The following is a 271519-nucleotide window of genomic DNA, read 5'->3' on the forward strand; positions in this document are numbered from 1 at the left end:
CTATGGCAGAGTCTAAAATGACTCTAATTTTTCTTCAAGGATTTGAAAGCTTGTTTAAAAAAGTGTTTATATATCAAATTATTACTTCAGAATGGCTCTGCATGGCTTGTGGGTCTCAGAGGAGTTCTTCCTTGCTGAAGTGGGAGACTTCTCCATCACAGCCATCATCAAACAGCGCCTGGGTTAGTGGGTCAAGCTTAGCCTTGTGTTGAGGTCTTTCAGCCTCCCATTCTACATAGCAGAGGTTGAGTGATTCCCACCTGCTAGTTCAGGTAGGGATGGATCCTCACCTAAGGCAACCCTAGGATCCTGGCAGCTAATCTGGCCTGACTTTCTATTTTCACCTTAGAGCTTTGCTACTCAGTAGAGGACCATCCAGCATCTGCAATACTGGAGAGCCTGTTAGAGACACAGAATCTCAGGTTCTACCCCAGGTCTACTCAATCAGAATCTGCATTTTAAAAAGACCTCCAGGTGATTCAAAGACACTTGAAAGTTTGAGAAGTATTGTCACATATAATTCTCTGACTCTAGCTTTCTCCTTGAATCTTCATTACAATTCCTGAATCTCTGTTTTCTTAACATGGCCAGCAGTCTATGGATATAGACCTTTTCTTACTCTTTGCAGATTCTTCCTACATAGACTATAATCTGCTCAGTAACCTGGTACCCAACCCAAAGTTGCCTCTTGCCTGCCTGCTAGGACTCTGAACATCTCTCACTCATGTTCCACTTCTCCTTCCTAGTATATATACCTTGCCCTTGCAGGCTGGTCACTCACTATCCTGCTCAATACCTGCTTCATCTTGATTAACATACCTTCTTCTAGGTCAGCCTGTTCTCACTAGGCCTGTACTGTGGAGTATAACCTTTTTGAGGGCGTATGGTCCAGAGCACCAAGACTAAATGAAATGCAGTGATGATTGGGGAATATTGTAAAGAACATGGACCTGGAAGTACAGAACATGGGATTCATCTCCACCTATTCACAAACACAGTTCACCTACATTTGGGTTGAAGTGGGATTTGAATAATAACGTGTATGGAAACACTTGAGAAAGCCAAGCACTAAAACACTATTAGACCAAGAGATGATTATGGGATCAAATTACTTTTCACATCATATCCCTAAATAATTTTAGAAATTATTTAATGAGTATGATGAATAATAGATGAGAACTTAAGGGAAAAATGGGAAAAAGGAACCATTCTTATTGAATGAGATTGTGACTGAACATTCTTTTCTTTTCTTTTAATTATTATTTAGATTGTTATATGTTTAATACATTTTTGAAAGATATTTTTCCAAAAATAATAAGGAGGGGCTGGCCCCATGGCATAACCGTTAAGTTCGGCATGCTCTCCTTGGGCATCCCAGGTTCATGGGTTTGGATCCCGGGCATGGACCTACACCACTCAACAGCCATGCTGTGGTGGTGACCCACATATGAAATAGAGGAAGATTGGCACAGATGTTAGCTCAGGCCTAATTTTCCTCAAGCAAAAAATAGAGGAAGATTGGTGATGAATGTTAGCTCATTTCCTTAGGGAAAAAAAAGAAGAAGTTTTGGAAGGAGCTTAATGGACACTCCTTAGTCTGGCATTCAAGAACTTCTATGATGTGACCACACATACCTAGCTTTCCACATTTCCCACTGTGTTCCTCCTGTCACCATCACCTTATCCCACTCCACATAATTATTCCTTCACCTATTTACCTTCCCTGAACAGATTTTGAGTTGTTGCCCTTTTGCTCAACCTGGAATGGTCCCTTCTACTTCTTCTACTTCCACCTATTCTTGTGAAAAGATGATTTTTTGTTCACATGCCAAAACCTCACATTACTTTATTATCCTAAATCAAATGTATCTGGATTTACCTCTACCCAGAAGGATTGGCAGGAAATTTTATCTCAGTTATTGTTTTTAGAGGGGCAGAGTAGTCTCATCCCTCCCTTAGGATCCTGCATGAATCTGGAGGGTTTGTAGAGTCCAGAAAACTTGAAAAAAGTTTCTGGATCTTAATCATTCATGGCTGTTTCTGCCATGGCTGAAGATACAGAAAATGCCATTTTTTACAAAATTTTTTGATTTTTAAAGGTTTACAAATAGTTTTAAAGGTCTAAAATTCATGGACCAGTCAAAAGGTAACTGTGGCCAAATTCATCCCACAGGTTGCAAGTTGGTGACCTCCATCCTAGGCTTTAGGATACGGTCTTACATGTCCACCTAGAATGATGAAAAGAGATACATTTTAAATTGGCTTTTCATTTTTGTAATTTGCTTACTACAACTCTGAGAATAAGAATTTGAATGTGAATAGATTATCCTACTCTACATATTGAAACTCTATGGCGTCTTCCAAGCTTAGCTCAGATACCATCCATGACTTTCCTGGAGACAACAATGACTACTTTTTGCAATGAAATTGATTAGTATCTCCTTTATACCTTGTAACATTTTGCACCCCTCCCTCCCTCCTTTCTTCCTTCTTGCCTTCCTCTGACTAGTTTAATATCTGGAATTCAAACTCGGGGGCAGCATAATCCAAAGACTGAGCTCTTAAACACTATGCTATAGAACTTAAAATATAGTGTAAACACTAGTTAATTAACCAAGCCAATACTCTTCCAAAAAACATCTCTTATGGAGTCCAGCCCCGTGCCTGAGTGGTTGAAGTTCTGTGTGCTCTGCTTCAGCAGCCTGGGTTTGTAGATTCAGATCCTGGGAGCTGACCTACTCCATTCAACAGCCATGCTGTGGAAGTGTCCCACATACAAAAAAATATAGGAGGATTGGTACAGATATGAACTCAGGGCTAATCTTCCTCAATCAAAAAAAGAGGAAGATTTGACAGCAGATGTTAGCACAGAGTATATCTTCCTCAGCAAAAAGTTTAAAAAATTTATTTAAATCTCTTATAAACTTAAACAAGGCTACCTTGCATTAAACAAGTTTATAGATTTATACTTTTCATCTACTCTACCATAATTGTTTTGAAGGGAAGACTTATGCCTGATTGATTTACTGCCCTCCTATAGCACCTGGCACAGTAACTGCCCCATAGTAAACATCAAAAAATATCTATTGAACTGACTATCCATATCTGAACGTTACAAACTCCACACACTCTGATTGAAAGTCATTCAACTATCATCTTTCTCCCTGTACCCCACCCCTCTGAACCCTGCAGACTCAGAAACACACATTCTACAGTATCAGGGAGAATCTAATATTTCTTATGAGCTTTATATGATAGAAAACATAACAGACAAAAAGTGAGGAGACATAGGTTTGAAGTCTGATTCTGTGAGTCCATATTATACGTGTGAGTGCACATTATATACATCATTTCTTTTCTCAGGCCTCTTTCTCCCACAAAACAGGGTGTGGACTAAATGATCCCCAGGCTTCTTTCAACTCTGGCAGTGCAGAAAAGTTGTTTTGGAGCCAGACACAGTGGGATTCAAATCAAATATCTCTAATTTTCCAGCTGTATGAATTTAGCAAGTTACTTAATCTCCAAGACAAGTAAAGTACTTACCATAGTACCTGAAAAATAAGATGATCTCAATAAAAAGTTTTACAGATTTTTATTATTATACTATTCTTGATGATGATAAATTTTTTAAAGTGGCTTCATCTAAGGCACATATATATGGTAGCTTATTTTCCATTATGGGCTCATAGTGTCTGCTTCTAACTTCCATAAATCCACCTCAAATTGTCTGTAATATGTGTATAGCATAAGACACTCATATGGACATGGAAACTGAAAAATTGAATCATGCGAGGAGTTGTTCTGGAGCTGACATCTCCTTGATTTATTTCTTATTCATTTGTTTGTTTTTCTTTTCAACCTGAATTGACCAGATTTATGGTTTTTTGTAGGCACAGCCCATGTCTGCTCCTTAGGCACTGTTAAGGAAATAAGATCAAGAGAGTGAATTCTGTATATTTATGAATCTTTCTGAAAACCCATCAAGGGTTTCACTTTCACCAAGAGAAATCAGCAGAGACAAGCAATGCACATAATTTCTTATTGAGAAAATAACAAACTTTCTTTCCTTTGAGGAGAGCTATAAAATTTTAGAAACTTGTCTTAAAATATAAATCTACTGAAGACTCAGTTTTCCTTTAGCTTTGTTAAATTATAGAGTGTTTAGCTTCAACTCTATATGAATCTTTGTGATTCTTTATTCTATACTTATACATTTGTTATTCTTCCCAGCATCTGTTATTTGGAAGTTTAATAAGTCTTCTCCCTTTGTTTTTATCCAGTAGCAGAAACATTGAACCAAATTAGACACAAGATGAATTCCTGTGTCACTCCGCTAGAGAATTCCCTTCAAGTTAAGATGGATACGCCACAAGCTCTTAAAGGCTAGAACTGTCCAGGCAAACTTTCTAAGGATTGCGAGAGGTCAATTTCACTCTCAGTTGTATTGATTTCCTACACTTCTCTTTTAATTCCAAAATGGTTTCACAATATTAAAAATAGGGAGAGAAGGGACAGATATTTGGAACCAAAACTGAGTATGCAGTTTTCAGTAACTCAAATTGCTTCTTAATCCTTCCTTGGGATTAGTTGCTAGACCCATCTTTGACAATCTTCCATTCTTGCTCCATTAAGTCAGTTAGGATGAGCCTAACTGAGATCAATGTTTATTGAAAGTTATCTTCTTCAAAATATGATATTTTCTAACATGTTACTTTTTTTAATGATTGAGAGCTTCACTCTCCCTCTAATAAATAAAATACTCTGTTGAAATGTACCACAAATTTAATTCCAATGACATAGCAGTCTGGGCCCAGTCAAGAGATAAATAGAAACCATTTAGCTTAAACAGGGGTAGTTGAATATAAAGAATTATTAATCATGAAAAAAGTAAGAGTAACTGGCCCCACCCGTCTGTGCTGAGAGACCTGACAATAGCTGTGAACTTCAGGGAACCACACTGGAGACCTGCAGCAATTGTGAGCCACTGAGCCTAGCAACAAGCCACACTGGGGGCCTTACTTGCTTGATAGCAAAGCAGCAGTAGTTGTGTACTATTAGACCTTGCAGCCAGCTGTGTAGGGGCTTGCCCTGCCCCATAAAGTGACTGAAGCAGCTGCAAGTGAATGAATCTTACAACCAGCCAGCCTAGCAGACAGCTTAGCCTACCTGTGCACCTGCAACAATAGCAACTCTGCCACAACAGAAAGGCATATGTAGCCCACACAGGGGACACTCTTGGAACATTTGGCTTGGGTGACGAGAGGGGAGCACATTGCTGGGCCCCGTAAGGTATCTCTTACACAAGCCCACATTTCCAAGATTGGGAAATGTAGCTAATCTACCTATACATAGATATAAACACAGAGAAGTAGGCAAAATGAGAAGACAAAGAAATATGTTCCAAATAAGGGAACAGGACATATCTTCAGAAAAGGAACTAAACAAAACAGGGATAAACAATCTACCTGATAAAGAGTGTAAAGGAATAGTCATAAGGATGCTTAATGTTCTTGGATTCAGAAGAATAGATGAACACAGTGTGAACTTTGACAAAGAATTGGAAAATACAAAAAAGAACTGATCAGAACTGAAGAATACAATAATGGAAATGAAAAATTCACTAGGGGGAATGACAGCAAAGTAGATGACACAGAAGAATGGATCAGTGATCTGGATGAAAGAGTAGAGGGAATCACCCAAGTTGAAGAGAAAAAAGAATTAAAAAGGATGAGGACAGTCTAAGAAACCTTTGGAAGACTTCAAGCACAATAACATCTGTATTATAGGTGTCTCAGAAGGAGAAGAGAGAGACACAGGGACAGAGAACCTATTGGAAGAAATAATAGATGAAACCTTCCCTAACCTGAGGAAGAAAAGACACTTCCAAGTACAGGAAGCACATAGAGAACCAAACAAGATGAACCCAAAGAGCCTCATACCAAGACACATTAAAATGTCAAGAATTAATGATAAAGAGAGAATCCTAAAAGCTGCAAGAGATAAACAAGTTACATACAAAGGAAACCTCATAAGGTTAACAGCTGACTTCTCAGCAGAAACCTTAGAAGCTAGAAGGGAGTGGCACAATGTGTTCAAAGTGCTGAAGGGAAGAACTCTACAGCCAAGAAAACTCTACCTGGCACAGTTATATTTCAGAATGGAAGGAGGGATAGAGAGTTTTCCAGACAAGCAAAAACTAAAGGAGTTTATCACCATTAAACTGGCCTTACAAGAAATTTTAAAGGGACTTATTAAGTGGAAAAGAAAAGACAACAAATAGGCATAAGAAAATTATCAAAAGAAAATATCACTGATAAAGCTAGTATGAAGGTCAAAAGACAAAAGTACTAAAAATATCTGTTTCTGTGATAAGAGGTTAAGAAATACACACACACATAAATTAAATATGATATCAAAAACATAAAATGTGGGGGAAGGGGAGTAAAAGAGTAGGGCTTTTAGTAAGAGGTCAAACTCAAGAGACCATCAACTTAATATAGATTGCTATTTACATAGGCTTTTATATGTGAAGCTCATTGTAATCATAAACCAAAAACATAAAATAAATGTACCAAAAATAAGAATAAAGGAACCCCAACATAATACTAAAGAAAGCCGTCACACCACACCAGAAGAGAGCAAGAGAAGAAGAAAGGAACAGAGAAAAACTACTAAAACAGCCAGAAGAAAAGTAACAAAATGACAATAAGTACATACTTATCAATAGCTACTTTCAATTTCAATGAACTACATGCTCCCATCAAGAGATGGGGAAGCTGAATGGATAAAAAAACAAGACCCATATATATGCTGCATGCAAGAGACACATTTCAGATCTAAAGACACTTACAAACAGACAGTAAGGGGATGGAAAAAGATACTCCATGCAGATGGAAATAAAAAGAAAGCTGGGGTAGCAATACTTATATCAGACAAAATAGACTTTAAAACAAAAACTGTAACAAGAGACAAAGAAAGGCATTACATAACGATAAAGGGAACAATCCAAGAAGAGGACATAACACTTGAAAACATCTATGCACCCAACATAGAAGCACCTAAATACAGAAAGCAATTATTAACAGATATAAAAGGAGAAATGGATAGTAACGCAATAATAGTAGGGGACTTTGACACTCTACTTACATCAATAAATAGATTATCTAAACAGAAAATCAGTAAGGAAACATTGGCCATAAGTGACAAATTAGACTAGACATACTTAGTAGATATATACAAAACATCCCATCCAAAAACTGCAGAATGCAGGTTCTTTGCAAATGTACATGGAACATTCTCCAGGATAGATCACATATTAGACCACAAAACAAGCCTCAATAAATTTAAGCAGATCAAAATAGTACAATGCATCTTTTCTGACCACAATGGTATGAAACTAGAATTAACTACAAGAAGAAAGCTGGAAACACCACAAGTATGTGGAGATTAAGTCAAATGCTATTGAAGATTTATTGGGTCAATGAAGAAATCACAGGAGAAATAAAAAAAAATACCTGGAGACAAATGAAAATCAAAATACAACATGCCAAAATTTATAGGATACAGCAAAAGTGGTGCTAAGAGGGAAGTTTGTAGTAATACAGACCTACCTCAAGAAACAATAAAAATCTCAAATAAACAATCTAACAATGCACCTAAAGGAACTAGAAAAAGAAGAACAAACAAAATCCAAAATCAGTAGAGGGAAGTAAATAACAAAAATCAGAGTGGAAATAAATGAAATAGAAACTAAAAAGAAAAAAGAAAAAAAATCAGTGAAACTGAGAGCTTGTTCTTTGAAAAGATAAGCAAAATTGGCAAAACTTTAGCTAGACTCACCAAGAAAAAAGAGAGAAGACTCAAATAAATAAAATCAGAAAGAGAGGAAATTCTAACAGAAAACATGGAAATATAAAGGATTATAGAGAACTATGAAAAGCTATACACCAATAAATTGGATAATTTAGAAGAAATGGATAAATTCTTAGAATCATTCAACCTTCCAAAACTGAATCAAGAAGAAATAGAGAATCTGAATAGATTAGTCACTAGCAAGGAGATTGAAACAGTAATCAAAAACCTCCTAAAATACAAAGACCAGGATCAAATGGCTTCTCCAGTGAATTCTACCAAACATTCAAAGACTTAATACTCATCCTTCTCAAACTCTTCCACAAAACTGAAGAGGAAGGAACACTTCCTAAGACATTTCACAAGGCCAACATTACCCTGATACCAAAACCAGACAAGGACAACACAAGAAAAGAAGATTGCAGGCCAATATCACTGGTGAACCTTGATGCAAAAATCCTCAACAAAATGCTAGAAAATTGAATACAACAATAATTTAAAGGATCATACACCATGGTCAAGTGGGATTTATTCCAGGGATGCAAGGCTGGTTCAACATCTGCAAATTAATCAACATGATACACCACATTAACAAAATGAAAAACAGATATCTCATGGTCATTTCAGCAGAAGTAGAGAAAACATTTGACAAGATACAGCATCCATTTATGATAAAAACTCTAAACAAAATAGGTATGGAAGGAAAGTACCTCAACGTAATAAAGGCCATATATGACAAAAGCACAGCTGTCATACTAAATAGTGAAAAGCTGAAAACTATCCCTCTAAAAACAGGAAAAAGACAAGGATGCCCACTTTTGCCACTCTTATTTAACATAGTATTGGAAGTCCTAGCCAGAACAATCAGGCAAGAAAAATAAATAAAAGGGATGCAAATTGGAAAAGAAGAAGTGACACTGTCACTATTTGCAGACAATGTGATTTTACATATAGAAACCCCTAAAGAATCCACTAAAAAACTTTTAGAAATAATAAATGAATACAGTCAAGTCACAGGATACAAAATCAACATACGAAAATAGGTTGCGTTTCTATACATTAACAACAAAATAGCACAAAGAAAAATTAAGAATACAATCCCATTTACAATTGCAACAAAAAGAATAAAATACCTAAGAATAAACTTAACCAAAGAAGTGAAAGATCTGTACTGAAAACTATAAAACATTGTTGAAAGAAACATCCAAAATATATAAAGATTATATATAACTCAATAACAACAACAAAAACAACCCAATTAAAAAATGGGCAAAGGATCTGAATAGACATTTTCCCAGGGAAGACACACAGATGGCCAACAGGTACATGAAAAGATGTTCAACACCCCTAATCACCAGGGAAATGCAAACCAAAACCACAATGAGAAGTCATGCCCATTAGAATGGCTATAGTTAAAAGACAAGAAATAACAAGTGTTGGAGAGGATGTGGAGAAAAGGGAACACTCATATGCCACTGGTGGGAATGTAAACTGGTGCAGCCACTATGGAAAACACTATGGAGATTCTTCAAAAGATTAAGAACAGAACTACCATATGATTCACGTATTCTGCTTCTGGGTACTTATCCAAAGAACATGAAAACACTGAATCAAAAAGATATTTGCACCTCTATTCTTGATTGCAGCATTATTCACGATAGCCAAGACTTGGAAACAACCTACATGCCCATCACTGAATGAACGGATAAAGAAGATGTGGTGTATATACACAATAGAATTCTACTCAACCATAAGAAAGATGCAATCTTGCCATTTGCAACAACATGGATGAACCTTGAGAGTATTATGCTAAGTGAAATAAATCAGATGGAGAAAGTCAAATGCTGTATGATTTCACTCATATGGGGAAGATAAAAACAACAACAAACAAACACATAGATGCAGAGATTAAATTGGTGGTTACCAGAGGGAAAGAGGAGAAGGTAGAGGGCAAAAGGAGTAAAACGGTGCGTGTGTACAGTGAGAGATAGCAATTAGTCTTTGGGTGGTGAACATGATGTTATCTACACAGAAATCTAAATATAAGGATGTACACCTGAAATTTACATAATGCTATAAACCAATGTTACCATGGAACCTCTATATGGTATCCTGGGGCTGATGGAGTCCACAAGAAAGGACAAACCTGCAGCAGGTTCAGACCTCACTGAAGAAGGTGTGGTCCAGCCACGGGATAACAGAGATAGCTGAAACTGATCTGGAGTTGGAGGGCAAACCACAGGTCACCCTCTGATTGCAAGCAAGCTGCAGAGGGGCAGCAACCTGTGGTGTCAGAGGGCAGTGGGTGTCCTGGCACTGACAGGGCAGAAATGCTGCTGAGTAACGCAGGCCATGCTGGGGAGGTGGGGGAGGGTCACAGATGAAACCATTGCTGGGCATGTGACCCTCTGGGCCACAGGTGATTAGGCTCACCCAGAGAGTCTGGACAGGTGGCTGCGGAAAGGTTATCACCAGGCAGAGGCTGAAAGACTTTAGAGAGACTGCGTTCCAGGCCCATGGCTGGGGCAGGCTCCACCAGATGGTCTCACAGGCACCTCGCTGATCCCCATGCGCAGAGGAAGTGTCTTCCTTCTCCAGTGTCCCTTCAGCACCCTCTACGGAGAAAGCTTGGTGCCCGCTTTTAAGGAGAAATGATGATAGGAATTCCATTGCTGATCACAGAGTATATATTGAAGGATATCTTTGGAGCAGAAAAACAATTAGTTGCTAACTTACTTTTATCATTTTACTGTAACTCAGTTGTGATATGAGGAGAAGTTCTCTATACTTAAGAATCAGACAATCAAGATTAAAATGCTAATATTACATAGTTACATCTGTGTAATTTGGGGCTGTATATTTTGCTTTTGTGACCTTTAGTTTTCTTGTCTGTAAAATATGCATATGACCTTCCTCAAAATATTGTTGGGAGAATTAAAGGAGAAGCATCAGTGAGAGTCCAGGTATTGAAAATGTAAATGCATTTTATTTATTCTATGTCTCTTAAGTTACTGCATTTTTTAAATAAATAGCATGCTAATAGTTGCTTCTGGAAGCTGGACGGTTGAGAAAATAAGATAATTCCATCACTTAATCTTGGGTCTAAAAGAAACTTGGGAGGTCACTGAATCACTTCCCTTGATAGTTGAGGAAAATGGGTGTCAGAGAGCAAAAGTGACTTGCCCACATTTTCACAAAGATGGAGTGGCAGAAATAAAATCGAGACTTGGCCATACCAGCTGGCAGCTTCGATTTAAAATCAAAATCAAAACCAAAACCCCAAACTAACAAACAAAACCCAGTTAAAAACTGGTTTTAAAATATGGTTTTCACTTTATTCCCATGGTTGGTGAGTGTGGTAAAAAGAGCAGTGAATCAAGTTCCACAGGAGGGGCAGGGAGAATCTGTGTGCAATCTGAGTCTGTTTTGGTTTATGTGACGAACCTTCTGTACTCTGACCTGGGTGTACTCTCTAATTTAGGAGATGCAAAATTTCCCTGTAAAAAGGGTCCTTTTGATGTTAGCATATCACGTTCATGTTCTTTCTGGCGGAATTCTTTGAGGCCTTTTCTCAAAATCACATTTCCCTGATTGTTTAATATCGTTACCAGTTCCTAAATCCCCTCACTGTTTCAGCCCCAGCATTGCTGTGGCTTCCTCAGAGGAGAGAGCGCAGTACAAAATGCTGGTTGCTAAGCAGTGCCTATTTTTACTCCACTTGAGCAGAACAGAGGCCCACTCGATGCAATTCTATCACGAAGGCTAACTACCAAGCAGCTTTTGCAGGTTAAGCATTTATCGGTGTTTCTCTATGAACTCTATAGACACCATAGTTTAGCATCCAAACGAGGGTGTAAAGCAGAGGCTGCAGATCTGCCCAAAGAATGCATTAATAAAATAACAAGAAAAGCTCAAAATATATTAATTCATCAAGTATTTATTGAGCTCCTAATATGGTTTAAGGCTCTATATTAGACATTTGAAATAAATTATTAAACAACAGATTTGGCCGCTGATTTCATAGTTTATAGATTAGATGGAGAGAGAGACAGAGAAACAAAAGAGAAATTGTGTTAAGAAATAAACATGCTGCTGAGACAGAGGAAGTTTGTTTTAAATAGATAACGAAGAGGAGGGCTTTCTGAGGCCAAGGTGGCAAGACCAAGAAAGAGCCAATCATGTGAAATGTATTCCAGGCAGAAGGGACAGCTTGTGCAAATGCCCTGAGCGAGGCAGTGTGGGGTGGGAGGTAAGAAGTGGAGAGGGGGGCTGGGAAGGAAAGAGCTTGCCATGAGCAACTGAGAAAAGACCAATGTGACTGGAATTTTGTGAGTCAGGAAATGAGGCTGAAGGTACAGACGAGACTTTTGGATCTTAGCTACAGCAGGTGAAGGGAAATCATTTGGAGGGCTTTATGCAGTGGATGATTTAATCCATTTACATTTCTAAAAGACCGTATTCATTTTCAGAAAGGGAACTGTCAACAGGAGGACAAGAATGAAGCAGAGAGTTTAGTTACCAGGCTATGACAAAGGGCCAGGAGAAAAAGTGATAGATGTTTGATGAGAGTGGTGACAGCAGAGATAGCAAAGAGGCAAATCTGAAATGTATTTGGGAGGCAGAAGAAAAGAAACTTGGTGATGAATTTCAGGTCTTCTATCATAAAACTGCTCCTTTTACAACTTTCTCAAATTTAATTAATAGTCATTCCAACCTTGTTCTGTGGAGTCTTTCCCTCACACCCTTCATTCAAACACTCAGCAATCTGTTGGCTCTACATCAAAATTGCATCCAGAATCAACCGCGTCTCACGAACACTACCTCTAAAACCTTAGCTCAAGCCACCATCATCTCCCACCTAGATTACTGCAATAGCCTAACCTGCTTCCGCCTTTCCTTCTGCAGTTTATGATCTGCACAACACTCAAAGAGATTTCTTTAAAAGAATAAATTAGATTATGCTAATCCTTTGCTCAAAATCCACCAGCAGCTTTGCATCTCATGTTGAATAAGAGATAAATACTTTACAATGGTTAAAAGGCCCTACGTGATCTGGCCACCTTCTACTCTATTACAGCCTCCCTGGTGTCCTTGCTATCCCTCACACATGACAAATTTGTTCCTACCTCAGGGCCTTTGCACTTGCTATTCTGTCTTCTTGGAATCTCTTTCTCTAGTCAGCTATGTGATTCACTGCCTCACCTTTTAAGTCTTTATTTAAATGCCACTTTCTGAAGTAGACCTTCTGTACCATTCTAGATAGAATTATATCACCCCCGGCACTCTACTGTTTTTCTGCTTTATTCTGAAATTTATTTCATCTGCTATATATTTTACAATTTTTTTTATATGTTAGTAAGCTCCATTAAGTGGTGAAATTTTGTAAATAGACTTTAATTTTTTAGAACAGTTTTATGTTTTCAGAAAAATTGAGAAGATAGTATAGAGAGATCCCATTAACCTGGCACCCAGTTTCTCATATTATTAACATCTTACCTTAGCATGGTTTATTTGTCACAACTAATGAACTGATATTGAAACAGTTAGTTATTATTGTTAACTAAAGTCTACAGTTTATTTAGATTTTCTTAGTTTTTCTGTAATGTTCTTTTTCTCATCCAGGATCCCATCCGGGATACTATATTACGTTAGGTTGTCATGTCTCCTTAGGCTTCTCTTGGTTAGGACAGTTTCTCAGGCTTGCCTTGTTTTTGATGATCTTGACAGTTTTGAAGAGTTCTGGTCTGATCTATTGTAGGATGCCTCTCTATTGGAAATTTTCTGATATTTTCCTCATTATGAGACTGAGGCTATGGGTTTTGAGAAGAAGATCACAGAGGTAAGTGCTGTTTTCATTACATCATATCAAGAGTCCACACTATTAACAAGAAATTGGATTGATTGTGTGGGCCTTGGTCACCTGGCTGAGGTAGCGTTTGTCAGGTTTCTCCACTGTACTGTTACTCTCCCCTCCATATGGTAATCTTTGGAAGGAAGTCGCTGTGTATAGTCCACGTTTAAGGAGGGGAGAGTTATGCTCCAACTCCTTAAGGGTTGGGGCAGTTTGTGTCAGAATCTTCTCCCAGTATCTGACTCCTGTCTCATTAAGGCAAGTGGGATCCAGTCCTTTGGCACAAAACCTTTTATGGGTAGTAATGCAGGACCTAAATTTGCTTCTTTCTCAAATGTAATTATTTTTTAAGGAAACAGTCATCCTGAGAAAGGTGTGTGGAAATTTTCAATTAATTTATTTTACATTAGTAAGCATTGCTTCCTTCGGTCAGAAATAATCACTCTCCCTTCAATACTCTGGAGCCAGCTTCCATGCCCTAATTAGAGAACTTATTTTACTCTTCCTCAGTTGTCTTGTCTCTCTTTCTGTCTCTCACTAGGCTGTGAACAGCATGACAACAGGGACCGTGTCTTATTTTGCGCAGTGCTCATAGCACCGCAGCAGCTGGCACACAGGAAACTGTCAGCAACTGGTTAAAGGGGATGGATGGGCTGCACAAAGAGAGAACATGAGATTAAGATTAACCATCAGTGTTCGAGGCAATAATAATTCAAATGACAAAGCAAGCATAATCAAAGATTTAAGGTTTTTAGTTGTGGGGCAATTGTCTGAAAAAGGGTGCACTTCCATTTTCAACACTTATGAAACAGAGGAAATTCAAAAGAATGAATCCATTCTTTAGCTAGGCTAAATGACTATCTTTTTTTCTCCTTCCATTTCTGCTGTTTTCCATAGATTTGAGTAGACAAGAATCTTTTTCGGCAGGCAGAATCACAAAACTCTTAGGATAACCCTTAGATATGGTATTGTAACTCCTTCATTTTAAAGATAGAAGAATTGTGGTCTAGAGAATGGAGAACCCATTTGTCCATGATCACATAGGCCTGAAGTCCACATCTCAGTCACCTAACAGCTATGCCGGCTTTATTATGATTCCACCTGGGGGTTTCCACCAATATTAACATACTCGCATGTAAGTGGATACTTTAGTTACCTGTTTCACTGGAAAATACATGTCTGCTGTGGAAAATCATTGATAGCATAACTAACTCAAAGGTCTAATATTTCTAAGCATTTAATATTCCTTTAAGTAAGAGAGGGAGTGAACATTTAAAATCCACAAAAGACAAAGCTATTATTTCCAAATATTAAATGGCTAAAGTTTGGTCAGAACAGAAAAGGAGAAAGTAAGCAATATATATCAAATACTCACTAACAAGTACTAACTACGCACATGTTATTTAGTTTGCTATTTCATACTTTAACAAGGTATACAGTGTTGAGAGATGTTAGACAAATCCAGTCACAAAGCTATTTAGTAGCAGAGCTGAAATTCACAGCCAGTTTCTGTGACTTCCATGTCTGGATATGCTCTTTTAACTATACCATAATACTTCAGAACTCCAGGATTTGGACTATTCTGATTATAAATTTAAACTGTCTCATTGTGCCTATGTTATATATTGTATTAACGTAATGTTGATTTAATTCAGCATTTGCAGTGTTCATCATTCAATCCAGTCTAGTTCAAATAGTATTTCCTGGATGCCTACTGTGTTTTGGGTACTATATACCACGAGCAGGGCAGAAACATAGAGATGGATTTACCTGATCCTAAATGGGAAACATGCTCACATTTAGTTATAATTGAAGGGAATGTGGAAATTTCTTAAGCAGATGGACAAAGCGCTATATAAAGTGTTGCACATGTGTGTTTGTGTGTATACATACATATATATAGTAAGAGTACTGCCTGGTGTGTGTGGGATGTGTGTGTGTGCACTAGTGGATATGTGCATATGAAAAACCAACCATAAATTTATCCTTGCCCTATATACATATCGTCTATATGTAAATAGATGTATATAAACGATATTGTTTAATTTTAGTAGATTTCTTATATTTTTTTCCTCTTGGAGCTTAAAGCTTAAAGTGGAGTTTAAAGTGTTTATATGCTAGCTTGTACATAACTCAGAAAAAATTTACACCCGGTTTTTACGTATTTATTTTCCATGATGATAGTAGCGATGATCTGATTGTGGCTCAAAATTTTGGAAACACAATAAAAACAAGAATAACAACAAAAAATGAACAAATAGCAAAAAAGACTGACTGATGAAAAAATTTTTAAGAGAAGAAACTTCTTCACGAGGACTTGGGATTTTCTAATAAGTTCATTTTTTCTTTCAGGCTTGGCACATCGTGTAAGCATGCCTTATTTGTCAGACTCCAAATTTATAACTCTCCTTTCCTATTCTCTAGTCTCAAATTAATTTTCTCTGTCATACTTCAAAGAAATTCAGGAAAAAAATGCTCTCATGCTGCTCCATTTGTCCTGACATACATAAACGGCGAGTTTATAATAGTCACCTTATCCAGCTAATCTCTTCAGAACATTTGCTCTTTAGTCATCATGAAATTCACATATAAGAACAGGTCACTTGCAGTCTGACCTTTCAAACTCTCCGTAATGGGCTGCAAGTTTTGCTGTCAGATGTTGTCCCTCCTTCACCGCCCTTTGTAAGATTTGATCCTAAGCTAGAAGTCATGAGCTTGAATCCAGACAGTTGGACAAATCTACTTTTCCCTATTGCCTTTGAAATTTTAACTATATGGATGCCAAGACCTTCATTAGCGGAAATAAAACAATATTTAAAACCACTTAATGAGTAAAATTAACCCCTTTCTCTCTAAAGCCAAGAGTAGGAATAGGAGAGGCAAAAAGAGAACTTTCAATAGACCTTTATGTTTTGATGGTGATTAATTCAGGAAGAACTAACATAGGATACAAAATGAGAGTGTGGATGCTAGGATTTTAACAGAATTGTTTAAAATCAAGAAATATACATGGAGGAGATGATTTGCCAGATGGAACCAATTGGAGTGATTTTTTTTTTTTACTTCTCTGAACTCCTTTGCACTCTATAACTGTCTATAACTCTCATCCCATCTTCCTTCCGTGATATCTATTTGTGTATTTTTACCTCCTCTGAGATTCCAAAAATTTGTTGAGTCTGATTCAGAGAATGAGTCTGATTCAGAACATCCTTTTCCATGATGCCTTGCAGAGTACTTTGTACATACTAGGTGCGTGGTAAACAGTGATTGTTGGCTGCGGGCATGAGAAGGGATGCAAGGCTAAAGTTAAGGGCAGGTGGACTGTAGTGTGTGGTTTCTGTATCCCTGCATTGTGTTGTCTGTCAGTTCCAGAGAATCATTTTTGCTCCCTATACCTTAGAGTAAGACACGCCAATGGAATGAGAAAGACAGCCACATGATTTAAAGTTGCCTAATACATCAGCGTTTCTTAGGTGACAAGATAATCACCTTGTTATATCAGCAGAACTGGCTTAATGAAACCAAATCACACGACATTCATGCTCATTTCAGACAGCTGCCATCAATGATGCCTGGGAAAGATGCTGGCGGTCTCCCTCTTGAGATGCCACCTTCATTTAATTAGTTTGCAGACTAGACAATTTCACCCACTCATTTTACAGTGAGGTTCTTTCCGAAACCTCAGCACTGAGTTGTGGGTTTTCAAAGGTAGAGAACTTCAAAACGTGATGATTATTTAATACGAATGGAGTATGAAAAACATTGGTGGAGTAGTCTATATGAAATAATAATGATGATTACACAATTTTAATGAAATTGTCTTTTTGTGTCTTTCTCGAGAGGAAGTCAACTTGTCTTATTAAACCTCACTGCAGTACTAGGTGAAGACTCAGCTAGACACTCTGAAGTCTGGTGAGGAAGAAACCGACTAGCTCTGTGTCACATGGATATAGGCAAATAATAAAGGCAGAATTGCAAGGCTGTGTGAGGGCTTGAGACAGAACAAGACTACACCAGGGCAACATCACAAGGAAAACATGGTGTGGCCGACTTGGATTCAGGTCCCTTTGTTGATATTTACTATCTATCTTCAATTACATCGACCAATTTGAGCCTTGTGTTAAAATGGGAATAATAATTCCTGCTTCTTAGGTTTTTTACATAACTGTTTTGAGGATCAATTTAAGGTAGATTGAAGTGCGAAACATAAAGAATTGTAATTATTATGACAATTCCAGGGGAAAACTTTTCCCTGTTTTTAAATAGTAACATAGGAGCTGACTCCTCAGCTACTCTCCCTTTGGTAACTTTGACTTTGCACAATAAATCAGGAAAGCATTTTAAAACCATACATCTCCTGCTGCAATGTTGATGGAGCAAAAATTGTTTATTGAATATTTGTGTTAATCAATAAATGTATATCAAGTACTATGAAATCTAAGGAATTGCATTAGACTTTGGAGAGAATAAGACTTAAGGTTAGCTGTAGTTCCTTTAGGGTACCTGTGGTTCCTTGGGAACAAGAGACAAGTTACAAATTCGTTTTAAGTGAAGTGGTGGGGGCAGGAACTTCCTTTTTCTGTTGACATATCATGCATCAGACACAATGGCAGGCACTTTAAATGCATTATCCTATTTAATCCTCACAGTAATCTGCCTTTTGAGATAGATGTTTTTTTAATCCCCATTTTTCATGTTTAAACACTGAAGCACAGAGAAGTCAGATAACTTATTCAAGAATCCACTACCAGTCAGAAAGTCAGAAAAAGTTGGAAATCTAACCCAAGCTGAGGCTTGGACAAATCAGAGGGAAGCCTGGCCAAGTATCCTGGTACCTGATGGGCATTTCCTCTCCTTTTTTGTTTTCTTGTAGTTCCACTTTCATGTGTTTATAGAGCCACACTTTTGGGAAATTTATACTCTCTCTCTCTCCCTCTCTCTCTGTCCAGTAGCCTCCGTCGCAATGAACTCTCCGTCTAAATATTAATTGTTTCATACATGGCAGTTTCATATGATTTCATTTATCTTCACAAAATATTTGATTGTCACAAAGGGATAAGAGTTCTTACCTCATTTTTACAGTCAGTAAAATTGTGGTATGTTAAATAACCTCTCAGAAACATCTGATGTGTTTGTGACTGGCTGATTTAAATATCCGTTATCACAAATTACTTAGTGGAAAAAACCAAATGTACATTTATAGAATGAATAAACATTTAAAGCTAGCATTGGCACCCTCTAAAGATTACTTATTACAAAGAACATATACCAAATCATATTTTTCTGTTGACATCCATTACAAAATTGGAGATATATTCCAATAGAAAAGTGTTTTTGCAGCATTAAGTATGAGCAAATACAAAGGAAAATTACTAACCTCATACATTCATACATCTAAAAGAGAAGAAAACACTTTTCAGTAAAAATGATAATAATAATATGAAAAATGAATCACAGATTAGATATACTAAAGCACAAAATGTTAAATAATACTCTGTTTCTTTGTAACCTTGAAATTTTCTATAGTTCATGACCTAAATTTCAGTTGATTTCTTTGCTTTTATCCCAAACTAAATGCTGTGTTTTGATTTTTCTTCCTAAAGGAGCTTCTCTCTGTACGAATTACTTATTTGTTCACTTTTTCATGGGGAGAGAGAACATTTATTTTTAATCCTTTCCCACAGAGAAAAGATATTGACACCCCCTTTTTTAGAGGAGTAGTACCAATTTTATTTTCTTCATAAATAATATTATTGTAGAATAATATAAATAAAACATCACAAAGTTTACATACAGTCCTACCACTGTAACACTTCAATTCTTTTCAGTTTTGTACTTGGCTGCATGCCTATAAATATAAGAGTTTTGAGCTCTGTGTTTACAAGTTAAATGCCAAAAGAATTTTTATACAGTGTACAATTATAACATCTCATAGCTATATAATACTCTATCACATGACATTTCAAATTTAACTAAAACTTTTCTACTTTTTAACAAAACTAAGTTGTCATTGTTGGGGTTTTTTTTAATTGTGGTAAACGACACACAGCGTAAAATCTATCATCTTAACCATTTTTAAGTATACGGTTTAGAAGTATTATGTATATTCATATTCTTATGCAACCAATCTCCAAACCTCTTTTCTCTCTCTTGCAAAACTGAAATTCTATACCCATTAAACAACAACTCTCCTTTCCCTGTTCCCCAAGCCCCTGGTAACTACCCTTCTACTGTCTGTCTCTATGAATTTGACTATTCTGTGTACCTCATATAAGTGAAATCATATAGTTTTTTTGTGACTGGCTTATTTCACTTAACATAATGTCTTCAAGACTCACCCACATTGTAATATGTGTCAGAATTTCCTTCCTTTTTAAGGCTGAATAATATTCCATTGTATGTATATAATTACATTTTGTTTATTCATTCATCAGTCAGTGAACACTTGTGTTGCTTCCACCTTTTAATTATTGTGAATAACGCTGCTATGAGCATGGGTGTACAAATACCTGTTCAAGATCCCGCTTTCAATTCTTTTGAGTATATACCCAAAAGTGGAATTGCTGAATTATATGGCAATTATATTTTTAAAATTTTTGAAGAATCATCATACTGTTTTCCATTGGTTGCACCATTTTAGATTCCACCAACAGTGTACAAGTGTTCCAACTGCTCCACATCCTCACCAACATGTTATTTTCTGTTTGTCTTTTTAGCAGCTGTCCTGATGGGTATCTCTGTGATTTTGATTTGCATTTCTCTAATGATTAGTGGTATGGAGCATCTTTTCATGGGCTTATTGACCATTTGTGTATCTTCTTTGGAGAAATGTCTATGCAAGTCCTGTGCCTGTTTTGTAGCTGGGTTATTTGTTTTTTTGTTGTTGAATTGTAGGAGCTCTTTATATATTCTGGACATTAACCTCGGGTTATCATTTCTATTTTGTAATGACTATCTAAGTGGATACAATTTCCTCATTGTTTGAATTATTTCTTTAGGTATATTTTCAGCATTGAAATTGTGGCTTGAAGAATATAATATTTTTAAGATCTTGACTTTAATTGCCAACTGCTTCTTCAAAGATTTGTCATATGAACTTTAGCAACTGGAAATGCAGCAGTGCACCAGTAATCCTAAAATTTCACTAGCAAAATTAGTTTTAAGTCTTTCTCAATAATAAGTGTAAAAATGTTCCTTATTGTCTACATTTGCATTTCTTTGATTACCAGTAAAGTTGAATGCTGTTCCGTATTTTTTGCCTAACTACATTATCTTATTTATTAATAGTTTGATCACATATTTGCCTATTTAACTATAGAAATTTGGATGTTTGTCTCATGACTTTTCAAATATTTTGAAATATTGTCTCTATACATATTTTTAATTTAATTTAATTTTAATTTTTTTTCTTCTTCTCCTCAAAGCCCCCCAGTACATTGTTGTATATTCTAGTTGTAGGTCTTTCTGGCTCTGCTATGTGGGACTCCGCCTCAGCATGGCTTGATGAGTGGTACTAGGTCGTGCCCAGGATCCAAACCAGCAAAATCCCCAGGCACCGAAGTTGAGTGCACAAACTTACCACTCAGCCACGGGGACGACACTATATAATTTTTATTTTAGTTATGCTTTAGTTTTCATTGTAAAAAAGTTACATATATGTGTGCCTGATAGTTAATTAGATCTTTCAGACTTTTGAAATGATGTTAGATTCTACTTCTTGCTGTATTTTCTATGATTATATATTTTCTATGACTCTTTCTTTAACGCAAGGTCAACTTGTACAGATTTTTTTCAAGGTACCTCACAATTGACATGCTGGAGCTGTGGAATTTACACAATCTGCTGCTCTCCTGAGTGGTGACCAAAATGTCAGCCTATGCTATTACGTGGCCAGCTGAACATATTTGTGGAAGGAAATGCATCTTTTGGAAACATAGCACCAATAAATAAAATGGCCTTGAGGGGCAATGAAAGTGTCTTGGTGTCAGCAGCAGCAATCAAAGCCATATTGGAAGCACTGTGGCCAAGAAAAGAAAGTAGAGTGCAGGTTTGGGGGGGAAAGGCTGAGAAATGCTGTCCCATGAATTTTACGGGAACAGTAAAATTAAGGTCTCTAACCACAGAGGGTCTTTACAAAGACCCAGGATGAGTGGTGATATTAAATCTTGAGACCTTGGACAAATTCCAACTTGGATAATTTCATTCCATCAATTTTAAATTCTCTTTACAGTTTCTAATGCAATGCCCTTCTGTGCTTCCTGATGCCAACCTACGGCGTGCTGCTGCTCTGCATTGATAAATAACTGGTGCTCTCTGCCCTGGAGGAGGTCTTGAAGCCACCAGGGGAAAAGTCATTATAAATGTTATTCCTGTCTTTCACTTCTAAAGAATCCCACTTCCAGACACTGAGGCTGTTATAGAAAAGTCTGGGGGTCTTTAAGTGTGGTGTATTTGGCATGAGTATTCTCCCACGACCCTACTGACCCCAGTTCAGTCAATGGGGATGGTAAAAACGATCTTTAGACTTCAGATCTGACAAGCTGAATTCTAGGGCAGCTCCTCTATTACCTATGTGACCTTAGGCAACTCATTCCCTTACTCATCAGCTTTCAAGGGCTTCCTGTGGTTTCAAAAAATGATGCCTTTAACATAGCCAGGCCTGCTATGGCTAATGTCTAACTAGCTTTCCTATTTTGTCTCTACCTACTCCCAGGGATGAAGATTACAGTCAAGAAGACTGGATCACTTCTTTTCTCTTTGCTGTGCACGTTCATGCCACTATACCTCTGCCCCTGCTGTTTCTACTGCCTAAGTGCCTCCTCCCTCCCTCTCGTCTTGACAAATCCTATCCATCTTTCAAGACTGATCTCAAATGCCACTCCATAAAATCTTCCTGATTCCCCAGCTGGAAGTCATCTTGCAGTCCATAGCATGAATGTTGAGTGTGTATAGTTGTCACAGCTCTCATACTAGAAATTTATCTTTTTAAGTTTACTGTGCATTTCCTATGAAACACAATCCTGGATTTTATGTTTTACTGATTGTTTAAATCTCTGAATTGTTTCAATCTGTATCTTCACATGATAATCTTTCCAACTAACAAAGCAGATCTTAAATAAGCAATGTTACAGTTCATTTAAAGTTAATAAGCATACACAAACACAGTCGAATAACCTCTAATTGCTCTTCCTTCCCGTGGACTTCATGTGATAATCAACCAATAAAAGTGTGCAAATTTTACCAAATGTATTTAATTTAATTATCTCTTGTGAGAAAAATTGTAGGGTTATTGTCTCAGATAAATATATCTTAAATACACAATTTTTAGGGGCTGGCCCGGTGTTGCAGTGGTTAAGTCCGCACGTTCTGCTTTGGCAGCCTGGGGTCCGCTGGTTTGGATCCCGGATGGGGACATGGCACTGCCCATCGAGCCATGCTGTGGCAGGCGTCCCACATATAAAGTGGAGGAAGATGGGCACGGATGTTAGCTCAGGGCTAGTCTTCCTCAGCAAAAAGAGGAGGATTGGCAGATGTTAGCTCAAGGCTGATCTTCCTCAAAAAAAAGTATATACATATATATACAATTTTTATACAGTTTCTTTTGGAGTTAGTTTAAGTGACTGTGAACTTTTCCAAATTTATGTTTGAACTAATATATGATCTTAGAAATGCAGCCTTGGAAGGTAACTGAGGAATCAACAAGTCCAGTTGTTCCCTAAAGCAAATTTCAATTTTTAGAATCACTTCTGCAATGAGGTGATTAATTTCACACAATGCCCACAACCCACAGGTTGGCATAAGGACTGGGCATCTCTAATTCTTAAATACAGAATAAACTATACAAAAAACAATAAAACAAAATAAAAAAATCAACAAATGATGTAGGTGCTTCCTGAGGGCTAATGGCCACTGTTCTAGCACAATATTGCAAGTACATGATCATTTTAAAGGTAAGGAATCAGAAGCTCAGAAAGCAGAAGTGCCTGTGTCAGGATCGCACAGAGAATGAGCAGCTAAATCTAGACTGGAATCCAGGTCACCCAGCATCAGTTCAGTGCACCATTCTGCCTCTTTATTCTCTGATATCTCCACTCTTCCTTACCTTTTTCAGTTTTCCCCTATCCAGGCTAACTCTCTGACTACTTTAACTTTTACAGGTAAGAATTGTAGAAATACAGCAAACCAGCATGTTAATTACAGATCATTTTTAAAATGAGGTGCAGAAGTCTCACTCTGCTTCTCTTTGTGTTGCTTGGGATGCAGAGGAAGCCAGATTTGCCTAAGATCCGATAATCCCCAGGTATGCCTCTGGTCCTGTTGCTTAAGAGAGGTAACCTCTGACTTGAGGGAATGCTTATGCTCCCCAAACAGAAGATATCGTTTATTGGCTAACTCATTTTCTAGGCAGGCTATGACTCAGAAGCTCACTAGTTCCTGTGAACAGTGTGTGCATGAATAAAAACTTCAGGGGGAGCATTTTCACCCCAACAGAAATGAAGATATTGACTACCATATTACGTCAATCTCTGTTACCTGTGGTAATATGATTTTCTTGATCTGTATACTAGTTACACGGTTGTGTTTATTTTGTGAAAAACCATCATGTGGTACACATATGATTAGTGCAATTTTATGTGTTTATGCTATGCTTCCATAAAATTTTTATCTAAAATAGTAACACAGATTTTAACAAAACAGCATGGCTCTAGCCTGGCATTTAGAGAAGGACAGAGAGTGGGAAAAACGTAGAAGTTCTAGAGTCAAACTTTAAAACCCAGCTTTATATCCTCCCAGCTCTGTGATATTGGGCAAGCTGTACTACCTCCCCGAGCCTGAGAATTTTTCATATCTCTTAAATAGAAAAAACAAATACCTGCCTCATGGAGACACTGTGATGATAATATAATAAAATATTTGTTAAAATCACCAGACTTAGAGAGCACCTGGCCCTCAGCAGGCACCAGTAACTCATTTATTTGTTCAAACATTTTTGATGCCAAGCACCGTTCTGGGATAGAAAGGCAAATAAGTCACAGCTCTTGCTTGGTAATGAGTAATTTCAATAGTATTTCCCCTCTTTTTTCTTCCCATATCTGATTAAAGTATAGTTTTCCAGCCTTTTCTCTCACTATCTCCCACATGATCTCCAGTTAGTGCCAGAGTGTTCCCCCAGCTTCCCCCTTCCCTCCTCACAGTGCCAGGTGCAAACACCTTCCTCTGGGCTCACATGGAACACCACGCTATCTTTCCGAAAGCACTTACCGCATCAGGTTGCAGTTATTTTATTTACATATCGAATCATAGTTGGATGGATGAGCAAATGAATGCTCTTCCCTTGTCCTGGAGTAGCCCTCATGTTTCCTCTTTGTCACCATAAATCTTAACTCCACCTCTCGTTCCAGTCCCTGCGAGTGACACCTCTCTGCTTCTTTCCGTGATCCCCTCCAAACAGAAGCAATTTTCCTTCCTCAATATTCCAAGAGTACTTTATTTTAACTTTCTTATGGACCTCAGTGTAGCATGAAAAAGTATGGCCTTTAGAATCTGTTAAAACTGAGGTTTGCTCTTGGGTTCAACCTTAATTAGCTGTATGGCCTTATGCAAGTGAGCTTCTCTGACTTTATTTTCTCATCACTAAAAGTAGGGAAAACTAAGTCTGCCTTTTAAGGCTATTTCAAGGTTTAGAAATAACGCATGTTTGAGGGACATGTCATATAATAGTTGTTCATTGAAGAGTAGATATTATTTCAACCTTGTATTGTATAGTCTATGTAGACATTGTGGCTTTTTCTAAATGAAAGAGCCATGTCTACACTATCTCAGCATCATTCACAGTACCTGTATACAGCAAATTTTCCACACATGTTTGAATACACGAATGAATAAAAGATAATACAAATTTCTCAATGCTGGTGGCACAGATAGAATCCCATACAAAGTCTCTAAATCTCAGATGACTGTTTGAAAATCTGTCTCTGGAGATGACTATTATAACAAGTGCCTTCCTGCTAAGGGATCATTCAGTCTTCCTGTTGCTGCACAGAAAAAAAAGAGTGAAGTGGCACAGCCCTCTCATATTGCTGTATGAACAAGCAAATATTAGCATGATTTTCACTGGCACTGACTGGTTGTTATTCACCAGATGGTGACCAATTTAGATTGAGTCTGCCCTAAAAGATATTGTACTGGTTTGGCCTATGGAATAATATAGGTGAAAGTATCTATATGAGGAACATGCTTTCCATTTAGATTAGATTTTAGAGGCTGGAAGCTGGTAAATGTGTTGTTAACTACTTATAAGGCCAAGTTAGAACCATGAAGGTAAGTTTCCCATTTTTGCATGCAAAGTTCTTGTCTTTAAATTTCCTGCTATAGTGAAGTGTCAACATTGCATAATAACTATCCTCCAAGACTTTATTAAAATCCTGACCTTTGCTTCAAAGCTTCTGTTTGAAAGGAGAAAAGCAAGGAGAAAAAATTAGGTCTTTTCTAACAGTCTCCAGGAGCTTTAGGCCAAAAGCCAAGAAGACTCAGGCTGTCTTTTAGAAAACATGTCTTTGCCGTCACCCTGTCATTCATCTAGAAATGCTCCTGTGGCGGTGCTGGAGGAGCATCACCAAGAAGACAAACGTTCCATGGGAGGAGAAGCCAATTTTAAAGGAGAAGCAACAGGGAGAATGGGGTGTTGATTCTCCCACTACAGGTATCCTGTGCAAGAATCTATTGACCACTGAGAAATGCACAACTCTTGGCTTATGACAACTCTGTCCAACCTCTTGTGGTAAGAGACTTGACCAAGCTCTAGCATGGCTTCTAGCAGCATAATGGCGTGCCCCTGTGATGACCTCAGCCTCCCATTAAAATGCCTGCCTGAGAAAGCTCACGGGTGCCAGGAAATTTACCATTTGTTCTAGCCAACATCTGATGATAAGCCTCTGACCTCCCTTTCTTTTCTCCCTCTCTCTCCCTTTCTATTTTTTTTTAAGGACAATTAGCCCTGAGCTAACATCTGCCGCCAATCCTCCACTTTTTGCTGAGGAAGACTGGCCCTGAGCTAACATCCATGCCCATCTTCCTCTACTTTATATGTGGGATGCCACCACAGCATGGCTTGATAAGCAGTGTGTCAGTCCGGACCCAGGATCTGAACCAGCGAACCCTGGGCTGCTGAAGAGGAACGTGTGAACTTAACTGCTATGCAACTGGGCCAGCCCCTGACCTCTCTTTCTTAGAGCATTTCCTAAAATGGGCTTACAATTGTGAATACTTATCTCTTATAACTCAGAAATGTCTTTCTCAAGGACCTGAGAGCCACTCCTTTGAAATGTAATCATCAGGAAGGATAGGGCCTCTGTTTCCAGGCTCTGTGGGAGGACAGAATCCTAACTTCAATAACTGCCACCCAGCAGATCCAGCTGGCCTAATCATATTTATATTGACCAATTCCTTGTAATTTTTCACTTCTCTGACTCTACTGAGACCCTATGCTACCCCCTCCCTCATTCTCCTTTTAAAACACCCAAATTTCCTCTGCACACATCGGAATGGAGCTCAGCTCTTTCATCTACTGTCAGTAGTTACTGAATAAAATCTGTTTCCATTACTTTAACTAATGTCAGGTTATGTTTATCTTTGACACCTTCATGTGGGAGAAACTCTCCTTCATGGGGCTCACGTCCATCCCTATGCAAAGAGAGCTCTGGATGGGATCCAGGAGTTCCCCCTTTCACCTCTCTTCTTCCTGAACTGCACATAACATAGCCTGCTAGGCTGAGCGAAGTGAATGAAGAAAGCCTCCCACTCTATAACCAAATTTCCTCCTCCAAACTACTGGGATTTCAATAGTTAGATATATGTGTCTGGGTACATGAGTATATACCTCTGAAAGATGGAGCTGAGCTCTTAGTAATCTCCACCTTAACATGACTTTGTTCAGTCTCCTTGTATTCCCATACCTAGTGAACCAAACTGAGGGAGGGAGGGTTTTATCAGTGACAGAGGCAATAAAGAGGACGAGGGAGAAATAACTTGGAAACAAGGGCACTCCAGTGGGAGTGGAGAAAGGCATCACTGAGTACTCCAAGGGGCTATGGACAGCCAGAGAACAGCTGTGGGGGTTGGCTGGGGACGGAAGAAAAAAGGCCTGAGAAGTATAAAGGGTGGGAACATAAAAGGCTATGGAAGGTGACATAATTACTTTTTCTCCTTTTGGCTCAATCCTGCTCTTCACCTTCCTTCCAAAAACTTAAAGTAAAATGTCTCTGTACTGTACTTCCTTTACCCTGCTCCCAGCCAAGAAAAGCTATTTATTGTTTCATGTCTTCTTTTCCAATTATTTCGGCCTTGCAAAAATGTAAATCAAAGAGAGGGGCAAGAAATTAGTCACATAATATCTTTGGGTCTCAGTTTAACCATGAGAGTTTTGGACTGGATTCATAGTTCAACAAATGTTTATGAAATGAATATTATGTGCAAAGTACTGCTGATTTGCTGGGAAAACATCATATCCCCCTTCTGGAGCTTACATTCCAATGAAGAAGACAGTCAATAAACAAATAAATTAAAATGTAACATAATTAAGATAGAGAATAAAAGGAGTAGAATTTGATATGGTTGTCAGGAAAGGTTTCAATGAGAAGATGACAGTGGAGCAGGGACGTGCATGAAGATATGAATGAAGTGAGGGAGCAAACCATGGGGGAAGAGCATTTCAGACAGAGGGAACAGCCAGTGCAATGGGCCCAGCATGGGAACACGTTATGTGTTTGGGCAACAGTGAAGAGCATACAGTGAGAGATTTGAAGAAGTGACTCAGTGACAGATCATGTAGGGCCTTATAGGCCATGGTGCGGACTCTGGAAATTTTTCTAATCATGATGAGAAATCATTGAATATTTGAGAGCAGAGCATGACATCTTATTATTAGTAAAAATAATAACTAATATTTATATAGCAGTTCATATGCACCAGTCTCTGTTCCAAGTGTTTTACTTATATTAACTCATTTAATTTCACAACAACCTTATGATGTATGTAGTATTATTATTATTCTATTTTACAGATGATGAAAACTTAAGCACAAAGAAGTGAAGTAACTTGAGTTTGTTCTGTTCATATGTTACAGAATTTAACTTGACCCCAGGCAGTCTGGCTCCAAGGTCCTTGCCCTCAACCACTAGCCTGTATTTATTCTGATTTGCATTTATAAGGATCACTCTGAAGAGTGAGGAAAGACTCTGGAGGCAAGAGTTTAAGCAGCGAGACCAGTGAGAGGAGAGAGGACAGTGACTTGGACTGTGGTGGCTGTGCTGGAGGAGAGAAATAGTGGTTAGATTTGAGATGTGCTTTGAATGTAGAGAAACAAAAGATTGGCTGATGGACTGCATATGAACTATGAGAGAAAGAGGCATCAATGATGAATCCAGCTTTTTGGCCTGAGCAACTGGGTAAAAGATCATGTTTCTTACAAAGCTGGAAAAACTGGAGGAGGAGGTGATTTGGCGAGGGGTAGAAATAAAAAGTCTTTTTTTGAATAAGCAAAGTTTGAAATATATATGAAACATCTAAGACGAGATATGAAGGAAGTAATAGGGTACATAGAGTCTGGGGTTCGGACTGTAGATTTAAAGGTCATTATCATACAGGTGCTTGAGAAAGCTACATGTCTGGGCGTCCGGATGAGAACCCCTACGGTGGGAATATAAGCATGCCAAGATTGGAACTCTGGGAGATTCCAGCCCTCAGAGATCATGAAGAAATAAAGGATTCAACCAAAAAGTCTGGAAAGGAGCAGCGGATGAATTAATGGAAAACAAGGAGTCAGGTAAGAAGAAATTTGAAGGAGAAACTGATCAAATGTGTCTAATGCTGCTACTAGGTCAAGTAAGATGAAGACAGAGAATTGACCTATGAATTTGGCAAAGAAAAGGTCATTATGTAACTTAACTACAGAGTGTTAGGGACAAAAGTCTGACTGGATTGTGTTTAGGGACCAGCAAAATTCTGAGTTATGGCAAAATGATTAAAGACAACCTGAAAAAAGAGGTTGGTGGATAGTAGCAGAGGGAAGAAAAGAGTAATAATACTTTTCCAGATACTTCCATCAATTTCAAAATATTTTATGGAGTGTTTCCTGCGTACCCAACACTGTTAGGCACTGACACCAATGAGTTTGTAGCCTCATTCACTCATTCATTTAGGGGACCACGGTTCACTGAATGACTAGTATGTGAGCTTTAAAACATTTTTTCTTAATTGTTAGCAATAACGTTTTGACGTTAAAGCAAATTTAAAAAGGAAAAGTAGGACACTCCCATAGTCCTAACACATTAACGTTTTCTACATTCCTTTCAATTACTGTCCACGTGTTTCCATAACTTTTACACAATCTTGTTAATTATATTGTGTAAGCCTTTTCCTTTGTAGACGTATTTTCAAATGTTAATTCTGACAGCAGATATTTTGTTGTATGACTATACAGCATATATATGTAATCATTGTTATCTAATCTAATCATTTTCATTCCCAACCACTTATGTTGTCTTCTAATTATAATGTACAATACTATGATTATTTGTCTGTATGCCTGTCATCCTCATTAAGCTACGAGTGGCCCCTCAAAGTCCAGGACTATATCTGGTTCACTTCTGAATCTCTGGCTTGTGCCTCTTAGGGAGTCATGACTTCTAGGAAGCAAATGAGACTGTATCGTGGGGTGCTTGGAGCAAGAAGACAGACAGCCTTGGGTCTCATTTTGCATTTCCCCTTGTAGGCTGGTGGCCTTGGGCATGATACAACTTCTCTATGTCTCATCTATAATTAGGAGATAATGATAGTACCTTATAGATTATTGTGAGAATTAAATGAGCAAATATATGCAAAGTGCCTGCTACAGCATAAGCACATATTATACAAGTGTTTGGTAAGTGTATTATATAAGAAAAAAACTCGATGCCCTGAATATGTTTAATGAATGAATAATGAATCAAAGAACAGTTCTATTTTTGCTTCATAAAGGTAACTTCTTCTTTTGAATTATTTCATTTTTGGTTCAGTAAAAATATTGTATCACGTACTATGCGCCTGGTAACCAGAGGTGGATAATTTCTCAGGATTAATTTTCATAAGGAGTATCAATAAACGAAGTAACACGAACATTTCTCCAGCTTTGATTATACTGTGATTTTGCCATCAGGAGTTAAGCTCCCCGAGGCAGGGGCGGCGTCTGAGTTTTGCGCTGCTGTCCACCTTCAGTAGGTGTGCAGAAATCGCCACCTGCCAGTTCCAACCGCTAGTTCACTGAAGCCCTTTAGTTCATTCACATCTTTCTTCTCCTTCTCCTTAATTGCTTTCTCTGGATCTCTATTTCTTGAATAAATAAGACAATTAGATAACTCTAAGAGCGGAAGAAAAGTCAAGAAGATGGCTGTGGGCAAGGCATGTGTGAAAAGACGAGTCAATTTAGTACCTTTAGTACCTTAGTACCCTTGTTAGCGAATCTCAGAAACGGGGACAAGTGATGAAGGGACTTGCCGATCAGGAGGAAATCGTGACGAACTACCAATAGGGAAAAACAGAAGGTTCTTGAACAAAGGAGTTGACTTAATGAAAGTCATTGTAAAGCTTTTCAGGATAATTATACAGACTGTAATCTAGAGAGGGAGAAGGTAACTGGGGGGTCTTGCAGAAACCTGGAGAAATGGGAATGAATGAAAGGGAATAATTCTTTGGAGACTGTTTCCCTCTATAACTTCATTCATTCATTCACTCATTCAGTATACACATACTGCGTGCCTACTTTGTGCCAGGCACCAGTGGAAAATACACATTCAGTCCTGCCGTCATGACCAGTTGTTTCTTTCTATGACTGTCACTTACAGCGGAGCGAGAGCTCCGGACCTCCGTGATTGAGTTTCTTCCTGTCGCTCTCTGTGCTTCGCACAAGGTGGGCGCACAAATCCTGTAGCCTGAATTGATTCACGGCCTTGGGGCAGCACGATAGCTAAATATACAGAGCCAGAAGAAAAGGCAGGGTGGCATTGACCTTGACTGTGAGACCAGAATCCTGCAATGGGCGCACGGCTGCATCTCTGTTGTGTAGTGCGGCGCGTAGCTTCCTAGAGCGCCGGGCAGCGTGCCAAGCTGCAGGACCGGCACTGTCCTTTTCTTGCGCGCTCAAGGCGGCCCGGGTGGAGGCAGGCGAAGGGGCAGAGCGCAGCCTTGCGTCGGCCGGCAGGCTGGCCCCGCGCGGCTCCTCCTCGCCGCGGGTGGAGCTGCCCTCGGTGCCGCCCCGCGGCCGCCGCTCCGGGAAGCCCAGAGCGCGGGCGGGAGGAGGGCGAGCCAAGGCGGCGGGTGGAGCAGTGGCCGCGCGGCGCGACCAATCGCGCCGCGCCGGGGGAGGAGCCCCAAGGGGGGAAAAAGAAAGTGCGGCGGAAAGTAAGAGGCTCATTGGGGGAAGGCTGGCCGGATCGGGGACCCCAGGGCTCCGCTTTGGCCAGACGCAAGGAAAGAAGCTGTGCTGGGCTACTCTGCACCCATCCCGCCGCTTTCACTGCGCCGGCTCTGCTGCTTACCAGGAAAGGTGAGTCTCGCGCTGCCATTAGGGCTCGGAGGAATCACAGATCCACAGAATCTCCGGGTCCAAGGATTCTTAGAGATCGTCTTGTTCAACCCTCTTATTTTCCACAAGGGCAAACTGAGGCACAGAGGAAGGCAGCGGCTGGGGTAGATCACACAGCTGATTAGTCCTGTGGCCAGGACTCGAACCCAACTGTCCGGAGCCCCATCTTTGCTTTGTAGGGATGGAAGTAACGCAGTAGTGGGACGGCAGCGCGTCGCTGCTCCCAACTCCCCGCCCTTTAAGGGATCTACTGTGGTGTACCCCAGCCTTGGTTTCTCCAGAGCGCTGCCGTGAGCAGCGAGGATAGAAGGGGGCAGTGCGTCCCAGCATGCCCATTCCATATCGTGTCGCTTGCAGCCTGGAGCTGTGGCAGCCTGGGTAAAGGCTGCTTGCAGCTTCGCTCCCTCCTCCCCTGACCTGCTTTCTCAGAAAGATGCCCCTGCCGAGGGTGTCCGTCAGGCTCCTGGTGGACTCGGTGGAGAGGTGAGGGACCCTGGGCGCTGGTGACCTCGTGTGGTACCACAGTCCTCTCACTAGCCAGGGAGGGAGCGGAACTGGTGGTCCTGGGGGGGGGGGGGGGGGATAGGATGTCCGTCGTTTAGGAATAGCTGACTAAACGGAGCCATAGCCCCTGTCACTTCTGAATACTGGGAGGGAAAAGGAAGCTGAGTTAAAGAGAAAAACCATCAACATAAAAGCAAACTTTTGCCGTTTCCTTTAAGAGCCAGATCCCAGCCTGTCTACCCTCCCTGGTTGTGAAATTGTGAAGCGTTTTGCTGCCCGGCTCCACAGATCCTCCGCCTGGCTGCCGGCGGAGGAGGAGGAGGGTTTCCCTGGTTTCGACTACAGCTCTGCCGCGTGTTAGCTCTGTGAACTTGGGCAAGTTATTCGGTCTTACTGATACTCGGTTTTTTTTTCCAGCTGCAAAATGGAGATTATAGCGGTCACAAGGAGCCCTTAGGGTTGTTCGGAGGTTGAAATGGGATAATTCAAATGACATGGGGTAGCGGCACCTGGCCAGTTGGGGATTAATGGCAACTATTGTAAATAGTGTTATATAGGAACCCCGGAGACAGTGGGTTTCAGAAAGGTGATTTCATGTTACCTTACAGTGACTTTTTGAAAAAACACCTGGAATGTTGTGGTGTTTTCTTCTTTGGGATCTCAACAGCTCTTTTATGGTATTTTCTGAATAACGTCTACCTGTGACTTAATCATAGATGCTTGACTTGGAATATAAAATTAATGTTTCTCAGTCATGCCAATATCTACTAGTTTTTAGGCCGAGCCTCAGGTCTGTGAAGCTGTGATCTGAGGCATCCTTTATTAGCAAAGAGGGTCTTGAATTTGATGAGAGAGAGGAAGACAAGAGATGTTAGAAGTTCCATCTATGTTCCAGACTATTTGGAGCCTTTTATTTCTGCTGCCTCAGGTCAGACAAGCAACTTTATACTTTTCAGCTACTATAGGAAAACAACAACAAAATTCTCGTGTATGCTTTTGGATTATGCAGTGATGCTGCTAAAGTCAGTCCCTTCGGGATGCAAACTTACCTTATTTAAACACAAACAGCCACATGTGCCCGCACCGGGCTTCCTTTATTGGTATTTTAAAATGAAATAATGTCCTTCATATACCCCCAGCTTGCTCAGGACAATTGATTTTATTCTGATTGACTTCATGCAATTATTTATTCTTATCTCCTGGCTATACTGTAAGTCCCTGAATTGAATGTCCAGCATTTATAGTTGGCTGCCTGCATCACAGAGCATCACATTTGCATGTGGCATTGATGAATATGTGGGAGGGGATGTGCTACATCCTGACAAAAGGGAAGAGTTTGGGGGTGCCCCCTTAGGTACCTCTGGCGCCAGGCATTTGCCAAGGATGGGATCACTTACTTTCATCAGCCTGTTCCGTGTGTATGCATTGTGATGAGCTGGCCAGGATACATCTGAACGCGTGCCTGAGAGACTGGGGACTTGTGGGGAAGAGGAAAATGTTCAAAATAAGGTCAGAACAAGGGGATGGAAGGGAGATTGAAAGCTGACTCCTTTTGATTCTGAGTCTTCAAAGAAAGGATACCCAGTTATACCTTTCCTCCTTATCCAGATTATTAGTTACCAAAACCATACATACATATACATAGAACTTTAAAATTTCCCAAGTGTATTCCATATATATCTTATCTCTCTAGTTATTTACAATAGCCCTGAGAAAAGGACATGGCAGGCGTATTAATGGTTGAAGGATAATATAATGATATGATAAAGTATGAAAAATCTGGTTTTGTGGTCAAATTCAAATTCCAGCTGTAATTCCTATGTAGCTGTGTAATACTAAGCAATTTATCTCACCATTTAGGGCTTCTGTTGTAATCACTTCTAAAATGGCCAAAAAACCAGAAAAAGTGCTTACCCCAAGGATTTCTGTGAGGATTACATTCTGTGGAATGATGTGAAGTCCGTGTAGTGAGCAGGTGCTCATTAAATGATCTCTCTTCTTAGCTGGTCTCAATTTATTGAGAAGGAAACTGAATGAAACTCAGAGAAACGAGAGGTTCCCAAGGGTCACGTGGTTAGTTACGTTTCAGCCCTGGGAATACAGTTCACACTTTCTGACTTCTAGTTGAGGACTTTTCCTGTCGCCCCTCCACACCCCTCCAATGGGATCTTTAAGCGTTTACTCAGTTGTTTGGTTGACCTTCTTTGGCTGGTGATTGCAAGTATCCTTTCTGTCCCAAAGAGGATATTGCCTTGCTAAGGGAACAATCTTTAAACACGCTCTTAGTGGGGCTGACTCTCAGGAGAGGAAATTTCAAAGTGGTGATCTCTAGGGCAGCCTTCCTACTCTCATGTGTTGATGTAATGCACCTTCAATTCCCAGGAGGAAGGGTACCATGAAGACCTAGAGTTTAGAATTATGTCATGTTTTTCTTCCTGCTCTGAGTAGTTTCTTCCCTCTGCCATTCTTGTGCAGGGTGATAAGAAGATTGAGGAACAAAAGCCGTGAGTGACCATAACATTTTTCGCTTCTTTCGCCAATTCCACGAGTAAAGGATGGAATATAGAGAGCAGTGTGCAGAGGCAGCATTTGCAGAAAAGACCACTACTTGCTGGCGGTGCCGATCACTGGTCTGGAGTTTCAGTCCTCCCTGTGGAAACTGATGGCTGCAGGCTTATGTAGGAAAATGAACAGGTCTGCTTCGTGCCCAGACATTGGGGCCATTTATCCACTGAGACTCCCCACAGGCCATCAGGTTTCCCTGCTTTGCAGCAAGCAGACAGGCTTGCAAATGCAGTTCTGGCAGAAACGTTTTGCTCCTTGCTTTTGGCATTTGGAAGCATATGTTTGCTTTTGCCAAAAGGTAGGTAGGTAGTGTCATCTTACCTGGCACACTTAGAAAAGCAGAAGGTCCCTGGAGGAAATCAGAGGAGGAGGCAGCAGAAAAAATAAAGGTTATCTCCAACATACACATAGTTTCATTTGTTGCTCAACTTTGTCAGGCTTTTGCTGGTGACACAGATGTAGGATCTGGTGAGTCACTGTCACCTTGCCAGTAAAATATTAAAGAGAGCCACCTACTGTGCTCTTTGCCCATTTTGGAAATTGTTCTGTGGGAGAATAAAAACCCCGAAGAACAGGAAGTTTACCGAACACTCGGTGTCTGATATTAATTCAGGTTAGCTACTCATTTGTTCAGGTTTTTTTTTTTTCTGCGTTTTTTGAAAGTGAAAATGCACAGTTTACACTGATGGGGTGGTTAGGAGGCCTCCCTGTAGCCTGACTTCATTCTGGCTATCTCTGGCAGCTGTGGCAGTGTGGTGTTTTAGAGTCTGGCGGGTGCCTGAGCCAAGTTATTGTACTGAGATGAGCCTCAGTCTCGTCAGCTGCTCAGGGGAGCAGGAATGCTGATGCCTGCCTAGAAGCTTGAGTCCCTGTCTCAGCCCCTTATTCACAGGAAGCATTTAATTAACATAAATTCTTTCTTCTGCTATCAATTCTTTCAATTTATTAGTCTGTTCCATTGTGAAAATCAAAATTTAATAGCTACCCTTTACTGAACTCCATCAAGGTTTTTACTAAGTGTTTTTACATATATCATCTCATTCAATCCTTGCAATAATCCTGTGTGTTTTTTGAGGCAGCTGAGGCTCAGACAGGTGAAGTAGCAGGACCTGTGTCACATTGCCCAAAGCAAATAGTGATGCTGAGACTCATCCATGCATTTCACTTTAGAGCCAGGGAAGATTTGAAACTAGGGGTGGCTCTGGACCAGAACTGAGGACTCAAACTAGGACCAGTGACCCACCCATCCCCATCCTGCCCTTCTCATCCTGGTCTTACCGTGCCTGTGACTGAGAAGTCTCTTTACCTTTGGGCCTAAAATGTGAAGGAGCTGGACTAGATGATCTCTAGAAGATTCTTCTGCTATGATACAGTGTGATTTTTCCTCTCAAATTTCTTTATATGTTGAAATTCTATCGCCATATCTCTTTGTAAAAGTCAAGGTTAAAATGGGAAAAGGGAATAAAGAGAAAATACTCTTATTGTTTTGTGCCAAGAGATCTATTTTCTGCTCAAACATAGGAGGGCAAGGGAAATCAGCATTCACTGGTGCATGTACTTCTGTCATTTCATTTAAGCATAAAAATAACTCTCAGATATATATTATTCTCTGCCTTTTACAGATGAGAGAACTGAGGCTCTGAGACACTTACAGACTTGTCCAAGGTTATCCCCTCAGTAAGCATTAGAACCAGTGTGTGCCTGGGCACAAAACCTCTTAGTGTACGATATCACGTTTACTAGATGCCACACCGTAAAATCTGAGGCCTGTATAACCAGACGCATAAATGTCCCCTCACACCACATCATCTCAGCTGCTATCTCCTTTTCTCTTTTCCTTCCCAAACATACTGCTCAAATCCTTTCTTGATTTTTCCCATCCATGGGACCCCTTTAAATGTCTATAACATCTTCTTTCTATCTCTATTGGGATTTTTTTTTTTTTACTGTAGGCCAGTAATTTGTTCCTTTGTGTTCTTGTCCGAGGCCCTGGTTAGCACCTAAGCTGCTGAGAGCACGGTTTACCCAGCCCCGTTCCTAGTGCGGTGGCTTGTATGTCAAGGGTGCCGAGGTCAGTGGATGATGGATTGTACTAGGCCCGGTAGGCCCAGCATTGGCTTTCCAGTTTTCTCCTACTTTATCATATCATTAATTATCTCCAAGTCTGTCTCTACAGACTAAGGTAACTTTAATTTCCTTTAATTTTGCGGTCACAAAATCAGACAGATGATAAGGAGTCACGGACTCTAAAATGTTTGGACATCACTGGCCCATTGATGGCAAAAGACATTTTTGTCCTAATGATAAAGGGCATTTTGCAGCAAACACAGTGAGGGATGACACTGAAGTACATGCTTGCATATATTGACAGCAAGGCCAGTGTCAGGTGTTATAAATAAATTACCTGAAAGAAAGAAGGACGTTTCCAGGGAAGTGGGCAGCTGCAATGAGCTTCGATCTCAAGCTTTCTGAAAGCAGTGAAGAATTCTCATCAGTCCAACTATTATTTGACATAAGTGAACATAAGGACAGGTGACCTTTTATGTCTAGTTTATATCTAGGAGATGCCTGTGGTTTCTACCTGGCTGGCACATGAGTCTTTATGATTATACTGGCTTCCTCCTTTCCCAATCAATGCTAAAGGCAACAGAAAAGCGAACCAGTCATTTTATAAACTCTGATCTCTGACAGTGTTCTTTTCATAGATAGCACAGTTCCTTCAACCAGTTATGGTTAGATGCTGTGGTGACCTAAAATTGTAGCTGTGTAACCTTGTGGGCTTCAGCATCAGACCAATTTTCCTGGATTTGACTTTGGACAAGTTATTTGGTCCATCTATGCTTTATTGTCATCATCTATAGAAAGGGGATAAGAAAACCCATTTCATTTGGCTTTTGGTAGGTGTCAGTCATATGCCATAACATTCGTTAGGAGCCTGGTGCCTGGAGATTTTAACCTTGATTTTGATTAACAACTGCGATGATATTCACTCGCATGCCCAAATAGATATTGGATTAGAAAGTAGATGACTTAGGCTCAAATAATAACAATTTTTGTTTCTATAGAACTTTAAGCCCTCAAAATGCTTGTTATTATGTACATACATATATACATATAGTTTTTTCTTTTCCTTTTTTTTTAACAATACTCTGAGGTAATCAAGACAAATGTTGCCAACAACATTTTACATCCTGAGTCTGAGAGGCTAAATATTTGTTAAGGCCACACAGCCAGCAAATAATGGAGCTGGGACTTGGACCCTAGCTTTCTAACCCCAAGGTTAGGTTTTTTTCCCTTCAGCGATTCAGTCCAGCGGCCCTGGTACTGGTTAATTGTGTTTCTTTTTCTAAAAGTCCTTTTTCTCACTTCTAAAATGAGGAGTTTGGACAAGGTACTCTCCTGGGCCCTGTGTTCTAGGAATCTGTGCCTGTAGAGTGATGACTTAGGAGATACCATGAGAAGCTAAGAGTAGAACTGACTCTTCTCTCCACAGAGGCATCTGCATGTCATGGCGTGTGGAATATCGAAAGTCCCAGATACCCAGCAGCCTCCTTGGCCTCAGTGAGAGTCACAACTGAGTACTGCACGAGGAGTCAGATCCCAAAAGACACCTCTTATGTCTTTAAGGCTGTGATTCTGCCACACTCCATGACTTGCAAACTTTTCCTCTTAGGATCCGGGTTAGGGGATGGGCAGAGAAAAATAGACGGCTGGGTTAGGCATACTGACGTTTATTGTTTGGGAAATGAAAAGAGAGCCTTTTTATGTAAAGCAAGCTCTGTATCACTATCAATCACCGTAATCTTCTACAAAGAAATAATAGGGTAAAATATTTGGCTTTCATTTGGATTTTAGCATTATGAGTGCATATTTTCTGCTTTCTTCTTTCGAGCTAATTTAGCCTCCGTGGAAGAAGCTTGGCTCTCATTGAAATAAATATAGGAGTTCTTTCAACTTAGAGAAATGATGGACACCTGAGAGTGGTGATACTCACTAAATAGCACTTTTCCAGAAGATCAGACTTTGGTTTTCCAGTTACAGAGTGAGACAATGGCTGGGGGGTGGGGGTTGAATGGATAGAGTAGAGGAGTGAAAAGTTGGCTGGCTTTGGAGTCAGAGTTGGATTTGAATCCTAGATACTGCTTGCTTTACCTTTGTGGACTTAGTTTCCTCATCTGTGAAATGGTAATAAGCATGCTCTATCTCCTAGACAGATATACGTCTACATCTAAATCTGCTTCTGTACCTATATATTTATATATATTAGAGAGGTTAAAGTAAGATAAAATGTATTAAACACCTAGCACTTAATGCCTGGCACCTAAAAGGCCCTCAGTAAATATTCATTCCTCCCTCTTCATTCAGCATGCTGTTTACCCCACAGACTCAGCCATTTGATGATGAAACTCGCCTGGAGAGGGAGACTATCGAGTAGATCCCTCGGCTCGTCTAAAAGGAAATCTTTCCCAGTTTGGCAAACGATGGGGATGGTGGGGATAGGAAGTGAATGTGATATTTACCTTAAGTGTCTGGAAAGCTTTCATGTGGAGGAGGAATTAGACAGTGAGAAATTGTGGTGCATGGACCATCCACATCCGAATCATGTGGATGGCTTGTTAGAGAAATACGTATTGAGGGCTTCTGCACTCAAGTCTGAGAATCACGGGATTAGAATTTTCTATACCGAGAGGCAGTGTATGGTAGGGATCTGGAGTCTTTTGACATAGGTTCAAATTCTGGCTCCATTTGTGTATTCCTGGGCAAATTATTTAACTTCTCTGTGTAAAATGAGATAAACATGATAAACAACTCATAGGGTTGTTGTGAGAACTAAAGTTAATCCATATGAAGTGCCCAGAACAGTGACTGGCACAAGTGCCCACACATTATTTCACTCAGTGTGTCAGCCCGTGTTTAAAATGCCTTGCAAGGCCTCCTATGATTTGCATTCTGCTTCCTCTCTCACCCAATCTCTCGGATAACTACATGGCGAACTCCTTCATCTCCTTGAAACCTTTGCTCAATCTCTTCTCAGTGAAGCTCTTTTGATTGCTTTATATAAAATGGCCTCTCCTCCTGCTTCCCATCTCTACCTGTGCCATTCCTAATCTCATGTATCCCGCTCTACATTTTCTTTTTAGCAGGTATCACCTTAGCAGCTTTCACATACTATTTAATTTATTTAGGCTGTCTATTGTTATTGTTTCGTTCACCCCCCCGCTAGAATGTAACGTCCACAAGGACAGGAATCTTTGTTTTGCTCTCTGCTGTATGGCGGGTGCTAGAATAGTATCTAGCAAATAGCAGCTGCCTAATTGTGAGTAAATGATGAATAAATAGATGTGTAGATAGATGTTAGTATTATTTATCCTCAAGGAGTGGAAAGAAATAAATAGAACTGGACAAGGAAACAAATTATATATATAATATTGAATAAAAAATTTGTTTTAGATACTTGCACACACATACACACACATAGACATTTGTTGTTAGTACCACTGAATTGATTCCAACTCCTAACGACCCAGTTTACAGCAGAGGAGAACCCTGCCTGGTCTTTTTGTGCCATCCTCTCACCTTCTGGTGCTGTATCAGACAATGTTCTGCTGCCATTCATAAGGTTTCATGGCCCGATTTTTCAGTAGTGGGTGGCCAGGACCTTATTCTTAGTCTGTCTTAGTCTGGAAGCTCCACTGAAACCTGTCCACCATGAGTGACACTGCTGGTATTTGAAATACTGGTGACATAGCTTTTAGCATCACAGCAACATGCAGCAGTGGGACAACAGACAGACAGACAGGTGCTGTGGTTCCCTGACCGGGAAACGAGCCCAGGCTATGGTGGTGAGAGAGTCGTACCTTAACCACTAGACCACCAGGACTGACTTATATAAATACACACATACACACACCTATATATACACTCATACACAAACATATATATGTGTGTATATATATTTAGAATATTGAAATAAAAATTTGTATGTATGTGTACATAAGTGTGTATATGTATGTGTGTGTATATATATATCTAGAAGTTGTCCAAAATGCCTTGGGAAGTAGAGGTGTTGAGGTAATTCCTTGCTGTTAGTATTGCTATAAGGATAGTTTGGGAGAGAGACCAAAAAAATTCGAGTAAGCAGACAAGTAAACAGAAGAAATGCAAGTGATTTCAGGATAAGAAATGAGAGGCTGAGATTAAAACAATGACAATAACAACAACGTTGGAGGGATGTGGAGGAGGTACAATTTTAAATGGGTAGTCAGGGATGGCACTTTTGAGAAGGTGAGATTTGAGCTAAAAAAAGAAAAACTCACTGAGAAGGAGCCAGGGGAGCTCTGAGGTCATGGTTGGTGGCAAGGGCCGGTGAGCGGGAGAGAGGGCTGGCAGTCAGGCTTTAAGGTAAGCTGGGGTTAGATCAGACTGGCCTTGAAGGCCATGGTGAGGAGTTTGGCTTTTATACAAAATGCAGCGGGAAGTCACTGAAAGGATTGAAGTAGGATGGTGACCAGGTTTGACATATTTGGAGCCTCGAACGGAGAGTGAAGGAAATAGAAGAACTTATTTATAAAATGAGGAGATAAACTGTTCTGATCTCATATAGGGCTCCTAAGAAGAGACGAGAAAGACAATTCAGTTTCATTGATGTGTCATTCATACCCTTTCTTTCTCATTAGAATGTCTCAAAACCAAAACAAAACAGATAAAATAGGCAAAAACGAGATTCCTTTGCTTTTTCTGGATGGTATCATTCTTATTTCCAAATGCACTAAGTAATGGATGGAAATGTATGCACTGTTGCTCAATTCAATTCAGCTGGAAATTTTACAGTTCTTGTGTAGGTGTTTTATGTAATCAGTCCCCCAAAACATTGGACCTAGAGCTGTTTCCTTATAAGATTTTAGATACCAGTTTCTGAAATCCGCTGTGCTGAAAGTGAGCATGTGAAAGGCAAATTCAATTCCATATAAGATCAGTTTCCTCTTTCTGGCTCTATAAGTCTAAATGGTGCCTAACTCTTCAAGAAGTAGAACTCCTCCGTCAAGTCTTTACTGACACACGCATATTTAGTTTCAAACACGCCTCTTAATAAGAGCTAAACATAACATGTGCCAGGCATCTTTCAAGTGCTTTACGAATATTAACTTCTTGAAACTTCAGAATAACTTTATGGGCAGGTACGATTATAATCACCATTTTACAGTATAGAAAACTGAGGCCCAACCTAACAGAGTGAGTGCCAGCGGTAGAGTCAGTATTTGGACTTGGGCAAGCTTAACTGGCTTATCTATACCATTCTGCTCTTTGATTGTAAGCAGTGACCCTGAATATTTTATTCTTCTCTATTTGTCCCACTTCTTGGTGCCTCATATGATGGAACAGTTCAATAAATGTATTGAATCAGTGAATGAATGGGTGACCTATTCTTCCAAGTCGTATCACTTCATTAGCATACAGTGGTAAAAAAGATGGTTTTACACTGAGACAACCTGGGCGGGGTAATGCTGCTTACTACCTCTGGGATGTGGTAAAATTACTTAATATCTCTAAACCTGTTTCCTCCTCTGTGTTCACCCGGGTAGAACTGTGGTTAGGATTAGGTGCGTATAGAAAGTGCCTAGCATAGCGCCTGCAGCAGAATTAGTGCTCAGTCCATTCGAGCTGTTCTATTATTTTTTGAACTAAAATAACCTCCCCAAACATGTTTACACTTACTCAGGCAGTTTTTCAATTGTGTCTTTTTTATTAACAACCCTTGAAAAATCAAAGCCAAAGATCCAGTCATATAATCAGTGATGTTAATGCTGTTCCAGGACCCATTCTGGCACATTGCCCTCAGCAGGGCCCTCCTGTAGATAGAAGGGCCAGTCCTGGGGACTGACTTGGGAGCAAAGGTGCTGTGGACTGCCCTGTCTCTCTCCTACAAGCGTCTGACATCCATGCAGGCAGCTCTTCTCACCCGGCACATACTTCTCCCCAGCCAGGCTTGGCTTACTGGAAAGTGATTTTGTATTCTAGTGATGGCCTCAGAGCCCTCTGGGTGACAAGGGAAAAACAGCAGAAGACTCCAATTTTGCCCCAGATAACACTTAATGAGGCTAATTTACAGAGCTTGCCGGAAGTTTAGGACCTCTTGCTAATCATCATCACTAATATTGATCCAGCGCTTCTTGTGTGCCAGGAGCTGTGCTGACTGCTTTATTTTCATTATCTCATTCAATCTTTATTGCAACCCTGCGTGAATTTTAAATTTTAGTTGTAAGCCAGGGGGCAAAAATAAAAAGTACCAGAGTTGCCTCTGTGTGTGTATTCGGGGGCTAGAATGATAAAATCCAAAAGTTCTTACGCGTGTTTTCCCACATTTTTCTTCCAAAGCAAGTTGTCCAGGGTTGCAGCACCTTTGAAGTCTCCAGGGACCCTCCCTGCAGTGAAGAGGTGTTTGGCAGAGAAATGAGGTAAAGGTTGTGTGGGGAAGGCAAGAGGCTTCATTCTAGTTGACAGTTTGTTTTGCCCTGGAAGAAGCTGGTAGCCATGAACTGGACTCCTATTTTGTTGGTTGCATTTGTTTGCTTCTTTATAAGAAACCAATTTGGTGCTGATTTACAATGACCTTTTTTCCTTTTCTTTCTTTTTTGCTTTATAGGCTATTTAAAAGGTGTAACTTTTATCCCCCCACATCCGCTAAATTTGATGATTTCCTTTGAGGAAAGGTCTACACAACACATGCGTGCACACACACACACGTGCACGTGAGAACAGTGCCTGAGTTATAGCTGACATCCACTATTTATGTGTTGAATGAATGCATGACAATATAAAAAACACTTTTTTTCCTGAGAATGGGAGCTGCTGTGGGGTTTTTCAGAAACAGTGAACTTTCAATATGCAGCTTTCTTTTTTAATTTTTGTTTAAAAATAATTTCAGAAGGAGATTATTCTAAAATATGTGGTGTTACTTAATCTTGTGATTCGAGACAGTTTATTGGAGGGGACTGTAATCCTTTGGAATTTATTGAGGTGAGATCATTTACGCATGTACTAAATGGCCCCAGACCGGTATACTTTTAAATTGGTGTAATCTGATTTTCATAAATTTTCTGTCCTCTCTCTCTCCTTCATTGTCTGGTCCTTGCTTTCAGCATGTCTTGCTCTAGCCGTTTTCTCTCCGTTCCCTGTTCAATTAGCTGTTTCTGCTTTACTGTAGACTAAGGAGCTGGCTCACGAGTTTTATTAGAGCCATGTGTATGATAAGAATAAACAACATTGACTTCGGAATAGAGAGGCTTCGCTAAGGGAAGAGAATGGAAAGGTAAAGTGGCTATAGAAATAGTCTGCATATACGTGAGGCTATACTACACCCAGCAGCATTGGGTTTCACCTACCTGTGTTATTAAAAGGGAATAGTAGCGTGGATAATTCACTTACTCCTTTGGACAATAAGCATTTTCTGAGAACCTTCAGTAGGTAAGACACTGGTGAGATAAGGAGATTAAAATGAAATCACATAAGCATTGCCCCTGAAGAATAAGAATTTGTAGATCATTATCAAAGATAAGGTATGCACAAAGGTTTATAATACAACTCGTATACTATTTGGAATAATGTAAGAGCATATTACATAATTTTTAAAAGATTGTGGTAAAACATTTTGGTTTCAAAGGGAGAGACAACTATGTCACTCAGGAAGGGTTTATGAGGAAGTGGTGTTTGAAGTGAGTATTGAAGTGATGGACAGGTTTTGGACATAGAGAGATTGGTAGGGAGGAGTGGTGTATGAGTTAGGGTCTGACCACGGGAGCAGATATGATATGGATTCATAATGTGGAGTATGTGCTTTATCATAGGGATTAGACCTGCAATTGTGGGAGGAGCTGGCAATTAAAGTCTCAAAAGGGGACAATTGAGAGATCAGAAAAAAAGTCACTAAGGACTCTGCGAATGAGCTCGTGAAGGAGTCTGTGGAAGACTGTTGCCTCTGCCTATGGTAGGCAGGCAGTCAGGAAGGAACGCCGGACGTGAAGTGGAAAAGAGCAGTTGGACCCCATGAGGACAAACTGCAACCCTTATCCATCTCTTACGGTACCTAACCCCAATGATGTGGGTGGCCTGCAGAAGGTGCCGGTGCGCTTAGCCATGGAGCTTCACACCAGCCTGGCCTGGGACTTGGAGAAGTTGAAGGGGGAGATCTGTCAGGAGCTGAAGGAGCAGAGGGCATGGCTGCTGCCCCCACCTAGGAGGTGAGCCACCAGATCAGCAAACACATGCGTGAGACCCAGTAGTACCCAGGCCCCTAGTTGGAGCCTCCCAAAGCAACAGCTACGACTTCACTTCTCCCATCCAAATCTTATGCACATTTCCCTGTGACCAGGCCTAACTAGGAACCGTACAGAGAAGGAGATTCTGGAAAACCTAATTCCTGTTGAACTAAATTGACTCAGTTAAAAACTACAAGCGATACTGCAGATAAAGAGAATAGGATGAAAACATAAAGTGAAGGAGGAAAGTGGTCACCTTGCTTGGGGAGAGCCCACTTCTACTGGGAGATGGTATATGAGCACTGGGGTCATTGAAAATAAGACTTAAAAAAGATCGGCAAAAGCCCTACTGTTGAGGATCTTAAATACCCTGTTGAGGAATTGGTGCTTAATCTTTTAAGTCAAGGAGAAGCACTGAATATTCTTGAGCAAGGGAGGGGCATTATTGGATCTGTGTTTTAGACAGATCTGCCATTGAATGTCAAAGCATTGGAGCTTAGGTGGGGCAATTAAATGAGCATCCTATTATAATAATCCAGGCAAGAAAATTTGGTGACTCAGAGAGAGGTGACTCAGAGTCATAATAAGAGGTTGTTCAGGACCATCCTAGGAATTAAAAATGTTAGTGTACGTTGCAATCCAAGGTGGTGTGACCTTTGGCTAATATTGTTGACTATACTGTCCTTATGGCATACCTAGATAACCATTCTTTAAAAGTCCCTGATGATTCTGCCTCCAGTATGTGAAGAGACAGAGAAAGTGTATATGTAATTGGAGCATCAACTGGAATGAAATTGGCTTATGTGACCACGTCAGTATCATTTTGAGAGGAAGATCGTATAAAAATAAGTATTACTTATTTCACTTAGTAAAATAATGCCTTTTTAGCTTTACTGAGCAGTAATGGGAGTATTACCTTATGCTTGGGAATTTTTGTCCAAGTACCTAACAATTTGCAAAGTACTTCCATGTCCATTATCTCATTTGGTTTGACAACAACTCTGCAAGGTCAGTTTGGTCTGCATTAGTATAAATGAGAAAACTGAAGCTCAGAGGTTGTGATAACCACCGAGTGACCACTTAGCTCTTGATTCAAGAGCACGCACTGCAGTTCCATAGATTCAATGGGTACCTTTCCAGCGCCGGTCTCTCCATTTCACTCTATGCACCACTGCCTGATAACCTTCTTGGGACACATCTCTGGCTCTGCTGTGTCCCTGTTCTAAATCTGTCCATAATTTTTGGACTTCATTACCTTTAAGGTGTCTTTCCACCCAGAAAGCAGGCTCCTTGTAACCCAGATGTTACAGTTCCAGCTGACTGATTCCTCACCTTGCAGGATTTTTACTGTCTTCTATCAAAGCACAGAGCACCAAACACAGGATCAAAAGGAAAGCCTTCTTTACAAAAGCATACCTGAGCAGGTACCTTAGCATCCCCAGGAGATCCACATATCTTTGAATTAGGTCATCCCATAAGTCTTCCCTGTCAGGGCTTCCAAGCACATACTCCTGAATGTTTAAAAACAGTGTTTCCTGGCTTCCTCCTTGTCAAAACACAGCAGAACTCATTCACTCGTCTTGACTTATTTAAAACACACTTACACCTAGTGCTGTATCACTTGAGATTTCAACAGCCAACAGCAAGTGAATACAAAACCTATAACCTCCATTCAGTGCACCCCTTCAGTGTTTCATCCTCTTAGACGGATCCCTAGGGCATATGAAATTGGGGTAACAACCTCAGGTTCTGCACTTTGGGGTGTCTAGGAGTATTGCAGTTATTGATGTGAAGACGTGGCTCAGGGGAGTAGGAGGAGGCAGATAGAAATCAAGCTTTTGGGGTTGGCCCTGCGGCCGAGTGGTTAAGTTTGCGTGCTCCACTTCAGTGGCCCAGAGTTTCGGATCCTGGATGCGGACATGGCACCACTCATCAGGCCATGCTGAGGTGGCGTCCCATGTGGCACAACCAGAAGGACCACAACTAGAATATACAACTATCTACTGGGAAGCTTTGGAGAGAAGAAGAAGAAAAAAGAAGATTGGCAACAGATGTCAGCTCAGGTGCCAATCTTTAAAAAAAAAATAGAAATCAGGATTCCCCAGCTACCGTTAAATGGAGTACTTGTGATGGTTCTCTGAGAATTCTGGGTTGTTAAGATCAAAATGGCTAAACTCCTGGCTTTGCAAATAGGCCAGAGAGAGATGTGCCTGGTTTAGAGTCAGCTGAACTTGTCTATGACTGGCCTTCCAAGTTCTAGTACAGTGTTGTACTTCCTACTGTAACGAGATGCTTCCCTTGCTTTGGTTCTCCCACAGGAGAACTGGCTTCATGTCTGCCCACCAGATATATGGGTTTTCTGCTTCCTTGTATTTGCTACAGTATGTAGGGAAAAGTTTGGTGGAATCGAAAGCTAGACTTCTAGTAATAAGAAAAAAATATAGGTAACAAATTTGAGTGCTTACTATGTGTCTGGTGCTTTATAAAATTATCTCATGTAGTCCTCATGCCTGACTCAAGGAAATGCTTTACTGACCCATCCATCAGTAAGGAAACTGAGAGCCAGCATGGTTAAGAAGCTTGCACAGCTACAGAGGAGGTGGCTCCAGGTCTGTGTGACTCCAAACCTATGCCGAAACCTTGAGCTTTGCTTCCATGTGCTGAGGCGTGCGTGCCCTCTATCCCACAGCCCCATCCGATTTGCTTACACGTACGTGAGCATCTTGTAATAGATGTTTAAACGCTACGCTGATCTGTCCAACAATTCCCTAGAAACCAAGCTTGGGTGAGCTACCCCATTGGTCATTGGAGTTTCTGGCCTTTTATTGCTTTCTTTTCTCCCTTTTTCAATTTCCTTTTAAGCCCAGACAGTATTGGAAGTACCTTAATCGATTGATGCCAGTTCTTCCTGTTTTAATGGCATTTTCGTTTCCTCAGTGTGCTTTTCTCACTTTGAGCTTTGGAAAGGAGAGTAGGGGAAGAAGTGATTCCCAAAAGCCCTAGTCTCCTATTTTATTTTATTGTTTATTTTGTTGAAGTCACAGTGGTTTATGACGTTATGTAAATTTCAGGTGTACGTCATTATATTTCAGCTTCTGTATAGACTGTATGTTGTTTACCACCAAAAGTCTAGTTTCCATCCATCACCATACATTTGTGCCCCTTTACCTCTTTTGCCCTCCTCATCCCCCTTCCCCTCTGGTAACCACCAATCTGTTCTCTCCGTATCTATGTGTGTGTTTGTTTATCCTCCACGTATGAGTGAAATCCTATGGTGTTTGTTGAACTAGTATCCCATTTTTGAAAGGGAGATCTATGGAGACAGGGAAATGCTGCTTTCAAGTACTGGAGCCACTGGATTAGATGCCCGAAGGTGTCTGTAGAAGAGAGAGGCATCTGCCTGATGTGGCTCCAGAGACCTCAACCGGGACAACTGAACCCAGTTCCAGAGTCCAGTTCAACATAATGAGACACTTATCAATGTTTGGGCCATATAAAAAGTGAATTGGTAATGAGCTCACCATCGCTAGAGATATTTAAAGAGGGCCTCGACATCCACTTGGCAAGGATGTTACAGGGAGATTTGAATATTGGAAAAAGAAGTTTGACTCAAAATGACATTTGAGGGCTTTTCCGGCCTTGAGATTCTGTCTTGAATTCCCTTAGAAACTTTATATTGGGAATAAAGGTTTCCCCTTGTTATAATTAACACCAACTAGTGATGTCGCCTCCTCTCTCCCCCCTGTGCTTCCCCGACTGAACAACTACTCGATTTAAGAAGGGGACTTAGGATGAGGAAGGATGTGGTTCCTTCTCACTTGGCAGCCCTCGGTGTCAGAATGGAAGACTTGTGTCTGGGCCTGGCACGGATCCGTCAGGCCCTCCCACCAGCCCAGTGGTGTCTGTGACTAGAGCACGTGGGAGGTGCTCATCCGTGTAGAAAAATTTCCCACTGGCTGCCAGCTCTGGATTTTTTTTTTCTTTTAATTACTAATGAATGCAGTCTTGCCCAGGGCCGACCTCTTGGAGGAATGAAGACACACCCTAAAACAAGTCTGAGTCAGACCAGACAAGCATCCCCCGAAAAATATTCCCTCTGCAGTTGGCAGCATATGAGAAAGTGTCTTTGAGAGCTGTTTCTTTTTTGCCGATTCAAAGGAGAGCCGCTTGCAGGCCAGGATGTCAGGAGTGCAAGGCTCCATTTTTTTCTATTTTCTCTCTCTTTTTTAAATTAGTTTACTACTAATCTGAAAGCTGTGCTGTTCAAAAATGATAATCCTTTGATTTAGTGTCAGCATTGAGACCGTTCCTTGGTTCTTGAAGGAAGGAGTGTTACAGTGATTGAAAGTGTCCGGCAGTTGATCAAGAGCTTTGATAGGAAAGAATAAAAAGAAAGATAGCAAAACTGACAGTAGGTCGTTCCCACCAGTGCTGCAACGAAGAATGGGCAATGCTTTTCAATTAAATATGGTGATCTTTCCCCTTAGGACTCAAAAAGACTATACCAATCTCCAACTCAGTTTAATTTTTTTTTTAAATGAAATGTTATAGCTAAGTACGCTTTGGTCAAATCTGTCATGTTTGTATATTTCACACTATGAAGTCCTATCCCTTACAGAGAAGCTTCAGGAGCTCACAGCTATCTGAAGTCAGGCTAACCCCGCTGTCCCCAGGAAGTAAACATGTTAAAAGCTTCATAGCTGCAAGGACTCCTTAGGGATCCGGTTCAACACTGCCTGGAGGTACTTTGTCCAAGATTTCCCATGTACACCGTAAATCCTCACAAAGTTGTGGAAAGAGAGCAGCAGCCGTTCATTGCTCCTGGGTCCAAGTAGCTGTCTTCCTTTGACACAGGACCATTGCTTGTTTAGACTTGACTCTTTCCCAGTATATAGATGTTGCGTTATTTTTAGGAGACAGATATATTTCCTAGTAGTTTTTCAGAGTTCAGAGGCAGCATGGCTTCATCAGAGAAAGGCTTGGACAGGGAATCAAAAGCCATCTTTTCACGTTTTCACAAGCGAGCCATTGAACTCATGAAAGTCACCTCTCTTTTCGGGCCTCCCAAATAGCATCCCAAATAACATTATTTGACTTCCAAGGCCCTTACTGATTTTCTAGAGGTCATCTTGATAACAAGATGGATAAAGGAGGAGAGAATAAAAACTGCCAAGTGGAGGATAGGGCTTAGGAAAATAAGTCCTCTATTTTAAATAGGACTCAGAAAGCCTTTATTGCAACAAGCCTTTGTTGCAAATATGTGAAACTTTAACTATATTGCATACTATGGGGTATTCATCTTTCCCCTATTGGTCTCATTTCTACTTGCTAAGACCTGACTAGAAACATGAATCATAGCCATGAGGAAGCTTAGAGATCATCATGTTCAGTTCACTCTCTTTACACATAACAACCCCGAGGCCCTTGTCCAGAGTTACACCGAGCCTTGAACTCAAGTCTCCTGCCTCCTTGTGCAATTTGCTTTCAAATGCATTGCTTAGTCTGTTTATTTAGCAATGATGAGTCTTTAGAAAAAGAATCAGGCCAGATTCTCAAAGTTGTTTGATTGTAAACAATAGAGTTTGATGACCAGAAAAACATGCTAGGAAGGAGATTTTCTTAATACATATATGATTTATTTTCCCCATGGTAAGTGTGTTGGACTTAAATTCCCTTTTGTGTAGCTCTGTTCCTGTCCAACACAAAATGCCTTTCTTTCTCGTAGGCTTTAGAAGGTCCACCTTCTCCAAGGAAAACTATGCCTTCTAACTAACTGTCAGGTCCCCACCAGGGCCACTGACCTTCACATTTCTGATCACAGTATTTCTTAAGGTAAAACCTCAACTCTCTGAAAATACTCAGTGATAGCTGCTTTCTAGGTCATAGAACATTATGAAAGTTAAAGTTTCAGTTCCTAATTACTAATTTTGTATTTGTCGGGTAGCCACAAACCCAGTAGCGTTAACAGTCACTGTTCCTGGATTATAGCTTTGCTTAGTTCCAACAACCAACTGATTTTGGATCAATCATGTTATCTTTATGTCTTTGTTTTTCTGTCTATTAAGTGAGTTGGTTGTCCCAAGGCTTCCTCAGGTTTTCTATGGTGAAAGATCTTGTTGTAACCATTTTAACAGTATGTCTTTCTAAAGTGTGTTCCATACCGCGCAGCTGTCTTATAGTGAGTGTCCTGAGAAATTAGACATTTAATTAACAATTCATGGCTAGGATTTTGAACATAAATTATGTTTTACTGTGCATAATGATGTCCTCAGGACCTGTTGAAATGTGTAAGACTCACTCTAACATTAAATGGCCACAGACCCTGAGATCCCTGTGGGTTTTTTGCTTGTTTGTATTTTGGTTATTTAGTTTTCTTGTTTACTTTTAATAGCTCAACTTTCTCACTGTCCTCAACATAGCTGCTTATAAATGCCTTTTGCCTTCCATCTAAATTTGCTACTCTTCTCTGCTTTGGGGGTATTATTATATTTAAGGCACAGGGAAACACTTTGTGTTGGTATTTTATTAGTAGGGTAATATAATTAATAGGTAATATCTGTACAACTGGCCTAATTGTGTATTTGTTTCAAGAATTGGAAGCCTGATCACAAGGTCAGGGTAAGGTCTAAAATCAGATTTTGGTGCAACTGATCTCAGGAAAATGACATTGTTTTAGTTGATTATATTTGCTTTTTGAAAACTTGGAAAAGGAGAAGCTTCATAATTTCACAAGGGCTTTTTCTGTCTCCCCTTATAGACAGAAAAAGAATCCCCTTCAGATTCTTTCCCCCAACATCTCCATCTTTCCCACTTTCCCTGGCATTATTGTTTTTCTTATTGTCTGTCACTTCTGTCTTCTCCTCTAGTCTCTACATCTTTGTTTTGTAGTTTTCTTATTCATTCCACTCATTATTCCCATAATCAAAACTTTAGTATAATGGTGTCCCTGATCCTTCACAAAAATACTGAGTGTATTTAGTAAAATTACAATAAATATAAATAAATAAAATAAACATCATAAATACACAAAATAAAAGAAATAAATAGATAAAACAAAAATAGTAACTATAACAATATAGTAAGTAAAATAAAATAAATGTAAATATAAATAATATAATTATAAATATAAATCATAAATATATAAATAACCAAACAGACGCTTATTTGCCCTATATAAGAACAAACCCAGTGGACACTTGCTATTTTTTCTCCTGTCATTACAAACAAATCTTGAATGTGTAATGCCTGTTTCATCCATTTCTTTTAGATTATTAAGATCATGAAATTGTTTGAAAACTTCTTTCTGCTTATGTTTATTAGTTTATTAGAAGATACTTTCTAGTTCTGTGCTCTCCATTTGGCGTTGTAATGGAATCAAAAATGAATTATAAAAAAGAAAACGAAACTTATTTTGCTGTCAAGCCTTTAAGGCACAACACTTATAATGAAGTAGAAGAGATGAAACTTGTACAAGAATAGCCATAATACAAAGTAGTAGGGGATAAATACTGACAAACATGTAACAAAATTGTCCTAGAGATTTTGTTTCGAGAAATCCGTGAGGTACTGGATATACAGAAATGGCAGGAAGTGTATGAGAGCACTGAGGAACTAGTTTCCATGAATTCTGATTACTGTTATTCACCTTCATATTCTCATTCTCTCTCTCTTTTTCTCTCTCCCTCGCTCCCTGCCTTCCTCCTTCCCAAGGTCTCTTTTTACCTTTGTCCCCTATTATCCTTCCATTGTTTGTCTTTGGTCGACCAATGGTTGTAGCATGTCCATTTTGGAGCTGAAAGCCTCAAAAGGCACAAAATTTTCTTTCTGGAAGTCATTTTGCAAACTGTTTGCTTAAGCTTGTCTGTAGGGAAATTTCTTCCTGTCCTGGATGTGCAATTAACCGTAATTTGTTTTCATAGACAGCAGTGCTCACTTGTTATTTTAAAATTTGTCTTTCCTTTTCTTCCAGAAGTTCATTTGCCCCTTTCTTTTGGTTTTCCTGCCAGTTTGTAATAACAAAAATTAGTCTTTTCTCTCATGTGTGTCTGTGTTTTGGTTTTTTTTCCCCTTAAAATTTGTTTTAGTGAAAATTATAGATGTTATAGGTTTGGGAGGTGTTGGGGAAATTTAATTAAAAACAAAATCTCTCAACCCAGAAATCCTCTCCACAAAGGTAACAAAGAAAACACTTTTATTATTGAATAAGCATTAAACCAGAATGTGAGGCGTATCACAGGCAATCCACTAAGATATTGCAAAAACAGAAAGAAACTCACCCTTTTATATGGCCAAGTAGCCCATTGCATACATGTTTTCAAGATAAACAGTAACTTGTCCTCAAATAAGGACTTGGTAGCAACATTTGTCACACTCAGTTCATTCCCACTCTACTTGGTAATTGGGGTGATCTTCTGTGTTAGTTAATTGGCTTTATCCAAAGGGCAAAGCGCTCATATCTTTATTTTTTAAATTGTGTTTCACTGTGGTAAGAATACTTAAAATAAGATCTGCACTCTTAACAAATTTTTGTCTACAGTACTTATTGTTGACTATAGGTACCATGTTGTACAGCAGGTCTCTAGAGCTGACTCATCTTTCTTGGCTGAAACTTTATGCCCCTTGATTAGTAACTCCCATTTCCCTCTCCCCCCAGCCCTTGGCAGCCACCATTATGCTCTTTGATTCTATGAGTTTGACTATTTTAGTTAACTCATATGGGTAGAATCATGAAGTATTCGTCTTTCTGTAACTGGGTATTTCACTTAGCATAATGTCCTCAAGAGTTCTCCATGTTGTCGCATATGGCAGAATGTCCTTCTTTTTTAAGGCTGAATAGTATTACGTTGTATGTGTATACCGCATTTTCTTTGTCCATTCATCTGTGGATGGACATTTAGGTTATCTCCACATCTTGGCTATTGTGAATAGTGGTGCAATGAGTATGGGAGTGAAGGTATCTCCTCGAGATTCTGATTTCAGTTGTTTTGGACAAATACCCAGAAGCGGGATTGCTGCATCTGTTCAGGAAGTAGTTTTGCAGCTTGGAGCAAGGCACCTCAGGGAAGCTAGGCTCCTGCCCTCCCACAGGAACTGGGAGATAGCGCCTCTGTCTTGGTGTTTACATTGCAAAGAGATGACCCCCAGATCTTTGAGAAAGACATTCCTAGGTTCCAAAGCTGACAGGAGATTTATCTAGTCTTCAAAAGGATTTGTATAAAGAGAGGAGAAAGTGTGGAACAGTTACTCACTTTCTCAAGTAAATGCTCTCACAAAAAGGAGGAGGGGGAACTCTCTTCCTTTGTTTTCAACAAGGAGAATTAAACCTCTTATTTTTAATTTGTATTTGTTTTTACAGAGGCTAGGACGTATTTTAGGATGTTTAACTAATGCAGTTCAGATATAAAGTCTTAATGTTTTTCTGAGTTTGTGATCAACCAGAGATTCAGCTGAGGTTTGACTTTGGCCTTCTATAACAAATTATATACCTTCGTGATGGAATCTGATTTGATAATTCATTATCATTTTTTAAAATTTTACTTTTTATTGTGGTAAAATATACATAAAATTCACCATTTTAACCATGTTTTGCTGCACAGTTCTGTGGTATTAAGTACGTTCACCTTGTTGTGGTGTCACCAGCCGGGACCACCATCCATCTCGAGAACTTCTTCTTCTTCAACAGAAACTGTACGTTTTAAACACTTACTCCCTATTCCTTCGTTACCCCAACCCCTGGCAACCACCGTCATTAGCATTTTAACCTACCTCTTAAAAACTGCCCTTGAGATTTCAACATCCTGCCTATAGGTGATAAGTAAAGGTCGGTTTGCCCAGGATTTGAAACACAAAGGTGTTTTCTTGGGAAACTGACTGCGGAAAACAACTTTAAAACCTTTGAATGTGGTGCCCTCATTTATACAAGTGATGCTACACCAATTATAAATAATCTGAGTCTGTGCAATTCCCAGAAACGTCTCATTTGTGCCACTCCATTGCTTTCAACGTAATGAAAACTGCTTTTTCAGTGAGATATTTTTTGCTTATAATTCAGAGATTTTACTAATGTAGGTTGGCGTTTTCCATGACCTTTGCCCCAGTGAATCTTTATCTTTCTTAATTGATCTTCTGGGTTATTTTGTGAAACACAGCAAACTAAATATTGAATGCTTCCTTCACGTGTTTGGTTTCTAGCCTGCCATGGGCACTGGGCAGAAGATGTCAAAGAATCAGGCAGATCATCTGCTGCAATCAGAGAACCTTATTTAAAACCAAGCTCTGCTATTTGATTGCTATGATATCTTGAGTAAGACAGTTCGCCCTTTTGCACCTAATTTCTTCATCTGTAAAACAGGAAAATTATATTCTTTCCTGAAGAAGTGTCGTGAAGGTCAAATAAAACAGGACATGGAAAGAAGCACTGTGTATACTGTTAAAGCATGAGTTATTTGAGTTGAGTAAGGTATCTAGCGTACAGTAGGAATTTGGAGAGTATTTATTGAATGAATGAACAGATATTGTTCTCCAGGTTAAATTTCTTAGAGTCCTCTCCTCTCCAGACGTGCTTCTGGCTTGGATTGTAACCTCTCCACTCTCTACTTTCCTCTGCTTTCTCTGGACCACACCCCTCTCTCCTCATCCATGTCATGCTTCAGGTTTAAAAACTCCAGAGTGTAGGGTTTGGGGAGTGATGGGACGGGGCCAAGGGGATGTCTGTTACATCCTCACATCAGCTCTTCCTTTCTAAGTCTGGATGCCTCCTCAGAGCTTCTGAGGGGTTAGGAATGGCAGTTAGAAATACAGCCAGCCACTGGAACATGACAGTTAGGAAGAAGGGAATTTTCTTTTTGCCCAGCAGCAGCAGGCTCAGGGGGTTTCACCCTGGCCAAAAAATAATGAGCTACAATAATGTTGAATGAGACACTGTGAATTCAAATTAAACAATATTCCAGGGCTAGTCCCAGGAGTTCCCTATGTGGACACTTGGGCAGGAGCTCACTGGGGATCGCTCTTGTTCAGTGTCATCATGCACAGGATAAACGCAAATGTATGTATTATAAAGCATAACCAAGTCTTACACTGACAAAACAGATGACAGTCCCTGGGTATTCTTGTAAATTGTCTAACAGAATTTAGTGAGAAAACACCTCCCTAAAGATGATCTGGAGAAAGAAATGAGTGTTGAGAGAACCGAAGTGTGGAAAACAAATGAAAGAGTTACAGTATTTTCCTAGACTGAGAAACAGGCTATAGGATCACTCTCTTCAGAAGACTGCAGTCATTCAGCACACAGTACTAAGCACTTTCCATATGCCAGGCTTCGTGCTAGGCCCTACGAGACAGACATTCATCAGAGGTGGACCAGTTCTCAAGGGATCCAAGAGAGAAGACATACACACATAATTGTAGTACAAGGTAAAGAATTACGTTGCTGTGACCATAGGGAAAGTTGTAGGGAGAAGGGATAAATTACATCTGGCTAAGAGAGGCGGGGAGGTTTCATGAAGGAAATGGATTTGAAAATAGATCTTGAAGGATGGGCAGTGTTTGTACATGTGAAGAGGGGATGCATGGCATTCTAGGCAGAAGGGATGATTAAAAGGGAAAGGAGACACAGGGGTGATTTATGGTACCATCTGTATGTGTACGTATGGCCAGAGTCCAGGTTATATGAGGAGTGGTACAGAAAAGCGTTGGATAGAGGAGTTTTTCTGCCAGACCCTGGAGGATCCAGAATGTCATTTGAAGGACATCAAGGAAATAGAATTAAGATGTGCTGTGTAGGAACATTGATTTGGTCCTTGTCATCAGTCAGCCCTTACAGGTGTCCTCATGGCACCCAAAACTTACCTAAGGCTTTTACAGCCTTCTTGTTTGTGATCTAGTAAATATTTCTCCTTTCAAGAACAAGATTTCGGTCTGCTTTTCAAGCATCAGTGGATAGAAAGAATATTTACATACAAAAAACTACTGGTTTTCAGGTCACCCTAATGAATACATGCATTTTCTCCTCTTTCTCTTTTTCAGAGAAGGGCAGACCAATTAAAAATAATAGCACTTTTAATTTTTCTATCATATATTAGGGTCACAGAGGTGAAAGGGTTATTTGCCAGGTCTCCTTATGTATGCTGACTCCTTAGATAATTAGAGAAATTAGAGAGCCCTCTGTTTTCTGACTCTTTCTCTATGGTATCTTATGTTCTGATTTGGCAGCAGAGTTTAAGCATCCAAAATGCTAGAAGAAGTGAAATCATAATCAACTCCAGTTAGCTATACTGGCCGAGCAAAGCATTACCATACTTAAATCCACCAGCACGTCTTATCTCTCATTTTAGCTAGTCATTATGCGATTGTTTCTCCATCAGCTTGCCATAGGGATACCTTAGGAAATTAGAAAATTGCTTTGAATTTCCCACTTTTTTCCCCAATTAAGAATTCATGGCCCTTTTCCCCCTACGAGCTTTTCTAATACACCCCATGAGAGAATTTACAGGAATTTCTCATCACTTGGTCTTGGTCTATTGCCGGGTTCCTTCTACAGATGAAACCCCCTTTTTTTTCCTGAAAGAACTCCAGTCAGCATTTCTAAACTGTGCCAAGAATCCTAATGCTCGGAGATATTTTAAACAAGGATTCCTAAAGTCAATTAAGTTTGAGGAGCCCTGTAAGTGATTCCTAAGTAATTTAGACTCACAGTGTGCATTAGCATTCTAAAGGCCCTGAGAAGTTCTGTAGAAAAAGATAACTTTTGAACCTAATTTTCACCTAATATTAATAACCTAATGTTTCTCTAAAATGAGGACACAGTACCAAAATGTGATTTCTTAAAATGATTCTGTAGAAGCCCAAGCTGGACAGTATGGATCAATATGTGGTCTTTGGAGGATCTAAGTTAATCCAAGAATAAAATTAAAAAAATATCAAGAGCCTTAAATTTAGTAGGTGTTTTAGGACTATGTATTGAATTTATCCTCTGTCTACCTACCAGGATTTATGTGAGGATTTTTTTTGTAACTTGGTGACCCTTTAAAACCCTGTCTCTCTGTCAACAGAGCTGCTACATCTGATATTATTTTCCGGAATCTGAAGAAACACCAAAGGGGACTGAAATAATAAGACATTAATTTTGGCTGCAGAATGCCAATCTTGCTGACCCTGCCGGGTTATTGCAGAGTGAGATTAATTATGCAGATGTGCCACCCTAGGCTTCGGAGTTGAAGTACCCTGTTGTAATTCACTGCAGGATCATTCATGTAGCCAGCATATTGATATGATTATTATTCCACCAAGGTTTTATCCGCCCCTAGACAATTACAGATCCACTTACCAGCATCTCTCATTGACTTCTTATTTAAAATTCCCAGGGCCACAGCAGGCATTCAGGTCCTTCTGTTGGAGACAGCTACAGATCAATGGCATGAAGCACCATGGGATTTTCTTTAGAACATGACGAATGCTGAGACCGTTTGCTAAGCAGAAGATAGACATTCAGACCCCAGTAGAAAATAGCATTTCTGTGGCCCCATGTCTCTAACACAAACGTTTAAAGTAGTCACAACCAGAGCAGAGAGAGAGCATACAGCAGAAAGATCATGAGATTTGGGGTCAAGATATCTATCTGAGTTCGATGAGCCAGCCCTGATGGCCTAGTGGTGAAAGTTTAGTGCTGTCACTGCTTCAGCTGCCCAGGTTTGTTTCCTGGTTGCAGACCCACACCACCTGTCTTGTCACTTGCCATGCTGTGGCAGTGGCTCATGTGGAACTAGAAGGACTTACAACTAGGATAAATAACTATGCACTGGGGCTTTGGGGAGGAAAAAAAAGACAAAGTATGGCAACAAGATGTTAGTTCAGGGCAAATCTTTCCCTGCAAAGAAAAACAAGAAAGAAAGAAAGAAGATATCTGAGTTTGCACTGGTTTCACCATTTATTATCTGTGGAACTTTGGGGAAATCACTACTTTTTCTGTAAAATGGGATTGATAGTAAATATCAGACTCCTGACAGTCTTCAAAGGTTTAAATGAATATGTGTATGTGAAAAAAACTTTGTGAGTGGCAAAGTGTTTTAAAAATATTTTTTGTGCTAATGAGAAAGCCATCCATTCTTGAACTGGCATTGTCGGCATAATCGAACATACTTTTTATGGCCCCATTGCTTGGGTAATGTCCCGTTAACTCCTATAATCACTAGTGCTGCTACCTAGGCCAGAAGGTGGTAACCATGCATTGATGGGATTAGCAGCTCCATGGAGTGGATGCCATAGAAATGATGTGCAGAATAAAATTCCTATTTCTAATCGCTGTTCCTAGTCCATGGTTTTAGGGACTTCATAACTGCGAGATAATATTTGTCTAATTAGAGTTTTTCAACAAGTTTTCCTTCTTGTTCTCTGCTCAGTGGTAAAAAGTAGAGCTTGTTTTGTTTTAATTTTGCCCTATGCATGGCTGCATTTCAGAGCGTTGCCTGTCTTCAGTGTCCAGCTGTAATGCCATTCAAGGGGTCTCCCCGCCTTAACCCCTTCCCCCCAGTAAAATGCAAGTAATTCCTTCCTTGGAGCATGTTGCCTGGACTGATTTGTATACTTAACAATAGCCTGAGCAAACACAGCTAAACTACTTGGTACAGTTAAAGAAATAATAATAGCAAATATTCATTTAGGCATTTTATGTATGTTAACTCATCTAATTCTGTCAACAAACATATGAAGTAGGTCCTATTCTTCTCCCCATTTTACAGTTGAGGAAACTCAGGCACAGGTGGATTAAGTGACTCACTCAATGTTCTGCAGTCACTAAGTGGCAGAGCCAGGGCTGGAACATTTCACTAAAAGAATAGGCTTTTAAGTACAAGGTTGTAATTAGCAACACGTGTGCTGGAGAGCTGTACTAGGTTGTGAGTTCCTGGATGCCTAGGGCATGTTAAAATCTTTCTCATCCTTTAGCATTTAGCACAGAGGGTTCACATAGTAGGTGCTCAGTTATTGTTTATTAGCTTTGCAATGGGAAAAAATGTCCCTGAAAAGCTTATGTTGCAGCCAGAGAATGCCCTAGTTGTACTCTGTCATTTTTTTTTTTCTACTGTATGTTCTGCCCTCCAGCTCAATTTTCTTGTCAAGGCATTTTAAAACCTCATGTTAAGCACTGCTTGAGCACCTCTCTGCGAGGGTGGAGTTTTTTCTAAGTAGCTATATGGGGAAGGTGAGGTGTACTTGTTAAAATTAGGGTCACTTGAGTCTTCAGTGGTTTATGGATCAGTAGATAATAGCACTATACAATTTCAGATCATTCTCATTCTGATGAAAGGGGGGGTTGCATGTTCTTACTTTATTTGCAGTGAGGTCACCAAGTGCTAACTGCACATGTAAAGAACAGTGGCCGGAGCCCCCGACCCCTTCTCTCCATCCAGAGTGATCAGGTGGACTGAGGTCACATCCCAGACTATGGGACTGGTGGGTACACATTGCCATCTGTCAGGATGATCCTGGTGTCCAAAATTCAGTGAAAGAAGCCATAGAATTTTCTCAACAGGGACACAGACTCACACAGACCTCCTCAGTGTTAGTTCATAAGGGGATTTTCTTTAACACTTTGGGTACAGAGAGATGATATTTTCTTTAAGGCTCTCTAGTTTTGGCTTCTGTGGATTCCCAGGAAGACTTAGAATATTATCTCTGCATTTTAGGGACAAGACTGGGGATGGGGATGGGGAGGATGGCAAATGGGCAGCGTTCTCCAGTAGACAGAATGCCTGAAGGTGGAGGCTGTCCTGGAGCCCCCGTGCTTTCTCACAATTGGCGCAGCGTTGGTCTGGGACACAGTGAGTCTTCTGTGAAAGTTCTAATTTAGCTTTTGACTGTAACTCTTCCTAATAAAACTAGTGGAAACTGAGGCACCAGGACTTTAAAGTGCACCAGCAAAGTCACTAATAAGCTAAATAATGCAGGAGTCCGGACTAGGACCTGGGACTCATCCTGTTTCTCTGTGTAATTGAGAATGAGGAACCCCTGGGTGCTGCAGGGTCTCTGTGTAGCTGAAGCTACTGAAGCTTCCAGGTCCCTGAACACAAGGGCAGGTGAAGCTCTAGGCTACGATGGATGATCTCTAGCAAGCCAATCATTTTTTTCTGCCAGAAGCGGGAAGATGACACGAGGAAGTGCTCTTGCGAAAGGACAACTGACTGTGTTGTGAGACCAAGGATGGCTTAGATGCCTTCAAGTCTAATTTCAGAAGACAGGTTCACCATTAGGCAGTGGATCTTGACGAGAGTCACAGAGCTCAGAGTGACGTCTGTTTAGACCCACTCCTGGAGGGGACTGCATCCTCTGGATGGCCTGCAGCCTTGTTAAAGAATCTAGTGTGCATGTGAACACGTGTGTAAAATAAAAGTATCAACAGTCATATTTGTATCACACTTCACCATTTATGAAGCTTTTCATAAAATGTTGTCTAATTTGATCCTTAGAGCAGCCTATGAAGGAAATATTTGTTATCCTGTTTTATTGATAAGGATATCAGGGTCCACAGGGGTTAAGCAAATTATCCAAGGGCACACAGTTAAAAAGTGACCAACAGCAAACTAGAACAGAGGTTGACTGTGTCCTAGGAAGATGTTCTTTCTACTACTCAGCAGCTGCTTGTATTTATATGTGTTTATTGTGTAACAGCAGTGGACTATATACTGTGGACACAAACTTGGAGTCCTAGTTCAAAAAGAGAGATGAAAAGAGAAAAAAGCTGAATAAAACAGATCAGGACAGAAATTTCTCACGGCTCTAAGGGAGGTGCAGATACCTGCCCAGAGTTTTTAGAAAAGGCTTAGTTTACTTCTAGCCAGACGCAAGATAAGAGAGCATCAGGAAAGGCTGCAGAGGGAAGGTGAGGCTGCGGGAAAGTTCGGATTCATTTCCTTTCTCTAGTAGCCAGTTTAGTTTCAAGGGGAGTTAGGTGATTTTGAAAAGCATCTGCATGTTATGGATTGAGGAATTAGGGCTTGGGCTCTCCTTTCTCTAATTAGAGCTTTCCCTGTCTTCTGTCAGTCTTTCTGATGGAACCCTAAGAGGTATAATGCATTCAGAAGGGGTTCATAGTCAAATAACTTTGGTAAGTGCTGTGTTGAAAGAGTCAACCAGTATTTACTTGGTAGAGTACTCAAGCCTTTAAAATGCTCATGTGAAGAGATATGTGGCATGTCACTTTTCAAAATCATTTGGCCGTATAGTCCTTTGGCAGAATGCTCACTATGGGATATGATAGCTTACACCATGCATTTTGGTGTGTTTGTATTATTCTTGACCATTTACTTGTTCTTTTTGCTACTTTTTTCCTTTCTTTTTATTTTGTGTTTATAAGTCTGACTTTGCTCCCAAACTATGAGATCTATGATTGTAAGAACTGTGTGTTTTTTTTCTGTATACTGCACAGTTTCTATTATAGTGTATGAAATCGGGGCTCAATAAATACTTTTTGATTTGAGCAAAATTCGATTCTGTAGACTTAGAAGCTGGAGCGTACAGTCTTTATGGAGAAATCTATGAAACCTTGGCCACGTTTTTCTTACTTGTGGCCTTTCTAACCATGTGTAGGTGATGTCTTTCTCTTGAGAGCTGCACGGACAGGATCGTGATCTTCAGACCATCCCTTTGAATTAGAGAGGTTATTAGTGGCAATGTAGTTATATGAAATTTAAGGGGAGAAAACCTCAGATGGCTCAGAAGCTTTTCTATGCTGGGAAAAGTAATGAATTTTCTAACCTGGAGGTGACAATCTTAGTCTGCAAGGTGATGTGATTGTTTTGTGTCTGTGGTGGTTATAATTTTGCTTAATTCCCTACTTGAACTTCAGATGACATCGCATTTCCCCTGCGAGCTGCTCCCTCTCTATCCTCTCACAGGCTGTGGAATGTCTCTGCAGCAGCACTGTGCTCTGGGTGTTTATATGCCTTAGGACTGCAAGCTGCACGAGGACAGGAGCGTTTTCCTTCCCGCCTCCTCCCTCAGACTGTGTCTAGAGCTTGATAAATATTTGTTGAGTGAATTAGAAGGAATGTTAGGTATATTTATCATAAATATTTTCCTCCCAGCCTTGAAGCTTCCCGAGATGACTCCCTGTCACTTTCTGTGTTGGATTTTAAGCTGCTTTCTTGATTTAAAAGGTTACAGTGTTATCCTATACCTTTCTCTAACCTCTCCCTGTTGTTTTAAACCACCCTTAACTTCAGTCAAGCACACGTTTTTTCATAATTTACGGAAGTGTGAACATATTAACAGTAAAGTGCATAAATATTAAGTATACAAATTGATGAATTTTTACAAATGCATCATCATGTAACCATCACCTGACTAAGGAATAGAACATTATCCCGCTTCAGAAGGCTCACTCTTGCCCCTCCCTGTTAATGTCACCAGGGGTAATCCACGTTCTGATTTGAATTAAGCAATTTAGAACATATTTCCTTTTTGGCTTTGAGATCTCCATCCCTTTGGATTCTTTCAAATTTAAACCAAATAAAAAAGTCCAGCTTATTTCATAATAAAAGCCAATGTCATATCACATTATGTTAGTATAGCACTTTATAATTAGAAGTCTCTTTCCGCATGTGACGTCATTTGATCCTCTACCACAACGCTATGAGATGGTCAGGGCAGAGGTTTTTACTTTCATTAAGACATGAGGGATTCCAGGACTAGAGAATCCTGGCCCATGGTTTCTCCAAGCTCAGGTTTCATCATAGAGCATCTTGTAACAGTCTTGGCTTTTCTGTAAGTTACAGAGGCTGGACTTAGAACTGCAACTATCTTCTCTGAAATATTTGGGGAAATAGCACGGATCTTGGACCTAGTACCCAGAAAGAGTAGAACATGGCAAGTTTTGTCCAATGGTCGACGTTCAACTTGAACTAAGTCACTTGAGCTCTTTTTTGTAAATAATATTAATGGTAACTCATGTTCATCTCCTGTTCCTTGGTTTCTGAAGTGCTTCACATATTTCATCTCATTTAATAAGAGCTAATGATAACCGGCACTTTCTGAGAGCCATTTATGTTCCAGCACAGTGCTAATCACTCTACAGGTATTATCAAGTAGACTTTTCCCAACAAACTGATGAGGTAGCTATTAGTTTCTATCACCCCATGCATAACTCCTGCCTCAGTGTCTCTAAATACAGAATACTTAATCAACAAATTCTTCACCCACTAGGGAAACGGTACAATGGAACTCTCTTCTCGTCCTCTGAAGAAGTGCCCATGGATGCCTAGCATGTCAATCTTAAATTAGTCATCAAGACAGTGACCAGGTTATAACACTATCTGAGTGGTTGCTGCGAATATTCCTCTCCTCTTCTCTCAGGCTGTCTCTCAAACAGTCACACTTAGAACTCCAAGTTCAGTGCTCTTTTTAAGATTCTCTTTCACCTTATCTCACTGAAAACCTGGTTCTAGTTCTCTCTTATATTATATTATAAATGTCCTCTCAGAGTTCCAAACACTTTGAAGCTATTTGGTAAGAAAGGGGAAGGCTATATCTAAGAGGAGTGTGCTAATGTTTTCTAGTGTGAACTTTGACTCTGCTGTTGTATCGAGATTAGCAACACTGGCTTGATATGCTGAAAGCTGGGACAGTTCATTGATCTCTCTATGTACCTCTACGGCTAGACTTTCCTGGAACATTCCGTACTTAACGACAGGGCTGTGTTATTTTCAAAGTAAATTTTGAAAATAGAAACCATATTTAGGTTAAAACGGCTTTCATTTGTTTAAACTGTCTAAAAGGGTTCACAAATCATTTGTGGAGCTCTTAAAAAAGAAAAATCATGCCACTTTAAAAAATACATTTCTAATTAACATACAATAAAATTGACTTTTTTTGAAGTACAGCTCTATGAATAAAAACTGATGTATAGACTCATTTTATCACGGCCCCAATCAGGATACAGAACTGTTCTCTCTCCCAAATGACTCTCTTGTGCTGTGCCTTTACAGTCGCTCCCTCCTATTACCTCTAGCCCCTGGTCTGTTCACTGTCCTTTCAGGGATGTCAATTAAATGGAGTTGGATAGTCGGTAACCTGTTGAGACTGGCTTTTGTCACTTAGCATGATACCTTTGAGATTCATGCAAATTGTTGCCAATAGCTCCTTGTTTTGTATTGCTGAAAAATAGTCTCTTTTTTGGATGTACCAGCGTTTGTTTATCCATTTGCCTGTTCAAGGATATTTGAGTTGTTTCTAGTTTTTGGCAATTAATAATAGAGCTGCTGTAAACATTCATGTACAGGTTTTTGTGTGAATGTAAGTTTCCATTTCTCTTGGGTAAATACCTAGGAGGGGGATTGCTAGATCCTATGGTAAGTTTAACTTATAAGAAACTGGCAAATTGTTTTCCAGAGGCTGTACCAATTTGTAGTCCCAGCAGGAGAGTTCCATTTGCCCTGTATTCTCTTCAGCACTTGCTGTTGTCAGTGTTTCTTACTTTAGTTATTCTGAAAGATGTATAGTAGTATCTAATTTTGTGGTTTTAATTTTTATTTCACTTATGGCTAATTATGTTGAACATCGTTTTGCCTTCTCAATATCCTTTTTGGCAAAGTGTCTCTTTAAGACTTTTGACATTTAAAAATTGGATTGTTTGTAGCGTGATTCCTATAACCTTATTCTTCTTTTTGAAAATGGTTTTCAGGGGCCGGCTCCGTGGCCAAGTGGTTAAGTTCGGGTGCTCCGCTGCGGCGGCCCAGGGTTTGGATCCTGGGTGCGGACATGGCATCACTTGTCAGGCCACGTTGAGGTGGCATTCCACATCCCACAACTAGAAGGACCTGCAACTAAGATATACAACTGTGTACAAGGAGGGGGTTTAGGGAGATAAAGCAGAAAAAAAAAAAAAACGATTGGCAACAGTTGTTAGCCCAGGTGCCAATTCTTAAAAAAAAAAAAAAAAAAGGAAGATTGGCAACAGTTGTTAGCCCAAGTGCCAATCTTTAAAAAAAAAAATGGTTTTCAGTATTTAAGGCGTTTCTCTTGCCATGTAAATTTTAGAATCAGCTGGTCGGTATCTATAAACAAACCTTGGATTTGTGATTGGAATTTCATTACATTTGTTAATTAATTTGGGGGAGGTTGACATCTTTTCTATGTGGAATCTTTTGATCCACGAATAGGATATGTCTTTTGTATTGTTTTCTATTACCACTGCAATAAATTACTAGAAACTAAGTCTTAAAACAACATTTGTTTGTTATGTCACAGTTTCTGTGAGTCAGAATTCCAGGTTCAGTGTGGCTTAGCTGATTCTCTGTTTGGAGTCTTACAAGGCTAAAATCGAAGAGTCAGCAAGCCTGCATTCGTTTCTAGAGGCTTTGGGGAAGAACACACTTCCAGGGTTGTTGGCAGAATTTCACTTCCTGTGGTTGTGGGCCTGAGGTTCTCATTTCCTTACTGGCTGTCAGCGGGGAGTCTCTCTCAGCTCTTTAAGGCAGCCTGCATTTCTTGACATGTTGCTACATTTATCTTTAAACATCAAAGGCCTATCGAGTTTTTTTCTGCCTTCCAATTTCTTTGGCTTATCCTTCTGCTGCATTTCTTTGACTTTAACCAGAGAAAGTCCTCTGTTTTTAAGGACTCATATTATTAGATTGAGCCCATCTGGATAATCCAGTATAATCTCCCTATTTTAAAGTCTATAATCTTAATCATATTTGTAAAATTCCTTTTGCTAAGTAGGGTAACATAACAGGTTCCAGAGATTTAGGGCCTAGGACCATTCTTCCAACTGCATATTTCCGTTTATTTAGGTCTTCTTTGGTTTCTTTTATTAATATTTTGTAAATTTCAGCATACAGATCTTATACATGTTTAATTAGACATCTCATTTTTTTAGTTATTATAACCAATCCTTTTAGACATTTTTGTTTCCCATTGTTCATTACTAGTATATAGTATTATGTTTAATTTTTTTCTGTTGACCTTACTTATTTAGTTCTGTTTTTTTTTAATAGATTCCATTGGACTTTCTATGTTGGAAATTATGTCATCTGCGAATAGCCTTACGGCACCAGTTAGGACTTCCGTTGTGATGTTGAATAGTACTAAGAATGAATATCGTTGCCTTGCTTCTGATTTAGTGAAAAAGTGTTCAGTCTTTCAACATAAGATGTAATGTTAGCTGTAGTTTTTTTGTAGATGCTTTTTATCGGTTAGAGGAAGTTCCCTTCTATTCCTAGTTTGCTGAGAATTTTTATCATGAATGGATGATGAATTCTGTCAGATGCTCTTCCTGCATCATTTGATATGACTATGTGGTTTTTCTTCATTAGACTTTTCAAATACTGAAACCAGTCTTGCATTCCTGGGATAAACTCTGCTTGGTTGTGGGATATCTATAGATTTGTTTTCTTGTGCTGTCTGTGGCAGGTTTGGGAATCAATGTTGTGTCATAAAATGAATTGGTAACTCTTTTGTTCTCTTCTATTTTCTGGAAAGGATTATGTAGAATTGATATTGTTTATTCTTAAATGTTTGATAGGATTCACCAGTGAAACCAAAGCTTGGAAATTTCTTTCTTTGGAAGGTTTCTAACTGCAAATTCAATATCTTTTAGTAATTATAGGACTATTCAGATTGTCTCTTTCATTTTGGGTGAGCTTTGGTAGTTTGGTTTTCAAGATATCAGTACATTTCATCTAAATTGTGGAATTTATGTGCTTAGAGTTTTTAGTATTGCCTTATTACCATTTTAATCCCTGCGTGATCAGTAGTGATGTACCCTCTTTTATTTCTGATATTAGTGATTTGTGTCTTTTTTTCTCTTCTTGGTTCACCTGGCTAGAGGTTTAGCAATTTTGTTGTTCTTTTCAAAGAATCAAATTTGATTTCATTATTTTTTTCTGTACTTTTTATTTTTCTGAATTCTTTGATCACGACTCTTCGTTATTTCCTTGATTTTACTGCTTGGTTTATTTTTCTCTTCTTTTTCTAGATTCTTAAAATGAAAGATTAGGTTGTTGAGTTGAGATCTTTCTTCTCTTCTAATGTAAGCCTTTAATGCTACCAGTTGTCCTCTAAGCACTGCTTTAACTGCTTTAACACATTTTGGTATTTTATATTTTCATTTTTGTTCACCTCAAAATATTTTCTAATTTCCCTTGAGATTTCCTCTTTGACCCATGGATTATTTGGAATTACATTCCTTAATTTCTATGTGTTGGAAATTTTCCTACTATTTGTCTTCCATTGATTTCTGATTGAATTCTATGATTGGAGGATATGCTTTCAATTATGTTAAATTTGTTAAGGTTTGATTTGTGGTGCAGGATACGGCCTATCCTGGTGAATATCCTATGTATACTTGGAAATAGTGTTCTATTATTTACTTTTTAGAGTCTTCAAATAGTTGCTGCATGCGTTCTGCCTACGTTTATAGCTGCATTCATTGAGAAAGACAGGGTAGAGTGTGCTTACTTCATTTTACCCAGAATCAGAGCCTTCCATGTCACTTTACTGAAATTTTTGTTTACTAATAAATATTAGTTTCTGAAATATTCTGCACAACCATCCTCTTATGGTTCAAAAGACTGTAAATTACGTAAAAGATTGATGGGGAAAATAACTCTGATTTCATAATAAATGCTATCTCCTTTTCTGTAAAATGGGATAATTAACTTGTCCTATGTCTTTCAAAGGCTTGTCTGTCATATCTTAGGTGGGCATAGATGCAAGACCTGCTCAAACTTTATCAGTAAGTTAGAGAAGGGAAAAGGAAGGATCTGGATGGGGTTAGGACTCAAGGAAGTGATTTGGCTGCAAGGCTGACCTGGCATAGGGATGATCGTCTAGTGTTTGTGCCTTGGTGTTAATGGCCAAGTCTTCACTGGGCAGGTCATAGCAAAGATTGTCTCATCAACCAGGAATAAAGCAGTTAATAGCAGCTTCATGGTTACCAGAGGATTTTCCAGCTTGGAGCAAAACCTTACAGAGGGACAAAATGCAGGCTCCTGGTAAAGAGTGCTGATGAACACCAGGTTGACGGTCCAAGGCCCACCAGCCCAGGCTGGTGGGCTTCCAAGAGTGGCTGTTATCTGAGTGTGGAGCTGTATGTGGAATCAGGGGAATGAGGGAGAAATCTAGTCCTGTGGCCTGGTAAAATGCCGCTGTTCAGAAGGAAGGCTGAACCAATGGTAATTCAGAGATAACACCAGCTTTGGGGCAGCAAATCTAGTTTCAGCCTCTCACCTGCTGGCCCAGTGAGAGAATCCAGTAGTCAGGGCTGGCTCAGAGCTAAAGAGATACTGAAGCTTATTAAGCCTACAGAATGCAGACAAGGGAAGGGTTTATATGCAGGGGTAGATGTTAAGCACATATTAACAATCATCATTACCATTTTTGTTGATTACTTAGAACTAAGTCCGTATTTGAAACATTTTGCTAGAAGATATAAGCATCTAAGTTGTTATACTGGGAAACAGCTATGAAATATGAAAGAACTACTAATACCTAAAAGGGGAAGTATGAAAATGATCATATAGCAAGTAAAATGGATAATGTGGGAAAAGCTGACTGGAAATTTATTATGTGTGGGTTCCAATCATCTGAAGCAAGGGTAGAGTCTCCTAAACCCCATCACAATAATTTAAAGCTAAGTTGTAATTCAGACCGTGAGAAACCGTGCATTATTAGGCAGGTTCCTTTGAGCGTCTCCTTCTCTGAAAATACCCAGCCCCTTCCCCTCCAAAAAAACAAGAACCAGAAGTGTGTTACTAGTCACAATAATAAAATTCTGAGGCAGGATGCAAGACGATGTTAAATGAACCACTTTTCTCCAAGAGGTTTTAGACCAGCCAATCGCCTCCCACTAACCTTGGTACCTTTAGTCTGTCAAAATCAGCCTGCATATTCATTTTCTTTTTAGTCTGCTTTATTCTAATTCATCACAGGCAGGACTGGCCCTGGATTCGTGTTTGCACACGGGTTATCTTTATATTAGCCTTACCTGGATGACCTGACTCTTTGCTGCCTCCTACAGAATCCAGTTACTCATGGGAATATCAATTAAGGCCCTCAATCACACTAATTAGAACATCTTCTAAGTGTTACTTTAGAGATTCAGCAGCAGCGGCTTATAAACAGGCAAATTGGGAAAATCTAGAGGTGTGAGGTTTTTGCTTTTTTTTTTTTTTAACAGCCAAAAGCAATTTGGGAGGCTAGAGTGCTTTAGCTTAGCTGAATATTTGGGGCTGAAATTACTGTGCCCTGAATCTGCAGTAAAATATCTAGTTGCTCTCCGTTGACAAGGATTCATGCAGAATTATTAATTACTTTTATTAATGACTTGGATGTGGACCTAGGTGGCATGCTGATCAAATTTAGGGATGACACAAAGCTAGGAGGATAACAATTATTGTGATGACAGACTCCGGAGCCAAAATGATTTCAAGACAGAATTTAGTGGCAATCCATCCAATACATGCCTGGAGCAATGATCTCCATAAGGCACAACTTGATGATCATATCAGTCCTCTAATCGGAATCCTTCAGTGTTTCCCTATTTGCTATTTAAATTAAACCCCAATTCCTTAGCCTGCTATTCAAAGCCTTGCCGTATTCTGATCCTAATACTTCATACTTTCCAACAAAATCTCCTATAGTTCTTTTCCTAATACCCTGCGCTGGACCAAACTGAATTATTTATAAACTGTTCCTATGTATGTTTCATGCTTTCCCTATCTTTGAGTATTATTCTCCACTGAGTCTCTTTGCCCTACACTTTCTTTCTCCCTCAATTCTAAATTTCCAGACCAGTTCTTGCTCAGTTAAACTCTACCTTTTATGTTTAGTCTTCTTTGATTGCCTTGGCTGGAGTAATCTCTTTCTTTTGCTAATCTTCACTAACACTTATCTGTTCCTCTCTCTTTTTATCACTGTTTACTTTGTATTGTAGGGGTTTTTTGTACACATTTTAAGTCTGCTAGACTCTGCCTAGTGCTTCTGTCTGATAAATGTTTGCATATCCTACAGTACCCCTGCGTGTGATTGTTCATGGTTGATGATGTTGAAGTGGTTCGCATGTGGTTTATCTCCTCTGCTCGGGAGAATTGCCTTTAGAAGAAGCCCTACCTCTTGCTCTCCAGAGGCCCCTGCAATTATATCATAGTGACTTGTAAACAGAAAGTGTTCGCTACGTGTTTTATTGAATAAATGAATGATTGGAGGAGAGAAGAGTTCCCTAAGGTAATGGCATAGGAATCGGAAGGGAGTGATGATCGTAAGAAAAAGAAATTTAATCTGAGGTAAAATGATTGTTTAAGATATAGTAGACTCACCAGGAATTTGTGTACAATCATGCTAAAGAAGGAAACACAATATGAAGTAGAGATTTTTGTTAGTGTGTGGTCAAGAGAGGTGACAGGCATCGGAAACTCGCATTGTCCTGTAAAGTGATCACAGTCTGGATTGCTCAGACAGTACCAGTTTATACCTTTTGTTTCAGTGTAGCACTCTTAAAAGTGTCCCCTTTTAAATGCTATGATATTCTCACCCTATTTTTCAAATGCCTCTTTCATCTTTTTGAAATGGTCGTTCCCTGTGGTTGTAGAACTTGTGGCATGGGCTAATATTTGGGATAATATACCTGTAGTTAGCCAGATGTGGGTATAAATCTCATCTCTTTCATTTACTAGAAATATGATCTGGACAAGTGACCAAGATGTCCATAAGCACCCTTTTATGGCTGTTGTGTTCAAAACAGAAAGCAGAAGTCTTGAATATGGAATTTCTCAGAAATATCCATCTTTCAGTATTTGTAACCCTACAGAGGTTTTATCAGGGGCCAGATATGTCTAGGGTAGTAGGGAAAGAAATATTTCACAGAGTTGATAAATCTCCAGGCCTTCTTTATTAAAGATCACACAACTAAATGTAAGGGCATGGTTCTTGCTAGTTGGCTGTCTCAGCTAGTTGTCAACAGAAAGGCTAAAGATCATAGAAATTGGACTCCAGCCTCATCATTTGTCTCTTCCAGTGAGAAGAGGAGAGCAGGCACAGCAGGGCATGAGGTTTATGTATTTCCTCTTACTATAAATTCAGAGTGTGGCAGACTGCAGACCAAGTCTGAATCGAGGATTTCTAGACTTTCTGTGCATCACTAAGAAGAAAAAGTGCCTGGATCATAAAATATTTCCAATTGTGCATAGACTAAGGGAATTCAAAGAAGGGTAACAAGATCAAATTTATTTGTGAGAAATGTGACTCCTGGTAAAAAAAGTCCAGAGGACTTTTAAAGCAGACAGTTATATTCAATGATTAAAAGACATTTCTGGAGTCAGATTGCTGGAGTTTGATCATTACTAGTTTCTAGCCAAAAGATCTTGGTTATGTTATTTAAACTTGTCTCAGTTTTCTTAACTGTAATGTGGGTGTTTAAAAAAAACGCCTATCGCATTGGTTGGTCCTGGCAATTAGATTTGTTAATATTGTAAAACTCTTAGAACAGTTCCTACTCTATGGTCAGCATGCATATGCACTAATTATTATTTAAGGAATTGAGAGTAATAAGTAACCTCCCTTACCTTTGTACTTATGTTGACAGGATGGGACTTCTGTGGTGTGTAATGAGTCTCTACTTTTATGGGATCCTGCAAAGTCATGCCTCAGGTAAGTGAATGGCTTTTGACAGTCTATTAAAATGCAAGTCATGAATAGGGTAATGTGTCAACTCTTTCTGAAAATTAGTTAAGAAAACATAATGTTGTCTATTTCCACTGTCTTCTGTGGTAGCACAGAATCACACATATGAGAGAATCATAGAATTTTGGTGATGGGATGAGCCACTGATATCTCTGGTCTTTGTGGGACACAGTACACTTGAGGCAGTGGTCTGGTGTGTATAAATATAGGAATTTTCCCTCACTTTCACATCCAAGCCAACTAGAGCCCTCCTTCTTTCCCTTACCTCAGGTGGTATGGGAAAAGAAATGACAGTGATGGTAGACTGACTCTGTTTTCCAAATTTGAGCCAGTGGTAGACAGCCAGTGATAACACTCCATTAAGACCTTGTAAGAGCAAATAAATCATGATAGGTTTCTGTCTTACTCCCTCTACCTAGGAAAGAAAGTACCTGTCATTAAGTTCACTCTTTCTTTGGATTTTACTTCATAAGAGGAGCCAGCCAAAACCTTTACTGAGTTTGAATAACCGAACTCAGTCATCATGAACCTGATCATATGAAATCAGAATTACAAGGGATTTGAAAGTTCGTCTGTTCAGGTCTCCTCTCATCTCCAGAATTACTGCTCTGAATCATTTGATGGTAACTCTAACAAGCGACCATCGAGTGCAATCCGTTATGTCTTTGGACTGATCAGATTCTTAGAAACTTTTAGTACATATTCCTGAAATTTGTCTCTGTCATACCATACATTTCTTTGGTTCAGATTCTTTATTTAAATAGAATACACCTAATCTGATGGTTCTCTTAATTTTAATTCAGGAAACCTAGATATCTTCGTTTAAAAAAGCTTCTCATGTATAATTTTCCTGAAGACCTTGGCAGTACTTTGAATCTCATTGCTTTAATTCCTCTTCTGTGTGAGAGGCCTTCAGAAATGTTAGAATAGTGATCATATAACCTTGATGAGTGTTCTTCAATAGATGTCTTCAGGTATTCTTCACATGGCGTGGATTTGAGCCCTTACCATCCTGATATCTTATCTGGGTGTGTTTTAGTTTTTCTATGCCACTTAAAGCATTTTCTTGGAAGCCAAAAATAGCACAAAAGGAGGGGTAGAACTAGGAGAGAGTACCGCTCAAAGCTGAGAGAAGTACAGATAACTTTCCACCTTGTTGGCCCTTGGGGGCTTCAGAGAGGAAAGCTTGTATCGTAACCAGGGCTGATATTCAGCTGAGATACACTAGTAAACAGCTCTACTGCTTGTTTAGGCCAACATCTGTCTTGGCTGACTGAGTGTCCCATTTGACTGGTCAGTGCCATGATGTCCTGATTTTTAAACATGTTGAATATAACCCCTGATTATAATTAGTTCTTATTTGGTTTAGTTCTATGCTTGAATATTATCTGCTTATAGAGGGCTTCCCTAACCATCTTAACTAAAATAGCCCTGCCAGTCCCTCTCTATTCCTTTGTACTGCTTTAGTTTGTTGATAACACTCATCATTTCTCGACATAGTAACTCTTTCTCTTCTCTCCTCTTCCTTTTTTCTCCTTCCTTCCTCCTCCTTCTTCCTCTTTTTCCTCCCCCGACTCCTTGTGCTTTCTCCATTCTTTCTTTCTCTCTCTCTTTCCCTTCCTCCTCCTCTCTCTATTTCTCTGCTTTTAAGTTACCTGAGGATAGGGACTTGTCCTTTTTGTTTGTTAATAAACACTTGAAAGAATGATTGACGCATAGACATGTAGTAGGCACTCCATAGCTATATATTAAATGGATGAAAAAATGTCCCTTTGCATCCCTTTTTGCCAAAATGGACAGTTTTGTAATAGAACTTGCTGAGATTCATACCAGCAATCCATCAGTGTGGTCCTCACCTTGAAGGAAAAGGGAGAGGTGACTGTGTTACTTTTGCAGAGAGATCAGTGAAGTCTCAGAAGCCAGTGGATGCTGGTGCCTCCCCAGCAGTTCTAGTCGTGTTGCTTTTCTGAATGACCTTTTCTGTAATCCATCCAAGGAACCCCCTCAACCCACCCCAAATGCTGTTGGAAAGTGAGCTTTCTACCCAGGAACTGTGACTCATAATTCTGCCGGGGAAGCTGACTTCTTGAATGAGATGAGTTCTCATACCAGCCCCATTGAGTCACCATGGGAGCAGGAAACATGTTGTAATCCCCTCAGCCCATCTGGCACATATTCATTTGCCTTCTCTATGAAAAGGTATATTGTGTCTGTGTCAGTGATGTGCTTCCTAGTTGGAGGGAGAGGAACAAAAAGGAAGCATTGTTGACAAAAATAAAAGGGGCTACTGGCTCTGGACTACTAGGGGTAAAAAGGGATCATTGCACATCCTCTCCTGCAGAAAGGTATTGCCTCTTACAGCACTGTAGATGGCGGCAGACTTGTTGGTGGTTCATGAGGCTCCTGCTGTGCATCAGGTACTCATCTTACTGGAATCAAGATCAATGTGAGGACAAAGGAAAAATCACCTGAAAACCCTAAAGCACTGTACATACCTATGATATTAGTATGATTTTTGTCTTGTTCTGGGACCTTCCGTGTGGACCTTTCTCTTAAGGAACCATAGCAACATAAGACCTTTAGTTCCATGTGGTATAAACTGGACTTAAAGGCACACAATTCTGACTTGAGAACATAGTCCTTCTGGTAGCAGTACTGTGATTTCCTTCTTCACTCAGGAAGATGGGAGCCACAGTTTCATCTCAGGTGGTGATAAAAGCAAATAATCAAAAAACGGTATTTACTTTCTTTTAAGGAGTTAAAGCTTGGATAGTTATAATAGTGATAATGTAATTATAATGTGGAAGTTAAAGTGGTAATAATAAAGCTCTCTGCTGAGAAGGCACTTTGCATTTTGCATATTCGATGTCCTTTGATTCTCACACACAAACCATGGAGTAATCAGGCTGTAACTCTCCTTTTTGGATTAGAAAATTAAGATCAAAGTGATTAAGTGAATCACCCAAAGTCACAAAGCTGATACTTAGCATAACTGTGACTTCAACTAGTTCTTCAGTTCCCAAGATCCATTTTATTTTTACCAGATATACTCCTCTTGGACTCTACAAGCATATGAACAATTTAGAAAGAAGATTAAGATCCAAGGGGTCACAGGTTTAGCTAAATGCTAAAGAAACACTCAGTAATCGATTTCTTTGCTTTCTAGATAGGGAATATCTTTACTCCCCCCTCCTCCAAGATGTTTTCTTGAGGAAGAAAATCACTGTAATGTAAGCATAAAACTCAATATTCCCATTTTTGTTTGTTATAGTATTAAACACGACCAATACTAAACCCGAGGAAGTTCTCCTTTGCAAGAATTCCAAAAGCAAACTTCATCTCATCACACATTTTTCTCTTGATGTGTTGCACTGGCAGCGTGTTAGAAAGTTGAACTGTTAAAACTGCCTTTAGAGTAGAAATAAATATTTGGAACTTGTGATTTCAAGTTAGGGAGGTAGTAAAAATGGCACCACATTTAATATGGCAGATTTTAAAAATATTACCATATCAAAATTATTTACTACACAGACCACACAAAATGATAGCAATGCATTCCCAAAAAGGGGCACACACACACACACACACACACATCTTTGAATATTGCTTTGTATTTCAAAGTCAACAAATTGTTGACTCTGTGCCAGATGCGCAGCTAAATTTTACACACATTGTCATTAACTTCACAGGAAACATTGGCGGGGGAGGGTGCAGGAGATTCTTCCATCCATTTTATAGTTTAGGAAATGAAGAGCCAGGGAGGTGGCCTCAATTAACAGTGCTCGTGGTGACATGCCTGATAGAGCTGAATTTTGAAGGCTGCCTTGACTCCAAGAGCAGAGCTCTTCCCTTTATACCACATTACCTTCTTTTAGGATTTGGTTCTGCTAATGGAGGTAGGATCTCTTAATTTCTTTTCCATTATTTTAAGGAAATTTGCAGAGGATGGAAATAGTCTTTTGGCTTACTGAGAATGAATTATACTCTGCAAAATAAATAAGTAAAAACACTGTGGTTTACCAGGAATCAAGGGACATTAAGTTCTGACTATTCTACTTTGTGAGTTGTTTAATGATATTAAAAAAATCGTTTAATCACTTGGTATCACTGTGTCCTTACTTAGAAACCAAACCAACTAACCAACCAACCAACCAACCAACCAGAGCAAAACCCCAACCAATTCTACCTTCTTACTTTTTTATTAAAGAGCATTATAGGCATTATTGTATGTCATGGATATACACATCGTACTCTGTTCCTGTTATTCAATTAAGGAATTTCTAATGACAAGTGTTTATCTTACAATGATTTCACTTCATTCTAAAGATCATGTCTTTGGCCATTTTATATTTTAGAATTCAGGGTAAATAAGGAAAAGTTCTTGTTGTAAGCATCTTGCAGTAAAGTCTGGGAGAAAGAAGAGGAAATAAATACCAAATAGAATGCCATGAGAGGGTAGAGAAAGTTATCAGTCCTGTAGAGAGGTATTGGGGAAGACTTCTCAATCAAAGAACAACTGTTCTTTTGAAGGAGAAAATACGTCTCTTATTTGAGAACAGAATAGTGCAGTGCAACTGAAGGGATGGCATGAGGACATTTAGAAGCCAAGCTGGAAGGTAGGTTGGGAACAGATTGTGAAGGACAGCAATCCCTGCAGGTAAAGAGAATATTCTTGTTTAATGTATTGTAGATATAGTTGGCTTGTTCTTTTTTTTTTTAATTCTCTCTTATTCACTTCTGCCGGGACATATAATATTTTCAGTGCTATGTAATGGTTCTTTGAGCTTTTGGTAGAAATTCAATTTGTTGCTGCCCCCATGAGCTCATATTATTTGAATGTCCTTTATGAAAAACTCCATACTTGGATGTACTTGTGACATTCAGTCCTGTCTCTGTTGCTCATGGCTGGTCATCCTGAACACACTTCATTTCTGTGCAATTTAGTCCAAACATTTGGAGAGTGTCTGAAGAATACAGTTTCATTTTATTCTTATACCTAAAGGTCATTGGAATTACAACATTTCACCCTGTTGTCCTTTGAATACTGCCTCTTAGGAGCAAGTATTTTCACCCTTTTTCCTTTTTTTAGCTGCAGTTGTGTTTTGAAACAGGCTGACGTTTATTTTAATTTACGTATACTTCCCAGAGGTGGGTGTTGAAAAGAGGTTTGAGTGCCACAATTTATTGGCCTGATGCTGACTTTGCTAATATAAACTTTCTAGAACAGCTTCCTGTATCACACTGATAATTCTATGTTTAGAAAAATGACCTGATTCTTCCCTCACGTGGCTATGTAGTTAAGGGAAGTCAGTCAGTATTTTTACAGGAAATACATAGATGTTCGTGGTTGTAGGTGACAGTGTCTGGTTTATAAGAATTTACTCTGCCCTTTGAATCACTTTTGTTTCTGCATTTTTTCCCCCCAGAACATTTGTTTCTGCCATCTTGAGATGAGCTTTATAGAACCAAATCACCAACTTGATTATCAGTGACTCACTCCTGGGCCAGTTCTCACCCATTCCGATTCCACTGTTTTTATTTACTTATTTTTTGAGGAAGATTATCCCTGAGCTAACATCTGCCGCCAATCCTCCTCTTTTTGCTGAGGAAGACTGGTCCTGAGCTAACATCCATGCCCATCATCCTTTACTTTATATGTGGGACACCTGCCACAGCATGGCTTGACAAGTGGTGCATAGGTCTCTACCTGGGATCTGAACCAGTGAACCCTGGGCTGCCAAAGCGGAACGTGAGAACATAACCACTGTGCCACTGGGCTGGCCCCATTATTCCACTGTTTTTAAAATTTCTTTTCTATTTAGCTGATTAACTTCTTTAGAAAATAAAATATATATCCACTCTCAAGATAACAAAATATTGATTGCTTTATTTTTAAATCCACTGGATGCTGCTATCTCTCATTTATTTTTTAGGGACAGAGAAAAAGATGGATACATTTTATAAATAATCTGGGAACCTCAGTCAATAACTTCAAGTACTTGTCATCCAAAACTATAAAAACTGATATATAGAATTTGCTTCTTTTGTCTTTCTCTGTTTTAGAGGCAGTAGCAACAATGGAAATACAAAATGAGAGAAAAAAGATAAAATAATCACGGCCTCAATAATCTAGACTTGGCTGAGTTCTGTTGTTTCATAAATTTCATTTCTCCTTCTGTCAGATTCGAAACTCTTGGTATTTCTGTACGTTATTGAGAAATATATGTCACTTTCCTGCAGTATTTGTAGGATCTGGAATGATAGTTTGAGGTTCTTTGCCCGTCAGTCCGTTGTTTTTTATCTTCTGAGATAGTTTCATATTTTTTGAAGTACTCCTTGAGTTAGGCAGGAGTGTGCATTGTGATATGTACACCAAGGTAGTGATGTTTGCATTTTTCCCTTAGCTTATATAACAGAACATTGTGGTCCCTTTAAAGTTTGGGACCAAGTGAAGAATATTTGCCAACTCTGCTTCCTCAATGGAACTTGTGGGGCCTATGCCGTAAGTGTAGATATTCGAGAGGAAAGAAATGGAAAGAGAGTGCATCCCTCAGTCACTAGTGGTTTTTCTACATAAATACAGCTCTTTATTAACATAATATCATGGGTTTTATTTGATTCGTAATTACTTAAACTTGCATGCAAGTCCAACTATAGTTGAATTATAGGACTGTATTGTTAAAGCAAACACAGATATACAAATTGTTGTTCCCAAGTGAATTTCAACCATTATTAACTATTATTTACCTTAGCTCTGTTTGCCCTTTTTTACTTTGGGGAGAAATCATTAATCATTGACTGCGAACTTGTTTGCTATTTAAACACATTATACCTAATAGCTTAAACTGGTGAACCTGAGTTCAGTCTGGCCCTCTCTACTTCCTTTGAGACTCTAGCCTGCCCCAAAAGTTGCTTAATGAACTAATTTTTGCTTTTCAGAGAGAAAGCACTAATTTTATCCTCATATTTTCTAAGTTGCTTTGAACCTTTTGATCTGTCTGGTCCCCAAGGGAAAATTGAATTTCTCTTATGCAAGACTGTATGATATCCATGGCTTGATTCTAAATGCCTCTGAAGCATTTTTTACTGTCCACTCAAGGTAAAGGAAAGTGAAGAGAAGGAGCAGGGAGGAGGAGAGAAGAGGAATAGAAAGGGAGAGAGTAAGAGAGAGAAGAGAAAGTGATAGAGATATATACGGAGAGAGAGATACAAAGAAAAAGATAGAAATACAGAGACAGTCTCCCCACAGAGGGACTTGTTGGAGTAGATGCAAACCCAGGTGTATACTTTTTCAGATCATAAAAAACTTTTTTTAGTACACATTTAAATATGCCCCCTTTTTTCCTGAACTTTACATTGGATGGTATCCTTTTAGAAGAGTTCAGTGTTTTCTAGGTTCTTATTTTTTTTGACATTCTGGCTCTTTCCCTCCTTCTTAGTATAGTAAAGTAATGAGAGGAAATAGAAGCCTTAAAATAGTATAGAGATTTTCTTACATCTAGAGCACCTCCAGCCATGAGAGCCATCAGCATCTCCAGGAATAATGCTTTGTCCACCGGGATACTTGTATTCTGAAGGAAGTGTATAGCAGAGATGGTGGAGGCACAGAGCCGTGTGCAGCCTCCATGATAACAAAGGGAGAGGAGATAGCAGGCAAGAATATAGGACTCTGGATCCCCTTTTGCATTCTGCATACGTAAGGTCTAAGGCAGAAAAGTCTGCTATTGTTTGCAGTTGGCACTGAGCTGTAAAATGTCTTTCCTAGTAGCAATGTACGGCTTGAGGCTCAGTAGAAACGCAGGTTGTATTCAGGTCTAAGAGGAGAATAATTTGTTTGGAGAATAATTGAAATCATGGAAATTGTGAATAGAGCAATTAGTAAATGGAAGTGTTGGAGGAGTCCCTCTTACTGCATACAATGCTCTTAGTGAGATACTAAGGGGAATTTCAGGAAGAAAGTGAAGACAGGGTCTTTGTTCCTGGTTGCTTTATTTGAGCAAATCCTTAGTTATTTCACCATTATTACTCCAAATATCCTGTTATTAAAAAGGTTCTTCCTCTCATCTACAATGCAGCGATAATTGATGACGGCAATAATAGCCATGAAGCGTCATACAATATTGAATTTTATAATCACTAAAAGAGGATCATGTTAAGCTAAGCATAGCTTTAAATATCTTTTATTCTAATTCTCTGTAAATTGGTAATAATTATGTAGTGGAGGTGTGTGTGTTTGTAATACAAAGAAGGAAGTTGAGGGAAGTAACATTAATTGAACTAGAGAATATGTATATATACAACATTCATAAATTTATGAACAGCCCCATAAGCTAGAGATAGATGTTTTCATCTGTCTTTACCAGTGAGGAAATCCAGATCATAAAAGTGAATTAAAAACCTAAATTAGGGGCCAGCCCGATGGCGCAGCAGTTAAGTGTGCACATTCCGCTTCGGCGGCCCAGGGTTCGCTGGTTCAGATCCCGGGTGCAGACATGGCACCGCTTGGCAAGCCATGCTGTGGTAGGCGTCCCACATATAAAGTAGAGGAAGATGGGCATGGATGTTAGCTCAGGGCCAGCCTTCCTCAGGAAAAGAGGAGGATTGGCAGCAGGTAGCTCAGGGCTAATCTTCCACGCGCCCCCAAAAGAACTTAATAGCTTACTATAGCTATTATGTCGCAAAACTTGTATACCCGTTTGACTTTAAAATGCATGCTATTTGCACAATACCATGCTGCCACTGAATTTGTATAATTAAAACTCTTCACTTGCTAAATAAGCCAGTCATGCTGCCTGTCAGTAATTGACAATATGGAGCACACATCTTTGAAAAGAAACATTCAACCAATTTGTTAAAAAAACAGAGAACATAGCATGTGATTTTTCATGTTGCAAATACTACTTCAAATTGAGCTGCTCCAAGATTCCGGAAACATCTGCAGGACCTTTCAATTGCATTTATTCCGATTGGATAAATTTTCCCACAGTTATAAAAGATTTCCTAAAGGACATCAGTTCTAAATAAGATCACGGATGGATGGTGGAAGGTGGTTCAGCGCGGATACAGTGAGTTTAAGTGGAGGGGGATGCTCTTAAACTTAGTCTGCTGCCTGGCTGCTTCGGCATTATTTATGGGGCTTCCCATGTGACTCAGAGATACTAGCTGTAACTCCCTGTTTTTTCCTTCTTACCCAACTTCAGCAGGCTCTGTCCCTCCTCCTAGGTGTTAACGGACTTTGTAAATGATGTTTACACATGGCTCAGAGATTTTTTGGTACCCAGTGGAGTACAGGTCTAGAAAATTCTTTTCAGTCTAAATATATCAGTTTTTCTCCTGCTAGATTTTGGCAGTGATTGCGTGTGAATTTTGAAATCTGATGGTGGTTTCACTCCAAGTTCCATTTTATTCCTGATGGAGCTAGAATGTTTTATTTTTCTGAGAAACTGTCACTTTGTGTGTGTGTGTGTGTGTGTGTGTGTGTGTGTGTGGCAGCAAAACAGCTGGAACAACTGTCACCTGGATACAGCCAGCACAAAAGATTGGGCTGGGGGCATTATCACCAATCCATACGTAGATGCATTATTTCACTGGCTGTGAACTCTCCAGAATTACAAACTGAAAATTTGTTCAGGTTTAATGCACAAGTTCTCTTCAGTCCCAGAGAAATCAGTGTTTCCATAGGCTAGTTATCCATTTTAAAGCATTTCATGTATTTATCACAGAAGGAGACTTTTATCACAGAAGGATAAATATTTCCCTCTTATTTTGAGAATGCAGCTTTGTGATTTAATAGAAGAAGGTCGAAGATCTATATAACCTCCACATATAGGGAGGCTGGTCCTTCATGATTAGATGTGAAACCCATCTCAGCAGATGTTTCCTGGGCACCTGATACGCGAAAAACTTTGTACCACAGGGAGTGTAAAGATGAGTAAGACACTTTGCATTCATTCATTCATAATGTGTGGGTATGTGCTTGACTGTGCTTGACTATATTTATTGGTAAACAAGACAGAAATGATCTCTGCCTTCATGGAGCTTACAGTCTTGGGGAGGGTGTGGGACAGAATAGAAGTAAATAAGCACTTTTTAAAAAAGTCATGGGGCATTACATTGATAGAAAGTAATTGGACAATACTCCCATTGTCAGGTGGTTAGGGAAGATCTATTTAAGAAGATGACATTCTATTGAGAATTAAATGATTTTTAGAAGAAGAGAATTGAAGGTTCTTTCTGTTGAGAAAGAACCACCTATGCAAAGCAGAGAGAAGGCCATGAGATGGCATGTCAGAAGGCCTGAACCCTAAGGATCAAGCTGCCAGTGTTGCTGGAGCGGCAGGAGCAAGGGAGAAAGCAGCATGAGCTGAGGAGGAAGGGGTAGGCAGGGCCCAGTGCTTATCAAGGTATTGTTACATTTCCCTTCACTGCAATAAAAAGTCATTGAAAGGATTTGAACAGGTCTGTGACATCTATTATTAAATGTGCATGCTAGCTGCCATGTGGGAAATAGATTGGAGAAGATTTTAGTTTCTCTCAGTATGGTGGACAAGGTCCCCTAAACAACCCTTTTGCTGTAAAGCAGCTAGAAATGCTGCATTTAAAAATAAATTATCTTTTAACATGAATTGCTGAGTTGGGAAGAAATCCTCAGAGGACAAAACTGAAGTGAAAACAGGAATCCAGAAAAGAAAGGAAGCCAGCTCTGCAGCTGGCAGCTGCCCAAGGTAGCATCCAGAATTAGTGGGAAAAGATGCATTTAAATGCTAGGACATTTGGATAATTTCTTTAAAAATAAAGTTACATTCTTACCTTATGCCTCACCACCAAACAAATTTCAGTTGAATCAAATATTTAAATGTAAAAGTTAAACTCTAAAAGTACTGGATGAAAATATATGCAAACATTTTTATAATGTTGGGATGAAGAAGGCTTTTCTACTTATATCATCAAAGATAGGGGCCATTAAATAAATTTTGATGTATTTTGCTCCATAAAGATTGACAAAATTAGTGTAGCATCATCCTATTATAAGTTAAAGATGAATGAAAAGTTGGGAAGATATAGGTATATGGTAAATGTAGCCTCCCCTGACACAGGAAGGGTTAATAGTCACTGCCAAGGGGAGGCAACCTAAGACAGGCATCGGCCGCCCAGGGGCACAGATGGAGAAACGATATCGATATCAGGCGCAGGAGGGGCCGTTGCCTGAGAGACCTTGCTTGCTCTGAGATAAAAATATACAAGCACAGCAATAACATGATAATATCAAAACAGACGCCGAGGGAGGGCTCCTTGAGAAATCACTAAGAATTCTTGGCATTCGCTAATTATTTCATCCAGAACACCTGTGTATGTTTAACAGCTGTGAGCTATGTATATATTGAAACACTGGTCATAATAAACTCAGAGTGGCCATCAGCCCTCTCCGCATCTATCCTGATGTGTACATTGGATTGCAACACTGACAGTTAATATCATCAGACTATAAGGAGCTCTTACACACAAAAGAAATCCTTCCAATATTAAGTATACTCCATGGGAAAATGAGCAAAGGTTTTTAACTGGCAGTTCCAAAGAGATAAAAAATTGATCACACTAAAAAGAAGCTCAAGTTCATAAGTAAGAAGATAGATGCACATTAAACTAACAATGAGATGTCATTTTTCACCCATTAGATTAGCAACAATTAACAAGAATGATCTTGCCTTGGACAGGACAGAGGGGTCTAGTGATCAGGTGTGGTATTCTCATACCCTGTGGGTGAGAGTGTGCCTGGAATAGGCTCTGTGGAGGGCACCTTGGCTATTTATTTCAAAGATACCAAAGTGCCTCCCTTTGACCACATAATGAACCCTCCACACTTATATCCTAAGGAAATAATCAGAAAAATGCATCAAGATATATTCACAACTGTATTTTTCATACAATTGTTAAAATAGGTAACATTGTAAACAGTGTAATTATCCATTGATAGGGGATGCTTAAATAATTTGTTACATCAATAAAATGGAATAATATTGAGCCATTGAAAGTAAAATATGTATTTATATTTGCTGATATGAAAGTGAGTTCATGATAGATACTTCTGTTTAAAAACAGTGCCATCCAGCAGGACTAGTCTGAAACTTAAAAAACTGTGGCAGTTTTTTGCTGGAGCTAGATTGCACCAGCTTATGAGAGCTAGTTCAATTTTTAGGGATTTTGTGAGCCAGTTGTTAGATTGTGGGTAGTTTGAAATGGGCCAAGGTGAGAGTATTTATCCCATTGAAATTGATAAACAGACACTATAAGGCAGACTCTCACCCCACCCCCTGGGTGGTTTACTGCACACCACTGTGTGCATGTGTGTATGCACATGTGTGCACATACGTAGAAAACCTTTGGTATAATACACCCGGATCTTAACAGTCCTTATCTTTAGAAAGTGGAATTATGTTTGAGTTTGTTTTCCCCCTTTTAAAATAATTTTATGTATCATCTGAATATATTACAATCTAATTGTATTTATATTTAGAAATAAAGAGTAACAATTTTTGGAAGTAAGAAACAATGAAGACCTGAACTGTTGGAATTCTTGGGATGATAAGCAAGGAGCAATTGGGAAATGCTATTGTGGAAACATTGACTCTGTTTCTATCTATAAATTGAGATGCTTATAACTTCCCTAAGAGAGAGATAATTTCAGTATTCATGAAATGACCTTGGTTGACTACTAAATTTGGAGACTTGTGAGGGAAAAGAGATATTGCCGTTGAATTTCTTGCATTATAACCGTGGCTATTATTTGTGTATTTGCTAGATATGTAATGTCAAAAGAAAATAAAGATTAGTTGCCCAAATTTTTGAAATTTGGAATCAGCGAGCCCCCACTTCTTTGCTTCAAAGTTTGCCGATACTTTATACTCAGCCCACAAAGTACCTATGTACCCTAATTCTTGCCTACTTTATCTGCTCATTTCTGTTGATAATAGGCAGTTTTCTGTTTTGTTTTTTTTTAAGAAATCAGTACTACAGAGTATACTTAACTAGCTGCCAGTATTTCAATATTTGTAGGCATGATTATATGTGTTAAATAAATGAGTACTTCTTCCTCCATCTGCTAGCATTCCTTCATTTCTCCATGCCATACACATACGTAGTATTGGACTTAGAGTGTGTGCCAGATAAGGTTCACATTGTCATACCAACTGATCATTACGGTGGAGAATGACATCATATAATGTCCATAGTTTAAAAAAGCTTGCATGATTTGATCATCAGAGTAACAGTAAAGTATATCGTTATCCCATTTCACAGATAAGGAAGCGGAGACTTGGAGAGATTAGGTGACTCAGCCATAGTCAGGCAGTTGATGAACAGGAGAACCAAGACTCAAGCTCTTGTCTTCCAATCCCAACCTATTATTCTTTTTCCTAGTAGACTCAGGGGATTCCAAGTCTTTCACTACCAAGGACATTATTTTATATTTTTTCTAAAGACTCCATGTTTTGAAAGCAATAGAAACCAGTTATGTTAGCCTTGTAGCCATCACTGCAATCTAAGTTAAGAGTATATGCATCACCCGAAATAGAAACACTGTATCCAGTAGCTGCCAATCTGCATCCCCTCTTCCCCCTTCCCTCAGCCCTAGGCAACCACTAATCTACTTTCTCTCTTTATAGATTTCCCTATTCTGGACATTTCATAGAAATAGAATCATTATGTGTGGCTTTTTATAACTGGTTTAGTCTTATGGCTTCACTTAACATAATGTTTTCAAGGTACATCCAAGTTATAGCATGTGTCAGTACTTCATTATCTTCAATGGATAAATAATATTCCATTGTTTATCCATTCACCATTGATGGACATTTGGATTGTTTTCACTTTTTATCTTTTATGAATAATGCAGCTGTGAACATTTGTGTACAAGTGTGTTTATAGACATATGTTTTCATTTCTCTTGGGTATATACCTAGCAGTCAAATTGCTGGGTCGTATGGTAACTCTGTGTTTAACATTTTGAAGAAGTACCAAACTATTTTATAAAGTGGCTGTGCCATTGTAAATGTCTTTTTGAAGTATTGGATAGCAGATGAGGTCACAGTGAATTCACAGGTCTTCCCAGGACTCAAGTGCTTAATCTCTGATCTAGGGGAGGAGCATCTGAACATTTCCTTTCTTGTTAGTGTAACAAATTTAAATCTCAGTGCTATGGGAGCTCAGAAAATGGCCTGAATAATTCACAATATATAATGTGGAGAAAAAAAATCCTGGACTCAAGTCAAATCTTGGTTCCATGTGACTCTGTCTTTATCTACAAAATGAAGATGATAATATTGGCCCTGCCTACCTCCTAGAGTTGTTATGGAGATCTAATGAGATAATATATTTCAAAGTTTTTCTGAAACCAGCAAAAGCAAATAAGTAAACAGAAGCTCAGTTGAATGGGCCTGAAAATGACACCACACACTTGGCATGTGGGTAAGCACCAACTAGTTCTCTGTAAGATTAGGATTGAGATTTCTGTGTTCAGTGGTGGGTGTTTGCCCACAAGAATCAACATTTCCAAATGTAGTTAAACTTTTGCCCAGAAAGGTTTTCATTTGCTCCAGATATTTAGTTGCTTATCACTTTTCTAAGAATTCAAAGGCAGGTAGAGTGTATTCTACAAAATCAGTGGCTTGAAAACCCATCTATGGTCCCATGATTCTCTGCCACTTAGTCTGGCTTTGATAACCCTAAATTAATTGAGATTTGTATTATTCTTCAATTGTGTTTTTCAATATAATTGTAAAAGAAAATTCGTTCATTGAGATATTTCGATGAGCCAGGCATTTGCTAAGCGTTAGGATACAATGGTGAACTAAGAGGTCCTGTTCCTATCTTTATGGTATTTACAGTCTCTTCTACTTTATGTCTAAGTGTCTTGGGGTCTCTGTTTTTCACCATGACTCATGATGGCACCATTACTGTGTTTGCTTTAAAAATGAGGAATAAAGTAAGAGGTTGAATTTTTAGGCTCTAAAAGGTATGAATGAGAAATAACACAGGAACATAAAACACCTTGATACTGTGGTTCAGCTCTGTTGCTACTTTACTGGGTGACCTTGGACAAGTTCCTTAATCTTTCTGAATCTGCATTTCCTCATCTGCAAAATTGTTTAGTTCCTTCTGATTCTAGCCCTCCAGGACCCCATAATTGAAGTTGTAAGTTTGAGCTTCTGGACTGAGTTGGCTTTCTTTTTCTTTGTGCTTTTTTCATCAGTCTGTCTCAGGTCTTCTTTCATGTGGCTCTGTCCACTTCTCCATCTTAACTGTCGTCTTAGTCCACACCACACCATCTCACTTTTGAACTTTTCTGCAGTAGCTTCAAAACTGGCTGTTCCTCCTCCGCTCTTACTCCCTACAATCCATTCTTTACACGGCAACCGATGTTGTCTATTTAAAATTGTAAATTAAATCAAATATCTCCTCTGATGAAAATCCTGGAAGTATTTCTCATTATTCTTACCATAAAATTTCAATTCCTTACAGTGGCTCATCTGGCCCTATATGTTTGGGTCTCTACCTGTTGCTTCAACCTGTTTGTGTTCCCCTTTCTTGATCCTGGCAATGAAGCTCCTGAGATACCTTCAGACATTCACATATAATGTTTCCTTTCTACTTTAAGGCTTTCATACAGTCTCCTCTCAACTCTGCCTCTCACACCTTCATTCTATAGCACTCAGCTCTAAAGCCACCTCTTCAGGGAACACCCCCCAATCTCTCCAAGCACTCAGGCTCAGTGAGATCCTTCTTATATACTCTTTCATATGACCCCATGCTTCTTTTCATGGTACCCATTTCAGAGGCAATTAAGTTATTCATTGTATAATCATTTGCTTAATTACCTAGTTAATTTGTTATTTAATATCTGTTACCTTCTCTGGAATGACAACTCCATGGGGACAGGCACAGTTTTATTCACCTCCGTGTCTTTAGTGCCTTAAAGAAGGCCTTGTACTCACTGAGTGCTCAGTAAATACTCAGTGAATGAATGGATGGATATAGTAAATGGCTAAAATTTCCTTCTTTACACCAGCTATGAGATTATTTTGTGTGGGAGAGCATGGTGTGTGTATCAGGGAGTTCTGAGGAAGCACAGACTTTTATCTCTATGCAGTTATTGATCTCTTGTTTTACAGTGAGCTTCCTTATTCCACCCCTTTAGAAACCAATATCCACCAAACTCTGTGTCCTGGGCAATATGCTGGGTGACAAGGACCCAAGCCCTGTCTCTGAGCTCACAATCTAGCAGGGGAGCAGCCATTTACCTTGAATAACAATTATGCAATGTAGAAAGTGGTTAGTCTTACAAGAGAGGAGCAGAGAAACTGCTACTGTGGTTTAGAAGTGAAAGAAATAACTTCAAACTGAGAGCAGCCAGCTCTATCTAGAGGGGAGGTAACCAAGTTAGGTCTTGGAGGATTCATGTGATTTGATTGCTTGGAGATGGTAGGGAAAAGGCATTGCGGAATGAGTCCGTAAGCGAATGCTTGCCCCCTGCCCGTTGTTACAAGTAAAGTCAAATCTCTAATCAAGAGGCTGGAATTATCTGAATTGACTTTTACTCTGCACAACTCTTGACCTTTTCAAATTTATTTTTATTTTTTTTAATTCAGTTTTTGGTGTATGAAGTCTATGAATTTTGTCAAACGTGTACAACTGCAAACCACTATAGTTAAGAGGCAGAAAAAGTTCCATTACTCCCCAGAATTTCTCTTGTGCTTCCACTCTACAGTCAACCTTTCCTGACCCTAAGCCACCAGCAATTGCTGATCTGTTTTCGGTTCCTCTAATTCTGCCTTTTCCAAAATGTCATTTAGGTGGAGTCCTATGGGACTGGGCTTCTTTTACTTAGCATAACGCATTCGAGATACATTCATATTGTTGAGTGTATCAGAAGTTCATTCCTTGTTGCCGAGTAGTATTTTCTTATATAGATACACCACCATTTGCTTATTCATTCCCTACTTAAAGTTCATTTGGCACACTCAAATCTTTGACAGTTGTGATTAAGGCTGCTACAAACATCTGTGCACAGGCTTTTGTCTGAACATGAGTTTTCATTTCTCCTGGGTAAATACCTAGAACTAATATTTCTAGGTTGTTGTACCTAAGTGTATGTTTAACAAAGCAGGAAAATGTCAAACTGTTTTCCAAAGTGGTTGTACTTCATTGTGCAATCCCCTCAGGATGGATGAGAGTTCCAGCTGCTGCATAGCCTCATCAACACTTAGTAATTTCCGTTTTTAAAAGTTTAGCCATTCTAATAAGTATGTAGTAGTATCTTGCATAATTCTTAATTTGTGTTTATCTAATAACTAATTACTTTGGAGATTTTTTCATATGCTTGATCTCTGTATATCTTTGATAAAATATCTGTTGAAATGTTTTGTCCCTTTTTAAATTAAGTTGTTTGTTTTCTTATTGAATTTTGAGAGTTCTTTATATATCCTGGATATAAGTCATTTAACAAATCTGTGATTTTTAAATATTTTCTTCTCGGCTGTGGCTTGTCTTTGCTAACCTTTAATTTTTCCAGTTATTTTCCAGTCCTGTTGCCAGGTGCATCATTTGATCTTCCTCTATTCTCTTCCCTGCTCAGAATGTTTACAGAGCTTCTTGGCTTTTTCAGGCACAGTTGGGCCATGAAGATGAAAAGAACAATTGTCCTGTTGATAAGGAACCTTTAGGTAGTCGGAGAGAGAACCCAGGTGTTGAAACATCTGTAACATATGGAATGATGTTCTGAGTGCCATAAGGGATGTATAGATGGTGTACCATACTTTGGCATACATTGAGGCTTCTGGTTATTAAAATACTTTGAGAATAGGCTCCACAAGAGAGAAAAAAATAAAGTTTCTGGATAATTAGCTCCAGAAACTGTAATAAAGTGGCTACCCCTCTACAACCCCATGTGTTATCAGTGATGATGATGGGGGTTGGAGGATGGAGAAGGAACAGGCACTGGGCAATGTCTTTCTCACCTTGATAAATCACAGTCTTCCACTCCATCAGTTGCAGAGCAAAAGGACCATCACAGAAGGGATTAGCCTCACTGCCTCCTCTCACATCCCCTCTCAGGTTGCTGTAATTGCCTCTTTTGTCTTCATAAAAGCAGAGATAACACATGGATAAAAAAATTCCATTCTTGCCACATGTGGAACTGCATGTGTGTGACCCATCAGACAGCCGCAAGGCACAAACATATTTCCCAATCCAGTCTTTGTCTCTGCCATAGTTATCATTAATAGGTATCATTTCGTTCTTCAAGTACCATCAGTAACTCTTAGTTGCTATCAAGATAGAGTAGGAATTTCTTACCCTGTATAACCCTAGTCATCCGTACTCATGCTCTGCTAAATCTTCCCACACCTTGTTATCCAGCCCCAGCTGAGTGACAGACTGGTCAGGCTCCCTCACCCTCTATGCCCTTACGTACACTGTTCCATCAGCCTGGACTCCTCCCCTTGTATCTGTCGGTGCACATTCCATTCATTTTTCATCTTAAATCAGATGCCATCTCTTCTGTGAAGACTTCATTGAACCTCTCCCCTTTCGCAGTCAGAATCAAGAACACCTTCTGCTCTCTTATGACATGCTGCATCATTTTCTTTTTAGCAGTTACCTCATTTTGCTTTGCATTGCGATTAACTGTTTACCTGTCTGTTCACCTTCTCTAGGTAATGAGATCATTGAGAGCAAAGACCATGTCTTCCTTGTATCTTTATCCCCCACGATTGAAGCCTATTATAAACTGTTGCCTGTGGTAGGTTCTCACCGACCGAGTTTATTGATTGAAGGACATGACATAACCCACAGTTCACCTTGCTTTGTGACATAGACAGAAGAGGTGTCTGAGTGGCTGATACTTGTACCCAAAGGTGACAGGGTGATCTGACGTGTTCTAAGCAGATGCAGTCTTGTTTCTTTATTGGATATGATTATGCTTTCCTGTCTAGGGTAGGAAAAGGGTGATTTGATTTTGAGTAATAAGTAACCCAGCCCTAACTGTGTACCTTAAATGCCTGCCATTGTTCTGCTTAAGGTGATTTTCTACCAGCATGAAATGTTCTCCTTCCCAGACAGTTGATGGAGGAGCTGAGTCATGCCTGACTATACTTAATAAGACAGAGGCAGCTAACGCCCGAGGGAGCTGCCTTCGAGGACAAGCTGACATTTCTGACTCCTCTGCTTTTTAAAAGTGGGTGTTATGAGGGAAAGTTGAGCATGAAGATAGCTTCGGAGTTTCTACTGGAAATAAGACTACCTAATAACACTCCCTAATTCAGACAGATGTGATCTGCCCCACTGCCTCTTGGCTGTGACATGTGCGTTCTGATGCTGGAAACCACTAATCAAGGATTTGATGCTCCTCATTAAAGAGATTCACTCAGTTTGTTCTACTTTCTATTAACTAGTGCCCACCCACCCCACCACCGCTCTTTTCCGTGAAAAACTGGCTTGATTTTACATTTTTAGGATTCAGGCTAGAAAACGCTCTTGAAGTTGGCATTGATTATAAACCCAACATATTATAGACATGGAAGGAGTTAGAGATCATCTGGTTTCACCTTTCTATACATGAGAAAACTGAATCCAAGAAAAGGGAAGTTACTTGGCCACAGTCAGTGTTATATTTTAGACTCTGGGAAGAAGCAAACCTGTGTTAGAATCCTTTTTTCTAACTTGCTATTGTCAAAAGATAAATTGAGAGATATTAAAAATTTTAAGAGTTTATCTGAGCAAAAATTGATTCAATTTGGGCAGCACCAAACCAGAAGTGGCTAGAAGTAATTTACCCACAAGAGCTAGGGGTAAAGACTTATAGAGAACAGGTGGAAGTGTAAGCAAAGAAATTATCTGATTGACTGTAGCTTAAGCGGTTGCATTATTTGAGAAAATCTAGTTGGCTATTTGTGATTGGTTGTCCTTAGGTTTCCATTTCTTGACCTTGAGGCATTACAGTCTTGGGTTTTAGTTTGCTTAGGGAGGCTACTAAGCATTAAATTCCCCTTAGTCGAATGGCTTCCTTGTTTAATCAATTTAACACTGTGTAATCATGTAGATATTCTTTAACTTATCTAAAGCTTATGCTCCTCATTTGTTAAATGAAGACAATACTAAAACCATCCAGAAGAGTTGTTATGAGAATTAAAGGAGATAATAAATGTAAAGTACTTCATACCTGGCATATAGAAATCATTCAATATTAGGTGACGGTGTCAGTTATAATAATAGTAATGGTGGTCACACTGGCAGAGTTAGGACAAGAAATCAGGTCTCCTGACGATATGTTGTTATTCTCTGTAGAGAATACTACAAAATATACCTCAGAAACTATATTTAATGGCAAAGAAGTTTAAACATATCTGTCTGAAAGTGAATTCCTATAGTCAAAGAAAAGCTCAGTAGCTAGTTTGCTGTAAAACAGAAGGAAGGAACATGGTTTGAGATGTTTGTTAACATAAAGAATCAATGTGAGTGGCATATTTGAGGGAAGGAGTTGTCTCTAAAGTCTACAGACTAGAAACCAGAGGTCTGAGTATGATAGTAGAGAGCCTAAGAAGCTCAGTGGCGAGAGGACTGCCTCTGGAATCAGAAAGCTCTGCTACCTTGTGACCCTGCGAGCTTCCCAAGTCACTCTCTGAGCCTCTCTTTCCAAATCCCAAGATGGAGCAATGACCCCTACCTCTGTAATCAGAGAATAGAATATGTCTGATACTGCATATAAAATATGAATTATTGTGGATTCTGTTGACAATTATGGATTTGTATTCTCTGATGGGGTGTGGTTTGGGAAAGAAGGCAGTGATTCCTAAGTGATGAGTTGAGAACATTTTCCTGACTCAAAGAGTATGGAAATGAAAAACTGTGTTTCTAATCAACCACTTTCATAATCAATTTCTCCACGAGGCAGGGAAACATAGGAGGCTGAAAGTCCCCAGAGAGAAAGGTCCCAGACTTGACAGTTTTGCCTTGGGATGTGTAGCTGGGTACACGCACACACATAGCAGAGATATGTTCCTGGGTGGTTATAGTTGTACCATGAAGCTCCAAAAATCCCCTTGGTATGACTACAGACCCTTTTCCTGATCTAGCACCTACTTCTCTTATTTTCATTTTTCTACTTTATGGTAATTATTTTGCTGTTTTCCAGTGGCAGAACCTTGGCAGATAGAACCTCCCTGGGGAGTGTGCATGGAGAAGGAATGTGTGTACCGTGTGAAAGAGGCTGACAATAACAGAGATATTATATAAGAAATTCTACATTTGATTTCTTTAGAGTGTTTGCTTTTGCCTCCTATAGGAAAAATCCCTTCTCCTGTTTTGCTTCCTGTGTTTTAAGAGCTCTGGAGTTCAGAAAGGTTGGGTTGTCGTTTCTGCTTTCTCTTCAGCAATAAATGTGTAAGAAGCGAATGTTTTCAACCTTAAGACTCTAGTGAGTCAAGAAGCTGGACGTAAATAGACGTATAAAAATTCAACTTCTGACATACCAGGAGAAAAGAAAAACAAAGACTGATGTAAGAGTAGTGTAAACTCTCTTTTGTAGTTGGTTTTATAGGCAGAAGTCATGTGTGATACGGGGCAAATAGCTAGGAATCTGGAAAGTTTCGTCTAGCCTCTGCTCCTAACCCATTCTTTCATTCCTGCGTTCCTTGGGCCTCTGGTATCAGACATTAATCTGAATAACGTGTCATGGAACTGGAGGATTTGTAAGGCCCCCTTCCAGCCCCAGTGTGTAGTGGTTTTCTGAGATGCATAGTGGATTATAGGTGACTTCAGAGACTTGGATCATGTTTTCTTCTCGTCATTTATCTTTCCAAGACCCTGCTCCTCCCCTTGGGAGCTGACACTGTTGTCTCAATGAGGGACCACTGAAAACCCAGCCACTCAGAACCCCTACCTCATGAATTCTTTCTATCAGACATTTCCCCAAACCCTGTTTCTCATGTTCTCAGCTTTTGATGCTTGCTTCCCCCGATTTTCTCTCAGAATCTTTTGTTTTCTGCTTGTCACTACCAGCCTTCAAGCAAAATCTACATGCTTGACATGTTATTAAAATAGAATGAGACGGCACTGGCATTTCACAGGTGATGGCTCTCTTAAATGCAGCGACAGGATCATAGCCTGAGTCTCCTCCTCTGGCAGATGATGAAGATCTCAAACACCCTTTTACTCCAGGGAATTTCCTGAGAATTACTGGGGAGGTTGCTGGCGAGGCTCACAAGATGCTCCTTCCTCTGACTTTGTAGTTGTGTATAGAATATGGCTGCAAATCTTGAGGTAGGGGAATCGAACAGCTCCTAATTGAATGTTGAAGGCCCCTGATGTACTTTCAGTGAACAAGCCTCCCAGGGCCTCCATTCAGGAAGTGAGATGTGGGGATGGAAGAAATAGAGACCCCTAGCTGGAGGGCTTTAAATTTCCATCATGTTGTTGAGTGGAAAAGTGATGGCATCAGCAATCTTTGCTAATTAAGAAGTCAGTCCATGCGTAGCCTGCTTTCTGCTTTTTAGGACTTATACCCTAGTTTTGAATTTTCTGTCCTGGTTCTGGTAAAATGCAATGAAAACTCAAAAACCAAATGCACAAAATAATTTGCTTTCTCTACTATCTTTCTAGGTCTTAATGTCCTTTTCTGTAAAAATCAACATAATAATCCTAGCTAAAACTTATTAAATTCTTACTGTGCACCTGAGACATGTGATATTTTTGTGTATGATCTTATTTACCCTAACCACAGTTCTATGGAGTTAGGTACTTTTATTTGCTTCTTTTTAGCTTCATGTATGATTATATATGAGGAAACTGAGGTGAAGGATCTTTCTTTCCAGGTTCCACACCTACAGGCAGCATCACCACCTACCTTACTTTGAGCCTCCAAGACAACACTCATATATCAGCTTCTTGACCTGTAAAATGAGAGGTGGGGAGAAGAAGAATCGTGTGGCTTGGCCATGTGGAATGTATGCAAAATTATCTTCTATGGTCCACTATTAATGTTATCTGTTCCCATCTTCCTAGGTTTGCTTTTTTGACTTTTTCATCCTGTTTTGAAGGGGAATGTGCTATTGTACTGCTTACATTCCCACTAGCAACTGGGGCTATTTCTGCAGATATGTATTTGGAATATATGTTTTACCAGGATGATATAGTAGAAAGGACAGGACAGTTGGATTGAAAAGAAGTGATTCTATGCTTGCCACTTGTGAACTCTGTGTCATTCATCAAGTTAGCTCTCTGGGCTGAGTTACCCCATTTGTAAAATGAGGGGTTGCTCCAAATGTTTTTAAAACTCCCTTGTAGTCTAACACCCTCACACACTTTTGTTGGAGGCGAGTCTCCGTAGGTTAAATGTTAACATCATTTGTTGAGCCATATTCAGTTTGAACTTGGCCATACTCAGTTTGGAGTTAAGAAAGAGGGAGATGTAATATTAATAATAGTGGAGACTACTGACGAGCTCTCTGCCAAACACTTTAAAAGTGTGGTGTCATTTACTCTTCAAACCAACCTTCTTTAACACGTAGGACTATTTCATTTACTTGCACAGACTCACATGGCTAGGAAGTGGCAGAACAAGGACTGAGCTGGGATTGTCAGCCTCTGGAGACTAGCTATTGTGTACTCCGTAGGGAAAGTAGTTTGGGATTTATAAGAGACTTGGTTTGGTCCCTCTTCACCTCTATCACATGTTGTTGGCCCATCCCTCAGACTTTTTGTCACCTCATCTGTGGAAAGGGAGTATTACCAGCTATCCTACCAGAAGTGGAGGTGACAACCAGATCTAAGACTCATATGTTCTGGGGTTCTATGAAAATGTGCAAATACCTTTGCTTCCAATGCTGATGATCTGTTTCTTGAATGGAAATTTGAAGGCAGAGACCATGTTTTTCCCTACATTTTGTTAATAGCCCCTAGTATTCATAGGACCCTGAATAAATATTACGTAATAATGAAAATAAAGAGAGCAAAGGCTGTTTGATTGTTATATGAGAATAGTAATTGGATCTTTACATCTTAATCATGGATTAGAAAAGATTACTTGTGGGAAAAAACCATAAAATCCAGATAAATACTGTTTAGAGGTTCCCCAGTGTACTGTGCCACACTTGACATAAGCCTGTTTATTTATTTTCACAAAAGCCCTGCAAAGAAAATCATTCCCTTCAGCCACATGAGGATGCTCATTATAGTGATTTTTTTTTTTTTTAGAGAAAATAATGGAACCAGGGTAAAGAGGCAGCACACTCAGAATCCATTCTTTAGCCTGCTAACCCCTGCTGTCACTTTGATGAGAGAAGCGGAGCCTTTTCTAGGTGGCTATTAGATGATGCTATTCCATCTTCTTCCTCATTATGCACAGCAGCAGGAAGGGTGGCTGTTGGACCCTTCTTGGACGCTAACACATGGTGATGATGGGTCTTTTTGTTGGAGCTCCAAATACCAGTTGTAAAATGACTTGATGGAGACCGAGAAAGAGCCTGCCGACCTTCAGCAACAGACCTCTAGACCTGGGAACTGTAGAATTCTCTAGAGAATCCAGGCATTTTCCTCAAGTCCTCTGCCACAAAGAAACTGTAGAAAGTGATGCTCATGTTTGCCGACTAAGAGAGGAACCTCCACGTGGCAGGTTTGGAACGAAAACAAACCTGTTTAAGAGATTCTAGAGTGCTTGTCCTGTAACAATAATTAGACTCGAGAAAAAGATCCCAACTCTAAGTCATCCTTTAGGTAGTTTGGTTTTATAACTTTAAATATCACCTACTGTGGTAGAAGTTCTGAATTTAAACTTCATAGGTCTGCTTGTTTTCGTCTAGGAGGGTTCATTTTTCTTTTACACCACTTCCTTCTCTTTTTCTTTATTTTTATGTTTTCCTGGTAATGACTTTCTCCACATTTTTTTTTAAACTAGCTAGGCCTACTACGTCTAATTGCAAAAAAATAGCAGTCTTTAGACAGTGTCAAAGTAAATGCCCAGTGTTGTAGGGAGGGGTATTAACACTATTAAGAGTAAAACTTGTTCTAGAACAAACTTGAACAACCCCTGCAAAACTGAAGCTGGAGCTTGTGGATCCCCCTGCCCCCAACCCGCCTTCTGAATTTGGCATTCCTTCCTTAGCTGGCAAATCTTATCATTTGCTCAGGGCTATTTCCTATTTTTTCAAATGACTCAATCAAAAAACTCCCTTTTTTGGTGGGAGTAAGGTATGTCTAATTATCTGGTCCAGAAAAGCCATCTGCCGAGTTATTAGCTCAGTATTGTTGAACAGTACAAGCAACATGAGAATGTCTGATGGATGATCACAGCCACTCCAGCTTTCCTCCCCACCCTTAACTTCTCTCTCTCCTTTTGTTGGCTTAGTTGACAACTATCAAATTTCAGAACCTGTCCCCTGATCAAAAAATATCAAAGTTTTAGTAATATTTTTTCCGCTTAAATTATGCTCCAGGAAATGTAGTTTGTAGATTTTTTGAAAACTGGTCCTTTACAAATAGGGCACTGCTAGAAAAATATCCAGATATTTTTAATATTTTTTCCATTGAGGAACAAAAAGGAATATATTTTTAAATGTAAATATTAATCAAAGAGACATAGACTCATGGGGTAGGTAAAACCTCAGAAATAGTTCAACAACCCGCTTATTTTAGCAAATGAAATTGAACATTGTTATCAGTTAGGGTGATGACCAGCTGTTAATAAAGAGACTTAAAATAACAGTGGTTTAGACTAATACTTCTCCAACATTAATGTACATAAGAATCTTGTTAAATTGTAGATTCTGATTCAGTGGGTCTGGGTGGGGCCTGAGGGTCTGCAGTTCTGACAAGCTCCCAAGGGACACTGATGACGCTGGTGGGTCCTGGACCACACTCTGAGTAGTAAGGATATAAAAAGCTTTATTTCTCATGTAACATCTAGAGGTAGAAAGTTCAGGACTGATAAGGCAGCCCCATACCTTATTCACAGCCCCACCTCCTTTGAGTTTCACATTCCACCATCTTTAGGGTATGGCCTTCATTCTTGTGGTCCATGACATAGCTCCAGCTGTCACATCCGTGTTCCAAGCAGCAGGATGGAAGACATGAGAGGGTTTCAGGAGCAAAGGAAACATAGGAGCATACCAGTATCTCTCAGTGATGGTTTCTAGAATCTACTACATGACAATTTCAAATATATTCCATTGGCCAAAACTTAGTCACCTGACCACATCCAAGTAAGAGGAAAGCTGGGAGATATAGCCTTTATTCTGAGTAATTATATGCCCAGCTGAAAATTCCTGTACTCTAGAAGAAGGGGAGAATGGGGACATGGTAAATGGGATATGTCCAGCAGTCTCTGCCACAGACTGGGAGAGAGGAAATAGTTTCCCAAAGGTCACATGGAAAATGGCAGTCCACAGATTAATTGTAATTAATATGTACATAGAACTTCACAGTGTCTAAGGTACTTTATATCCTAGTTCTCATTCAGTTTTTGTAATTACTCTGTACTGTTATTATGAGCTTCATTTTTTGGATGTGGAAACTGAGGTTCGTAATGATTGAGGGACTTACCCTGACTACCCTCTTTAAAACTGCGCACTCCTGACTCTCCTCTCTCTCCCATTTTCTCATTCTGATCCCTCTTACGAAGTTCTAGGTTTTTCTTTGTTCTGTTAACTTATCACCTCCCAATATACTCTATACTTTTCTTATTTAGCACGCTGTTTGTTTATTGTCAGTCTCCTTGTGAGAAGGGGAGCCCTGTGAGACTTTTGTTTTGTTCACTGATGTGTCCCAAGCACCTGCTTTAGTACCTGGCCCGTGGAAGGATGCTCAGTGCATTACTTTTAAATGAATTAATAAAGGCAGTAGGTGTTCAGATCTGCCTTTGGACCATGTGTGTTATCCCTAACCCTAGTGCTGCATGCTCTGGCCACATGCCTCCTCTGTCAGAGCCCCTGCTAATGCTTGGTGTTTGGCAGTCCTGTATCTTGCTTCAGAAATGTGCCCACATTTAACTTGATTTCCTCTTCATATCCATCATTCTCATTCAACATTGCTAGCTAGCTTAACCAGTTTGCCCACACCTTAGATTCTCTCAGGATCACAGTCCCAGGCTAATATTCCTGAGGAACCATGCATACCACTAAAAAAACAAAATTAAGCAAAACTACCAGAATGAATATAAAACCAGCCCTTCTCGTAGACTCAGTCTCTGCCCTCAGGCTTAGAGAGAACTACTAGAATGTGCTGATGTGATGGTTTTAAAAGGGGCCTCATCCACGTTGGCTTCCAGTTTGGGAGATTAAAAGGGACTGGTTCTGATCTCAAGACTACCATCTCCACCCCCTCCCCCGGGTGTGATATGATATGATGCGATGTGATATGATATGATAGTAACTGCGCTCCTGCCTAGAAGCCTGTTCTAACAGCTGATTCGTTCCACCAGGTATTTTGATTTAGTTAATTTTGCATCTTTATCTTTCCTTTTCCAAGATTGCTAACTTCTTGTTGGGCAAGGACTCATTCAGATTTATCATGCAGATTAGCTAATATGTACTGAGTTCCTTTCATTTGCCAGGCCCTTTAATTCTCATATAACTCTATAGGATGAGCCTGTTACACATGCAGAATCTGAATCTGAGAGGAGAAGCATTTTGTCCAAAGTCATATAGCAAGTAAGGGGCACATGGCAAATAATTACATATAGAAATTAATTCCACCTTAGATCTCCCAAATTTAAACCTTTCCTGAACTCCCTAAGTATTTATATCTACATGTCTCTCTACCCCAGCACTCAGTACAGTGCCTTGCTCACAGCAGATTCTCAATAAATATTTAATAAATATAAATATATGAATAGCTTTCCTGTGAGAAATATCTTGCTTTGAATGAGTGAGCATAGATTTGGGACAAGCATCCTAGATCTATGTTCAGGCAGCTTTTATTTGTGCTACCACTCAGGCAAAAGTAAGTCAATTAATCTCTCTGTCTCCATTTCCTGGCATGTAATGTGGGAATGGGCATGAAAGCCCAAGAGGGTGTTGTGAGATTAATTAGTTAAAATGTATACCCTGCTATATAAATGCTAATTGCTGTCAGGAGCGTGGGTTGGATTTTCCAGTGACTTGGCTTTGCACGGCTTTGCACATTTCCATTAGTCCTCTGTGCCACCAAGCCTCAGCCTTAAGAAATCCTTTGGCTGAGGGAAATGATGACTTTGTGGTTCCCCCATGTTGAGGGGCCAATTTAGAGAGGACTTCCACTGTGGAGTAAACTGGATAAGAAAGGACATTTTAAACAAAAAAGTAATTCGCTGTGCCAGTAATTTGCTAAATTCCCTTTGCTGTTATTAGAGACAAATCTATTTGCATAACAGCTTTTTCCCCAGTCTTTTCTTTGGCTGGTGCCTTCAGTGAATCATATAATTAATTTGGTTTTACATGACACTCCAGCCTGTTGCCATAGATTTTATTTTTATTTGTTCATTGAATAATTTAAAAAGCTCTGACAAAATACCCTCAGGTTGCTGGCTAGGGAAACTTAAAAACTCACAGAACTAATGTCAAATGGTCAAATACCCCAAAGAAAAAGCTCAATAATAATACCATTTTTGCTTATGTTTATGAATACTAATACGTGTGCTTTCAGTCCCTATTGTAAAAGTCTGATTCACTTTATAGATATAGTCATTTGGCCCATAAGATGTTCTGTAACGGAGATACATAGCACGTATAATGATTTCTTTTCCCCTTTAAGCTGTATTGCATTTAATTTTGTCAAAAAGATATTAAGTCTATGGAATCAGCCTAACTAGGTGATTGATCTTTATTTAAATTTTTGTATGTAAGGGCCTTTAACAAGTGCTATTTTAAAAAGTGTCTGCTCTTGATTTAATAAGTTATGTTTTGAAAGCAACATTCTACCTTCCTTTATTAGTCAAGATAGCCAATACAAGTTGCTGTAACAAGTACCTCCTGCCAATCTCAGTGGCATAACACAAGAAAGGTTTACTTTTCACTCCGTCACAACCCCTTGGAAGTGAGGCAGCATTCCTGAGAATCTCTGCCTCAAGCAATAGCAGGGATCCAGGCTCCTTCCATCTTGTGACGCTACCCTTTTCAAAAATTTCTTGCCTTCACAGTCTCCATGAAAGGGAAGGAGAGAGCACCAAAGATTATGCTGGGAGTTTCAGGTTATACAGCATTTCTGGCAGTGTTCCATTGGCCAGAGTCAAATCACATGGCCCCAACCCAATTGCTAAGGATATGTAGTTTTTGGATGGGGCAAGGAAAAGGAAACAAGATTAATGTACATTTAGCCAGTCTCTGCCACAGTCTGCCCTAGTGTATCATCAAAACTGCATTTCGTACTTCATCTTACATTGGTCTGCCTGAATACATGCTTGTGGTTGAGATGTCATACTAGCTTTCTTTTTCCATCTCCACTTTTCACAATCAGCATTCTCCTACTTTACGAAAGAATAATCTACCTGTCGCTTATCATCTACCTTACTATTAATCATTGCCCAGGACTATAAATACCTCCAAGGGCCAAAGAGACAATTTGTATTCTTGGTGTCAGGAAGTTTCCTTTAATCAAGGTACCGTTAACCCCCAGAAGGGCTTCGTCTTTCTCTCCAATTTACCAGTGTTCCTGTTAAGAGTGAGTCGTGACATCAGAACTGTGGTGTACTGGCTCAAGTTGGGGTGATCTAAATTGAGATATAGAGTGGGATTGCAGGAAGGATGATGATTTTCATTTAATGGTCTTGACTCTACCATCATCCAAAGTTAGACAAATAGTGCAGAGCTCTGGAGAGAGATGGCTTTAGGAACAGCATAAAGAATATTTTTATGAAATACAGAAGGCAGAGGCATCTTATTTCATCCAGACAACAAACTTAATATGATGAAGTTCCAGACTCCATCAGCTGTCCAACTGTCTGTCTCTCTCTTTCTCTTTTAAACTATCCCTTATAATTCAAAAATGAAATGACTGTCATTCCAATGCATGTTAACACAATTTTGGAATTAAAAAATGAAATCAAGACTTTATTCTAACAAAAAGTAGATAGAATTAGAATGGTTCGACACTGAGAATTGCTTTGCCAATTGTATTACATGGTGGATATTACCTTCTTTACTTTCTTTCTAAGTATTATTTTATTTATTTTCAAAGCAAATCTTGCACAGAGATCTTTGTAAGGCCAGTATCTTAAAAGGTTTATACCAAAATAATTTTTATTCTCTCTGCCTTAACTTTACTCAATCCCACTAGCTCTCCTGCTCAGAGCCAACCACATTTGAGTCTTTTATTTATTTCTTCTGGTATTTCCCATCTATATTTTGCTAACCAATTTGTGTATATTTGTAATTTTTCATTTAGTCAATCCTAGGCATTATCTTTTAACTTTTTTCACTATAGTAAATTAGGATTAGCTCTCTTAAACAGCTATCCTCTCTGATTCACCTGCCCATACCTCTCTACATAATGTGATTACAATATTTGATTGAATCAAGTCATTTAATCATTATGCCTTCACATATTAATGATTCTGTTACTTTTCCTAGTTTTAGGAATTATTAATTGCCTTGCTTTCAGATGCTTACTTTAATTTGTATCTTTGGGTAACCATTTTCATACTTTTCAATTGCCTTTCAGCATAATTTTCCACATTGCTAAGCTCATCAGATCAGTTGCAATTATTTTTTTCTTTATTAGGGATTTCCATTCCTTTCTGCTCACACTGGTTCATTACCAAGTCCTGCTCCATAGCTGTTATCCTGGGATCCCCATTGTGATTCTAAGGATCCCTTCCGCTCTCTCTTGAATTGGATCCCCTATTCCTGGATCCTATGTTTTCCTTTCTCTTGTTTTTTCTCTCATTTTAGTGGTGCAAATCCTCCAGAAGCTTCCTGATAAAGAGCACTTGGGAAGTAAAATTACTAAGTCTTTATGTGTTTGAAAAAGTCACCTTCACACTTGATTGATTTGTTGAGTTTAGATTCAAGATTGGAAATAATTTTCCCTCAGATGCGTTGCTTCATTATCTTCTAGTTTTCAGTCTTGTTTTTGAGAGTTCCAAAGCCATTCTGATTCCTGGTCTTTTGTATGTGACCATTTTCTCTCCCTTTCTTACTGTCTGGTGGTTTATAGAATCTTCTCTTTTTTTACAGTTTTAAAAATTATCTTTGTGGAGCGAGCCCGGTGGCATGGTGATTAAGTTTGTGTGCTCTGCTTTGGCAGCCCAAAGTTTGCGGGTTTGGCTCCTAGGCAGGGACCTATACACTGCTCATCAACCCGTGATGTGGCAGCATCCCACATACAAAATAGAGGGAGATTGCCACAGGTGTTAGCTCAGGCCATTCTTCCTCAAGCCAAAAGAGGAAGATTGGCAACAGACGTTAGCTCAGGGCCAATCTTCCTCACCAAAAAAAAAAAAAAAAAAAGTCTTTGTGGTCTAAGTCTGTTTTCATCCACTGTGCTGGAGTAATTGATAAATCCTTTTAATTTAGAAGGTTATGTACTTCACTTCTGGGATTTTCTTTTCCTTTAAATTATTTAATTGATAGTTTTCTTCCCTCTTTTCTTTTTTTCTTTTAGGGTTCCTATTATTGAGGTGTTGAGATTCCTGGATTGGCCTTCTAATTTTCTTCTCTATTTTCTAATTCTTTTTACTCTACTTTTCAAGAACTTCTCAACTTTAACTTCCAAACAAACTACGTCTAAGTTTTAACTTTCTGCAATCATGTTTTTGATTTTAATGAGCTTTTTTTATTTTTGGAATATTCCTTTGTTATATCATTCTGTTCGTGCTTCACGAACGTAAAATTTCTGTAACTTTGTGAGGACGTTAATGATAGTTTTTTTGTTTTGTTTTGTTTTAAGATTTCTATTCCTTGAATGGCTTTCTCAAAGTTTCTTTTACTTTGTTTCTTTGGATGTTTCCTTCGGTGGTGGAGATTATCTGTTCATGTTTAAGAAGAAATGATTAAGAAGCTGATTGAAAATTCTACATGTGAGTGTGAGGCTTGTTAACCTTGAACTTTTCTGTTGGATGATGTGGCTGTACAATTTGTTAAGAACTCCTGATATTAAAATTGTTAGATCTTCTTAAGCTAACCAGATTTTCCATAGAAGATTCATCCAGTCTGCTGCCGGGAAGTTAAAGGTCTGACTGCTGTCATCCTTGGAGCTGAGGGGGAAATGTTTATTGGGTGTTGGGAGAGAGGGATTGGAACAAAGGATGTTACTTTGTGACACAGCTTTCATCTTATTCTCCTTATTTTACCACTTCCTCCATGTCCTCATTTTCGAGGAACCTGATTGCATTTGCCAGGATGGGATAGATTATTCATATTGGTAATAACCAAATCCCAATTCTCTATGACTGAAAATAACACAGCTTTCCTGTATGTCATCCATATCAAAACCCAAGCTAAGGGAGTCTCAATCTCTGTGCTTTCATATTTGCCAAGACAGAGGAAAAGGGAACATGGTGAAATATACTTATATTAAATATCCTTTAAAAAAACCACCACAAGCGACACTAACGTACGTCTTTTCCGCATTCCGCTTTGTAGCTGAGTTTGTTCTCCAGCTTCCCCTGCTGGCTTAGGGTTTGTCATTTTAAATGGGCTAAACTGGTTACTGTTTGTCCATTTTGATGTTGCTGCTGTCTTTTCTCCTGTTCTTGCTGTTATTTGGTATTATGTCTTGAAAAATTGTTTTAGTTTTAGTGGAGTTTCAGAAAGGAGCGAAATTGGATGCCTATTTTCAATCTGCCATATTTATCTGAAAAACTATGGTTGTAATTTCCTATAAACTGAATGAGCTAATTCTGCAACTTTGCAGTTTGAATGAAAATATATTTAAAGAATGTGATAAGAGAGATGTTTTAGTAAAAGAAGTTGTATTATCATGTGTGTGATGATGTGAACAACATTTTGATCTTTCCAATACTTTCTCTGTATATTGGATTTTAAAAGGTGTTTCTAAATGACAGCACAGCACTTATAAGTAATAGTCATTTGTTGAGTCTTGGAAAAGGCAGTTTATTAAATTTCCCAGAGATGTGTTATTTACTTATGGATTTATTACTTACAAATCCTTTTGCTCATCATGAAGTTTCAAATTCTTTCTTTTATCAAAATTAAAATAGCCAGTAATTTAGTTCTATCAATTATCTGCTGCCCTAAATATATTGCCTAACAACCACAAACTTCAGTGACAAAATTTCATTTTATTTATTATCCATGTATTTTTGCTCATGAGTCTGTCAGTTGCCTGGGCAGGTCTGCTAACACAAGCTTGGCTTGGTTGATGCAGACTCGGCTTGCTCTTGCATCTCTGGTCGACTGGGGGAAGGCCAGACAGTGGTGCTTCTGGAGTGGGGCCAGCTGCCAGCTGGGGTGCCTCAACTCTACGGCATGTGGTGTCTTATTTACTAGCAAGTTTTCCTGGGTGTCTTCATTAGTTTGGGCTGCTATAACAGAATACCATAGATTAGGTGGCTTAAACAACAAGCATTTCTTTCTCATGGTTCAGGAGGCTAGAAATCCTAGATCAAGGCCCTGGCAGATTTAGTGTCTGGTGAGAGCCTTCTCCTGGTTTGCAGAAGGCTGTCTTCTTTTGTGTCCTCACATGACAGATGGGGGTGGGGGTAGGAGTTAAGGCTCTTCCTCTTCTTATGAGGAAACTAATCCCATCAGAGGTACTCCATTTTCATCACTTAATTACTTTCCAAAGGCCCCACCTCCAAATACCATCACAGTAGGGCTTCAACATATGAATTTTGGGGGACACAGACATTCAGTCCACAGCACTGGGCTTGTTCTCATGAGGGTAGCAGGGTTCCAAGAGAAAAAGCAAAAGCTTTTAGGTCTTAGGCTGGGGGTGGAAATATTATCAGTCTTGCTGTATTTTTCTGACCAATGTAAGTCACAAAGACAGCTTAAATTCAAAGGAGGGGGATGGACTCCCCTTTTTGGTTGGATGGCTCGTGGTATCAAATTGCAAAGCATGTGGAGACAGGGAGAAATAAGAATCAGGTCTGTTTTAGCAAACTCTAGCTTCCAGAGATGTCAAGTGACAGGTCATTAAAAATAATTTTTGATGATAAAAATATAAATGGGGCATATAGCTCAGAAGGAGTTTAAAGAATTGAATGACCTTGTAAGACCTAAACTCCTTTTGTTCTTGGCTATGGATACATTTCCTCAGTGCTTACATATACGTCAAAAAATTTTAACTAATACCTAACCTCTCTCATTAAAAAATAGCTCATGCAGATTATTAAGAGATGATTTCCAATAAAATTTTACATTTCATATTTAATAATTACTTATAATGTTGAAATATGTATTATTTAAACTGTATATACTATAGTCATAAGAAAATTCATTCTATAAAAAAGAATTTTTAACACTTAGAGCATTATATATTGCACAGAAAAGTAGAATAATGAAAGTTTTAAAAAGTATGAAGCATAAAAATATATTCCGTTAAAGTAAAATTATGTATGGAGATAGTAGAATTAATATAAGTTTGAGGAGAAAAGGGAGATAGTGGAATTAATATAAGTTCAAGGAGAAAAAGGAACAGTATGGGATCACCAATGGTTAAAAGAAAACTTGTTTACATATTTTTAGGTGGATATTTGTGTATGGCAAATCACTATTCCATTGGATGTAATTGAAAGGGTGATATAACCATTTTATTTTAAAATGTCATTACTTATGACATTAAGTATATCTTTTCCAGTTGTTATGTTTAGCATGAAAAGTTTTAGATGTCAACTGAAATGTAGAAAAGATTACATAGTTAAATAAATAGATAGATAGATGCATATGTATGTGTATGTCTGTATGTTAGGGATGCAAGGAAAATAAAACTAATTTAGGATCTTTGTTTTGGGCCTTACAGGACTCCATCATACTTGGCCTCTGTCCTCTATTCTTGCCTTCATATGGTGACATCTAGAGCCCGCCATTCATATGTCACGCTTAAAAAAAGTCATTTATTATCATTTTTTTCCTGAATGCACAAATGATTACTTTTCATTATAAAAAATAAATTATAAAAGCCATTACAAATTTAATTTGACTCTGCGTCATTAAACTCTAGCATCTTGGTTCCCCAGTGAGTGTCGCTAAGATCTCTTGACTTCTTGAGGTCTGCAGTCCTACTATCCAATGTGGTAGCCAGTAGACACACATGATTAACTCAAATTAAGATGTGTTATAAGTGTAAAATACACTGAATTTTGAAGATTTGGTACAGAAAGAAATGTAAATAAAAAATAGACCGTTAATATTTTGAAGGTGTTTTGGGTATATCAAGTTTAACAAGATATATTATAAAAATTAATTTTACCTGCCTCTTTTTACATTTTTAGTGTGGCAGCCAGGATATCTAAAATTGTATATGTGACTCACCTTATATTGCCATTGTGAGATCTTGTCTCAAAATCAGGGAGACCTGGGGAGACCTGGGGGTCTTGGAGGATTGTCTTTGCTGTTACGGTTTTCTCCTTAGAATCTTCTCTGTGCCCAGAGAGGTAAAGAGCACATGACTTGTTTTTTAGGTGAGATTCTCCCCTACAAACCTTGAAGGGTTCAACAGAATCAAGTAATCAGATCAAATTGTTGTCCAAGAGATAGTGAAAAGATGATAAAGGAATGAGGGGAAGTCATTTCTTCACACCCCAGGTGTCTGTTACGTGCAATCATTAGAAAGAGGAGATTGAAGACAACCAGAGAACGGGGTCCTGGAAAAGACTGGGTATCCTGAGGAGGTGTGTTCCCTGGAGGCCTTTAAGCTAAGGTGACTCATCTGCCTTTTCTTTCTTTTTGGTTGTTCCAGAACGCTGCGATGACTGGGGACTAGATACCATGAGGCAGATCCAAGTGTTTGAAGATGAGCCAGCTCGCATCAAGTGCCCACTCTTTGAACATTTCTTGAAATATAACTACAGCACAGCCCATTCAGCTGGCCTGACTCTGATCTGGTATTGGACTAGGCAGGACCGGGACCTTGAGGAGCCAATTAACTTCCGCCTCCCTGAGAACCGCATTAGTAAGGAGAAAGACGTGCTCTGGTTCCGGCCTACCCTCCTCAATGACACGGGCAACTATACCTGCATGTTAAGGTAGCCTGACTGTTGGTGGTGACTTTCTCTTTTCCCTTTAGTTCCTGGGCCTTTATCCAGATGATGCATGTGCTGTGAAGCTGGGGAGGGGAAGGAAGCATCTAGAAAAAGTTACATTTCACTTCACTGAGCTTAGCTGAGGCTGGCTGAAAGAGACATGCAGAGAAAATGATTGTGCTCCTGAGAACGTTCTTCATAAGTGGTTCCTTTTCAAACCCTGACCTATGTCAACACTATCTACAGGTGGAGCCTTGTTTGTTTGTTCCTTTTCCCTGCCATTGGAACCTCCTGTATACAGTTCTGTTTCACCTGGAGATATCTATTTCCCTAGACAGTGAGCAGGGAGGGTGGTAGAACCCATTCATATCTGTTATTCTTAGCATCTTTCAACATGCCTGGCACAGAATAAAGCCTCGGGATGCCTTATAGAAGAAAGAATAGTTGGAAGCATCGCATGTATTTAGAACAATGCTTTTCAAACTTTTCCACCAGAATTTCTCTAAGAAGCACATAAACACCAGATCCCTAGGAATCTAAGAATATAATCCAAAGCACCCTACAAAATTTCTATCAAATACACTTTTTTTCTTGAAAGTTCATGTAGGTTTTGCATTTTACTCCACAATATACCTATTTTTCTTTTCCTAAAGATTAAATGTTATTTTTCCTGTGAAAAAAACTTTAAAAAAAACTGAGGCTCCTCCAAAGAATAACCATTTCAAGGCTTAGTTCTTTTGCTGCATTTTTCCCCAAGGTCCCTTTTTAGTTTTTGTTTCTTAGCGCTCTTCCCTAAACTTTTCTACCTTTTACATTATAGAAGCAGGGCCATATGGCTGTTAAGGCCTGAGTATAACTTTACTGTTATTTACCAATATCCAGATTATCACTTCAGTTTACCTGTCTGCCTATCTTCTACGTCTCTAAAGAAAATCTAGAATTAAACTTGTCTAGTGGGGGCAACAGAGGCTTCCCATTGTCATGAGAGGATTCCTAAACTGACAATGACCTTAAACTGAACCATGTGAAATTGGAGGCCTGATGTCTTTAAGGCCATAAAGTTAAGATTCATCTTCTAAGATTTTATTGCTTGAGTTCCTGCTTCAATACCCCTATTAAGATAACATCCAGATTTGACTTTTGGAACTGAAAAAGCCAGGCTAACCACTGTTCATCACTTTTTTAAAAAGTCAGAGCATGTGTCTTATTAAACGGAAATTTACCTTCTATAACTTCCACCTATAGAATACCTTCTATCTGGTAGACCTTTTGTTATTTGTAAGTAGAGACCATGCCTGCCACTCTGTCTTCCCACTTCATTACCATTGTCATTTAAACCCCCTCTCTTCCCATCTTGGGCAGAGGAATGCATGCCCCCACATCTTCCATTGTATTTAGTCTTCAGTCATTGAGTATCTAATATGTGTTTGATACCATAAATAGAAATCACAAAAAAGGGTGGAAAGTGAATGACCCAGTTACCCATCACCCTAAAAAATCAGTTATTTTTATTATCTATGTTCCTTTTATTGTTTTCCTGTATGTAGACACAAGTTTTACATCACTCCATTCATTTAACAAATATTTTTTCAGCACCTACTAAAAGTTTAGACACTGTACTAGATTCAAGGAATAAAAGGAAACACACATGGTCATGCCCTTGTTTGAACTGTGATAAATTCAGTTAAGGAAATGTCCAAGGTGCTCAGAGAATGAGAGACCTAATTTAGATATGAGGTGTGTAGACGATGACACAGAAGACCTCATGTGAAAGGTGGGATGATGGGAAAAGAGCCCTCCCAGCAGAGGAAAGGACCTGTGCAAACATTAAAAACGTAAATGGAATCCCCCAGCCATCCTAACCAGTTTTATGTGTTTGTTAGTTTTTTTCCTTCATGCTTCATTTTTTTTTTTATGGATGAATACAACAACTTTGTATTGTCATACCATAATTTTCTTTACAGTCTTCTTTTTTCATAGATTTTTCTATTATTTCCGATGCTTTCCTTGCTGATTTGGTACTGGGTGGATATGTTTGATCATGTGCTCTCTCTATTCTCATTTTTCCGTACTTCCATCACGTGAAAAAATTTCCAGAAATTGGATTACCAGAGCAAAAGCTAAAGCTTTTTTTATGGCTTGGGAAGCATATTTTTTATTTTCCAAATTATGGTTATACCTTTGTCAGCCATGAGTTAATATGCTGTCTTCACCTTTGCCTTTCCAGCACTGAGTATTATTGAGAATGTTTTAAGGGTAAAATTAAACATATTTACACATATACATGCATACAAATGCACGTATTTAGGAACATATCTAAAAATGTAAATATTTTAGTATATCAATAGTAGCTAATTGTGTCTGTTTTATTCTGTGATTTCAACTGGTATAGGAAATACTTCCATAACACATTTAATTCTTACATGAACTTACACATATAAATAAAGCCTCAGTACATAGCATTACGTCACTTAGCTCGTTTTAATATGTTTGGGGCATTAAAATAAGTGCAAATGAGACTGCCCGTTCATTGCATATTTCTCTTTTCAGGAACACCACGTATTGCAGCAAAGTTGCATTTCCTCTGGAAGTTGTTCAGAAAGAGACCTGTTTCAATTCTTCCATGAAACTCCCAGTGCAAAAACTGTATTTAGAATATGGTATTCAGAAGATCACTTGTCCAAATGTAGATGGATTTTTTCCTCCCAGTGTCAAACCAACCGTCACTTGGTATATGGTAAGCAAACGAGAGGGCATTTTACCCTCTCTAAAATGGCAATAGTAATTTGTTGAGTTAATGTAGAAACAGATTCTTCTGATCAGATTTTTAATTTCTTTCTTAACAACTTTATACAAGTCTTTTACCACTTTCTTACTTTGTACCATTTTAAAGGAAGTAGTGGAGAAAGCTTTGGCTCAACCCACCATTTCTTAAATTACTTTCACTGGACTACTAGAACTGCCTTATTTCTATTAACTTCCTGTGAAATACAACTTGAGAAATGTTGCCCACTTCCACTCACTGCGGAGTGAAGTTAGAAGCTGCCAAGTGAAGTGGTGAATTTCATCTCCTTGCTTAGTCAGTACTGTATTTTATTACTTGTATGCGTTTTCACGTTGCCCTCATTTGTGGGCACAGTCCATCTGTGATCTCCCCACATCTGAGAGATTTGGAAAGTATTTAATCAAAAATGAAAGTGTTGGATGTGGCCCTGGTGGCAGCAGGATAGTTTCTTAATCTCTTCAAATGTCCATATAAGCCAAAGCCAAAAACTCCTGGACAACAGTTAAAACTCAGCGACAAGTTGTCCACAAGAATAACTTTCAATAAAGCAAGTGAGACAAACCACGAACATGACCGTATAGCATCAGTGTCTCTAGGGAAGGGAGCAGATGGAAATAGTGTGGTATCTGGCAGATTGAGAACAGGAGAAGCCCAAAAATGCCGACGGGTGCTCACTGGAAAGTATGGTGAGCCAGCCTGAGAATAGCAGCTGAAACTGGGAAGGGTTTTGCTCTCTACTCGAGGATGAGTCCAAGAGGCATATTATGAGAAATTCTGAGGGGATTGAAATAGTTCTACTGCCTCAGAACTCTGAAAAACAACCACCCACACTGGGGAGAAACTGCTGGGAGTGGAATCAAAAGTAAACAGGATAAGGACAATATAAAGGAAAGAAAGAGAAAGACCGGCTGAAAATGGAGAAGCAGAACACAGATGGGAAAGCTCAAGACCATAGTTTTGAAGAGGGATCTCTGTGAGGTTAGAAAATTCTGCCAAAGTCTAAACCTCAGAAAAAAACTAGTTTCACATGAAAATGAGCAACAAGAGGAATCAAGGTAAAATCCCATTCAAAGTTATAAGAAAAAGGAGAGTAAGAAGCAAAATAATATTTCTGTAGGAAAAAAAAGCATGCCAGAAGGACATATTGTAACCTACTATTTCAAAAATGAGCTAAAAGACATTAAAAAATGATACAGGAGGAGAAAGAATCAAGTAAATAAATGATAATTAGAAAAGTCCAGGGACTGGCCCAGTGGCGTAGCCGTTAAGTTCAGGCGCTCCGCTTCAGCGGCCTAGGGTTCCCCAGTTTGGATCCCAGGTGTGGACCTACGCGTTACTTATCAAGCCATGCTGTGGCAGGCCTCCCACATATAAAGTAGAGGAAGATGGGCACGGATGTCAGCTCAGGGCCAAGCTTCCTCAGCAAAAAGAGGAGGATTGGCGGCAGATGTTAGCTCAAGGTTAATTTTCCTCAAAAGAAAGTCCAGAAATTATATAACTCAGTAAAAACTTAGAAAGAAGATAATGATCATTTCAGAAGTGAAACTAAAATAAGACGAACGTAAGAGCAAAATGATGTGATGGATAATGCCTTAAGATGAATAGAAAATGGAAGGGAGAGACAAATTTTTAAATCAAAAATAAATGATCAATAAAATTAGGAAGGTTAGAATGGATATACAATGTCTTATAAAGTAAACTTTAAGATAATGAGTGTTATCAGAGCTAAAGAGGACTTTTCAGAATAACAAAAGGGTCGGTTTATCAGGAAGGCATATAAATAATAAAAGCATATATGCCTAATAATAGTATTTCAAAATACATGAAGGAGCTGACAGAATTAAAGGAAGAAAGAAACAATTCCGTAATCATAGTTGAAAATTTTAGCATCTATGTCTGTTTGTCATTAATGAGTTAAAAGCCAACTTTCAGAGTTTTCCACTGGTCAAAGATGGAACAATTTGAACTTCAGTAAGGATATTAATTGCAATTGGTTGAATTCCATAAATTGAGTTTAAATCCATAAGTTTATAATGATATTTCAAAATAGTTAATTGGTGACATTTGGATGATGATAGGAAATCAATTTGTTATCTTGAAAATTCGTAAATAAAGAGAAAAAAATCCAGTATTTATTCTGCCTTTCCTTTTAGAAATGTACACTGAGTAATGAAATAGTGCTGGGAAGTATGTTTTTATAGAAATATATAATCACTTTGCAACTCCCAGTGAATTAATAAATCTAAGCATTACACATCAATGACTGCTAATATCACAAGAAGAAAAACAGCCAGACGCATTCCTTTTGATGGAAGAACACAGTATTACCTATAATTGTGCCAAATGGATTAAATCTGAGTCTGATAAAACTTTTGGATCCTGCTGCCATTTTGCAGGTAACATAGACAACAGAGGAATGTATTACTCTGTACTGAGTTTGCAATTAGCAAAATTTAGGCTGTGAGAAATTCTATAGGCCAAATGTTTTCGGTTATTCAATAGATAAATTGTCAGAAAAAGAAAGACATGGAGTAGGAATGTATAGATTAAAGGAAACATTTAGGGGCCACCCTGGTGGTGCAGCGGTTAAGTTCGCACGGTCCGCTGCGGCAGCCTGGGGTTCACCAGTTTGGATCCTGGGTGCAGACATGGCACTGCTCAGCAAGCCATGCTGTGGCAGGCGTCCCACATATAAAGTAGAAGAAGATGGGCACGGATGTCAACTCAGGGCCAGTCTTCCTCAGCAAAAAGAGGAGGATGGGCAGCAGATGTTAGCTCAGGGCTAATCTTCCTCAAAAAAATAAATTTTTTTTTTTATTAAGAAGAAACATTTAAAACACTGTAGTGGATGAGGCTGTAGTGTCTAAGGATGCACATATGGGTGATAAAATTGTAAATGAAGACAAGGAAGTGGTTTTACTACGAAAGTATAGACAGTGGTTACTTTGGGGTGTAGTAAAGGAACTGTGATTGACATGGGGCATGTGGAAAGTCTTCAAAGGTGCCTGGCAACATCTATTGCTGGACCTGAGTGGTGATTACAAAGGTGTTGGCTTTATAATACTTCACTAGCTGATACATATGTTTTGAGTGTTTTTTGTATATGTTTTATTTTGTAATGAATGATTAAGAGGAAGGGAGATAGGGAAAGAAGGAGAGCTAAAGAGACAGATTTAAAATATGTACCAACAAAATTGTGATCTATAGACTTTAGTTGGATCATGTTTTATTCAAACAAGCTATAAAACAAATTATGAGAAAATCAGGGAAATCTGAACACAGACAGAATATTGATGATATTAATTATTATTACTTTTTAAACTGTGATAATGGCACTTTAGTTATGCTTGCAGAAGGCATCTTGTCATTTAGAGATACACACAGAAATATGTACAAATGAAATTATATAGTGTTTGTGATTTGCTTTGGAATAATCTTGGGATGCAGTGAGTGGGTATAGATGAAAGAAGACATAACCTGAATTGGTACTTTCTTTTTTTTTTTTTTTTGTGAGGAAGATCGCCCTGAGCTAACATCTGTTGCCAATCTTCCTCTTTTTTTTTTTGCTTGAAGAAGATTAGCCCTGACCTAACATCTGTGCCAATCTTCCTCTACTTCATATGTGGGATGCCTCCACAGCATGGCTGACAAGTGGAGCAGGTTTGCGCCTGGGATCCGAACCTGTGAACCAAGACTGCCAAAGCCTAGCTCATAGAACTTTAACCACTCAGCAACAGGGCTGATCCCCCTGAATTGGTACTTTTAAGGCTGGGTGTAAGTACAGGGGATCATTGTATTTTTCCCTTTGTGATTGTAATTTTCCGTAGTAAAAAGCATAAAAAAGATTAAAAGAATTATATTGACAATTTTACATCAATAAGTATAATATATCTTCCAGTTAAAAAACAATGTGTGTTCATCTATCTGCAGTCCAAGGTCTCTCTTTTCTAACCCTATTCACTTTTTCTATATTTTGAATACTTTGTGATCTGAAAAAAATTGACTTTATTTTCATATTCTATCATTTTCTCTTCTCCTTTTTCCTCATGCATTCCCTCTGCCTGGAATGCTCTCTCTTCTTCCTTTAGAACAGTGCGATTCTACCACTTTCATGAAATGTTCCCTGTTCTTTATAGCTAGAAGTAATTTTTCCCTTATATACTCCCATGGCTATTTATTTATGTATGTTTCAATGTCACTTTTCACTTTCTTTCTTGTTCTGTACTCATTCATCCATGTATACATTCAACACATACTTGCTGAAGATCAACTGTATTCACTGTAATATGTCAGGGTTTAGGGGAACACAATAATTAATGAGATGTATGTCTTCTCCTAAATAGTCCCAGAGGATCTCACAATTTAATTCAGACAAGTTTATAAATAAGAATACTATTCTTATCAGAAAATAGAATTCTGGGGCCGGCCTGGTGGCTCAGTGGTTAAGTGTGCATGTTCTGCTTCAGTGGCCCGGGGTTTGCTGGTTTGGATCCTGGGTGAGGACATGGCCCAGTTTGGCATGCCACGCTGTGGCAGGCATCCCACATATAAAGTAGAGGAAGATGGGCATGGATGTTAGCTCAGGGCCAGTCTTCCTCAGCAAAAAGAGGAGGATTGGCCGCAGTTAGCTCAGGGCTAATCTTCCTCAAAAAAAAAAAAAGTAGAATTCTAAGTTCTACACTAGTGCCAAAGAGAATATATTGTTGATTTTAAGAAGAGGGAGAGATTTATATACATGTAGTCTATGAGACTGACTATTTCTTGAGGGCAAAGTTATACCATATCCATCTCGGTATCTCCAATGATTCCCAGATTTCTGCTTTTCCTGATTGAATGAATGTTGGTGCTGTTACCCAAGGTATGAAATAGTAGAGGAGGAGCAGGTGTGGGGAGCAAGTAATAGGTTTAGATAATGTCATATCAAGTCATATGTGTCTCTGAGCCTCCTAGGTGGCAGTGACCAGTAGGTAGTGGCTACATGTGTATGGGTCTGGAGCTTAGAAGAAAAATCAAAGCTGGAGAGAGAGAATTGGATGCATATTTGTGATGGTTGAAGCCCTTAATAAGACAAAATAAAATGAAAAGAGAAAAGGACTACAGTCAGAATCTGGAGAGAATGTTCATGGGGTGAATAAAATCAGAAAGCCTGGAAAGAAGACCGAGAAATTCATAGTGGTAAAACCATTGCCATAGCAGATACCCAATAATGTGCAGGTGACTAAAAAGGACAACCAGTAACCAGCTATACTTTCTGTTCTCTGACTATGAAAAGGTTGCTATTGATTTTTATTTCTCTACCTTTGGGTAATTGACTGACACCTTTAATCCTAAGAGTTCTGCCGTCTTGAGAACAAAATCAGCATTCTTTTTTTTCCCAAAAGAAATGATTGATTTATTATTATTAACCTTGTGCATAAGTTTTTGTAAGTGTTTCTAAGTTAAATTTTGTGTGATTATTGTCATGAATGGGAATTAGGGAAATTCTAGGATATGATTAAGTAGGCTTAATAAAAATTGCATAGTTTGAAGTCACCCAAGGGTAGCTTAAATTTTGCTGTTTTTATTGAAGAATAACAACATACACTGTCAAATTAATTTTAGGTGTACATCATAGTGATTCGTTATCTGTATACATTTATGAAATGATCAAAATTATAAGTCTAGTCACCATGCAAAGTTATTACAATATTATTGACTATATTCCCCATGTTGTACATTACATCCCATGACTCATTTATTTTATAATGGGAAGTTTGTACCACTTAATCCCATTCACATATTTTGCCTGCCTCCCAATCCCTCCCCGCTCTGGTATCCACTAGTTTGTTTCCTGTATCTATGAATCTGTTTCTGTTTAGTTTTGTCCATTCATTTGTTCTGATTTTTAGATTCCATGTATAAGTGAAATCATATGGTATGGTATTTATTTTGCTCTGTCTGACTTCACTTAACATAATACCCTCTAGGTCCATCCATCTTGGCAAGAAAATCAGGATTCCGGGTTGCTGCATTCTCCTGTCACTGTATGGCAAATCTGCCATTGCTTTCTATTTTGTGCCTTCTGCAGCCGCTTCCTACACCCCCCTAGACATCTTGGCCCTCCTATAGTAGTTCTCTTTCATTTATTATCAATTGAATTCCCTGCCTTAACATTGTAGAAATAGTCTCTTTTAGGAATACAAATACCTCTATGAGAGTTAAAAGGCTCAATAATCAGTTCCAGCAAATTTGCTTTTGTTTTAGCAGAAAGGTGAAAACTGGTGAATTGAAAGGAGGAAAAGAAATCTAACATTTTTTGCATTTTACTAGTACAATACATTGTGCTAGGTCCTTTATATTTTATCATATGTAATACTCATTGCAATCCTTCAAGGTAGATAACATTCTTTTACAGATTAGGAAACAGAGGCTCAGAGAGGCAAATAATAATAGTTAACATTTATTGAGCATAGGAATTCTTCCACATGCTTAATTAATTTACTTAATTGTCTCAACATGAAGTAGACTCTCTTGTTTTCTCCATTTTATAGTTAAGAAAACCAAAATATAGAGTCATTCGTCCAAGGTTGCAGAGCTAGGAGCCAAGAGTCAACCCTCTGCAATCTTTATCAAGAGCCCATCCTTATAGATTATTTTATATAATTTACTCAAAAAGATCCAGCTGATAATGGGAGAATCTGGGATTTCAGGCCAGTTCTTTGTGCTTCCAAAGCCTGTACTCTCAAGAAGTGACACAGAGAGGGTGGTCCAGTCTTTACTTTCAGACCTTGGGGCACTTTGAAGGGCAGAACAATCTTTGAATACAAATTGAGTTGTAGGCTGGACTGTGGGACAGAAGGAAACCTGTGGATAGAAGGCCCTGGGATATCTGGGGGGCTCAGAAAAACTGAGATTGGAAGGAACAGAAAATCAACAATTTCTGTTCCAGAATTGCAGGGCTGATGGGGCACAACTGAATTCTCCTCCTCTACCTGTCTTCTCTTCTTCTTTCCTCCTCTCTTCTGCATGGGAGTGTTTTCTTCATTCAGGGCCCGGAATTCACAGTTCTCCAATTCAACAAGCCTGTGAGTTAAACTCCTGTGCAGTAAATGTTTGTTGAATAAGCCAAGTTTTGTAACTAGCCTAGAAAGCAAACCATGGTTTGTAAGTGATTTACTGAATTTCAAATAGCCAGCTTATAAAAGAACTTCTGGAACACAACAAGTGCATAAATTTGAGGTTGCCTCTTTATTTAAATAGGGACTTCCAAATATATAGCAGTGAAAACACAGGTAAGTGAGATCTCTGTTGTTGTTTTTACTGTTATTATTAGGTTTATTGAGAGATCTGAGGTTTAAAATATGGCAAACCATCCTAACTTTCGTAATACTGGGTTATTTCTCTTCTTCATTGTTATAATTGGGTATTTGAATTTTTTTTTCCCCAGAGATACTTAGAAAAAACAAAGGCAGTTTTCTCCTTCTTACTGAGAACCAGAGGAACCACTTTATTGGGTGTTTCAGATATTACATTTATAGCAACTGCTGAAATGCTCTCAACTGCTGTTTAGAAGAATGGATATCATTCTGGATATCAATTTGCGAAAAGCTGGTTGTCCTTGTACTCAGTGTGATCATTAAAATTGGTATATTACCTCCACCTCTAATTTTAAGTGTGAAATTAATCAGAACTAGTCAGATATTGTTTATAAATCTCTTTCAGAAAATAGGAAAATCTTTGCTTTCCTGACAAAGTGCCAGGAAAGCACCTTTCTGGAAAAGCACCAGACTTGGCCTTCTTGTTGGTGTAGCACATATTGTTGAGAAGTTAGTCCAAGGTCTGTGTAATAGACTTTATTTTTAAAGTGTTTGTTTCAATTTGATCTGACAACTTAGTTTGGTTGGTTCTTTATCTCTTTCCTTTCCCTACGGTCCTTATATAGTGATCTTTAACCTTGGTATTAAGGGGATGTATATCATATTTTGTTTCTAAACTATACACATTTAATTCCATATATGCGTATATACATACAGCATTTTACGTATAGTTTCAGGGCTTCTGAGAGCCAAAGAGTCCTCCTTTACACTGAAATCCAGCTTAAATATGAAGGCTTGAGGCTGAATTAGGGTGAATGAATCACTCACTGTGTATTTTGATAGCACTTAATTTACATCTCATCTTTGTTCTGTAATGATGCATTTTTCTCCTCTCTAGTTGGTAGTGACCTCTCTCTTTTTCTTTTCCTTGAATACCAAGCACACAGCACAAAACTGAGCCAATATACTTTGTATTTAGGAACTGATTAAATAATTGAGTGAATTAGACTAGATTGGAAAATTCCATGAGAATAAAGGCCATTTCTGTTTTTACTGGCTACTGTATGTTCTGCTCCTAACACAGAGCCTGACTCTTGGGAGGGATTTTGTAAATATCTGTTATGTAAAGATTGAATGACTTAGTTCTGTTCATTGGAAGTGACTGATGTATAGACTTGTGTACAGAGACTTTGTGAACAAGTGTGATGTATTTTATACCAACTTAATGTTGGATGCAGTTTGTCAATAGATACTCCTAACTGTTCCAACCTTATATCTCAGCTAAACTCTTTGTATCCTCACTTCCACTGACCCACCCATGCTACAACACACCCATCTCATGTCTTGTCTTCCATTTACTCATCTTCTTATTATCGTTTGAGTACTACGTGAGCTTTCAACTCCATGTCTTGTGTCTTTGCTTCTCTCATGTATCATGCGACATAAATGTATGGAGCATTTACCATGTGCCAAGTGTTGGGCATGTTGCTGGCCATGTGGGTATAGGATTCCTCCACCCCCACTTGCCCCAACAGGAGTAAATCTCCTACAGCAAGAGATAAACATGAAGACAGATCATTATAATAAAGTTAGTTAAGTACTAACGGGAAGGGCAAAATGATATAAGAGAGCAAGGGAGTTGTTCACACTTTTTCCTGTGCTTGGAGTGTCCCTCTCCATGTTTCCCCTCCTCCTGAACAGCTGTTAAGATTCTACTTATCTTTTCAGATCCAGCCCAGGTCTTCCTCCTGCATGAGGTTTTTCCAAATTTTTTCTCTTTGATCTTCTTCCCTCACTCCCTCACGCCAACATGCCTTTCGTAGTATTTGTTGCAATTCTCCACGAGACTGTGCATACCTACTGGTTAGGAACTGTGTCTTTTCCATTTTTGTGCCCTCACACAGTTCTTTAAAAGTTGTAGTCTTGTTGAATGGAAATGTTTGTCGTTACTTAGTCATGACATCCACCACCCACACCACACACAGCACTACCGTGATTTATTTCCTTTAAAAGTCATTTTTCTGTGCTGTTCCTTACCTATACCTATACGGTGCAGTGCGGTAGGTTGCCATGGCTACCATCGTGCTGTTGAAAAGTTGTTCTCCTGTTTAACTTCTCTCTTTTGAATTCGGAATGAGGAACTGATGGGTCAACTAAATGGATGACTTGTCTTCTAGTCAGACAAGTGGTTGCTTCATAGTGGAGTATTTCTTGTATTTGGAAACATGGTTTTGTTTTATTCTTTGGGTATCTAGATCTTTGCTCATCTTTTTTTCTAGATTCCATATAAATGATTTTGAAATCATCATAAAATTTGCAGGATTTATTTTCAGGAACAGTTTATTATGTTTAAAAATATCCTGTGTGTCTCAGGTGCATGCGCCTAAGGTCTAGAGATGCATCTGCTTCTAAGAAATAGAGAGAGCTCATCACACACTACAGGCCAAAGTTAATTGGTATTTATAGTTCAACAATGCCCTGACGCTACCTGCACTCCATACAGGCACACTAGAATGTAAAATAGTTCCTTCATTTCCTTTTCTAACAGGCTCTAGGTCTAATAGCTTTGAATTGGCTCTTTACTTTTTATTTCTTTTGATTAAAACTACTTAATTTACAGAGCTGGCCCAATAGCATAGTGCTTAGGTTCACCTGCTTTGGTGGCCCAGGGTTCACAGGTTGGGATCCCTGGCACAGACCTACACACCACTCCTGGGGACACACTGTGGAGGCATCCCACGTACAAAATAAAGGAAGATCAGCACAGATGTAGCTCAGAGCCCATCTTCCATCTTCCTCACCAAAAAGCAAAAGAAAACAAAACGAAAACCTACTTAATTTAACAATTTAGAATGGTCAGCTTTTTCAGAAAAGATTTGACTCCAAACTTTTCCATTGCTTTTTATGTAATATACCTTAATTTGAAGTTTTTTTCTAGAGAAAGCAGCTCTCCCTGGCCTACATTTTTATTCTGCGCTATGGAAAGAAGAGAAAAATCCCAAGAAAAAGCAATCAAACCACTGACACACAAGCTCAATTAATAGCCTTAAGCATATTCAACCCAAATTTTAAGTTCATCCTTATGGGTTTGGAATAAGATGAAAAGAAATGGGGAGCTAGCAAGAAGTCAACGTGCACCTGTTTTGTACCATTTTCCTTGCTATTTAGATGTGTCTGATGTCATTTCTCTGTTAATTACCAGTCCATGAAGTCAGACTCTTTGTTTTATTCAGTAGTATATTCAAAGAACCTTAAACAGTACCTGGCACATGGTTTATTGGTTAATCCCGAAAGGTGAATGAATGAATGAGCGAATGAATGAAAAGACTTTGAGTCAGAAACATTTCTTTATGTTTGTAGCCACATACCGTAAAGCCTAAAACAATGTGTTTTAAATTGTTTTTACATAAATGATACTTGGTGAGTCAAAACCAAATTTCCTTTCAACACATTCTTAAGTGCTGTTGACAAGTTCAGTACGAACAGCTAACTTATCCTGAAAAGTATTCTTTTCCAATTTACCACTAATTGCAGGAATCACCTTCATATAAATGATAGAGCCACATCACACTATGAGCACAGTGGCTGGCCCCAGACATAGCCTGTGGGCAGGACCACAGTATAGGGTGGGGAGACAGTGTCAGGTGGGATTAAAAGCAAGGACCTCAAAACAGGTAGATCTAGGTTCAAATTCCCGCTCTGACGCTGCCTGGTGCTATGACATTGGCAATTATCCTTTCTAAGCCTTCATATTCTCATGAATAAAATGGTCATGAGAGCATTCCAGACTCTCTAATCTTGGAATAAGGAATGGATGAAATAATGGAGAACACGTAAGTACATGTGTCAGTATAATTTTTCTAGCCTCAACTGACTGCTGAGAAGAGATGTTCATTTTTGTTAAAGAAGCTGGAGAAGGGCCTTTATTCAGCTGTCTGGGAAACTGAGATTAGCTCTGCTCTGTGTTCTCTAGAATATCTCTTTATCTGTCTGTCTCATTTCTTTCCACCTGTAACACTAGAGCATATTTAGTCTGATCTGTCTACTTCACAGGGATTTAAGAACAGCTAAGCTAACAAATGAGAGAAGAAAATAGCTTTGAACTGTTTAAATGAAAGAAGCCACAAAAATCAAATAGAGTTCTATAGATAGTCTAAACTAATTTAAACCAAATCTGACATAAATTCTTTGTAAGAGTGCAGGCCTTTGTGGCCTTATACTTTGTGATAACCTAAGGCTACTGAAATCTTTTGCTAATGTGACAAGTGTCTGGAAACACTGCTTATCAAACCAGGATAAATTGCATTCAGGAAATAACTTAACTGCACATATATCAGCTTACTCTTGCTGATCATCTCCATGAATCAAAAGTTTAGTGCTGTTCTAAAAGACGTATTTCCTGTGACAAAGAATTACAAAATATGCCACTTAGTGTAATTGTCATATTTCAAAACACATGCTCCAGGAATTGAAGTAAGAAAACCTTAAGTATACAAGAATTAAGGTTAAGTATGTGAATACAGGAAATAGCAAGTACAAACCAGTAATAGACTTCCAGAGTTTTAAAGGTCTAAAGGACCTTAGAGATAACCTAATCTTTTTTGTCACAGATGAATTAGTGATTTTTAGAAGAAAAACAAACACAGTTTTTCTAAAAATAAATGTTCAACATATATTTTTGTCGCAGATGATTGTACCAAGTTTTGCTCTAAAAGAAAAAATAAAACAGTATAGACAATTAGTGGGGCTGAGAGATCCAAAGTAGGATTCTAGTTATGTTGAATGAGATATTTCAATCTCAAAATTTTAAAAATCAGCAAAGTTATATAAAAATATGAGTTGGAGCAGAAATAAACTCTTGACTCTTGGTAAGACTCATAAAATATCTCTTACTTTTAGATTCTGGAGTCTGTCATGTTCAGTTGTAACAAATGGCATAATAGAAGGAAAATACAAAGAAGTCTGGAAATGATTGATATAGTGATTCAACAGAGTGATCAAGAATGTCACACTCAGACATCTAAATTGGGACCTAGTTTGTCAAACAGAGTGACTGGGTTCCTGCAATAATAAAATCGGTGAAGAAATGTAGAAAAATGAAAAAGAATTGTTTAAGTAACAGAGCATGCAGTTGTTTAAGTTGCCTTAGATGTTTTTTAAAACTTTAACTTTCCTTCACTATTAACACGGAATTCCCAGAATTTGAATACTGGATCCTGAGACAGGAAGCTTATGCTTTTGAATTCATATCTCCATTCAAAATTTTTATTTTCTTTTGCAGAAAATATAACGAAACTTATTGCATTCATTCTTTTGCAGAAACATACTCGACCAAAACTGTTTTGTAAAAGACACAGCCAGCATAGATATTTGTGTGTTCTGTGCAAAATTAGATGTGTATATATGTTTGTATATTTTCTATGCATGTATCTAAATAGTAAATGCATTTTCTTCTACTTCTTCTAGGGTTGTCGTAAAATAGAGGACTTTCATAATGTGGTACCTGAAGGCATGAATTTGAGTTTTCTCATAGCCTTGGTTTCAAATAATGGAGATTATACATGTGTTGTCACATATCCAGAAAATGGGCGTACCTTCCATCTCAGCCGGACTCTGACTGTAAAGGTGGTAGGTAAGCAGGATTTGTATTAACTGCGCACAACAAAAATCTTGTTTAGTCTCTTAATAGTTTATTACAAGCAAGTGTGTAAACTGTCTAAAGAAAAGAGGCGTATCTTTTTTGGTTCACTGCACTGTCCCAGAGCCTTCAGCAATTCCCTGTACATAGTAGGCATTCAGTAACTATTGGTCTACTGAAGGAATATGTGAATGAATGAAGTAAAGGCAATTTGGGCAGTAAAAAGAGTGCCAGACAGATCTGTCTTCGAATTATAGCACTGCCATTTATTAGCAATAGGGCTTTGATCAATGTCTCAGTCTGCTTTTCTGTACTCTGGGACTAAGAATACCGAACATTCAGGCTAGCTGAGAATATTAGAAACAGTGTGCGTACTATGCTAATGCAGTTCCAGGCAAGCAGTAGAGATTCGATGAATCGTAGTTAATATTATTGTCGAAAAAGTATTTTACTTGAATTAAACAAACTGTGTTTCTATATGGGAACTTTTGTAGCTAGTGTTAAAGCTATTTGCTGGCAGTGTTCAACTGTTGCTTTGCAGCGAGAGGAAAGAGAGTGAGAAACTAGGGAAGTGGAGTGAACCATGACTAGGCAGAGTCAAGAAACTCCCAGCAAACCCAGAAATCAAGAGAACCAGTTCAGTAGAGGTGGACTTAGAGGAGAGCCCTAAATACTGCTGTGCCCACTGTATTCAAAGTGAGGGCATATCAGAGTGAGACTTTCTCATACCCTGTATTTTAATAGATGGAAACATTGAGGCCCAATGACAGGAAGTAACCTGATTAGAGACACTCCACGAGTAAGTAGGAGAAGTGATTCTAAATCCAAGGTTTCAGACTCTTTGTTCAAGGCTTTTTCTACTAGTCTGACACCAGATTCAGCATAAATTTTTTAAAGGCTTTAATATAGTGCAAAAACAATTCAAATCAAACATTTCTATAATCACTTTTCCTCTCTGCTTACTTTCTGAATAGTGCTGGACTGGAGACTAATTCAGAAGAAAAATCAAATTAAATTTAGAACCTAGCATGAGTGGACTTTAAAAGTCAAATGAATAACCTTATATTCATCTTGGCAGTTGTTTCTAATAGATATATTTAAATGTATCCATTTTGGGGAAGTGAAGAACAGGCATGCTTGGTCACCCTGATTTATGATATAGAAGTTGACAAACACAGATATGGGAAGATGGATGTTTCTTATCCAACTTTCAAGCAACATAAGTTTTATTTTTTAAAACTGAAGTATTGAGTACTTATTATATACCAGTAGTGGATGCTTTAATATGCATTAATTAATTTAATCCTTACAATGAACCTATGAGATGAGTTTAATTATCCTCGTTTTAGAGTTGAAGAAAATTAGCTTTTCAAAGATTTAGTGAAAAAACGGGGTCATATGGTTAGTATATGGCCAAGTAAGTATTAGAACACCCTGGTCATTAAATATTTGAAGCTTCTGCTCTTAAACACTGCACTATAAAGCCCCTCCAGGATATTTTTATTTTAATTTAGGAATACAGGATTTTATAAAGAGCAGTAATCCTGTGAATGAACATTCAACTGATACCCAGACATCAGGTAGACGTACATGCTGGCCTCACAATTGTGATTTTGAATTTTCCATTTACTTATTTATTCACTTATTACCTACTTATTTAACCATATCCCCTGCTAGACACTGTGGGTATGTTGAGGAGAAATATGTAGAAAAGAAACAATTGAGTAAAACATGAGAGCAATTAATTGTGTAGTATGAGAAGTGTATCTCACATAAGCTTTGGAAAGCAAAACCACTGGTTAAATATTCTATCCTGAAATATGGAGGATACTCAATATGTTATGTTTGTTTCTTTGCTTGTTTTAAATGACTGAAGTGTTGTAATTGACTATATATATTGGACAATAGGCCCTCTCAAGAAGAATTGACAAACTATGCCAGGAAATTGGGCAAGGCTTCACAGAAGAGCCGATTTTTGAAATGGGTTATGAGGGATGAAGACTACGTGATTTAACATCATCTCTCTTTGTTCCTTCCTCTCTCTCACAGGTTCTCCAAAAGATGCTCTGCCCCCCCAGATCCATTCACCCAATGATCTTGTGGACTACGAGAAAGAACCGGGTAATTATAGTTGTGCCTCTGAATTGCAGTTAAATTCTCTTAATTACAAGGAGTAAAATGTCACATAGGTTAACTCAAGAGAATAGACACATGAACGAAACTGAAATGTTGTCAGAAACCAAGGCAACTCTGGGGACTAGCTAATTCATCGATTTCATGGGCAGCTCAGGGATCCTCTACTTCTCTCTTGGCAGCTGCTCTCTTCTTCCTCTGGGAGCAGTTTTCTTCTCCTGATTGGGGATTTCCATTTGATGCAAACTTTAGCTTGCACAGAGCTTTGGTTTACCAAAGCTGCAACGAGCACAAGGCATCCTTTCAGCTTCTGTTCCACTACAAAGGGGAGGGGATGGAGCTTGGAGTCAGTACTGTGAATATAATAGGCAACAACTGGTGGAATAGTGGACCCTGATTCAGAACACTGTTGAGTGTTTGCTGTGGACATCTGAGTCTCCTTTTAGTTTTCGTAATTTTTCACTTTAGACAAACATCATTGGTAACTGACCAAATAAGGCATAATTGGTTATTCTTCTGATTCAAAGCCTTCCACAGTTAAGTTGAAAACCATAGAAAATGTTAACATTTTCTATATATTATATCTTTTACAATAACTTCACTGCAAACCCAATGAGAGTATAAAAGAACATTTGTTTAAAATGTACTAAATATAATAGAGGCCATGATCAACATAGGCGGAGAAAAATACCCGATAAAAAAAAATATATATATATTAATATAATGTTTCAGGGGCCAGTCCCATAGCTGAGTGGTTAAGTTTGTGTGCTCTGCTTTGGCGGCCTGGGGTTCTCTGGTTCCAATCCTGGGAACAGACCTACACACTGCTTATCAGGCTACGCTGTGGCAGCATCCCACATAGAAGAGTTAGAATGACTCATAGCTAGGATATGCAGCTATGTGCTGGGGCTCTGGGGAGAAAAAACAAAAAAGAGGAAGATTGGCAACAGATGTTAGCTCAGGGCCAATCCTCCTTACCAAAAAAAAAAAAAAAAGCAGCTTTCAAATAGTGATCTGCCTTGTAGAAAACCAGAGAACACAGTAAGGTGTCTGGCAACTCCAAATGGACCAAATATTTTAGAATTAGCAGTGGCTTTATACAGTAATATGAACATTCTTCCTACTATCACGGTGCACCCTTATTAATCACCTAAATATGTTTTATCTACCTATCAGATCACGGTTACAAAAACATTCCTGAATCCATGTTCACCTTGTCTTCCTACATATTGATAGAGAAAACTGGAAGGGAAAGACCTCAGAACCAGGCATTGGAAGAGAAGTTAGAGTATAACCACTCAATGACACAAACTTGAGTTCACATTAGGAGGAGAATAAAATTTATCATGTAATCCCGGACACTTTTGGAGAGTAAGATCAGTCAATATTAATGACTAACTAAGAAAGCAGACGTAAAACAGAACCGTCCTGGGCAAACTGGAATGGAAGGTCAGTCTAGGTCAAATCCTAGTCTGCCACTTGTGAACAATTCGATCCAGGAATGGCATTTAATATCTTTAGACTTCAGTTTTTGCATCTGTAAAACATGAATTTAAAAAATACCTCGTGCTATTTTCTTAAAATTAAATAAGACCATTAATAAGCATAAATATTTAGTACAGTGAATTATATAGTGAGTATGCTGCGGCTGTTATTATTATTATTGTTACCATTGTCAACCTGGAGATGCCCCCCTAACCTCATGTTCCATCTCAGGATAACATAGAATTTTCTGTTTGTAAATTGTTTTTAAATTTATTGAATGCACCCTAATAGCTTGAGCATTTCAAGACACAGCCAGCCTGGCTAGTCCTCTCAGTGATGGCATTGCCCCATTTCCTTGGGCCAAGGACTAAAGAGCTGGAGAACGCTTCCTTGGTTATCTTTTCTTCATGAAAGAAATAACAGAGAAGAGCAATCCATGGAGGTTTGGGATTAAAAAGAATATTGTTGGAGCCTTTTTTTTTTTTTTTTTAATTTTTTAAATGTTTTCCAGGGAAGATTAGCCCTGAGCTGACATCTGCGGCCAATCCTTCTCTTTTTGCTGAGGAAGACTGGCCCTGAGCTCACATCTGCAGCCACCTTCCTCTACTTTATGTGTGAGATGCCTGCCACAACATGGCTTGATAAGCTGTGTGTAGGTCTGTGCCCAGGATCCTAACCGGCCTGGGCCGCGGAAGTGGAGTGCACGAACCAGGCAGGCCCCGTGTTGGAGCCTTTTTGAACAAGTATTTTCATTTTAGAACATACGTTGATTGTATCAAAAGATGGTTGTTCTAGTGTACAAAGTTTCTGCCTTTCTTTTCTTGGTTTTGTTTGTTTGGGAATGAAGTATGGTACATTGCCTTACAGAAGCCCACTTGAAAATTAGTCAGAAGTAGGGTTTTAGGTGCATGTAATTTTTATAGCTTCTAATTAGTCACAGAGTAGAACCTATATAGCCATGTGAAAGTTACAAACTGATGGGTTAATTTGTTTTTTTTTAGGAGAGGAGCTACTCATCCCTTGTAAAGTCTTTTTTACTTTCCTGAAGGACTCTCGCAATGAGATTTGGTGGACCATTGATGGAAAAAAGCCAGATGACACCACTCTGGACGTAACTGTTAATGAAAGGTATCCTTGGCGCAGGCAGGGGGGTGACTAACCTTTGTCCCTCAATCTAATGCCCTCTGGTGTATACTAATCAATGAAAATTAAAATTCTCATTTTTGCCTATCGTTAACAAAAGTCAGCAAGATTTTCAAGTCTTTAGTGGCTGCATTCCAAAGCAGGATTACTGGACTTGCAACCTGAGGCCCAGATGCCATCTGCTGATCACACATTTATGATACCCACTTAAAAGTAGATGGAATGCATATCTTGCATGAATGAAAAGGCTACAATATAGGATTGTGGGTAGATGAAAGCCTGTCAGTGTGGCCCTGTTCTTCTCGTTCTCAAGTTTGGAGTTCAGGCGAATGTATTCGTGCTTCAGATAACTGTTAGTTTCTTGTCTTACACTAGGCATGTGTTTCCTATCTTCTTCCTCCTGTTCTTTAATTCACACAGTATGTATGTCACATTTATCGTTGATGGGTATTTTTTTAATATTGATCAAATGCATTTATGTTCTTTAAATTTTATTTTAAAAGTGCATGGGGTAGTGATATAGCTCACTCTTAAAATAACAACCTGGGTCATTTTATTTTTAAACAAACATGAGTTTCTTTTGAAGGGGATTGGTTGGTAAGGAGGAAAATATGGATCTTTGAAGACAAAAGGTTCCGCTATAAATAAAGCATACCACTGCAAGAGAACAATTGGTTCTCTGCAGCAATTAATAGAAATAAGCAGCTGACCACCTACATGACAAAGTAATTCCAGGACCTTAAGCCTTATCAGGATGTGCATATAGATCTTAGGCTATCTGAACTTCTAGAATTTAAAGGATATTTCTTTCCTAATAGTAAACTCGGACTTTTTGCAGAAGTTATAAAATGTCCACCTTGCATCCAGTACTATGCAAGGTACTTAGTCCCAAACTAGGTAGATTTTACAGGAGGAGCAATGATAGAGCAGAAATTTCAATATAATGTGATGAATGCAATGACTGGGAAGTATTGGATGTTATGGGATGTTTTATTTGGGGATTCCAGGCAGTTTTAGAGGGTTAGGTGATGTTTCTCAGATGGTACAGCACCTAAATAAAGATTTGAAGGATGAGAAGAAATTAACTAAAGAAATGGAAACACTATTCCTGGTAGAAGGAGCATCATATGCAAAAGCCTGGAGGTTAGAGATGCAGAGCATATTCAGAGGTACAGAAGCAGCTTCCTAAAATTGGAGCAGTTTTGGCAGAAGTAAATTGATGAAAATTGATAAATTGTGGCTGGAGGCACAGAGGAAGAATTATTGATCATTTCAGTAATTCTGAACAATGTGCTTCCTAGCCTCATAATGATAATGAATGAATACTAATGAAAGTCATGCTGTTGCTCCTTGCTGCTATTGAAACATGTAATGTTCATAGCTGAGCCGTGCAGTTAAGCTTAGGCTAAACCCTTGGCAGCCCTTAACCAAGTTCTGGAGACTAACCATAAGCCTTATCAGAAGGAGAATCTGGGTGGCGGTCAGCTGTAGGAGAGATATTTTTTTTCCCTTTTGAGCAAAGTAGTTCAAAGGGATTTTTAAATCTTGATCTTGTACCCAAAGCACTTGAGCTCTGCCTTCCTGAGATTTGGATATATTTATTTTTACAAAGTTCACTTGCTCTGAGAAGTTTCTTCTTTTTATATATTAGTATTTAACTGTGAGTTTTCAGTATTTTGATCAAAATATTCTATGTATGTTCAAAAGCCAAGCTTTGGGAATTCCTGAAGTGCATCAACTATTATTGTGGGATAATAGTAATAGCCTGTATGAGTATTTATTAAGCATTGTTCTAGTACTTACACATTAACATACTCAATCCTCAGAATTCTTGAGAAAGTTAATACGTGTAATGCACCATGTAGGCATTGCTACTTTCCTCTTTTTCAAAGGAAGAACTCAAGATGTGGAAAGATTGTTACCCTGCCCCAAGTATATAGTCAGTAAGTGGTAAAGCTTGGACCAACACCCAAATGGTTCTGGCCTCAAAAGCTTCCTGCCTCAGAAGTATGAGGGAAGGAGATATTTTGCCTTGAAGAGAGATCTATAGTATGATATGCCAATGCTGAGATTTGATCTAGGTTTTGGGACTGTGTGTAATATAGATGATAAAGAATAGTGTTGGATCTGGAAGCTATTCTCCTTTTGTAACTGTTGGATCACAGGCAGCTCAGCATATTGAATTCAGTCTACTCTCCCCTAGGGGCTCTGTAGTTGTCTACTTGTCTGATTCACACACAGCACATGGCCCTTCAGTCTCACTAATGCTTTGATTTTCTTTCCCCTGTTTCTAGTGTAAGTCAGACTCTAACAGAAGATGAATGGAGAACTCAGATTTTGAGCATCAAGAAAGTTACTGCTGAGGATCTCAAGCGCAACTATGTCTGTCATGCTAGAAATGCCAAAGGGGAGGTTGACAAACCAGCCAAGGTGAAACAGAAAGGTAATGGATGCATTCAGCGGATGAATCCGTGAACTCCAAATGTAACATTGTGGTGAATAAAGAAAAAAAGAAGTTGAGAAGGAAAGCGCTCCAGCTCCTAGTACATCTGACGTATAGTAGTGAATCAAAATTGAATGAAAACTCTTGAGAGAAAGTTCCTATGTATGTAAAGATACTCAAAATATTGTTTCTAATAGTTTTAGTAACTTAGTGCCCAAATGTGACTAAAAAATTCATATTATTGTGATAATGAGGCATAGTCATAAAAAATAAAGAAAATATTCAAAACTGCTAAAGATATAATAAAACTGGTAGAATCACATATTGTTGGTGAATTGTAAAGACCCTTTTAGAAATCACTGATGGCAGAGTTCAAGAGTCATAAAAATGATCATACCATATGACTTAGTACTTTGGGAATTTTTCCTGACCAGCAGAAAGAGATTTATGTACCCATCGATATTTTTAGAAGCATTTTCTATAATAATGAAGCATAAATAGCAGCCATGTAATTGTATGCAAGTAAAGTATGCTATATTCTCAAAAATATAATTTTAAAACAATCTTTTTAAACACTATGTATTAATATTCAAGCAAGTTTATATAATATACCACTAGCCACAGTTGCTTAAATAAAAATTATTTAAACTATGACTTAAAATGATGTAAAAATAATTTCTATCTTGACATTACTATATTTTTCTATAACAAATAAAAATTATAAAGCTTTATTGTGTGAGCTGTTGCTCCTGAAACAGACTGTGTCTAAAATTCTCTTTGAGTCTCTCACATAACGCAGAACCGCAGACAATTAATCCCTTCAAGAATGTTTTTCAGTGATCTGGAGAAAGATAATGATGATTTATCACACATTCAGTCAAGTTGTTCAGAATCATCCTGGATTCTAGTTCAGATATAGCCTGTAATATTTATATCAAAAGTAAAAAAAAAGTTAATTTATAAATGTTACAGTTTACAATGGGTTTAAACCTTTTTTAAAGCTGATGAAAGGCTTCACCTTAACATTTCATTACAATTTAGAAAGAGCAAAGGCCCGAAGTGTATATGCCTCTTAAGAAGTCTCAGTGGATTGGTTCTGGATAGTTCATTGCTTTTGCACCTTGGAAGCCAGTGTAAAGAGAGAAGGCTGAACTACATAATATAAAGGGGTGTTTCCCAAAGTTAGTTCCTAAGAACACTGCTAAGACTCTATCGTATTGCAATTCGTTATTTGTACTCTAGACTCAGATAGCCTGTATTGGAATTCTGGTTTCTGTGCATCCTGACTCTCTGACCTTAGAAAAAAGTCACTTAACTTCTCTGAGCTTCAATTTCTTTATACTTAAAGTAGGCAAAATAATTACACTACCTCTTAAATTCCTTTTAAAGTACACAGCAGAGTTATTGGCATATATGCACGTATATTAAATGATCGACAAGCGTTAGCTCCTCTTACAATTATTTCCACGAGATTTTCATAGGTGTTATTTGACAAAAGCTTTTATAATCAAGTAAGTATCGTCAAAGTCTAGGTTAAACAAAACCAATCAAGTCACTTTAATTCAGGGCCCCTTAGAGTCTCTACTAGATTAACGTTGTGTGTGAATATCTGCAGGGGGCTGGAATATAGCAGGAAGGATTTTTTCAAACATATTTGACTCCAGATTCTTTAAGTATGGAAGATTTTGTGGGACTCATCTTCTGAGGCATGTGTTTTGGGAAATAGCTATGGAGGATGACAGGAGTTAGTAACTTATTGTCAGATGGAGAGAATCAAAACAATTAATTAAAATAATGTTTAATCTAGGAGTGATGCGCAAATCTGTCCCCCAGACCTACTTGAGTAACTCCCTTCACAGAAGTCTTGCTCTGAGTGGTTTAGTATGAACGTCATCAGGAAGGTGAAGTGGAAAGTACATCCACTAGACCAGATGATCTGTGCTAGAAGGTGACCTATAATCCAGTCGGGTCTGTGTACATCCAATGGTATCAGAGATGTTGTGGGTTTGTCTACTTTTATTCTGGGCCAGCTAATTCTGAAACTCAGAGGTGATGTCTGTGTCCACATCCATATGTTTTATGTGTGAGTCCTTCTCCGAATTCATGGGCAGAGCATTCTGTGTACTTCATCAAAAAGATGACAGGAAGGGGCTAGGGCCTAGAATGAGAGGAGTTCAGCAAGCTGGGTCTTACTCGGGACAATAGTATTCAAGGAGAGGCAGCTAATGTAAAGGGATTAAACATGCATTGTTTCCTGGTAGGAGAGTGGTAGGGACTAAGGCAAGTTGTGTATTGAACTGTTTGAGAACCTGCCAAACCTATTTCCAAACAGATTATACTGTTTTACACTTTCACTAGCAATGTGTATAATTCCAGGCACTCTACTTCCTCATCAACTTTTGGAGCTGTCAAACTTAAATTTTAGCCATGCTAGTAGATGGGTCCTGGTATCATACTGTGTTTTTAGTTTGCATTTCTCATGTATTAATGATGTTGAGCACTTTTTCATGGATTTATTGACCATTAATTAATAGTTGTTTTTGTGAAGCGTCCATTAAAATCTTTGGCCCATTTTGTTATTGGGTTGCTTGTTAATGAGTTGTAGGAGATACATATGTGTATATGTATAATCACCTTTGTCAGATATATGACTTGTAAATATTTTCACCTCGTTTGTGAATTCCTTTTCTTTTGATGAGCAGAATTTTAAAAGATTTGATGGGGGCAGGCCTGATGGTGTTAAGTGCATGTGCTGTGCTTCAGTGGCCCGGGGTTGGCAGGTTCAACTCCTGGGCATGGACCTACTCACTGCTCATCAAGCCATGTTGTGGAAGCGTCCCATATACAACATGGAGGAAGATTGGCACAGATGTTAGCTCAGGGCCAATCTTCCTCACACACAAAAAAAGAAAGAAATTGATGGTGTCTATTTTACCAATTTCTTCTCGTATAGTTAGTACTTTCTAAATCTTATATTAGCAATTGTTGATTTATAGATTTTTCTTTTGTACTTAGACCTATGATTCATTTCAAATTAATTTTTTATAGTGTGATATATGAATTAAGGCTTAGTGGTGGTGGTGTTTCCATATAGAAACCAGTTGTTCTAGCCTCATATTGAAAAATCTCTACTTTTTATTGAGTTGAATGACAACTTGGCCAAAAGAAAAATAAATTCTGAATGTGGGTCTATTTCTACATTCCCTGTCCTGTTCTATTAATCTGCTTGTCTATCTTTACTTCAGCATTACTTTGTCTTGATTAACAGCTTTAAAGTAAGTCATAAAATCAGATACTCTATGTTCTCCTTTTTTCTTTTCCAAGATTGATTTGACTATTCTAGGGACATATATTTTTTGTATAGATTTTAGTATCAGTTTGTCAGTTTCTACATAAGACCCTGCTGGGGGCCTGCCGGTCGTGCAGCGGTTAAGTGTGCACGTTCCACTTTGGTGGCCCGGGGTTCACTAGTTCGGATCCCAGGTGCAGACATGGCACCGCTTGGCATAAGCCATGCTGTTGTAGGTGTCCCACATGTAAAGTAGAGGCAGATGGGCGCAGATGTTAGCTCAGGGCCAGTCTTCCTCAGCAAAAAGAGGAAGGTTGGCAGCAGATGTTAGCTCAGGGCTAATCTTCCTCAAAAAAAAAAAAAACCTGCTGGAATTTCATTGGGATTGCATTAAATTTATAAATCAATTTGGGGACAATGGAAATTTTAACAATATTGAGTTTTCCAATCCATGAACATGATATAACTTTCAGTTTATTTAGGTCCCATTGAATTTTCTCAGCAATGCTATTTCTTTTTAGCTTTGAGTGTACAGGTCTTGCACACATATTGTTAAATTTATCCCTAAATATTGTGTTTTTGATGCTAATATAATGGTATCTTTAAAATTTCATTTTCCAATTGCTGATTGATAGAAAATAGAAGTGAAATTAATTAATTGTTATGTTTTTATCTTGGTCCTTTGAACTTTCCCAAATACACTAATTAAATAGAATTTCTGTTTGTTTTCTTTTTTAGGTTTCTTAACTTTTTCTACACACTTGACTATATCATCCATAAGTAAACAGACTTTTACTCCTTACTTTCCAAACTTTATAGCTTTCATTTCCTTTTCCTGCCTGTTTCACTCTTTTTGACCTCCGTACTGTGATCGGTAGAAGTTCTGAGAACAGCCATTCCTGCATTGTTCCCAGTCTTAGAGACCAAGCATTCAGTTTTTATGTTAAGTATGATGTTATTTGTAGGTATTTTGTAGATGATCCTACATGAGGGCTAATCTTCTGTTTTGGGTTTGCTGAGAGTTTTTTCTTATAATGAGTGTCTGTTGAAATTTGTCAAATTTGTATCTTCATCCATTGAAAGGATCATATGACTTTTTAATTTTGTCAATGTGATGGTTTATAGTGACTGACTTTGAACTGTTGATCCAATCTTTCATTCCCGGGATAAACCCCCACATCATCATGAATTATTTTCCTTTTTATATGTTGCTGAATTTGATTTACTAATATTTTGTTAAGGATTTTGCTCATGTTGACGATTTTGCTCATATCTTTGTTCATGAAGGATATTGGTCTGTAGTTTTCTTTTCTTGTAATACGTTTGACTAGTATCGATCTTATGCTGGCCTCGTGGTATGAACTGGATGATGTTCCCTCCTTTGCTATTGTCTAAAAACTTATATGTAAAATTGATATTGTTTCTTGCTTGAATATTTGAAAGTTACCTATGAAACTATCAGGGCCTGTTGTCTTCTTTATGATAAAGATTTTAATTATGAATTCAGTTTCTTTAGTAGTTATTCAGATTTTCTGTTTCTTCTTCAATTTTTTGAATTTGTCTTTCAAAGAATTTTTTTCTGTTTCATCTAAGTTGTCACATTTTTGGCATAGTTCTTTTACATTATTTCCTTATTATCCTTTTAATGTCTGCAAGATCTATAGTGTTTCTCCTTTTGTCATTCCTGATATTAGTAATTTGTATTTTTGCCCATTTGTTCTTCATCATTCAGGATAGATGTTTCCTAATTTTACTATTTTTTTCCATGAACAAATGTGTTCTCATTTATTTTTCTCTATTTTTTATCTATTTTGCATTTCGTTCATTTTCTCCTTTGCTTACTTTGCATTTAATTTGCTCTTCTTTTTCTACAATCTTAAGATGCAAGCCACATCATTGATTTTAAATAGTTCTTGATTTTTAATGTAAGCCTTCAGAGCTACAAATTGCTCTCATAGGACTACTTTAGCTGAAACACAAATGATGAAATGCTGAATTTTCATTATCATTCAATTCTAAATATTTTCTAATTTTCCTTATAAGTTTTTTGACCCATGGTTTATTTAGAACTGTGTTACTTAATTTATCCATATTTGGGGATTTTCCAGACAACATTTTTTTTATTATGTTATGTAATTATTAAAACTTATTTGAATTTTAGAACTGAGTTTGTGTTCACTCTTGATCTTGGTAAAGTAATTGGTAATATTTCATATTGTCATCTAAGTTTAGATAATTACAAGTCAGGGAAGGGTTTCTCTGACTTAGAACTCTCTGGGAAAACTGTATGGTGGAGTGGGAGGAACATATATTTTGGTGTTAGACAGACCTAAGTTCAAGTTCTGGCTCTGGTACTGACTGGTCCAAGCCTTCCTCTTCTCATCCTTCAGATACTCAACTCCCAGTGTGTGTGTGAGATTGGAGGGAGCAGGTAACAAGAATTTAGCACATGGCTGCACACTTGATTCTAATTTCTAATTTAATTCTGTTGTGGCCAAAAAATAAATTCTTTATCATTTCATTCCTTTTCAGTTTATTGGTGTGTTTTTTTTTAAGTACCAGTAGATTGTCTGTCTTGGTAAATATTTCACATCCATTTGAAAAAGATGTGTATGCTGTAGCTTTGGTGTTTTATAAATGTCAGTTAAATCAATTGGTGTCAGTGATGTACAAGTCTTCTGTATATTTACTGATTTTTTTTAATGTACTTAATCTTTCAATTTTTGAAAGAGAAAGAGGTATTGAAATCTTCACATAGAATTATGGATTTTTCTAATTCCGTCAGTCTGTCAGTATTTGCTTCACATATTTTGGAACTGTGTTATTGGGTACATACACATCTAGGATTGTTATGCCTTTTTGATGAATTGACTCTTTTAAGTTGTGTTCTGTTTATTTTTTTCTCTTAATATTCTGTGTGTGATAGTAATTTAGCCATTCTAAATTTCTTATAATTAGTATTTGTAGGATATATCCTTTTCCATCTTTTTATTTTATCTATCAATGTCTTCATGTTTAATATATATTTCTTATAGACAGCATATTATTGAGTCTTGATTTCTTATCTATTCTATTTTCTCTTTTAATTTCTATTTCTAATCCATTAATCTTTAATATAATTATTAGCGTTATTGGCTTTACGTCTGCCATCTCGCTATTTGTTGTGGACTTGTTGCAACTATTCTTTGTTTTTTTCCTTCTTTCCTGCCTTCTGGTGGATTGATAATTTCTTAGTATTCTATTTTATCCCCTCTCTTAGCCTATTGGCTCTACCTTTTTTTTTTCCTCTAGAATTTGCAATATTTATCTTGATCTTATCACAATCCATCCTGAATCAATCACTTTACATAATTTATGAGAAACTTACAATGGCATACTTTCATTTCTTCTCTCCTGACTTTTGTTTTTTTATAATATATTTTAGTTTCGCATATATTATAAATACCACAATACATTGGTATTATTTTTGCTTTAAATAATTATCTTTTAAAGAAATTAAGAACTGAGGGAAAAGATTTTTGTATTTATTTACGTGTTTTCCATTTCTGGCATTATTCATTCTTGATAACATTTTAGTCTGAGAACTATTTAATATTTCTGGTGGTGCACATCTGCTGGTTACAATCTTGGCTTTATTTTAATCTAAAAGTGTCTTATTTCATCTTACTTTTTATATTTCAATAATTTATTAAGAAAGTTTTCAAATTCATGGAAGATTTGGGAGAATTATACAGTGAGCAGTCATGTACCCCACCTAGATTCCATCATTTTGCTCCTTGTTTGCTCTTTGTTTTATCATGTATCTATGCATCTATCCATTCCTCTATGCATCCATTAATGCATCTTATTTTTGTGTGTGTGTGAGGAAGATTGGCCCTGAGCTAACATCTGTTGCCAATGTTCCTCTATTTTATGTGGGATGCTGCCAGAGCTTGGCTTGATGAGCAGTGCCAGGTCCGTGTCTGGGATCCGAACGTACATACCCTGCGCTGCCGAAGTATAGCACACTTCGGCCAGCCCCCATCTCATTTTTTAATACCTCTAAAGAAGTTGCAGACATCAGTAAAGTTATCACCTAACATTTAAGCATCTTGTATTATCTAGATTTTAATGTTTATTTACAATTCTCTTGCTTTTTTTTAGTTAAAGTTTGCGTAGTGACAAATTGCATAACTCAAGTTTGATGACTAAAGATGCTGAGCCCTTGTTCGGGTGCTTATTGGTCCTTGGTATCTTCTTTGTTGATATATCTGTTGAAATATTTTGTCTATTTTATAAGTGGGTTGTTTGCGTTTTCATTGTTGAATCTTAGGAGTTTTGTATCTGTTCTGGATACCAGTCCTTTGTCAGGTACATGTTTTGCAAATACATTTTCCCAGTCGGTGTCATGCCAATTCCTTTCTTTAATGGTATGTTTTAATGAACAGAGGTTCTTACTCATCATGAGGTGTAATTTATTAGCATTTCCTTTAATGATTATCGCTTTCTGTGTTCCAGGAAATCTCTGCACGCCCCAAAATCATGACGTTTCAGCTTTTTTGGGGGGTGGTCTATGATCCATCTCCAGTTATTTTTTGGAGGGATATGGTATGAGGTAGGAATTGAAGTTCAATCTCTTCTTCTATGGATATGCAATTCCAGCACAATTTGTTGGAAGGATTTTCATTTCTTCATTCTGTTGCTCTGGTACCTTTGTCGATATTTTTACTGGATATATAATGTAGGTTGGAAGTTTTGCTTTTCTTTTTCTTTTTTTTCTTTCAGCCCTTTACAGATGTCATTTTCAGTGTATTCTGGCTAATATTTCTAATGTGAATTGGGCAGTTTGGATTTTTTTATCATTGTTCCCTTTATGTCTGTCTCATCTCTTTTTCTTTGGCAAATTTTAAGATTTTTCTCTTCTGCATTGATTTTCAAAATTATATTATGGTATCCTTTGGTGTGGTTTTATTTGTATGGCTCTTATTTTGAATTATTAATATTGCTTGGTTCTGTGAGTTTATATTTTTTGTTTAATTTGAAAAGATTTCAGCCATTGTTTCTTCAAATATATTTTGCTCATTTTTTTCATTTATTCATTCCTTTCTCTTCTTCTGGTACTGCAGTTAAATTTAGGAAAGACCATTCAGTGTTGTCCCACAGGTTACTGAGGTTCTCATTTTTGTTTCATTCTTTTTTCCCCTCTGTGTTTCAATTAGGATAATTTCTGGTGTCCACTGATCATTTCTTTTTTGATATCTAATTTAAAGCATTTTTAATTTCAGAATTTTATTTTTCAGTTTTTGAATTTGTGTTTCTCCGTCAAAATGTCTGTATTGATATTTCCTATTTGCTTTTATAATGTTCATGGACTTTTTTTTAAAAAATTCAACAGACGCATTTATAATATTCATTTTAAAGCATTGAGCTCCTAATTCTGTCATCTTTGTTAATTGTCGTTCTGTTTTTATTGGCTGATTTTTCTTCTGATTATGGGTCATTTGTTTTGCTTTTTCTTCTGTCTAGTTTTTTACTTTTTAATCCTATGCTGGACATTATGGATCTTACATTATTGAGTGTCTGAATTTTGTAAGTCAGTGTTAAGTTTTGTTGTAGCGGGTAGTTAATTTACTGCATAACAGCTTGCTTTTTTGGAAGCATTTTGCTTATCTTTGCTAGAGTAGGTCTAAAATAGCCTTTTCTCTAAGGCTAAATTGGACCTATATCTAAGGCATAGGCTATCTGAGGTCTCTCCTTTATACTTAATACTTAATAGTCTCCTTAAAGTTTCTTCTTTCTAAGTGGCCTTAACTGAAATGTCTTCCAGCCCTACGTGGACTCCTGGAGTTGATCATTTCCTAGCTCCCTAGTAGTCGTTTCTTTCCTGGTAGTTTTTTTTTTCACTGTTAGTTATTCTTTGACTGACCTTGTGAAGTGTCGCCCTAAATATACAAAGCTTTGTATTTTTCCAAATATTTGTGGATTTCCAGAGCTCTTTTCTGCACTGTTTTCTTCTCTCCAGTACCCAGGCCTGAAAATTCAATAGTCCTGAACTCTATTTTCCATCTTCTTAGCTCATTGTAACCACTGTACTTCTTTTGTTTTTCCCCTTTCTGTGTTGCAGTCCCAAAACTGCCTTCAGGCAAAAAGCCAGAGTGATCTTTTTTGTATCCTTTCACTCACAGATCACCCTCTGGCACTACCAGTTATCCATATTTGAAAAATTGTTATTTTCAATCTTATAAAGAGAAGGCTACTCCAGTATCAATTATTCCTCTAAGGCCAGAAGCTAAAGTCCAAAGTACCCAAGTTTTAACACATGTGATACCCAAACAAATCAAGTCTGCAGATCCATGCAGTCATAGGTCTCTGGTTTACTATCATTTAAATAAAGCATTCTGTTTGTTTGTGATTTGGGAAAATGGTCATTACCACAGTTCTAAAAATTATCAAGAACTCCCAGCAATTTAGCAAAGAACAGACAGGTTCTGTGGCAGCTTGGAAGTCCAAGCTGCTGCTATTTGGTTCAGAGTCTCATGGATAGCAAGACCCCAACTACAATACCGAAGATGAAGATAATAACTTAGGTTTCCAGGGAGAAACAAGATTGTAGACCAATAACTTGAAACAGGGAAAAAGACTAGAGCTAAAATATTGGACTGGTTTAACCAAGGGTAGTTAGCTGGAAATTTGGGCTCTGGAGCTAGTATTCTTATAGAATTGCAAAAGGGATGGAGGGAATTCTGATTCAGGGAATAACAGCAGAACAAGTAGCTAAATTTGGCTACATCCTGAATCAGATTATCAGTGAGATCAAAGAAAGAAGCAGTTGAAAAGTCCAGTTTGGGCAAATTGCATCGCCCTTTCCTGATTGGAAACCCTTTGGTCTAGGATTGCATCAGAATAAAATCTTTATGCCAAAACATCAGCGGTTCCAGCTGGGGCAGACAGAAAATGTGGGCTGAGGGTCACCCTTTAGCTGCAAGCCAGCAAAGCTTTATGTGAAAGCTTTTTAGAGCACTTCCTGCATGTGATTCAAGCAGTTTAAAAGTTCAGGCCTGTGGATTATTTATCTTAAGAGTTCAATTAGTTAAATAGCATTAGAACTTCTTGATATCATCAACATGGCCTCACAAAACATAATCTGTAAATATGACACATGTAATTTTATGGCACAAAACAAAATTAAAAAGCCCCACAAGCAATAAAATAGGCAGTGGTAAAATGAATGTGGCAGAGGGAAAATTATGAGAGTAATTGATCTCCTGATCATTAAGCAAGATATCTATTGATATTTTACAAAATCCATTTCAGGTAAGTGCATCCACTGACCTTTTTTTTTTTCTCCCTATTACAAAATGTCCACCCAGAGGGAGCCAAAATAACTGAGCAAATAATGAAGATGACAGTGGGAATTACCTCAATGTACTGTTAACATAGCTTGTACTCAGAAATACCAAGCAGACAGCAGTTTTCATGCCAGCTACCCAAATTGATCTTAGTAAGCTCTCAACAAGTGCACTGACCTAGCTTCTGGCATTTGATGATGGAGTTTTCTTTTTTTAAAGCCCCATTGTTCATGGAGTGAGTACCAGAGTACCTGATCAAACTTCTGCACAACTGAGTCCCAGGCTATATCTGCGGTAGGATTAGTCTCCTGAGTTTGGTATCATGAACTCGAAACTCCGTGATTTGCCCTTTAATTAGAGACCTTCAGGCTCAGCTCCAGGCTGCTTACCATTTTCCCCTTAGGATAGATACCTATTTTCGAAGGGATTTTTCTGCTAGTGTCTGATCAATAATTGAACTTCCTGGTAGCGTTGTGCAAAGATCTCTGGACTTTGGAGTCAGGGAACCTTGATAACAACCCTGGCTTTGAACACAATTCTTCTACACCTTGTCTCGGAAAACACTTAACACCTAGGATGTTCAGGTGCTCACAGAGGCCTTTTCTCACCACCCTAGCTAATCTACCTCTCCTGTCCCAACCCCAGCTCTCGGTCACCGCCATCACCCCACCCTGGTTTATTTCCTTAACAGCACAGATCACTATCTAAAACTAATTGTCTTATATATTTATAATTGTCTTATATATTTATTTCCCTGCATTAGAATATTATCCCAAAGAGACCAGACATCACCACCATTGTATCCCCAACAGCTTCTGGCAAATAGTAGATGTTAAAAAGTAATTGTCAAATCAACTATTACATAATTAAGCCACTCCTGCTTCAGATTCAGTAAATATTCTGTTCCTTTTTCAACCTCTTCAACTTCATTATCACAAGCTACTAAGCAGCCAAATGAAGTTGTTGATACTCAGTATAGTACTCGATTTCTTTTAAACATCCCAGAAGTGTACCGTGTTTTATCTGGAAATGTTCATTGAGATCCTGGGTGTTCTAAGGGTAGGATGTGTGAAGGCGACATAGTCTCTACCCAGAAGACTGTCAAGGCAGAGTTTAGTGGGGAGTGAGAGAGAGTGGAGATTCAAGCTTGTAGACAAATTACAATATAATAAAAATGCTGTAATAAAATTGTAAATAAAGGGAACAGTGGAAATTTCTGCCAAGCAGAGGTCAGGTTGCGAGAAGAGTTTTGTTCTAGAAAAGCACGTACAAAATAGTGATATTTGAGAATGGTCTTGAAGACTAAAGAAAGAGAAAGGAATATTCCAGCCAGAAGCCACAGCATGAGCAAAGGCATGAAATTAAATCTTCCTGATGTTTTTGAGGAAAGAGCATTGGTAAATGAGACAGAGGTGGTTGGCGGTTTACAGATCTTATTTATAGGGCTGAGTTAATATCTAGCTTTTAGGTAATTGGGGATTACCTCACTCTATTTCTGAATAATTCCAAAGAAACTGCTAAGGTGCCTATAGTATAAAAATAAGCAGATAATGTTGAAATCTGTCCACACCTGGGTGTTGCAAGTCAATCTTTGGAATATGTATCCTAGAACTGAAGACCTGGAGATACTTTCAGAGCCAAGCCTACTGAGCATTTGATGGATACCCTCTGTTTCTGCCTAATGAAAATAAGATTTTTGAGGCCTATTTCCAAGTATAAAGGAAAAGGAATTAAATTTCTTCCATACGGCACTGGACAAAAGGATGAAATTAAGACTAATGGAATTTTTGATTTTGCTCAATTGAGATTTTGCTCAATTCAACTGTTCCAACAATTAAAATTCTATCAATATCCTAGGCTTGTCCAGGCAGTAGTAAGGATTCCATCCCAAGAGATGGATAAACAGAGGATGGAATTACATATTTCACAAATATTTTTGAGGAGATTCAGGTGTCAGATTGTGAATTAGATGACCTTCTAAATCATTCCCAATGCTAAGGTTCTGTTTTAATTTGTATATCATCAAAGTCTATTCAATCATCGAATAGTTAAAAATGCCTTCTGTGCCAGGTACTGGAAACAAATAGATAAATATGTCTAGTATTAAAACATAGGGTTTAAACTCTACCGTGTTATCTCTGCTTGTTCACACACATATGTCAGGTTCACTGCTCAGCTACTTGGCTTATCCAGCTATTTTCAGGATAATGGATCTCTGTGATCACCACATAGAAATCAATTCTGTTTCTCTGTTGTTCACTCCAGTGATAGCTCCAAGATACACAGTGGAACTGGCATGTGGTTTTGGAGCCACAGTCCTGCTAGTGGTGATCCTCATTGTCATTTACCATGTCTACTGGCTGGAGATGGTCCTATTTTACCGGGCTCATTTTGGAACAGATGAAACCATTTTAGGTGAGTAATGGAAGCTGGATGTAAGTCTTTTCTACTGTCATCTTTAGAAAACATATTGGCTTGGTAAAACCTAGATTAATTGGAAGATTTAATCAGATTACCTTTTGTCTCAGCCCTTACTATTGAAAACCTTTCTAATGTGTGTTAATTCTGCTTTCTTGGCTCAATATGTGATTTAGTCTAGATTAGCACTGTCCAAATAGAATTAATGTAAGCCACATAAGTAATTTATAACTTTCTAGTGGTCACATTAGGAAAAGTAAAAAGAAAGTGAAAATAATTTTAATAGTGTATCTTATTCAACCCAATGTATTAAAAATATTAACATTTCAGCATGGGGTTAATGTTAAAAAGCTAGTGAAGATATTTTAGTCTTACATTTGGTACTAAATAACTTCAAAATTCAGTGTGTATTGTATTTTACACTTACAGGATGTCTCAATTCAGACCACCTACATTTCAGGTATTCAGTATCTCCATGTGGCTTGTGTCTGCTGTATTGGACAGTACAGGTCCACACTCTTTGTACTCGAGGGTGATGCATGCAGCAGCAACATCAGCATCGCATGGGAGCTTATTAAAAGGAGAATCTTAAGCATAACCCCTATTCTGAATCCGAATCTACATTTTAACAATATTTCCAAATGATTCACGTATACATTAAAGTTTGAGAAGCACTGTTCTTGTGCACATGCGTGTGGTGACAAGAATGGGACATTTAAACATCCAGATTCTTAGATCCATCCCATAAAGAATCTCATTCAGTAGGTTTGTGGAAGAGACACATAACCTTTATTTTTAATGAGAAGTGATTTTATAATTAGGCGACTTTGGGAAAGATTGGTTTATTGAAGCTAAGTATATTTTTAATTATAGTTATCTTCAGCTATAAATAATTTAGACAGTTTCTAAAAGTTTTGCTCAATTTATAATTCTGATATATTTGTGAGGGACATCCTAGAGCAGGAACTAGAAATTTTCTGTGTGGTATTAATTGCCAGCACCTATGATTGACTAACTATGTGCATCCTGATTCTGTTCATTCATAGTTGAATGAGACAAGCCTTACTCATTCTCCACTATAAAAACCGAACTCAGTGAGATGAGAGTAGAAGACACATCAGATAAAATTTGCAATTACACCTTAAAATAGTCATTTTGCCTGGAGACCTGTCACAAGTGGGAAATCACACTGAAATCTGTCAGATAATTTATATATGTGAAAAATGGAAATATCTAATATGCAGAAGTTCAATTTAAGAAAAAATGCAATACTATTGAGAAGCTTTCCTAATTTGTATTGGATCTGTGTTCCTTTTGCTAGATGGGAAGGAATATGATATTTATGTATCCTATGCAAGGAATGCTGAAGAAGAAGAATTTGTATTACTGACCCTCCGTGGAGTTTTGGAGAATGAATTTGGATACAAGCTGTGCATCTTTGACCGAGACAGTCTACCTGGGGGAAGTAGGTGTTTCAGATGAGTACAAGTGATGCTACCCTGAAAGGCTAAGAGGATCCTTAACTTTGGATCATGTATGAGAGTCATGGCTCAGCTCTACGCTGGCATCTTTGGACATTTAATGTCCAATTCTTTGATGTAATTGACAGAGACTCTCTAGGAATGTAACTACATTGTAAGATGTAGAGTATTCGAGTGCAGTTTTTGGTATTGCAGTATTTTCCCTTAGAAGCTTTAAAAACTTAGTGTCAGAGAAGTGTGCATGCACAGTGGATTAGAGCTCTATTCAATGCCACAGCTTTAAATGCCCTGTTTACTCACATTTAAAGTTTTAGAAGTTTTAGTTAACCTAATTTATTTGCCTAGAATTGTTTTGCAAAGGTTGAGTTTAAACAATACATTTTTACAAAGACTGAGGTTTCTTCAATTTTATTAAAAATGAGTGCAGAGGAGACTGCATGGAATCTTTCCTTGTATTACTCACTGATAATAATCAGAATATTTCCCATTGGCATTTGCTAATTTCCTTTTTCTCAGTTTTTTTCCCTAGCAATCAAATGCTACTCAAATTCCTCTTACTTTCTATCAGCTTATACATTTGAGACAAGTTTAAAATTTTACAAAGGCCAGTATACTCTAGTAAGTTAAAAAAAAAAAAAAAGCTTGAATTGGTAAACCTTTTAAAAGAAAAGTACACCTCTATTTTCAGCTCCACATAGTAACACGTAAAATGTGGTCCATTTGAGTCTATTTTAATAAATACATGATAGCATTGCCAAAGCCATTATTAAACTTCTTACTGTTGAAATGCATGTAATGTCTCTAATCTTCATGACAAACTAATTTTCTTCCTCTAAAATCTGGTTTATGTTAAACGTTTAACATTTTTTTGAATGTTAATTTAAAATTTTTAAAATATTTTTTAAATGTTATAAGGATAATTGAGATACAGAATAAGACCTAAGTGTTTATTCTCATTTCGAGTTGGCTGAGTCAATTATTCTGTCTCTCAGTCATCACCCAAAATTCCATCATGCTTGTGTTCTACAGCAGAAAGCTCCTTCAGTGTAATTTTGCCAGGAAATAATGACTCAATTGTACAGATAAATTCCACACATTTTAAGACTTAAAGTCCTGAATCATTTATTCATCCATTTATTCATTCATACAGCCATTCAACAAATATTTATCTACTGTGTGAAAAGTTATATAAAGATATACAGTCTAACAACAATATAAAACACTCCAATAGGGATTGGCGGTTCTTTGAAGAATTCTAGTTCTCCATATTTACTCTTGCGTCTTGCTTTTGATGGTTGATCCTTGTGATCTTTTGCATCCCTCCTGCTGCTCTTACTCAGTCCTCTTTGCCTCTGGGTCTCTTTCCATGCTCACACATGGTCAACCTCCAGCACCGCTGCTTGGAGTAGACAATTACTCATTCCTGGATTCTCCTCCAGGCTACATATGCTATTTTAATTGCAAATCTTTCCCCACTGCCTCTGTACGTGGAAGATTAAGGGGCAAACTGACTGCTTAGGGAAGTATAGTAAGCCGTGAAATAGCTTTCCACAACACCAGTGCATTCCCCAGAGTTGGCTCCTATCTGAACCTCAGGTAAAGGATTATGCATTATACAGTTCTTGATAAGCAACCTCGAGGAGATGGATTATTCCCAAGAATTTAGTGACAGGAACTAATCAGACAGAATAAAATTACACTGCATTTCCATTTCCCCTGCTTTTTCTTCTCTTTTTTGACCTGAAGAAAGCATTTGCCAGTTCGTGAAGGCAGACACATCAGCTAGCAGCTGCCGAAACACATGGCTTCACAGTAATGATAGGAGTTTAAGGAGAAAGATACAGGGACTAATTTAGGCTCCAGACTAGAGAGCAGAATAGAAAGCTGAGCTGATGAATGTGATGCCAGCCAAAATGCCATTCAATTGGCTAAATTTTTTTAACTTTCTATTCCAAAAACATAGTGATACCAGTTTGAGTTGGGGAGGTGTCCAGAACAGAGAAGGGCTTTCAAAAAATGAAGATCCCTACTCTTGCTGTCCTGTGTTAATGAAAAATGAATTTCTATAATTTTGACTCTATAATGTATATCTTTTTGAATGTTTGCTGGCACTAAAGAGTTGATACATGGATGTCTTTGGGGACAAAGAGCTCAGGAGCTGATTTGACTGAGCCACAACATGCCACACAGTTTGAAGAAATTGATTTCAGTACAACCCATTTATTCCTCATGTCCTGCATAAGGCTTTTGAAGACCAAGGTCACAGAAGTACATGCTGACTTCCTGCCTGTTTAGAATTTTCTGGGTGGTGGAATTTGTGCATGTAGTTTATATTCTCCCTGAGGAGAGCAGCATCTAGTGAATAGAGTGGTTGGGTCTATGGATTAAGTTTTCAAAGCTTCTTGGTAAAAAGTTTCACCTCAGTTCTCAGGCTGTCACCCTAAGTTCCCTACACTTGCTCCTCAAGCCTCATGCTTTTGGGGAGTTCTTGGCCAACACTAATCCCAATGGTGTTTTCTTTCCCAGTTGTCACAGATGAGACCTTGAGCTTCATTCAGAAAAGCAGACGCCTCCTGGTTGTCCTAAGCCCCAACTACGTGCTCCAGGGAACCCAAGCCCTCCTGGAGCTCAAGGCTGGCCTAGAAAACATGGCCTCTCGGGGCAACATCAACGTCATTTTAGTACAGTACAAAGCTGTGAAGGAGATGAAGGTGAAAGAGCTGAAGAGGGCTAAGACGGTGCTCACAGTCATTAAATGGAAAGGGGAGAAATCCAAGTATCCACAGGGCAGGTTCTGGAAGCAGCTGCAGGTGGCCATGCCAGTGAAGAAAAGTTCCAAATGGTCTAGAAGTGGCGAGCAGGGTCTCTCCTATTCATCCTTGAAAAACGTATGAAAGAGACAATAAGAGGGGTAAAAAGACCCAAGGGCACTCCAGGAAGGAAGAGATCCCCCTTCTTTATTCCCAATTTATTGTGTCATGGACAGAAAAAAATTCTATGGAAGCATCCCCATTGGGATAAATTCAGGGCAACTGCTTGACTGGCTGTTGTTTCCTCAGGCAATGGTAAGGTTTAGAATGATAGTGCCACCAGTCTGTCACCAGTGTCTGATATCACCATGTTCTTTGCAGGCAAAGACTTGGTTGATGTGAATTTCTCCCTCTGCATCCTGTATTCCTACATGTCTCTATTCTCTCTCTCTCCTTTTTTTTTGTTTTTTTGCTGAAGGAGTCGCCCTGAGTTGCCATCTGTTGCCCATCTTCTTCTATTCTGAATGTGAACCACCATCACAGCATGGCCACTGATAGACGAGTGATGTAGGTCCACACCCAGGAACCAAACCTGTGCCACTGAGGCAGAGCATGCAGAACTTAACCACTAGGCAACTGGGGCTGGCCTTCTATTTTCCCTCTTTCTTATAATCTTAAATTATGGGGCAGCCTTTTGCTGTGGATTTAAGACCCCTTAAAGTTAAATCATCTGTTAACAGGGTCATTATGAGTTTCCAAGTATAGTTTTCTGTTTTTTTAAATTTTTACTCATCCATTGGATAGATAATCAGGGCCTAAATTTACTTTAGCTGAGGATAGTGAGCTCTTTTGCTCATTCTCCTGTACAACACACCATCACAGCAAGACTGACATCAACTTAGGATGATATCAAGCAGTATGACTGAAATGTCCCTTTTAATTGATTTAAAGGGCTTGCCTGAATTTTCTCCTACTATACCCCCTGTGCCCTCTATCTCAGGTAATTGATGTTATATTTATCAACTTGAAAAATATATCACAATTTTTTTGTTAAGTCCTCAATATCTGTAAGTCGTCTCATATTTATCACGCCATTTTCCCTATCTACTATACCTGGTATCAGTCATTCAGAGTTTGTGGGTGGCTCCATACTTGGTAGAGTCCGATAGGAAGCTTCTCCTAATGGTGCTAATAGAGAGTAAAATAGCAGCAAAATGCTTTTAGCGCATTTTCTGGCTTGTGAGAAAAGCACAGAACAGGTGTTTGGCAATTTGTCTTTTAAACTTAGCTTTGCTAATGTGACTATTAGGAAAGTGGTTTCTTCTCACCTGTTTCTGTCTCCCCATTGTAAAGTGTGGAAGTTAGACTCAGTGACCTTGAGAATGGCTTTTAAAAGCATTAATATTCTATGAGAATTGATTGGACCCCTAGTATTTTCCATATTTTATTCATTGGTTCAGTGGATACATTCACTGCAAACAAGTCAGTTGGAAAAGTCACTGTCATTGAAACTTGTTTTAGTTTGTTTTAAGTGAAATTTTACTGTTCTTAAGACTTGGAAAAGTGAAAACTAAGTCCAGAGTATATAGAGGTAAATATCTATGTTACATATAGATTTTTAAAAAATATATGTATACACACACATGAATTATATATAGATGTATATCTATATTGCATATATATACACATGAATTATATATATGTATATATATACATGCCTATGACTTTAAGCCATTGGCACACTATTACAAACCACTAGAACTCTTGTCCAGTTTTTAAATTATGTTTTTACTGTAATGCTTTTGTGTTACTGTTTTCTGTACATTAATGTTGTTTGTAAATTCACAGCTCATGGAGTGGTAGTCCTTGTTAGCTCTTGCCTTCCCTAAATTAATATAAATACTTACGACTGCTACAGTTGATCTGGGTGCAGTGAAGTCTGTTGTGCACAGAACTTCCGTGGTCACTGCTAAGCAGTAGCCAGTCCTCTGGCATTGACTGATCATCTACCATGTTCTGAGCACACATTCTTAGAAGCTAAGCTATGTTAATTTCAGTGCTCAACTACTGGAGAGAGAAATCTCTGTTTTGACTATCGACTAATAAAGGAAAAGAAAATAAAAAACCTATAAGTGAGCCTGAGTATCCTAAGAAACACTGTAATTCATAACTTAAGGAAACCCTTATCCCAGTAGTATGAATGTTGATAAGCAAGTCTAAAACTGTCTTCTACATTTAAATGTCCTTCTGCAGTATTAAAGTCCATAATAAATTGTTTCTATATAGAAGAGTTATTGATTATTTTAAATTGAAAGAAAAGCTTCATGAATTCTTGACTATAAAACTATGATATGGAGTCCTTCTCGGATCTAATTTTTTTAGCCTTGTTAATGCTTTTCTTTATTACAAACCACAATTACTCCTCCAATTAACCCTTCACTCACAAGACCAGAGGAGAGCTGACTCCACATTAGCTTTGAATATCAATTCTTGGATGAGCTTTAGGTAAATGGAGGACAGTCCCATCACCAAGGGGCCATTCTCTTGCCAATGCTGCATTCTTTTTGCACTTTTGGATTCCATATTTATCCCAAATGCTATTGGGTGCCCTTAGCAATTTCTTGATTTTTTTTTTCCTATTTAGATTCCTGCCTTTGGTACTGAACTTGTCCTAAAACATCTCAACTCTAAAGGATATGTTCCTTTCTAAGAGAATTTTGTTTCAGGATGTTTTGTTTGTTTTATGTCCCAGAAGATGCCCAATGCAGAATATTTGAAGGAAATGGGGAAACATAATTTAGAGAGTGAGAAGAAATTGCTCTCTAGTGTTAAAAAAAGAAACTTAATGGTTTTAGATAAATGATATAAAGACCTTCTTCACCCAACTTAACAAAAAACAATGATATATAGTGTGTTTAATTAAACAAATACGAAATTTATTTAATGCTCTTCTGTATTGTAACTTAGATAATTCTCTAGCATTCTAACGAACAAGCACTCCATTGTATTGGGAAACAAACCATCACTCCACTTGTTAATTATCCATTTTGTTTCCATAGGTTTTAATATTTTAAGATTTTTTTAATTTTATTCATAAACTTTTGTATTTTCCATTTGATTTGTAAATTTGTTTATTTTAAAAATAAACCATTTATTTTCTGCTTTGAGTTTTATTTTGTGCATGTGTTTTATGTCTATATTTTCATGCATGAGCATAAGAAATGAGAATAAAGAGAATTAATGAGACACATGGAAAAAAATGTGAGAAGTTACCTTAGTTAAGTTTCTCTCTCTGAAAGAAGTCTGAGAAAAATGGGAATTTCATCTCAAGAACATTTTCTTTACATGTGAGTAAAAGAGTTACTTAAGTAAAGTGGATTGTTCTAGTATACCGCGTGTGTGTTTGTGTGTGTATAAGGAGACGGAGAGAGAGAAAAAGAGAGAGAATAATAGAGGCAGAGAAGGAGAGGAAGGAGGGAGAGAAAGGAGAGAGAGCTTGTTTTAAAACAAAGACACAGCCTATTCTTTATTATTTGACTTGGAACTTGGGTAACTTACAGGAATCTCTTAGCTTTTATAGGCTTTAATGCAACCCCAAGGAAGTGGCTTTGGAATGACATCAATTAATTAATGCCATACTTTTAGTTAATGGGCAATAATTTGAATTGAAGATGCCTTTGTATCACAAATTTCAAAGAAATCGGTGATAAATATTTGGAAATGCATTTTCTTTTGAGTTAATAATATTAAGTCCACAGTAACAGGGAGTCTTTCTTGCTTATTTTTTTTAAATCCCTATTTATTCATTTGTTCTAAGAATATTTATTGAGTCACTATACCTGAACTGGTTAGATTCGTAAAAATTTTCCTCCTGAAGAATTTTTCTCTTTCAAACCAGTCTTCAAAGGGTAGACTTAGGATCAATGGATGGAAGTTATGAGGACACTGATTTCTACTCAATTAGGAAACAACTTTAAAGCAGAGTTGGACAATCATGTATTTCACTATCTTTGGAGATACTGTGCCCACTATTACTAGTGGTGTACAAGCAGAGATTTGATGGATCTTATTGAGATTTTGTGTAGGGGCGTTGTGCATTGGATGGTGGCGATGAGCCTGAAGTTGCTTCCAACCCGGAACATAATAAACTGGCTCCTAGAACACAGTGGTGACTATGTAGTTTCAATATCAGCAGTTTCCATATCAGTAGTTTGGATGTCTCGCTGTTACCTTGTTAAAGCTCTCAAGATATTTTCTTCATTCATTTACTGATGTCACTCAGTCTTTGAAACAAGTAAATTCATAGTATAGGAGAGACACATTCACCCTTTAATCTGTTTTATTTCTCTGTTTCTACCAAAGGAATATAGAGTATCTTTAGCAATGGGCTAGGAAATTAAGTATTTCAGTAGCATTTTTAATCCATCTCTGTTTTAAATGTACAGAGAGAATTTTTAAAACTTACTACTGTCTTACAAATCCACATGTTAAGCTGATTCTCTAAAGTTACCATCAAGAATTGATTCAGATTGAATCAACATTAGTCAATACATTATTTTATTATTAAGTGCACTAGAAATTGAATAATAATTTAATCAACGATTAATTCAAATGTCTAGCATGTCTAGACATTTACAGATAGGTATCTCTAATTTGTTTAACAACTTTACAAGTTTGCTCACATTATATGCATTTTTACAGATGGATGAACTCAGACTTGAAGATATTAAGATAAAAACAGAGATAAAAATGGGGCCAGCCCTGTGGCATAGTGGTTAAGTTTGACACACTCTGGTTTAGCGTCCTGAGTTCATGGGTTCAGATGCCAGGTGCAGACCTATATGACTCATCAGCCATGCTGTGGCAGCAACCCACATATAAAGTGAAAGAAGATTGGCACAGATGTTAGCTCAGGGCTCATCTTCCTCAAGAAAGAAAAGAGGAAGATTAGCTACAGATGTTAGTTCAGGGTTAACCTCCCTCAGCAAAAAAAAAACAAAAAACAGAGACACAGAGATAAATGGAGAAACCAATATTTGAATTGAGATCCATTTCCAAATTAGGTGCCCCCTATTTTTCCCTTCACTTCAAATTTTAAGAGAGAGAGAGAAAGTTTGCTGCTGTTTTGTACACTGATAACCTAGCCAAAGAACAAAATTAAAGCCCCAGTTTTCTTCTGGGTGAATTCCAGGAAGTTTATGACTTTTAAAGGCAGGAGTATTTTAGAGTATTGAAAAGTTCTAGACCAGAAAACATGACTTCAAAACCAATCTAGTCCCAGACAAGAAAACTGGTCTCATCACTATATATTCACACCTCATTTTTTTTTTTTTTTTAAAGATTTTATTTTTTCCTTTTTCTCCCCAAAGCCCCCCGGTACATAGTTGTGTATTCTTCGTTGTGGGTTCCTCTAGTGGTGGCATGTGGGACGCTGCCTCAGCGTGGTCTGACGAGCAGTGCCATGTCCGCGCCCAGGATTCGAACCGTCGAAACACTGGGCCGCCTGCAGCGAAGCGCGCGAACTTAACCACTCGGCCATGGGGCCAGCCCACACCTCATTTTTTTGAGCCAAACAGAATAAATGGCCTAATCTACAACTCCCTCTGCAAAGAGTCTTCAGCATTAAAAAGTAATAACAATTTACATCCTCAAATATGAAGCTTTGACAGTATGGAATATATTAAAATATGCCATAAAGGGGGCAACTTGTTTCAAAGTACTATGTGAAGTCTCCTAGGAATAGCCCAACTCCCATCTAAGAAGCATCTCCTACATCCATTCCTCAATGTCTAGAATTCCCCAGTCCATATCTGTTTCTTTAGTGTTGCCTTCTTTCAAATGCAAATCCCACACTTTCAGGGTAGGGTACCAATAATCTTAAAAAAGGAAAAAACAAACACAGTCTCTCTGTTTAGAGGATGTAGGACAGTGTTTTCTTTTCAACAGTGGTATCCCCGTTGGACAAAACATACATTTTCCTAAAGTGACTGTTTTGAAGTGAAACACACGCACACGCAATTTGAGTACACAAATTCCTTTTGATGAAAAACTACCCGTGTTGTCTTAAGGTTATATTGTATTTATCATGAGACAGGAGAAGCAGTAGACTTCCTACTCTCACATTCTCAGATTTACGAAAGACAGCTACATAAGATTCTGAGTAGGACAAAAGAGGACAGAGGAGTTTTGAAAAGACACACACACACATGCACACGTGCATGCACACACACACGGGCTTTGAAGCTAAGTGAAAATTTAGATTTATCATTTAGGACCAAAACAAAAATTCTCTAAAACATTTTGCACTCTTGATAAAAGCCAGTCAAAAATTCTTAAAAATTGAACACGTCTCTTCCAATTTCCCTTCGAATTCATGTTAAATTCACTAAGTGGAAAGAACTAATCTGGCAGGAAGCACAGCTCCTCCATCCCCTGTCAAATTCATATGATCAAATTAACTGCAAACTTTCAGCTTGTCTTCACAGGTTGAAAACTCTCTCCATCACTGTTTCAGCCCTGGCCCCGAAAGCATAGGTACTCAGCCTCATCCTCTGTCTGTAGCACCTGTTTTCAGAGTTGTCCATGGCTGTGATTCACACATTTGGAATTCCTTTCCTTCAGAAAATCATATTGATCAAGCTCCTAGATCTCACTGTGAGTTGAACACTGCATTTAACTCAAGAACTTTCCACTGGGATCTGTTCAAATCCACCTCAGTAACTATTAGAATTGAATACTTTGCCAGAAGTCTTAACTAATTGACTAATTCTTACCTGTCATCATTGTTGTTTCTCCTTTAATTGATTTTTAGACCAATTCTTCACACAGAAGAATAAAAGAAAGGGAGTTTTGGTTGACAATAGGATCAATATTATAAACTGATGTGTCCTAAAATTTTAAGTATAAAGAGATGCAACTGGGATAGAGGATGTTCGGAGGTGGTAATTCCCTACTGCTTTTTGCTGATCAGACTATGTCTGAAGCATTGTATTCAGTCCTGTTCAGGATGCTACTCTTAGGAGACACACATATAAACTGAACATTATTCAGAGGAAAATGGTAAAAATGGGGAAAAGACTTGATACCATGTCATATGGGGAATAAGATTAAAATCCTGAAGTTCTTTAATCTAGAGATGAGAAGAAAATACAGTAAGATCACAATAGTTGGGAAATATTCCGAATATTTGAAGGCGTCAGATCTAAGACCACCAGATAAAAGTTGCAGAGAAGAAATTCAAAACAAGAAACACTTTACAAACAGAGCTGAAATTAGCTGCTTTTGGAGGTAGTTAATTCCTCATCCTTGAAGGCAGCAGATGCTTAGCAACCATTAGTAAGAGTGATATAAATGAGATTCCCTAACTGGACAGATTATTTAACATATTTTCAAGTGTTTATTCATTGATGTCTTTTGTAGGACGGACAATGATCAACTGGAACTTATATAAGTTTTCACTAGGCATTGTCCTATCTTTCCATTTTCCTATAGATACAGTGGAAGCAGTTTTTGACTTCATTCAGAGGAGCCGAAGGATGATTGTTGTCCTGAGCCCAGATTATGTGACAGAAAAGAGCATCAGTATGCTGGAGTTTAAACTGGGTGTCATGTGCCAGAACTCCATTGCCACCAAACTTATTGTGGTTGAATACCGTCCCCTTGAGCACCCACACCCAAGCATCCTGCAGCTGAAAGAGTCTGTGTCTTTTGTGAGCTGGAAGGGAGAAAAGTCCAAACATTCTGGCTCTAAATTCTGGAAGGCCTTGCGGTTGGCTCTTCCCCTGAGAAGTCTGAGTGCCAGCTCTGGTTGGAATGAGAGCTGCTCTTCCCAGTCTGACATCAGTCTGGACCATGCTCAAAGGAGGAGAAGTCGTTTGAAAGATCCCCCAGAACTCCAGAGCTCAGGGAGGGCTGCAGGTGCCTCCCCAGCCCCAGGCACGATGTCCAAACACAGAGGAAAGTCTTCTGCAGCCTGTCGCTGCTGTGTCACCTACTGTGAAGGAGAGAGTCACCTGAGGAGCAAGAGCCGGGCAGAGATTCATACCCAACCACAGTGGGAGACACACCTCTGTAAGCCTGTTTCCCAAGAGTCAGAAACTCAATGGATACAAAATGGCACCAGATTGGAGCCCCCTGCACCCCAGATCTCAGCCCTTGCTCTTCACCATTTCACGGATTTATCCAATAACAATGATTTTTATATCCTATAATTACTCTGTGGTGGGTGGTGGCTGCTGTCTCTACCAGCCTTCTTTGTGTCATGAACCTATGGGAATAGTTGACATTTTTATCATCTAATGGACTATCAGATTGTGTCTCCTTTATTGATTTTTAAAAACTATTTATTTCTAGGAGACAAAAGACCTGAAGGACCTGAATCCAGATTATTGCCTCTAATGGGCTCAGAAGAGCACACTCTTCTTGGGCCCTAGAAGGTCAGTATGTGAAAGTCGCCTAAAGTCTGATCCTCTATCCTGCCCAATGGTTTAAAATTGAGCAAAAAATTTAAATGTGTTTCCTTTGAGTTTGTTGATAAACTTCATGTTCTGAGTCAGTCAGGGCTACTTGGGCTATGATACTTACAGGGTGTGTCTCCCAAGGGAGCATTATGGAATGGAGTTGGTTCTGGTGGAAGCTGTAGGACTAAGCTCAACAGAAAACCTACAGCATATTTTCCCTGGAAAAACTAAACACACTCACACAGGGATATATGGTGTTCTCGGTCTCACTGTAAACTAGTGTTCTCTAAACTGCCTAAAATTGTTGGCATCAATAAAGTTATATTTTTATGTGATTTTATTTGTACTAACAAATTTTTACCTCCCTCTCTCCCCTCTACCTTTTTTGTCTCTTGAATTCACATCTGAAGATTATTCCATTTTGGGAAATCAAGATTTGGTTTAGGTACCAGGGAAGTTGAGGTGTCTCTTTCTTTCTTATGTGTATTAGGAGAGATCTGGGAAAAGACTAAATGAGAGTGAGAAATGTTTCAAATGAAATGGAAGTTTGCGCAAAGATCTCATTATATTTGTAGAACTGAGAAGTGAAAAATTCAGGATTGTCAGGGGTTTATGTAGAGTGTGGTGCAAGAATCCTTTCTTCCCATTTAGGGTTCTGAGAAGGAACAGTCAATTCAAGTGCCTATAAGGATCAGAAGGTAAGAAAAACTAGAAAAAGAGGAACAGATATGAACATAATACACAGGCTCTTCATCTAAGACCCATGTGTATAAGGACATTGGTACAGATGAGCATTTCTTTACTCTAAACATTTTAACACAATCGTAAAGGGAACATGACGTTTGATTTACAAGTCAGGGAGATATTAGGAATTTTTGGCCCTGTAGGTAACTGAAGAGCAAATATTTTGTAAAAAGGGAGCAGACTATTAAGCTCCATCTTGATTGTTGCCCCTGACTTAGCCCTGCCGTTGGCAGATAGTCTAGTTTTTCAACGGAATCTAAAAGTCCAGATTTTTATGTAATCTCTCAATTACAAGATGGCTTAAACGTAAAGAAAAAACCAACCAAAACACATCAACACATATTTAGCTTGAGGGTCACACTTTATAGTTTCAGAATGAAAGTATTCACTCAAAGAACATTGTCGAAATGGGGATTTAAGTGTCCCTGACATTACTGAGATGGGAGGACAGAGGCTGGCCCTAAGGATAAAGTGGGAGAACTTTATTTCCTCCTCAAATGGCACACATCTAGATAGACCCTCAGAATAAAGCTGATCTGACCCAACACTCCACTGAGGAGAAAAAGCTAGAAAATATTGTGCCCTCCATCTACTCTGTAGAGGGTCCCTGCCTGGCGGGTTTACTGTACGAAAATTAGAAGCACAATTTTCTATCCCTGAACTGGAGCAGAGTAAAAAGAGCAAAAGGCCATACCAGACCTGAACAGTCACCTTCAATACCTTAACCCTGGCTGCTGGTGAGCTATAGCCCAATGAGTGTCAGCCTTTCTGTCACTAACAGTGAATGAGGGATGGAGAAAGAAACCAGAAGTTTCATGCCACTAATCCTCTTGGAGAGAAAAGCAGAAGATCCCTTCTCTGTTGAAACAAGAAACTATTAGATCCTTTTCCTGTTGAAACAATAAGATGAAGGAATAAGGGCCCTCCGGAGTAAATGTGACTCATCGAAGAACTTGTAGTTAGGAAATGACAGGTTACCCTACCTGGATATCCAGCAGAAAATGATTGAGCACCACCCATGTTCTATATCGCATTCATTCTCAAAGAGATTAATCCATCCTTCTTCAAGGATGTTCAAGGATCTTCACATGGAGGACACATAGCAGTTTCTCTCCAAATATATTAACACTGGGTAATGTCAGTCATTCCAAATCCTAAGAAGGGAGAGAATGGTTTTACCAATAATCAGCACTATTGCTTATTAGGATAGTGTCCCAAACTATAAAACATCTTTGGGAAAACTGAGAAATTACTTTTGTCATTTATGAATTGTTTTCTTAGAGAAGAAAAATAAACGAAAGGACTAGTGGCAGAGGCATGGAAATTAAACATGAGCTCTTATTGTGAATGAGTAGCTAGATAATTGTGGTGTTCTCAAAAGCTAATTTTTGGTCAGCATCAATTTCCATTGACAATATAAGTACAGTGTAAGGAGTATAAAGTCATAGTTTGGGGCATTAGCTATACAGCGGTCAGAAAGATAATGGACCATGCTTTCACTGTATGGAGAAAGGCTAGAAGGTTATGTTATTATTCCCTGACCCAACGTGTGAAAATTGAATATAATGTTCAGTGTCATATACTTCATTGAAGCAAATGATAATAAGAAAAGAAAATTTCCTCATGGGTCATGCATATTTATAATTGAAATGATATGATTGTAGGTTAAGTAGATATTGTTACTTAGAGATATTGCCTATTCGGGAACATGAGTTTTAAGTCAATTAGAGATGGACTTGAGTCCTACTTCTCTCCTAACTATCTGGTTGACTATGATCTTTCTGGGCTTCAATCTCTTCACAGCTAACATGGAGATAATATTATTAACCTCATTGGGTTTTGTGGGCATTAAATGATATAATACATGTAAGTGTATAACACAGTGCCTGGCACATTGTGAGTGCTCAGTGAGTGTTGGCCAGTACTGTACCCATAGTGGAATCTCTCTCACGGTTGCATAAACTTACATTTGCATAATGATTTATGGCTTACAAATTGATTTCATATACATTTTTTTTTTTTACTGTCACAAAATGCCCGAAAGCAGTATAGAACAGGAACATATTATCCAGGTTAAGTGACTTTCCTAAAGAAATGCTAATTGGAGGATAAGGTTGGACCTCTAATCTAGGCTTCTGACATCTGATCCAGTGCCAATTCTAGAACTATCCCTGTAAGATTCAAGTGGAAGTATTTCTATTACAAAACCACCTAATTGGAACTATTTAAGGTGAACCATAATATATTCAAATTAAAAAAGCAGTTAATGTAAACCCACACACAGCTAATTAAATGTCATATCAAGTGTCTGATGTGTCATCTGGCCTTGTCGTATTATGATTTTATATAATTTTATTTTAAAATATTATAACATTTATTTAAGCACTTAAAAAGTAGAATCATTTTTGTGTCTTCTAGACTCTATGATCGTTCTATAATTTTCCCACAAAATAAAAGATTTGCATTTGTCTTAATGAGAAATAAAAATATATTCACCATTTACCTTAAAAAACAAATATAATCTTTCAGCAGAGATGATTTACATTTGAGTTCCTGTTACCTCGTTTTATAACTAGTAAAATTTCTAGTAATAATATGTTCACTTCCAGTTGAAGATTTGAAGTGGTTGGTAAAACTAATGTTCCTGAACTAATGTCCATGAAAAAGTCATGAATAATACATTGAACTAATCATAAAGATATGCATAGAAGAACACACAATCCTCATGACAGTGGTTTCAAATATTGTATGTCTAAAAATCGTTTGGGGGGCATCTTACAATGAAGATTCCAGTGCAGGCCCCTCTCCCCTCAGAGGACCTGTTTATTAGATACTGAGCATTGTCTGGGAGTCTGCATTTCAATAGAGTGCCTTTGATAATTCAGATATGGTATTCCATGGGTCAAACTCCTACCTATGAAAATTCTTTCAAACCTTCCTTATATGTTTTATATTATTGCTTAGGTTGTAGGAGGAGAGAGCCTTTATCAGAGTCTGGTCCAAGGCTTCTCAAAGTGTAATCCTTGATGCATCCACATCAGACCCATTTTGGATTCATATTCAAATGCACATTTCTGGACCCATCCAAGATTAACTAAATAAGGGTCTCTAGAATGGGGCAGATTTGCACTTGGAGTTAGAATAAACTTCCCAGGTGATTCTGATGCACAAAAAGTTTAAGAACCATTAACTTTCTTCTCTCTTTAACTCCTCTTTTACCCTTGTAGGCTCTGATTTTCTCCAGCCAAGGAAGACTACGAATCATCCTTTTAACAAGGTGTTTACAGGCAATAGATGACAATGTAGAGAATGTTTAGCCCCTGGAGTTGTCTCGGTACAAGGAGACAGTTGAATAGAAGAGTGGTTGGTAGAGCATATTTTTAATATGCGAAAGCTCAAACACTGACACTTGGGACCAGGGAAGATTGCTGTAGTCATCATACACATTAATCACAACCGGAAAAGTTACGCCATACTAACCAATGACCCCAATATTTCAGTAGCTTCATATAAGAAGTCTTATTTCTTGTTTATGCTACATGTCCGGCATAGGAGCTTAGAGTTTTGTAGCTTTGACATCCGAAATGTGTGGCTTCCTGCCATTATGCTTCAGCATAAATATAACACTTATTACTCTCACTTACAATTCATTGGCCAAAACTAGCTATGAGTGTTGATACAGTCATAGGGAAGGCTGGAACATGAAACCTTTCTATGTTCCCAGGAAGATAAAAGTGGAATGGAACTTGGTGAACACAACACATTGTCTTAGTCTAAGAATGAGATATTGAGACTGCCTGAAGAGGCAAGAGACCTTCAAATTGAGATATATCACATACTTCGATAACGAAGGAATAGAAGGACTTTGCTGCCAACACCCCACCTCAGCTTGCCCAAGTATCAAGTCAGGTAGTCATGAAAAAACAGTATACAAGAAAGAGTAGACCTTATCCGCAAATGTTCCCCAAAGAAAAGTTGTTGAAGGAATGCAAAATAATTACAACTTCTTGTTAAGAGGAAGCCTTCTTAAAAATTGGCGAATTTCTGTATTTGGTTAATTTCCATTCAGTGGCTTTAGTTAGTTCTCTAAGAATGTGATGCTCAAATTATCTTCCAATGAGCCATTTCATTTTTGAATATCCAGGGAGCCTTAGAACTGAAGACATTTAGAACACAGTAGAGCATGTAACACGGTCATTAGAAAGCATCATTTGATCCACTTATCTGAAGAGCTAAATAGGGAATTCAAACTGAACACGCTAGAGCTCAGATGAGGGAAGAGACAAATGCTAGTGTGGATATTGTGAAGTCTGCTGCTATCTATGCATCTGCTTTCTCTATGGTTTGAATTCTGTGCTTGTATTAAAGATTTGATTTTTTATATGACTTCTCTAATGTTGTGCAGTATCATTTGATCATGAGAAAAAGCTCTCTGATTGGTGAAGATCAGTGGTTAAGAAGCCTTGAGCTATGTTAATAAGTTAAAATGTTAAACAAAGAAAAAACTTATTTCCGAGTGTAGCAAAGAGATATTAACACACTCAAATTCTTTAGAGAATAATTTGCAAAGTTTTTCTCTTGGACAATTCCGAACACTTAAAAATATTTAAATGGAAAGAGTAGCTCTTTGAAACAGGCTCATGGAAAGAAAATAGAAAGATTCCAAATAAACTCTGGACTCAGATCACAAGCTATTTTTATCCTATTTTATCCATCACTCTTTAAGTGATGGGAATTTTAATATTCCATTGCTTTATTGAAACAAACAAGCGAATCAAATCTGGTATGTATTTATTTATTTTTCATTTAAGACATAAGAACATACATGACAACTTACTACTTTTCTATTGTCAAAAACTGTACCACATGCTTGCAATTAATTTATAATTTAGTATCATGTTTTTAAACACTTTTGACAAGTGGTTCTTAACCAGATTGGACATCACTTTTTTAAAAATTTCACACATTTGGCTATAGGCAAAGATAATTATGTGACTTCTAAGAAGAACCGGAAGGAAAAAAGGAGAATAAATGAACCTACCCACTCGTTTACAACTCTCAGTAACGTATAAGAAAAGGGAGGTATGTCAAAATTCCCGAATATCAGACTGGACAGCTAAAATGTGAGGTGGGTGTCAGGGTTTGGGGAATAACATTGGATGGTCATTTCTATTAAAGAGTTTCTTAATATAGTGGATAAAATATTAAACTGGAGTCAGAAGACCTGAATTAGAATACCAGTTCTATGAACTGTGTGAATTTCAATCGGACACTTTTCCTCTCAAGTTCTCAATTTCCTCATATATAAAAGTGGGAATAACACAATATCTACCTGACTGGATTGTTGTAAGGGTAAAATTATACAATAAACACGAACCTTTAAAATCTGTAAGTTACATGCTTGGTAGCGGCATTATTACTATTATTATTATTATCAATGTTATAAAAGAAAGCTGGGGAAAAAGAAGAGGTTCAAGAGAACTCCCTTAACCTGCAGAATACTAGGGTACTTTCTAGAGCTCATGGTCCAACTGTAATCTTTCACAGCTAAAAATTAGAGAATGGATAATCTAATTTCATATGACTCTAAAGATTGAAGGCTATTAAAAAATCATAGCCTCTGAAAAAGTAAGAAGTAGAAAAACACCTAAATTTGGTTTATATTTCCATGTAACAATTTACCCCATAGCAGCTTAAAACAACAACTATTGATGACTTCACATTTTCTGCATGTCAGAAATTTGAGAGAGGCTTAGCTGGGTGGTTCTTGCTCAGAGTTGCTCATGAGGTTGCTATCATACTGTTGGCCAGGGATGCGGTCACCTGAAGACCTAGCTGGGGTTAGAGGATGCACTTCTAAATGCAGGCACACGAGTGTTGGTGGGAAGCCTCAGTCCCTTGCCATATGGACCTCCCCCTTGCGCTGCTTGAGCATCTTTATGATACATCAGCTGGCTTACCCTGGAGCAAGAGATCCCAGAGAGAGAGACAGAGAGAGAGCTAGAAAGAAGCCTCAATGCCCTCTATGACCTAGTCTCTGAAGTGACATTTTACCACTTCTGCAATATTCTATTAGTTAGAAATGAATCCCTAAGTCCAGCCCAAACTCAGGAGGAGGGAAATTCAGCTTTGCCCCTTGAAGGGAAGAGTATCAAAGAATTTATGGACATATTTTAAAGCCAGTACTGTAACATAGACAAAGATTTATTTTTCAGTTGAATAAATTGAGGTCCTGAAAAGAAAAGTGACTGGTCCTCAGCCTTCCTAAATTCATTCCTAACCTGGTAAGCTAACTAGCTATAGTGCTGCCACAACTTAAATGAAAGCTATCTCGTTTGTTCTGGCTTGGACATTTCTTCTGCCTTGTGAAAGATTGTGGAATGGGAAAAAATTAAAAAAAAAAATCCTGATCATCTTTGTCCATCTCTGTCTCTCACTGTCTCTCTCTTTTCTCTCTCCCTCCATTCCTCCTCTCTGCCTCTGTCTCTCTGTCTCTCTCTTCTTTCTTTTTCTCCCCTTCACCATCCTCTCTTTCTGTTCTAGTCAACAAAGAGGCAGTCAAGCTCTGAAAGCTGCAGACAGATGAGCTGAATGGAGCTGGTTAGCCATGTTCTTGGTCTGAGATTTGAGTGTTGAAATAGAAGTTTTATTGTGGGCTCACTTCTAAAGAGATTAGAAGTGGCTATTGATTCCAAAAAGCAGCCACCACAAGAGGAAGGATGAGCAAGTAATTGCTTTCTCTGAAGTAACCCAGGTTCTCATCTTAGCTCTGAACTGAAATAGTTATATGTTAATAATCAAGTCATTTTTCCTCTATATCTCAGACTTCTGGGCCCCCAAAATGGATGGAGTTGGATTACAAATTCTGTAAGATGTTATAATTCTATACTTCATTGATTCACTGAGTAAAAAATGCTTAAATAACTCCCTCCTCTCCTCATTCATACACACACCAGCATCCAGGGTCTAGTGAGATTTGGAAGAACATTTAAAAGATGCAAGGATTCTACTGAAGGAATCATAAGATGTCTGTTTAAACCTGGTTCCTATAATACACATTTCTCACTTGTAAAGCTAAACAGCTAATTTCTGTTCTCCTCCTTTATCTGTTTTCTGACACTGTCTGGAACCAGTAGCTGTGAGAAGATACGTTAAGTTTACATGGAGCTTGTGCATAGTTCAACTCCAGTGCCTCCAATTTCTCTAAATGAATTTGAATCTCAAATTCCAAGGTCACTACTTTGTAAATTAGGTTGAAAAAATGTTACCTTTTGTCTTCTGAACAGCTTTATGTCCTTATCTTTTACCCTTAAAAAAACCTAAGTGACTCTCCTATTGTGATATATGTCCCTATATTTCATCATGCCAAAAAAATAAATGGGGCCTAATTTTGAAATTACATAGTGTATAAAAACAGCAACATCCCAAAAGTTAGGAGATCTGAGTTCTAATCCAAACTATAATACTTATCTTGTTTTCTTTTGCTCTAAGACCTCAAGCAAAGCACTAACTGCCCTATAGTCTGTCATCAAGACAATACAAGGATCACTATGTACCTTTCCATGTCTGATATTCTAGGAGTCAGGGTAATAATAATAAAGTAACACTTTCCTGTGTGTTTCAAGGTACAATCCATGGTTCTTTCCAAGTAATCTGAAGTCAGATGTCCAAGAAATTTGATTCTCTTTAAGTGCATAAAATGCTAGTTGAGTTTCACAAACTGAAACCAAATCTCAGAGGTCTTCCTCTTCATTCATCCTGAGTCAATTGCTTTGTCAACTCTTGTTGATGCTACTTCCAAAAAATCTTTCAGAATTGTTCTCTTCCCCACAAGAATTCTATAAATTTAAACTATACTCACACTAAACACTCTACTTCCTAAACATGCCATGTACTTTATGCTCTGTGTGTCTTTGTTAATTTTACTTCTGCTTGGATTGCCCACTCTCCTCCCTCTCCATGTAAAAGCTCTTTCAACTCTTTCAAACCTATGAAACTTTCCCAGGGAGAGTTGAATGCTCCTTCCTCTGTTCTTGTATTTGTTCATAATGCTTCTGTTATTGTATTATAAATTTCTATCTATCTCCTTCACCCGCTATCCTCTAAGCTCCCAAGGATAGATACTACATATTGAATCTCTAATTTGAGCACTTATGATGACAAGCACATAACAGATTTTCCATTAACATGTCCTGAAAAAAAATAATTATCATGACCACTATCAGTGGAAACAAACAGAGCCTTGTTTTTCTTTCTTCCATCTACCCTCCACTATAGATGCAGTGTTTTATAAAAGGCACCATTTTAGGCTTTTGTTCATCACTGTGTAAAATGAATACTAATATTGGAAACCTGGGCCTCCCAACACCACATTCAGCACCACTAAATTTGGCCCTTGGCATTGCTTGAGGACAGATGATCCATGACCAAATAGGAGTGGAAAGAGCCCCAGCTGTGCTATGCCTGGCTTGGTTGCCACCCTCGCATTAAGGACTCCCATCCCTACTCTACTCTATCTGCAATAACAGCTGATGCTGGAATCAGCATCATACTCATTGGCAGATGTTCTGTTTGTGATCTTGCTATTAAATAGGCTCAAAATGACAGGACACTAAGCTGTGATAAACACTCTCCACCTACAGTGTACCGTAGAGTATTTCTGGCTAATGAATTCAAGCAGAAAAAATTCAACCTGTTTATTGTTTTAAAATCCAGATGATATTGGAAAAATGAAATAAAGTTCAGTCTTGATTCAAGGTCAGTTGGTAATTAAGAGATCAGTTCTTCCAAATGCCTTGCATAATGTATTTTTTTTCCTCTATGGGTCAATAAACTCTTACATGAAAATACAACTTACAATCCCGCTGTCCATGCTCATCACCTCTGCTGTGGTTCAGGACTCACCACCTCTCATAACAGCTTTTTAATTTTTCTCAATGACTCCAGTCTTCCCTCTCCAAACTCTTGTTTATGCTGTGACTAGTCTAAATGACTCTGTAGCATCTCATTTCCTACAAGATAAAATTTGTTTTGGTTTACTTTACCCTACATTTGGAGCATTCTATTCTCTGGTCTCAGCCTATCTTCATCAGCTTACTTTTTTCTGCATTCACATACCCACTCAACACTCCAATTCAACTGAAAGACTTACTATTGAATTGAAAGAGCAAGGTTGGAGTACAAGGAGCAATTGGGAGAACAGGAAATTAAGTCAGAGGCACTGGAGTGAGGTGACAATAAGGTATATCCTTGTAGACCATTATGAGGACCTTTCAATTTACTATGAGTGGAGCAGCAAATGCATCATCCACAGTCCCAGCAGGAAACAGATGGCATACACAAACTGGGAAATTTAAGGATAGTTTAACAAATTTTCTATTTACAAATGTGTGGACAAGGTTTAAGAAACCTAATACGAGAAAGTATAGTACCCAGTACTAGTAATAATGGGAAGCACTACTACCCTAGGCCTAAACTGGCAAGAGGAAGGGGTGGTTATAAGAAACCAGGGTATGGGCCAGCCAGGTGGCGCAGCGGTTAAGTGCGCACGTTGCGCTTTGGCAGCCCAGGGTTGACCGGTTCGGATCCCGGGTGTGGACATGGCACCACTTGGCAAACCATGCTATGACAGGCATCCCACATATAACATAGAGGAAGATGGGCATGGATGTTAGCTCAGGGCCAGTCCTCCTCAGAAAACAGAGGAGGATTGTCAGCAGTTAGCTCAGGGCTAATCTTCCTAAAAAAAAAAAAGAAACCAGGGTATCTGTAGGGAGCGGGCTGCTGGACAGCAGTGCTAAGTTTCAGTAGAGGGAAAGAGCCAACCTTTGTTGAATGTATAGAAGATAGAAGCAGGAGGAATACCTAGACCTCATTCTCCTTCTGCCCACCAATCTCTGGCTAGTGCCTCTCATTGCTGAATCCAACAACCAGAATCCAGAGACAAGGAATCTTGTAGATGCAAACTAACAAGTTCAGCCCTTTTGGGCATAAAACAGTAGGGAAGGACAGAGAGGATCTTGGTAGCACACAGAAGGTATCCAGATCTTGGACCTCTTGGAAGGTTCTGAGCAGAGGAGTGACATGATATACCTAATATTTTATCAGGACACTCTGTTTTGTAGAGAGAAAGCTATAGGAGAAGAAGGACGGAGGTGAGAGGCTACTGCAGTAAAGCATGTGAGAGATGATGGGGATTTAGATCAGCACGTTAACAAGGGAGCGCTGAGAAGCAGTCGCAAACTATGCATTTTTGAAAGTTGGGCTGCCAAGATTTTCTGACATATTAGATGAAGGAAATGAAAGTTTGAGAGGAGCCAAGGATAAATTTATAGTTTTGGCCCAAGCAACTGGAAAGAGAGAATGGCGGTTTTGAGAGAGGGAGAAGTTTGGAGATTCAGTATTTTTAAGTTCAAGATGCTTTAGACTTTACAGTGAGGATGTTAAGGAGCCAGCTTAGTGCTGGGAAACTGCCATTCATGAGAAGGCCTGGGCAGGATATATTCATATTGAAAACATCAGAAGGCATTAGAAAAAGTTGATGTCTTGGGAAAAGAAAAGGTCCAAGGAGTATCCCTGAAGCATCCCAGTGATGGAAGGTCAAGATGAGGAGAGGGAACCAACAAGGAGTCTGAAAAGAAGAAAACTTGGAGAACATAGAGTCCTGAAAATCAAGTGAAAAAAATGTTTCAAAGTGAAAGAAATGATCAATATGTCAAATGACAGGGCTGGATCAAGTGAGATGAATATTGAAAATTGACTATTGGATTTGACAACACAGAGGTCATCGGTGAGCTTGACAAGAAGAGTTTCCTGGAGTGGTAGGAGCAAAGTCCTCACAATAGGATGAAGAGAGAGGGGAAAGAGAATTTGGTACAGAAAGTCAAATAATTTTTAAGGGAATTTGGCTATAAAAGGGAACAGAGAAGTGAGATGAATTTTTGAGTTGTAAGTGGCATCGAGAAGTGTTTTGTTGTTTCTCTCACACTGATGTGAATAACAACAATAAAGCTTCACTTCAGAATGGTAGCCCTGATTTTGATGTGAGAACATTCCACATACTTGTCTGTTTTTCAGTACTTGTATTTAGTTACACATGGATAGATAGATAGGTAGAGAGGAAAACATTAAAGATGCAGGATAGAAAAAAGAAAATTGGTGGAAGAATGACACTGTGTGAATTAAATCTAGTGCACAAGTGGAAGGGTTTCCTTAAATGGCACAGAGTTCAGAGCAACAGGAGTGATGCTGGTAGATGAGTAGATGGAGTGCTTATAACTTGAGGACTGTCTGTTCTGGTTCTCTTCTGTTTTTTGTAAGTGAAAAAATAAAATAATCAGTGTGAGAATGGGAGAAGAGATGTTCGGTGCTGGATATTTGAGATAAAAGGGCCAGATATGAAATAGTCATCTAGGAAAATATGAAAGGTAATGGTTCTAGGCAATGTAGTATTATTTCTGGGGAGCAATAAAGGTCTACTTGAGGATGGTGATCATGAAATTGATATGAGATCAGTCAGCATGGTTGTGTGTTTTTCTCCACTACATTTGGCTACACATGTGCGGGTGGTAAGTAAGTGGAGAGATAGGTTTAAACTAAAACAGGGATTGAGAATGCCCAGAGGCATGATTATGTTGATTAACTGTGGTATTTAAGCCACATAAGGAGTGAAGTGAGGACTTGAGGGGGTTTAGGAATAATGGAAAGTGATAAGATCAATAGGTTGGAGGTCTTGATAAAGTCAAAAGATTGTTGGAATAAGGGTACTAGGCCAAGTGAGCTAGAAAGATAGGAGGTGACAGACAGAAAATGGGTGCTTGAAACTGAGATTATGGAGAATTTGAAATTATTTACCCTCATAACCTTAAAGGTAAAATACTAGTAATGAGAGAATGAGGAAAATTGAAGATAAGACCGCTAGAAAGGAGGAGATCAAGGAATTGAGAAGCTAAAATATTGGAAATATAATCTATGTGAATATTTTAATCACCAAGACTTAAGGCAGTACTACTGAAAGAGTGACAGTGAGGCAGGTGTCAAAATCACAAAATGAGGAGGAAGGATTGGGGGTTGGTATATGACTGCATTCAGGATGCAGTCGGGGTGGTATGCATGAAACCTAAAGCTAGAGGATTCCAGAAGCAGCAACCAAGAGAAAGGAGGATACTTAGTTTACTACCAGGCCAGTTGTATCAGGGATGTGGGAAGAAAACACCGACTACTAGAGAAGGCTAGAGGAAAAACAGTATCTTCAGGAGCAGGCCAGCTTCCGTTACAGTAAGAAGAGAAGGTAATTTACAGAGAAGAGATAGAAGATATCAAAAATCTTGCTGATGACTGACCATAAGTGTGAGTTCCAGAGGACTTAGTGAAAGTGGTGTAGTAGTTGGAGACGGAAAGGGAATGAGGTCAGAAACAGGGAAGAACGGAACCATGCATGGATTATAATGCAGAAGATGAAGGTGTTTTGGGAGTCTACGGTTCATGTGTTACCTATGATGAAATTAATCTTATGGATCCCAGCAGAGAAATGGATGGGAGATTGCATCATGTTTGGGGATGGGGGGTAAAAAGAGACCTATGAGGAGAGTTTAATGGTGTTGGGATGATCAGAGAATCTTAGGTGTTTTGTGGTCATAGATGATGCAAACAGGGACAGAGAACGACGGGAGAGGTCCCAATATTTTCTAGGAATAAAAAGATGGTGAGACAGTTTGTGCTGAGTTTAAAGAGATTCAGAGATCTCGCCAGGAGCACAAACAATTCTGGAGCTCTTCTTGACTCATATTGATGGAAAGTGAGGAATAAGAACTAGGCTATTTACTTCCTGCCCTGAATACAGTAATTTGTCTACATGTTTTACAGTCCCCTATTAACACTTCCTTGAAACAATGATTATTGCTGTTTGCTTACATTCTCTATATTCCCCAAAGTCTCACACACAGTAAGTGCCTTATAAGCCATTTTGAAGTAAAGACCTAGGCATCCTTGATGCTGTTGAATATTAACTTTTCTGTTCAACCCTAAATTTTCACAGTGTCATTTTTAAATGCTTTGCCTTTGGAATGCCTAGTGTCTCAAGTGTCGTGCTCCATCCAGAAGTGGTATTGCATGGAGGTGGTTACTTTGAGATTTGGCCACAACAACAACCTATTCTGACTTCTCCAAACTAGTATACTCTTTAGCCACCCCTGTGTCTTTCTGTCCTCTTTGCCCAAATGTCCACTACTCTACCTCCTACAACTACTTGTTCATCTTGTAAACCTTTGTTCACTATTTGAGGCTCAACAAAAATATCACATTTGACAAATGCCTGACTAAGATATCTATATTTTTTGCAACCCAGTAGCCATTCTTCTTTTCACAGTAATAACATTCTGATTTTTTTAGGGCATCCAGCTCTTCCCTTCTCTCAATCTTTGTTTTATGGATAAGATTAGATCCAGAAGAGGGTATATGATTTAAGCTCACCCAATCAGTAGTATTTTCCTGGCCTCCATAATTAGTTTATAAAAGGCATATAGTCCAAATCAGTCCAGAGAAATTGAACTGGGACTATTATTGAGGTTTTCAGAAAGGAAAAGGATCTTTTGATGGGGTTACTGAAAGAATAGGAGCTGCTAACACCTTCTTTACGTTGTGGGAAGAGATCATCTGAATGAAGCCAACAGAGGGAGAAAAAGGAGTCAAGAGAAGAAGAGAGAATGACTCCTGAAGACCTATTTTGAGTCCCGGATCCAGCAATAACTAAAGCATTTTCTATCCCTGAACTTTTCAGTCATGTGAACCAATAAATTTCCTTTTTATTCCTCACGACAGTTTGAGTGGGCATCTTCCATTTGTAAATAAAAGAACCATGACCAATACAATCACTTTATATGATGGAGAGTCAGAAGTCCTGAGTCCATTAATCAAAGCCCAAATTCCTGAGAATGATTGAGCCTTCTAGGACCCGTAACTGGAACAGTGAGTTTCTTGGACAGTTGGGAGAAAAGCCCTTGTCTAGGACTGTTCCCCTCAGCTCTAAGCCTCTGTTTACGCTTCCTACACGATGAATAACAGTATTCAGGTCATTAATGCAGAGATAATTAGCCAAAGATAATTAAAGGGAAATTCTTCTTCCTTGTGAAAACCACTGAAAGTCTACAATTAAAGGTTCATTCAATTATGACAGTGCCCATATTCACCACAAGTCACATAGTGTGAAGACAAAACCTGCCTTTGAGAGAAACAAAGAAAAGTTTAAAATCGAAATATTTCAAAGGAAGTCTACTTCCTGTTACATTTTATCAAACTGCTTACCTTAGGAAGAGCTTTTCATATGTTTTAGTCAGTAATTTCAAATTTTTATTCAGAGCTATAAATCAATTAATTAATAAATTATTGTTAATTAGGCAACAACCCAGAACAGAACAGAGAAAGGTTACACACAAAAGGCACAGAGAGAACTTCTCTGAATACTGTATAATTACTTGCCAACTTGAAAAAGTAGTTCAAAGACATGCCATATTAGGTATTTTTAAGAAACGTATTGCCTTTTGAAGAGTTAAAAGAGAGAAAACAAAGATAACATAAACTTTCCCTCTAGACTGTGACAGAATCATAGTCAACAACATGTCTATAACTACTACATTGCTTTCTTACACACGCTTTCATCTGGAGAATCCTAGGCTAGATATCTGCATTCAAAACTACTAAGGAAATTACATTAATTGCATGAAACAGGCCACAGTGATTAACTATCAAGTTCAATTAACCACAGAGAGCAAGTATCTCTTGAAGCACATTTCTGAAATAAACTGTATGCAAAAAGCCACAGCTGTAGTTTATAAACAGTTATCATAAATATTTATAAGTGGTTTATTGTCAGTGTTTTCCTTTAAAAGAGTAAAATATTTTCTTCCAACTATATAGACCTTTTCAATCTCTCTGAGCTTGAAACTAGCTGTAAAGGATTGTGTTGGAAGGCAGCTGGGGACTGGCTAGGGAGAGGGAGATAATGGAGAGTGGGGTCCACCAACTCTTCCTTACATACACCATGCCATCCAATCATCCCAGCGACAACAAGAAGCCAGTATAATTAGCCCCGTATGAAAAATTAGATAACCAAGAGTCAGAAGAAATAACTTGCTCAAGATCAAACAGCTCATCATGGGGCAGAACTAGTATTTTGAAACGAGACAAAGCAGACTTCAAAGACTAAGCTTTCTTCACAGATCAGGCTGCCTCATAACATTTTGAATCAACGTGATTCTTAAATGGCTGTTTATATTTTTGGCACCATTGACATATTACAATAATGAAATACGATCAAGAATGGCTTGATGATTAATAAGCTTTATTATTTTGTCATTAAAGATCACAGATTATAATAAGACTATATAAATGGCCTGGTGCATCAAAATATAATTTTTGTTATGTTATTACAATAGCCATAGCAATAAATCACATTATATAACTATTACAGTTTCAAAATATTTCCACATATCTATCTCCTTGTGATTCTGTTCTCATCATAACCTGTGAATTAGGCAGAGCCAATTTTATTCTATTTTAAAGTTGAGGAAATTGAGGGACAGAAAAAGGCTTTGCTCAAATCAAATGAAGGAACAGCCTGTATGAGAACACAGGCCATTCATTCACTGATGCCTTCACTCTTTCAACAAATAATTTTGCATATCTATTATTTGACACTCACTTTTATTTCTTTAGTGATACCCAATCTATTAGTCTTTTCATAAGCTTGAGCCTTACATTATATATTAAACATGTTAATAACAGTGCCTTCTAGGCCTAACGTCTTTTCAAGTCCCAACCTACCTTTTCCACTAAGAGAAGCTGACTTAGGTTGTTCTTTGAGTGAGCTCACTAATTTAGACTGGCCAGAGAGCAGCAAACCCATGAGCTGACCACTAACATAAGATGTGGTCTAGCAGAAAATATCTGCTCACAGGGGCAATGGCTATTTAATAGGCAGACACTAAAAAAGAGGCAGAAATTGAGGGAATAAAAGAGCCAGACTTCTGGGCTAAAGAGCAGACTTAACAGAGCAGAACCCTTTGCTCTGACTCTGAACACAAAGTAATGCTGGTTAATGTTTTAAATAAATTAAAAACTGTTAGATAGGCTACAAAGCAAGAAAGAGAAACATCCAGAGGCCAGACATGAAAAATAATCCCAGAGCCATAGCAATGAGCAAGAGCTGAAGCCTTGTTGCCTCTGGGAGAGTAAGGTTATGTGCATTAGTGGCTTGAATTTTTAATGCTACATGCAAAAATTGGTCAAGACTTCAGTCCCCACATACTGTGAGAACTGTAGCTGGGCTCTTAGTGTAAACCAGAAGCCAAGTAAGTGCTGCTCTGTATATTTGTAGGGTCCTAAAATCTCCTAAATCTCAGCCTACTGAGCAATGGCTCCTGAGGTCATAGGCATGCACCAAGGCACCAGTAAGAAACTGAGATCTTAGTCCTGTACCTGTGCACAGCCCAAATTTACACCACCTGAACTATTTGGAAGAACCCGAAGCAGGAAAACTGATATAAAGTTTGGAACCAGCCTAGCCGATTCTGTCAATCCAATAGAAGGAAGGAAAGGGAAAGAGGAAACAAAGCAGAATAAAGATAACACAAATTAAGATGGTAAAAATAAGTTCAAATATATTAGTAATTGATAAAATATAATCTCTTCAAAAAGTTGTAAAACAGGAAATACATATGGATTGTGGAAGGATACATATGTGTAAAAGCATAGAAATTGGTGTACTCTAAATTCATGTTAGTGGTTGCTTCTGGAGAGAAGGAAGAGAAATGGGACTGAGAATGGGAGAAAAGGGGTTCAACTTTTTCTATAGTGCTTTGTTTCTTTTAGGAAATAAAAAGACTTGAAGCAAATATGACAGTGTTAATCAACTGAGTGGTGAGTACACAGATATTTTCAAATATCATGTTAGTGCTTTAATATTTGTACATGTCTCCATTTTTATCAGAAGTTATAAATTCATATTAATAGCTGATCACTGAAGTCTTGAACTCTTGCTTCTGCTAGATGTCAATGGATGCTTCATAGTAGGGTTTCCACGAACCTGAGCAACAAATATTCCAGGTTCCTCTGAGCACTTTCATCATTTACTGAACCTTGTGTGCTTAACATAAACTCACTTTTCTTAAAGTACCTTAAGAGAGTCTCTATTGCTTTTAATTTAAAAAAACTTTTTTATACACATACACATGGAGGTCCAAGAAACCCTAATAGTAGATTTGAAAAAAGATCAATATTGGCACAAATATATAAATTTGAGTTGATTTTGTCTGATTTGACTCAATTCAATTTCTTTCAACATTCACTCAAGCAGGCACTAAACCAGATAAGGTGAGTATGAAGATGTGTAACCTATGAACCTTATCTTCAAGTGCTATATCGATTGGTTGAGTTGCTAATGAAGACAAAATAAAGAATTACAATACGGAGTAACAGATAGAAGGATAGAAGGGGAGCAGGTGCCTGGGAAAGAGAGTTGATTCCAACTGGATGTGGTGACGGAGGTTTGCTCAGAGGCAAGGATATCAAAGTGGTGATTTGAAGAATAAATAGAGGTTTAATACAGCATCTCTGCTTGTCTCAAGATACATCTGCTTTAGTCACAGCTAAAATATTCAAAAGGAAGAATCGAAAATGTCATCTTTCATGATCATAAAATCCATATTCTTCCCAGTGCATCTACTTGACCTTGAGGGTCCTGGAAAAAGCTGAATGCTTCCCCAGTATTAGCTTCGTCACGGTAGGTGACTCAGAGACCCTCAGAATCCTCAGTATTTGCCAATGGGAACTGATTTTCTAATTCATTTGCAGGATTACGCTTATTTTATTTAATTATCAATTGCATGTTTATTTTTCACTGCTTCAAATAAGATGCCTTTGACTGCAAATACTAGAAATTTGACAAAAATGGACTTAAATGATAAAGAAAAGCACTAATTAATCTATAACTGGCAGTTTAGAGGTGAGACAGGACCCAGTGAGACATGAATAATAGTTTAATAGTGTAAGATAGGGTGTGGACGCATACATTCCTACCACCTCTTCCCTCTGCTGTCCTAAGTCTTGGCTTCAGTCTAAGACTGGACTCCTCCCTGATTAATAACACAGCTATTGAAGTTTCCAGCATCGCCTCCTCACAGTAACAGTCAGACGAAGTAAGGATTCTGTCTCTTTCTTATTAGATGCATACATATTTGGGACTAGTATGTCTTCTTAACTGATTTTTTTCTCATTATAGTATTTCCCTCTTTGTCTCTAGTAATACTTTATCTTACAAAGTCTACTTTGTCTGATATTAATATAGCCACACCACCTTTCTTATGTCTAGCGTTGCATAATGTATCTTTTTATTTTTTATCCTATTATTTTCAACCAGTCTGTGCTCTATATTTAAAGTGTGTTTCTTGTAAACAGCATTCGGTTAGATCTTTTTTTAACCCCGTTTGACCATCTTTGCCTTTTAATTGAAGTGTTTAGTTCATTTTCATTTAATGTAGTTATTGCTATGACTTAAGTTTTCCATTTACCCTATTTACTTTTTGTTTCTCTAGTCTGTCTTTCCTGCCTTTTTGGGGGGCAGGATATTGCCATTTTTTCATCCTCTTAATTAGCTTTTTAGCTAAATTATTTTATGCTATTTTTTAGTTGTTGCTATAGAGATTACAATAAACACCTTTAAGTATTTGCAGTTTATCTTTAAATACTATTACAGAATCTTACTTCACAGGATCTTAAACAATGTAATTCCATTTTCACCGCCTCCTATCTGTTATATTCTAATTGTCTTATATGTTACTTCCATATATCGTGTATGTCATAATATATTGTTCTTATTTTGTTCTAAATATATAATGGTATTTTAAATGTAAAACTATGTATGCAAATAAGATCCTTTTTCAATATTTACCCAGATATTTATCTATTCTGATGTTCTTCATTTCTTCCTTCTGATCCAGAGTTCCATCTGGTATCATTTTTCTTCAGCTTGGATAATTTCAATTAGCATTTCAAAAAGTTTTTATAGTGCAGGTCAGCTGGAGACAATTCTCTCAGTTTTGTCTGTTTGAAAATGTCTTTATTTTGAAAGATATTTTTACTGAATGTAGCATTCAAGGTGGACAGTTTCTTTTCATTCAAGCTTAACAGTTTAAAGACTTCTGGTGAGAAGTCAGCAGTCGTCTATGCTGCTGTTAGCCTCTATGCAATATATCTTTTCTCTTTGTGAGTATTAAGATAGATTTATTTTAATATAATTTAAATAAATTAAAATTCACATGTTACATGAATACACTGACATTTTATATATATACACACATATATAAATACACATATATTATATTTTCTGCCTGTATGTGCATTGCTTATTAATTTTTTAATGTAATCTTTTTATGAACAGAAATTTTAATTTAAATGAATTCTGATTTATAATTATTTTATTTTATGGCCACCAATTTCTGTATCTTATCTATGAAAGTTAGCTATCCCCAGGTCAGAAAATATTATCCTGTTTTCTTCTGGAAGCTTTTATTTTTAGCTTGCTTTTAAGTTTTGTTTCATTACCCATTTTGAAGCAATGTTTATGATTTTAGGCAGTGGTTGAGGTTCATTTTTCCTTCTTTGAATATCTGGTAGTTCCAAAACCATTTGTTGTAAAGATTGTTCTTTCTCCATTGAATTATTTTGGTGCTTTAATTGAAAATCGATTGTGTAACTGTGGATCTATTTCTGTGCTTGCCATTCTGTTCCATTGATCCCTTTGTCTATATTTATGCTAATCCCACACTGTCTTGATTACTGTAGCTTGATGGTGAATGTTGATACCAGGTTATGTAAGTTCTTCACTTTTGGTCTTTTTTTCCAAAATTGTTTTTCTTATTCTAAGTCCTTTGCATTTTCATATAAATTTTAGAATCACCTTGGCAAAGTCAACTTGAAAAGCCTGCTGCTGTGATGACTGAGATTGTATGAATATACAAAACAATTTTGTGAGAATTAACCTCTGAACAAAAGTAACTCTTCCCGTTGTGATATAATTTTGGTATGATTGTGATATACCACAATCATATTGTGGTATAGCTTTCTTTTATTTAGATCTCTTTATATTTGCTCAGTCTTGCATGTCTTATGTTAAATACATCCCTATTATTTTTGTGATTTGATGCTCTTGTAAGTAGAACTGTTTTTTAAAAGAAATGTGTATTTTTTAAATACACAGACATTTTTAATCAATTGTTTGTGACTATTATATAGAAATATAATTGATAATGGTAAGTGGGTTTTGTATCTGTCAACCTTGTTAAACTCATTTATCAATTTTAATAGTTACTTTGTACAATCTTTGGCATGTATTTTTTTAAAAAGCAGCTATGTTATCTGTGAATACAGTTTTACTTCTTCTTTCCCAATCTTTCTGCCTTTTGTTTATTTTTCTTGCCTTATTACGCTGACTAGGACCTCCAATACAATGATGAATAATATTAATGAGGGGAGATATCTGTGCTTTGTTTCTATCTTGGAGGGAAGGGGATGGTCATTTGAAATTTTTCCAATAAGGACAATGTATTTGGTAGGATGGAGATACACACAGGGATCACAATGTATGATTCTTCTTATGTATTGTTGGATTTAACTTGACAGTATTTTATTAAAAATTTTTGCTTCTATCTTCATGGAGCGGAGGAGATTTGTTTGTTAGTGTTGTCAAGTTGATTCTCTTAGCGACCCTGTGTACAGCAGAGTGGATCCCTGCCCTGGTCTTTCTGTGCCACCCTCTCACCTTTCCAGCACTACATCAGACAATGCTCTGCTGCTATTCATAGAGTTTTCATGGCCAAGTTTTTTGAAGTGGGTGGCTGGGTCCTTCTTAGTCTGTCTTAGTCTGGAAACTCTGCTGAAACCTGTCCACCATGGGTGAGCCTACTTGTATTTGAAATACTGGTGACATAGCTTTCAGCATCATAGCAACATGCAGCTGCCACAGTATAACAGACAACAGACTGGTGGTGTGCTTCTCTTACTGGGAAATGAACCTAGGCTGCAGTGGTGAGACCCCCAACTCTTAACCACTAGAGCACCAGGGCTGGCTATCTTGGGGGGTGGGGGGATGGGAGGGGGATGGGATTGGTCTAAAATATCTTACTGTAATATCTTTATCAGATTTTAGTATCACGATGCTCCTTGCTTCACAAAGTAATTTGGAAATCGTCCCTCCTTTTCTATTACCTGAAGGAGTAAAGCCTGGTGTTATTTCTTCCATAAATAATTGCTAGAATAAACCCTTGGAAACCATATAGAACTAAGTTTTCTGTGTGTGAAGGTTTTTGGTAACGAATTCAACATATTCAGTTGATTCAATGCCTTGCAGATTTTCTATTTTATTTTGTGCCAATTCTGGTGAATTATTTCTATCAAGAAATGTGTCCATTTGATCTGTTATTAAATTTGTTTCATAAGGTTATTCATAATATTCCATTATTAGTTTTTAGTGACTTAGGATTGGTGTTGATATCCCCTTTTAAATTTCTAACGTTGCAATTTGTGTGCTCTCTTTTTTATTGTTTATTTCTTTTAGGAGTTTATTATATTCTTTGCAAACAACCAATTATTCCTACATTAATTGCTTGGTTCTATATGATTGATTGCTGTTCTTCATTACTTCCTTCTACACAAATTGTAATATGCTATATTTTCATTATTATTCAGTTCAAATGTTTTATAATTTCCCGTATGACTTATTCTTTGATGTGTGGGTCATTTAGAAGTGAGTTGTCAAATTTCCCAATACTTGAAAATTTTGTAGATAACTTGTTACCTCGTTAGAATATTTGTAGTCAAGGAACACACTCTAAAATATTCCAATTTTAATTATATTGAGTATTGTTTTATTATCCAGCATATGGTCTGCCTTGGTGAATGTTCTATGTGCACTTGAATATAATGTTTTTTCTGCAATTATTGGGTCTATTGTTCCACAAATGCCAATTGAGCCAATATAGTTGATAATATTGTTTAGAACTTTTATGTACTTACTGATTTTTTGGTCTATCATTTTTATCAATTGCTGAAAGATTGTTCTTAAGATCTCCAGCAATGATTATGGATTTGCCTATATTTCCTTAGTTCTGTTAGTTTTTTCTTCATGTATTTTGAAACTCTATTATTAGATGGTCTTTCATTCAGGATTATGATGTATTCTTGATAATTAACCTTTTTAAAATGATGAAATGTCCCTCTTTATCCGTGGAAATATTTCTTTTCTTAAAGTAGATTTTATCAGATATTAACACAGCCAATCCAGTTTTTTAATGCTTACTATTTGAATGCTATATATTTTTGTCATCCTTTTACTTTTTGTTTGTTTTTGTTCTTTTGTTTTATTGGTGAGGAAGATTGGCCCTGAGCTAACATTTGTTGCCAATTTTCCTCTTTTTGCTTGAGGAAGGTTGTCCCTGAGCTGACATCTGTGCCAAGCTTCCTCTGTTTTGTATTTGAGATGCCACCACAGCACAGCTTGATGAGCAATGTGTAGGTCCATGCCTGGGATCCGAACCCGCGAACCCCAGGCTGCCAAGCAGAGCATGCCAACTTAAACACGCCACTGGGCCGGCCACAATCATCCTTGTACTTTTAAGCTATGTTTTTATGTTTAAATATATCTCTTGTAGATAACATATAGCTGAGTCTTGCCTTTATATCGAGTCTGAATTTTAAATAGAGAGTTTTATCCATTTAGTTTCAAAGTAATTATTAATGTGTTTGGATTTAGATTTGCCAGTTTTCTAATTGCTTTCAATTTGTGCCATCTTTTTTTGGCATTTTATTTCTCTTGAGTTAATCAGATGAATTTTAATTTTAATCCTCTTTTTGGTTTTTTAAGCATTATTTTTCAGTAGTTGCTCTGAGAAATACAATATATATCTCTAGCTTATCACAATGTACTTAGAGCTAATATTGCATAATTTAAACGCATTATAAGAACTTTGAAAAGGTATAGTTCTTTTAACATCTCCCATACTTTGTGATATTTTTCTTACTTATTATATCTATATACCCAATAAACCCCAGGATAGTCTTACAATATTTTGCAGTAAACAGTCATATCTTTTAAAGAAATTATATAGGGAAAATATAGTCCTTTATATTTACTCATATATTTACCATCTATATGCTCTCCATCCCTTCCTTTAGACCAAATTTCAACTTGATGTCTGTTACCTTTAGCCTGAAGAAGTAGCTTCTACACTTACTGCAGTGTGTGTTTACCGTAAGCACATCCTCTCATTCTTATCTATCTAAAAAAATTTATTTAGCTTTATTTTTGAAAGATATTTTTGTATAAAAAATTTTGGATAAAGTAATTTTACTAATAAATCATTTTAGAGATGCTATTCCATCATCTTCCAGTTTCCAACGTTTCTGGATGAGAAGTCAGTCATATTTGTTTTGTTCTGCTGTATGTGGCGGGTTGTTTTCCTCTGTCTACATTCAAGGTTTTCTCTTCATCTTTGGTTTACAGTAGTTTGATTACAAGATACCCATGTGTGATTTCCTTGTATCTACTACCATCATTGAGGTTTGCTGACTTCTTTTGAGTTAAGCTGATGATTGTTTTTTATCTTTGACCAATAACTTATATTTTTCAGCAAATTCAGGGAAATTTCAGACATCTTATTTTTAAATATTTTTCTATCCAATTTTATTTCTCTTTTTTGAGATTTCAATTCCATGTATGTTAGATTATTAGATATTGCCTTACACATCAGTGAGATTCTGTTCCTTTATTTTGTACCATTTTTTCTCTTTGTTCTTCAGACTAGGAATTTCCTATTGACTTATCCTCAAGATTACTTACACACTATTCTGCCATGTACAATCTGCTCCCAAGTCCATACAGTAAATTTTTCAGATCTTGTAAATGTTAGGGCTAAAATTTTCACTCAGTTCTTTCTTTTAAGTTTCCATTTCTCCATCTCCTTTAAGTTCCCAATATTCAGCATCTATTCATTTATCATAACTGTATTTTTCTTTAAGTACTTGAACCTTTTTATGGCATAATACCTGCTTTAAAGTTCCTGTGTGCTAATTCCAACATTTGGATCATCTTGGAGTCTACTTGTATTGATTTTTTTAAGCTGTTGATCATATTATCTTGCTTTTTCTTATGTATCATCATTTTTTATATTATACTGGATATTTTCCTAATATGTTGTGGAGACGCTGGATGCTCTTATCTTCCAATGAAACATGATTTTCGTTCTAACAGTCTCTGCTTAGCTCTTTCACCCTTCTAGCTATTGCTTTCCTGTCGGCTTTCTGGGTTCTATCCTGCATATACATAGTTCAAGGGTCAATCAAAGACTTGGGTTGAGTAATATGCAGATTTTTGTAGTTCTATCTCTGTGTATTCCACTTTCCCAGGATTCTCCACTTCACTTTTAAGCCACTCCAGTAGCCTCAAACTCTGCCCTTTTCTCGTCAAATAGTGGCTTTGTGCCTAGATTCTAACTGCCCTGTGGTGTGCAAACTGGAGCAAACCCTTAGGCAGAAATTTACATTAATGTAAAGTTCACCCAGCATATTTCCCTTCTTTCAGGGATAGACTCACTCCATTTTGTCTATTTTTCGTCACTCCTCAGTACCTTCTATTGTTTTTTCTTGATTTTGTCCAATGTTTAAAATTATTATCTGCAAGAGGATGCAATCTATCCTATCATTACCAAAGGAAGATTCCCATTCATCCAATTTTGATTTGTTATGATATAATGTGATTACAACTATTTCCAGTACTTCAAAAGAAGAAGTGTATAGTCTTATGAAATTAAAAATCACTAGTATAGGGGCTCAGAGACTGCTTCCCTAACTGTGCAACAATTAACTTCAGTTATGAATTACAGTGAGTTAACTTATGGAAGAGGGATGGGAATGGAGTTGACCTGTATTCCTGACGAGAGGAACAACTTGTGCAAAAGCTTTGTGGGGAGTGATTGCTGTGTTCTAAAGGACATGTGAGAAAATTTCAGTGCGGCAAGAGAAGAAAGAGTGAAGAAAAGCAAAATAAAAAACAGGCTGGAGATATTATTGGTGGCCAAATCATGCAGAGCCTTATAAACTGTGTTAAGTATTTTTGTCTTTAGCTTGAGAGAATGGAGAAACGTGAAAGGATTTTTGAACATGAACAGAAAAGGGCATTATGAGACTTCTATTTTGTAAAGATCATATTGGTCACATGGAGAAAAGTGCTTATGGAAAGAGACAAGAGCGGAGACGAGAGACCAGTCAGGAGACTATTTTAGCAATGTTATGAATGAGAATTGTCAGAAGTTGAGACTAGCAGGCACTTACATGGAAGCAAAGTGCACAGATTTAAGGGACCATTAAGTGGTAAAGAGGGTAGGACTGGATAGATGTGAGTGTAGAGGGCAGAAAACTGTTTCCCCTCACATGGGCAGGGAACTTTGTCTATTTTATTTAATAATGTTATTCTAAACATATAAAACAGTGTCTGTCACACAGGAGGTCAAATTGATGAATAAAAGGATAAATACTTTTTTTTTTTTTTTTTTTGCAGAGCTGAATGAGTGATGTTACCTTTCATCAAGATAAAGAACACTGTTAAACACTGATAAAACAGGGTTTGGGTTTTGTAGGGTTTTTTGGTTCATTGTTGTTATGTTTTGATTTGGTTAGAAAAATCATTAGTTCAGTGTTAGATATGTTGAGCTTGAGGTAGTGTTGACATATCCAAGCAGAAATGTCAAGTTGGCAGCTAGTTTTAAGATTCTAGAGTACAGACGAAAGCTCTGGGTTAACGTACTCTAAATCATCTTATTAAGTGATAACTGAATCCTTGGGTAAAAATGAGATCACTTAAAAAGGAAGTTTGGAGTTGGAAGAAATGAAAGAGTACTCCAAACTAAGTCATAAATTAATTCATCTTTTACATCTTGAGTAAAGGAAGAAAGAATCAGGAAGATTAAGAGAAAAGATCATAAAGGTAGGGAAAAAAAACCCCCGAGAGAATGAAGTATTCCAAAGGCCAAAGAAAGATGTTTCTTCAAGAAAGATTGCTGCTTAGAAGACAAGTAAATTAAAGACTGCAAAATATCTACTGGGTTTAGTTATATGGAAGTTATTGTCAGTGTAAGTGACACCTGTGTGCACTTCTTTCTCCAATTTTCCTGTACCTCGTAGTATTTTATTTTCCAAGAAGGAAAGATGGTTAAAGATAAAATAAACATGTATAAGGGGCTGGCCCCATGGCCTAGTGTTTAAGTTTGGTGAGCTCTGCTTCAGTGACCTGGGTTTGGTCCCTGGGCATGACATATACCACTTGTCAGTCGCCATGCTGTGACAGTGACCCACCTACAAAATAGAGGAAGACTGGAACAGTTGTTAGCTAAGAGACCATCTTCCTCAAGCAAAAAGAGAAAAATTGACAACAGATCTTAGCTCAGGGCAAATCTTCCCCAGCAAAAAAATAAATAAATAGACATGTATAATAAGGGTTTTTTTAAAAAAAAAAAAAACAAAAAAAAACTATTTTTCAGACAGTTTTAGGTTTATCATAAAGTAGAGAGAGATACAAAAGTTTTCCTTATACCACCTGCCCTCACACAAGCAGTGCCTCCCCCACCATCAACATCACTCTGTAGATTGTTAATTTTTCCCAAGGAGGAACCTCCATTGACACATCATAATCACGCAAAGTCCATAGTTTATCTCAGGGTTCTCTCTTGATGTTATAAATTCTATGGGTTTGGACAAATGGATAATGACGTATATCCATCATTATAATATCATCCAGAGTATATTCACCACCCCAGAAATTCTCTGTGTTCTGTCTATTCATCTCTTCATCCCCATAACCCTGGTAACCACTCATTTTTTTATTGTCTTCACAGTTTTGCCTTTCTAGAATGTCTTATAGTTGGAGTCATACAGTGTGCAGCCTTCTCAGATTGGCTTCTTTCACTTAGTAATATACACTTACGTTTCCTTCTTTCTTCTCATAGCTTGATAGCTCATTTCTTTTTGGCACTGAATAATATTTCATTGTCTGGCTGCACCACAGTTTATTTATCCATTCACCTACTGAAGGACATTTTGGCTGCCTCCAAAGTTTTGCAGTTATGAATAACTGCAGGTTTTTGTGTGGACATAGTTTTCAACTCTTCTGGGTAGATACCAAGGAACGCAATTGCTGGATCATATGGTAAGAGTATGTTTAGTTTTGTAAGAAACCGCCAAACTGTATTTCAAAGTGACTGTACCGTTTTGCATTCTCACTAGCAATGAGTAAAAGTTTGTGTTGCTCCACATCTTCACCGGCATTTGGTGTTATCAGTGTTCCAAAACTGGACCAGTTATTCTAGCACCATTTGTTGAAGAGACAATCTTTGCTCCATTGTATTGCCTTTGCTCTTTTGTTAAAGATCAGTTGACTGTATTTATGCGGGTCTATTTCTGGGCTCTTTCGCCTGCTCCATTAACCTGTCTATTCTTTCACTAATACCACACTGTTTTGGTTACTGTACCTCTATCGTAAGTCTTACAGTTCGGTGGCGTCAGTTATCCAGTTTTATTCTTCTCCTTCAGTATTCCGTTGGCTATTCTGAGCCTTTGCCTCCTCATAGAAACTTTAAAATCAGTTTGTCAAAATCCATAAGATAATTTTTTAAATTTTTATTGGTATTTCATTGATTCTATAGACCAAATTGAGAACTGACATTTTGAGAATATTGGATCATCTCATATATGAACTTGGAATATCTCTCCATTTATTTATTTTTTTATTTCATTTACAAGAGTTTTGTAGTTTCCTCATATAGATCTTGTAAATACTTTGTTAAATTTATACCTAAGCATTTCACTTTTTAGTACTAATGTATTGAGTTTCTAATTTCAAATTCCTCTTCTTCATTGTGGATATTTGGGGAAGCAATTGACTTTTGTGTATTAACCTTGTATTCTGAAACTTCGCTATAATTGCTTGTTAGTTCTGGAAGGTTTTTGTCAATTCTTTCAGATTTTCTACATAGGCGATGACGTCATCTGCAAACAAAGAAAGTTTTTACGTCTTCCTTCTCAGTCTATATACCTTTTATTTCCTTTCTTTGCCTTAATGCTAGGCTTATTCTAGGTTCCTGGTTTTGTCTTCTTGACACTTATATTTCACACCTTTTCTTGCTTTCATGATTTTGAAAGAGAAGTCAGATGGAATTCTTATCTTTGTTTCTCTGTAAGTAAAGTATTATTTTTTCCTCTGGTTTCTTTCAAGATTTTTTTCTTTGTTTTTGATTTTCTGCAATTTGAAAATGTTATGCTGAGGTTTAGACTTTTTGTCATTTGTCATGTTTAGTATTCTCTGAACTTCTTGGTTCTGTGGCTTGTTGTCTTACATTAATTTGGGGAAATTCTCAGTCATTATTGTTTCAAATATTTCTTCTGTTCCTTTCTCTCTCTTTTCTCTTACTTCTATTCCATTATGCATATGTTACACCTTTTATGGTTGCCCACAGTCCTTGCATATTCTGTTCTGTTTTTTTCAACCTTTGTTCTCTTTGCTTTTCTGTTTTTGAGGATTTTATTGATATGACCTCTAGCTGAGAGATTCTTTCCTCAGCCACGTCTAGTCAGTTAATAAGCTTATCAAAGGCATTCTTCATTTCTGGTACGGTGTTTTTTTCTTTATCTCTAGCATTTATTTTTGGTTATAGCTTTGGATTTTCACCTCTCTGTTTACATTTTAGATCTGTTTTTGCATGCTGTCTATTTTGTCCATTAGAGCTCTTAGCATATTAATCACAGTTGCTATAAATTCCTGATCTGATAATTCCAATATCTTTGCCATATCTGGTTCTGATGCTTGCTTTGTCTCTTCAAATTGTGTTTTTGCCTTTTGCCATGCTTTGTAAATTTTTCGTAATAGCTTAACATGATGTACTAAGTAAAAGGAACTGCTGTAATAGGGCTTTAGTAATGTGGTGATGAGGTATGGAAGGAGGGGAAGTGTTCTACAGTCTTATGATTAGGTTTCAGTTTTTTGTTAGCCTATCCCTCTGAATTGTGAACTTTACAAGTGTTTCTCAATTTTTTCCTACCCCTTAGGTGGGACATGATGGATACAGTGGGTCCAAGTTATGTATTTCCCTTCTCTGGTCAGTTACACTTTGACAATACCCCAGCAGGTTAAGTTCTGGTTTGCTAATTCTCTCTGAGGGCAGGTCTTGTTAAGAGGAACAGAGTGCTCTGGCATATTTCAAAATGGTTCCTTTCCTCCTCCCCATGCTGAAAGCTGCAGGAGATTTTTCTCTTATGTTTTGTATGAAAACCTGATCAAGCTCCTGGAGGTGAATCCCACAGTATTTTCTTTACCTCCGCTAAGGCTGTTCCCCCTGGAGTTTTTAACTTTCAGAGTTATCTGCACCAAGACAACTCACAGTTGTCAGAGCCTCCAGCAACTCGTTAATGACAGTTCAGGTTTCCCACCCTTGCCTTGGTTCTAGGACCGCTTTCATTCATGAGTCTCTGCTCTGTAAGCCATGACTCCCTGTATACGACTGTCGATCTCTCCACTTTTTAGGGCAGTGGTTTGTCCTCTGTCCCCTCCTCTCTTATGAATCAAAGAAGAGTTGTTGATTGCTGTCATCTTTTTACTAGTTAGGCTGGAGTGGTGACTTTGGAACTCCTTACATGTGGAACTGGAAACATGAAACCATATGCTAAGTTTTTGAAGTTATTTAAGTATATATTTTAGATAAATTTAAATTTTGTTTTAAATTCCTGTGGAAGGGTAGCTACTTTGCAATTACAAAAGTATTACTTTCCAGGGTGCTTAGGGAAAATGTCATGGGAGACACACTATTTCCACTCCATTTCTTTCACTCAATCCCCACTCTATCTTCTCTCCTCCAAACTCTATCAATATGTCCCTTTACTCATATTTTCAAGCTAATCAAGACTGAAATACAGAGAGGCTAAAATTATTTGCTCAAAAGTTATTTTTACAGTTTTCTCAGCTCAAAATCAGCTGTATTCTATCTCTGGGTTAGAGATTTTTTTGTCATTTAAGAATTTGGTATTTGAAGAAATAGTCCATAATTAACTATGTGTGTCTGTTCTCAATGGGCTGGAAATATCCCACAAGGCTTTGGTGAGCTTAAAATCCCATGGTGGTAATATAGAAAGATTTTTCATTCTGACAACCTGCAGAAGATGAAGTTTTTACTTCAACCTAATTATGGATAGCTCAAGGAGGCAATTATATATTTGTAATTTGCTTGGCCAACTATAATGTGGAATAATCACCTCTTCAACCACAAAAATGCCTTAATAGGCTGATGGGGGAGAATATTAATAGCAACTAATAATATTAATAATATTTATCCTGCTCTTTATTAATAAAATGCTTGCACAAACATTATCTTACTGATCTTCACAACATCTCTGTGGGGAGTATGTGTGAGAGACTTTATTATTATCCTCATTCTACTCATGAAGAACCTGAGGCTCTGAGGAATGAAGGAGCACGCATAGAGACCAAGAAGTAAGTAGTAGAGACAGGACGAGACACAAGTCTTCTCAAAATCCATGCCTCCCCTAGAATCTTATATCGCCTGCTTAGAAAGCCCACAGAGAGAACCTAAGAATCTCTAGGCTGAAAATAATTATAATTAGTAACCTCAGATACACAGAGATTTACATTTTATGAAGCCCCTTCTCTCGCAGACCCTCTTTTTTCCCACATTAACCTAGTGTGGTTTTATTGTTGCTGCGATGATGATGATGTTGGGATGATGATGATGATGGTGCCAGTGGTGATCTAGTCTGAGACTTGTCTGAATTAATTCAAGTACTCACCTAACCAGATGACCCAGGCAGGAAGGAGTGACCCTGTTTCACACACCACCTACACCTGTACAACAGCATTGTGCTATTCAGTAAAGAATGGTCTCCTTGTTATCTTTCTCCTTCTTCTGAATCTGACTTTGCTCTTTTGTCTGTTTTTATTTTTAATATGTGGGAAGAAAAGCAGCCTGAAAACTAGGACGACTGACAGAACCAGGTTAGGAACTCTTTTTGGTGCTGTATCAGATGTAATTTTAGCCTAGATTTTCCTGAAATGCTCTAAGAAGAGACTTTTCATTGGTTAATGTGCTCATGGACTTCAGTTCATCAAAACTGAAAAACTGTTTAAAATAGAGGCTGACTTTTGAAGGGTTCCAAAGTGCTCCACCTATAGGTGAGATGGAAACATCCTTCAATGTGTAGAAGTCTATGGAAATCGACAAATAGCACAGTCCATGTGTCCTAGCCTGGGTTTCTTGAGAAACTGAGAAAGATGTAAAGGCTTATATGCTATTCCTTTACTAAGGAGAAGGATTCTATAGAGTAAGAATCAGGGAGAAGGGGAGAGTAGAAAGGAAAGAGGGAGAGCAAATGGAAGGATGTATTATTGAGTAGTTCACCACTAAATGTGACTGTTGGTCAATCCCAAGGGACTATCCTTTTAGAATCCATATAATCTTCATATCAGGACAGCCTCTTCATGGAGAGAAAAATGGAATCATTTATACTCCAACTCTCTTCTCCTATGGGGCAAATATTTTCCCCATAGCTTATTAAATTTCCACACCTCTGGGTTACACATACATAGGTTTAAGTGGAGTCCCACAGCTTCCCATTTCCAACATGATAGGGAAGCTCCAAGGTGGGAGGCAAGAATTGTATGGTGTGGATATGAGATGAGGCACTGTCAAATTTCATATGTGTGAAGCTGTGGAGGCACACAGTTGTAACTATAACAAGAGAGAGATGAGGTTGAGAAGATCTGAAATTGTCCATAGATCAGATCTGATGGAGACTACCCTGTACACCACTCAGATCTCTCATGTAATATATTATATCTGGCTGCCATACCGCAATATGGAATACCCATTTTTGTGAGAACAAGATGCGTTCACTTTTTTCCAATCTGTCACCAAGTCTCCATCTAGATAGTAGCCACTTAATGGCACTTAGATGTTAAGATTTAAAGCAAAATAGTTACATAAATATAGACCAGCTCCTGATGCGGTAATGAGGCTGTAACTGATATTTTCCATTATTTTCCTCGTCTCCAACTATTCATTCTAGAGTTTACTCATCCTCAAGCAGCATGCTGGCTGGTCTGAGTTGATTCCCTGGTAAGCTCTAAGCCCTTAGTGGCTTGCCTGGGCTGTTGTTGCTGCTGTTGTCCAATAACTATCATTACTGGGTATGGAAGCAGCATGGTAGTTCCAAACAAATGCCTTCCTGCCTACATTAGGTAGCAGAAAACATCACTTCTCTTAATAATCTGGGCTGATTGCACTCTTACTACATCAATTCCTTACTTTGCCTATTGATCCACTGGCATGAGGAGCCAGAAGAAAGCAAGTGGTAGATGCAGTTTTGAGTTTATGAGAAACCTTACTGTGGCCCCTGATAAAAGTGTTTACTCCTCTGAAACAAATAAATGGGCAAAGAGAACCAGGAATTTTAATTTGGAAATGCCTAAGAGTACAGTGACAAGCAGAACCAATTATGCAATTGGAGATCAGGAAGGAATGGTAAGAGGGCAGGATCTTATTTCCTCCCCTTGGTTCTCAGATCCATATGCATCTTGATTCCCAGATAAAGCACTACATATTAAGTATTCCTCTTGGAAAAAAAAAAAAAGAGTACATTGTTTTAACTTCCAATTGCATGCGTTTTGTGGCTTCTTTCCTCTTCTTTTGCAATGGAAATCCAAATAAATCCACCTTGTTTTTTCTGTCCAACAACAGGGAAAGGAATATAATATAATATAAATAGTGTGTGTCTCTCTCTGTGTGTATGTGTATGCATTTATTTATCTTTCTATCTAAATGTTATGTCAAGGGAAGTATGATATTCTCAAATGTTGGGTATTTAGTTCTTCCTACTATCATATTCCAACTGAAAATGTCCTGCACTGCTGCTTTAGTTTTCTTTCCCTATCCACACCCCCACAGCACACAGTTGAGATATCACAGTCTAAACTTACAACCCACCCCTGCTATTTAAGGAATTCCCCACATACATCTGTGCATTTAGCTTAAGATGAGCTGTGGGATTTTTTTTGTTGGTATGTGCTGTGTGGGTTTCCCAACTGGAGTCCTAATTTGCAACACCTACAGCTTGCTCAGCTCATTCTGATGCTAGGGTGGTTTCCTTCTGTGAATAAATGTCAGTGAGGTGCTCTAAGCAAAGCTATTGCTCTCACAGAGCCTATGAATTTAGTTTGTTCCAGGAATAGACTCCTTATTCCAATATGCAAGTGAACATTTGGAACAAGTATATTAGCTAAACCAGCTTTAGGAGATTAAAAGAAATGACTCTTGCTCCTAAGGGCTAACAGACATACTTTGCTGTACATTATAACGCTTCATCTGAACCAATTATATACAAACAGTTTTTGAGTGCCTAATATATGCCAGGCACTGGATATTTCCTATTTTACAAATGTTCATGAAGTCTACTGTGAGCCAGGAGCAGGGCTAAGAGTAAACAGAAAATACGTAAATAAAAAAAGGAACATATAAACTAGTAAGGCTGATAGGACCAACCCAATAATCACAATAATCATAATAACTAAAGATAGAATAAGGAAGGGTGATGTCAGCAAGATAGTGGAGTAGGTGATACAAATTTTTAGGACCCCCTTCCCCCAATTAGAAAGCCATTCAGAAATTTAAAAAAAAATACCTTGGAAACACTCAAGAGCCAAATGAAGAACATGAAGAAACACAGTGGAGCAAAAAAGAGAATATTTGCACAGAAAGGATTGCTGGAGAGAGCAGCATAGCTAAGACATCTGGAGATGGCTAGGAACAAAGAAAAGGGTGGAGGTTATCAGTACCAGCCACACAGTGGGTGCTACTGTGGTGCCTAGTGGTCTGCTCTGTGGGTGACCCCAGCAGGTTTCCTGTAGAAGACCTCAACAGCCCCTGTGACAACCACAGACTCCCTAAAGCTTTCACAGTGAAGGATCTAGTAGTGTTTGTCAGCACAGACTCCAGGGACCCGCTCCATGGAGGACATCGGTAGCTTTTGCCACTGAAGTAACCAATAGCCATCACTGCCTCTGACCCCCTTGAGAAGGGAACAATGCCGTGGATCAATAAATAAATATAGGAGGAAAATTGACAGTTTCACAAATACATGAAAATTACCAACACTAAATCAACAATCAATCAATGGGTAAAAGAAGAAATCAAAAGAAGAATCAAAACTATCTTGAAACACAATGGAAACACAACATACCAAAACTTGTCATATGCAGTAAAAGTAGTTCAAAGAGGGAGTTTTACAGTAATAAACACTTGCTTATTTAAAGAGAAAGATCTCAAATAAACAACCTGACTTTACACCTTGTGGAACTAGAAAAAGAGAAAAAAACTAAGCCTAAAGTTAGCAAAAGGAAGAAAATAAAGATCAGATCCAAAATAAATTAGAGATTAGAATAACAATAGAAAAGATTAGTGAAACTAGGAGCTGGTTGTTTGAAAAGATAAACAAAAGTGACAAACTATTAGCTAGACTAACCGATAAAACATTAGAGAAGAATAAAATAAATAAGAAATGAGAAATGAGACATTGCAACGGATACCACAGAAATACAAAGGATCGTAAGAAAATATGAACAATTATACATCAACAAATCGGATAACTGAGAAGAAATGGATAAATTCCTAGAAACATGCAATGTACCAAGACTGAATCATGAAAAAACAGGAAATTCAAACAGAACAATAACAAGTAAAGAGATTGAATCAATAAATGTGATACATACATTACAAAATGAAGAATAAAAATCATATGATCATCTCAATATAGACAGTAAAAGCATTTGACAAAGTTGAACATCCTTTTGTGGTAAAAACTCTCAACAAATTAGGTATAGAAGAAATGTACTCAACATAATAAAGCCCATATAGGACAAACACACAGCTAACATTGTGTTCAATGGTGAAAAGCTAGAAGTTTTTCTCTAAAGTCAAGCATAAGACAAGGGTGCCCACTTTCACCACTTCTATTCAGCATAGTACTAGAAGTCCTAAACAGAGCAATCAGGCAAGAAAAATAAATAAATAAATGAATGAATAAAAATAAATAAAAGGCTTCCAAATCAGAAAGGAAGACATAAAATTGTCTCTGCAGATGACATGATCTTATAGATAGAAAATCTTAAAGACTGCATCAATAAACTGTTAAAATTAATAAATTCAGTACAGATTCAGTGAAATTGCAAGATATAAAGTCAAAATACAAAAATAAGTTGCATTTCTATATACTAACAATGAACTATTCAAAAAGGAAGTTGAAAAATCAATCCCATTTACAATAGTATTAAAAAGAATAAAATAGTTAGGAATAAATTTGACCAAGGAAGTAAAAGATCTGTACACTGAAAACTGTAAGACATTGATGGAAGATGACACACAGAAATAAAAAGGTATTCCCTGAGCGTGGATCAGAAGAGTTAATATTGTTATAAATATTCATACTACCCAAACTGATTTAGAGAGTCAATGCAATCCTTATCAAAATTTCAATGCCATTTTTTGCATAAATAAATAAAAAGTCATAAGAATTGTATGGAATCACAAGAGAAGTCTAATAGTAAAACCAATCTTGAGCAAGAAGAAGAAAGCTGGAGCCATCACATTTCCTGATTTAAAATTATATGCAAAGCTATAGTAATCAAACAGTATGATATAGGCATAAAAAACAGACACATAGACCAAAGGAACAGAACAGAGAGCCTAGAAATAAATCCACGTATATACAATCAACTACTATTTGACAAGGGAGCCAAGAATATACAATGGGAAAAAGATAGCCTTTTCAATAAATGATTTTGTGAAAACTGGAAATCTAAATGCAAAAGAATAAAATTGGACTCATCCTACACTATACACAAAATTGACTCAAAATGAATTAAAGACTTAAACATAAGACTTGAAACTGTGAAACTCCTAGTAGAACAAACAGGGCAAAAACTCCTTCATATTGGTCTTGGCGATGATTTTTTGGAGTTGACTCTGAAAGCACAGGTAACAAAAGAAAAAAAAACAAGTGAGACTATACCAAACTAAAAAGTTTCTGCTCAGCAAAAGAAACAATAAACAAAGTGAAAAGTTACCCTACGGAATGCTAAAAAAATGTTTTCAAACCATATATCTGAAAAAAAGTTAATATTCAAAATGTACAAGGAACTCAGACAACTCAACAGCAAAAAACCACAAAAACACAACCCAATTTTTAAAAAGGGCCAAGTCCCTGAATAGATATTTTTCCAAAGAAAACATACAAATGGCCAAAGATATAAGAAAAGATAATCAGCATCACTAATCATCAGGGGAATGCTTATCAAAACCACAATTAGATAACACCTCACACACATCTGTTAGGATGACTATTTCAAAAAGTCAAAAGATAAGTGTTGGCGAGGACGTGGAGAAGGAGAACCATGCAGGAATTGATAGGGATATAAATTCGTACAGCCATTGTGGAAAACAGTATGGAAGTTCCTCAAAAAATTAAAAATAGAACTACGATATGATCCAGCAATCCCACTTCTTGGTACATATCCACGGAAATAAAATAACTACCTCACAGGGATATCTCCACTCCCATGTTCATTGTGGCATTGTTCACAGTAACCAAGATATGGAAACAAAGTAAAAGTCCATTGATAGATGACTGGAAAAGAAAATGTGGTGTGTGTATAAGGGCATATTACATAACCTTAAAAAAGAAAGAAATCCTGCCATTTGTGAACATGAATGAACCTTGAGGACATAATGCTAAGTGAAATAAGACAAAATATAAAGACAAGTACAGCATCTTCTCACTTATATGTGGGATCTAAAGAAAAAAAGAGTCACACTCATAACAATAGAGAGTAGAATGGTAGTCGCCAGGAACTCAGGAGTGGAGAAAAAGGGAAGACGTTTGTTATAGGGTACAAACTTTCAGTTATAAGATGAATAAGTTATGGAGATCTAATGTACAGCATGGTGACTGTAGTTAATAATAACGTATTATAAACTTGAAATTTGCTAACAAAGGAAACCTCAAGTGTTCTCACCACAAAAAAAGTAACTATGTGAGGTGATAGATGTGTTAATTAACTTGATTGTGGTAATTATTTCATAATATATATATGACAAAACATAATATTGTACATCTTTAATGTGTACAATTTTTCCCAATCATACTTCAGTAAAGCTTGAAAAAAAAGACAGAGTAGGTAAATTGGATATGTACCAACAAAGAGTTATAGGTTTTAAATAAGACAGTGAATGTGAAATCTTTCTAAACACTAGAAACATAAGTTGGATATTAGCAAGCTATCCTTGGGTAAGAAGTGGGTCGACATTTGGGTTTGGGACCATCATCTCTACCTTTCTCTGGTCTTTTTACTGCAGTAAGCTCTTTTTTCAAGAATTGTCAAATCCCACTTCACTGCTATTGTCTAATTACACGCTTTTGGGGAAGTCAAGCTCTTTCTGAGGGGAGTAGTTTGACCAGTTAGCAAAGTGGACTTCTAACCATTCTACCATCCTGTATTTGTACATACTAGTATCTGCCTTTCTCCCTCAAAACTACATAAAATTATATAAAAAGCATGATTTCTATATGTAAATAAAATTTATATTTATATATATATAAAATAATACTTTTTCTACCAAAAGGAAATCTTTTATGGAAACATAGTAAATTAAACAAATAAAACTCACCTTAGTTGAATTGGAGAAAGTACCAGAGCCCCAGTCACTCAACCTTCTCTCCACTGCCCTCACTACTTCGAGTAAACTCTATGAAGCCATAATCTCATAGAGTATTTTGAAATCACTGCAGTATAGGATTTCTAAGATCCCTTCATTTTTGGTATTCGTGAGTCTGAGACTAATGTCTATCGGACCCTGTATCTTTTAGCTGGTCAGCCTTGCAGTCTATGGGAATAACCAGTCTGGTGGTAAATTTCCCAATCTCCCAGGATTCTCTTCATGTAATGCCCTCCCTATTCTACTTCTTCTCCAGTTTACCCTGCTCATGCCCAACATATGGCCTACTTCAGCTTTCCTACATGGAAATTATATGAGGCATCGTCAACTTTAAGCCCCAGAATTTTCCCAGGCCTTGGGCTTAGACTTTTGCTTTCGATCCTCTAATCCTGAATACCAGGTTGGGCTAGAAAACCACGCTAGCTTTTTCCCTGGGGATCCAATCTCAACCACTAACTTGCACGGCCAGTTAATGGGCTGGGCTGGGCTGGGCTGCTCTACCTCCCTGGCATAGAAAATTTAGACTAAAACCTATGACAAAGTAGTTACCTCTCCTCGGAGTCTTTTGTTTTGTTTTTTGCTTATTTTATTAGAACAGGAAAAAAGCTTTAGCTTAATTTCTGACATACACAGTCTCAAATTGTAGTATTCCAGAGTTGTAGAAAGATTTTAGGAAAACTGAGAAAACTGAAGGAATCCTCCCAATATGGTAGGCTACCACCTTTACAGAGCTGAATCTACTGGAAGTACCAAGGAACAGCCAAAATGAAGGATTCAAAACAAAAAAGTCATATCGTATGTGTTACTCTATTTCTTTCTTATATAGGTTGTGCGCAGAAAACTTGAAAAAAGTTTTATCTAGCGCCACCTGGTGGTGGAAGCTTAAAACACAACCACCTAACAGTTTTTGAGGACTTTTTTCCCTTGCTGTCTACTTCCTTGCATGTCCTAAATAAAAATTAACTCTGAAATTGAATTGCACTTCTTTTGCAACTGGATACTCTTAGCAAAAGATTAAATATCACAGTGCTCAGAGTAATAGGAAAATATATTACAGCAAAAACTAGTTTCAAAAATAATTTTCGGGACACTCCTGGAATGAATTCCAAGAATTTTGGGTGCATGAGGAGCAATTGTCATTACAGAAATAATTTGAAACAGTCATTGTTGTTCATTAGTTAGTAGTCTTTTATTCCTTACACAAATTGTGAAATACCTTATCCAGATATTTTTTCCGATAAGCAATGGTGATCCAATACAAATTTTGAAAAGAACATGACTTAATAGCATTTGTTTTTCATGATAAACCTGGCTGGAGAGTGGGGAATGAAGTGGAGTGGAGAGTGGGGAGGAGTGGGGGATTGGATGACAGAAGGAAAGTCTTGTAGGTAAAAGATTCTAAGAAAAGAACTTGAACCAGAGCAGTGGCAGTAAAGGTGGAGAGGGCTCAAATTCTAGTGACATTTCTGAAACAGAATTGACAGGGTTTGGTCATTGAGACAATATAACTGGTGGAGGGTGAGAGTAGCTGAGGATACAGGCTTTGGGTCCTTAGTCCCATGGAATTTTCCACTGAACTTCAAACCATGCTACTACTTTCCTGCAGTTGTACATCCCAGCATCTTTCTTCCAGGAAATCGTCATGAAATTCATATCTAATCTGGATCAGAGTGAGAGAAGGTGAGAGTTATGGGTGAGTGTACCTGCTCATTTAAGCTGAAAAATCAGGAAATTTAGATTGACTTAAACTGGATGTTGAGGACAGGCCATAAAACCAGCATGGGTACCCACTGTGAGGGAAGATTAGGGAAGATGAGGAGCATGATGAAGGTGAGGGAAGATAGCCACGTCAACTCCGCTTCACTCATTTAGTATAGCATCTTTATTTATTTATAGCATTATATTTCATATAGCACTTTCTGTACCAGACATTGTCCTAGGCACTTGGGATTTAAGTGAAAACAAGAGGAAACCTTTGCAGTCAATAATTTTGCTATCTGGGGGTTGAAACAGGCAAGTAAGCAGGCAATTCTAAAACAGTGTGATTAATGTATTTTTCATGAAATTAAAGGTTATTCAAAGTGTCACAAGAGGACAAAGAAGAAGGCAAAGCCCAGACTTGGAAAATTCAGAAAGTCTCCTAAAAATGGTGACAGCTAAAATAAAACTTGGAGAGTGAGTAAGCAATCCTGGTGGAAGTAGGGAATGACAGTCCTTCTAGGCAGCCGAGGAAAGAGCCAGTGAAAAGGTCTAGAGAATTATGAATAGCTCAATATGCCAGGAGACCTTAAAAAAAAAAAAAAGTAGATTGGGAGAAAGAAGCATGGTAAAAGATGAATTTTCAGGATAACCAGGGGCTAGATCATGTGCAATATAGATTTATTCAGAGTTCGTAAAGGAGAAATGGTATTCCTTCACTCCTAATTCCTATCTTATTGTTAAGGGGTTAGATATGAGTGTTAGCATTTAAATAGTGCCCTTTTTGCTGGCAGATGTGGGTCAATTTTCACCTTTTGGGGTTTTCTCAAACCCAAAGCTTCAGTCTCAGCAATCTGTCCCTGACTGAAGAGGATTTTTTTTGTTACAACAAAACCATGCTATGCTTAAGCCATACATAAGGTCCCCGCTGCATGCAGCTTATAGGAGACATTGCAGACCCAGCATCCAGACAGAAAAGAGAATCAGAGGTTGGCATTTTGTTTTTGAGGTGTGACTAACCCATAGTCTTCTCAATTCCAACTTTTGTTATTTTCTGTAAATTAGTTTAAATTTTTTTTCCAAACCATGGACTCAAAATGTAACCCGCCAACATAAGCTTGCCTGGGAAGGGTCTGCAAAAACTTCTCTCAAACCTAAAAGAAGAAATGGACTGTCAAGTCATCTCTGGGCTGGGGCTCAAGCAACAGAGAAAATGTGGAATAGATTGCCACCATCACAAGAAACAATGATACTAAACAAAGGGTTTGGGATGCTGAGATTATTTATGTTATTCTAAGAAAAGATCATCTAAGAGGAATAATACACCTGGGTTCCCTGTCTCTGCTGAGATGGTTTTCTTGAAGGATGGGAAGCCTGAGAAGGGTTACAGAGACCCACTTCCTAGGCCAAGAACATGTTTGCCAACCACGATGGACACTCGGGAGACAATGTCAAGTGTGAGTGTGTATGAATGTATGGAGGGGGTGGGTACCTGAAATACACCTTCTGGACCATGATAGGAAGTCCAAAGTATGATAACAAGTTCAGACTTTATGCAGACGGCATGGAGGAAGTGTCATAGTGTTTTAAGCAGGGAAATGGCATCATCTTATTTACATTGTATAAATATCAGGCAAGCTCCCGGGTGTAGAATAAACTGCAGGAAAGCATGCTGAAGGGAAGAAGGCCTGTTTTGGAAACATGAGCAACAGTCTAGGCAAGAGATGGTAATTGATCTAGCCTGGTAGGAGTGTGGATGTTGAGATGTGGCTGGATTCAAGAGATTCTAAGGACATAGAAGCAACAAGACTTGGAAATAGATTGGAGAGATCAGTGGTGATAAACAACAATTTAGAGAAGATGGCTTTGCCTCAAAACTTACTATGAATGTATGTTACTGCTCGCCTGAGGTTTTTTTTTTTCTCCTGACCATGGGAGCATATTGGATCTATACTCCAGGAAAATGGAAATGCCACAGGTACGGCCCCAGAAACAGCTCTCAACCAATGACATCTGGGGAGCTGACATATCAATATTCCAGCTCCCCCTCCCTCAGAGATGGACCCATGAACTCTGTTCTATTAGATTCTAGAGTTCCCAGGCAGGATTTAGCTCCACTTGCCCATAGTGGTAACTGGCTTTATAATGAGCCTTAGCTGGCGTGCTTCCATTTCCTATTTTACTTCTCCACTCCTCTGTGTTTCCTGGGATCACTTGAATATTTGCCTCACTGTCTGTTTCGGGGGACTACAAATGACACCTTTAGCTGCAAAGTAATGTATGTTGGGATGGAAATGAAGAGCTCAAATTGGTGGAAGTTGAGTCTAAAATACCCTACTCAGATTAAGTTCTAGTTTAATCTATCTCTTAGGGCCTCCCTGGGTTCCTGCCATAAGCCTGCTTCCAGAAGCCCAGTTTCTGAGGCTTTGAACTAAGGCCTGGTTATATTTTTTTTGCTAATTGATCTTTTTATAAATTGAATCTGCTCTCCCATTGAATACTGGATCGGTTCTGGGTTATGTCGCCTATGCAAGATGAAATTTAAACATATTGTAATTTTAAATGTATTTTAAATACATTTTAATATATTTAAACTTTAAATGTAAATTTAGATGCATCGCAAATTTAAATTTAATTGCATTAAAGAATATTTTCAATGTGTTTTTTAGCTTTTTATTTCATTTAGGTAGGAAAAAATGTGCTATGAACTATATGGTGTCCCCCAAAATTCACATGTTGAAGCCTTAACCCCCAATGTGACTATTTGGAGACAGGGCCCTTAGGGAGGTAATTAAGGCTAAATGAGGTCATAGGGTGGGGCCCTAATCCCAGAAGGCTGGTGTTCTTATAAGAAAAGAGACACTAGAGTGTGTTCTCTCTCTCTCTCTCTTTCCCCCTACACGTGCACGGAAGAAAGACCAAGTGAGCAAAGCAAGAAAGTGGTGTTCTACAAGCTAGGAAGAGAGAATCCTCACCAGAAACTGGATCAGCTGGCCCTTGATCTTGGATTTCCAAGCCTCAAGAACTGTGATAAAATAAATTTCTGTTGTTTAAGATACCCAGTCTATGGTATTTTGTTATGGCAGCCCGAGCTGACTAACATATGTGGGTACATTAATTTTTTTTAATGTCCCTACTGCTTATTTCCAAACGTCTACATTCTCTTTCCTATTTTTTTTTTTAATTTTCTTTTTTCATAATGCTCTTCTTAAGAGAACGGATTCTGGACCCAGACTATCTTTTTCTTTGGTCAAATTCCTTAACTTTCTTTGATTCAATTTTCTCAAATATAAAAGGAGAATGATATTAATACTTGATTCTTCATAGAATTGTTGTGGAGATTAAACATGTTAACATATATAAAGCCTGGCAAATATACACACATTCTTTATCTTATTCCTTCCTATCTTTTAAACAAAAATAGTCCTTTTTTTAACAAATTAAATTGAACCTTTCTATTACTCTCTTATTCTTTTTAACATAGCTCTTTCCTATCCTTAGTTCCACTCCCCCTCTCTAATTTCTTCTTGCCACAGACTCCTTCCCCTGGGTAGACAGAGCTTCACAAGCTCATGGTTATTCTTCCTTATAAAGGGTAGTCAAACAGACCATCTATTGAGATTGCCACCAGATCAATTGACAATTGATTCAACTTGGTCACTAGGCAACATATTTTAGGAAAAGAATGCGGTAATCCTGTTTTTTGCATTTATTCTCCAGGAATGAAAATGTCTTCAAATAATCTTCTGCTTTGTTCTAGGATCCATGTGAGCTTAAAATAGCATCACACCGTCTGTCTTTGCTTCCCCGTTACGTCATAAATTCTTTCTAAGTCTGTATCAAAATCACGTTGATACAGGATACAGATTTATACATTTAGAAATAATGTCAAGAAAGAAAGAATGTCTGGAAAGAATATCAAGAAAGATACATACCAGAAGAAACAAATAAAAAAGAAAGAAACAAAAGAAAACTGGTTCAAGCTGAAACACCCTGGCAACAGTTTCTCAGTACCAGTTACTTCATATTCTCACCCTCCATTGCAGAATTGGGACATTATTTTCGGGCTATTTTTCCACAGTGGCCACTGGAGGGCATTGCCAGTCAGCAGTGAGGGAGGTAAATAGCAAATCCTTAACTTGGGGAAAGTCATAGAACAAGGTGAGATATGTCAATAGGGGCAGACAGCACCAGGGCAAACTAAGATATAACTTAAGTGTCTCAAGGTAAGATTTTGCTGAAACTGAGACTGAAGTTTAAGAAAGAGTTGTTAAAATGTGGTGGGTGTTTGCCCTAGATTTTACTGCTCTCCTACGCACTGTGAACGTAGATATTGTAATTGACTTAAGGCTTGATGGCTGTGTGTGCCTTATATCATGTCATCAGCATGTTACCTAACAGTTTGACATAAATTGAGTTTCTGAAATTCAAAACCTATTTTAATGATGATGGGTGATTTCACTGTTAAAAGATGGCATAAGCAGATCTTTTCAAAATGGGAAAAGTTCCTTTAGGAAAGCAAAATATTATTTTAACATTTGAATACAACTGCGAATTCCTTATTAAGTTGATTTAAAATGTGACACATTACTAAGCTACTTGCAGCTTGATTCACTAAACTGGCATACTACCCAATTAGACCATTGGCAAACTTTGAATTAGATTTCCAAATCTCCAAGCAGTGGTTTAGCGTATGTACCGATTCTATTCCTGGGCGGCTCATGCTTCCTCTGAGTGCCTTAAAGCTGTGCCTCTGTGAAAACCTGCACCTTGTTAAATTCTACCCTCTCATTACACACTTTGCAATGCTCAGATTTCAAGTCTGCGGAGCGTGTTTGAATTTATGTTAGTGTGCATACGTGTGGATTGTCTATGGAAGCAGCTTTACATTTTAACTTCTGTTCCTGGTAACTCAGTGGCAAGTATTGGTTTTACATTTGGTGTGGCTGAATGGGTATTGAGTTCATATGCCTGAGTTACAAAGGGCATCAAGGAGATCTTCTAACGTCGTGTTTCTAGAGAAATTTCACCTGGTTTTCAGCACTCTGCTCTCCTGGATTGTCTCTGACATCAAAGACTGTTCCTCCTCAGCATCCTTCACTTTCCTCTTCTCTCTGATATCAGAACAAGTAGCATGCTCAGAGGACAGACGTTGGACCTATTTCTTCTGTATCTGTCTGTTTTCTTGGTGATCTTCTCCAGCTTCATGACTTGTAAACCACCAATTGACTAGCAATTGCCAAATTTATATCTCCAGGTTTTCTCCCTCCCATATATTCCAAATTCTTATATCCAAATGCCTACTTGACATGTCCACTTGAGTATCTAATGGAAACCTCAGACTCACATCCAAAACTAAACTGCTGATCTTTCCCCCCAAATTTAGCTTTCCTATATCAGTTTAAAGCAACTTCCAGTCCCTTAGATGAAAAAGACTAGATTCACGGTGCCCCTCTCTCACACCTGACGTCAAATCCAGAATTTATAAAGAGATTTATAGCTTACAAAATATTTTCAAGGGGCATCATTTCATTTGGTCTTCAATCTTCTTTACCTAGATAGGTAGAAAGAAATAAAGAAACTGGGTCTCTAGAAGGTTAAGTGATTTATTCTGAACCTCAAATTCACACCTCCAGATTTTAAGCACCAGGAATTTTTTACTGGTCTTAGAACTAGTGCTGAACACTAATAAGTGTCCCATTGGTCCACTGCAAAATGAGGAAAATATGAATAATGAAGTAAATTTTTCACAAAGCTAAAAGCATTTCATTTAAAGAAGTGTCCTTTATTCTTAGATATACTCTTTGCAATATTTGATGTCATAATGTACTTTATTTTATAACAATAGTGATATTACTCATAAATGTCTTAATTTGGCAGATAAAAAGTTAACTCCTATTTGAAAAATATTATGATCTATTGTATGCAAAATCTGGGAATCACTGAAAAATTACTGGATGGCTGCTCTTAGATAGGTACTGAAGAGCTCTTTGAGAAGCTGCTGTATTAGTTGAGAGCTGAACAAGAGGAATCAGCTATTTAAAGACCCGGTAAAAACATTCCTGGGAGAGAGAACAGCTAGTGCAAAGGCTAAGACACAAATAATCTTACAATCGTTGAGGATCCAAAGAAGGTGATGGTAAAAGAGTAGCCAGAGAGGGAAGCAGAGGTCAGATCATCTAAGATTTTGTAAACCAGAGAGGAGTTTGGGTTTTATTCTAATTAGGATGGGAAGCTGTTGGACAAGTGTAGGCAGAAGAGTAGCTTGATGTGATATATAACTTTAAAAGACTGCTTTGATTGATTTTTGGAAAATGGATTTGTAGGAGGTGGTATATCGATTTGGATGATGTTGGCTCTAATTACAGAAAACCTAACTCACAGTGGATTTAAAGTTAAAGAAATGTGTTGAGGCCAGCCTGGTGGCACAGTGGTTAAGTTCCTACATTCCTCTTTGGTGGCCTGGGGTTCACTCGTTCAGATCCCAGGTCTGGACATGGCATCTCTCGGCAAGCCATGCTGTAGTAGGCATCCTACATGTAAAGGAGAGGAAGATGGGCACGGATGTTAGCTTAGGGCCAGTCTTCCTCTGCAAAAAGAGGAGGATTGGCGGCAGATGTTAGCTCAGTGCTAATCTTCCTCAAAAGGAAAAAAACTGTATTAACTCATAAAATAAAAAGGCCATAGATAGGACATCTCCAAGGTTGTTTACTTAGTGACTGAACAATCACGTCAAGGACTAGAGCCCTTTTATCTCTTCATTCTGACATCATCAGTGTGTTGGCTTTGCCTCCGTGGCTTCTCCCCCATGGTTGAAATAAAGCTGCAGTGGTTCCCGATTTTAAGTGTAGACGTGAAGAACAAGCCTCCCAGGAGACCATCTCTCAGATCTGCCTTTACGTTCATGGCGATAAAGATTTCTGGGCGAGTGAAAAAATCTCCATCCGCTCCCAATCTTTGCCAATCAGCATTTCAAAATGTACAAAAAAAAAATCAAATAACCAAATCCCAAGGTCTTAATTTAAGAACCGGAAGAAAGCTAGGTATAATTAATGTCCTCAAAGAGATTTTGGAGGATATTATATTCATAAAAATAAACAAGATGTTATGAAAAGAAAAATCAGACTTCAAAAATAAAAACGCGATTGCAGAAACAAAAAATAGATGGGCTAAAATAGCAGAATGAACACAGCTGAAGACTGAATGTCTAAGCTAGAAGACAGAGTCAACAAAAACGAGTGTATATTTTTTGCAACCCTCTGAGGTATTTATAAAATTTTAATAAACTCAAAAAAGTGAAAAATAGTATAGATCAGATTTGTTGAACACAGTATAATAATAGCAAAACTTAACAGCTAAAGGGTAACCAAAGACTACCCACTTGGAAAATGTTTTTTAAAAAGACAATTAAAAAGCAGAAGTTTTGGTTAAAGAGAAATTCAAAACTAAAATTACAGGTAATTACGTTGCATAACAGCTGTGCTAGTCATCTCTCTGAGACCTACTGACTATTTCTGAACATATGGTAGCACTGTGCATGAAAATATGTAGAATGAGGTCAAAACAGTATTTAGAGGAAATTATTTTGCCATACATACATTAATTAGAAAATAAGAATGATTAAAAATAAATCAACTATGCTTTCAACTTGAGAAAGAAGAACAAACCACACTTAGAGTCAAAAATACTTTATTTAGAATTTTATATTTTAGGAAGTTTGTCAAAATTCTCAAAAGTTGACTAAACAGGGTCACAGATCTTTGTAAAAAAATGTTTAGTTATCTAACTAAAGTGACAATAAAAGATTTTGAAGGAAAATACAGAAGGTTACATAGTTGTAAACAAAACTTAGCCCTTCTAATATTGAGAAAATTCAGTTTTCTAAAGTAATCAAAGATTTGATAAAGACAACATAAAGCACAGGAAATTATTTTGATAAGACAAAATCTTTTCTTTCTAGGCAGGTTACTTAAAAGGTAAAGAAAACTTTTTCATAATCTCTTATCAGGAGCTAACCCATAGTCTAAGAAAAACTGTCATTCTAGCGGATGAAGGAAAGTTTTTTCAGTTTTACCTAAGTAGGTGGTCAATATTAAAGCTTATTTTAAAAAAACCTATAACAAATTCAGCAAGCTTGATTACATAAGGCAAGATTCCTTCCCTCTCTTCCAAACTTTCTATATCCATTTGCATCTACTTAACTTGCTTGTTCTTAACAATTATGTTTAGATTATTCATGAAAATTTCATGAGACATTAAGCAGCTAGCCGTCGTCTTAAATTATTTTTCTTGCTGACAAATTGTGTAACAGAGGTAACATGAACTTATTTGGCTAGTAAACCCAGGTAGAATAAAAGTGGTGTGCCCCTACTAAATTTAGTGCTGATAACTCTGAAGACATATCTATTTTAATTAAGCCAACAAACTTAAACTAGCTTTGATTTACTGAAGATTATCCAAGACCACATGAACTTGAAAAGCATTTGGGTTAGTTTCTACATTTCTGAGAGTTTTAGGAACGCTTAATTTATATACATACTTATTTTAAGTAGATTAAATAGATGTCCTTTGCAAATTAATTTGGCAATGCCATCCAGAGGTAGAAAAATATAACGCATACATAATACATATCCATAGACCTGCATAAATGTATAGATAGACACAAACAGAAACCCTAGAGCTTCCATTCCAAAACTTTAGCCATGAATCAAGTACAAAAATACAAAACTCACCAGTTTATAAATAACTGTCAAATAAAAATTGTGTCAAGTTAAGTTTACCCACTCACGTGGCTAAAGCTTTTTGCTAATTTTTGTGGAGAAGACTTTTAAGATTTATATTTTCCCTTGACAAGTTGTCTTATGGAGGCTGTCGATTGGATGTGGGGCACGGGAGCTTCTATAGCTGTCTGTATTTTAAAAAGCCTCTTTCTCCTCCTTTTTTCCCCTTCATTCTCTATGGGCAGTGTTTTAGATGTCCCCTGGGGTATTTACATTTCAAAGACATGATAAGATTTACATCTTCAAGAGACAGAGAAAGAACGCAAGTTTTTCTTCTAGGAGTTTTGGGGTATATTTCTCTACTATCAGAAGTCAGAGTAGTTACTATTTAAAAATTTTCTTTATATTAGGGGTCGGATGGTATGGGATGCTTTGTCCGTTTCACTGTCAATCACCACAACATCCTCCTCTTCACTCTCCTCACTTTCCCAGGGAGTCCACTTCTTAGTGTCTCAATTAGGCTTTGTCACAAGTGTTTGCATCTTAATCAGTGGCAGCATGTGCCCTTCTAGCTTTCCAAAATGGCACATTAAGTTCTCCAACTAATTGTCTTCCTCTCACACCTTGTCTGCCAGCCCCGAAACTAGCAGAGTAGTGGACAACCACACATCCTTCTCTAACCTCTGCTCTTCTTCCAACTTTCTAACTCAAGCTTCAGCCTCTAGTTGGGCAGTGGTGGCCCAATTGCCAACAGTAGAGGCCAGCCCACTGTGGCAGCCATTTGTTTCCCTTTGTTGCTTCAGTGTGTTATGTACAGTTCTTCAAACAAACACATTAGACCAGCTGGTGTTTTCAGGGCATCCCCCTACTCACACAGGGGTCTACAAGCATCTAACATATGAGCCACTCCTCTCCACATAGAGGTCTATGGCCAACCCGGGATTTCCCCTACAGATGCCTCTTTCCCAAGACCTATTTCTTTGGTCTCCTGGCTGGCTCACCAATTGGTAGCTTGCAACCTGGGAAGTTCCCTGGGTGAAATCTGAAACTGGCCCCCATATATGAAGGGCAAGGAGGGACTGAAGAAAGAAGCAGGTCACTTCAGATTGGTAGGTGGCAGTTTTAATAAGCAAGGGAAGTTCCGTACGAGGCATGTCTTGGGCAGCTGCAAGATGAATAAATCACACCCACTCACCAGAATCTTAAAAGTTTATGTAGAGGCCTTAATGGGGTTCAGTCACATATATAGTCCAAATTGTCTCAACAACACATTACTCTCTCATGGTTGTGTCTTGAAATGGCTCTGGCTATGGGAATGGCGGACAGAGTATACATTCCCAGAACAAGAGTCAGGAGGCTCTGAGTGCCTGGGTCCAGCTTGTGGGTCTCCCAGCAGTCACATCCTCTCCAAGACCTCCTCCAACAGTAATGAAAACATAGGTCAGAATGGGGTAAAATAGAAACAAATATGTCATCAACAAATAAATTTGAGCAGGAGGAAATAAATGTCTACTCAAACTATACCATGGGTTCTTTTATGAAAGGGGATATTGGACATGCGGCACCCGTCCAAAAATGAGAGGAGGTATAGGTCACATATAGTGTGAAAAGTAAAAGATAATGACAGGGAGTTTCGGAAGACTATTTTCAGGTCCATGATGGTCAGGACCATCTCATGATACCCAAATAAAGCTTATTTTATAATTCTTACTAATAAAAACTTAACTTTATAGTACTTTTGCTCGGTCCTTATTGTTTATAAAATATTATTATTCTCTTTGCACCAAGAATTAGTTCCTGTTGATAGAAGTTACCCTGAAACAAAATCGTGTTCAAAGGAAAGAAAAATTTTCTAAAAATCTATTACTATCAGATGGTAAGAGAACTTCCTTGAGAGAGGTGGGAATTTTCCTGTCCTTCAAGACATCAAATAGTGGCTGGAAGATTGCTTATACGTGATGTTGTAGAGGAAAGTTATTTATTGGATGGGATGGATATTGATGTGACCAGATGGACCCTAAATTCCCTTCCCACCTTAGCATTCTAGGATTTGTGCTTCTGGTGTACAGCATTTACTATAGATGAATTGTATCAAAATACTCCTCTATTAATTAAACTTCTAAATAATTCTAAATATAGAAAAGAGTTCATCTTGTATATATTCTAGTCATTGCTAACCCTTTCAAGGACCCTACACCTTTATTAAAAGAAGAAGAAATAGGTAACGCATGCTTTTATTCAAATATGGTTATTTCATGGGGTCTGGACTTTCCAGCAATGAATGGCGTCGCTCATTTCTAAGCTGGAGGCTCTCCTTAGAGAGTCTATTTAGGCTTTGGTGACGAAGTCAGCATCATCCTGCAAATGCCCTCCTGTTCTCATCCTCAATGCTCTTAAGCATACCAGGATACCAGTCACGTTGCTATGACTTGCTGAATAAATGAAAAGAAATAGAATATAGTGGAGTACATGAGGAAGCCCTTTGGTTTAAAATTAATTTGGCCTGGCCTTGTTTCTCCAGAAAGGCCTGATATGGCTTGTTGAGCACGCATTGTACATCTGCTTTAAACATTTATAATGTCCCAAAGCCAAGAATGATGCCCTTAAAGGTAGGGATGTTGCCTCTGCATATCAGCATTTCTTTAAGATTAATCATTTCTTCCCAGAAACAGATTAATTAATGACCTGCTTTAACTCATCTCGTGACCACTACCACTGATCACCAACTTGCTGTGCTTACCTTGTGACCACTGATCTGCTGTGCTAATAAAGTATCTCGTGATTATAGTAAAAGAGATATTCCTGTCATATGTGATGGATGCTCTTGTTCCGAGAAGGTATATAACCACTCTGTGCTCCCACTTCTTCAGAGAGCTTCGCTTCTTAGTGGAAAATTCTCCCAGGCTACAGTCCTCAAACTGGCTCATGATAAGCTCACCCCAACTTTCATTTATAGATTGATTATGGATTATATGCATTGACAGACTATTGGTGGTAAGTCCAATATAGTAGATTGCATTAACATAGTGACCCTATAGGACTTACATAAAGATTGCAAACATTTATTGAATACTTCTTGTGGATCAGACACTACTCTCAGTGCTTTACATGTGTTGACTCATATAATCTTAAAAACAGCCCTGTAACATTGATGTTAATTTTATCCTGATCTTAAGGGTGATGAAACTGAGGCACAGAGAAGTTAATTAACATGTTCAGTCACAAAGCTAGTGAGGGAGAGCTCAGATTTAAACTCAGAAAGTTTGGATTTCAATCTCCTGATCTTAATCTCTTCATCTTTAAAATATGGTCCTTCTTTTAAAATTTCTACATGACATGATGTAGCCCATACTAAAAAGAACAAAATCTTTTTTGTTTTTAAACAAAACTAGTAAATGAGAGGCAGTGAGATGGAGGGAAAAGAATATTGCACTCGGAATCAAGACTTTGGATTTCTGGTTCTGACACACCTCTATCTAATTTGTGGTGAATCATTTAACAGCTGTTCCTCATCTGTAAAATGCAAATTGATTTAATGCCTTTTATTTGTCTCATTCCAGACCTTTCACCAATCACCTTCACATGCATGATCTCATCTAAGCTTTACAGAAAAACCTGTAAAAAACCTGAAGCTCAGAATAGCCTCCTATTATAATATTTGCCATATAATATCCTATAATAGTCACTCACCTCCTTCCCACCTACTTTGTCACACAGATGGTAAGACTCTTCAGACTCCAATGTCAGAGTCCTTTCCTGCTATACTTTGCTGGTCTATTTTATGTACATAAAAGCATTTTCTAAACTGTAAAGTCATATGCTGATATTCACTTTCATAATTACTGTGGTATGTGAAGATGAATTGACAAAGTTTTCAGCAGAAGAAGGTAGCAAAGAAAGAATAATTTTGGAATTGATCTGAAGAAGCCAAACTAGTTTATGTGAAAACCACATGCATTCTTAATTTATTTTGAAATCCCGGAACAAATGCTAAACTGTGAAAGAATATGCTGCTTCTCTGTGCTTCGGTGAATTCCTTATTCTGTAACACGAAATGATAAATGTTTGAACAGCTGCAATTATAAAGTTAAGGAACCATAGAACACACACCCCCCCATACACACACACTTTTTTTTCCCTCCAGGGCTGTTGATGGGAACTGTGCCACAGAAAAGTAATCCATGAGTGACATAAATATATTTTCATTCATTTTGCTGAATCCTTTGCATGGTATAACTTTCTCTGTGGGAGGTTTACCTCAAGAATGGAAAGAAAAGAAAAAAATGTGAACAAACCAGCTTTCGTGATTTATTGTCTTGGAATAGTTTCTGAGATATTGTTCTCCTTTAGGTACAAGTGAAATACTTTTGCAACAATTGAGGACTAATGGGAAGGAGCTGAGGGTGGGGGCTCAGCCACGGCCTTATCCATTGGACAAATCTTTAGTCTCCATTTTATCTTTGTATACTTAAGAAACATGAGTAGGAGTATTTGTTATTTCTTATTTAATTTATTTTTTAAGTACTTGTGCTCTAAATATATACTATTATACAGGTGAGCCTGTATGTCTCCTTAATCCATATGCAAATCCTTTTATTGGTTATGTATCTGAAATCCAAGAACTCAATACTCGGTTGGTGTTCCAGGAAGTCACATGAAAACTTACAGTATGGCTTAACTTCCCTGTTGTCTGCTAGAAATAGACGAATGGGCTTAAATTTACTCCTGCTATTTACTGAGATATGCATAGATCATACAATATCATACAGAATGGAATCTGAGAATCCTAGAATATCAGATTTGGAAAGGGCCTTAGAGCTCATCACCATATTTTATAAGTCAGGGAAACAGAGCCACTGTAGGTATTATGTGAATACAGGATTTATTATAGAAATTAGACCTTACCCAAATGTGAGAGGAACTAAAGAAGAGATGATCTAGAGGGGAGTTGAAAGGTCCAAGAAAAAGTTATTGACCAGTCCATCTTCAGCACTGATGTGAGTGGACAAACAGAAGCTTTCATGGAAATCCAGGATATCAAACACTCTCAGTCTGTGAATCAGGACCATAAAGCGGGAAACTGGTGGGGAGTCAGGTGGAAATCTCCACCTCTCTGGATGCTATGCCTCTGTGTAGCTGCTCTCTCTGTGAGCCTGCAGCCAAGTCCCTGCTGGTGGACCTGGGCAGTAAGCCTGGCAGTGGAGAAGGCGAGCTGCAAGCAGAATAGAAGAAAGTGCACATAGGCTGAGGTCTACGGGGCACCTATATGTCTGCACAACACCATGCCAGACTGAGACAACCTTCCAAGAGTAATGGCACGTGCTTAACTCTGATCTTCCAAATCTCAGGCAACTTCCTCTTCTGGCAACTCTAGCCTAAGACCATAGAGAGAAAGGGATTCTGGGAAATGCAGTTCTCAGCCTTACTCAAGTTGACAAGGCAGAACCCAGCACAATGTCCAGCATTCTAATTTTGCAGACAAGAAATTTGCTGCTGTGAGAGAAGTGACCCTGCCAAGCTCAATGAATCGGGTAGTGACTGATTCAGAACTAGAATCTAGGTCTCTTGATCGCTGAAGTAGTTTTTTTCTCTACTACATCTTTAGTTTAGTTTATATCTGTGTATGTGCTACATAAACACCATTATTGAAAGTGGACTAAAATCTTTATATAGGTCATTCATCAAATATTTTTATTAGAATTAATATATAACTTATTTATGGACTTTAATATGATTAAGGGATTTTTTTGGTTGTCAATGATTCAAGGAAGTTTGAATTTGCTCGTGTTCCTCAGTGGTAAGGAAGGGAGATTTTGTGCACATGTGCTACATAATTAAGTAATTATATAACTCTCTGAGAGACTTTTCACCCAAACTGTGTTTTAAAAAAAAATAAGTGATACCAGGAAGGGAAGGACTACATAAAATTATGACGATTGCATTTGTGATTTATTGAGAGCTTACTATATATCAGTCACTATGCTAAGTACTTGACATCTATCTCTTGTTTTCAATGATTTTTCCTTGTTTTTAAATTATTTTCATATAAATATGAAAACTTCTCCACATAAAAATTGATTAGGATGCACAAACAACTCTGTAAGAAGAACCACTTTGTCAGAAGAACAAGAATCCTAGCAGAGGATAACTTAGGGGCAGTCTGGGTCATAGTTTGGTTTTCAGCTTCCCTCTGAGGTTATGAGTCTCTTTTGGGGAATTCACTGGGAAAGGCAGTGAAGGAGACTTGGGAAATGTAGAAAGTTCCACAGTCTGGCATCTGCCAGATCTGTAAAATGAGCTGGATATTGGATATGGTCAGAGGAGTGAGTTGGTTTTATTTATTTACTTGTTTATCTTCTAAGCTCACTATGGCCAACTTCTAGATCTCAAGAAATTCAGCATGGTGGGATAAGTATCCTCAATTGACAATAGTGACTGTAATCAAGAGTGGGGACTTTATTAGCACATGGTCCGGGTTGATAAAAATGTGAACCAGACTCATCAGAGCAGAAGGTATCTTAGTGATGACAGCCACTAGCATGTCTGTTTTTTGGGTCACATTGCTTAAATTTGGGCTGGTTGCTCTTTACGTCTTTTGTCATCCTGGGATTGCCCTTCAACGTCTCTTGTATTGGATCACCTGACTCCTGTTTAGAAACGGAAGACAAAAATCAGAAGCTTTCTGAGAATTCTTAATGGAAATATTTTGTTAAGTGAAATATTTTAATCTTATCTTCAGATTTAATTTTTAATTAGGCTGGATTAAAATTTTGGATTTTTCATTACTTATCTAAGAATTATGCAGGCATTATTCAATTTTCTTCTTGCTGTCAGGGTTGTTTGCTGAGAAGCCCCAGGCCATTCTGAATCCCAATTTTATATATAATATCTAGTTTTATTTTTCTTCGCCCTGGAAGCTTGTAAGATTTTTCTTTGTATATCCTGAGTTCCTATATTTCTTCAATTTGGATTCATTTTCTTCCATTTTATATCAATTCATAGTCTTTGTTTCTGGACAAATTTCCCAACATATTTTATAAGTACTCTCCTCTCCTCTCTTTTTCTCCATTCTCTTTTACTAGAAATGACTTGAAAATGAAACATCCTCAAAACAATGAGAAGAAAAAGTGCCTTCTAAGTATGCAATTGCCAGTAAATGTGTGCAGGGACAGATTCCAGGATGGCCACAAACCAACATTAAACTAATGATTGGAAAGGAAACACTATTGATTAGCCTATTGCCTCACTTGCGATGCTGACGCTTAAATCTGAGTGAAGACACGAGTAAAGAAAGTTTAAGTTTTGATTTACAGTGATTGACAGCTTTCTGGGCAGTCAGATGCCAGTGTTTGCTCACTCTAATCTGTTAAGGACTTCTTTCTTCTCCCAACACCAATACTCCTCAAGGAGAATCATGAGTGTGTCTGGATCCATCACACTTTATGACTCAAGAGAGCCCGTTAGGAAACTATAACAAATAATAATCCAGATTTTAATATTTTACAATCCCAAAAAGGCTTAGATGTTGACTATTCGTGGTATGTTACTAATTATTCTTTTTGGAGAAATCTCACTGTTGAAACTAGGACTAAGTAAACTTATAAGAAAGTAAGAAAGCCAAGGCAAATGAGCTCAATAAGCAGTGGGTCTTTTTCTGCAGACTCCTTTTATACGGAACCCTCTCTAAAGGAAAAGTTGTTGAAAAGCATATGGAGGTTGTTATGGCATTAACCTCAAAGGTTAATGTATGAATTATAAGTGTTCCTTATCCTCCTTTAATGATGATAATTCCTTACACGCGTGAAGCATTTTAGAGTTTTCAAAAGGCTTTCACATAGTTGTTAACTATATCGTGAGAGCTGAAATAATGTACAAAACGTCTCAATTGTATTTTTTTCTTCACAGCACAATGCTTGAAATATATAAATGTGCTGTAAAAACATGTTGAATAAGTTAAACAATTTGATTCACACAAAAATCTATCTGTGGTATATAGGCAAGAATTATACATTTTATGTACCTGGAAATAGTTTCAATGAGTTGTCAGGGTGCCCTGACTAGTTGATGCAAGGAAAAAGACAAAATCTAAATCATCTGATGTTTTAGCCTTTAGTGAATTATGGAAACTTCTGATAAAGAGAGAGAAAGAGAAATAACCAATAAAAATCTGCACAGATGGACCTTTTCAAAGAACACACACTTCTATTTAAACAGCATTATGATATGTATAAGAATGGATAGACAACCTACATTTCTTACATGGATAGAGAAAAGCCTGAACTCAGGATTCTTAGTTTTTACTGTCTGTACACTGTAAGGTAACTTAGATTTTTTTGTCTGCAATGACCACCACCATTAACTTTACAGTGTTCTTCTTGAAGTTTTATCTTTGTCTTTTAACACTTAAGGAAGGTATTTGAATATTTCCTCAGTCCTTTGATATCTTAAATGATGGGAAATTTTAATTAAGTCTTAAAGAATAAATGGATTTGTATGCCAGTTTTAGAACTGGGTGAAGAGTGTTTCAAATTGAGGAAACCGTGTGAGCAAAATCCGGAGGAGAGAAACTGCTGAAGATATGTTGAGTGAATGAGTTTGGCTCAGGCATGAAATAAACAAAAAGGACAGTTTTGGGGTTGGGGGTAGATCATGAAGCACCTTAAAGGCTAAACAGGGCACTTCCTGCCATGAGCAGTAGGAAGCTATTGACGATTATTCAGCAGAGGAGTGGCATTGTGGGTCACTAAACATTTTTTTTTTCAAACAATAATGAGAGCATAGTCAAATCTCTGCTTTAGTATTATCATTCTGATAGTAATGAAAGAAGAGTGGGGTGTGTGTGTTGAAAGCGAGGACAAGAGTAAGAAGTGGGCAGGATGATCATCTAAAAGAGACTATTTCAACAGTCCAATTAAAATGGAAAGCATATCTACCACTTACTAGATATATCATGCAGGACAAGTTACTTCTCCGTAAGCTGCATTTTCTTCATCTGTATCATAAAGGATTGTTACTAGGATTAAGAGAGAGATTGTATGTACAATTATAAGCACCATGTTAAGTATATAATAGATGCTCAATAAGTGTTTATTATATATTAGGCCAATTAAGATACATCATTTTCATCAATATCTCTAGTAAAATGTTTTGGTCTTTTCTCAATGAAACATTCTCAGAGTTTAGACATCCTGTTGGACGAAGTAGAAGTGCACACCAACAATGTCTTTCCCAAAACTGTCCTCTTGGCCTCCCTCAGAAAAGAGGGCTTTGCTAAAAAGGGGTCTATAGCAAGAAGGTCATGTTGTCACCTAGAGCTTCTGCTCTTCCATACTGTTCAACCAGAAAAGCAAACCCATGAAAGAACACTCTGTCATGCTCGAGAAGCCAGGCATGAATTCTGGTGTTTGCTCTCCTCCCAGAGCAAGTCAAGCATGATGTTTCACTTATCTCAGAGTATTTGTAGACACTTGTCCTCATTTATCATCTTGCATTTTTTTTAACCCACCCTGTGTGTAAGATGGAATGGTAGCACTACTCTCCATTATTTACCACATTTTCCTCCTTAAATGGCTAAGGCCCTCTTATGACCAAGTAGGAGTCTTACTATATTTCAATGACTGGAAAGGTAAGACTGAAACAGCCATGTATCAGGAACAAAGTATGCAGCAGGCTTTGACAAGAAAGGAGGTCTAGTCTATCTTTTGGATTTGTTTTATTATACTAGTAATCAAGGATGATCATAATGCTGGGCACAGAATGTGTGATAGATGCACGTGGAATTGAAGGCAGTAGTTATTCGTATTGTCATAATTTACTCACTAAAAAAAACTCTAAGCAATTAAGCACCTATATTATGATCAAATACTGTATTAAAGGATAGAACATTGAGATAACATTATTTAATCCAAGATATTTACTAAACACTAACTTTGCACAAGGTTTACCATACTGTTGTGGGAATTCAAACACGACTATGCAACAATTTCTTCCTTCAAAATGTTTCTTGTGGAGAGACTCCATAAGGAATAGACTTGCTCAATAGCAATAACTAAGTAATCCTTAATGATCTTTAATTTATGATATTTAATAGTTAAAACATGTTTCATATGTACTTCATTCCATTTTAGATAAGAAGATTCAGTCATCTGAAATATGCCTTTTCATGTTTTGTTTCTCTTTTGGGACACTCTTATCTCCTATACTGCTGGAAAGATAGAACAGCTGTGTTTTCCCGACTAAAGGTATTCAATATGGGGGGCTGGCCCCATGGCCGAGTGGTTAAGTTTGCGCACTCCGCTGCAGGCGGCCCAGTGTTTCGTTGGTTTGAATCCTGGGCGTGGACATGGCACTGCTCATCAAACCACGCTGAGGCAGCGTCCCACATGCCACAACTAGAAGGACCCACAACGAAGAATATACAACTATATACCAGGGGGCTTTGGGGAGAAAAAGGAAAAAAATAAAATCTTTAAAAAAGAAAAAAAAGGTATTCAATGTGGTTGTTTCTCCTCAGCCCTACACAAACAAATACTGCTTAACAGTTGATTGACTGGTCTTCATCAGTTTGACCTTGTTGATTCCTAAGATTTCTTAAATGGAGAAGTTAAGAAGGCAAGCAAGCATTCACACTAAACAATCTCAGCATGCAGTAGATTGATGACTTCTTGACTGAATACTTCAAGAATTGCAAAAATAATTTCTTTTATCTCAGGCTTATTTATCTCTCTGTCACGAGATACAACTTTCACTATGTTTGCCTACATCTTTGTGGTTCAAAGAATGTTGTTTGGGAGAGTTAATGCATTCCTTTTAATAATGATTGGTCATCTGAATCCCTTTATTATGAAATATGGTAAACATTCCTGTGTTATCTATGTCAAATTTTCATCAGTGGCATGAAAAGTTATAGGTTAGGAAGGAGGGGTCAGGACTGAGACCTCTATAGTCAATATGCAATTTTACGTTGAAATAATCTAATCACTTGCATCATTATTAGCCATATTACCAAAATAGGCCAATAGAAGGGGAAACAGTTCCTCTTTTAATGTGTCATCTTAAGACACACAGAGGAACTCTGTGTCTGTGGTTGGTAATGGCGGTTTCAGTTCAATATCTAGGTGCCTTAATTTCCCAGTCACCTCAGGGAGAGAAGATGGTAAGGTTCCATTCTTCTTGTAATGTGTATTAAAATTCAATGGCTGAATCTACCCAATTCTTCCAGCTGAGGGTTTGATGTTGCAGTGTGTTCAACTTCCTAAGAAAAGTTCTCTAAAGATTGCTGCAGGGATATCACAATTTAATTCCTTCCTTCAAGAAGCTTGTCTCCTTCTGATTTCTACCGGGAAGTGGAAGAGAAACTGGATCTAAGTATGCTTTAGTAACTAACTGAATTCACAGACCCAGCTAAATTAATCCCAAAGATTAATATTTGTTTTTGTTCAACCCAACAGAGTATGTTAAATGAAGCTCAACATTTTGGCCAATCTCAATCTGTTACTAACACTGTGCAGACAGATTTTCCTTCTGTTAAGCTACGACTCGTCAATGCACTAGTAGGAATTTATTACCTGGAAAAGCCACATTTGATATTTGCACACATACGAGCTTCCAGTTAACCTAGGCCCAGATGGTTCACTGAAAATGTCAGCATATTTTTCTGAATTTGGAGAAAATAGTGATTCTCTAGTTCAAGAGTCTATTGGTTAAGCACTGATGGAACAGACGTGAAGAGATGTTTCTAGGGAGAGTCAGTCTAATCTATACTCCTGCTGGACTGTCTTACCAACTTTTTCAGTCAGCAAATCACATTAAAGCAATTAATCCATTTATGTAGACTTAAAAATAGAGAATCTCTGATGATTTATTATTGTTTTAAGAATCTCTGAATGAACTAGACACACATTTAAGCATATAAGAAGAAAGAAAATCCATTAGAACATTCTAAATGTACTGTTTATGTTTGTCTGACATCGTCTGTCAGAAAGCCATGATGACTCTCTGGTTTGAGGTGTATCCATTCCAGCGAAGCGGCAAACATCCTTTCAGAACAAATGCATTGCTTCCTTCTTGTTCTACTGCTTGTTGTATCACAAGAGTCATCTCTTTAGATAAGATGGCTAAATTTGTAATATCTGGTTGTTTCTTTCTCTCAAGCTGAATTTGAGCATTTTCTGTCTAAAGGAGGATATGAACCTTTCCAGTACCTGGAATAGCCTTTGGCCTTTACATCAGAAAGTAGCCCATGACACAGGACTTTGTCTTTGCCTCCTGTTCCATTTTGTTTCTGTACAGACCAAGTCTACTGGTAAAGGCTGATGGGAAAAGAGAAGCAGTCATCAAGAGACTCCTAGAAATATCTTTTACCAGGGCCAAAAGACACTTTGAAGGAAAAATGGAGTTTTCCCTGTAGATTTATCCAAACAGCATTTCCTATGAACCAAGTTGTTATATTTTCCTGTCTGCTGGATTATTTCCTTGCCTATTTCCACTACAAAGTAATAGTTTCATTGAACTTTTCTTGAGGAATTTTTCACCCAGGAGAGGCATTCTTTCAAAAAGAGAGGTGATATATGTGAGCACAATTCTTTGAGACTAATGTAAACTTTTTTTTTCTTGTCCAGTTGTACTATTAAAGAACACTTGATATCCCAAATGACACTTCAGGTTCCTTTGCTACTCAGAAGAGGGAATTACCAGAAAGTGTTCTGATGACAACAACTCGGATTTAGTTACAGAAAGCGGCTGATGTTCTTGAGGGAACGATGAGCTCATTGGCATGCATGTTATTTAATGGAAAACTCAAATACATCAGGCAACTGGTAATATGTTAAAATATCATATTTGAATAAAATCAGTGCTCCATATAATAAGAAAAATAGATAAAATATGTGAACCCACTTTGTGCTGGCACTGCATTAGGTGCTTTACTTACATCATTTCCTTTAATTCTATCAATCTTACGAAGTAAGTGTATCAGCTATCTTCCCATTTTATAGATGAGGAAGGTGGAGGTCAAATAAACTAGCAACAATAATAATAAACACTTATCCAATACTTACTATTTACCAGGCCCTGGTATTTAGAGAACAATCATATTAACTCATTTAATACAGATAAAACCCATTGATAGATATTATTATTAGCCTCAATTTTTAGGTGAGTAAATAGAGGCACAGAGAGGTAAATAATTCTCAAAGTCTCAGCTGATAAGAGGTGGAGATGGGACTGAAATGCTGATGTCTGGTTCCCAGGGCCACTCTTTTACCACTGCGCTGCGCTGCACTGCACTGCCTCTCTACACAGTTAATTTTCAGTGATTTATTGTTGGCCAGTGGCAGTGAAGGGTCTTGATTTAAAGTCTGTGCTCTTAATTGCTATATTTTCCTCTACAGTCCCTCATTTACTAAGCATACAAGAGATGTGCTTAGTGTAAAGACACGGGACTTTTCTGCACATGGAGGTGGGAGCAGAGTGTACAGAGATAATCTTTACCCTTAAAATTGTTGCGTTTTGGTGGTAAACTGCTTACTCTCTATTTAAGGGAACTACCAACCCAACTAACACCAGAATGACTTCTCCAAGAATCATTCTGGGATCATTAGGGATCCCTCCATTATAATTCCTGTAACTGACTATCAAATGAGCCAAGGAGATTCCCACTCAATATATTGGTCATGTTTCTTTCCTAAAAGAACTGTTATAATTAGTAAGAGATAAGCTAATGCTAAAGGCTTTCCCCCCTCACTAAGAAGAGGCAAAGGGCTGAAGTGATAGCTGGACGGTAAAGAGATCAAAGCTCCTGTGGGGAGTAATACCAGCTTTAAAGTGCTCAGCTCCTTTCTTCTCTAGATGAGAAAATGATGATGTAACATGAAAGAATTGATGGCAGTGAGTCCAAACATTAATTCAAATATTTTATGGTCCCCAAATATTCGCTGTAAACCAGATGTAGTATACTGAAGGAAATTTAATTTCTTTAAATAATATTGAAAGAAAAGCAGAGCAGAAAATAGATTTTTGAGAAATAAGATACTAAGGTTTGGCTAAATTTATGGCTAATAAGACCTTAAGTGTTAAGGGAAATGAGACTAAACCAGGAGTCAGATGCCCGAGTTCCAGCCCTCACTGAAATCTTAGGATTAGCTCTATTGCTGTGTGTAGTGGACTTTATTTTTATTAAAGAAAGTGACATGTTCTCACAGTCTTTCTCCTTGGTTGACAACAACTTTGTCCTTTTCTGAGCTCCTATACTTCTTACCATTCACCCGGCCTGTCATATATTATTATGTCATAAGTTGTCATATATTATTATATGCTGGGCTCTATATTATTATGTCACTTTATTCAACTTCATTGTAAGCTATTTAAGGGCGAGGTCTATGAATTCCACCTCTTCACAGTCACTGTTCCTTGCCCAAAGTGGGCGTTCAGTAATTGTTGATGGATTGAGATTAGCTTTCCATTAGAAAGATACTCTAAAATTAAGGCTTTCCAAACATATCAGTGGAATTCAAGCTTGTTATTTACTGACTGCTAATAATGACTGCATTAAACTAGAGACCTAACTTGACGCAAATAGTTGCATCTAATTATAGAAAGGTAAATATGATGATGGATACAATTACTGAAAAGATTGCCAGCTAACAGAAGCTTATTATTTGCAAAATCACAAGCAGTTCTTTTGAGCATTGGCATTTTCAATAAGAGGTTTATTTACATAGTAATCGTATGGTGAAGAATTAGTATTTTTTGGAGATGACTTCTCATAAATGTAGGAGGTAGAAACTTACCTTTCTAAATTCATATGACCAAAGATATTGTAGTTTCAATACTGTTTCTCCTGGGAGGGTTGACTCTTTCATTTCAGCTTGAACTGAGCAATGATATTTTTAGTCTAGCTCTTGGAGTTCAAAGGGCTATAGATCAGTATAATATAGAGATCTCAGTTGCATACTAGGAGAGTGGAAAGAGTTCTATAGCATATAGTAGGACAGTAGAAAGAGAACTGTACTGAGTCTGGAGAACTGATTAGAAGTCCTGGCACTGTTGACAGTTTTCTGTGTGACCTTGAGAAAATAATATCTGTATAACAATCTCGTCCAACAACAACATACTGCGATTTCTCAAGATACAGGTTTTACATTCTTACTTCCACCTTTGCTCCCAAATCTTCTATTTCTCTTTCATCCCAGGACATTACATTGCTATCTAAGAGTTCTTCACCATGGAATGAAAATGTCAAATTCATAAAGAAAACAATCTAAGGTTGAAATAGCCTTCTGTGTTGTAAAGAGTTATAGAGTCTCAAGAGACTTCTAGTGACTGTCCAATAAATGGTCTTGGCAGCTTGGGTGTCAGACAGTTAACTAGGTCAGAGTGGGTGATTTTTTTTTTTGATGCTATTTATCTATTCTCCCACTGTACAATTTTATTTGCTTTGGGTAAGTTCTTCTTAACAAATGCACTCAAGTCAGAAATTGAGCTTCTTCGTCCTGCTTCCACTGCTTAATCCTCTGTTATATTGGGCAAGTCCATGTTGTCTTTGAGCCTTAGTTCCCCATGTGTAAAATAAGCATAATATCTGCCTAATAGAATTTTCATGAATGTTAAATGATCACTTATCTAAAATATTTATACACTACTCAATATTTTCAAGCCAAGAGATGATGATGATAATGATCTTTTACAGAGAATAAACTAAAGATTTCAGGGAGATATAGTAACTCCTTAAACAGTGTTCTAAGTGAAATATTGAGTTTTGAAATTACAGTAGCTTCAAAATTTTAAGGACTTACTCTTAAACTTGAATCTTCAATCAAGATTTGCGTTAGCAAGGAGAAATCATTCACTTGAATACAACCTATTCATTTTGTGAAAAATTAGTAATACGGCGACAACTGCTGCCACTATCATTACAACGATAATAATAGTAATTTTGATAACGTTGATATCATGATATTTCAAGAATGATGACCCTTCAAAATTTTTTAAATCTTATGAAATCGTTTTTTTTAAGATTATGGCTTATCACATAGTGAGAAATATTTTTTTTTTTTTACCTGTGTCTTTTCTTAGGGATATTGTAAAGTAGGGTGTAGCAGTTATTCTTTCCATGCAAAGTACTTCATGAGTGACTCAGAACAAACATATGCCCACGGGGTTGGAAGAAGTAGGGAAAAAATCTAGGTATAGAAGTTGGAGAGTTCCCTTTCTTGTTTGGACTCAAACTGCTTCAGCTTCAAAAGGAGACTCTAGTCAGGTGAAAACATGGCCCCTGGCAGGAACTTAGCACAGAGGTCTAAAGTGTTTTACTGGATTTTTCAACACCTGCTCAGAAATCCCATTATTTCAAGAATTAGAGTGGAACTATAGAACTCCAGGACCAGTATTTTCACAGGCCAATTTGTTCAAATCTCAATGCTTCTGAATCACATACAACCAAAAACAGCGTGAGTCCATTGCTTGACTGGACACCCCAACAATCACATCATCACAAATCCAGGCATTTGGCAGCCTGTCTTCATGAGCGACCTTCACAACTAAGATGTGTGAGTTTATGTTCAAGACCCTTGAGGAGGAAATCAGGCAAAATAACTAGGGAGAATGAAAATATTAGTTGAAGAACTAATTTTTTCCTACTTTCTCTTAAAGGATAGCCTAGGAGGCAGCAGCTGATGTTTGGCTAATCCAGGGTTTATGGTTAGAACCAGTGGTGACCCTTTGCTAGGATAAAGCATTGCTGACAGGCACACACACTGGGGTCTGTGGGACGTGTGTATGAGCTATGCTTCAGCTCAAGAAAATAGGGCCAGAGAAAAATTTAGAGACAGCTTAAAGATATAAAAGAAAGAAAAATCCAGCTAGCGACTGGTAAGCAAAAGAATCTGAGGGCATATCATTTTAAAAAATGAAATGCTCTGGTCTCATCAAGTTCTTTGGAGCATTTTTCATATGTGAGCTAATTAAATCTTATAAAAATTTTGGATGTCATGATGATGTGGGGAGTTTGCCTTTATATGGAAAACTCTAAGTACTTGATGGCTTATCTAGAGTTAATCAGAAGCAGAATCATCAGAACGTAAAGAGACATATCCTAGAGAGTAACTGGCCGGGGAGATATAGTCAATCTTATCTTTACTTTTTTTTGGTTTCGTTTTTTATCATGAAAAAGTCATTCTGTCTCACCTAGCAAGTTATTGCATTAGGCACTGGTTTTCATCTAGATAACGTATTTCAGGATCACCTGTGAAACAAAAAATAAAGAGGGGCAAGGCCCTGACCCCCAAAACTGACTCAAAACGTTTGAGATAAGGCCCCAGAGATGAGCCTGGTTAAACCAACTCTTCATTTCACACACGATGTAGCCATGCAAAAATACATTTCTTCTGAATTAGTTTTGCCCATACATTAACTTTTATTATCCATGTTCTTTTGAAACTGAATTTGTTTTCAGTCACTTTGTTTCTCTATTAGAGTATAAGAAAATTAATTGAGATTGACAAGTACTTTTTACTGAAGTTTTACGTACAACAAGCTTCTCTGTTAATCTATTTACAACCATTTCCAATCAATAAATATTTTCTGAATGTCAGTTAAGTGTCAGACACTGTGTTAGGTTCACAAATTCAATGATGAAAAACACCCAGCTCCTGACCTCACGGAGCTCAGAGTTGAATTGCAGAGACACAGACCCAGCGTAAGTATAGTCAGGATCAAAGTCTTTCTCCTTGGCACTTGGTAGTACTTTATGCTGATCTCATAATTCTCGTTGCATTCTTTCTTGTGCCACTGTATCCATATCCATCTCTCTAGTAGATTAAAAGTTCCCTAATGGTAGAGAAATACCCACGGTCCTGTTGGTACCTAGCATATAACAGGGATAAATAAATTAAAATTGATGAAAGAAAATAGGCAATGTAGCTGTGCAGATTTGATTGATGGTTACCATCAAGCAAGTTGTCTCAATCTTGAATAATGGTGTATAATCCACTTGTTTCCAAAACTAGAAAACTGAGGGTCATTGGCTTCCTCTTCACAGTCTCCATATCCAAATCCAGTGATTTGTGTCTAAGGGCACGGAATCTGACTGATTATATTTCAAAAATTCTGTTCTATATTCTTACTTTCATTGATTTACTTGAAAAAAAAAATCATTTCTCACCTGTACTTCTGCAGAAAAACATTATATTGAATTTCAGGTACTTTTTTCCTCACTTTGTTTTCTGCTCTTTCTCCAGAGCCATCTTCCTAAAAAGCAGATTTGATTTCCCTTTCCCATGCTTAAAAGCCTCTTTTGACATCCCATTGCTTACAAGATAATATCCAAATACCTCAGTAAATGAGCCTCTTTCTTCTTTTTGCCTCAACTTATATCTCCATGCCCATTGGCAACCACTCTCCCCATTGTCTTACAAACACAAACGGCTCCTTAAACATCCTGTGCTGGTGTCTTGCCACATGCTGCTGTTTTCTTTTGGGAGGTCCTTCCTCATTTTTATGCCTGCTCAAAACCTAATCAGGCTGCAAACCAATCCTCAGTATCACATTTGTAAAACTTCCCTGAGTTATCCCTCTAAAAGTAGTATTTTTCTGCTCCGTGCAGTGAAGCTCAATTTTCAGAGTATGTCTCAAAGTCCAATTCTAAAAATTTTGCTACTCCAGTCTTGCCACCGAGCCTAATATTTCTGAATCTATCTGTCCTTTGAAATAAGACAATAACTTACTTACAATGGCAGGAATTTCCTTCTAAAACACAGATAACTTTAGAAGAGCTCATACATTAACAAGGTCCCTGGAATTCACCTAACACTTCACAGTTTACAATACATTTACATTTATTCAATTTTAAACCAGGAAGACAAATATTTCTACTCAATAATATTCAAATCAAAGAGCTAGCCTCTCTGGTTTTTTCTGCATTTAAATGTTTTTCTAGACCTTTTAAATTTGTCAGATCGACACTTCTGTGTACCAGGTTTCTCTCCCTCCCTCCCTCTCTCTCTCTAGGCAATCATATTGCTACTTTCCATTTTCTCTCTCTCTCCTGACAACTCCCTCTGGAGCCTCAGTTTCTCCATATATAAAGTGAGTGTGTCAACCAGATATTTTTAAAAGCTTTATCTCATCCTGATATTTCAGTTTCTGAATCAATTTTCTAGGCTGCTGTTTAAACATAATCAACCTACATTTTATCATTAGAGTCAGAAAAATTGGTCACTCCATTCTTTTAAAACTTTATAGTCTTTGTTCAACTAATTTCCCGGCAGTCCTTGCTAGGCTTATGATTTTGCAAACATTGTTGCTATTTCAAGACTTTCAAAGAGCCTCAAATGAAATGCAAAACCTCAAACTATGTTACTTATTAATATATTCTGTTTCTTAGATTCTTAAACAGTGGTGTGTGGCCAAGTGATCTATTTCTGATCTCAGCTTCATTCTAACGCAGTTCTAACTGTGATTTGGCTTTGCACAATTCACTACTAGGGCAGCTTCCAAACTTTTCAAGCCTGTAAACTCAAATCAGGCTTCCATCTTAATTCTCACTTTTAAAAGTATGAGAGAATCAAATGCATGAAAGGTAAGATAACACCGTCAGAACTGGACTGACTTTAAAGTTGATCTTCTCCACCCTTTCATTGGACAAGTGCAAGAGGACGTCGGGGCTCCAGGAAGAGAAGTATATGATTAGAGTGAGACAGGAAATTTGTGTCAAAGCCAGAACCGACTTCCAGGTCTCCCAATTCCTACCGTAGTCCTCTTCCAACAATATCATGCTGCCTTCCTGATGTTAGTTTGTAAAAGCATCTCTTCTGACAAGTACTCAGAAATTTTCCTTTATTTAACACTAAAGGAAATGGTGTTAGGTAATCATGTTGCTACTTGCCATCCTCCTGACCTTTAGATTTTATGCCAAGTGATTTCCTGGAAGTGAATTCTACCACATCAAATACATTTTTTCCAAAAGTCATTAACTCATTCTAACTTCTGAATTCATCATGACTCACAGGTGTAACAGCCCCTTGAGGAACTGCTGAATGTCTCAGACATTTCAGAGGTGTTCTGGGTCAAATTACCATTTAGAAAGAGGACACTTCAATTAGAGGTGAATAAAAGAGTTGAACATCAACTGATTTATTCCCTGAAGGAAGCAGGCATGTCTCAATTATACGCAGTATCAGGTCAGGATTCTCTGGAGCTTTTATAATGATACATGCTTCCAGTGTCCCTGAAAAATCAAGCCTTTATGGATGACCTAATTTAGCTATAAAAATAATTGCTATAAAGGGCAATATTCACCTTACAGTAGACTAAAGCATATGCATTTTAAAATTCACTGAATTCACTTAGAAAGCAGATTATTTATCTATTATTGGGCCTCAACACCTCTTCCTCATTTTTTTTTTTTTTTTTTGGCCTGGTTCGAACTCTGTTCCCTTTCTGAGCTCATAAAATCTTTCCCAATGGAAGGTGCTCGTTCTCACCCAGGAAACCTCATGGCGCTTAATCCCTTCTTGTGCCACTTAGGTTTTGTTCTGAGTAATAATGAATTATGCTTCTTTCTTTCCTCCCCCTACTCTGTGCAAGAAACTGGGTTTATTCTCTTTCGCTGGAAGCCAACATAGGTGCCCCAGTATGGAGGATTCAGCAGATGCCCAATTCTTAATTAACAAAGCCAGTATGGACTTTGTTCTACTCACTGTGCCAGCCAGAGAAATGCTTGGAAATGTATGCGTTGATGGTAATTACAAAAATAAATGTTGTATTAAAATCTCTGCCACGAGATTCAAAATTGTCCTATTTGTGTTCAAAGGAATAGAATTCATCAGTTTTGAATTGGAGGCTAAGGAAATCAGCTGATTTATATGTGAGGAAAACAAAATTCATAAACCACTTAAATTGCCCAACTGAAACACAAACAGGAGTAGGCTGTTAGGTATTTACATAGACTTAACATTAATTTTTTTCAAATGAGGAACCAGTGTTAGCTCAGTTTCCAAAAAGTGATAATTTACCAGCAAACGGTCATGTTTGTCTGCATGGCAATAGGCTTGGCAGTGCTTAGAACAGGGACCAAACAAAGAGAAATGAACAAATTACCCAAAGTGGCAACGCCAACCTATTTATTTGATTTAATCAATAGCATGGCACTTTCAACTTCCTCAACAAATAAAGGCACAAAAGCTGAGTTAGGTCAGTCATCTTTCTTTCTTTTTTTCCTTAGGGGATTTATTCTGATCAGAAGCAAAGGAATGTAAAGTTGGCTTTTCCAACTTGTGTTAAAGCATTTAACAATGTGAATCAAATCCAAAACGTTAGCCAAAACCATTAGCTTTAAAATGAACCCTGAAGGAATTTAAGTAAAGCTTGTGTCCTCAGAGGGTGTCCTTTGTTACAGGTGCAATTTTACACCTGCCAACAAAATGTCTACTGAACTGGGAACTGAAGCAATGCAGTCATAGGAATGATGATCTACCTTTTTTTGTTGCTGAAGAAGATTCGCCCTGAGCTAACACCTGTGCCAATCTTCCTGTTTGTATGTGGGTTGCCACCACAGCATGGCCACTGATGAGTGGTGTCGGTCTGTGCCCAGGAACTGAACCCAGGCCACTGAAGATAAGTGCTCTGAACTTTACCACTGGGCCATGGGTCCAGCCCCTACCATATTTTTTTAAGATAATAATTTTGTGTATGGGATTAGAAGAACATCAGAGTGAAGAATAAATGAACTATACCATGAGTTCCACATTATCAAAGAATTACCATTGGAAGAAATTCAAAATATCACTGTTTAATATCTTATCTGTTTCACCAATACCCTTCTAAGTGGTCTCAGCTTTCCCTTGAACATCTGCAAGGGAAGGGAACTAACTCATTACCTTCTAGAATGGCCTATGCTATCTTTAACTGAATTTATCAGAATACTTTGTCAACATCTCTTACCTTGAGATTTCTATCCATGGTGCAATTGTATTTCTCATGACCACAAATGTGTCTATTCTGTGCACATGAAAAACTTTTCCAGTAGAAGAAATTTATAATTTCTCATCTATACAGGTTAAATACTGCTACTTTTCAACTGTTTCTCAATGTGATGCCAAGGACTGTCACTATTATTGTTTCTTTCCTTTTCCACACAGTAAAGTATATCTATATTTATAAAGCTCCAATTTACATAAATAATACAACACATTTTTTACAGGGTTTATTTCCTGGTCTACCTTATATATTGATGTTTCTTAATAAAGTAAATTATTACTTAACATAGATTATATCCACAAAGGGAATAATACAACATGTTTAGTGACTAACTCAATGAAAACTATGCATATTTTACATAAAATGGTAATAAGTTTTTGAATATACAGAATGAGTGCAGAAGCTTTTATTATAGATAAGAACTAATAATTATAAAGAGTTCAATTTTCCCAAATTATTTAGTAGAACTAATGTAATTTCACTATCATGATTTTTCTTAGAACTGTATAATGAGACAATAGATATCACCTGGAAACAAAAAGGTAAGAATATCAAAGGGTATTAAAAAAGGAAAAATGGACATAAATTTTAATATTGTTTATAAATTAAAAAATATAGTACTGGATAAAATAGACCTGAAAAATAGAAGATAGGCAATAGAATAGACTGCACATGAATTTAACATATTTGAAAGACATTTGCAAATCAATAGAGATTTGGGGGCTTATTTAATAATAGGCCTAGAATAAATGTTTAGAAATTTAGGAAAAAATATTTCACGTCTCAAGATATGCTAAAATTATATAAGGTTAGATTAAAAAGTTAGATACATAAAAAGAAACACAATTGGTTTTCTGAAGCCATGGTATTTTGTAATCTTTGAAACGATAGAAAAATTACAAAGTGCTTGATATTTTCTTTTTACCAGGTCCAATTAGCATGGTGGATCAATATAGTGGATTGGCATAATATTATGTAGAATTTTAAGATGATCAGTGTACCTGCCAACTATTGTGATGGAGATCGAAAGAATTAACACAGCTCAGGGTCAACGCAATAAATGTGTATTGCTGTCTATCTCATGAAAAATAACCTTTTTTTTTCTTTAGGTCAAGGACTGAGAAAAATACATCCTTCAGATCAATGGCTGAAAACCAAGTGTCAGAGACTGTCTTGACCTGTTCCAGTAAGGATCGCCAGCTGGTACAGCTGCAATGCATCCTATCATTTGGTAAGGGTAACCATAATTTTCTCTTACTTGCCATGATCCATCTGCATTTTCAGGCATCATATAGCAGAATTGAATGAGGGATCATCACCCCAGCATACTTCATATCTTTGATGATGACATTAACCTCTGTAATCCCTCCTGGGAGTGGTATTGCAGCTGACTTACTATAGTGGTGGTGTGAGGGGACAGTTTCAGGAGCTTTCACTTGGCCCTTCTTACCATAATATCATTTACTTCACTGTCAAGATAATCAATATGAGGGTTCCTCCAGCTGCTATATATATTCATCTCAGTTATGCACTGGGGATCAGGAAAATGATCAGAGGGTGTGTCCAAAGACCCGTTGCACACATAGTGAGATGTATTTGGACCATAATTCCATTTATGACCTGGCTTCCATAAGTCCTCATCCTAATAAGGGGGGCATAATGCATTTCAGAACCCATGTTTTAGATGCAATGTCAGTTCAGATTCCATAACTGCTCTACAAACCTAAGTTGGCTCTCACATGGTTATGTAACTCAGGATTACACACTTATATAATCCAATAAGTCTTAAGCTCAGAATTTTATTTTAAAAGACCCGAGATTGATAGTCCACCCAGTCAAATCCTCTTTGGAAGAATACAACATCAATCTAGGCCGCACAACTTCCCATGGATATTTCTCAGAACATGAGATTTTAATCCTACAGTATTCCCTCCCCTTCAATCTTTGGGAAGAGCTTGAGAAAGATTGGTGTTAATTCTTTTTTAAATGTTTGGTAGAATTTATAAATAAAGCTATTTGATCCTGAGTTTCTCTTTGTTGGGAGGTTTATGATTACTGTTTCAATCTCCTTACTTGTTATTAGTCTGTTCAGATCTTCTGTTTCTTCATGACTTAGTCTTGGTAGATCGTATGTTTCTAGGGATTTATCCATTTCTTCTAGGTTATCCAATTTGTTGGTGTATAATTGTTTATAGTAGTCTCTTACGATCCTTTGGGAATTTCTGTGATATCAGTTGTAATGTCTCCTCTTTCATTTATAATCTTATTTCTTTGGGGTTTTTCTCTCTTTTCCTTGGTTAGGTTAAAGGATTGTCAATTTTCTTTATCTTTTCAAAAAACCAACTATTAGTTTTGTTGGTTTCTCTATTACTTTTATAGTCTCAATTTCATCTTGTAATACCAAAAAATCCATTTTTAAAAGCAAAAACAATATATGTTGAAGGCTTCAAAGTCAAGCATAAACCACCAAAAAAGTTAGGACTAATTTAAACTCTGAAGAGCCCGTTAGATTTCACATGGGAACAATTCTGTTTCACATTAAAGCTAATACGTAGAGAATCATCGAAGTATCATCATCTAGGCAAGGAATCAGAGCTTTCTCCATGCATCTAGGCTGAAGTCACCAGCAGGGTAAATCCAGAGTAACAAAAACAGTTTTCCTGGGGTGATGCACACAATGTTAGACTGAGACAAGATTCCTGGATGGTAATTCCAACTGTGCTTTGGACAAGTTTCCTACCCTGTCTAGGCCACAATTGATTTCTGTGTAAAGTTAGTGGGTTAAAATAAAGTTTAGGTATTGAAAATATGACCAGAAGGACAAATGTAGTTTGCCTATCCCAGGGTGGAGAATCAACAGATATTTTTAGCACAACTTGGAAGTCTTAATTTGCTGGTATAGCTCACCTAATAAGGAGATTGAATTGATCAAGCATTTAAACCTGAAACTGCTGCTTCTGGAAAGTGAGAAGAAGGAGAAAGAACTGTTAAGACTTTCCCTAGGAATTATCATCTCTGCCGTGGGAGATCTGTTTTCACTTCTACATACCAAGCCTGATGAGACTTGTCCCACAAAAAGAGGTTTAAAATGCCTCTTTTGTTTGACAATACAAGTAGGATGCTGATTTTGCAGTGAAGAGGCAGAGAAGCAGTGATCAGACTAGAGAAATAAAGAACTGTGCATCCTAACTGGTTCCAATACGATGACATTATATATTAGTTGAAGCATTCTACCATTCGTAATTTGGACATTAAATTATAGAAGTGGGTGAAAATATTTCATCAGGTGGAACAATAAAACAACCTGAGATTTTTAAAATTGCTTCCCCTGTTATATATCATAAACTTAAAAAAAAGAGTTTCCTAATAATTTTTAGCTAAAGTCAGCTGGGTGATTCATTTCAGATATTTACATAGCATCATACATTTTAAGGTTTTAGAAAATTCAATTTCATGGGTACTATTTTGTCCCTTAAAATTCAGGTATTTCTGAGGGTCAAAGAAGTCAAAGATTTAAAGAACAACTTGTTCCCTGGGCTTACTTTTTGATCTTGCTTATTTGGAATGCAAGCAAGGACTCGGCTTACTTTTGAACCAGCCCATACCAATTTCACAACCTCCTGCTCTGGCATGTCTAAGGAAAGTGGTTTTCTTAGATATGAAAAGCTACTCATCCAACTAATCATCTAAGACTTATTCCTGAAATGTGTTTGGGGATGTTGAATGTGAACTTTAAAAGGTTTTAAACCTGTTTAAAATTTAAAAATCAGAAATATTTGTCTGACTCTTGCTCTCCTTAGAGATGTAGCATTAATGGATGTCTTGAGGATAAGCCTTATTTTTTCTCATTTCCTTAAAGTGCAGTTCGGAAAATATATAATTTTAAATTTTTTATTTGGAAATAATTTCAAACATACAAAAAGTTGCAAAAGTAAAAATAATACAAAGAACATCCATATAAATTTTACCCAGATTCAACTATTGTTAGCATTTTATCCCATTTGCTTGATGCGTTTCTTTGACTCTCTCTCTCTCTCTCCTGTGTACTTCCTCCTGAAATGAGGGCCTTATTTTCCTATTCAGGGTGACTATATTTACTATTACGGAGGCAATGAAAGGGAGCAGGGGTGTTTTTGGTGAAAACAAATATGATCTTGCAAGGCAACTGTCTCAGGTGTCTTTGCGGAACTCCAGGAAATGAGAGGCATTTTTTCTGTTACGAGGGAAAGGAAACTACCTATGCTGGACCAGAGGACTCAGGAGAATACAGAGGTTAGAGGTTCTGAGCTCGTTCCATCAAAGGTCCCCATTGCAGACCTCAAGTCTCATTTGTTTTCTATTAGCACCTTGTCTTTGGCATGAGAGATAGAATTAGTCATAACTGTGCTACATATGTTATTAAATTTTGGGCCTCTGCCTTGTAGCTGCAGGAGATGTGGGTCTTTTTAAATGTTGCCATGGAGGTTTTCTTGTTTTCAGTGTATAACTACCTGTCTGTCACTTTAGTTTTTAAAGCTTTTGAAGCTATAAATAAAAGCCTGCCAAATCACCATCTTCAGAATTATGGTTGGTCCTAAATGATTTAAATGTCAACCCTTAAAACTACCACAGCAGCGAAAGCCTCACCTTTTACCTGTACCTTATTCCTGTCTGTCACTGGTAAAATTCTTAGTGAATTTTAATAATACTATGGAATACAAGGGTTATCACCGTCCCACCTACCACCAGCAACACAGTCCTTACTGAGAGCTGACTGGTGAGTGTTCTGGTTTTAGAATCCTATTCTGGTGGTGTGCTTTCCAGGGTTTCTTCTGTTACCAACCAGTGCTGGTTAAGTTAGGCTAGTGTCCCTAAAAATCAGGCATGAAATATGGGCCTGCATGCAGATAGTTTCTTTTTGAAAGTCATCCCAAGGGATAGGAGTGGGAGTTGGAAAGGTATAAAGGAGAAGGAAGAAAGCCAATCTAAGGGTAAATTATCATGCTAATCACCACAGTGGGAAACTAGGGATCTATCCGGATAGATACTTGGGAGGAACCCAGTGTAAATTACTTAATTATTTCCTCTGAGATGCTGAAGAAGGAAGTATTTATCCACTGGCTTCCATCTTTCATCCCTCCTTGGCTAAAAGTAGTCACATAGGGTTCAACTCCCTCAAAAGTAGAGATTTTCTCCATGTCACAATGACTGATGATTTTCTGGCTGTTGTCCTAGAAGGCAGCTCAGGAAGAGAAGTGAAGTTACTCCATACAGCTGAGGTGAGGTGCCATGGATTACACTTGCACACAGCAGGTTGACACAGCAAACACTGGAGTAAAAATGAGGGCTGAAACAATGTGGACTGAGACACGAGTTTAGTCAGTTACAGTTGTCATTTAAAGAAGAGGCGAGGTATTATTATCTAAAAGAACATATGTTAGAACAAGGATATTTTACTAATTAAATGAGGATAAGGTCCTGTATTAGTTTCCTATGGCTGCTGTAACAAATTACCACAAATTTGGTCGCTTAAAAACAACACAAGTGTTGTCTTTTACAATTCTGGAGACCACAAGTCCAAAATTACCTGTATTAGCATTATGAGTATATAGAGAGAGACAGAGAAAGAGAGGAATTTTGAGGAATTGGCTTGTGCAATTGTAGAGGCTGGCAAGTTTGAAATTTTCAATGCAGCCCAGAAGGCTGGAGTCCCAGGGAAGAGTTGACGTTGAATTCTTGAGTCTGAAGGCAGTCTGGAAGCAGAATTCCTTCTCCTTTCAGGACCACAGGCTTTTTCTCTTATGGCCTTCAACTGATTGGATGAGGCCTATCTAAATTATGGAGAGTGATCTGCTTTACTCAAAGTCCACTTATTTAAATATTAATCACATGTAAAGAATACCTTCACGGCAACAGCTGGACTGGTGTTTGACCAATCGTCTGGGCATCATAGCCTAGCCAAGCAGACATATAAAATTTACCATTACTGTTCCCTTTCCCCCGCCTTTAAAGTGTGTCACTCCAATCTCTCTTTCCATCATATATGGCCTTCTCTATAGTTCTGGTTCCTCCTGCATCCCTTTCATGAGGACCCTGTTGATTATATCAGGCCCATCCAGATAAGCCAGGACATTCTGTCAATCTCAAAATTCTAATCTGTATCTGCAAAGTCTCTTTTGCCATACAAGAGAACATTCACAGGTTCTGAGAATTAGGGGTAGACACCTTGTGTGGGGGCATTATTCAGGATATCACAGTCTGCCCTGTGGCCACCAAAGATTCATGTGCATCCCAGATGCAAAATATATTCATCTAAATGAGATGAGACTCTGGATATGATCTATTCATCCTGAGACAAAATTTCCCTCCACTTGTGGACCTGTGAAACTAGAAAACAAGTTATCTGCTCCCAAAATACAATGGTGGGACAGGCAGGGGATAGTAGTTATAGACATTTCCATTCCAAAAGTAAGAAAATGGAAGGAATAAAGAAATTACTGGTCCCCCCAAATTTTGAAAGCCAATCAGGTATCTCCATTAAGTTTCAAGGCCAAGAAATAATCTTCAGTGGCTCTTGGCTTTACCTTCTGAGTCATCTTTACTTTTTTTTCTTTTTAATAGACTTTAGATTTTTTAGAAAGTTTTAGGTTCACAGCAAAATTGAACAGGAAGTACAGAGAGTTCCTATATATTACCCCCCACACATATGCACAGCCTTGCCACTAAAAATACCTTCCTTACAAGAGTGCTACGTTAACTACAATTGATGAAACTACATTGACACATTATTATTACTCAAAGTCCACATTTAACATTAGAGATCACTATTTGTGTTGTGCGTTCTGTGGATTTTGACAAATCTATGATGACATGTGTCACATGCACCATTATAGCATTATACAGAGTAGTTCTATAGGCCTAAAAATCCTTTATGCTCTGTCTATTCATCTCTCTCTCCATATGAACTCCTGACAACCACTGATCTCTTTAGTGTCTCCTTAGTTTTGACTTCTCCAGAATGTCATATAGTCAGAATCATGTAGTATGTAACCTTTTCAGATTGGTTTCTTTTACTTAGTAATATGCATTTAAGTTTCCACCATGTCTTTTTCATGACTTGATAGCTCTTTTCTTTTTAATGTTAAGTACTATTCCATTGCCTTGATGTACCAGTTTATTTATCCATTTACCTACTGAAGGATGTCTTGGTTGCTTCCAACTTTTCACAATTATGAATACATCTTCTATAAACATCTGTGTGTAGGTTTTTGTGTGGACATACATTTTCAACTAATTTGAGTAAATACCTAGGAGCACAACTGCTGGATTGTACGGTAAGAGTATGTTTGGTTTTGTAAGAAACTGCTACACTGAACTTCCGATATCTGGTTCCACATGTAAGGACCTTAGAAGTTACCGCTCTATCCTAACAACAAGTAAAACGCTGAACAGACTGAAAAATCAACAACTCTTCTTGGATCTGTAAGAGAGGGAAGGAAACAGGGGAAACCACTGCCTATAGGATTGGAAAGACTGACAGTCAAATGCAGGGAGTCATGGCTTACCAGAGTGGAGACTCTGCAGGAACCAGTGCTGGGGTAGGAAAGCTTAAACTGTACTTTAAAAATTGCTGGAGGCTCAGTGCAGACAACTCTGAGAGTTAAAAAATTCCAGGGAGACCTAAGGCACAGGGGAGCCCTCAAAATATCTGAGATTACCTCCAGGAGCTTAACCAAATTCTCGTAATAAATATTAGAGAAAAATCTCTTTGGGCTTCCAGCAGAGGAGGGGAGAGGAACCATTTTGAAATACACCAGAACACTCTGTTCTACTTAACAAGGCCTGCCTTCAGGTGAAACTAGCTAACCAAAGACCAGTCAAACTAGTTAGTTGGGGGTATTATCAGAGCCTGACTGACCTGGGGAAGGGAAATGCCCAACTCCAGTTAGCTCCAGCCTTCCCTGTAAGAGAAGGGGAATACTTATCTGCAGTCCACTCTAGACATAATGTCCCACTTCGGGAGGGAGAAAACACTGAGAAACACTTGTGAACTTCGCAAGCCGGAGGCATAGGCTCAGAAAACACTGCGACCTAATAATAGGACTATAACACTCTTCTGCTTATCCTCACAGCTCACCACCATGTTACTAAAGGCCTACTTACAGTTTCTTAAGTACATCATGTCTGGCTTTTGAGAGAAAATTACCAGGCACACCAAAAGACCAAAAATACAATTTAAAGAGAAAGAGCAAATGTGAGAACAAGACATGACAGGGATGTTGGAATGATCATACCAGGAATTTAAACTTTAAAAGTGAAGGAGAAGTAAATATTTTCTCAAACAAACAAAAATTAAGGGAATTTGTTGCCAGTAGACATGCCTTGCAAGAAATGTTAAGAGAAGTTCTTTAGAGAGAAGCAAAATAACATAGGTCAGAAACTTAGATCTACATAAAGAAAGGAAGAGCATCCAAAAAAGGTAAAAGGTAAAACTTTTATTTTTTGTATTCTTAACTGATCTAACAGATAAGAGTTTGTTCAAAATAGTAATAGTAACAATGTATTCAAAGATTATAGCTTATGTACAACCGAAATGAATGACATCAATGATACAAGGGATGGGAAGGAGGAATTAGGATTATTTTGTTATAATAACATACTTGCACTACACTTGAAGTGGTACAGTGTTATTTGAAAGTAGACTTGGGTTTGTTGTAAATGTATATTGCAAACTTGAGAGTAATCATTAAAAAAGTAAACAAAGAAATATTATTGATATGTTAAGAAAAGAAAGAAAATTGAATCCTATAAAATGCTCCATCAGTAAAATAAATCAATGAAATGAAAAGCTGGTTCTTTTGAAAAGATCAATAAAATCAATAAACTTGTATCCAAGCTAACTAAGAAAAAAACAGATAGGACATAAACTATTAATATCAGAAAGAAAAGAAGGACATCACTACAGATTCCATGGAAATTAAAAAGGTAATAAAAGAATACTATGTTTTTGAGGATTCTATTGATATATTCTCTAGCTCAGAAATTCTTTCCTCACCTGTGTCCAATCTACTATTGAGCCCACCAAATACCTTCTTTATTTTTAAAGAATGTTTTTGATTTCTGACATTTTTTTGAGGATTTCTTAGAATATATGTCTGCCTTTTTCCAGTCATGTGTCTCTTGACTACAGAGATATTTTCTGAGAAATGTGTGAATAGGTGATTGTGTCATTGTGCAAACATCATAGAGTGTACTTAGACAAACCTAGTTGGTATAACCTACCACAAACTTAGACTATATAGTACTAATTTTATGGAACCACCATTGTATATGCAGTCTGTCACTGACCAAAGCATCATTATGTGGCTCATGACTGTACATTATCCATCTGTTCTTGCATGTTGTCTACTTTTCCCATTAGAGCCCTTAACATAGTGATCACAGTTGTTTTAAACTTCCAGTCTGATATTCTAACATCCTTGTCATATCTCTGGTACTGATGCTTGCTTTCTCTTCAAATTGTCTTTTTTTTTCCTTTTAGTATGCCTTGTGATTTTTTGTTGAAAGCTAGACATCCTATACTAGGTAAAAGAGAATCCAATAAATAGGCATTTTGTGATGTGGTATTAAGGTGTGGAGGGAGAGGAAGTGTTTATAGCCCCATGATTAGGTACAAACCTTTTATTGATAGTCTGCTCCTGGGCTGTGCACTTCACAAGTGCTTCTCACTTTTTCTACCTCTTGCATGGGACAGGATGGCTAAGGGGCCTAGAGTTGGATATTTCCCTTCCCTACATGGAAGACTAGAAGGGGATGGAGTTGGTTATTTCCCTTCCCCTAAGTCAGTTAGGCTCTGATAAACCGTCAATAGGTTAGGCTCTAATGAAATAGTTTCTCTGGTGGCAGGCCTTGTTAGGAAGAACAAAATGCTTTGGCATATCTCAAAATGGCTACTTTTCCCCTCCCCCTGATGAAAGCAGTAGGGGATTTTTCCCTGATCTTCACTGTGGGAACCTGTTAGAGCTCCTGGAGCTAAAACTCACAAGAGTTGGAGACTCCCCTATAACTGGGCTCTCCTGTGGTTTTTAACTCTCCAAATTGTCACATTGAGCCTCTGGAAATTCATCAGTTAGACTTTAGGTTTTTCTAACCTGCTGCTGTTTCCTACAGAAGTTTCTGCTTGTGAGTTTCTATTAGATGTGATTCTCTGTATCTGCCTGTATGTCTCTCCAATGTTTGGCAGAGTGGTTTGCCCTGTGACCTCACTTTTCTGACAGATCTAAGAAAAGATGTTGATTTTTCAGGCTGTTCGGGTTTTTACTTATTGTTAGTATTGAGCGACAAGTTCAAAGCTCTTTACATGCCAGACTCGAAACTGGAAGTTCATTCTTCCTTTTTCATGAAGGGTAGCACCTGTTTGAAGCTGAGTCCTTTTATTATCCCTTTTATTATCCTAGAATTTTGGGAGTCTGACAGTCTTCTCTCATACCCTCTCTGTCCCGTTTAGGTCAAGCTTGCAGTGTTTCTGTGGGTATGGCGTTTTCAAAAACCTTGTGGATCTCCTGTTATTTCATGCATATTCAGTCCATTAGACAGGAGGCTCCTCTACAGGAATTTCCTAGATAAACTCATCTCTATTTTTTACTTCTCCTTAAATGGTTGAGGGAATCTATGAATCACATCCCTAATCTATTCAAATAGCTCTCTGTATGACTAAATATTTTGTGAACTTTCATCAATTCAATTATGTCTGCCACCATATCAAAATTATCTCCTTTTCTCTCATTTTTGATAACATGTACCTTATTTCCTTCTAAATCCTCACCATCAGCACCTTTAAACTCCATACTTCTATCAACAGTATGCTTATGATTACTTAAATATTCCCTAAGATGCTATCAGCTTACTATAGCATGACATTCAAAATTCTTCAACCTTCTAGTCATTACCCAAGCTGAAAGCCACTTCCACATATTTAGGAATTTGTTACAGCAGCACCACACTTCCAAGTACCAAAATCTGCATTAGTTTCCTCTTGCTGCTATAACAAAATACCATAAACTTAGTGGCTTAAAACAACTCAAAAGCATTCTCTTAGAGTTCTGGGGGCCAGAAGTCCAAAATGAGTTTGACTGGCTAACACCAAGTTAATGTGTTAACAGGGCTGCTTCTGGAGTCACTGGAAGAGATCCATGTCCTTGGACTTTTCAGCTTTTAAATGTCATCCAATTCCTTGGTTTGTGACTCCTTTCTCTATCATTAGAATGCATTACTCCAATCTCTGCTTTCATCATCGCATAATCTTTTCTCCAGCTCTGACTCCTCCTACACCCCTCTTATAAAGGCCCTTTGTGATTATATCAGGCCCACGTGAAATAAGCTGGAATCTCATAATAACACCTATCTCAAAATCCTTAACTTTATCACATCCCTTTTGCCATATAAAGTAACATTCACAGGGTCTGGGAATTGGGATATGAATATCTTGGGAGAGAGGAATTGTTCAGCCTACTAGAGGCCTCAAGTTCTAAAAGATTCTTTAGAGAGTAAAAAAAAGGCAGGAGAAGCCTCTACTCTTCAATAGAAAGGAAGAGGAAAATATTCTTTCATGTCTCCTCTGTACTAAGGTATCATAATCTGGGAAAGGTACATAGGATAAGAGGTGAAAAGGAATTGTAAAAGCTAGAAGAGTTGAGAGAAGTTTGAATACTGTTTGGAGTGAAATTTTCGTGGCCATATCTTTGAAGACCTATGCGGGGGGCATACATTTTGGATTGGAAATGCCTTCCTTATTTGCAAATTACTATGCTGGACATTGAATTAGGCTTTTCTAGTTTCTACAATAGAATTATGGTGGGAAATCAAAGTATAAATAGAATATCAACAGGTATATATGGAGAAGGGAGGATAGTATAGGCAAAGGGAAAAACATATGCTAAGACTATTTTACATATACAGAATGTGGATTATATGTTTAGGAAATGACGAATTTGGTGCAGCTAAAATATAAGTACATGTACAAATTCTCCAATATTGCTGTCCCATCTTTAATATACAAAATCTCAGGAAGCATACATCCATTTTCTAGTGGCTCCAAACTGCAGAAGGTGTTCTGCCTTCTATGGGAAAACTGATTTCCTGACCAGCAATCTATCTTCTAGCTCTCTCTAAAGCTGTATTAACTGGGGGGGATCTAAAGGGGGCAGAATTCCTTTCATTGTTATGCAAAGGATATGTTGTATTTTAGTCCTCAAAGTATAGAAGCCAAGTTTTATTTCTGGAAGAAATTGGGAAAAGTTCTGTGTTTCACTTTTTCTTGAGCTTAGGCTCAGGCTTAGGCTTTTAGAAACAGGATTGCTTGAGTCTCGGTGTCTCATAAGGACCCCTTGGGAAAATCTCCTTCAGCATCTGCCCACATAGCACCTCTTCATAAAACTTATAACTAGCCTATGAGGCCAGTTTCCTTCATTTTCCCTTTATCTTCTCCCAAATGATCATTCATTCAACAGATGTTCACAAGGTACTGATCATGTACTACTAAGGCCATAAGACTAATGAGCAAATTATGATCTTTCTTGTCATGGAGATTATATTTCACATACCATATACTTGAACAGAAACTTCCTCCTAGAGAAATTTTTCAACCCAAAATTATCTCATGAAAATACATGCTGCTAGGGGCTACCTACAAATAGGTCAGCCACAACCAATCTTAAATCCCTTAAACTTATTAGGGATTCCTGCTAAATAGAACATCTGTAGAAGAATAGGGCAAATAAGACTAGAAATGTGGGTTGGGGGGAGATTGTCAAGGAGCATGAGTATTGAGCTAATGAGTAGGAGCTTTGCTTATAAGGCTATGGGAGGTGTGGAGATTTTCAGAAGGAAAGCTAATATTTAAGGAGGTTACCTTTACAGCTTTAGGTGGTGGATATTAGATGCTAAAGCTAAGGATCTCCTACATTACCTTGTGAGTAATACTAGCTTTTGAAGGGCTCAAAAGAAGCTGCCATTACCTTCCTACCTTATTGAGAGCAAATCAATGTCTATTAGTAGGGAGTTATTTATTTAGGGGTGTATTTTCAAGTGCAATGGAAAGTATTTGCTATCTACACAGCATTGCCATAGATAAAAATGCTTTCTTGGAAGATGTTCTCTTTCAAATGCAAGAAAAACTTTCCCGCTAATATTTCAAATTATAAAAAAATCACATTGTTAAAGACCAAATAAATAATACTTTACTGCATTTATTATGGTTAGAGTAGAGATTTAACACTATATTCTAGAATGACAAAAATTGTTTTTTCCTATGCCCTTCATCAACAAGGAATATCTGAAAATTCGTTGTAAGATTTTTGATAGGTTCCAATAGCTTTTTTACATGTTTACGATCAGCTTTAATATTTATTTTTACTGTATATTATGAATAATATTTTTAAAATTTTAGTTCTACTGTATAACTGAAAAATGAAATTGTGAGATATTTAAAGTGTATATCGTGGTGATTTGATATATGTACGTATTGTGAAAGGATTCCCCCATCTTGCTAATTAACACATTCATCACTGCAAATATTTACCCCTTTTTTGGTGAGAACATTTACGTTCTACTTTCTTAGCAAATTTCATTTATACAACACAGTGTTATCAACTATAGTCACCATGTTTTACATGAAATCCTCAGACCTTATTCATCTTATAGCTGAAAGTTTGTACCCTTTTACCAACCTCTCCCTATGTCTCTCAACCCCCAGCCCCTGGCAACCAATGTTCTATGTTTTATTTCTATGAGTTATATATTTTTTTTTAGATTCCACAGATAAGTGAAAGCATGCAGTATTTATCTTTCTTTGACTTATTTCACTTAGCTTAATGCCCTCAAGATCTGTCCATGTTGTCTCAAATGGCAGGATTTTCTTTTTTCTCAAGGCCAAATAATGATCCATCTTCTTTATTCATTCATCAATGGATGGACAATTAGGTTGTTTCCATATCTTGGCTGTTGTGAATAATACTGCATAGACCACGGGAGTACAGATATCTCTTTGATACCCTGCGTTCATTTCCTTTGGATATATACTGAGAAGCAGGGTTGCTGGATCATACGGTAGGTCTATTTTTAATTTTTCAGGAACCTCCATACTGTTTGCATAATGGCTGCATCAGTTTATGTTTCTACCAACAGTGCGCAAGGGTTCCCTTTTCTCCATATCCTCGCCAACACTTGTTATTTCTTGTCTGTTTGATAACAGCCATTCTAGTCACTTGTATGTAACAAGTTGCTTTTCTTTTGCTGCTTTTAAGATTCTTTGTCTTTAGTTTTGTTCTTTTTCTTTCTTTCCTTTTTAACTTAACCACTAGGCCACCAGGGCTGGCCCTGTCTTTAACTTTTGACAGTTTAATTATAATGTGTCTTGGTATTGATCTCTTTAGATTCACCTTTTTGGGAACTCCCTGGGCTTCCTGGATCTGCATGTCTGTTTCTTTCCCCAGGTTGGGGAAATTTTCAGTCATTATTCCTTTAAATAAGCTTTCTGCCCCTTACTCTCCCTCTTCTCCTTCTGGGACCCCTGTAATGCAAATATTTGTTTACTTGATAGTGTCCTATAAGTCCTTTAAGATATTTTCACTCTTTTTCATTCTTTTTTCTTTTTGTTCCTCGATCAGATGAATTCCGCTCCCCTGCTTCTTTGTTTGCTACAGTTCTGTGGGATCCATGAACACAAGCCCCACTGGCCACCAGAGTCAGGTGATCAACAGGTGCACCCTCACGGTTGCGCCATGTAAACCACGGTGCCAGCCATGTGCACAAGCTTCTTCCTGGGAGACACTGGTGACCTGGAGCAGGTCAGAGGGATAACATGTAGATGGCACCCCTGGCCTCCCGGGTTTCCAAGAAAGATCAGTCAGTCCCTACATGTGTGCTAAGTTAGAAGCTTGACCTTCAGGCAGCAGCTTTTAAAGTATGTAAATAAGCCTCTCTCAGGGAAAGACTGGGAGTTGGACCTGTCTGTCTGCAGCCTCTGTGCTGAGCCCTAGGGAGATAACTACAGTAAGTCCTCACTAGCTGTTAAGAACTCTTTGTTTGTGGTAGTCTTGTGGGTCTTGTGGATGTATGCCCCATTGGTTTTCAGAGTTAGTGTTTTAGGGATCTTCTCTTGGGCAAAAGTCTTAGAAAATGGGGCACATGATGTTGGGTCCAAACCTTTTGCCCCTCAGGAAGCATCTGGGAGTTGTGAATTTCCTCCTGATTGTATGTTACTGTGGTGGGGTTGGGGTTTATGGCCAGAGGGTGTCTTGGCCTTTCCTACCCATTTCGTTTTGAGTAGTTTCTTGCTTGCCCAGTATGTAGAAGTCACTCAGCTAGTTTCTGGATTTCTTTCAGAGGGAATTGCTCCACGTGTAGCTGTAGATTTGGCGTGTCCATGATAGGAGGTGAGTTCAGGAGCATCCGATATCATCATTTTGAACTGGAATGCCCAATAATATTTAATGCAAGTAATTAATTGTCTGCTCATTTTCCATTTTGTAATGTTTTATCTGTTTTGCTGTTCTTTTGCATTGAATGCTTTTTAAAATAATTATCCACTTTTTAAAACAGAATCTAAATTTCAAGCAGAATTTAAAACTTTTTACAACAGAATCCTCATTTATAGAAGCATACATCATAATGATATATGAATAAATTGACAATAAAAAGATGTACAGTTTTAAAATTAATTAATTCATCTTTTGTTTTACAAAGTAATATGAATATACATTTTAAAAAATTAAGGATAAATTGAAAATACATTTTGTATTTTAGAATATATAGTATTTGAACAAAAAATTGACAGAGAAATATATAGAGCATCCTGTTTTAGCCTAGGTTCTACAGAAAGCAGATCCTGAGGTAAAGAACTTATCTGAGATGATATTATTGGGAAATACAATACCAGGGAGCTGGAGCAAGGGAAATGGTGAAGGAAACAGAGAAAAATAAAAAGCCAATTACTAGGACACACCACTGATTTGCCTGCTTAAAAATGCAATTGACTGCTGGTATCCCAGCCACCAATAGGCTGCATAAACTTTGTCCCAGGACAGTCTATATTGGGGATGGTGAGGGAGGAGAATTACTCACTAGTTCTTGTTTCCCATTTGTCACTGTTTCACTGAAGACTGCGTAATTCTCAATTGTGCTTCATAAGTACTTAGCTGGGTCCAGTTGCTTCCCAAGCCTTTCAACTAACAGGGGAATCTTGGGAGCAGGGAACAAGAGATATATGGCACAGGTACAAGGAATGGGGCTATCATAAATCATGCAAAGCTGGTACCCATAGCAAAGGGTACACACAAGGACAAATGAGGCCAAGAAGCTTTAAAACAGCACATAAAAGGTATCTTTTACAGGTCTCAAAAGTACAAATATTGATTGTGGAGTTTGTTTCTAATTATGCAATAAAAATGTATGAATAATATTTTGGTGACATTTCACACGTAGCACACTCGAAATATGTTTACTTAAATATTTACATCTCTTCGCTATTGCCAAAAATCCGAGAGACATTTGGCTTGTCCAAAAATTGATCATTAATCTTTTTACTACCACTTTTGCTGCTGAATAGAGATAATTAATGTTTGTGATGAATTATACAGAAGTACTAGCTGACAGATTTCTGGAATTCGTATCTTTTTCATTTAGATGTCTAGCACCAAACTGTCTTGACATCCACATAAAGATTGAGGAAATGGTCTGAGAAAATTTGTTTAACTGGAAGTACGATGGGATTTAATCCCAGTAGTTGGGTGGGTGGGTGTTTATGCAAATACACCCACCCAAAAAAGCTGTTGATATTTAAATTAATGCCCATATTCGCCTCTATCTTTCCCCTACAAAACATTACATACTTTTTGCTGATTATTCAGAACTGAAAATACTTCAGCTTTGGAAACAAGATTTCTACTTAAAGCTTTTACTTTGTAAACCTTTCAAAGCAGCTTTTTTTCAAAAATACTTCAACAGACCTGCAGATGGTGGACATTTAAACATTTTGGTAGATACCACACGTGACTTTTTCAGTGGGAAAATCTTATGACAGTGTAACTCATTTTACATGTAGCATGTATGAATGTATTCTATAAAACCTATGTGTGAGAAACACCACATTTACTCAATGATGATCCAATACTACTCACACTGGTGTTCCTCAAGCTAAGTTGGTGTCAGGATAATGGGAAAATGCATGGTCCTTTCACTATTTCCATCGCCATAATTAGCTCTGCTCCTTCTGCTGTATGGTGCTGCTCAGCCCAGAGGCACAGTTACTGGAACTCACAAGGAGTGATTCTGAAAAGCCATCCCACAGGTGCATTGATCTGACCCTCTTCCAGTTATCCAGCTGGTTCTCTCTGTGGAAATAGAGTGTGACTTCTTGTCCCCACTTTTGATAAAATTGAAACTCCAAAGTGAGAATTTTTTGAACCAAAGGCGCATTGTTCAGCATCAAAGAAGTGGGTAATCACCAAAGAGAATATAGACCATGGCCACTGACACAGAAAACTCATAGTAGAAAAACAAAGACTTTCACACAGTCATCACAGACACAACACATCACAGACAGCCATTAATGTCAAGGCTTATAGAAGAAAAACAGAGCCTCTCATAGAAATTATATTTCTCCTTCAGAATAAAATCTGAGATATTGGCTTAATAGACTAATTTATAAGCTGACCTTACCACTATATCGAAAGTCATAGAGATTACAGAAATTGCCCAAGCTTACACATCTAAATGATTAGTAGAATAAAGATTTAGCCCAGAACATTTTTACTGGAAAAAGTATATCCTTTCCATTTGTGGAAGAGGGGATGTTTTCTTAGTCCTCAAATTAATGCTGCATCCTTGGGAGTATTAAAGTTTGAGAGGCAGGGTGGGGTTTAGGGGAATCTAACCTCTACAGCTAAGGTTAAATTGTAAATAGATAATCTTATTTTCATTGACTTCTGGGATTCCTCCAGTATTGAGAGGGAATAAACCTTTCACCTTTTTTATGTGATGATGAGTTCCTAGTGTATCAAATATGGTTCAGTGAAATAAGGATATAAAAATATGAGGAAAACGCAAAGATCTGAGAAAAGAACCATGGGAGTGGCTTATCAAAGGTGTAAAATGGATTGCAAAAAGGTATTATCTTTCTGATTAGTCACTATGATTTAGCGAGTTACCTTTATAGTCAAAAGACAACATGAAAAAAATTCTAATTAAAAAATTTCCTACCCCATGATTTTAACTTTTTAAAAATTTAACTGAAAATAGCAGAACTTGAATTGAATCAATCCCGCATATTTGAGCTGTTCAATTTGGTTTTGTTCACTTGCAGTTTCCATCTGGGATCGAAATATATGCTGCCAAAGTAAGCCTAGGAAGGCGGCTTGTATGGGTTTCCCATCTGGGAGCTCTGATACCAGGCCAGCAATCTCCTGGGAGACCTTCCATTGGGTCACAGCCAGACCTCGGGTTGCTAATTTCAGTATTTATTGTTAGCGTGAAACCAACAAGACGTTAAGTGAGGTGTAGAACATCCACATGGCCTTCTCTAGTGGGTGGGCAATGATGATTTAGGGCCAAGCTCTTCGCATCAGGTATTTGATGCTGGATTTTGCCATTTATCATGTGTTTGACATTCTGAAAATTGCTTAATTCCTCTAAGCCTCAAATGTATCATATGTGGTTACTGTATGGATTATGGGAGGAAATATAAATAAAGCATTTATCACAATACCTGTTACCTAATAGAGCTTAATAAATATTTACAAACTAAATCTAACTTATAACGTCAATGGATTAAATAATCTGTCATCATTTATCATTCCTAAATGTGTTGCTTAAATAATATTGTAGAAATAACATAAATAAAAAGTGAAAAAAAAATCAACCCAAATTTCACTCACAACTTTAAAAATCAGGCACAAACTCTTCTTTTCTTTCTTGCCCTTAAGTATTAGTGCATGTGCTAACAATGTTTACATAGTGAAATCACACTATAGATACAGTTTCAAGAGCCAATAAAATTTCAGCTCCCCAAGGAAAAGATAGTCTCTATATTGTTCACTGCTGTATACTCACTGTGTAATACATATTTATTGAATTGAATTGAATATGAATTTTAGCATAGTCTTCATAATGATTATTTTTAATAAGTGGAGTATAATTTACCTAACCTAAATTCAATGTTCCTGTAACCATAGTTTCTGGTTTTCAGAAGATAGTCCTAATTTATGACTGTCATAGATCAATAAATGCTGTTATTTATTTTTAGTGCTATCTTTCCCTCTAAATAGTGTCCCAATTTAAATGAATTATATAATTTTGGCAACCAAATTCTTGATTTTATAAATAATACTGTGATGGACATCTTTTTATACACAGTTTTTACTTTTCTGATGTTATTTCTGTAGGAGGAATTGACAAACTTAATATTTGGTCAAGTAGGGATATTTCAAAATAAGCTGTAAATGCTTCCATTTTCGTGTGATTGTGTCTTTTAGGAAAGAAAAATGATACTCTATTCATTTTCTTATAATTTCTTATACAGTTATGTTAATTCCTGAAAGTTCAAATGGATTTAATTATATTGTCACTGTTATTTCTCTACCAATGGATTTCAGGATCCATTAAAAAATAAGACAAAAATCTTGTCTATTCTCTATAAACTTTTGAGTATTTTATAAGTGATTTTCAAATCATGGTTTGATTGATCAATTCATTCACTAAATCTCTTAGGTATTAGCTGTTCCAAGCATTTCCTTATTTTTCTAAATAAAATTAAAATTTCCTGTATACTCCCAACTCATTATCAATTTTTGATGGACTCCTTTCCCTTTCTAGCACTCACATGGTCCTAACAAATGGGTACATGTGGAGAAGTCTTAAGAGTCTGGTTACTTCCATCAGTATCATTTTTTTCCTTTGGTTTCTCAAGCATTGTATTGTCAATGATGATGTTCATGGTTAACATCTTCGTGAAGCACAGAGATCCTCAACTTTCCCCCAGTGCTGACATCCTTTGTGCATGGCCTCTAAAGGAATCCACATGGCTATTTTCTTTCAGTTTCCAGGGAGACTACACCAAGGCAGTTTCCAGGGTTACTCTCTGTCTTAGTCAGCTCAGTCTGCTATAACAGATTACCGTCATCTGCATAGCATAAACAGTAAACATTTATTTGTCACAGTTCTGGAAGCTGGGAAGCCCATGATCAAGGTGCTGGTAGATCCAGTGTCTGGTGAGGGCAGCTTCCTGGTTTGCACAGTGCCATATGCTCATCTGGTGGAGAGCAGGGAGAGAGGAAGCAAACTCTACTGTCCCTTCTTAAGTGAGCACTAATCGCATTCATGAGATCTCCAGCCTCCTGACCTCATTACTCCCCAAAGGCCCCACCTCCTAATACTATCACATTAGGGGTTAGGGTTTCAACATACGAATTGGGGGTGGGGGGCACAAGCATTCAGTCCATAACACTCACCTCTTATACAGTCCCCAGGGCTTCCTTGTGGATAATTTGACTTAATTCCCTCAAAGGCCTAAGCCTTTCAAAACACTGCCTGTGCATGTTGAGAGTGTCTTCAGAGCAGCTCCACCTCCAGTTTGGGGATGTGAAACATAAAATAGCCATTAATTGCTCCTAGTGGGGGAGACAGTCTAGAGCTAAAGAACTCTAAGGCCTACTTCACCTCCATTCCTGAAGGGGAAAGGGTAGAAGAAATGTTTTAATTTTTCTTGTTGAGATAATATTAATTGAATAATAATAATAATAATATCTTCAAATGATACCCATTGAAACTTTTCTTTTTCCTTTCCATATAAATCGTTCACCAGCTATATGAAGCTCTGTCAGGTGCGATGAGGAATCAGATGTTTATGGAGGGGGATGGGATCAAGGCAGAACTTGGTGAATTGGTGGGAAGGCAATCACTTGCTTTCAAGTAGCTCAGGATCGAGTAGCAAGACAGGTAGCTCACCACTAGTCTAGTGGTTAAGAACAGACACGCTGGGTTCAAATCCCAGCTCTGTCACTTACCAGCTTTTGTCAAATCAGTTCATTTCTCTATACCTTAGTTCTCTCGTCTGTCAAGTGACTAATAATGCTTTTCTAGGGTTGATGTGAAGATTATATGAGTTAATATATAATATTATTATTTATATATTATAATAATATTAATATATTAATAAAAAGAAACTTAAAAGAATACCTGATGTGTAATAAATGTTTCATAAATTTTAGCTATAATCATTAAGTTTAAGCAGACTATAATATGATGCGAAAGATACAAATGATGTATTAAAAGGGAAATGAAAAAGAGAAACTTGATTTTCGCAGGAGGGTCAGTGATGACCTCACAGAGGAGATGACTTTAAGTCGAGCTTTGAAGAATGGGTAGAAATCCAACAGATAGAAATAAGAAAATCATTCCATGATGAGGAAAGAGTGTTAGTACTTTAAAATACATGGGATTTTTGTTTGTGGAATGTCAATTAGCCTCATATGTGGGGCACACAGAGTTCCTAGAGAAGGTTTTCAAGTGATGTGGCATGATATTAGTGATATTATGTTGGAAACATGGGTTGAGGGAATATATTAAAATGCCTTATATACCAAGCTAAAATATTAAGATTTTATCCTCTTAGGCAATGGAGCATGATGAGAGGTTTTCTGAACAAGTGACTAATATTACTAGATTTGCATTTTTTATGAAAACAATTGACAGCAATATTAAGCATGGTTAGGAAGGGGAAGAGACTGCAGACAGGTAGGTTTCTGAAAAGGTTTGTAGTTGACGATGCAGCAGATAGAGTGAAAGATAATGGTGGCTTTTTTCCTGAGTGACTGAGAGAATATTTATGCTGTTAACTGAGCTAAGAAAAATGCTATACGAGTTGGGAATAATCAGAAAGGGAAGTCTGGCCTTTCAGGCTGTCAATCCTGTATGTTTCTACCACTCTAAATTTGGCATGCAGATGGTACTCATTATTATTGTTGTTTAACATTTACTGAGCGTCGACAGGGAGCTAAGCCTGGTGCGGAACATAGGAAAGGCGTGCGTATCTCCGCATTCCTACTCCCACCTCCGTCTGGTACCGTCACTGTTATTGTCATATTTTCTGGGCACTTGGAACTTAGTGACTGGTTTGTTATTCACTTAATAATTACCAATGACATGATAAAAAGTGAAAAGATTAAAAGGTTTTGAAAGTATATTCATTTATCAATCAGTAATTCACGGGCAACGGGTGCATGATATTGCCTAAAACTTTGTTTAAATAACGGTTATATGACTTACCTGTATTTAGTGTCTTGCAATTTTATCGCAAGTTTTGCATTTATTAGCTTATTTTTCTGTTAAAACAAATACAGAAAGCTACTGCTTTATTTTAAAATATTTAAAATCATAGAAAAATGCGTAGAATAATTTAACAAATATCAATGCTTCATGCACACATAGACACACCTGTATTTTTTTTTTTTTTTTTTTGGTGAGGAAGGTTGGCCCTGAGCTAACATCTGTTGCCAATGTCCCTCATTTTGCATTACATTGAATAATGTAAATATTAACATAATTATATATAATTGTCATATACATATGACATATCATATCATTACTATCTATCTGTTTAATTTACTACAGTGTGGTATTGGATAAAAAATAGATCTGTAGAATAATGATAATAAATAGATAGCTCAGAGATAGACTCATACATATCTGGTTAACTGATTTTCACCAAGAATGCCAAAGCTGCTCAATGGAAAAAAGATAGTCATTTAAGTAAACAGTACTGAAACTATTGGACATTTTTAATACCAAAAAACAACTCCTCTCAATACCATCTTGCCAATCTTACGATTGTGAAATGGAATCCCTATTACTCTGATGTATATTTCCCTGATTGCTGGTGAGGAAGAATAACTTTTTGTATACTTATGGGCCATTCAGTTTTCTTTGTTAGTGAATTACCTTTTCATATATTTTGTCTAGCTTCCTATTTAATTTTCTATTATTTTTAACAGCTTAATTGAGATTTAATTGACATATAATAAAGTATATATATTTAAATTATACAATTCAATGTAAATACTGGCTAGCAGTGATGATAGTGAGCTCTTAATCTTAATTTTTACATTAATTAAAATGCATTTTAAGTTTCCCCATAGAGCATAATGTTTAGATTGAGTTTTAGTAGATGTCCCATGATCGGGTTAAGGGAAATCCCTCTTTCTGCTTTGCTAAAAAATTATTGTTATTATTTTTAATCATCAATGAATTTTGAGTTTTATTGAGTAACTTTTCCATATTTGTTGAGCTAATCTAAATATGTCTCAAATTTAAAGTGTTAAGATATATAAACAAATTCATCATTTTGCTATTTAAGTACAATTTATCTCATGATAAATCCCACTGGTTGATGATACACACACACACACACACATACACATAAGCACACACACACATTGCTGGATTAGATTTGCTTAATTTATTTACTATATTTACATTTATGTTCATAAGCAAGGATATTCTATAATTTTTTTATGTTGTTCTTATCTCCTTTTGGTATCAGTTTTATCAGGCTTATAAAATTGGCTGCACACATTTCCCTTTTTGAATGTTCTGCAAAACTTGTATAAGAAATATACAATTTTATTTTATTAATTTATGCTTTTATCTTTACTATGACCACTCTTCACTGTACTTTAGGCTTATTCTATGGTTCTTTTACAAGCCTTTTGATTCAAATTTTTAGCTCATTTAGTTTTAATTTTTCTGTTTTTGACCACATAATATGTTTTGTCTACTAGCAAGTATTTGAAAGTTTTTAAAAGAATTTCTGGAGCTGGCCCAGTGGCGCAGTGGTTATGTGCGTATGTTCCACTTGGGCGGCCTGGGGTTCACCAGTTCAGATACCATGGGATCCCTGCCAGACATGGAACCACTTGGCATGCCATGCTATGGTAGGTGTCCCACATATAAAGTAGAGGAAGATGGGCATGGATGTCAGCTCAGGGCCAGTCTTCCTCAGAAAAAAAAAAAAGAGGACGATTGGCAGCTCAGGGCTAATCTTCCTCAAAAAAAAAAAGAAAGAATTTCTTTGTGGCCTGGTCAAAATATAATTGTAAACACTCCATGTACTGTGTTTTTTTGAGGAGGCTTAGCCCTGAGCTAACATCCACTGCCAATCCTCCTCTTTTTGCTGAGGAAGTTAGGCCCTGAGCTAACATCTATACCCATCTTCCTCAATTTTTCATATGTGAGATGCCTGCCATACCATGGCTTGATAAGTAGTGTGTAGGTCTGCACCCAGGATTTGAACTGGCAAACCCCAGGCCACCGAAGCAGAGCACGTGAACTTAACCACTGGGCTGGCCCTAACACTCCATGTACTTCTGAAAGGAATTTGCATCCTCTTTTTGCTATATATATATAATTATATATATAATTGTATTATAAACATAATGTATATAATGTAATATAATAAATATAATTATATACAAAATTATATTATAAATCAATAAAGATATAAGCATGTAATTTATATACTAAGAAATTATATAAATATTAAGTGATTGAACAATGTAAATATTTATATAATTATGTATAATTTTCATATACATATATTTATATCATTACCGTCTTTCTGTTTGATTTACCACAGTGTGCTATTGGCTAAAAGATAGGTCTGTATAATATTGAAAATAAATAGATAGTCCAGAGATAGACTCATACATAAATGGTTAACTGATTTTCACCAAGAATGCCAAGACAGTTCAGTGGAAAAAGTATAGTCATTTAAGTGAATAGTGCTGAAACTGTTGGACATGTTTTTATACAAAAAAAAATTCTCTCAATCTCACCTTGCACCATACAAAGATTAATGAATTTGAAATGAGTGATAAACATAAATATCAAGCTCAAAATTATAAAACTTGTAGAAGAAAATATAGGAGAAAATCTTTGTGACCTTAGGTCAAGCAAAAATTTCTTAGCTAGAACACAAAAATCATCAACCTAAATTTTTTAAAGAATCAATAAATTAGACTTCTCAAAATTATAAGTTTTACATTTCAAAAGAAACTATTAGGAAAATAAAAGAATAACCTTCAGACTAGAAAATAATATTTACAAAATACTTCTTTGATGAAGGACTTGTATCCAGAATATATAAAGAGCTCTTATAGTTTAATAAGAAGAAAACATCTTAATTAAAACTGCAAAAGTTTTGAGCAGAAGCTTCACCAAAGATGATGACTTCGCATATCAAGTAAAAATATGAAAAGATGCTCGATATCATTAGTCATTAGAGAAACGCAAATTAAAACCACAATGGGATATCATTACACATTTACTAAAATGGCTAAAATAGAAACAACTGACAATACCAAGTACTGACAAGAATGTGGAGCAACTGGGACATTTATAAATTAATAATAGGAATGCAAAATGGTATAGACATGTTGGAAAGTCGTTGAATAAAGTTAAACACTTATCATTGGACCCAGCAATTCTAACCAAGAGAAATGAAATGTGTGTTCACAAAAAAACCTGTGTGGAAAAGTTTATAGCAATGTTATTAATAATTGCCCCATACTAGAAACAACTCAAATGTCAATCACCTGTTAGATGGGTAAATAAACTGTGGAATGCCATGGATTGGAATTCTATTCAGCAATAAAATGGAAGGAATTGATGCATGCAACATCATGGATGAATGCAAAGACATGATGCTAAGTGAAAGAAGCCACATTCAAAAACATGCAAATTGTATTATTTCATTGATACGGTGTTGTGGAAAAGCCAAAACTGTAAGGACATAAAAAAGAACAGTGGCAGCCAAGGGCTGAACGTGGAAAAAGTAGATCAACTATGAAAGAGCATGTAGGAACTGTTTTGGGGTGATGCAAGTGTTCACTATCTTGATTATGCTAGTGGTTGCACAACTATGCGTATTTGTTAAAAATCATAGAGCAGTACTCAGAAACAAAAGGTGATTTTACTGTATATAAATCATTATCTAATAAACCTGGCAAATTTTTCATTATTTCTTTTTGTATGAAGGTCTTATACATATTTTATGAGGGCATTATTCTTGAATGCTTTACAATTTTGATGCTATTTTAGATGATACATATTTTTAAAATTCAGCCTTGAACACTGTTAAAGCATAAAATTGTGGTTAATTTTGTTATGTTGGTTAAGTTCCAACAAACCTGCTGAAGTGTTACGTTAATTCTATTTTTTAAAGATGCTTTTGGATTTTTATCTATTCACAATTATCTCATTAGTGGATAATAAGCATTTTGTTTATTCCTCAAAAAAAAAAAAAGAAGAATGTAAATTTCGCAAAGCTTATGTCATTTACTCAAGTCCACAGGGCTTGAAAGGGGCAGAACCATAATTCCAACAACACTCTTCTGAATATAAATCCCAGAGCATTCTTTAATTCATTTTTTACTTGTATTATTTAATTGCTTTGATTATTTCATTTAAAGTATTTATGTTGGATATGTATTATTTGCAAGGCTGCAATGGATATCTCATTTATGCCCCCCACAGCATCTATTTCCTATTTTCTAGTTATAGATTCTCAATTTCCACCAAGAAAAATTCCCAGTGCCATCTCCCACCTGTGAATTTAATGGAGTTGATAAATACACATCCAATCAGAACACCACATATGCTATCCATAGTAAATGGTTTAGGGATCAACACACGACTCACGCCAGGCTTACCATCCAATTCACAAAATTCAAGAGGACTTACTGGAAGGAAGAGCATTCATTCCACCAGGCTTGCAGTGCTGTAGTATGTAAATCTGAAGCTCCTGAGAGCTGCTCTGAGATGAGAACCTCCTTGAGGATGAAGCCGTCACACAGGAAAGCAGAGCTGAGGGGCAGAGATAGAATTCTGATGACCTCTGATTCAATTTTTCTGAAAGACAAACAGGTCCCTGGACTTTTCAGTTATATGAATGAGTAAGTTAACTTTTTTGCTTGAAACTTTTTGAATGTGAGAGTATTCTGTGATATATTGAGGCATAAAATAAAACATTGGTCTGGAAACAGAGAGGTCTCACATGTAAAGCGTGGCATCAAGGACCTCACAGACTTATAAAGAAGATAAGGAATGCACATAAATTTATGATGATAACTTTCTATGTTGACTCAATGTCTGAGACTATTGATAAGAATAAATTGAGTTACATAAATGTGAGCTATTTCCTCCTTCATGTCCAGAAGCAAATAATATTTTCCATTCTACCAAATACAGAGAAAAATTTGAAGGAAATCCTCATCTGAGTAAAGAGATGTAGTCCTAAAAAACTCAGATTCAGATTTTATTGAATGCTATTGACAGACTTTTGGACTTACATTACTTCAAAGACTTAGATTCCTTAACCACCGTGAGTTTTGGAGATCAAAAGAGGAAGAAGTGATTCCAAACATTAAAAAATAAGTAAATAGTTTTACCATCTGTGGAAAAAGAGCACATGAAGGTGACCTCAAGATTTGCTATCAGGAGCTGGGAATAAAATCAAGGACCTGCTCAGTGCTCACCACTTTCTCTCATTTATGTTAATCAAACTATCGTTAAATAAAAAGCTGAAGAAATAAATGTCAGAATCTAGGCCTTGAAAACATCGTTAAATAATGTTTTTAAAAATGCGGTAAATTGGAAATCAGTCAAAATCTACAGGCTACTTAATCCCAAATGATGCATTTCAACCTAGTAAAAATTAATTAAATAATTTTGGGGACATACCAGTATGAAAAGGGAAAAGAAATTGATCACATTAATAAGATTAAGTCATGAAAGTTCATGCCTATAAGTACATATAAAATGTCAATCTCTGTATATAGGTACAGTATATAAAGTACCTAACCATCAAGTGCACCTTCAACACATATTTTTTTACAGAATTGCATCAAACCTGTAGAACTGACATTTTTACAATGTTGATTGTTACGATCCATGAATAGGAATTCATGAATTATGAATCCATAAAAGTCTTCTTTGATTTCTTTCACCATTTTGTAATTTTTAGGATACAGGTCTATATATTTTATTATATTTATAGCTAAGAATTTCATTTTCTCTGCAACAACTGCAAATGGTATTGTGTTTTTAATTTTGGTTTCTTATGTTTGTTTTTAGTAGATAATAAGGTAATTAATTTTTATGTGTTGCTCACAAATCCTGCACTTAATAGTTCTTGGACTTTTTAAATAGATTCCTTGAGATTTTCAATATAGACATTCATATCATATGCAAATAGGAACCATTTTATTTCTTCCTTTCCAATCTGTATGCCTTTTCTTTCTTTTTCTCACCTTATTGCACAGACTAGAACTTCCAGTTTAAAAAGAGTAGTGCGAGCAGATATCCTTGCCTTATTCCAGTCTTGGAGGAAAAATATTCAGTCTTTCACCCTTAGGAATGATGATAGTCAGAACTTTTGGTAGATGCTCCTTATCAAGCTGAGATAATTCCACTCTCTTACTATGATGCTTAGACTGGTTTTCTTTTTTTATTGTTTTTTTTTAGTGAGGAAGATTTGTCTTGAGCTAACATCTGTTGTCAATCTTCCTCTTCATATTTTTGCTTGAGGAAGATTCTCCCTGAACCAACATCTGTGCCAATCTTCCTCTATTTTTTACATGTGGGACACTACCATAGCACAGCCTGATGAGCAATGTGTAGGTCTATGCCCGGGATCCAAACTGGCGAATCCCGGGCCACCCAAGCAAAGCACATGAACTTAACCATGCCCCTGGGCCAACCCCATGCTCAGAGTTTTTATATGAATTAATATTGGATTTTGTAAAATGCTTTTTCTGTGTCAATTAATACAGCCATTTGATTTTTCTTTTTTTTGCTTGTTGATATGGAGGATTAAATTGATTGATTTTCAGATATTGAACCAGTCTTCCATACCTGGAAGAGATTCCACTTGGTAATAATATGTAATTCTTTTTATACATTGCTGGATTCAATTTTGTCATATTTTGTTGACAATTTTTATGTCTAAGCTCATGAGAAATAGTGGTTTATAGTTTATTTCTTCTTTCTTTTCTTTTTATTTCTACTGTCCATGTCTGGTTTTGGTATCAGGTTAGTATTAGCCTTATAAAACATACTGAAAAATGTTCTCTCTTCTTTTATGTTCTGGAAGAGACTGTGTAAAATTAGTGTCAATTTTTTAAAGGATTCTTCAGTGAAACATCTGGATCTGGTTTCTTTTTAGAGAGCTTTTAAACTGCAAATTCAATTTACTCAAAGATAATAGGACTATTTAGGTTGACTATGTCATCTTTATTGAGCCTTAGTAGTTTGTGGCTTTGAGGAATTTGTCCATTTCTTCTAAATTGGATTTATGAGTACAAAATAGTTCGCAATATTTTCTTGTTATTCTTTGGTGGCTACATGATCTGTAGTGATGTCTCTTGTTTTATTCTTGATATTGGTAGTTTATGTCTTTGCTTGTTTTTTTCTTTGGCAGTCTTATGAGAGCTTTATAATTTTATTTTTTCCCCCAAAGAACCAGTTTCTTGTCTTATTGATTTTCTCTATCGTTTTCCTGTTTTCAAATGCACTGATTTATGTTCGTATCTTTGCTATTTTCTTCCCTCTTCTTGCTTTGGTTATATTTTGTTATTCTTTTTCTTTTTCTTTTTGGGGGATAGGAATTTAGATTATTGATTTCAGAATTTAGCTGCTTCTCACATATTTTGATAGGTTGTATTTTCATTTTTCTTCACTTCTATGTATTTTTTTAATTTCCTTTGAGACTTCTTCCTTGACCCATGGATTATTTAGGCTATTTCCAAGTGTAGGGATTTTCCAGTTCTCTTTCTAATTTTTCGTTTGATTCCATTATGTTCAGAGAACATTCTCTAAAAATTACAAGTGTTTTAAATTTGTTGAGGTTTGTTTTAAGGCCCAGGAATGATCTATGTTGTTGAATATTCCATGGTGTTTGAAAAAAGAATGTGTATTCTGATATTGTTGAGTCAACACATACTTTTGGGTAACTACTAAGTTTAAATGATAGGAGGTAAACGTATGCATAAAGCCTAGTCTCTATTCTTGAGAAGCTAATAAGTTTGTCCAGGAAAATCAGAAGTTTGTGAAAATAATTATAAGATGGTGAGAATCAGAGATTACAATTCATTAAGTTGAGAAAGTTTTTTATAGAAAGAGTGGTGTTTTTGTCAAACATTAAAGGATGGGTAAAGCTGTAACGTGATATTTGAAAGACAGATATCTTGCTTTTGTTTATGTAGGGCATTGAGGCTGAGAGAGGAGAGAAAAGAAGGAGTTTGGCTACTTACTCTTTTAAGATACAGAATTTTGCTGATAGTTTGTTAAACAGGACCACACCAAAACACTTAGCATTGATATAAAAGGAAGGTTTCAAATATTATTCCACTGATGCTTTACCTGTTTTTCTTCCTGAGGAAGTTCTCTTCCAAGGCAATTAAAAGTGAATGATTTACAGGATGTTAATATAAATTAGGCTTTGGGGAATTTAGAAATCTAGGTCTGTGAATGTTTCACAACAATAAGTTGATTTCCATTTGAAATGAAAGGGAAAGGCCTGTTACAAACTATATAAACTATATATGCCTGAACAGGCAAGAATTAAAACTGGAAGCCATGGAATTAAAGAACCAAAACATTTTCTTCTGATAAATTGGAAAGAGAAAGTACAATTCTCCCAAAAGTTAAGTGGGTATTGAAAAATTACAGAAAATGTTAAACATATGATTTTTCCTGCTACTGCAAACAAGCTAAAATATGAGGAATCATTAGAATTATTCATAGTATGTAGGGGGATCAAAAGAAAGAGGATATTTTATATCAAATGATGAAAGTAACATGTATTATGTGCACATATTTTATATACCCATTATTTATACTTTGCACATGAAAAATAGAGGGTTAACTTGACCAGCAACACATAGTTGGTTAGAGGTGAAATTTTTCTAATTTATCCCAGGTCCTTGACTTTTATAGTTCATGATCTTTCTTGTGAAACATAAACCACAGCTCTCTTCTCATAATGAAAATCTTCATGAAATGGCAAGAAAGCATCTTAAGGTTCCAAAAGAGAATGTTAACTATATATTCCCTAATGATACTCATATTTCCATATCTTGTTTTCCTCCTACAACAAAGAGCACTCACTCTCATTCTCATTAGCTAATGCTTGCTGTTTTCCAGATCAGTTAGTGTGCAAGGAACCCGTGGCTTGGTTTGTGATCCTGTTCTCTTCTCTATCTTCACTCCCTCCCTTGGTGATCTCATTTGGTCTCATGGATTTGAACACCATATTTATGCTGATGATTTCCAAATTTGTTTCCCAAGCTTAGACTTTGTATATCCAACTGTCTTTAACATCTTCTCTTGGATAATAGTATCTCATGCTTGATATGTTGAAATGAACTCCTAATCCTGTGTCCCAGATATGCTCCCCCTTCAGCTCTCTCCATCGCAGTTGATAGCAACTCCATCTCTCCATTTGGTCGGACAAAAAACATTGGAGACATCACTGATTCCTGTCTTTATCTCATACCCTATATCCATTCTGTGAGGAAATCCCATTGCCTCTACCTTCAAAATACATCTTGCAGCTGACCACTTCTTTCCATCTGTGTTAGTATCAACCTGGTCCTAGTGAACATTATCTTTTGCCTAGATTACTGTAATAGCCATTAACTGTTTTCGCTTCATCTATCTTTGTTCAAATACAGTCCATTTTCAACATAGTAGCCAGAATGACCATTATAAAATTTTGTCGAGACTTATCACTTATTTGCTTCCTGCAATGGTTCCCTATTTCAATTTTACTCAAAAATAAAAGCCAATGTTCTTTAGACAAACATTAATGTACAATTGAAATTTCACAAGATTGTAACCTATCAATAACTCAGTAAAAAAAATAAATAAATAAAAGCCAATGTTCTTTTATTGCCTAAGTTATTCAAGACCTGAACCTTCTTGCATATTATCCCTCTGACTCATCTCTTGTTACTCTTTCCTCTTGCTCACTCTGGACAGCCTCAAAAACCTTCTAGCTGTTCTTTAAACCTGCCAGATGTGCTCCTGACTTAAGTCCTTTGCTCTAGCTATTTCTCCTTTTGAAACATTCTCCTCCAAGATATATAAATTTAAATTTATAACTTTCTCTCCTTCTTCAAGTTTTTGTTCAAATATCATCTTCTCGATGAGGTAGTCTCTGTTACCCTATTTGACTGCAACCTGTCCCCTGCCCTCAACACTCTAGATCCTTGAATATAGGAATGTTCCTATACATAGGGAATCAAAGTTATCCCCAAACTGTTATCGCAAAACTGAAGAGCAACTGCACAGGAAATTGTGTTTTAACTGTGTCTATATTAGCTAATTCAATTCCTTTTTATTCCTTCAGTAAAATTATTTACAGTTGAATAAGTAGTTTCTTGTTTCTTTTGATACTATTCATGAAATGGCAAATATCCCACACAGAAAACAGAAACACTCAAATTAAACTTTTTGTTAAAATTATTTATTTGGATCTTAAATCTGTTGGTTTTATTTAATAAGAAAGAGACTATGCAACATATTATGCCATATTATTGCAAAAGAAGTAAACTCCTAAATAGACCTATATGATTCGGCTCCCTCATTGCTTTTGGTACAAAAATCCTATTGCTTAGGTTTTCTCCCCACTTTGATTTTCACTCCCCTGGTGAAATGGATTGTACTTTTCACTTATACCAGTACCCTCCAGTACTTGTTTATAATAACACTTACTGAACATCTGCTACAGGTCCTGTGTTGCTTTACATACATAATTCCTTATAATTCTTACATCACTGGGAAGCAGGTTTTGTTATTGCTATTTTACAAGTGAGAAACTTTCATTAGAGCAGTTAAGTAAATTGCACAATGTCACAATGCTGCTAATTAGTAGAACATGGATTTGAACTCAGGCCTGAGGCCATATTCTTTTGTTTAGCCACATTGCCTTTAATTCATTGGTTGAAACTATTGCCCATTAATGTCCTTCTTCACAGTAAACTGTCTTCCTATAACTAACATCCATTGATCCTGGGTCTGTTTTCCAGGGTGAAACAGATTATATCTTATTGTTGATTCTCATAGCGGTCCTTGTTATATCTTCTTGATGAATTATTCTATTTATCATTATGAAATCCACTGTAATTTTCCCTGGTATGAAGTATACTTTGTGTGATAATAATGTAGATACTCTAGTTTTCTTCTTCTTAATTTTTTTTTACTTTTTTAAGTTGAGACTAAATTCACATAATATAAAATTAACCATTTTAAAGTGTACAATTCAATGGACTTTCGTACATTCCCAATATTGTGCAACTACAACCTCTGTGTAGTTCCAAATTATTTCAATCACCCTGAAATCAAACCCTGTGCCCATTAAGTCATCCCCTCCCTTCCCCCAGCCCCTAACCACCACCAATCTGCTTTCGGTCTCTAAGGATGTACCTAGTCGGAATATTTCATATAAATGGAATCATACAATAAATGAAAAGTAACTTTTATGACTGGCTTCTTTCCCTTGGCATGTTTTGATGTTTATCCATGTTATACTAAGTATCAATACTTTGTTCTTTTTTTGACTGGATAATATTCCGTTAAGTGTTTATAACACATTGTCTTTATCCATGCAAGGATTCGTGGACATCTGCGTTGTTTCCACCTTTTGGCTATTGTGAATAGTGCTGCTTATGAACATTCATGTACAAGATTTGAGTGTCTGTTTTCATTTCTTTGGGATATATAGCTTTGAGTAGAATTGCTTCTTCATATGATAATTCTATGTTTAATTTTTGAGGTACCATCAGACCATTTGCCATAGTGGCTACTGCATTATTATTTTTTGTATGATATATCTTTTTCAATCCTTTTACTTTTAACTCTATATCTACAGAGTTAAAATGATTTTTCTGTAAACAGCATATAGTTGAATCTTGCTTTTTAAAATCTAGTTTAACTTTTTTTGCCTTTTAATTCAAATGTTTATACCATTTACAGTAATACAATTATCAATACATTCCACTGTTCACTGAAACTCTGTTCATTTTTATCAGTCTTTATTATCTCTGTGCTTCATTTTTGTTTCTATTGCAGTGACTTCAAATTTATTAAATTTATTTGGCAGTGTCTAATGTTAATTTAATCCAATGAATTTTGATTTCAGATATTATATTTTTCAGATTTAGAATTTTGCTTATTTCTTTTTGTATATCTTTTCTTTTTTTCTTTATTATCTTTGTGATTTTCTTTTAATATGTGAATGTAATTATAATAACTGTTTACATCCTTGCCTGCTAATCCCATCATTTCTACTATTTTGGGGCCTGTTTCAATTGAATCATTTTTTCTGACCATGAGTCACATTTTCCTGCTTGTTGGCATGTCTAGCAATTTTTTGTTGATACTGGACATTGTGTATTTTATGTTGCTGTGTATCTGGATTGTGTCATTTTCTTTAAAAGGATTGGATTGGTTCTTACAGGAAGTTAAGTTACTTGAGATGAAATCTGATACTTTTGAGGGTTGGTCTTAAGTTTTATCATGGTAGTTATGGAGTAACCTTTGCTATGGGAATAATTCAGGTATGCTATACTAATAATTCAGAAGGACCTACCCTTCTGGGGTCCCAACTGAATACCCCAAGTGATCAACAAAGATACTTCATTCTGGAAAGTGGAAATTTGAACAATTTCCCAGCCTTTGAAAGTTCTTGAACCATTTACTCCCAGTTTCCCCATCCTCCATTCCACATCATTGTGGAGATTCACTCAAGACATGCACATCTTAGTAAGAATCAACGAAAACTTGATTAGACTTCTAGAACTTCCTTTCCATAACTCTGCCCTGCAAATTCAAATTAATTCAGGCTTACTGAATTCTGATCTGTGTCTTCTCAAATCAACGATACTGTTGTACTCTTAGTATTTCCTTTTACAATGGTTAATTTTACATGTCGACTAGGCTAGGCTAGTGCTGGATATGTGGTCAAACGTTATTCTGGATGTTTCCATGAAGGTGTTTTGGGATAAGATAATTTTTTTACTACTGTTATTTTAATAGACTTTATTTTTTATAACAGGTTTAGGTTCACAGCAAATTTGAACAGAAGTTAAAGAGATTTTCCATATACTCTCTGCCCCCACACGGCATAGCCCCCTCCAGTATCAACATCCCTCACCAGAGTGGTACATTTGTTATAATTGATGAATACACATTGACATATCATTATCACTCAAAGTCCATAGTTTATCTTAGAGTTCACTTGTGCTGTACATTCTCTGGGTCTAAACAAATGTGTGACATATATTCACCATTATTGTACCATACAGAATAGTTTCATTGCCCTAAAACTCCTTTGTGCTCTGGCTACTCATCCCTCCTTCCCCCAACTCCTGGCAACCACTGATCTTTTTACTGTACTCATAGTTTTGTCTTTTCTAGAATATCATATATTGAAATCATACAGTTTGGAACCTTTTCAAATTGACTTCTTTCACTTAGCAATTGTGTTTAAGATTCCTGCATGTCTCCTCATGGCTTAATAAATCATTGTTTTATAGTGATGAATAATATTCTATTGTCTAGATGTACCACAGTTTATTTATCCTTTCACCTATTGAAGGGCATCTTGGATGTTTCCAGTTTTGGCAATTAGGTATAAAGCTGCTATAAATATCCATGTGCAGATTGTTGTATGGAAGTGAGTTTTTAACCTTTGGGGAGATATCAAGGGGTGCACTTGCTGGATTGTATGGTAAAAGAATGTTTAGTTTTGTAAGAAACCACCAAACTGTCTTCCAAAATGACTGTACTAATGTGCATTCCCACCACCAATGAAGAAAAGTTCCTGTTGCTCCATATCCTCACCAGCATTTGATGTTGTCAGTGTTCCAGATTTTGGCCTTTCTAATAGGTTGTTTTAATTTGCATTTCCTTGATGACATATGATATGGAGCATCTTTTCATATGCTTATTTGTCCTCTGTGTATCTTCTTTGGTGAGGTATTAGTTAAAGTCTTTGGCCCAATTTTTTAATCAGATTGTTTTCTTATTGTTGAGTTTTAAGAATTCATTGTATATTTTGGACAACAATACTTGATCAGATATGTCTTTTGCAGATATCTTCTCCAAGTCTGTGTCTTGTCTTTTCACTCTCTTAGCAGTGTCTCTCACAGTGCAGAAATTTTTAATTTTAGTGAAGTCAAGCTTATCAATGTTTTCTTTCATGGATCATGCCTTTAGAGTTGTATCTAAAAAGACATTGTCAAAACCAAAGTCATCTAGATTTTCTCCTATTTTATATTCTAGGAGTTTATAGTTTTTATTGAAGTTATCTTTTAAATTAGTGGACACTGAAAAAGCAGATTGCCCTTCATAATGTTGGTGGGCCTCATCTAATCAGTTGAAGTCCTCAATTAAACAAAAGACTAGCCTCCTCCTAGCAAGAGGGAATTCTGGAGCAGGCAACTTTAGGACTTGAACTGAAACAATGGCTCTTCCCTGTGTCTCCAGACTACCTCCTCAACTTGCAGATTTTGCACTTGCCAGCCTCCATAATGCATGAACCAATTCCTTAAAAAAACTCCTTTTAGGGGCTGGCCCCGTGGCCGAGTGGTTAAGTTCGCGCGCTCCGTTGCAGGCGGCCCAGTGTTTCGTCAGTTCGAATCCTGGGCGCGGACATGGCACTGCTCATCAGACCACGCTGAGGCAGCGTACCACATGCCACAACTAGAAGAACCCACAACGAAGAATACACAACTATGTACCGGGGGGGCTTTGGGGAGAAAAAGGAAAAAATAAAATCTTTAAAAAAAAAAAAAAAAAAAAAAAAAACTCCTTTTATATGCATGTACACATGTTATTGGTTCTCTTTCTCTGGAAAATCCTGACTAATACACTTTCCCTCCTCTATGATCTAAATGAATATCCAGGAGGAAAGTTTATATGACATAATGCTCACTTTAATTTGTTTCCTTTCTCTCAGAGACCACAGTTCTGTGCTGCCTGTTGTCCAATGTTTAAAAATTGTTTAATATATTTTGCCTGGTTTTTAAATTTTTTAAGAAGTGAAGGTTAAATCCAGTCACTATTACATCTTTATCGCCAGAACTTGAAGACCAATATAAGTATTTAAATAGAGAAGCACTCAATTTCCATGCTTCTTATAATCTTTTATTTCTCTGTTCTTTAAATATTTTTCTTTTTACATAATTTGCCTATGAGTAGAAATGTGAATGCTTTTTAATTAACTTGAGGAAAGACATAAACATTTGTTTAAAGTTAAATAAATATGAGTTCAAATGATAGTTCCACCACCCACTAAGTGCCATGAGCAGTTTATGTACTTTCTTAGAGCTTTTATTTTCTCATCTGACAACTGTGGCTAATAACTGATTCACAGATTTATTGAACATAAAGCACCTGGGACACCATATGCCCTCAATAATTGCTAGTACACTGAGCACATTTTTCTGGGAAGTTCTCCACTCTTCTCCTCCATCCAAATGGATAGACTTAGAAAGTGAACCCATTTTGTACACCAAGTCACTGTTGTCTATCACATTCAGTTCAGAGGTAGACACTTAGTGGTTGTAATATTTAAAGCTCAGGAATTGCATGTAGCGATCATGTTTCCTACCATAAATATCAGAGACAAGGAGAAGACAGAGAGAGACAGACAGACAGACAGACAAAGAGAATTCCCAAGATTGACAAAATATTTTTAATAATATTCAATTCCCTGGATTCAATTGTTACTAAGGTCTAGACATGAGGTGCATTCTATTCCATGAGTTCCTTGAGGCACCTCACTACCCTTGCAATAAATTTTTATTTTGGCTTAAGTTGGATTAAATTTGATTTTTGGCCTTGGCAACCCAAAGCTTCCTCACTAATAGTATTCATCATTTTCTGACTTTGATTTGCTTTGTTACCTTGGAAATTAGAACTCACATATTTTCCCGTTTGTAATAATCCAGATAATAATTCATCTTTTCACTCTCTAGTATTTGTAAAATATAGAGGGAGGTAGATTCTTTTCAAAACATTGAGTTTTTTGCTGTAATGTAGAAGTCGAACAATTATAGACTGATCAGAAAACTACTCCTCAGACGAATATATTTTATAAGCCTTTCAATATCCCCACTTGTACTGTTTCCTGTAATTCTAAATCTTTAATCATAAATGACTTTAATTATAGTCCAGCTTTTTGCATGGATAAAGTAATGAAATATGAACTTTATTGTTGGTCAAACTTACATAAATTCAGAATGTGACAATCAGTGTAAAATATGTAAATATCAAACAGGTTTCTAGTGTAACAATCAATCACAGAAACAGGTGTACCTCAATTATGCCTAATTAAACATTACGCAAAGTACTGTTCAACTTCAATTTAAGACTTGAATATCTTACTGTAACAGTAGAAAGTCCCAGGGAACAATTCTGGCATGCAATGAAGTATTTTCAGGAAAGACCTAAACTGGATTACAAAGACTTGAAAATCTACAAGGAACATACACAGAATATTTGATCCAGATCCTGATTTCAAGTGTTAAGTATGTTATGTAGTGAGTACTGTGTGCCAGTCACTGTGGCAGTTGCTATGGATAAGTCATAAATTAATCAGACAGATTATTGGGCCTCATAACTTTTATTTAAAAACCCACAATTCTTATATGTATGTTATTTCAAAAGATCATTTCTATTTCCCTCATTTATTTATTTAACCTTAATGAACTTGTGGATTCTTATTTTAATCAATAGGTTATAATATTGTTATTCTTTAATTTAATGCTCAAATTTTCACAGAATTGTCCAGTGAGAGCCTATAAAAACTAGATTTGGGTCCTTTTAGCTTGTAATGATGATTGTTAAAGAACTTCCTACCTTCTGGCATAGCAGATTGTTCTAGGATTATTCTGAATATTTCCAGACCCAACTCTGGAATTAGGTATTTCTCCAAGGAGCCCTGCTTCTTTTTAGTGGAGAATAGTTTTTTAGGAACAAAGATCTGAGTGATACTAGGTGTGCTTATTGCTAGGTGTCTCCTGCTACGATGCACTGAGATGGATCTAGCATTACTCCTATGGTATTTCTGCCAAAATGCACAACATGAATCTAATCATGAGTAAACATCAGACAAGCCCAAATTGAGAGACATTCTACAAAATAAATAGCTCATATTATTCAAAAATGTCAAGCCAATGAAAGAAAAAGAAAGACCGAGGAACTATACTATATAAAATAAAACTAAAGAAACATGACAACTAGATGTAACATGATCATGAATTGGATCCTGCTACAGAAAAAAAAGTATACAACTAACTCTCTAAGTATAATTGTGATTAGCACTAACATGGAAAGGTGTGAGATGCAATGTTTAATAATATTAATATGGAACAGAGAATAAAGGAAATGTAAGTTATTTACTATATGGTATTTCCTGACAGTTTGGTATGATATACTAAATGTCATTATATATGGACACAAGGAAATGGACATGAATTCACAGTCTTATCAACTGATCAAATCCCAGCCTTCTCATCCTTGAGTAAGTCACTTAATTACACTGACTGTCACTTATTGTGAGATAATTATGTGAAAATGTTTAAGAAACTTTAAAGCATTTTTTCAAATAATAGTTATTGTTAAACCTAGATCAATTTAGGCCTTTTTTTTCCTATTTATTTGACTTAATACTGGTATTCTGGGGCCACAGTTCACAATGTCACCCAGTTTTGCCCCCACAAAATGACTGAGAAATACATTCTTCATGACTTTACTGCTCTACAAAGCACGTATTATATTCTATATGTCATGACATAGATTGCAAGCAAATTTATGGCAAGGAGTATACCTTCATTTTCTTCATCTCTTCTCAGCAGAAATTACAATATCTGGAACAAATGATGGACTCAGTAATATTTGCTGAATGAAGGAATGATCATGGATAGCTAGGAAATTCCACTAGATTAGGTCTCCAAACATCTCACTCTACTATCTTAGGAAAGTCAACGTATCACTCTGGTTTCTACTTTCTCATTTGAAAATCAAGACAATATCTGCCTTAAATGGGTCTTTTGAGTCAATGAAAATAATGGCATGGAATGCACTTGACAAGTGTAACAAGCCGTCTGTGTTAGTTTCCTAAGTCTGTCGGAACAAATTACCATAAACTTGGTGGCCTAAAACAGCAGAAATTTATTCTCTCACAGTTTTAGAGTCCAGAGTCCAAAATCAAGGTGTTGGCAGATTTGGTTCCTTTTAGAGGCTCTGAGGGAGAATCCAATCTCTGCCTCTCTCCTAACTTCTAGTACAATCTTCAACAATCCTTGGTGTTCCTTGCCTTGTAGATGTGTCACTCCAATCTCTTTGTCTTCATATGGCTTTCCCTCTTTGTCTCTCTGTATCTGTCACCTGTTTTCTGTCTCTTTATAAGAACATTCACCTTGGATGAATGTCCAGAAAAAAGGAAAAGAGGAATTCCCCCATTTCCTGATGGAATGCAAAGCTATTTCTGTGCTTTAGTGCTTAGCTGATGATAATGTCCCAGCATTTTGATGGGGTTGATATGGTGCTCAGCACCACTGGTTGTACCTCATACAAGGTTCTATGGATGATAATACCTGGCACCTACCTGTGTGTAGTAGCAAAAGTTGGTTCAATTGGTGGAAGTGGATGGTGGCAGCTTTTGGAATTTCTGTAAAAATTGTCCACCAGAAGTACTTAAAAATAGAAGTATCACATCATCGAGCAATCCCACTTCTGAGTATATATCCTAAGGAAATAAAAATCACTGTCCCAAAGAGATATCTGCACCCCTATGTTCAAATAAGGGAGGGTGGGAGAAAGGATGGATGGAAGGCAGGAAAGATGCAAGGAAGGAAGGAAGGAGGGAAGGAAAGAAGGAAGAAAAAAAACGTAATGTTGACACACTCTCATTTTGTGCCGTTAGGTGTATTGGCTCAAATGACGTAAATTGGGAAATCATAAAATTTGCCTTAGACGACACCAAAAGAAGACATAATTGACTTTAAGTAGTTTTTCTCTGAAAATATCTTTGTAAAAGTAAGTAAGTATAGTAGTATTAATTATTTCTCATCTTTTAAGAGACTACCATTGCTATTTTCATGGTTGAACATAAACTCAGTGGTATTGCTAAAAGAACTTCATGACATTAAAGAACTGAATTCTGAGTGGAAAATTATTCATATTCGATTTCTTTTTAAGTATCTATGGAACTAAATTTCTTGGAACTTAAGCTACTTTTGCTTTTGAATTGATTAATCATTTCAGCTAGTTCTCGGAAAGCTGTATATCCCATCTCTTCATGTGAACACCTTCTAAAATCTCCTCTCATTTGGCAATAAGATGTTGTGTTAGGCTTATTCCTTCTCTGGACCCACCTTCCTGTTTCAAGGTCTTAGACGGTCATTCCAAATCCAAAGTGCTCTGTCTGTAAGATTCTCCCCAGACTATGTTAATGTTTGTTTTCTGGGCCAAATGCCTAGTTATTCCTGTGTGTGTGTGTACATATACACCTCAAACTCAATATACAAACCTCAGTGACTTCTCAAAATTAAAAAATCCCATAAATTGCCTATTAGAAAAAAATGTAATCATTCTCACACCTATATTGAAGAGCATACAATAATTGCTCAATACATCTAAGATTTTTGCCATGTAAGGAAAAAAAGTCATCCATACCAGATTATTAATGTGTGTTTTATAAAGGCAAAAAGCATATCCAGAATATTCCTTTTTCCCACAAAAAAGCTTCAAGTAGAAATATAGTATTTGAATACTTAAATATGTATCATTGAATGATGTCTTCAACCATATTTTTATGTGAATTTTTCTCAAACTCCTTTTAATGTCGCCTTATCACCGTTTCATGTCTGACCTCTAAATTATTAGCACTGTGAAAAGTTGAAGCCAGGAGAATGAGGAAATAGTCATCATCTAAAGCTTTCAACTCTGCCTTTACAAAGATAATATATCTGAAAAGAGAGACTTATCACCAACGAAACATCAAATCACCAAAGTTTCCATTTCCCAGAACGTTACCTGCAAGCCAGTACTCACCTTTCAGGTTTGGTTACAAAATAAACTATTGACATTTACTCATGCAGTCTTTTCTTCAAACATTTAGTTAGGTCAATATCCACTATTTCTTTTTATATTCCATTTTTCAATTTCCCTCAAGAAATCAATAATAGAGATGTGGATTGAGTGAACGATGTCTTTTTGATCTGTGTATTTGTAGGAATCTAAGTGCTCGTTCATCCACAGCATGAGGTTGCTATTATATCAAGAACACTTGC

General features: G+C 37.5%; 1 protein-coding gene across 9 annotated transcripts; it reads left to right on the plus strand.

Moving 5' to 3' along the window:
* Positions 1-32066: 32066 nt before the first annotated feature.
* Positions 32067-163255, plus strand: IL1RAP (interleukin 1 receptor accessory protein). 9 transcript variants are annotated; one of them, XR_011428791.1, is made up of 13 exons: positions 32067-32282; positions 73218-73282; positions 109196-109481; positions 112029-112215; positions 125025-125190; positions 127246-127317; positions 129816-129942; positions 132252-132400; positions 145283-145432; positions 146757-146900; positions 157158-157736; positions 158019-158101; positions 162097-163255. XR_011428791.1 is itself a non-coding variant. In XM_070242690.1 (12 exons), coding segments are annotated over exons 2-12 (1926 nt in total). In that variant the 5' UTR covers positions 62347-62519; position 73218; the 3' UTR covers positions 158021-158460. The 9 variants fall into 9 exon arrangements, 7 of the variants coding, with proteins under 7 accessions (XP_014588297.1, XP_001498597.2, XP_070098790.1 ...); XR_011428790.1 differs by lacking the exon at positions 32067-32282 and adding an exon at positions 32329-32804; XM_070242690.1 differs by lacking the exons at positions 32067-32282; positions 162097-163255 and adding an exon at positions 62347-62519 and having other exon boundaries at positions 158019-158460.
* The last annotated feature ends 108264 nt before the right edge of the window (positions 163256-271519 follow it).

The sequence above is a fragment of the Equus caballus genome, chromosome 19, assembly GCF_041296265.1.
Source record: "Equus caballus isolate H_3958 breed thoroughbred chromosome 19, TB-T2T, whole genome shotgun sequence".
NCBI lineage: Eukaryota > Metazoa > Chordata > Mammalia > Perissodactyla > Equidae > Equus > Equus caballus.

Bases quoted from the DNA above. Each gene is read 5' to 3' on its own strand.
- IL1RAP (XM_070242689.1), top strand. From the start codon at position 32,755: ATGCCCCTGCCGAGGGTGTCCGTCAGGCTCCTGGTGGACTCGGTGGAG. The intron at 32,805-73,217 runs GTGAGGGACCCT...TTATGTTGACAG, and splicing joins CTGGTGGACTCGGTGGAGAG to GATGGGACTTCTGTGGTGTG. The intron at 127,318-129,815 runs GTAATTATAGTT...GTTTTTTTTTAG, and splicing joins GGACTACGAGAAAGAACCGG to GAGAGGAGCTACTCATCCCT.